Genomic DNA, 243793 nt, shown 5'->3' on the forward strand with positions numbered 1-243793 from the left:
GGGAAAGTGAAGACCAAGAATTTCAATTTATTTAGTAGCCTTTTGCTTTTAAAAAAATTTGGTGGAAAAATAACAAAACAACATATTTAAAAACCTTGGAGATATCTTAATGGTCTCTACTACATATTCTTTATGCAGTGTGTAGTTTCTTTTATTCTGTGTATTTTCTAACATAATTTGCTGAAATGAAGTTCACATACCATATATATTCACCAATTTAAATTATGCAATTTAATGATTTTTAGTATATTCACAAAGTTGTGCAACTATTACCATAATCAATTTTTAGAATATTTCCATTACTCCCAAAAGAAACCATGAACCCGTTTGCAGTTACTCCCCATTTCCTCCAAATCCTCTACAGCCCGAGGCAAGGACTAATCTTTTCTGTCTCTATAGATTTGCCTATTTTGGTCATTTCATATCAGTACTTCTTTTCATGGTCAAATAATATTCCATAGTTCGGATATATCATGTTTTGTTTATCCAAACATCAGTTGATGGAAATTTGGGTTATTTCCACTTTTGGCCCATTATGAATAATGTTGCTATGAACATTTGTGTGTAAGTTCTTTTGTGGACATATGTTCACATCACCTAGAAGTGGAATAACTAGGTCATATGTGTGTGTAGTGTTTTGAGGACCTGTCAGAGTGTTTTCCAAAGCAGCTGTGTCATTTTACAGTCCCATGAGGGATGTGTGAGTATTCTAATTTCTTCACATCCTCACCAACACTTGTTAGTTTTTAGGTTTTTTTTTTACAGCTATGCTATTGAGTGTGATGGTTTTAATTTGCATTTTCTTGATGACTAATGATGTTAGCATGTTCTCATGTGTTCATTGTCTCTATGCCTTTTTGAGTGCATGAAGTACTTTACAACCAAAAAAGAAATTTGAAACAACCCTTGCAGATGAAATCTTGCTATGGAGGCTGATGGCATATAGAGTCAGTTCCCATTGGTTTGGGTAAATGTTGGGAAAAAAAAATAGCTTAAATATTTTTTCAGATATGTATCTGGGGCAAAATTGCCCAGAAGAAGAAGCAAGAACAATATTCAATCAGTGGGAGAGGGAAAGCTGTGAGTAGGGGAGTTAATGTAATTACAAGAAAAGTACAGAACCTTGATTTCACAATTAGAAAGAAGGGGTGTGTAAGGGTGTCAGTATCACTATGAGTCATAATCCATATTCATTTTTATGCAATGAAATACTAGCAAAATAGAACTTGAGTGCAGCTGAGCAGAGAAGCTCTCCCTTGATCATTTAAAATAGCAAGGTCATACACTCTGGGATAGAAACTTCGAGCAAAACAGTCTGTTCCATAAATATATATTAATTTTAAAAGTAAGTAAACTCAGCTTGATGCTCTGTGGTGACCTAAAGGGGTGAAATGGGGGTGAGGGTGTGAGAAAGGCTCAAGAGGGAGGGGATATATGCATACATACGGCTGATTCACACTGTTGTACAGCAGAAACTAACATGACATTGTAAAGCAATTATGTTCCAATAAAAAGAGTATTGATCTCTATTACAAATGTTGTAATTCAAATTCATTTAAAAGTTTAATGAAATTTGATTATTGTGTCAAAAGTCAGATCAATATATTCTACTACTCCATGAATAGGATAACAGTGCCAGGAAAAAATGACATGGTAGTAAAAGATCTGTTCACAAAGAGCTATGGAGTCTTAGTGGGTATAAATTGGGAGAATTAATTAATCTTTGTGTCCTGATGTACTTTCATTCATTTTAAATACTGTACCTTGTTTAAAGGAAAAGTGTGTCTTTTTTTTTTTTTTCAGTGATAAAAGAGAATAGAAAAACGGTTCAGTGTTAGTATATTATTCAGTATACTGTTCAGTATAATATTCAGTTATAGTATCTTGTCCTTATTTAGACAGAAAATAAAGAAAAACAAATTTATATACTGACTGTGACATTTTCAAAGAAAGTAAATTCATTTTACCTTGAACTATTGTCAAAATTGGGTTTCTCAAGGTGTGTGCGTGTGGCTGAGCAGTAAAGAATTTGCCTGCCATTGTTGGAGACGAGGTTCAAGCCCTGGTCTGGGAAGATCCCCTGAAGAAGGAAATGGCAACTCATTTCAGTATTCTTGTCTGGAAAATCCCATGCGCAGAGGAGTCTGGCAGGCTACAGTCTATTGAACACAACTTAGCAACTAAACAACAACAATCTTGCTTAAAGGAAAAGGGTATCTCTTTTTTCAGTGAAAAAGAAGAATATAAAAACTGTTCATAAAAATCTACTTAGTGAACACATTAAAAAAAAAAAAAGAAATTCTTCCTTCAGCAGCTATCTTGAAAGCAGTAAATAATATAGCTATATGTTATACATTTGGCCATATCCTAAGTATCACAATTTAGTAAATACATGAAAATATCAGTAATAACTTCAATGAATATAACTAAGGAAGAAAAAAAATACTGTCAATTTTTTCATTTTAAGTCCTTTTCTGCCCTCCTTATTAATTTCAATTTCTACTGGATTTATTTGCAAATTAAAGGAAGTGCCAGCTTTCAGTCTACAGGACTTTCACACAAGAAAGGGTACATGCAAATCTCCTAGTGACTATGGATGAATAAGAGGATTACCGGCCATTCACTCCCTCAACAAATATCATCGTGTCCTGCCCTAGGCCAGGCACCTCCGAAGCACGTGGTATAAAAAGGAAGTAGATAGGTAAACATATCATAACAATGCAGTGTGATAAAGTCTAAAGCTCAAGTCTCCACAGAATTTTAAGGGAGAGTAGAGCATACTAAGCTCAATTCTAGTCCTGAAAGTTTTCTTAGAAAAGATGACTCTTGAATTGGACCCAAAGGAATCAATTTCAGAGACAGAATGAGGGAAGAGTTTGGTGATTGAATTACACACAGAAACAGTATCATGTGTCCAAATGCAAAAGAGAGAATAGCACATTTGGACAAGTGCTCATAACTCAGTATGTTTGAATTTAAGGGCCTGTGTGTGGTAGCAGAAGGCTGGTAGGAGAGGAATTAGCAATCGGGCAGCCATAAAAAGTCTCGAAATTGGGTCATTTGTAGAGATGTATATGGACTTAGAGACTGTCATGTTGAGTGACGTAAGTCAGAAACAGAAAAATACATATCATGTATTAACACATATGTGTGGAATCTAGAAAAATGGTATAGATGGATTTGCAAAGTAGAAATAGAGATAGACATAGAGATCAAACATATGGACACCAAGGGGGAAAAGGTGGGATGACCTGGGAGACTGAGATTGACTTATATACACTAGTGATACCATGTATAACATAGATAACTAGTGAGAACATATAAGTTCTGCACAAATTCCAATTTTTGATCCCCTTCTCTGAGGCAAACACTTTGACTATGTGCCAGCAGCAGGTCATCAATTTCCACCAAAACCATTTCGTATCTCTTTTACTGGGGGCAAAGAATCGGACATGACTGAGCGACTGAACTGAACTGCACTGAACTAAAGATCAACTGCTTTCTAGCCCAAGACATGGAAAACCTCTCTTCTCACATCTCCAGCTGTCACTGGCTGTCTGATTCTCAATTATGGTTGGGGGATTTACTTAGTGAATAGATGATTGACATGGCCAATATATATTCCCTTCAGGGAATACACCATTCCCAACTGCTGCTCTCATGACCGCAAGAGCACGATCACAAAATTTAGTCTCATCCAAGTACTATAATTAAAATGGAGTTTGATTCTTTCCAAAAATATTTATTTATTTGGCAGTATCTGGTCTTCGTGGCACTGTGTGGGGTCTTTGCTGCCTCATGCGGGATCTTTTCATTGCAGTGCATGAAATCTCTAGCTGTGGTGCATGGGCTCAGTAGTTGTGGCACACAGGCTTAGTTCTGAGGTATGTGGGATCTTAATTCCCCAACCGGGGACCGAACCTGTGTCCCCTGCACTAGAAGGTGGGTTCTTAACCACTGGACCACCAGGGAAGTCCTGGAGATTCTATGTGATTCTGACGTGATTCCTAGCTTCTCCTCACTAAGGGACAAGAGAAACATTGTCAAACATGGTTAAAGCATTATTTCTGTTTTAGTGCAATAGGTAAGAGCTTGGGTTTCCAAGTTAGACTTTAAGACCTGGCTCTGTCACTTACTAGACTATGTGACTTTGGTAATTTAATTAACTTCCCTAAGATACAGGTTTTTCATCGGTAAATGGGATAAACAATAATACCTACACTGAGGATTGTTCTGAGACTAGAATGAGATAAAATAGAGTTCCAGCACAGTGCCTGGTGTGTAATAATCAATAAACAGTAGCGATTATTATTATTATTACAGTTACTTATAATTTTGTTTCTTCCTTTTCTTATGATTATTTTGTGTGTTTCACATTATTCCACATTATGACTTTCATAATATAAAAACTTCCAAACAACAGCAAATATATTTCATTATGTTGTGCCTCCTCAATTGTTTGGAATGTTTATTATTTCCATTTGTTTTTTTCTAATCATGTTTTCTGAAAAATTTCTGGCTTTAATTATTACATAGAAAAGCATCTGATACCACTTATTTAAACCTGACGGACTGAATTTTTTTTTTTTTTTATTGTGACTGGATTTCAAAGTGTTACTTTGTCTGAGTATTTAATTTTAAGCCTTTTCTCTTTCAGAGTAAAATGTACTTCTGTCTCTTAACGCAATTTCAGCAATTAATAAGCATTCTATATTTAGTGTGGCTTATCTGCACGTTTTTTCTTTCACTTATACTGCTGCTGCTGCTAAGTCACTTCAGTCATGTCCAACTCTGTGCGACCCCATAGACGGCAGCCACTTATACTACATAACTTAATTGGTAGATTTTGTAGAAGGTTCTGCAACTATATGCTGCTGGTAAGAAGTCAGGTTCCCTGTCTCAAAGAACTCATGCTTTTCTGCAGAAGATAAAAATGAAAAAATAATAGAAATACAATCCTGTAAGTGCAATAATAGAAGTTATGTTTGGTCAAGGCAAAATTGGTAGCATGATACATTTAACAATAAACCACCTGCAGCAGAGAAGGAGGGATGAGAGAAAGCTTCAAAGAGAGGGTTATGTTTACTCAAGGGCTTGGTAAACAGAGACAGTATAGCTATGAAGAGAAGGAAGGAATAATTTTATTCAAAAGGGTGTATGCGTGCCTGTGTGTGAAGGTATTTTATTATTTAGTTGCTCAGTCGTGTCTGACTCTGTGACCCCATGGACGGCAGCCCAGGGTTTGCTCATGTCCATTGAGTTGGTGATGTCATCCAACCATCTCATCCTCTGTTGTCCCCTTCTCCTCCTGCCCTCAATCTTTTCCAGCATCAATCTTTTTCGATGAGTCGGTTCTTTGCATCAGGTGGCCGAAGTAATGAAGGTATGGAGGCATGAAAAAATATGATGTCTCTTTCAGGAAATGATGAATTAGTTTGGGCAATCTGGAGGAGAAAGATAATTGAAAGAAAGGGCTTATTATGTTTGAAGAGAAAGACTGGACTCCACTCTAAACAATGAGGGAAGATGTTTTAAGTGTGGTAGTCATGTGCTGTTAGTCTTTTTTAAGGACAGTCATCTGGCAGCAGTTCACAGGATGGTTTGGAGTGAAACTGGAAAATTTGACCTGTAAGGAGAACTTTGCAATGATCAAGGAAAGAAATATAGGCCTGAAAGATGTTAGTGGTAATGGGGATGAAAAGGATCCGGCAAACATGAGCATGCTTCCTTTTGATTTATTTTTATTTGGAGGATAATTGCTTTATAATGTTGTGTTCCTTTCTGCTATACAACAAAGTGAATCAGCCATAGTATACAAATATCTTCTCCCTGTTGGACCTCCCTCCCACCCACCCCTCCAGGTACAATGAGCATATTTTAAGAAGAAATGAATATAATCTGCTGAGCTAGTGAATATGAGCGAAGGGGACCAATTGTCAATGATTTGGAAGAAGGACAAGATCTTGTAGGATGTACAGGTAGAGATACTGGCTTATAGGTGTTCTCGTTGTTTAATCCTCAGTCATGTCCAACTCTGTTGCAATCCCATGGACTGACGCCTATCAGGCTCCTCTGTCCGAGGGATTTCCCAGGCAAGAATACTGGAGTGGGTTGCCATTTCCTTATCCAGGAGACCTTCCCAACCCAGGGATTGAACCTGTGTCTCTATGTCTCCTGCATTTCAGGTGGATTCTTTACCACTGAGCCACTGGAGAAGCCCTCATAGGTGTGGAACGTAGTGCAGAACTTTGGGTTAGAAGCCAAAATATTAGGTGTTGTGATCAGGAAATGTAGAATTGTAACAGAAAAGTACCAGGAGCAACACTGCAGACAGGAGAGTTGCCAGGCAGCAAGAGGGGGTAGACTGTTCTTTTTTTCCCAAACATTTTATTTTGAAGTCAGACCTGCAGAAAAAGTTTCAGAAACAATACAAAGAATTCCTGTACACCCTTCACCCATATTCCCCTCTGTTCACATTTTAACTCTTTCACTGTATCATTCACTCTTTCTCACACATCTGTAAACAAACACACATATTAGTACTTTTCTTCTGAAACATTGGAGAGTACATTGCAGACATACAACTCTTCTTTCTCCTAATAATTCACGTGTATTTCCTAAAACCAAGACATTCTCTTCTATACCCACAGGACAGTGATTGAAATCAAGAAATTAAGATTAATAGAGCACAAATGGCAACCCACTCCAGTACTCTTGCCTGGAAAATCCCATGGGCGGAGGAGCCTGGTAGGCTGTAGTCCACGGGGTCGCTAAGAGTCAGACAGGACTGAGCGACTTCACTTTCACTTTTCCTTTCATGCATTGGAGAAGGAAATGGCAACTCACTCCAGTGTTCTTGCCTGGAGAATCCCAGGGACAGGGGAGCCTGGTAGGCTGCTGTCTATGGGGTTGCACAGAGTTGGACACGACTGAAGTGACTTAGCAGCAGAAGCACTGTCTAATCTACTGAGGGCTTTCCCAGTGGCTCAGATCGTAAAGATCCACCTGCAATGCAAGAAGCCTGAGTTCAATCCCTGGGGGTTGGGAAGATCCCCTGGAGGAGGAAATGGCAACCTGTTCCAATATTCTTGCCTGGAGAATTCCATGGACAGAGGAGCCTGGTGGGTTACAGTCCATGAGGTTGCAGAGTCAGACATGAACAAACAACTATCTACAGACCATATTTAAATTTTGCCAACTAAAGAGGAGATAGACTTGTTTTAGACTGTGAAGAAGCTACTAGTTAGGTAAAATAAAACCAGTGAAAAATTGCATTATCATCACAGTTTTCCAGAAAAAAGCGGTCCTCTGATTAACAGTACTAGAAACTCTCAATGGCTTATCCTTGGAAGGAAAGATACTAGCCGTGCAAATACCTCCTTATTTTTTATCCTCTCACTTTATGGCTGTGACTGCTCATTCCTAACCTTGCACATTGTTGTTGAACAATAAGTGACAAACAATATTAATGATGCCTGTAAAACTAGAGAACAGAAAATTTTCTCACATATCAAAGAAATAAAGTGGCATCTTTCTCTATAGCAGTCAAATGATAAATAGAAGAAAGCTCATAAGATTTGTCCTTTGTATCATGAAACCTTTCAATTTCTGTAAAGTCCAAGCACATCATCCTCATAAAAAAAAAAAAAAAAAGCTGATTGGAAACTACCTCGGTGTGCCTGATACTGACTTAGTACTATTCTCTTAGTATATAAAAATGACTTTTATTTGTTTACTGTCAGAAGTTACCTACCAAATTCCATTTAACTCCATATGGAAAAATCCCTGTTCTAGTTCATTTTCTTATAACTAAATATCAAAGTACAATTTTAAAGTATTTAACAGGTTATAGAATTAAAATATTTCTTTTTTAAAAGGAAAAATACCTTACCTAATTAAGAATTATTTGATTAGAACATGGAAGTATAAGCAAGGGACATTTCTCACTTAGTCATTATTATCAAATTAAATAATACACCAAAATTACTTCATGATCAGCACTGGTTCTGACCAGTTCTCTGAGTAAAAAAGCATGTTTTGGCAACTAAACTTGAGTCTTGATTCTGTAGCTAGTATTTTTAGTAATCTTGGAGAAACAGTTAATTAACATACCTAGACTTTGTCGTTGTTACCTAAAAATGTGATAAAGTATATATTGTAAGGGTAAAGTGATGCCACACACACAAAAAAAAAGTGAAAAAAATTAGAGTTCCGTAATTACAAATTGTTGTTAATTGCAACTTCAAATTTGCAAATATTTACAAGCAACTTTTAAAAAGAAAAAAAAAATCAGGTTTTGACTCTAATGCTCAAAACCCAAACAAAATAATTATCTAAAATAATATGTAGCATTAGCATAATTTATAAAATATACAATTTAATTTTAAATATCAGAGGATGTTGATGTTTCCAGTTAAAGTTTTAATCTAGACTGTTTTTAATGCCAAAAATGATGGTAGCGTCTGTACTTTACTATATTTGTATGGTGGTTTTTATTTACAAAATTTGTAATTTTCAGGGTTTGGACATACTATATCATAAAGAATAGAGAATTTCCATGAGAATGAACTTTAAATATAGAACCAAATCCTCTTTCCAGTCTGTGAAGTTTAAAGACAGTCATATTTTTTGACACTCTTCTTATCAAAATAATGATTATTAAAATTTTTTTCTTTTGTTTTTTATTGTGGTAAAAAACACATAAAGTTTATCATCTTAATCATTTTTAAGTGAACAGTTCAGTGTTCTTTGTGTTGGTCAGTTGCTTAGTTGTGTCAACTCTTTGTGATTCCATGGACTGAAGCCTGCCAGGCTCCTCTATCCACGAGATTTCCCAGGCAAGAATATTGGAGTGGGTAGTCATTCCCTTCTCCAGGGGAACTTCCTGACCCAGGGATTGAACCCAGGTCTCCAGTATTGCAGCAGATCCTTTACTGCCTGAGCCACCAGTTCAGTACTGTTAGGTATATTTGTATTGTTGTGTAACATCTTGAGAACTTTTCATCTTGCAAAACTGAAGTTTGATATCCACTGCATCAACAGTTTCTCCATGCCCCCTCCCTTCAAACTCTGTCAGCCACCATTCTGCTTTCTATTCATTTTGAATCAGTTCTGATGAGATTGTCCAACAGTTAAGTACAGTATACTTCCATATGTTTTAGGAAGATGCAAGGATTCAAGACATCAGACTCTCAGTCAGGAAGAACTAAGATATCCCACATGCATGACGCATGGCACAGCAAAAACAAACAAACAAAAGTTTGGCTACATTAGATGACACTAATGAGTCTAATCCTGCCGTATTTGTGAAAGAAGGAATTTATATCCACTTGCTTTCAATAAGTTTGTGTGACTCGTACAACTCAGCAGAATTGACGCTAAGACAATTTCTGACCTAAGCCTGAAGATCCTGACAGTTTCAACTTTCTGTTGGAATATTAGTTCCTGGAACCCAACTGCTGCACTACGAGGAAGCCCACGCAGTCCTGCAGAGGCCCACATGGAGAACCTCGTGCATAGAGCACCCAAGGTACCCAGCCAACAGCCCCAGTGGAGTGTGCAGTGGAGCTAGTGCAACTTGCCAGCTAAGTAAATGAGCCATGTTGGAAGTGGATTCTGCCCCAGTTAAGCTGCCCCCAGCTGATGCTATGGTGTACAAAACATGCCATTCCAATAAAGCCCCCGGCAAACTACAGGAAAAAAAAAAAAAGATTATTATTGCGACCTCCATCCCACACCCTCATCCCACCCATCTCGGTCATCAGAGAGCACCGAGCTGAGCTCTCTGCTACCTTACAGAGCTTCCCACCAGCCAACTATTTTACACATTATATGTCAGCGCTGCTTTCTCAATTTGTCCCACTCTATTCTTCCCCTCTGTGTCCATAACCCATTCTCTACTCCTGCCCTGCCAATGGATTCATCTGTACCATTTTTTGAGATTCCGCATCTAGGCATTAATATATGATGTTTGTTTTTCCCTTCTGGTCTTACTCTACTCTGTGTGGCAAACTCTAGGTTCATCCTCATCCCTACAAATGACCCAATTTCGTTCCATTCTATGGCTGAGTAATATTTCATGGCATATAAGTACCACAACTTCTTTATCCATTCATCTGTTAATGGACATCTAGCTTCCTTTCCTGTCCTGGCTATTGTAAATAGTGCTGCAATGAACACTGGGGTACCTGGGCGGGGGGTATATGTGTCTTTTTGAATTGTGGTTTTCTCAGGGTATGTTTTAAGTTATTACATTTTGGGTGGTCTGTCATGCAGTAATAGATGACTAGAATATAGTCTTAGAAATATCATGCTTTAAGTGAAGAAAAATCCATAAATAAAAATATTCATATTGCAGTTCCAAAGACACATGATGTTAAAACAAATTCCTTATTTTTAATGTTAAAATAGTTCTCTCATACTACATGTAATAAGAGTAGAGTTACTACTTTAATATTTGGACTGAATAAAGTGGAAGGGTGGAACTCTGGTTAAATATAAAAGGTGGAAGAAATTAACACACTGGATTCAAGCAATGGCACTGGCATGTACAATGATTTCAAATATGCTTGCCATATTAATCTAATTCCTGCTGGAATTAGAATTAAATCTACTGGCCACATACTTTCTCTGACATAACAGTAATAACTTCACATGGACTAGTTTTCATTCTCAAGTTTGGAGTTGAAACTCCACTTAGGAGTTTCAAAATTTTAGGACCGCAGATTGGGAAAAATGACAAAGAAATTGAATATAATTTTACCTCAGTGAATCACCATTTCCATCTAAACAATACTTAGGGCTTTTTGGTACTAAAATAAGATAAATATACCTTTGATGGACTGGACTGTAGCCATGGTTGACAAATCAAACATTGTTATAATAATTCTATTAAAAGGAGTAATTTAAAAATTCTACTATCAATGCAAACATATTGCTTATTTAAATTGAGGTCTTGAGAGAAGGCGAGAAGGCAGTACATGTAGTTGTTACTTTATCATGACAATGCTATTCCTCTTCATCATCAGTTGCTCTAGGGGAGGGTATGTGAGCCAAGTCTGGCCAAAAAGACATGGGGAAATTGAGCTGGGGACATTTAGAAGACATTTCCTTCCCTATAACAGAGGCGCTTAAGGAGAATACAGCCTTTCTCTCTACTTTTGAAGTTTCTGTCTGAGCATATGATGCTAAAGAAAGTCCGTTAACCATCTTGCAATCACAAAATTGGCAGAGGGTAAAGATGGAAAGAACCCGCGCTGTTTGTGATATTATTGAAACCCTTCCTCTGCTGTTGAATTGCCTACCTCCAGACTTCTTTTTGAGTGAAATATCTAAATGTCTCACTATTGTTTAAGCAAACTGCAGCTAAAAGCAATTCTAATCGATTCAATAGTGCCATAAACAGCCCACACAGTGTCTGAAAAATAATTTTTTTTGGCCAAGCCCTGAAGCATGTGAGATTCTTGTTCCCCCACTAGGGTTCAAGCCTGCACCCCTGCATTGGAACATGGTCTTAACCACTAGACCACCAGGGAAGTCCTGAAAAATGGCTTTTGTTCAAAAACTTTGATTATTATTCCTGTAAGTAAAACATATACTAAAATATAAAGATGAATACATCAAAATCACCATTGATTCCCGTTAGCTATTTATAACCCTTCCTCACTCTGAAATCTCAAAACATTTTGTCCTTTTATTATTTTTGACAACAAATTTGAATCTTTTTTCACATGATTTACATTGATTACTGGATTTCAATAACTCTTTTGTACCACCAATTACTTTATAGCTGGAAGATATTCAACAACTATTTGTTGAATAAATTAATGATTATGTTGATGCATTTAAATTACATAAATATGCAAAAATGCAAACATCGTAATTTCTAAGCACTGTATTCTCAATATGTACGTGTGTAACTTAACAGGATGACAGCAAATATTAATAAATTTTCTGGTAGTTTTATTTCTGTTTACATTTTGGACCCTACCATTGGCTGTAATTCTAATTTTTACTTCAGGGTGAAAGTTACATCAGAAAATGTAAAGCCATTTGAGGGTCTCACCTACGATTCTTCTTAGGAAATAGAGTAGAGGTCAGGAAGATGCCCTGGAGAAGAAAATGGCAACCCACTCCAGTATTCTTGCCTCCTTCCATGGATGGAGGAGCCTGGTGGGCTGCAGTCCATAGAGATTCAGAGTCAAACATGACTGAGCACACACACACACACACAGAGCCAAGTCCAGTGAAGTTTGATCAAAGGTGGATAACCAGGTTCCTCTAAGGTGCTCCCCAAACTTCTATTCAGCTCAATTTAAATTCACGGCTTTTTTGTTTACAGTGATTGCAGAATTATCTTGACTACAAAATCATAACAAAATAATTCTGGACCCTTCCAGCTTTTCTATATTAAGCAAGAAGAATTAAATTTCTTAAAAAAATACTACTTATTTTTAATTGGAGGGTACTTGCTTTACAGTATCGTGTTGGTTTCTGCCACACATCAACGTGGTTCAGCACTAGGTATACAACGTCTCCTTTCTCCTGAACCTCCCTCCCAATCCCACCCCTCCAGGTTGTCACAGAAAAGGGTTGGAGCTCCCTGCGTGGTACAGCAAATTTCCACTGGCTACCTGTTTTACATTGGGTAATGCATACGTTTCAGTGCTACTCTGTCAATTCTATTTTTAAAGTCTTCTTCAGAACCAGCCACCAGAGAGGGAAATGGGTGGGGGGGAAAGAATTTGTATGGGTCTTGTTTATCTCTCATTTTATTCAAAGAGCCTTCTTTGGAGCTAAATAATTTGCAACTTTCTACCTGTGTAAATTTGGATAGATTACTCCCCTCCCGCTCTGAGTTTCTGCTTCCTTTAGTGCAGTGGGGATAATAATTCTTACTTGAGTTTCTGAGAAGGTTACATGGAATATATATGGTGTGTGTGTGTTTGTAAGATTACTTAGCATGGTTCCTGGGGCATAATACCCACTCACCTCCCCCATCTAGGGAATGTTAGATATATTTAACAAATGGTAATTGAATGCTTACCAGCTGCTCTTCTTTAGGCACTGGTAATGCAAAGTTCTCAAAGAGTCAGACAGGACTGAAGTAACTGAGCATGCAGGCACGCAATGCAAGGTTGAGCAAAATGAAGCCTACGTTCTAGGGAATGAATGGAAAGAGGTGTGATCATTAGAAATGACTGACCAACTGTAGCAACTAAAAAATACTCAAAATATAGGTTCTTGCTGTTTAAAACCGTATGTTTAACATGTAATGAAGCATAGAAAAGGTTAGCAAGTATTTATAAGGGAAATACATACTGAATTTTAATATACAATAGATTTGTTCCATCTTGTTTGAAATTTTATTTTAAAACATTTTGCATTTCTGAATTGTAGTAGACATGAGTGTGATCTCCTAGAGGATTTCATAAAGGAGGAAGAAGAAAATTGAATAGAACACACAAATGGAAGGAAAAGTCTTCCCCGTGGCATTAGTGGTAAAGAATTCACCTGCCGTTTCAGGAGATGCAGGTTCGATCCCTGGGTCAAGAAGACCCCCTGGAGAAGGAAATGGCAGCCCACTCCAGTACTCTTGCCTGGGAAATCCCATGGACAGAGGAGCCTGGCGGGCTACAGCCCATTGGGCCTCAAAGAGTCAGACACGACTGAAATGACTTAGCAAGCACGCATTTACTGAAAGCTGGGGAATTGAAAAAGGAGCCTAATAGTCTAATAGTAGCACTAGTTAGATTCAGAAGAGTGGGGAATAATTTTCTATTCACACTCTAATCCCTTCCAAGAAGTTATGTATATACATGTCTAAATGCATATCCTAAGAAGAAAAAAATCTATAAAAAGACCATTAATCTGAGGCCATACCTAAAATATTTTAGTATTAAGGATTCATTAAGAGAAATATTTTCATTTTCATTTATGTCACAGACCTACATGTTTTCTTAGTAAATCAAATTTTGAACCAGAGCAGATCCGAAAGGCTGCAGTTGTTTAGAGTTTTCAAAACATCTGGGAAGTTATTCTGGCAAATAGAGTCAAATCCATTAGTAAAACAGATGTTTTCCACTGTGGCTGGAAAAGACAACTTTCTTATACGTATTGCATATGGTCCAAAATCCATTTCAGAAATAAAATTCCACCTCTTAAAGAGTCTTGGGACCACAGTGGTCTCTTAGACTCAGCCAATGAAAGCATGGCCAAGGCCATTTGAGGGTTTGAAAGTAGTTTTTTTGAATAATCTTTTTATTTCATGTCTTATAAAATAGAGAAAAATGTTATGTAATTCTAAGTTGCTTCTCCAAGCCCTCAGTTTAAAAAGCTGGATTAAAACCAGCAATCTTTGGCATGACCCCTGGGAGCTAAGAGCAGGGAAGGACAGGAGGTCATGAGAGAAAATGGTGGCCTGAGAGTTGTTTTGGTCTTTCCTCCCAGAGAAAGTAAAAAGGAAGCTTCTTCCCACTGACCTTTAGGGAAGAGTATCAGAAGCTCTAGAAGATGGGTTTTGTCAAACAGCCAGAAATTATTGTGTCCCAGGAATACAGGAAATCCAAAATCTCATTTAGGGAAAATTTTTCCTTTTACAGATGCATCTTACATTATCATATACAGATGAATTCTCACTGTGAGGTGGCATAAATCACATGTTCTAGATATTTTTAGCCTTTGTAAAAATAGATATAAAAGTTGAATAGACAGCAAGCATTTGCATTGGCCTTTTGCCAATTAATTGTTTTGAGCTAAGAAGGTTCATATTCTTAGTCAATGCAACGTTTTCCTGGTTTAACAACTCAGATTCAGCTTTCTTTTAATCAAGAAAAAACAGAAATAAGGAAAAAATAGACTGAAGTTATTATCTATTTTTTAATTGTTTCAAATACCATGAGAATAATTCTTATCACAAATAAGAGAAGGAACCCTTGCTGATTAAGCAGATTAAATTCGTTAAGAATCATCAGGATTGTCAGTACTTGAAAATTTTGCCTATAAAGAAAGAAAGAAGTACTTGAGTTACCACAGATCATTGCTGAGTATTCTAACATATTTTATAATTTCAAAGGCACAGCCTGTAAAGATAAAAGGTGCAAATCATTATTTGGCTTCAGAGATATGGAGATTTGTGCTCTTTTTAGAGAAAGGTTGCTGGCTGTCATGAACTGTTTTAGGTATCCTTATAATGAGGTACCATCATGGTATTGGCTAGAGTACTGATAAAGATTCTTTATTTGCACTCTGTTCATCTTTGCTTGGTGCATATGCCTGCCAAAATAGAGACTATCATGAACGATGGGATTTGGATTCACATGTGTCAGGAAAATGTGAACAGAGTCAATTATTGATACTAGGCAGACACATCTTATTTTCAACACGTTATTAACATCGTAACCTGTTTCGCTTATGATATCATTGCCATCTCTGTTTACTCTTCCTCCTGTCTGAAGCTCGCTCATCAGGAATTTCAGAGAGACTGCCTTTGAACCTGAAATACTTTAATTATCACCTTGCTCCAGGGAATTGAGAGCTAGGAAGATATCATGTTTTAAAGGGGAAAATAAAGGTCTCTCTGGGAAGATTATTTGCATTTGTCTAAGAGATAACACTATTCATCCATTGTCTGGAGGGATGCCCAGAATCAAAATGAGCAAAGATTAGCTGAGTGGATGGCTTCATAATTCCTTTTGAGACATGTCTTCCAAGTAGAGCTTTACTTTGTTTGAAGTGCTGTGATTTTCCAAAATCGGGTATATACCAATTTGGGTAAGTGTGAAAACACATTCCAAAGCCAGAAAAGAAATGTGTCTTGTGTTTTCCATAGCCAATCTCTTTCCCCATCTTCATAGCCCTGCTAGTAGATCATTGAAAACTGATATCATGTGGCTCGGAAAAGGAGCAACTAGAGATAGAAAAGGCTTCCTAGGTGGCACAAGTTGGTAAAGAATCAATTGGTCAACACAGGAGATACAGGAGACATGAGTTTGATCCTTGGGTTAGGAAGATTCCCTGGAGAAGGGAATGGCAACCCACTACAATATTCTTGCCTGGAAAAATCCCATGGACAGCAGAACCTGGCAGGCTACAGTCTTGGGCTGCAAAGAGTAGGACACGACTGAGCACTTGTTAGCAGCAGAGAGAGAAAAGCTGGGCAAAGGCATGAAAAAGACAGGGATGTGTGTCACTGAAAGGGCTCTGTGTGGTGAGAATAGAGGGAAAAGAAGAATCCAAGGGAAAAGGAGAGTCTAGGATAATTTCTGGGATTATGAATTCCAGATGTGTATGTTTATAGTATGTGCACACTCCAGTTGCTTATAGAGGAGGAGGAAAGGAAAAGTTTAGCCTAAAGGAAAGAAAATTGAGGGAAAGGAAAGGTTTCAAGCAATTGTTAGCGGAGAAAGAATTGCAGGAAACAACACTAATGATTACATAGTTTAAGACATATTGTGAAAGAAACATTATGTCTTGTCTATAACTGCTTACACTGAAATTAACTTTTTCCTGTGAAAGGAGGAGTAGGGTACAAAAGGAAAAGGCAATAAGGAAAAAGGATATGAACCCAGATGACCCTGACCCTTTCCTAACTTATGAAAAGAAAGCAAAAATATGTCATTAGGCTTTTTTGGGGCCTAAAGACAAAGATAAACTTTAGGTTCCTCATAAAGACAAGAAATGTCACTAACTAGGATGGGAAAAGATGAAAAACTCATGATTATAAGGAAACTCAAATAAAGAGGCTAGGGTTTCTATTTAACTACCTCTTTAAAAGTATGTTAAATCATTTTTCCAGCTAATGTTATCGAGTGAAATATTCCATCTGGCTCCACTGAGAAAGAATTTCGAAGTTGTGGAATAGTAGAATCAGAGTTGGAAGTAACCCGCGTGTCTTCTCATCCAACCCCCTCATTTTTCTTTTTAGCAATTCTGGGGTGTGATGTAAACAGACTGTAGCGAGTCCACACGCTCCAGACTCGCTCATTAGAAACACAAAACGGCTTCTGCCACTCTTGTGTTCCTTTCCAGCTACGATGGGTCCCTCTTCCTTCCTTGCAGTAGCGGTCTACATTTGCTCTCTCAGCTTCTTCTCCTTCCTTTCCCCTCCCCAGGCCACAGAGCTGCCCCTCCACTGAAATCCTCTTCCCTCAAGGGCCCTCACAAAACACACGCTTCCATCTGTGCCAAGTGGGCTTTGGAGTAAGATGGCTGGACTTGAGATCTTGCTTCTGTCGTTTAGCTCCTGTGTAAACTGGGGTAAGTTCACCTCTCTGTGCTTCATTTTCTCATCTATAAAGAGGCAGTCATCATCATCATCATCCCTAATTCACAAGGGTGTTGTGAGACTAGAATGAGACAAGCCACAGAAGCTGCTTAAAATGGTCTCTGTCATGCTATAAGCCCTTAATAAAGTCAATTTGAGCTCTTCATTCTCATTATCCTTCTTGCCACCTTCGTAGTCCTACTGTTAATCAGTTCCCTCCTTCCAAGCTTCTTTCCATCTCTTCCTTTTCCCCTTCTTTCCCGTCTTCCCTTTGCCACATGTATTTGCGTGTCTCTTTACCGTCTGCCAGAGCAGAGGCTGGGGCTTCAGCAGTGAGCCAGACAGCACCTGCTTGTTCTCAGGGGCTTAAACTTCCAGTTTTCCTCTAACCACCCTATTATGTGCTTCTCTATTTTTGGTGGACATTCGTCTTCTTCCCGCCACCTCTTGCTCTCTTAAATTACCCTTAGATTTTGTTTCTTATTCTATTTTCCTGAAGATAAAGGCTTCCATGCTATTCTAAACCTGTCTTCTGTCTTCAGTTTGCACTTAGGTCCACGGTTCCACCTACATATTAGTGGTCTCCACCTATTACAGAGAGACTTTAATCCTAAGATTTACAACACAGGGTGGCTTATCTGTGCAGCTCACCTCCTTTCACCAATCCTGGTTTTACTGTGTGGCCAATGGCACCCCTACCCATCCAGACACTTCCGTCAGAATCCTCTGCCTTCATCTACTCCCCTTACGTTCAATCACATCACAGCTCTATTTGCTTCTCAGGTGTGGTCTCTCTTCTCTGCTCCCACTTTCTTCATTCCGGTCTTCCTTATTTTCCTCTTTGTAGAAGACCAGCCTTCTCAATTATCTCCACTTCCTGTCTTCTGTTCCACCCGTCTATGCTTATGTGTTCTTTAAGACCAAAACCTGGTCATTAATTCAATCATACGCTCATTCACTCGCTTACTTACTCTCTCACTTGCTTACTTAACAGTGAATGAAAACCCACCAATCATTTTATTTCCCTCTGAATTCCTTCCAAGGTGCTTTGGTTCCTTTGCATCATCCTTGTTCTTCTGTACATTCTGCTGTCCTCCCTGGGCCTTCCCACACACACACTACCTGTTCCCTTGAAAAACCAATACAGATTCTTCATAACTCAGCTCAAATTTCTCCTCATTCATTTATTCATTTAATTCTGTCCAGCACTGGAGATACAGCAATGAATACGAGTGATAAATCCCTACTCTCACAGAATTTACATAAGGGAAACAGACAATGAATAATTGAACAAGATGATCACAGATTGTGATAAGTGCTGAGAAAAAAGAAGACAAAGTAAAACCATAGGAAGAAGGAGAAAGAATTGAGTTTATGTGTGTTTAGGGGGTGCAATTTTTCTAAATTGAAATATAGTTATTTTGCAATGTTGTATTAGTTTCAGCTACACAGCAAACTGATTCAGCTATATATATATATGTATTTATATATACGTCATATGTGACATATATATATCATATATATATGCCCAACCTATATAGCATATTAAAAAGCAGAGACATTACTTTGCCAACAAAGGTTCATCTAGTCAAAGCTATGATTTTTCCAGTACTCATGTATGGATGTGAGAGTTGTACCATAAAGAAAGCTGAGTGCCAAAGAATTGATGCTTTTGAACTGTGGTATTGGAGAAGACTCTTGAGAGTCCCTTGGACAGCAAGGAGATCAAACCAGTCAATCCTAAAGGAAATCAATCCTGAATATTCATTGGAAGGACTGATGCCAAAGCTGAAACTCCAATACTTTGGCCACCTGAGGCGAAGAACTGACTCATTTGGAAAGACCCTGATGCTGGGAAAGATTGAAGGCAGGAGGAGAAGGGGACGATAGAGAATGAGATGGTTGGATGGCATCACCGACTCAATGGATATGAGTTTGAGCAAGCTCTGGGAGTTGGTGATGGACAGGGAAGCCTGGCGTGCTGCAGTCAGTCCATGGGGTCGCAAAAAGTCAGACACAACTGATAAATATATCTATATTGTTCAATAATATATCTTGTTCAATAATATATATATATATTATTTTTCAGATTCTTTTCCATTGTAGGTTATTACAAGATCTTGAATATAACTCCCTGTGCTACATAGTAAACCCTTGTTGATTACCTATTTTGTATATAGGAATGTATATCTATAATCCCAAACTGCTAATTAATCCCTCCCCTTGGTGGCACTAGTGGTAAAAAACCTGCCCACTAGTGCAGGAAACATAAGAAATGTGGATTGGATCCCTTGGTTGGGAAGATCCCCTGGAGGAGGGCATGGCAACCCACTTTAGTATTCCTGCTTGGAAAATCCCATGGACAGAGGAACCTGGCGGGCTACAGTCCATGGGGTCACAAAGTGTCAGACATGCCTGAAGTGACTCAACACACAGTACTTTTGGGGGGCGGGGGGCATGTACAGCTTTAAATAGAGTGATTGGTCAGAGAAGTCTTTTCTGATGAGGTAACATTTGAGCTGAAACCTGAATACAATGAGAGAGCAAGCCATGTGGATATCTGGAAGACAAGCATTCCGTGGCCAGGAACAGCAAATGCTGGAGCTGTGGTGGAAGGAGGCCAGGGTGCTCGAGGAACATCTGGGAAGTTGAAAGGCGAGTCCCCGTGATGCCAGCCTGACTTTGCACAGCTGACTTGGCATTCATTTCTCTGGGCTCAGATAGTGCTAATACTGCAAGCCCTCAAGGGTGGGGACCATTTTGTACTGCTTTTTGTATCCCCATGGCCCATCCCTATGTTTGGCAAGTGCTTGAACCTTTGCTGAATGGATGAATCAGAGGCCCATAGATGCTTTCTTAGGCTTGAGTCATCTGAATGGGTTTCTGGGTTCCTACAATTTTCAATACTTTCCTTTCATCAAGTCACTCTCAGCACCTGGTATTGATCTTTCACCTGCTTTGGCTACTTTCCTCCTGGAACCTTGAATCATGAACATTCCTGTATTGATTTCCAGTCATGCCCCTCCACTCCACCCCAGGTTTCTTCATGTTGCAATGATCGGTATGGTTCGTGTGGGCAAGGCCATGGAAGGGTTCCACATATTGGTGCTGTGGGACACTCACAGCTGGAGCATTGATGAATGCAGATAAATATACAGGGTGCAGTCAGAACACAGAAGGACTTACCAGTAAAGAAGGAAAATACAGGCAACAGACTGTGATGATTTAGAAATGTCACCCTGAGATCATAATTCAAGGTTTTACAAATACTTTAATATTTATTGTCATCACATTTTTTGTGGCGTCCCAGGCGGCTCACTGGTAAAGAATCTGCCTTTCAATGCAGGAGACGCAGGAACATAGGTTTGATCCCTGGGTTGGGAAGATCTCCTGGAGAAGGAAATGGCAACCCATTCCAGTATTCTTGCCTGGAAAATTCCATGGACAGAGGAGCCTGGTGGGCTACAGTGCATGGGGTCACAAAAAGTCGGTCATGATGAGCATGTAGGCAACTAATGTGATTATTTTTGGGGCAAGGGTAAATAAACTGTTTAAGAAATAAACTGTGACATCACCAACTTGATGGATATGAGTTTGAGTAAGCACCAGGAGTTGGTGATGGACAGGGAAGTCTGGCGTCCTGTGGTCTATGAGGTCGCAAAGAGTCAGACACGACTCAGCGACTGAACTGAACTGAACTGAACTGAAATAAACTGTAGCCCTTAGCTTATTTTCGTATTACCGAAAGGTCATATATGCATATTTTAGAATAGCATGATTCACCAGGTGTCAGTTTCTGGAACTAGGTGACATCTATAAAAGGAGACATAATATTTCCTTTTTGTAGAGCAGGAAGTTAGAGCTATGTTCCAAAGATAACAATCTCAAAAACTGTGAATACAGGTGAGAATCATTAGTAAAGAATAAAGTCTTCAACTTGTTGAAATAGATGTTGTCAAGAATGTGAGTAAAATTCGTATCTTATCAAAAAATAACTCTAGGGCTCCTTATTAAAATCTACGTACTCTAATTTCATGTTCAATTATAATAATTTATCATTTTTCAAGTCACAGGAGATTAAAAATAATAGCTTTGACAGAAAACAACAAAATTCTGTAAAGCAATTATCCTTCAATTAAAAAATAAAGAAATTTAGAAAAATAATAAATTATTAGGGCAGGAAGGTGGTAGAGGAAGTTACAGCAAAAACAAAAAAAGGACAGAAGACTGTCCAACTACACAAAGGAGGCAGAAAGACTTAAAGAAGCAAACATTGAGCACTCAAAATGATAGCCGTTAGAGTTTCAAATGCAAGGCCAGCAACGCAGTTCCTCCTGTGGCACCTTATACAGGTGCATGATGGCTTTATCTGCAATGCCAAGTCAAAAGTGTTTTTAAAAGTTGTTTGCTTGCTTTTTTGTTTTTTCCAAATTTCATTTGGTGACAAAGCCTAACCTCACTTGTGCTTGTCTGACAGCACATCTAATCTGAAGGGCTATGAGGCTACTTAATGAGCTTCATTTTAAAGTGTGTGAATTTGTTTTGTTGCAGAAGTAATGTGTTAATTACAGACCCTGCTGGGGTGCTATGAATAGGTCTCTAGTATAAGCACCATGCTACCTTCACAAGATGCAAACATCCAGTTGCAAGGGTTTGTATAAAGAATTGTGTACTTGCGTGGAACAGTCATGAATGTGCACAATGATAACTGTGGTGAGTAAGATAAACACTCTGCTTAGGAAGATAAAGTGTGGCACATTCTTTGAAAGCTTTGCATTAAAAATAAAGTGTTCATTAGAGAGAAGCAAAGTGTACTTGCAAAGTCAACAAGCACCCAGAGATTTCTGTGTGTGTGTGTGTCCAAGTTCTTTAAGACGAAATTAGACTTTGAATCTGGGGGATATTTTTGCTGTTGTCTTGCCAAAACTTGGATTAAAGCATCGTTATCAGGGCTTTTGAAATGTGGTGTTGGAGGAGATTCTTGAGAGTCCCTTGGACAGCAAGGAGATCGAACCAATCAATCCTGAAGGAAATCAATCCTGAATATTCATTGGAAGGACTGATGCTGAAGCTGAAGCTCCAATACTTTGGCCACCTGATGTGAAGAGCTGACTCATTTGAAAAGACCCTGATGCTGGGAAGGATTGAAGGCAGGAGAAGGGGATGACAGAGGACGAGATGGGTGGATGGCATCACCGACTCGATGGACATGAATGAACAAGCTCTAGGAGTTGGTGATGGACAGGGAAGCCTGGAGTGCTGCAGTCAGTCCATGGGGTCGCAAAGAGTCAGACACAACTGATAAATATATATATGTGTATATATATATATATATATATATAAATCTGTTCTTTTTCAGATTCTTTTCTGTTATAGGTTATTACAGGGAAGCTTGGCATGCTGCAGTCCATAGGGCCTCAAAGAGTCAGACACGATTGAGTGACTGAATAACAACAGCAATCAGGGAAATTATCTTTCAAGTTGCTGGAGTTTTCTTGAGTACCAGAGCTACTGGAGTGAGAAAGCTAATAAGAGGTGTGAATTTGCTTCTTAAAATCAAATGTGTAATAGGAGGTGTTTTTGTTGTTGTTTGTTTGTTTTATTCCACCTTCTCCTCTCTCCAGGATTCTGCTGTCAATGGAGAAAAAAATTTGGGTGCCAACTTAAGGAAGCAGAGTCTGTTTGCAATGCCAATGAGGGTACCCAAGGGGAATTGTTAAATAGCCTGAGGGTTATTCTAGCTCAGAAACCTAAAGATATTTTAGGCCTCAGCATCCGAAATTTTAAAAAACCTCGCTGAATTCTAGACAGAAACACACAAAATGCACAAAATATTACTATGTTAAATTTTCTCTGCCACAAAATAATACAGGTCCATTGTTAAAATTCAAATATTATAAAAATATATTAACTAAAATAGTAAAAAAAAATCATAAATAAAATTAGCAAAAAATAATTAACTAAATAGTGAAAGAAACTCTTCGCTACACTATCACTTTTCTCTCCATAAAAAATACTGTACACCCGCGGCGGATTCATGTTGATGTATGGCAAAACCAATACAATATTGTAAAGTAATTCGCCTTCAATTAAAATAGATAAATTTAAATTAAAAAAATACTGTTAAAATATGGCTTGTATTTATTTAGCTGTTATTCTTTTTTTACATAAATTCATTCATACTACGTAGTGTATTACAACTCACCTTTCCTTATAAATCACTATATATCTTGATGTTCATCCAAGTTAGTGCTTAATATAACCACTTCATTCTTATTCACTGTGAATTCCATTTTATGGCTATTCTGTAATTTAAAATTAATGATTTTTTGAAGACTTACTTTTCCCCATGTCTATTTTATTTTTCTCCTTTGATTTTCATCTGCTTTTATGATTAGACACAAGTAGAAAAATAAAAAATTTAGATTTGATTAGGAAAAAAGCTATGAATAGTGAGATAAAAAAATCATTCTCATGATCTTGGAGTAGGGATTAATTGAGAGAATGTGTACAAATAGCCCTCAGTGTCTGGCACATAGTAGATATTCAGTAAAACTTGCCTTGCTTCCCTTTAAAAAAAATAGTGAGATAACTGTTTTCGAAAGGCAAATTTCCATTCTATGGAATGAACAGTACAGTTATGTCAAAAAGGTAAAATGAATGGTGTTGTATCTGCATTTTAAAGAATATTCAGGTGTTAGTAGTAAAGGAATCAATAACAGTCAGATTTAGAAGAACTAAATTTCCCTTGATTGTACAGAGACATTAGAATTTCTGGAGGAAATAAACCTTGGTGTAAAAATAAACTTTCAGATTTAAAATTAGGGACAGACCATCTGTGGTTCTCCTGGAAAGGAGTGCTTTATCTACAGAGCTCAGTGGACTTTGAAAGGTCAGGGATAAAAAGCAATCTCACATTTCGATGACCTGTGCCCAGGTAAATGAGAGAACGGTAACTGGAGCACTTTCACCACAAATCTGAGTAACAATTGCCTTGTCCCTCTTCTCTCATTCTGGCTCATCTTTTCCAGCCTTCCGTAGCTGTAACCATTTCCCTGCATTAATGTCCTCCTCCGTGCTGTTTGCAATTCAACAACCTTTTCCTCCGCAGGAGCAAGAGTAGTAATTACGGTAAACACCACTGACACACAGTACATTAGTTAGTAGTAGCAGTGTTAGTCACTCAGTCATGTCCGACTCTTTGCAATCCCAAGGACTGTAGCTCACCAGGCTCTTCTGTCCATGGAATTCTCCAGGCAAGAATACTGGAGTAGGTTGCCATTCCCTTTTCCAGGGGTTCTCCAGAGGATCTTTCCCAACCGGGGATGGAACCCAGATCTCCTGCATTGCAGGCAGATTCTTTACTGTCTGAACCACCAGGGAAGCCCCTACCCCCAGCACATTACTATCACAATTTGTCTATAAAAACCTCCTTTTTTTTCATTTCCCTTCCTAACTCCTTGGATATTACCACTATTCTGAATTTTAAGATAAACATTCCTTTATTTATACACTGGTTTTAGCAAAAATATATGTGTGACAGAGGATGAGATGGTTGGATGGTATCACCAACTCCACGGACACAAGTTTGAGCTAGCTCTGGGAGATGGTGAAGGACAGCAAAGACTGGCGTGCTTCAGTCCATGGGGTCACAAAGAGTCGGACATGACTGAGCGACTGGACAACAACAAATAATATGTCATTTAGTTATGCTTGTTCTTGAACTTTGTAGAAGGAGCAACTTACTGTACATAATTTATGTGATCTTCACTTAACTTTATGTCTCTAAGAATCATTTATGCTGCGGAATGTGGTGGTGGTTGCCTCACGTTCACTGCTCGAGATATTTCATGTCCTGACTATACCAGAACTTATCTCTCTTTTTTTCAGTTCTAAGTATTTCAAAATTTTCATTCATGATTTTCTCTTTGATCCATGGTTATTTGGAAGTCTATTTTTAAATCCCACTTATTTAAGTGGATCTTTAAAAATTAAAATATACTGTTATTTAACTTTTAAGTGAAACCTTAAAAAAATTAGTCTGCAATGTATTTCTAAATCTGTGAGCAGAGATTGCCTTGTGAGCAGAGATTACGAAGTTTAATTAGGAATCAACAAACCCAGTCAACACCTGTTTTTTTTTTTTTTAACAGCTGGTGAGCTAAGAATGGGTGGCATATTTTTACTTATTTATCTATTTATGGCCACTTGGCATGTGGGGCCCTAGTTCCCCTAACCAGGAATCAAACTTATGCCCCATGCAGTGGAGATGTGGAGTCATTTTTTTTCCTTTTTAAAAAAATTAATTTATTTTAATTGGAAGATAATTACTTTACAATATTGTGATGGTTTTTGCCATATATCGACGTGAATCAGTCACAGGTACACATGTGTTCCCCCATCCTGAACCCGCCTCCTACCTCCCTCCCCCCGCCAATCCCTCTGGGTTGTCCCAGAGCACCAGCTTTCTTTAAGTGCCCTGCTTCAGGCATCGAACTTGCACTGGTCATCTATTTTACATATGGTAATATACATATTTCAGTGCTATTTGCTGTGTTATCTCCTGTGTTGGCAGGTGGGTTCTTTACCATTAGCATCACCTGGGATCTAGCCCATTACAGAAGAAGTTTTTCAACTTCTGGTCTAAATAATCCAAATTCTTTGAAATGTGTTAAGGTACACTGGTAAATTTATGTAAGTATTTCTTCCAGGTTTGATGAGAATATGTATTCTCTTAGTGTTGTATGTTGACATTGTAATCTTTAAATGTTGTGTATCTATATATCTGTATATACATGGAATTATCAATAACTTATCAATATACAGTAAGATAATTTTGAAATAGCCCCAACATAATGTTGGATCTATCAGTTTCTCCTTACAGATTTCATTATTATGTGATGCCCTTTCTATCTCCAATAATGGTTTTTAATCTTAAAGTTCATTGTGTGTGATATTAATATAGATCCACCAGTCTTTTCATTATTATATACCTGATATATCTTATGTTTTCTATGTCCTTATGTTTTATAAATAGCATATACCAATGTTTTTGAAAAGTACTTTGACTCTTTTAGCTATAGAATTTAATCTATTTATGTTGTGATTACTTACATATTTGAATATTTTTCCCTTCAGTTTTTACTTTCTATCTTTTATTTGACCCCCCTTTTCTACACTTCTTTCCAGTATTTTTTAAGTTCTTCTTTGCACAGGGTAGAAACATAGATACACTGTTATGTTTATTTGTTCCTTTCTTATTTCCTTGCCCTTCCTCTGCTGGTTTGGAATTTCTACATTCTCTGTCTACTCTTTATTAATATACTGTAGAACATAATCATCAAAGGCATGTTTTCTGGAGCCAAGCTATCTGAGTTCAAATCTCAACTTTGTCACATAATAGATGACTTACGGCTCATGTTTTTGTGTATTTTCCCCCCTCCCGTATAAAATGGAGACTGTTAGAAGATTGTTGTAAGAATGTAAATGAGTGTGTGTGCATGTGTTGTTGCTTCAGTCGTGTCCAACTCTTTGCACCCCATGGACTGTAGCCTGCCAGGCTCACTGTCCATGGGATTTTCCAGGCAAGAATACTGAAATGGGTTTCCTTTCCCTTCTCCAGGGGATCTTCCTGACCCAGGGATCAAACCTGCGTCTCCTGTATCTCCTGCATTGCAGGTGGATTCTTTACCATTGAGCAGCAGGGAAGCCCAAACATAAAATTATAGAAGTATAAACTATGTAAGGTGCAAGATACGGTTTAATTGTAGTCTGTGTGAAATAAACTTGGATGTTTTACCTCTCTGTAATTACTTTGCCAACAAAGGTCCATCTAGTCAAGGCTATGGTTTTTCCAGTAGTCATGTATGGATGTGAGAGTTGGACTGTGAAGAAAGCTGAGTGCCGAACGATTGATGCTTTTGAACTGTGGTGTTGGAGAAGACTCTTGAGAGTCCCTTGGGCTGCAAGGAGATCCAACCAATCCATCCTAAAGGAGATCAGTCCTGAATGTTCATTGGAAGGACTGATGTTGAAGCTGAAACTCCAATACTTTGGCCACCTGATGCAAAGAGCTGACTCATTGGAAAAGATCCTGATGCTGGGAAAGATTGAAGGCTGGAGGAGAAGGGGGTGACAGAGGATGAGATGGTTGGATGGCATCACTGACTCAATGGACATGAGTTTGGGTAAACTCCGAGAGTTGTTGATGGACAGGAAAGCCTGGCGTGCTGCAGTCCATGGGGTTGCAAAGAGCTGGACACGACTGAGTGACTGAACTGAACTGAACTGATTGTCAGGGTATGCCTGGATCAAAGGGGCTGATCCCTGCAATACTTGCTTTTCAACCCACTATATTTGAATGTTGTGTTTTCTTCAGAGCACACAATTTAAGGAGAAAAGTGAAAACTCAAAGTACATTCAAGGCAGGGTGTGGAGTGTACTTATGAGGACTCACCATTCCATTTAAAGAACAGTGAGAGGTTCTAGAGATTTTGAAGAAGAAGAAAATATGAGAAGATCTGGTAGTTACTTAATAATTGGTTCAAATATTTCAAACCTTACGATGTCAATAAGAAATGAGGTTAATTTTGTGTGGCTCTTAGGGGCAGAATAAGCACCAGTGCTTAAGTTAGGGAAAGTTGATTTGATGTTCACAAATCAAATGATACAGACTTTAGAGGTAAGCATTTTTAATTTGGATTTTAATTCTGGCATCAGCATTGGCTTTCCCAAAAGGAATGAAACTTCTGAGTTTCCTTTTCCTGCTAAATAGGTATAACAAGGCCCATCTCATTTTAAGGATTAGCAATAGCATGTAAAAATTGCATAGTGCCTGGTATAGTATTCAATAAAATTTATAATTATACATAATATAGATAAAAATAGAGGTCTCTAACAATGGAAAAGTTTAAGTGGTTGATGGTGTAGAGGGAATATTGGAGAGAGGATTTCTACTTAAGACAGTGGACTGGACTTAAGGTCTATTCCAACTTTTAGGATACTGGTTTTATTTCCCATCTTGGTGTGAAATCTTTCTTTCCCCTGACTACCCTTCTTCCTTATTGGACGAAACAAGCAGATTCAATCTATTTTAACCAAGTTTATTTTATAGTCTTTCCTTGCTTCCTGGAAGTCGTGACCTTAAAGAAGTAAAAAAGGAGGGGGCCATAGCTATGACAAACGCGGGGTTTCAAGAAATGAATGCAATGTCACACACCGAAGGACTTCTCATTCAGTGGTTCCAGAGGCAACTGGGCAGAGAAAAGGTTATGAAGGTTGGTTAGGATGACGGAAGATGAGATGGTTGGATGGCATCATCAACTCGATGGACATGAGTTTGAGCAAACTTGAGGAGCTGGTGATGGACAGGGAAGCCTGGCGTGCTGCAGTCCATGGGGTCGCAAACAGTTGCACATTACCGTTGCTGAACTGAACTGAGCAAGGTCGTGAGAGGTATTATGTGGAAGAAGCCTCCACTATTTCAAACCACATCAGGCCCTTGGCAGGAGTTACGAGGAAAAAATAGCATCACAGGCAGGCGTGTGAAGCGGGTCTGGTCTTGCTGCTTTCAGCTAAGGATCGGCAGTTTGGAGACTCCCAAGGAGAAGGCAATGGCACCCCACTTCAGTACTCTTGCCTGGAAAATCCCATGGATGGAGGAGCCTGGTAGGCTGCAGTCCATGGGGTCGCTAAGAGTCGGACAGGACTGGGCGACTTCACTTTCACTTCTCACTTTCACGCATTGGAGAAGGAAACAGCAACCCACTCCAGTGTTCTTGCCTGGACAATCCCAGGGTCGGGGAAGCCTGGTGGGCTGCCGTCTATGGGGTCGCACATAGTCGGACACAACTGAAGCGACTTAGCAGCAGCAGCAGCAGCAGCAGCAGGGATCGAAAGGAGGCCCCCTTAGGTGCTGCCAGTTGATGGCATGAGTTGGGGAGAAAAATAAAAAGAAGAGACAAAAGGAGAAAAATAGGTGGGAGGGTCCCGGGAGGAAGACAGAGGCTAGAGGGTCTTTGGGTGCGCCGGGTTTACTGTTCGCAGGTTAGTGGCCACGACGTGCGCACCAGGACCTGGGGCGCTCCCTCCGCCCGGAGCATCTACTCTTGCCCCGGGCAAACCTCTTGCTCTCCTCCCCTTCCAGCGCCTCCTGGCTGCTAGTCGGTCCTGCTAGGGCACTTCTGGAAACCCGTCGGCGGCTCAGAACTTCGGTCCGACTTTGATCGTGATCTTGATAGCTCCGCGAGGTGCCTGGCCCTCTCTCCTACCGCCCCTCTCCCGCCCACCCAGCCTCCGGGCGCGTTCGCCTCCCGCGCTGGGGTCTACCAGTTACTCGGCGCCTCGGCTGCCGCCAAGACCCGGAGAGCGGAGCCGGGCTCGGGGCCGCGCGGCGCGCGCTCGCGGGCTCGCTCCCAGCAGGGGAACTGGGCATGCGCGGCGCGCGGCCGATTCAGCGGGCGAGCTGGCGAGCGGGCGTGCAGCTCCAGACTTTCCCGGCAGCGGCGGCGGGCGAGGCGGTCTCGCCGAGCGCGAGGCCGGCGCTGAGCTCGCCCCGGGAGACCGCTTCTCCTCGGCCGGGCGCCGACGGCGGAGGACTGGGAGGGAGCGGTCCGGGTCGGGGGCTTTCTCCCGGCCGCCTCCCGCCTGGTGAGGGCTCGAGGCGCCTCCGGGGAAGCCACGGCCCCGAGGGCGGATCCGAGGTAAGAGCCCCTCAGAGAAGGGCGCCTACCGGGGTCCCGCGGCTCGGATTCTTCCGTCGATTTTCGAAACCCGCCTTTGTGTGCCGAGATGGAGCGGTGCCAGGCGCCGCGTCCGCCTTCGTTCACTCTTGACTGCTTTCAACTGGTGTCTGGAGCCAGGTGTGCTAGGGCGCTGCCTCCGGAGCGAGTCCGCGCGCGGGTCCCGGGCGCCCCGAGCCGGTGCCCGCCCTCCGCGCTCGGGGCTCCGGCAGGGTGGGCGGAGGAGACGCACACGGTCCTTGTCATATTTCCCGGTAACCTGAGCTTCCGCAGGTACACCTGCGTTTCTCTGGTCCTCTGGGCGACTCCAGGACCGAATATTCTTCTCCCGGCTCGTCTGAGACTTGGGCTTTCATAGAGCTACCCTCCCCATCCCCACATTGGGGTGTGTGTGTGTGGTCTTTTCCAATTGACACTTTGCAACAAGATCCCACCATCGCATACCCCTCCAATTTCGAGAGAGCACGTTGTTTGTGCGTAGTTGTCACTCCTAATTCCTGGTGACTTTCCTTTCTTAGCGGCTTGACTCGGCTCACTTACCATTTTACTTTTGGGAAGACGGCCCTTCTGGGGTCTTTGTCAGTAAATGCCTTCGGAGTGGGTTTCCAAGACCCTGCCCGCTCCTCCTACGCTCTCACTTTCATCTCTCCTTTCAGGGACTCCCTGTATGCAGAATCTTGCCAGGGATCGTCCCCTCCCTTGCATTGTTTGTCAAATCCTTTCCCCATGGTACCCACAGCCTCGCTGGACTCTCTTTGGCGGTAGGATAATGTATTAGGTGTGAGGATTTGAACCCTTTAGGCGTCAAGAGCGGTAGAGCATTAGGAATTGGAATTCACCTTTGTAAAATGTATTTCCATAAAATGTATTATTGCTTTTCTTTTGACGGTTTCAGTCCTTACCTCAGATAGTAAGAGGAATAGCTAATATCTGAAGAGTTCAGATAAAACTTGGTTTGAGACGCGTGTGACTGCTTGGGTTTTGGCTTTATCTTGGGGAGGGGGGGCGGAAATAGAAGAATTGGGATTCCTAGAAGTCTTCTTTATGTACATATAACAAAGTAGCTGTGTTGTGTATTGCTTCTAATGTATTTCCATTGAAAGGATACCATTCTTCTACAGGGAACTGGGTTGTGTGAAGTGTGAACCGGTAATTTAGATCATGTGGTCATTGAAAATTAAAGACTGTGTTGTCCTTTCTCACCTATTTTCTATTTGGAATTGGAGTTTTCTGGACATATTACTATAGTTCTTATGTAGCTGGTGTGGGAAATTTTTGGTCATGGGCTCACATTTTTACCTGGCAATTTGAAAAATAGCCCACTTTGTAGACTTGCCATGTAAAGGGTAGGGTAGAATGTATCACAAATGTAATAACATTTTATAGACTGCCTTTAGTGCAGAATTCAGAAATTAAGACTTCTAAAAATTCCACAAGTCATTCTCTTCATAGAAGAAAAGGAAAGATAACTTGCTTTTAATTCCAGTGTTGTGAGATAAATCACAATATTTGATACATCCTCATTGTAATCTTTTTTCTCCCACATTTCAGTGTCACTGAATATCATTATATAGTAATTTTCATCCTTTTACTAATATTGGGGGAATATTTTAAGTTGTATTTAGCATGAAGTTTCTTCAAAATGGTTTATTCTTGTTTGTTCCCTGTTGGGAATCTAATTCCAAATTTTGAACACTTGGCTCGTTTCTGATCAAATGTAAAGATTTTAATTTTATTTTTATCTCTAGATTTTCCTGCTTTCAATTTTTTGTCTATGCTAATACTTTTCAGATATCAGTTCTTTTTTTTTTTTTTTAATGCTATGACATAGGCTTCCTGCCCTTTCCTTTCAGTGATTTTATGTGGTACATTTCAAATAGTAATCTGTTCCTTTTATTTCATTATTTTACACCCGTGTTCACCCACTATTTTTTTTTTAAATTTACAAATTTTTTTTTTGTCATGCAGCATGCAGAATCTTTGAATCTTCAGAATTCCTAAATCAGGAATTGAACTCATGCCTCCCCCTGCAGTGGGGCAGCAGAGTCTTTACCACTGGATCACCAGGGAAATCCTCACCCACTACTTTTTATTCTTCTTCTACAGACTGTTCTGTTTCTTCATTTATCTACTTTAATTCTGCAGCAGCTCACTTGAACCACGACGTGCATAAGGAAATACATTAAGAGTATCCAGAATAAAAGATGATGGTTTTTCTTAAGGTCTTGGTTTAGATGCTTGAAGTTTTGTCAGATGGATATTTTAGCACTGATTTGATTTATATAAAGTTTGTCAGCTTTTCGGAGTTGTATTAAGCATACAACTATGTTTGGGTCATCAGAAGGCAACACAAGTTAATGATAATTACAAACTTTCAGACATCTGCAATGGTATGTAAGAGGAAAAAGAATTTTAATTTTAGCTAAGTACTTCGCTTAGGGTACATCCCTGCAGGGAATTCCTGTGTGAAATTGTTTGCAGCTGTTAGTGACTGAAAATATTTTCTTCAGAAAAATCCTGTAATGGAATAGTTGTAAACATTTGAGGTTTAGTGTATCCATGGAAGGTGTGAGGTTCTTCCATGCCTTACTACACCCTCTTCAGTGTTTTCTAGATACATTCTTAAATGGTATTTTTAAAAACATATTTTGTTTTTTAGATCAGATTTATAGAAAAAGTGTGAAGATGGTAAAGTGACATCTCATATACCTCCATATTGTTTCCTCTCATTACTATCCTACATTAGTATTTGTTGCATCAGTGAGACAGTCTTGGCACATTGTTGTGTAGTCATTAAGTCCTGTCCGCCTCTTTTGCAGCCCCATGGACTATAGTCCCGCCAAGCTCCTCTGTTCCTGGGATTTCCCAGGCAAGAATACTGGAGTGGGTAGCCATTTTCTTCTCCAGGGGATCTTCCTGCCAGAGGGATCAAACCTGCAACTCCTGTATTGCCAGGCGAATTCTTTACCACTGAGCTACCAGGGAAGCTCGTTGGTACATTATTATTAACTAAAGTTTATACTTTAGATTTCCTTAGTTATAGCTAACATGCCTTTTCTTTTCCAGGACCTGTCATCTCGGGTGCCACATTACACTTAGTTGTCACATGTCTTTAGGCTTCTCTTGGCTGTGACAGTTTGTTAGACTTTCCTTGTTTTGGATGCTCTTTGCAGTTTTGAGGAGTACTGGTCAGGTATTTGGAGAATACCCTCTATGGGAATTAGTCGAATATTCTCCTCATCAGATTGAGGTTTTGGGTTTTTGAGAGGAAGGTCATTAAGGTACAGTGCTACTTTTATCACAGAATGTAAAGGGTGCTTACTACCTCAGTTGGTAAAGAATCTGCCTGCAATGTAGGAGACCCTGGTTTGATTCCTGGGTCGAGAAGTTACGCTGGAGAAGGGATAGGCTACCACTCCAGTATTCTTGGGCTTTCCTCATGGCTCAGCTGGTTAAGAATTGGCCTGCAATGCGGGAGACCTGGGTTCGATCTCTGGTAAAGAATCACCCACAACGCGAGAGACCTGGGTTCGATCCCTGGGTTGGGAAGATCCCATGGAGAAGGGAAAGGCTACCCATTGCAGTATTCTGGCCTGGAGAATTCCGTGGACTGTATAGTCCATGGGGTCGCAAAGAGTCAGATACAACAGAGCGACTTTCACTTCGCTTTCACTATCAGACATGATTTACCACTCTTGATATTGATCTTGCTCACCTGGCTGCAGTAGAAGTAGTTTACTGCACTGAAAAGATTGCTCTTTTTTTTTTCTTTTAATGCTCTTTCTTGGAAGGAAGTCACTGTGAACAGCCTATACTTAAGAAGTGGAGAATTATGCTTCTCTTTCTTGCCTGTATTTATATACACTTTTTGAAATTTTTTTGCGTGGGAGATTTGTCTCTTTCCTCCATTTGTTAAGGGCTTCCCTCATAGTTCAGTTGGTAAAGAATCTGCCTGCAATGCAGGAGACCCTGGTTTGATTCCTGAGTCAGGAAGATTCCCTAGAGAAGGGATAGGCTACCCACTCCAGTATTCTTGAGCTTCCTATATGGCTCAGCTGGTAAAGAATATCCCTGCAATGCGGGAGACCTGGGTTTGATCCCTGGGTTGGGAAGATCCCCTGGAGAAGGGAAAGTCTAACCACTCCAGTGTTCTGGCCTGGAGAAAACCATGGACCGTATGTATAGTCTATGGAGTCACAAAGAGTTGGACACTATTGAGCAACTTTCACTCACACACTCCATTTATTAATTTACTCAATCATTTGTTTATATTGGTCTGGACTCCTGGGTATTTTTGTACTTTGGGTTGGAATCCAATACTGCTTTATTTTGTTCCCCAAATTGTTTCAGTTTTGGACACTGTGAGCTCTGTCAGTTGGTTCCTGTCTTCCTTTGACATCTCTCTATTTTTTAACATTTAAATTTATTTATTTTAATTGGAGGCGAATTACTTTACAATATTGTATTGGTTTTGTCATACATCAACATGAATCCACCATGAGTGTACACGTGTTCCCCATCCTGAACCCCCCTCCCACCTTCCTCCCCGAATCATCCTTTTGGGTCATCCCAGTGCACCAGCCCCAAGCATTTTGTATCCTGCATCGAACCTGGACTGACAATTCATCACAGATGTATAGAACAGTCTTTTGGACTCTGTGGGAGAGGGAGAGGGTGGGATGATTTGGGAGAATGGCATTGAAACATGTATAATATCATATAAGAAATGACATCTCTCTATTAATGTAAGGTTTTTTAAAAAAATCTTTCCTTACTTTCTAACATGAAAAGATGCTCCAAGATTATCTTCTGTATTTCTGTTTCCTGCCCCAGCCCTAGGGTTAGCCAGAAAGAATCTGCTTCATCTTCTTGGGAAATGATGTTAGAAGCCAAGATCTGGGTTCTAGGTATTCTTTTTTTTTTAAATTATTATTATTTTTAATTGGAGTATAATTGCTTTACAATGTTGTGTTCATTTCTGGTGTACAACAGTGTGGATCAGCTATATGTATACATGTATGCCCCTCCCTCCCACCCCTCTTGGTCATCACAGACTGTAGATAGTCTTGCTGCTACTGAGGTGTCATTACTTCTAGAACCTCTCATGGGACAGCAGGGAATGCATATGTGTGTATATACAAATGCCTGTATATGTACTTAGCTAAGCATGTTTCTCTATGTAACCATGTGTATCTGTGCATGTGCTCAGTCCAGTCCAACTCTTTGTAGGCCCATGGACTGGAGTCCATCAGGGTTCTCTGCCCATAGAACTCTCCAGGCAAGAATAGTGGACTAGAGTGCCATCTCCTCCACATGCATATCTATTTTAAGCTCAATATGAGTTCACATCGTTGTCTCTTACTCTGCCTAATCCATTGCCACCTGTATCATTCTGGATTTCTTTCCTCTCTGATCTGTAAATTCACTCTAACAGGGAGAAGAAACCTGGCTTTCACCATCTGCCATCCATTCACTTAATTGTTCAAACCCATTATGTGTGTACAACAATATCAAAATTGTTAACCTGTGCTTTCTTTAGAAGGAGGAGGAAACAGCTTTATCAGCTAGAGTACAGTGCTTATGTGCTGTTCCTTTTACAGATTCCACTCAGCCTTAGAGATGCCACTCCTTTCCCTCCCATCCTTTTAAGGGAGGTTGTTGCACACAGGTATGATACAGGTAGATACTTCTGTCACACCCTAACTTCCATCTTGGGATCCCCACACCTTCTAAGTGTTTTTTAAAAAGTTTACATATATTGTTTTACTCTTTGTTTTGTGAAGTTCTGTGGGTTTTGACAAACGTGTAATTTCATTTATTTGTCTACAGAAGTATCATACTGAATAATTCCAACACTTAAACATCTTCTGTGTTTCACATATCACTCCCTTAACCCCCCCCCCCCGGCAGCCACTGATTTTTTTTTTTTTTTTTTTTTTACTGTCTCTATAGTTTTACCCTTTCTGGATATCATATCACTAAAATCATACAGCCTTGTCCTATTGGCTTCTTTCACTTAGGAATGTGCATTGAAGGTTCATTCATGTCTTCTTGTGGTTTGATAGTTCATTTCTTTTTATCGTGTAATAATATTGCGTTGTATGGATGTATCCACAGTTTGTATCTATTCATCTGTTAAAGGGTATCTTGCTTGCTTCTGATTTTTGGCAGCTATGAATAAAGCTGCTATGATTATTCATGGGTAAATTTTTGTGTGGACCAAAGTTTTCAGATCAGTTGGATAAATACCTAGGAACACAATTGTTGGATCATATGGTAAGATTCTGGTTAGCTTTGTCACATATTACCAATCTGTTTTCCAGAGAAACTGTACATCTTGCATTTCTACCAGCAGTGAATGCAAGCTCCCATTGCTGCTCATCCGTCTTAACATTTGATACTATCAGTTTTTTGGATTTTATCCGTACTAATAAGCACACAGTAATATCTCATTGCTTTAATTGGCCCTTTCCCTAATGGCATTTAACGTTAAGCATCTTTTCATATGCTATTTTCCATCTGTATATTTCTTTCATGAGATGTCTGTTAGGAACTTTTGCCCATTTAAAAATAGATCTCTGTTTTCTTTTTGGCTGTGCTCTGTCTTCCTTGCTACGCAGAGGCTTTCTCTAGTTGTGACAACTGGGGGCTACTCTTTAGTTGCAGTGCTTGGGCTTCTCATTGGGGGGCTTCTCTCGTTGTGGAGCATAGGCTTTATGGTGCGAGGGCTCAGTAGTTGTCACAGTGGGGCCTAATTGCCCCACGGTATGTGAGACTTTAGTTCCCGGACCAGGGATCAAACCTGTGTCCCTTGCATTGCAAGGTGGATTCTTAACCACTGGACCACCAGGGAAGACCCGTTTTCTATTGTTGATTTTAAGAATTCTTTATATATATATTTGGTACAAGTGCTCTATCAGATACTTACTCTGCAAGTGTATTTTTCTAGAGTGGCTTGTCTTTTTGTTCTCTTAGCAGCGTCTTTACAGAGCAGATATTTTTAATTTTAATGAAGGCCAACTTATCAGTTTTATGCATAGGCTTTTGGTGTTGTATTTAAAAACTCGTTGCCAAACTCAAGATCACCTAGATTTAATCCTGTTTTCCTACCCCTTAAAAGTTTTATAGTTTTGTGTTTTGCTTTTAGATATATGACTCATATTGAGTTAATTTTTGTACAAAGGGTAAAGTCTGTGTCAGTTAATTTTGTACAAAGGGTAAAGTCTGTGTCAGATTCATTTTTTTCCCCTTGGATTTCAAGTACCAGTAGCTAGTAAATGTGATATTTTAAGTAAAGTAGATTATAAATTAGGTTTATGGTGGAAAGCAAAGTGTTTTGATTTGATTGTTTTTACATGTTTTGCAAAATCAGTTAAAAGAAACAGTTGAGAAATGACTTGGAAAACCAAAATGTAACACTGCATGGACTTTATATACCAAGACTGATTCCTGGACATCGTATATAATTCATTTTCTTCTTTCTCACCAACTCAGAGAATCTTCTTTGTGGAAATTAGAATTGTTAACTGAGTAACACGTGTCAGTTAGTTTAGATCTAATCATAGAAATAATGAATAAAGCTCTGTTTTTCACAGAAAAAGTCCCAAATAAGGGATTTGCAGGATGTATGCTGAGAAGGGACAGATGATATCCACACCATCTAGAAACCTGAGACTCTCTTGTCTTTTTTCAAGTGACTTTTTTTTTTTTTCCAAGTACCTTTCATTTGGTCAACGCTTTTTGTTGTCGACATCAGGGCCAGCAGTATTGTTATATTACAGTTAGAACCAGAACCCTTCAAGAAGCATCTAGATTAGATCAGACATTATAAAACTAGCACCTTTGGTGTGGCAAGCATTACATACATTATTTCTTTTAACTCTCACAAGACCTCTTGAAGGCAGATCTCTTTATTTCTAGATTACAGGTAAGAAATAGGCTCAGAAAGAGAAAATGACTTGCCTGTGGTCTGCATGGGGAGAGAGAGACAGAGTTAGGATAGATATCTTGATCTTTCTGACTCTAAAACCCATGTTTTTAGCTTTCTTGTGTTATCTCTGGCTTCCCTGATAGCTCAGTTGGTAAAGAATCTGTCTGCAATGTGGGAGACCCTGGTTCGATTCATGGGTCTGGAAGATCCCCTGGAGAAGGGATAGGCTGCCCCCTCCAGTATTCTTGGACTTCCCTGGTGGCTCAGCTGGTAAAGAATCTCTAATAACTGATGTTACTGATGTTACAGCTCTAGTAAGCTGGTGTTATCTCTAGTAACTGAAAAAGTACTAGGGTAGTATTAATGTGTCTTTGATTTTATTCTTTTCTTTAACATAGTACTTAAATGACTACTGATTTAACTGCGAATGCCTCAAAAGATTGTGTTTTTGAGATCTGTGGAGATTCTTTTTTTTTCTTTTTTTTAATGTTGATGGATCTACATCCCACTGACCCAGAGCTGTGAGGTATTGCAACATCTATAAAGAATGAGATTCCTTTAAAGAGGGGAAGTTGTGGGGGATAAGGAAAAGTAGAACATACATTGTTGTCATTAGCTATTTGTTTATCCCTATGCCTTGCTGAATTAAGTTTCTTGAGGGCAAGAAAGTGTCTCATTGATATTTAAGCACATCACATGTGCTACCCACTCACAGAACGTTTGCTAGATGAAATCAGCACACTATCATAACTTTTTACAGAAGTATCTTTAAAATGTTTAGCAGGGGACGAACTTTTCTTCACCGAGGACTTTGAAGGTAATTACGTTTCATTTGTTCATTCAATTCATCATTTATTGAGCATTTGTTGAGTATCTGTTCTGTGCCAGACACTGTACACACAGAGAAGAATAAGACAGGATCTCTCCTTCTGTCATCAGGGAACCCAGAGAATGGAGGCAACCAGACAACCATCTCAATACAGTGTGGAGCTAAATGGAGTATGTATTAAACAAACAAGCAACCGATGGACTTTGAAATCAGAGAGACCTTATCTGCCTTAGTTTTCTTATGTTAGAAGTGGAAACAATAGTAGTACCTGCTGATGCAGTTGTTGGGAGGAGGTTAAGTGAACAAGAGAAAAAAAATGTACACATTTTATTTATATCTCAGTACATAGAAGAAGGGAGAGGCTCACTGTTGTTGATGAAGTCAGAAAAGTCTTTACTGGGTATGTGACACTTGGCTTTATTATAGGATAAATTTTTAAGGTCAAGAATGAGAGGACTCCAGGGCATTCCAGGCAGAAAGATAAATACATGTGACATGTGCAGGGTTGGCATGACAGGAGCGATGCGGAATTCTGCACGTTCTCACAGATGGAGCCCCCAGGATTATTAGAAAGAACTGAATAACCAGTTACTTTGCATTTTTATGAGTAACAATACAAAAGAGTAGTCATTACAGTGGAGTAGGAGAAACTCAAGGTACCAAACCTGCCAGAAGAATTGCATGAATGCCTTCTGCTAATCATGTGATTTCTGAATGCAGTCCTTTATGTAGCAGATAAATTCTTGTGTTCCTTTTCAGCCCTGTGACACTCAAGTGATTTTACTAAGAAAGAGCACTTGTGTGTTTGGGTGAAATCAGAAGTCCTGTCTCAAACCATTCTATTTTTTTTTAAACTTTTTATTTTATATTGGAGTATAGCCGATTAACAATGTAATAGTTTCAGATCATTCTTTTCTTTTTTAATTGACGTATAGTTGATTTACAATATAAGTTTATAGTGTACAAAAGAGTGATTCAGTTATATATGTGTATATATATATAGAGAGACACACACACAGATGAATTAATATATATGTATATACACACATACGTATTTTTCCATTATGCTTTATTAGCAAAGCGTTCTTATATTTAGTAGCATGAAAGTGTTAGTGCTCAGTCATGCCTGACTTTTTGCCACCCCAGGGACGATAGCCTGCCAGGTTCCTCTGTCCATAGAATTCTCCAGGCAAGAATACTGGAGTGGGCTGCCATACCCTTCTCCAGGGAATCTTCCTAACCCAGGGGTCGAACCCAGGTCTCATGCATTGCAGGCAGATTCTTTATCATCAGGGAAGTCCTATATTTAGTAGCATAGCAACATAAGAATCTAATATCCTAATGAAGTGGGATCTAGTCCTATTTGAGCCTTCCAAAATTCTAAGAACCATGAACAGTTTTTCACCAGAACCTGAAACACAATACTTAGGAATGTGCTAAAAGTAATTTGTTCAGTGAATCAATTATGAATTGATAAGAGGTAAGAGTTCTGTAGTTGAAGAATTGTGATTTTAATATAAGGAGAAAGAAAAGAACATGAAGCTCAATAGAAGGAAGAGAAGTTTATATTTAAATAGAGGGAAAAAGATATTTTTCAAATATCCTCTGTTAAAGGCTGCTGCTGCTAAGTCGCGTCAGTCGTGTCCGACTCTGTGTGACCCCGTAGATGGTAGCCCACCAGGCTCCCCCGTCCCTGGGATTCTCCAGGCAAGAACACTGGAGTGGGTTGCCATTTCCTTCTCCAATGCATGAAAGTGAAAAGTGAAAGTGAAGTCGCTCAGTCTTGTCCGACTATTAGCGACCCCATGGACTGTAGCCTACCAGGCTCCTCCATCCATGGGATTCTCCAGGCAAGAGTGCTGCAGTTGGGTACCATTGCCTTCTCCATGTTATAGGCTAGTGATATGAATTTCATTTTATTTAGAAAGTTTTTTATTAGCACAATTAGAGTATTACTTCTCTATCACCATTAGAATATTATCCCTTTTCCTAGAAGTATATGCATATTATTGATATAGTAAATCAATAGTGACATATTGGCTTAATGCAACAATAGAATGTTTCCAGTGTCTTAAATATAACATTTGTTATCACTGAATACTCTGATTTTTATGCAAATTCTAATATTTGTAATGTTTTATAATATTGTAACTGTTTCTAGTTTTTTTCATTAGAAAATAAATGTTTAAAAAATATAAGCAGCAGAACAAATTCATAAAGAAATATGTGGATGAAATACATTACTTTTGAGAAGACATTGAACATGATTTAATTTTCTACAATAATTTTAATGGTAATGTTAGGCATGAACATACAATAAGATGATTGTGAGTATATTGACTTTTAAATGTGAGAAAGATATAACTATGATGAAAGAGAGAGCAGATACATTTAACTTCATATGGAAGAAGATGAGACATTATTATAGCTGTATAGACTTTTCCCCGCAAATAAGCATGTTAATCTTGTCTGTGTGTTTGTGTATATATATGTAATTTCCAGTTTCTCTTTCCAGTATATTTGAAAACTATGTTTTATGAACAACTGTATATTGGGATTTAAAAATATTGCTCTTTAATTCAGAAATATTGATTTAGAACCCTATCTTTAGGGTTTCTTGATTTGTCTTTATTATTTTAGTATGTTTATCTGAATTATCAGAACTTCTGATGTAAAATCTTTTTAGTTTGTGGACTAAAAGCTAGGTTAGATATTTCTTATATCTCAAGGTCCTTTTAGACAAGAGAAAACATCGGTTTTTGTTGGTAGTTTTTTTATTTAGCTCTTTTGTGGGGCCTTGTTAGACTCTGAATAATTTAAAAGCAATGGAATTCTTTCTGTGATAAAAATCTAGTCATCAGGCCAAATCTTGTAGCATTATTCACGTGATACTCATGCATGTAAAGGTGTAGAATTAATATGTATGCCTGAAGTATGTATATTAAAGAGGGTGTTTTTAATTATTAAAATAGCCCTCTAAAGATTTTAACATGTGTGGATTCACAGATTTGCTTAAAGTCTTAGCTCTTCTGTTTTTAAGTGAATGATCTATGATAGCCAAGCCTGAAGAATAATGTATAAAGAATAATAACAAAAAATTTATAACTTCTTTAAATTTAGGAGTAATTATTTTTCTGCTTTTCTGCATTAGCATATTTGCTATGCAGCATTATAAGATAAACTGAGTTTAAAGTACCATCTTTTTATATTGTTTTACTTTTTCATATATTTCTTATCCAAATGACCAAAACAAAAATTTCAGCACCATTTATTACAGTGTCCATGCACTTGGTTGTATTTTATGTTTTTCAGTTTAATCTGAAGACTTTCCATAGTCTCACGAAGGAAACAGTTGTATAAAAATCCTGAAGCAGATAAATGACCATGTGAGTGTCCCCTCAATACCCTTCTCTATCCTGCTTCCCTCTTTCCTGCCTTACTCTGTCTTCCAGCCCCAGGGCCTGACCACTTTTTTTCAGGGCCCAAATGTATCTTTCATAACTTTGCTATCTTTCCAGTTACCATTTGGACTTTCTCACTGCGTAGTGAGATCTCAGCTGTGGCGAGTGAAATCTGAATAAAAGAGGCATTCATGGTGGTTATGACAGTGAAGGTTAAGTTTAGGCTGCCGGAGAGTTTGAAACAAAGGAGGGATTGAAGCCCTCATCACCTTCATCTTAGTTGGGTAGTAAGTAAATTATTTTGGAAGTAGTAAGGTCTCATTAGGAAGATAGTGAAATCTTGTCCAGACTAAGTACATTCACAGTGACTGACTTCAGCTGGAATTCATCTGGACACCCCTAAGTTTTTATACTAATTAGAAAAGATCCACCATGGTTTTGTTTGTATTTTAGAGTATATGCTAGTGACTTTTTAAAAAACATTTTGTTTTGTAGGAGCCCCTTAATACTACAGGGAATTTTAGAAATTGAATTCAAATAGTCGTCAAGTAAATTTGTATAATGTAGAAAAGGTTTTTTTGGTATGGAAAAGTCCATGATGTTCTAAAGGATCTTCAAATAGGAGTAAAGTTTCCCTCATCTTGCCCTCAAAGCCGCGCCTTTCACACCTTCCCTATAACTGTTGTTGTTTAGTCACTCAGTCGTGTCTGACTCTTTGGGAGCCCATGGACTATAGCCAGCCAGGCTCCTCTGTCCATGGGATTTCCTAGGCAAGCATACTGGAGTGGGTTGCCATTTTCATCTCCAGGGGATCTTCCTGACCCAGGGATTGAACCTGTGTCTCCTGCTTGGCAGGTGGATTCTTTACCTGTAAGCCACCAGGGAAGCCTACCTGTATCTGTTACCTAGAATCATTTCCATTTTCTGTCTCTGCCAGGCAGTTGGAATATTTGAAGTATGATTTTGTGAGTTGTCACAAAACAAATGTACTATGAAGTAGAAGGCCTAAGAATAAGGGATAATTTAACTCATTGACTGCCAATTAGATTTTCACTTTATGTTTATGGTTTTCAAAGGCATTTATATGATTTACCTAAAAGATTCCAAACTAATGGATTGAGTGATGAAATCATTGGGAGAACTAGTGGTGGTAGGCTCTGATATATGATAGAAATAGTTCAGCAGTAACAAAAGTAGAAACACACAGATTTCCCGAGAACCTGTAAGCTGTTTTTACTACTGTGCTGTTCATGAACTACATATGGGGCACTTTGATTAAATATACTGTAAAGAATAATGTATTATTTGTTAGAAATTTATTTGATAAATAAACATAAAATAAACGTGTCCCAAACTATACCTGTTCTTGCAAGATTTAATGGCTGGATCTTTCTGGCTAATGCTGATTTCATTAGACTATTGTGGACATTGATTGGATTTTAGAAATTAGATGTAACAAATGCTTGCTGTCCATAGAGGCAGATGGGTTTGATTCCGTGATCCTGAGAGAGCAGATATAAATTTGGGGGGAAGCTTTTAAGCTGATCTAAACCTGCTGAGTTTTTCTCTCTTCCAGAGGAGGACAGAGGTATGTAGAATTTTGCAAGGAGCTGATTAGAGAACTTGGCTTAATTTTAAAGACAAAAGATACTAATTAATTTTTTCAAAAGATACTAATTAAATTTTTCTGGAGGAACTTTTAAAGATTTTTATAATTTTATTCATTTTTGACTGCTGGATCTTCATTGCTGCAGGAGCGCTTTCTCTGGTTGCGGTGAGCAGGAGATACTCTCTAGGTGCAGTCCTTGGGATTCTCACTGTGGTGGCTTCTTTTGCTGGGCAGCACAGGCTTTAAGGAGCCAGGGCTTCAGAAGCTGATGCATGTGGGCTCAGTAGTTTCGGCTCCCAGACTCTAGAGCATAGGCTCAATAGTTCTGGTGTGTGGACTTAGTTGCCCTGCAGCATGTGGGATCTTCCTGGACCAGGGATTGAACCCATGTCTCTGGCATTGGCAGGCAGATTATTTACCGCTGAGCTACCAGGGAAGCTTCTGATGCTCTTTTAGAAACTTCTTGCTGTGATCACCTTAGCTTCCTATTTCCCCTTTAGTCTTACTAAGTTTCTGTTACTGCTGTCAGTCGTACCAATCACTGGGAAGGATAATGTGATGGTGGTGGTTTAGTCACTAAGTCATGTCTGACTCTTGTGACCTCATGGACTGTAGCCTACCAGCTCCTTTGTCAATGGGAAGGATGATACTGTGGTAACATTTCCTTTAAAAGGAAAATTACAGAAGAGGAATATGTATACAAATGCATAGTGAATATAACAAAATACATCCTGGAAATTCTTTTGTATGTAAGGGTGAGTTTTGTTAGTCGTTGTGGCGATAGATCTTGTTTGACTCATTTCAACTTTCTCCAGTGATCCGTTTGTGATATGCATATATGAGATAGTTATGTGAGATTAAGGATTTGGTTAAACCATTAGCAAGCACATTGGCTTAATTCAGCCCCATCTAATTCCTTGATCTAACAATTCTGGACATATACAGCTTTATTTAATAGAAGATAATTTTGTTTCATTTAGTGAAACTTACTTTTCAATAAAGAAATATTAAATAAATTTTATTACTGTATTACTGCTGCTAAGTCACTTCAGTCGTGTCCGACTCTGTGTGACCTCATAGACGGCAGCCCACCAGGCTCCCCTGCCCCTGGGATCCTCCAGGCAAAAACACTGGAGTGGGTTGCCATTTCCTTCTCCAGTGCATGAAAGTGAAAAGTGAAAGTGAAGTCGCTCAGTCGTGTCCAACTCTTAGCGACCCCATGAAGTGCAGCCTACCAGATTCCTCCATCCATGGGATTTTCCAGGCAAGAGTGCTGGAGTGGGGTGCCATTGCCTTCTCCAGCCTGTATTACTAAGTAGCAATAATTACTGTAATTAACAAAACAGACAAGGTTGCTAACCTTAGAATACACAGTGTCAGAAATCTAGGTTAGAAGAAGCATAAAAAACAGAAGCACTAGATTCTATGTAAATGGTCAAAAATGTGGAAAGTAAAGAATAACCTTTCTGGCTTCTTCCTCCCTCCCTTCCTTCTTCGGTCTCCTTTTCTTTTTTTTTCTCATTTTCATTTCTAAGAGAGTGAAGATATTAACATTTTGTATTCTATTTTTCAACACATCCCACAATTTTATAAATATTGTGGATTTATAAAATAATAATATTTTCAAATTACATTTTATTTTACAGTCATCCTGCAGAACAACATTTGTTATTTGTGAACAGCTTTGGGAAAAATTATGGTATACCAGTACTCCCTTTGAAAGATTTTTTTCAACTAAGGTCAGCTTAAGATCAGAACAGACAAGTATGGTTTGTATTAGTTTTATAGACACTACTCAGTATTCTTTTCTTGGAAATGTCTAGGAATGAAGAAGCCATTATTCATAAAATGAAGTCATGCTGAAGACCTCAGACTGATCGTAAAGTGGTCATCTTTAGAGATGGCGAAATGTGTCTTACTGGGAATTTGAAATGTGGGTAACTTGAAGACCTTCATTTGAAGCAACACTGCCTCCGCCTCCTCTGGTGGAGCCCGGCACTTCCTAACACACTGCTCAGATTACACACCACTGACATGATCCCCACAATGTATTTGGCTCATGTGTTTCTCGTTAGCTATTGTGAATGAAAGATTCATAACTATCTATTTCAGAAAAACGTCTTTATTTGCATTACAGAGAGCTCGCTTGAAACAGGATCAAGAATTATTTTTAAATTGTAAGTCAGCATGTATGGTTTGGGTCATGATTGACCCTGGACTTTAAAAAAAATTCTGTGGACCAAGGAGGTTCTGAATAAAAGTTTCAATGACAGTGTTGACATAAATGGAAAAGAGTGCCTACATTTTCCCACATTCCTAGTGATTTGGAGCAAATATTTTTGTAGAAAGCCCTGCTATCCTTTCCCTTATCTTGCCTACCAGGTGATTTATGACAGGATCACAGAGGGGAGTAGGACATCACGCAAACTTGCCAGACAGATAATTAGAGTCCCCGTGGCAACCTTGTGACCTGATTTTCCAAGTCATCCTAACTGGAGAGTTAATAGCTGTATGCTGTCAGCTTGAAGAACTGTGGGCTTGTGTACAAGTTGAGGGGTTGGGGAAAGGAGAGGGGGTGGGTATAGAAATCCCATCTCTGCAGGTTTGCCAAATCCATATTATAGAAGCACTTCTGTTCTAAAAGAAAACTTAATTCATTATTTCCTTATTTTGGCTATTACTTCTTATATGTTAACAAATCACTACCAAACAAATTAGTACCAGAGGAACTTTTTTTAAAATTTTAATTGATGGCATACTAGGAGTTAGTTATTTTTAAAGTCTTTTTTTCATAAAGAAAAAGGTAAGATTTGAACATATTGGTTAGAGGGGGTGATATCATTTTCACCCTTTGCTTTTGTAGTAAATTAGTTTGTGCATATCTGATAGCACTTCCTGAACTATCCAAATAAGATGAGGCTTGTTTTTCTCTCACTGCTGCTGCTGCTGCTAAGTTGCTTCAGTTGTGTCCGACTCTGTGCGACCCCATAGACGGCAGCCCACCAGGCTCCCCCATCCCTGGAATTGTCCAGGCAAGAACACTGGAGTGGGTTGCCATTTCCTTCTCCAGTGCATGAAAGTGAAAAGTGAAAGTGAAGTCGCTCAGTCGTGTCCAACTCTTAGCGATCCCATGAACCGCAGCCTACCAGACTCCTCCATCCATGGGATTTACCAGGCAAGAGTACTGGAGTGGGGAGCCATTGCCTTCTCCCTTTTCTCTCACTAGGCAAATATTAATATTTATGAATACCGGAAGTTGATTATGTGATATTACAAGTCATGTAAGATTTCCAGCCTTTGTTATGTTAATACATTCTACAAGTTGTTACTACAAAAATGAGAATTTTAGATACCAATGTGAATCAGTCCTTTTTGGTTATACACTGACTTTTTTTTTCTTTTTTGGCCACACCTTTTCTGGTTTGGCATGTGAGTTTAGATCCCCCACCAGGGATTGAACTCGTGACCCTTGAAGTAGAAGTGCTGAGTCTTACCCACTGGACCACCAGGAAAGTCCTACACTGACTTCTAATTGCTCTCCTGTCTCTATATGTTCCCACTTGATATGAATAGGAACTTTTTCCTACTGTATATACATAGTTCATGTCATATGCTGTGTTGAAATATATGGAGATTATTTGCTGGAATAATAAAACTCATTCAAACTTGCATCAGCTGGACTTTTAAAAATCACAGTTTTTTTTTTTTTTTTTTTTCCTGATGGGAACTTGTGCTTAAATACTTGCTTCTACCATATCATGTCTCTCTCCCACTCCTAACATTTTATTACTTTTCTCCAGCATGTCTTGAAGGGGCTGTAAACCCAGTTCTAAAATAATATCATGCATCTCCCTTCAACAGGTAATTGGCCCCATGCCTGTCTTTCATCCCAAACTGCATTGAGGTATCTCATTCATTTTCCTTCTTCCTCAGATGTGATTGAAGTTTTCTAACCTCGTGACTGCCTTCTGATTTTCAATGTGACTTAAACCAAATTGTAGTCAGAGAGCCATTAATAATCAAAATCAATAGTATTGGAATGTAATTTTAATAATTTGGGCCTCTCTATCTTAGTAAATGTATTAGAGAGTCAGTTTAATCAGTTACTCTTCTGTCATATGCATGCGTCTGAGTCAGTGTTTGTATAGTAAGCTGTTGGAGTCATGGGTCTCTCGGAGCAGTATGATGCGCAGCTAGAAACTCTTCTCTTAATGATCTCTTGTGCTGCCTTTCCATCTGGTTCCCAGCCAAGATTCTTGACACAAAGCTTGTACCTGTTGCTTTCTCTGCCTCACTTTTCCTATACACTTGTCAGCCCACTTTAGTCTGCTGCCTAAGCTCATTCCCGTAGGTTATTTGTAATCTTCGTAAAGGCCAAACTTAAAGGAAAACATTTGGTTTTTCTCGTACTTGATTTTGCTGTGGCTATTAGAAAGAACATGGATTATATTTAGTTCAGTATTGAATTTTTAGCATCTAGATTTTCTAGTACTCTGTAGATTGTTAATTTTACTTACTTATTTTTGTCATTTATTTATTTGCCTGCGCCAGTCCTAGTTGCTGCACATGGAATCTGTAGTTGTAGCACCCAGGCTCTCTCTAGTGGCACATGGGCTTAGTTGCCCCACACTATGTGGGATTTTAGTTCCCCGACGAGAGATTGAACCTGTATGCTCTGCATTGCAATGTGGATTATTAACCACTGGACCACCAGGGAAGTCCCCGTAGATTGTCTGTTTGCTGAATGGATATATGTTTGCAGTGATCACTGTCCCCTCCCCCCCCCCCCCCCCCGCCCCGAAAAATGTTTTATTCCTTTGGCTCCCGTGGTGCTGTTCTTTCCTGGTTTCTTTTTTAATCTGTCTGTACTTAGATGTTAATTCAGAAGCTCTACTCCTTGGAGTTTAATAGGTATGTAAAAAATTGTTCCATGGTGGTAATCTTTTCAAGTAAGTTCTAGCATCATTTGTTGGTAGCAAGGAGAGCCAGCACATTTTTGCAGGGAGTGGGTGGGGTATGGGAGAGTGGGGATGAGTGGGTTCTCAGTTCATGGTTTTGTCTATTATCTGAATACTCACAGGTTGAGAAGTTTCTGAATTTTCCAGGATTATTTTCTCAGCTTTCATCTAATTTCATGTTTCATTATCTTCCAAGGTGACTTCAGCCACTCACATTGTTTCACTTAGAACATTGACTCTCAATTCTTTATCTCTCGCAGATGCTGATCTCCTGAGCTCCAGGCCTTTAGTTCTGACTGTACCTGCATGTTGCACAGGCCCCTTGGCCTTCAAAGATGCCCAAATACATTGTTGTCTTTTTCCTAACCCAGCTCCCTTCTCTTCTCTTCCTGTTCCTCTGAATGGAGCCACTGTTACACAAATGGTAACTCTGTGAATCTTTCTGAACTCCTAATTCTTCCTTAACCCTTAACTTTGTCCAACCTTGAAGGGATCAGTTTGTTGATTCTTATTATAGAATGGGTGACAGCATCCCTTTTTCCCTATCTTGACTGTTAATCATATTTTTTATGTTGCTTAAAATTCCTCATTGTTTCCCCATATGTTCATTACACAGTACAGTTCCCCCTCGTATGGCACGCAGCAGCTCCTGCTCTCCTCCCAGGCTTTTCCTCTTTGACTGCCAGTGCCCCACAAATGCTGTAACAATTGTCATTCCCTGAATACACTCAGCTTCACTCTTGCGTGACTTTGCGCACTCCGTTTCCTCTGCCTGGATTTCCTCTCTGTTGTCCTCATCAGCTTATCTATATCATTTTAGATTTGGCTTAAAGATCACTTTCCCAGAAAAAAGTCCTTTCTTTGTGCCTAAGTGGTAGGCTGTGTTTACTTTAAAATAGTAATTATGCTGTGTTTTATGGTTTGTTTACTCTCTCTTCTCTCTAACCAGTCTGAGCAATTACAGGTGGAGGATGTGTTGGAATAATCTTTGTCTTTCTTGTGCCTTAGCCCAATGCTGGATGCAGAGTATGTACTCAGTTTTTGTTTTAATATGTATTCGGTGAATGTATGCTTAACATGCCTTTTGGTGTTAGCTGGCTTCTCTTCTCCAGGTAAAGAGAGTATGATGGAAAAACTGAGCAGAATTCATTTATTCACTATTGGACCATTTCACCTGCTTCCTTTCACAGAGCATACTGGAGGTGAAATTTTGAGGCCGTCTGTTTACAGTATTATTCTGTTCCCCTATCTCCTGTCATTCTTCCATATGTTGCACCATAGATGCCTTAAGGTTGTCCTCCAGTTACCTAAGATATATCTCTGTGACTGTCTTCTTTACCCTTGAGAACTAGTGAAATATATTGTTCAAGTTATGTCTGGCTGGAGAGCCTATAATTTATAGATAAAATGCTGAGATTGGGAAATAAAAACATTTAAATTAAAAATTAAAATGGGGCAATTTAAATGTCAAATTTAAATAGAAACTTTTGCTTGCCACGCCCCTTCACAACCCTTCTTTCAATGAAAAGAAGACCTATAGTATTTGCCAGTGAGAGATCAGGACCCAACCAAAGTGCCTATCCAGCGGTGACTTATTTTGTATCATAATTATTTAAGAAAATAAATTATTTAAGAAAAAGTAGCTTATGAGTAATCAAAATAAGAATATTAAAATATTATATGTATATGAGAAATTTAGAGTGTGTGTATTTCAGCATTCTTATTTTACTGACAAAGAAAGTGAAACCAAAATGTGTCAAGTGATTTGCCCTAAGTCACACAACTAGTTTATTGCAGAATTTCCTAATATCTAAGCATTCTAAGCCTTCATATAGCTGTACTCTCATGAGCCTGGTGCTCTATTGAATTTGTCAGGAAATTGAAAATTCATTTATTCAAAATATTTATCAGCTATCTTCAAAAAAAAAAAAAACCTAGATATAGTTCTAGGCACTGATGCAGATGCTAATAAGGTGGCTCTCCCTGGTTGCACCTAAATCGTGAAGTGAGGGAAGCATTAAAAATTATGAAAATGATATAAATGATATCTATCTACTCAAGTCACAGGTATAATACTTGGCCTATATTAAAAATCTCTTTATTAAAGTCTGAGAACAAACTCGCTTAGCTTTTTTTCCCAATCCCAGAGCAAACAGAAAGAAAGAAAAATGGATGATGAGGAGGTTCTAGAAAGGTTTATAAATAGTAATATGAAGCTGATAAGCTGGGGAGAAAGAGAAAAAAATAAATTTATTTGTCACTCAGTCGTGTCTGACTCTTTGCGACCCCGTGGACTGTAGCCCACCAGGCTCCTCTGTCCATGGGATTCTCCAGGCAAGAATACTGGAGTGGGTTGCCATTGCCTTCTCCAGGGGATCTTCCCGACCCAGGGATCGAACCTAGGTCTCCCACATTGCAGGCAGACGCTTTAACCTCTGAGCCACCAGGGAAGCCCATATACTATATATACTATATGTTAGTATATTATATCAGGCAGAAGAACCCAAACTCATTGCAGACTAGGAAATGACTGTAGTCCTGAGCAGAGCATCAGTGGGCTGAGTGTCCTTTGGGCTGCAGAAGAGTGGTATCATCACATCGGGGAATGAGAGTTTTCTGTTGTTTTCTCCACTCAATCCTGAAGGAAATCAACCCTGAATATTCACTGGAAGAACTGTTGCTGAAGCTGAAGCTCCAATACTTTGGCCACCTGATGCAAAGAGCCAACTCATTGAAAAACACCACAATGCTGGAAAAGATTGAAGGCAAAAGAAGGGGGCAGCAGAGGATGAGGTGGTGGTCATGAATTTGAGCAAACTCTGGGAGGTGGTGAAAGACAGGGAAGCCTGGTGTGCTGCAGTTCTTGGGGAGGGTGGTCACAAAGAGTCAGACATGAGTTAGTGAGTGCACAAGAGCAACCATTGCCTTCTCCCCACAGAGAGTACCTGGTTTTGACAGTCACCCATGGACAGTAGTGCCCTTGTGGAAGACTGGTAATCCAGCAGAGAAGTTCAACATACTGTTGTGGGGCGAAAATGTCTGAGATCGCACGCACTGAAGAGGGCAACAGGAGCAGTTTTGGTTGACTTGCATCGCCCTTTCCCCAAGGTGGCACGGCTGCATGCCAGCAGGGACCTTCTTGACCAGTGCTTTCTTCCACAGAGGAAACTGAGAGTGTTTGAGCACCCAGTGCCTCATCCATTCGTAGCTCCATACTCTACCCTGTGGCCAGCTCCCTGTGTGCACCTCTGAAGCAAAGACATTTAACCTTTGCAGACATTGGTGAGCACAAATGGAAAGCCAGCTGGACTTTGCAGGATTGGGAGAGACCACATGAACTTGAGCATTCAAGACTGCCCCAGGGAAAGCAAAATGGGAGGCTCTCATCATTTGACCTGGCTTTGCAGGATCCACAGAAGGTATACAGTCTTAAGAATTCACTCACAAAAAGGAACAATAAGTGTGGAACAGGTGAATCCATAGAAATGATTTGAAAAAGTCTCCAAATCCTAACAAGGCTCTGGAAGGTGTTTTTCTCCTAAAACCAGTCTGTAAAGACTGGAGTAGGTGACTGCTTCTTCAAATGCAAAGACAGCAATGCAAGACTCTAAGGAATATGAAAAATCAAGGAAAAATGATGCTGTATAGGAACACAATAATTTTGCAGTAACTAACACCCCTCCCTAAAAAAGAGAGACCTACAGTTGTTCCCAGTAAAAGAATTCAAAATAGTAATTTTAAGGAAGCTTAGGGACCTACAAGAAAACACAGGCAATTCAATGAAATAAAAAAAAAATCAATGTATGAACAAAATAAAAGGTTAAACAGAAAAACAGGAATTAAAAAAAGAAGAACCGAATAGAAATTCTGGAGCTGAAGAATATGATGAATGAAATGAAAAAATGCAATAGAGAGCATCAGTATCTGACTGGATCAAGCAGAAGAAAAAATCTGTGAAGCAGAAGGTAGATCATTTCAAATTATCCATTCAGAGGAATTCAAAGAAGAAAAAATGACAAACAATGAAGAAAGCCTATGTGAGCTATGAAATACTTTTAGGAGAAACAACAATATATTATTGAAGTCCCAGAGGGAGAAGGGAACAGAAAGCTTATTTAAAGAAATAATGGATGAGAATTTTCTAAACATGGGGAGAAAGTTGGGCATCTAAACTTATGAAGCTCATTATATCCCCCCAGATTTCAACCCCAAATGATTTACTACAAGACACATTATAATAAAACAGTCTACAATGAAAGGCAAAGAGAATTTTAGGAGCAACATGAGAAAAACTTTCCTTAAACACAAGGAAAGCCCCATAAAGCTATCAGTGGATTTCTCAGCAGAAACCTTGAAGGCCAGGAGAGAGTGGGATGATATATTCAAAGTGATAAAAGAAAAAAAATACTGCCAACCAGGAGCATTTTATCTAGTAAAGTTGTCCTTCAGAAATGGAGATAAAGAGACTTTCCTGGTGGTCCAGTGGCTAAGACTTGGCGCTACCAATGCAGGGGGCCTGGGTTCGATCCCTGGGCAGGGGAATAGATCTTGCAGCTAAGATTTTGCATGCCTCAACTAAAGGTCTCATATACTGCAACTGAAACTCCTCCCAGCCAAATAAAAAAAGAAATGGAGAGAGAAAGACTTCCCCAGACAAAAGCTGAGGGAATTCATCACCATTATACCTGCCTGATGGAAAGGGGTGAAAGGAGTTCTTTAAGCTGAAAATGAAAGGACCCCAATTATAACAGTAACAAAAAGACCCATGAAACTGTAAAATACAATGGTAAACATAACTATAGTCATATTCAGAATACATTAATACTGTGTTATAGTGGTGTGTTAAGCAGTTAACTCTTGTATAAAGTTTAAAGGACAAAAGTATGGGAACTGCAATAATTTGTTAATGGATACACAGTATAAAATAAGGTAAATTGTGACACCGAAAACATAAAATGTGTAACTACATTGGAAATGCTATATAACTGAAATGAAGAGGGATCTATTATTTATGATACTGAGATGCTATCATTTGTTTATTTATATGTATGCATACATAGTTTTGAAGAATTTTAAGTTTGAAAAAGCAATTTTGTCCAGTGCCAAAGTTATGGTCTGGTTTATTGCAGAAACTCTATAAACATGTTGAGTGAATATTGAAGAAAAGTCCTATGCTTGAAATTACTTTTCCAAAACATTGTAAAAATGTTATGTTCATAGTTCGCAGCAAAGTATTTAATCCTCAATAGAGTTGAGTTATAGTGGCCGAAGTTTTGTCTTTTTATAATTGGAACAAGAGTCATAAAATCTATCTCAGAACCTGAGAAACATATCTTACCCTTCTTGCTAAAACCTTTTGAAAAAAATTCTCTCTAGTTTTTCTAATGTTTTTCAACAATCTGTTTTTTTCCCCTAGAAAGGGATTTTCATCTCTTTTTCCTTGCTGATTGAGGAGTAAAATAACTTCTTTCTTGCTGAAAGAAGATACTGTTTTCTGTATGATAAAGTGATTAGGTTGGTTTATGTCATTTTAGCTCTCCTGATCTTAAATTATGTGTATGCTAAATATGTTTGTGTGGTGTGAATTTTTTTTTTTTTGTACCATCCTGACTCCTTTCCAAAGTTTCTCTGTGCTGATCAAGTGATTGCTTTTTCAGATTCATCTAAAGTGATTTGGCTGAAATTTAACAGAATTAGAGACCGGTTGTAAAATGTTCTAAAATTAAAGTAAGAAGCTAAAAAACACAAGGGACAAAAGTTTGCTCAACTATGTTTCGTGGAATAGTTTTGTTCTTTCTTGTTGTTCATTTTCTAAGTCATCATTGACTCTTTGCAACCCCATGGATTGCAGCACGCCAGGATCCCGTCTTTCACTATCTCCTAGAGTTTACTCAGACTCATGTCCATTGAGTTGGTGATGCAGTCTAACCATCTTACCCTCTGTTGCCCCTTTCTCTTCTTGCCCTCAGTCTTTCCCAGCATCAGGGTGTTTTCTAGTGAGTCGTTTCTTCCCATCGGGTGGCCAAAGTGTTGAAGCTTCAGCTTCAGCATCAGTCCTTCCAATGAATATTCAGGATTAATTTCCTCTAGGATTGACTGGTTTGTTTAATCTTGCTGTCCAAGTGAGTCTCAAGAGTCTTCTCCAGCACCACAGTTCAAAAGCATCAGTTCTTCTGGTAACGAGTGTTTGGGCTTGGACTTGCACTTCAGTTGATGTCCAGAAATCAAACTCCCTTATTTTGACAGAAAGTGGATCTGAAGCCACAGCTCTCCAGAGAGCAAAGCTTCTTTACCCAGACTGCTTGCACTGTGCTTATTCCAGCCGTCACTTGGCCTTTGGGTAGTTTACTTTTATGTTCAGTGCCTTGTTGCCTGGAATTAAAAAGGAAAAGTTATGATCAGATGGCCCTTAAGTTTTATTTTACGTTTGTCAGTAAAAGGGCTTTTAAATGACAGGCATGTTTTCTCTAATTCACTTCCAAAAACTTAGAGGGAAAGAAAAAAGGACAAAATAGTGAAGGGACTTTGGGATCACTTCCTCGTAATATCTCATTTGAATGCATGATTAAGTTATACAAAATATGTTTCTTTCCCTCTTTCCTTTGTATTTTGAAATTAGCTGTCAATACTGTCACAAAGAATCCTTACAATGAGTTAGTTTCAGAGATAGTTCAAAGCCAGGGAGAATCTCTAGCCCATGAGAAGAGCACATCTTTGACCCCTTCTCTTTTGCCAGCCATGTCCAACTGGTTGCCAACTCCTGCGACTTTCACATTAAAGTTAATCCTTGCCTTTGCCCTGTCTGCTTTAACATTCACAATTTTAGGGTCACATAAATGTTTTCTTAAGCTATTGCCTCCTAAGTTGTATCTGCATCTGCTTCTATCCTACTTCAGTTTTCATTCTAATTGTTCCTTCCAGTTCAATTTTGTTAAAGCCGAGCTCAGATGATGTCAGTTGATGCCTAGTTGCTCAGTTGTGTCTGACTCTTTGTGACTCCGTGGACTGTAGCCTGCCAAGCCTTTCTGTCTATGGTGAGTCTCCAGGCAAGAATACTGGAGTGGGTAGCCTATCCCTTTTCCAGGGGATCTTCCCCACCCAGGAATTGAACTGTGGTCGCTTGCATTGCAGGTGGATTCTTTACCAGCTGAGCTACAGATGATGTCAGGCCAATCCTTAAAAAACGGCCAGCAGGAAAAGATTCAGTCTCGGCCCTCCGTAACCTGGTTACTTGCTTTCATTTTCACTTTAGCCCCACTTCTCTCCCTTCTTATAAATGCCTCTTTAGCCAAAATGAAGCACTTGGCACTTGCCCCTGAAGTCTTCCACCTCCCCAGGTTCTCCACTCTTAATGTCTCTCTTCTCTCTGTTTAATTGGAATGTCTTTTGACCTTATCTTCATATGCAAATCTGTTCTCTCTTTTGGCAAATATATTCTATGCCATCATGGAATGAAATTTACCTTCCCTGATAGCACCCCCTACTGCTCCCACAGTCCTCCGGTTTGTTTTTCAGGATCTCTTTGACACCCACTCACTTCTGTTGTGTGCTGTAAGGTAGATGTGTATGTCTCACCAGACACCAGGTATATACCCTCTACCTTCCGACTCTGGAGACTCCATATCTGATTTTTACTCCTGGCTGGGCCACAAGGCCTAGAGCAGTGATTTTGTGTGTGATAAAAGCTTTAATATATGTATTAGTTAAATGGTAAAATAAATCAATCTCTGTCCTGCATCTTCCACCATGAATTTTACATCAATAGGGCCTCAATTCCCACACCTGAAAAGAAAAATTTTAATAGCGGCCACTGTTTTTTACTGAGCCTGCATTGAAATACTCTGTGAAAGTTTAATCATGGGGACAATCAGAATGTACTCTGTCATTTAGGAAAAAACCTCTGGCAAACACACCTGTTTTTCAAGTTCTCAGTTTTTAAATGTGGGCTATGATTATTCTCATTAAACATCTCACAGATTTAATAAAGTGAGCCATTGTGTTAAAGTTTTATAACTTACTCCGTGAAGAAACTGAACTCTTGAAATAGAAGGCTAACAAAGGTGAGAGTATTTCGACTTGACACTTTCTGTTCTATCCATTCCTGTCACTACAGAACAGTTGTTAAGATTGGTGTAAAATGCCAGCCTGTGAGTAAGGCAGTGAGAGCTTTCTGGTACTTTTATTAATTAAACCCTCCTGAAAAGGGCCTCAGAAGCAGCTCTTCAGCCCATTGTTTTTAGAAAGCTCCATGATAATTGTGAATATTTTTAATATTATGAACAAAATCCCTTATTTTCTGTTTGTTTGTGTTTTTCTGTAATTATTTCTCAGTTTTCTTTGAATTGGGTTCAAAGTGAATTGGGTTCAGTGTTGCTTATTAGAGTTTTGTTTAACACGTGATTTTCAATCCAGGTTTTTATAATGAAGTCCAACTAAGAAATGGAAATTACAAATAATTAAGATACTGGAACTATTTTGGGTATTATTCAGCTGCTGAAAGCAAAACAAGTATAAGCAGAAAAAAAATTTGAAAAATAAAGAAATATTACTCTGGTCAGAATGCTTAGGAAGTTTTTGTACTGTGTCCAATTTATTTATTTTGCTCTCAGTTTCTGGTGCATTAGACAAAGGACTGAAAATATAGTTACTATTTAGAGATGTTCATTGTTTGAGAAGAAATTCAGCTGAGTCTTGAACATTCTCATGACATATATGGAATAATTTTATAGAGACTGTTTTAAATTATAAATACATCTTCTGTGTTAATGTTTTGAGTGTTGCTTTCCAGATATGATGCTTAAGATATTTCTGTGGACATGTTATATTCTAATTGTTTCACTGAATGGTGTCTTACACCATACGTGTTTAAATGAAAATTGATTGCTTGGTTTACTTAAAATCCAGAGGAATTCTCTTACGTATTTCCATGAAGGTATATTTTTCATTTATTTCTTCCCTATATGTATATGCCAACTATGGCATCTATTTTAATGAGAGTGTCAATAAAATTTACAAAAGTAGAATTGCTGTTTGTGTTATTAATGATGGAAAAATGACTTGTAACATGTTCCTGACTATGTCTATTATTGTGAATGCTTTTTGATAACCATCAGTTTATTTTGCTGACATTATTCTATAGAAAGAGAACTCATCCTTTTTTTAGTGGTTAGTTCATGCAGTCTTGATTAATGGAGCATAAAGTGAGATCTTTTGTGGTGACAGAGTTTAACTTGGGAGCATATGGGAAAAAATGAAGTATTTCTTCAAAAAATTTAAATATCTTAGAACTCTTTGCTACTCAATTGTGAACAATTATAGTTGTGTCTAATTTTTATTTTATATTTTAATTGCTCAGATGATTTTAATTTTTATCTATAAAGCCTTAAAAGTATAGTCTGATTAAAATAATTTGTGTCTAAGAAATGATTTTGATCCCTTTAGATTTTTCTTTTTCTATGGAATCATAAGGTGTGTAAACCTGGAACCCTCAGAGAGTGCCAGACCATCTCCTTTTGTCTTTTTGTCACTATTGTACCATATGTTTTGTGGTGTCACTGTTAATATGACCTCAAGAGGCAGCTGTCACTATTGTTCAATGATAGTCATTCACCTCTGCTGCTGCTGCTGCTAAGTCGCTTCAGTTGTGTCCGACTCTGTGCAACCTCATAGATGGCAGCCCACCAGGCTCCTCCATCCCTGGGATTCTCCAGGCAAGAACACTGGAGTGGGTTGCCATTTCAGAAAGAGTTTTTTCCTGTATGCTTATGTGCACATAGTTAAATCACGACTATGATGGAAGGAGATTATATTTGCTTAATACTGAAAATACTTTTTTCTCTAATAATTTTAAAAGTATCAAGAACTCAACTTTAGAGTGGTATTCTTCAATTAATTCGTGGTAAATAGAGCACATCCAAGTTTGTACAAGCTGCCGGGAAACTGTATTGCATCTTTACTTCTGTTCTTAAGATCCCATCTTCCCCGTTTGCCCAGGATTGTTGTTTGCTATTGTTTAGTCGCTAAGTCATGTCCAACTCTTTTGCGACCCTGTGGGGTGTAGCCCACCAGGCTCCTCTGTCCGTGAGATTTTCCAGACAAGAACACTGGTATGGATTGCCATTTCTTTCTCTAGGGGTTCTTCCCCACCCAGGGATTGAACCTGTGTCTCCTGCATTGGCAGGTGTAATATTTACTCCTGAGCCACCTGGGAAGCCCCTTCCCAGGATTATTCAAAAGTTAATCGTATAATCCAGAATGGTCTTTTAAAAAAATGGACACCTCCAAGGCTCTTTCCAGCTCTAATATTTTACAAGTCTTTGATTTTAATTCAGCTCAGTTCTTACTTCAAGAGAAGCATGGCATAATTCTAATTGTTAAGGTAATACTTTATTTATTTATATCATCTTAAATTGAGTGGAAATCTTTATTTGTATAATAACAATTTAAAAATATCCAGCTTTTTATTCTCTGGGGAAAGACAATTCTGTAATACATTTTTTCCCCCTTTACACTTGCAATGCTTTTACTTTGTGAAATATAATTGGGAAAATAGATTTCCAGACAGCTTGAAACTGACAAATGAGTATTTTGACAGATATTCCTGGAAGAAGAGTTATAGCATCAACCACTTCAGTTTCCATATTATAACTGTGTTTAGCAGAGAACAAGACACAATTTGAAACAAATATTTAGTTTTGGGGGAGGTGGGTGAATATAAAACTTTTAAAATGTATTTGAAAAATAGGACATTTATTTCAGTGTTAAAGAAGAAGAGAGAAACTAACAATGTTGGTATAAAGTACTTTTTTATGGCCTAAGACTGACCTGATACTGTGAACTTTTGCACCTTCTGTTTAAGAGGATATTCCTAAAAGAGGAACCACTTTTCTCTGCCATCTAATGGCTTTGTCCTATGTACTGTCTGTCTGTGGCTTTAGAAAAGAAAGCTTCACAATAAACCTTACAGCAGAAACAAATTTTTTGGTTTTTGTATAAAATACCAGTGGCGAGCAGTATTCACTTGACCTCACTCAGACTGGCAGAACTAGTCTGTTTCCATAAAGTTGCGTTGTGGAAAAGGTAGACCTGAGCTCTTTTGATTCTATTTTTATCTCATTCCAGGTCCACTTTGTAAACATTTCATTAGCCTGTATGTATTGTAAACTGTATTCTTTAGGTTTTCCTTGATCATATAAGCACACTGAATGGAATATAAGAAGCAACATGCAATCTCTTGTTCATCACCCAAAATGTTGGCTGCTGCCATTAGTTTTCTTCATCATCATCATCCACCCTTGCCACTGTTGGTTTATCATTCATATATGTATTTAAAAAACAGAGGCTGCTGTTTGACTGGTTTGTAGAATTTGTGAAAAGCATAAATCTGGGGCTTCCCAGGTAGCACAGTAGTTAAGAATACACCAGCAACACGGGAGACATGGGAGACGTGAGTTCAACACCTGGGTCAGCAGAATCCCCTGGAACAGGAAATAGCACCCCATTCCAGTACTCTTGCCTGCAATATTCCATGGACAGAGGAGCCTGGTGGGCTATAGTCCATGGGGCTATAAAGAGTCAGATACAACTGAGCACACACATAAATCTGAAAAGCTTAAAACGTGACCTGGTGTTTAAAATTATGAATAGTTAAAGAATGTAATTCCGTTTGGTAGTAATGATTGAATGTTTTTTCCTGGTTTAGCGAATCAAGCCTGATATATGTTTACATGACCCCAGGGAGCCTTATTTCATAAATTTAAGCCTGTATTGCAGTCAGTTTCATTTAACTTTTAACTAGGACATGGTCATCACAACATTCTGTTTTTAAAATTGAAGTGTAGTGGATTTACAATATTATATTGGTGTCAAGTGTATAGCATAGTTACTCAGTATTTTTACAGTTTATACTTCATTAAACATTACCCCAATATAATGGCTATTATTCCCTGGCATGCGCAATACATCCTAGTCTCTTACCTACTTTATACAAAGTGGTTTGTATCTCTTAGTCTTGTACCCCACACCCCCCCTCCTCTACCTCCCTCTCCTCACTGATTGTGGTTTGTTTTCTGAATCTGTGAGTCTGTTTCTGTTTTGATATATACATTTATCTGTATTATGTTTTGGATCATATATATAAGGGGGGTCATACAGTATTTGTTTTCTCTGACTGATTTCACTACGCATAATATTCTTTAGGTCCATTCACATTGCTGCCAGAATTTCATTCTTTTTAATGGCCAAGTAATATTACAGCATGTATATATATGTGTGTGTGTGTGTGTGTGTGTGTGTGTGTATACACCACATCATCTTTATCCATTTGTCTATTGATAGACACTTAGGTTGCTTCCAGTTTGTGACTGTTGTTAATAGTGTTGCTGTGAACATTAGGGTGTGTGAGTGAGTGAGTGAAGTCGCTCAGTCGTGTCCGACTCTTTGCGACCCATGGACTGTAGCCCACCAAGCTCCTCCGTCCATGGGATTCTCCAGGCAAGAATGCTGGAGTGGGTTGCCATTTCCTTCTCCAAGGGATCTTCCTGACCTAGGGATTGAACCCAGGTCTCGCACATTGCAGGCAGAGACTTTAACCTCTGCACCACCAGGGAAGTGTGTGTGGATCTTGTCAAATTAGTGTTTTTAATTTTCTTCAGCTTTCTAACCGGAAGTAGAATTGCTGTATCATATGTTACTTCTTGGGCTTTCCTGGTGGCTCAGATGGTAAAGAATCTGCCTGCAATGTGGGAGATCTGGATTTGATCCCTGGGTTGGGAAGCTCCCTGGGAGGAGGGCATGGCAACACTACAGTGATGTAGTATTCTTGCCTGGAGAATCCCCATGGACAGAAGAGCCTGGATGGTCCATGGGGTCGCAAAGAGTTGGACATGACGTAGTGACTAAGCATAGCAGCATGTGTTAGTTCTGTTTTTAGGTTTTTTTGAGGAACTTCATATTGTTTTCCATAGTGAGTATACCAATTTACATTCCCACCAATAGAGTACAAGGGTTCCCTTTTATCCTCTTCCTTTCCAACAATTGTTATTTGTAGACTTTTTGATGATAGTCTTTTGATGATAGACTTTTTGATTCTGACAGGGGTGAGGTGATATTTCACTGTGGTTTTGATTTACATGTCTCTAATAATTAGCAATGATGAGCATCTTTTCATGTGCCTGTTAGCCATCTGTATGTCTTCTATGGAAAAATGTCTCTTTAGGTCTTCTGCCCGTTTTTTGATTGTGTGTTTTTGTGTGTGTGTGTGTGTGTTAAGTTGTATGGGATGTTTATATAGCTTGGATATTAACCCCTTGTGAGTCTTATCATTTGTAAATATTTTCTTCCATTCCATTGGTTGTTTTTTTGTTTAGTTAATAGTTTCTTTTGCTGTGCAAAAGCTTTTAGGTTTGATTAGATCCCCATTTGTTTATTTTTGCTTTTATTTCTTTTGCTTTAGGAGAGAGATCCAAAAGGGTATTGCTACAATTTATACCATAGAGTGTTCTGCCTATGTTCTTGTTGAGTATTCATTTCTCTATTAAACCTTTTCTTTGAGTGTAGATACATTATCTAAAATCAAAATACTCTTGCCTTATAGGAGACTCATAATTCCTTTAACTCCATATAAAAATTACTTGTTAGTAATACTAATTACCTCACTTCTTGCTTTTCTGAAGAACTTTCTTTCTCCAAGTTTTGTTGGCCTCTGTCATTTATTTATTCCTTTCCTACTCTCGATAATTTTTGTGTCTTGTACTTTTTTTCCTAATAATTAGAAAAACAAAACCAACTGTTCTTTTAAACTGAAAGCTGTTTGAAGGGTTCAGTTTTATAATCCTTTATTTTCTCTCTCTCTTTGGAAGGGGGGGAGCTTTGTTCTTTTTTTCCTTTCTTTTTTTCTTTCTCTTTGTTCCCCAATAAGAGTTTTTTTCCCAAACTCTCGCTCTAACATCTGTCTGAGATGGTATAGAAATCAGCAGTGGGTGTGGAGACATAAGTACAAGTATGGAGTCACACCCATGTTCCTAATAAGTATTTATGCATGAGACTTCTACTTGTATTCTATAGTTTATTGTACTCTGATAACTTTAAAGTGATGCAGTACATTGCTAGGCATTAATCTTCAGGAAACAAGCTTATTTTATTTCATCTAGGTATTCTTTCCAGTTTCTTTTGTTAAAGGAAGTCTGGTTGTTAGTTTTGATTTGTGAACTGAAAAAAGCTTTAAAATGTTAAAAACTGGATCTTCTTCTTCTCTTTTTAAAACATTTTTGGCCGCAGCTTGCTGAGATCTTAGTTCCCTGACCAGGAATTGAGCCCAGACCCTCAACAGTGAAAGCATGGAGTCCTAACCACTGGACCACTAGGAATTTCTGGATCTGATGCTTTTTTTCTGATTTCTCCAGAATTCTAAATTGGCTGTGACGCCATAATGGAAAGAACTCCTAAGCTTAATTACAACCTGATCAATATTAAATGCAGCTTAACCTGTTTATAGAAAAAGATATTTCTGACTTTTAATATGAAATGATTTAATGGAAAGTGGTTAATTGTCTCCTCTTTTTAGAGAATGATGTTGTACATGGCATTGATGATGCTTTAGTTATAATGGTTGTAGATAGTACTTATCTTTGACTGAGTTATTTATAATATCATTCTTAGAAAGTATGAGACCTTATACCTTGAGATAAGCAATTAGATAAAGAAGAGGACAAGGTTTAGTCATATTATTCAAACTGAACTCTCTTCTGTAGAATCTAGCACCTTAGATTTGTATCATTCTTGGGTATTCATTGAAAAAAGATAAATTGTTGAAGTACAGTTTCTTCTGAAGTTCAGATGTTATTTTATCTAGTTGAAGTTTCACCAAGCCTAGAAAATGACTTGCAGTCATAGACTTACACAGAGAAAAGGTCTTCAAAAGTTTGTAGGTTTTACACCTCAGGTAAAATCAGTCCTTGGTCCTGATAGCTACCGTCTGATATTTGGCCTCTTTCCTACTGATACTGGGATATTTTAAAGTTTGCTTTTGCCTTGAACTTTGTTGAGTTGAACACATAATCTCTTAACCTCTCAGCTAGCTACTTCTTAGTTTTCTTATGAAATATTTTTTACACTCTAGCTTTGTAGAGTACTGTGCAGAGTATTGTTATGAATTAAAAAAAATAAGTCATGGTTTGTTTTCGCAGCAAGAAATCTCCTTGGAAGATAAATAATTCTAATATATACTAGTAAAATATTGTGGGGGCATGAACAAGTGGAGGAGGCCTGGAATCGGTATGCCTTTCTGTGTGAAATGAGTCTGGAACTGGGGACTTTGAAGTCTAAACTGGACCACTGGCTTTATGATACAGAAGAACTGCACGAAAATTTGATTCCAGACTGAAATGGGATGGAGAAAAGAAGATGCTATGTAGTGTGTACATATATATATATCCTGGTGAGCTTATCTTTCTTTCAGTTTTATCATCTAGTTGAGAGTTGCATCGTTCCCTTTATAGATACTGTTTGAGGTTAGCGATTTTTTACATTAAGGAACAGAGTCCCCTTGCTGTGAAGCCGGCAGAGTCCCTGTGTTGTGGGATGGTAGGTTGTTTGCGTGTCAGTTTTGCTCCTCTTTCAGAGACCATTGTTGGGGGACTAAGGCAGTGGTCAGGCTCTTTCAGCATCCTCCAGTGTCTCCAGTCTGTGCAGTCTCCCCACTTAGTCTGGAACTCACCCAGATGTGTCATCCTGTAGGCTGTTAAATATCATCTCCCATCTTTCCCTGACTTGCCTTGTTTTTATCACCAACTTGGGAAGTTTACTGTCTGAACCCAGTTGGATATCACTGTCGGATGTCATTAACATACACACCCATTTCCCTATCTATCCAGGTTATGATTATGACCTGATTCTTGGAAAGAATCCTATCCCATTATTTTAAAATATAACATAAACCTATATAGCAGAAACAGCTAACCACAATTTTATAGTGAAAACACAATTGGAATTCTGTTTTTCCTCCTGAAATTTAAACAAGGCTGAGAATTTTTTTTTTTAGTATACAAAGGTATAAGTTGTTGATGTTGGTATGTTCCTTAATTGGTAGCTGGTAATTCTATTGTATGAAACACTATAGAACTTCATTAGAATGTTTTTTTATTGCAAAACATTAGTTCTATATTAAATCAGATTGGGATTGTGAAAATATATTTAATTGCTACATTAAAAGCATGATATAACTTTATTTGGCGAGAAATAATTCTGCTTCCCAATTGAATGAACAGATGTTCCTTTTAAAACTTAATTAGTTAATCAAAATATGTTTATTGGGACACATTTCATAGATTATAGCACTCTTTTGGTTACTATGAAATCAGTGAAAATGTAGAGGATATAAAATACCAAGCTGTAAAATATGAAACCATAAGCTAATTTTAATGATATAGTTCATGTAAGAAGTATATAATAGGTGTTAAAGAAGGAGGAGAATTTAATTTCTCTACATCTTTTTAATAAAATTTTTAATACCTATGGGAAAGTTGGAGGAATAATACAATGAACATCCATTTTTGCTTCATTTGAATTCACCAGTTGTGAGCATTTTACCACATTTGAATTCACTTTTTCTCCCTCTTCCTCCCTTCCCACCTATATGTTTCGTGTGTGTGTGTGTGTGGGGGAAGGGGGGATGTGAATGTATATGTACATATATTTTATTTTTCTGTGTAGGTATATATACATATAATGCTTTTTTTCCTTCTATTTCACAGTGAGCTGCAGATGTCAAGATATTTCATTACTGATTAAGTATCTCCTAAGATCAAGAACATTCTCCTACATAATCACTAGGCTATTTTTATACTAAATTTTTAAACACTGATTCAATGTTATCATCAACGACATAGTCCAGTTAAAATGTTTTTTTTTTTTTTCATTTGTACTGCCTGTCCTTTTGTTTGTTTGTTTGCTTGTTTATTTGAGATTGGAACTTTGAAAGAATGACTTCATCCCTCTGTATGTTGTGAAAACAAAGTAAAACTTTTAAAACTTTCTCAGTGAAATCTCATTGCAAATCTGTGTTGTTGGGATTTCTGTGGTTTAAAAACACTTTTTGTAAACCCCGCTGGAAGGATCGATTTCTGCTCTTTATTGCTTTAATCATCTTAGTGTATATTTATGGGTCCACTTAGAATATTTCATCGTCTCTCTGGTGAAACAGTGTTGGTTAGACTACGTTGCTAATGTTAATCAAGTTCATGATATTTAATTCCTCTGTGGGCTGTACATTTTCACCTGTTACTTGCTCTCAGACTGAATATTTAGCAACATTTTCTTCCATGTAACTTTGGTTACAGGAAAAATTCCATGAGAGAGTGAATGAATCAATTAACAATTTAGAAAAGTAAACCAGAATACAACTCTGGCTGCTTCATAATCGTATGAAAATATCAAAGTAATTCTGTCTAGCTGGGGAAAAAGCAATGAAAAAATAAATGAGTTTGGCAAAGTATAAAATTTTGAGAGGCCCGCGGTGATAGAAGGCCTGTGTGTTTAACTCTGGAAGTGTGAGATAAATGTGAAGGAACATAGGACTGTTTAAGAGATGGAAAAAACTGCAGAGGGTAGAGTTGTTGGAGAGACAAGGAGGGAGTATTAGGATATTCCTGGACACTGGCAGACGGGAAAGGAGGGGAGAGGTATAAGTGTGGGCTTGTGTGGTTAGAAAAGAGACTAGTTTAAGGATTTGCTGAGTGGGAAACTCATAGACTGAGACCCAGTTGCTGCAGGTGGCTTCAAGATAGAGACTTAGGTGGGAGAAGGAGAGGGTGGGATGATTGGAGAGAATAGCACTGAAACCTGAACATTACCTTATGTAAAATAGATAACCAGTGTGCGTTCGATGCATGAAGCAGGGCCCCTAAAGCCAGTGCTCTGTGACAACCTAGAGGGATGGGCTGGGGAGGGGGGTTCAGGATGGAGGGGACGCATGTATATACCTATGGCTGACTCATGTTGATGTATGGCAGAAACCATCAAAATATTATAAAGTAATTATCTTCCAATTAAAAGAAATAAATTTAAAAAGTAATAAAAAAGAGGAGCTGGCTTTCCAAAATCTTCACACAAAATGTATTGGCTTGCAGGCAGGCCCTAAAAGGCTCTGAAAGTGCTCATGTGTGAGTAATGCCATCCACATGTACCTTTGATAGACAGCATTTGTCGAAGCTGTTCTGACATCTTTGCCTTCTAGGATCTAGCAGTCTTGACCTCAGGACAGTTTTCTGCCTGTGCCCGCATCAGACCTATGTGATATCTGGGTTGAGGGGATAGCAAAGGGAGGAACTCGGTTCCAAAGGCTTAGGCTTCCGAGGGGAAGCCAGACTCCCTCCCGTCACACCTGGGAGAGGTGAAGTAAAAAGTGACTGAGTTGCGGGTTGCCTGGCATTATCACATCACAGCATCCCATGACCAGCTGCTCAGCCAGCCTGCATCTCTGCCTCTATCACTTGGGGAAAAAAGTTAATATTGTTGCTTGTAGAGATTTCTTTTTCTTTGCAGGAAGTGGAATGGGAGATTTCTTTCCCATATTTCATTCACATTTTTTAGCTAAAAAAAATTTTTATAGACAGTTTGCTTGGAAAACTTGGGACTGGATGTTCAGGGAAAGGAGTCATCATCTTCAGTTATGGAAGAAGAGTTTGAGAGTTATTTGGACGTCTTTACCGCTGCTAGCATACATTACTCTGTTTGCCCAGGACCTTGAGAGGAGTAGCTACTCACTTATTCCTCATTGATTACCAAGCCATGCCAACTGCTCTATTCCCAAACCAGCTACTAAATGAAACAGGACTGTGCTATTAACATGACTCATCCTCCCTGAGTGTTTTCCCCTGTATTTCAGATTTATAATTCTGTGATGTGCAGAGGTTCAGGATTTCCATTCCTGCTCTTCTCTTTCCGGCCAAGCTCATGATCCCTGCCAGCTCCATCCTTTCCTTCATCTGCCTGCAATTTTGGTTTGAGTTCTGGACTCTCTGGGAGTTTATAGAACAGAGTCATTGAAACTCTCTTTTTCCAAATGGGACAAGTGTCTTAATTGAGGTCAGGCCAACACCTACTGTGACAGAATCTTCCCCTCATCCCCCCTGGCACAGGGAGAGAACTCACAGAGGAGAAGAATGGTGTGAAACTGTGTCTCCAAACAGCGTCCACTGGGATGAAGCTAATGCCCAGTTGGAGACACAACACAGTGACTCTCTTGCCAGGCTCTGTTGTTCTGCTTGGTCCCAAGCCAGATGGCAGCTTGGTGGGTGAACTGTTGGCTCTGGCCTTCCCCCGGACCCCCTCAGGTCTGGGATGAAATGCCCAGCTGTCCCTTCCCTTGCAGGAGTTACTTTGTGGAAACAGTAACTATCCTCACTGTTACTTAACATTTACATCATTTTTTTTTTTTAAACTCTGTAATTGCTGTGCTACCAATGCCATTTTATTGGTAGCATGAAAGCTTTAAATTACCTGCTAAAATTCAAGAATGGAGTCCATTTAGTACCAGACTATTTAAGTATTAAAACAGTTCTGGCATGAGCATTATAGGGGAAGTGAGAGGATCTGAGTTAGATAAAACGAGTGTAGTTCATGTACTATATTTAGTTATTTTTGATCACTAGAAATACTTCTACTGAGATTTGCTTTAATTAGTTTTAGTACCTTCTACTTTTTAGCCATTTTCTGACATCTGTAAGACAGAAATGTGCATCCAAGGTCTTATTTAAGTTGAAATACATCCACTGCATCTGCTGGTACTTATGCTTTTGTGCCTGAATTGTATTATCGTATTAATTACTCCTTATCTCAATAATGGTAGTGTCATTTATAGCTGTTATGATAAGTTTTCAGTCCTCAAAGTTGGAGGTATATGAAAAATTCAAGAAGGAATTCTGGAAAAGGAGAAAAGACCTTGGTCATTTCACAGAGCTTCATCTATATAGAGACAGTAAAGAATCTGCCTACAAATGCAGGAGACACAGGATATGAGGGTTCAATCCCTGGGTTGGGGAGATGCCCTGAGAAGGAAATGGCAACCCACTGCAGTATTCTTTTTTTTTATTTTTATTTTTACTTTATTTTACTTTACAATACTGTATTGGTTTTGCCATACATTGACATGAATCTGCCACGGGTGTACATGAGTTCCCAATCCTGAACCCCCCTCCCACCTCCCCACTCCAGTATTCTTGCTTGGAGAATTTCATGGACAGAGGAGCCTGGCTACAGTCCGTGGGGTCACACGGAGTCAGATATAACTGAGCGACTTGCACTTGGCTTTCTATGACTAGGATGCATTATTAGTACCATTCTTACAACTGCATTTTATTTAATTTTTGCTTTTAAAAAATATTTTTGAAAAGAAGCAAGAGCCCAACGACTTGATTGATAATATTTCTTTTCTTAAAGTCTTTAGTGAATTTTAGTTACAATATTGCTTGATTTATATTTTGTTTTTTTTTGGCTGTGAAGCATGTGAGGTCTTAGCTCTCCGACTAGGAATTGAACCCCTGCATTGGAAGGCAGAGTCTTAACTACTGAACCGCCATGGATATCCCTATTGATACTATTTCTGAAGCTCATCAGTGTTTCTTTGTTGTTGTTCAGTTACTTAGTCGTGTCCAACTCTTTGAGACCCGATGGACTGCAGCACACCAGGCTTCCGTGTCCTGTTTCTAGATGTTTCTAGATAAGGCCAGATTACTTTGGTAGACTGGGAAGAAAACAGTTTTTCTGCCAGCCCATGCTGGAGTCTCTTGTTCACCACTGGATTTGCAGCTCAAGGAAATATCCTGATTTCCTGAGGTTCCAGTTACAGCCTGAGTCACATTTCTTAAGACACCAATGCTATAAATAAATTACGATTATCCTACACATGCCCCTTCCACCATAATGTAACTGAAATGATGCAACTAATATTGTTGATGTCATTAGAAAAATAATGTTTCCCTGCCTTCCTCATAGGATTTTATGAAATGAAATGAGTTAGTAGATTAAAAAGTTTTTAAGACATTATAATGAATAACATAAATATATATGCCTCAATAACAAGGCATTATGATTATGGTTATTGATGTTATTACAGTTAATTTTCTGTTACTTTTATCATTCAGTTCAGTTCGGTTGCTCAGTCATGTCCAACTCTTTGCGACCCCATGAACCGCAGCATGCCAGGCCTCCCTGTCCATCACCAACTCCCAGAGTCCACCCAAACGCATGTCCATTGAGTTGGTGATGCCATCCAACCATCTCATCCTCCATTGACCCCTTCTTCCCCTGCCCTCAATCTTTCCCAGCATCCAGGTCTTTTCAAATGAGTCAGCTCTTCGCATCAGGTGGCCAAAGTATTGGAGTTTCAGCTTCAACATCAGTCCTACCAGTGACCACCCAGGACTGATCTCCTTTAGGATGGACTGGTTGGATCTCCTTGCAGTCCAAGGGACTCTCAAGAGTCTTCTCCAACACCACAGTTCAAAAGCATCAATTCTTCGGCACTCAGCTTTCTTCACAGTCCAACTCTCACATCCATACATGACCACTGGAAAAACCATAGCCTTGACTAGATGGACCTTTGTTGACAAAGTAATGTCTCTGCTTTTTAATATGCTATCTAGGTTGGTCACAACTTCCCTTTCAAGGAGTAAGCGTCTTTTAATTTCATGGCTGCAATCACCATCTGCAGTGATTTTGGAGCCCAGAAATAAAGTCTGATACTGTTTCCATTGTTTCCCCGTCTATTTGCCACGAAGTGCTCTTTTAGCATTACTGACAATAATACATCAATATTATTTATATCTTTGCTGTTGGAGTATAATTTCTCAGGCCCATCTCTTTTACTTCCTAACAAACTTATCAGGAAAGGAAAGGTAATTTAAAATATATCATTGGGGATTTTTTTTCCTTTTCTTAAAATAATCTGATATTCAGTATAATGATATTTCTGATTCCAGGGCCCTGAATTTCTTTTCCCCAAAAGCTTTTTTGAGATACAGTTGGAAAATAAAATGGTATATATTTGAAATGTACAGTGTGGTGGCTTGATACACTTAGGTGTTGTGAAATGATTGCCACAGTCAATTAATATATCTACCATCTCTCACAGTTATCTTTTTTTTTTTTTTTTGATGTGGTGAGGATACTTCCGATTTACTGTCTTAGCAAATTTCAAGTATACAGTACAATATTCTTAACTCTAATTACCGTGCTATTGGATCCCCGGAACCTATTCATCTTATAACTGAAAGTTTATACTCTTCAACCGGTATCTTCCCCAATGGATCTGTGGTAAAGAAGCCACCTGCATCACAGGAGATGCAGGTTTGGTCCCTGGGCCAGGAAGATTCTCTGGAAGAGGAAATGGCAACCCACTCCAGTATTCTTGCCTGGAGAACCCCATGAACAGGAGCCTGGAGGACTACAGTCCATGGTGTCACAAAGAGTCAGACACAACTGAGTGACTTCACTTTCACTGTTCTCCATAGTGACTGTACTAGTTTGCATTCCCACCAACAGTGTAGGAGGGTTCCCTTTTCTCCACACCCTCTCCAGCATTTATTGCTTGCAGATTTTTGGATTGCAGACATTCTGACTGGTGTGAAGTGGTGCCTCATTGTGGTTTTGATTTGCATTTCTCTAATAATGAGTCATATTGAGCATCTTTTCATGTGTTTGTTAGCCATTCGTATGTCTTCTTTGGAGAAATGTCTATTTAGTTCTTTGGCCCATTTTTTGATTGGGTCGTTTATTTTTTTGGAATTGAGCTGCATAAGTTGCTTGTATATTTTTGAGATTAGTTGTTTGTCAGTTGCTTCATTTGCTATTATTTTCTCCCATTCAGAAGGCTCTTTTCACCTTGCTTATATTTTCCTTTGTTGTGCAGAAGCTTTTAATTTTAATTAGATCCCATTTGTTTATTTTTGCTTTTATTTCCAGAATTCTGGGAGGTGGATCATAGAGGATCCTGCTGTGATTTATGTCTGAGAGTGTTTTGCCTATGTTCTCCTCTAGGAGTTTTATAGTTTCTGATCTTACATTTAGATCTTTAATCCATTTTGAGTTTATTTTTGTGTGCGGTGTTAGAAACCAGTAAATATTTATTGAATGGGCATTTGGAGAACACACTGAATTGACTGGTTTGAATGAAAGACACTTTAAAGTGAACTTTTAAAGACTGGGATCATCATAGCGTTGTTGACTGCCATAGTTTCATATATTGGATTAGCCAGAAAGTTCAGGTTTTTCATAATACCTAATGGAAAAACCCAAATTAACTTTTTGGCCAACCAACATTTTTGCTGAATGAATAAGTATTGGGGTTAGTGGAGTTGGAGGCTTCCCTGGTGGCTCAGATGGTAAAGAATCTGCCTGCTATGCAGGAGACCTGAGTTTGATCCCTGGGTTGGATAGATCCCCTGGAGAGGGGAATGGCTACCCACTCCAGTATTCTCGTCTGCAGAATTCCATGAACCTGGCTGGCTATAGTCCATGAGGTCACAAAGAATCGGACGTGACTGAGCAACTAACAGTCAAGTTGAGTCTGGAATGCTGAAACTGAAAATGTAGAATCTCAAATGCTGAGACAAGGACTTGGTTTTTATTATGACAAGGAAAGAAGCAGAGTTCTGGATCTTATTGTTTACTTTTGATGTCTAAATGTGATCATTTTGTTCTCTGTGTATGCTTATTTGATCTGAGGCATTTGGGAAGAATATCCGTTTGATATCAAGGAAAAGAAGAGATATTTTTTATATAAAGTGCTCTTTCTTTGAGTTAAAGTCCGGTATCTAATGGACATGTTTCTAAAACATGCTTTTGAAAGTTGCTTGAATGGATAGCCAACATGTTTTTACACCTCAATAGTAGAAGTATATTTCTATTCAATATTCTGTGAATAATTGCTACGGTTTGAAGTACTCAACAAAGTGGGGAAAGGCATCCACTGTTTTGGCTGTGTTGGGTCTGCGTTGTAGCATGTGGGCTTTTTATTGCAGTGTGCAGGCTTCTCTAGTGGTGCATGGGCTTAGCTGCCCTGTAGCACATGGGATCTTAGTTCCCCGATCAGGATCAAACCCATGCACCCTGCATGGATTGGAAGGGAGAGTTTTAACCACTGGACAACCAGGGAAGTCCCCCGCTCTTCCCCTTCTTGCTTGTTTTGGCACCCTATGGTGGTAAGTAGTTATTTATTGCTTGAAGTTCCTTGACTCTGGGTGACAGGCTGTCAGATTCACCTCTTCGTCTACCATTGTCTCTGGACTCTGACATGGACCATGTTAGGTCATAGATACTTTTAAACACTGCTACTCTGGGGAAGTAAAACCTATTCAGATGATAAACCAAATGATCTAATTGAAAGTGAAAGTTTTAGTTGCTTAGTTGTGTCCGACTCTTTGTGACCCCATGAACTGTAGCCTGCCAGGCTCCTCCATCCATGAAATTCTCCAAGCAAGTATACTGGAGTGGGTTGCCATTCCCTTCTCCAGGGGATCTTCCTGATCCAGGGATTGAACCCAGGTCTCTTGTATTGCCCTCTGAGCCACCGGGGAAGGAGAACTTATCTTGATAGTAACACTTAGAGGAGTTTCATCTTGAGTTTTGTCTTCATTGAGTACTTGGACTGCTGCTTGTCAAATCAAATTATCCCTGATTGAAATAAACAGTTTCATGTATAGGTAGAGATTTTGCCTCTGCATATGTGTGTGTGTCTGCCATGGGATAAAGTATAAAGCCAGGCTTACTAATCAAGGGCAGTTGCTTCTGCCAGTTATGAATAAAACTGGAGTTGGAATGAGGGCGGTGATGTGGCAAACACACACCGAGCACCAGAGTGGCAGGTGTGTCCTCTGCAGGGTGGGAGATCACTGTAGCGCTTGGCTCCCTGCTCTCACCTTACCTTTATCCAGGCATCCGGCACGTTTAGAAAGATAGCATCCAATTCTCTGGGCAGTCTTCCTCAGCAGGAGGAAATAGGAAAGTTATCATTAAAAGTCACTGGACATAGGAGACAAAAAGCAAAGGGCTTGGAGGCTTCTGCAGTGTCAGTTTCATATGGTTGGAGATTCATTATTCTTAGGTGAATTATTACAGTCAGTCTAGATTTTGTTTACACAGAAGAAACTAATTCTTTTTAGACTTACTGGTATATTGGAGCATCACTCAAATCTTGGAAACCAATCTTGGGAAACCTAGAGGATAAATAGGAAAGTAACCATTTATAATCTCAGCATACAGAGACAGTCGCATCTGATTTTAATGATGAACAATATATATATATATTTTTTCAACCGTGTTGGGTCTTAGTTCCAGCACCCAGGATCTTTGTTGCACCATGCAGACTCTTCCACTATGGCCCGCAGGCTTAGTTGTCCAGTGGTATGTGGCATGTTAGTTGCCTGATCAGGGATCGAACCCTCACCCCCTGCATTGCAAAGCAGATTCTTAACCTCTGGACTATCAGGGAAATCCCTATAGTTTGTTCCAAGGAGGATAATTTGTCTTCCCACTATTACCACTGTCATGATTGTTGTCATCATCACCATCAAATATTTATGATTCATTTCCTTGCTGTAATCACAGCAAGTTCTGGGAAGAGTAGAGAAGATAAATAAATGGAAGATGTGGTTTCTTCTTTTAAAGAGATAATTTTCCTTTTTTTTTTTTTTTTTTTTTAGTTGCTAAGTCACGTCCGACTCTTTGCAACCTCATGGACTGTAGCCTGCCAGGCTCCTTTGTTTATGGGATTTTCCAGGCAAGAATAGTGGAGTGGATTGCCATTTACTTCTCCAGGGGATCTCCCCAACCCAGGAGGACTGAACATATTTTCTGGAAAAATAAAATTATGATATATGATTTATTCATTCAATAGATGATTATTGAACTCCCTAATGTGCCACACTGTACTCAGTATTTCAGAAATAGGTGTTCAATCAGATGTAGTTTGTGCCCTTGAATTTACAGACCAGGGGAAGTGATAGACACTCAGTAAGGATTTCAATAACTTATAATGTGTGAATTCTCAGTGAGGTGCCACACAAAGCTAGGGCTGTAGGAAGATATTGTGTTAACAGATACACTGAATAACATATTGGACAGAATGAAAGCATTCTTTAAAGTCCTTTCTTATGTTGTCCTTCAGTGAGAGCCTGAGGCATATGTAACCTTACATAGTCAAATAGTCAGTGTGTTCTGTCTGTACATTACATCCTGCTGTTCCCCAAAATCACACGGATGGAGCTGGAGAAACTGTGTTTAGTGGGCCTTAAATTCTCTCTAGTGTCATATGTCTTAATATTTGTTTTCATTAAAGGAGTTTAGCATCAACATTGACAAGTGCGTAAAGTGCTGATGTTTTGTGCTGTGGATTGCAGACAAGACTGTATGTTTTTTTACTGCAAATTGCCAGGTGTCAAGGTTAGCATTTCAGTGTGAAATCTGGGAAGGCTGATCTTGATTTGTTTCTTGGCAATAGATGTTTCTGCCTCTGCAAGGAGGGAACTTGAATGAAGGAGAAAAAAGCTTAGGTCCATTATGCCTTGCATATTAATATTTTGTCTTCACCTGCCAAGAAACTTGTTGCAGAATAGAATTTTATATCTAATTATTCCATTTAAACCAACATGTTATACTTTGTTTTCTTTATATCTGGTGAAAGAAATGAGAACTTGTTTGTTGTTGTTTTTTAGTCGCTAGGTCATGTCTGATTCTTTGCAACCCCATGGACTGTAGCCCACCAGGCTCCTCTGTCCATGGGATTTCCAAGGCAAGAATATTGGAGTGGGTTGCCATTTTCTTCTCCAGGGTACTTATTTGTACCTTATTTGAGTTGTTCAGTTCCCCAGTGAAAAACACCAAGAGAGCTGTGGAAATTCTCTCCCAGGAGATCTTTCAGGAAAGGTGTTCAGATACTTAACTGCCTGAAATTGTTTGTGTAGAGTTTTGTGTGTCCTCCTTAGAAAAGCAAGATGTCTGAAAATTCAGACTTAGGAAATTGGTATCATTAAGGATAATTTTTCTCTTACTAATCCTACTCACTTTTGTTTTCTTACTAGGTGGTATATATTTGATAATAAAGACAACTGTGAGTATTCGATTTAAGAATATTGTTACATAATATCTTAATTTGTATCTGTGAAGCATTTTTCAAAAACACTTTTACATTGTATCATTGCAACCTCAGAGGTCTTATACAGTAGAGGAGGCTGGTGTTATGATTATTCTCATTTTCAGTTCAGTTCAGTCGCTCAGTCGTGTCCGACTCTTTGAAATCTGAGGATGAAAGGTGATAAGACTTGCCTATGGCTATGAGTTATTATTATGGGTTTGGCACAAGCCTTTTGCTAGTAAATTCTTTGCTCTTTTTAGTGTGTGTGTGTGTGTGTGTGTGTGTGTGTGTGTGTGTGCACGCGCGCATGCATGTTAGTCACCCAGTCATGTCTGACTCTTTGCAACCCCGTGGGCTGTAGCCCACCAGGCTCCTCTGTGAAATTCTCCAGGCAAGAATACTGGAGTAGGCAGCCATTCCCTTCTCCAGGGAATCTTCCTGACCCAGCGACTGAACCCTGGTCTCCTACACTGCGGGCAGATTCTTTACCAACTGAGCCACCAGGGAAGCCCTTTAGTGTGTATATGAAGCACTAGTTCTGTTTCTATGTCAGAATCAGGGCAACACAGATCCTAGAGAACTGGATGATATCTCTGGGCCATTGGTTTCTTTTTTCTGGCAACTGAATGACGACTTGGGGATGTGAAAATATATTTGGAGCGCCTCCCAAATTATTATATCATCAATTTCTTACCAGTGCAGCCTTGTAGATGGTAATTGGGAGTTCTCAGGTCACTTCACAAAAATAATTTCACTTGTCAAATGACTGAATTGGTATTACTGGAACTAACTTGCTTCTCATAAAATAACATGGTTTGATGTTAAAAATAGGTTGAGTTTCTAGGAAACGGTTAATGTACTGAGATTAAGAACTTTCATGTGACCACATTAGCTATATATAATATCCAGTTCGGTCCAGCAATGATAAATTAGACTGCACAGTTTGAAGAACCAAAACAAAATTAGTTGATTAACTACTGAGTCCTTATATTGGAGCCACAGCCTGTGTAGATTGAGTTTTAGAGTTAACAGGGCCAAATACGTACAGCAAATATAAAGTTCCTAGGAAGGTAAAAGAGGATTGCCATTGAGGGTTACTAGTTTCAGTACTATTTCATATATTGAAATAATTTTATCTTGTAGTTCTAGTTTAAGAAATTCATTTTTTTTCCTGAATATTTACTGCATACAAAATCTGTGGTGACTGTGGAGAATTTGCTAATGTCAGAAAAGGACAAAGAGAAAAAAAATCCCTGGTATGCCTTCTCTTTGAGAATGTCTTTAATGAGAGGAGAGGGTGACATCATTTCAGGAAAAGGAATTGTCTGTAGGGCACTGGAGGGACTGACAAAATTCAGGAGCATGAGAGAAGCTGGTGATCAGAGCGAATGCCTTGGATGACAACTGTAGATGAGGTTGATTAGCTAAGTTGTGGCATGGCGGACCATGAACTCCAGTATAAGAGGCTTGTTGTTCTCATGGTAAGGGACTGCATTACTTTTCCTTCCCAGGACTCATGTTTTCCAGGTAAGGAAACCTAGTTGAGCTACTCAGATGAGTTAGTGGAGGAATTGAGGCTGAAATCCAGGCTGCTTGATTATTAAACTAATTTTGTTTTTATTAAGTGACCTAATATGTTGCCACTGGACAGCAGAATAGAAGCAGTGCTTTTTCCTTTTAATATTTTTTTTGGCTGCACTGCATGGCATGTGGAACTTCCTGGACTGGGAATCGAACCTGTGCCCCCTGCAGTGGAAATGTGGCATCTTAACCATTGGACCACTGGGGAAGTCCACAGTGCTTTTTAAGAGTTAATTATTTTCTCAGTCTTATAAAAAGAATTAGATGAGGAAATTGTCTGTAGTAGGAAGACCAGTTAAGCTTATTTTGATCACGAGGTGATGTTGAGTGGAAGATTAAAGTAAATGAGGATATTTGAAGAGTAACCTTGTTTTGTGCAGAAGATCAGGTTCAGTGTTGAATAAATTAGGACATAAAGGAGAAATGTTTTATTAGGTAGGCAAGATATGGGGCTGCAGGGGGAAGAGTAGGGGATGGAGATAGCAAGTTTGGGATGGACATGTGCACACTGCTGTATTTAAAATGGAGAAGGGAACAAGAACCTACCGTAGAGCACAGGGAACTCTGCTCAGTGTTATGTGGCAGCCTGGATGGGAAGGGGGTTTGGGGAGAATGGATACATGTATATGTATGTCTGAGTCTCTTTGTTGTCCACCTGAAACTACTATTGATTAACACCATTGTTAATCGTTTGTACTCCAATATAAAATAAAAAGTTAAAGAATATGGGGCTGATACTACTCTACAGATAATGAGGATTGACCTGTAGGACAGCTTGTATTATAGGGCTAATCTCTTCACACAGAACAGTTGAGGGCAATTTAATTCTAGAAAATCTCCCTAAGACTGTTGCATCAAGGAAAAAAAAAAAATCTGTTAGATGAGCTGCTGAGTGAAAGAGCTGGTTCATTGACTGGTGTGGGTTGGCTCACCTTAAAAAGACCTTTGTGGGCCTGACTGTATGATGCTTCTTTTCTTCCAGTAAAATTATTAGTTGGATAGGTAGCCCCATGTAAAAACTACGTGTTACATTAAATGGTGAACTCTTTAGCCATTGCTAGAGTGGCTTTGCAATACTTTATGATATGATCACATGTTTTATCATGATTGTGATTCAGGTTAATAGCAGTTAACTAGTTTTATTTGGCAATGTATTTGCCCTAGTCATTGATCATTTGTTGTTTTTAAACTTCTGTGTATCTCCGAAACCAAATATGATAGCTGGTGGCATTTCTACTAAAAGGTAGTGACCTGGAGCTACTATCTATTAATAAATGGTTCATGAAAAATTTAAAGAGAGGGCCAATATCTTTGTTTACCTTCTCTTTGTGTATTTCCAAGGCTTTTCAACATATTTGTTAATTTTATATTTTACTAACCAATGTATTCATTAATTTTATTTTTTACTAACCAGTTTACTTAAATTCTTGGTTCTAGGTACTTTCCATAACCTATGTTCCAGCATTTATCACACTGTGTTGTCATTATCTGCCTGGGTTTGAATCCAAGCTTCACGCTTTGTTGTTGTTGACTCACTGAGTTGTGACCGATTCGCTCCCAACCCCATGGACTGTTACCCAGCAGGCTCCTTTCTCCGTGGTATTTTCCAGCAAGAACATTGGAGCAGGTTTCCTATTTCTTGCTCCAGGGGATCTTCCCAACCCAGGAATTGAACCTGTGACTCCTACCGTGTCTCCTGCATTGCAGGGGTTCTTTTACCACTGAGCCAGCTTGGGCTTCCCTTGTGCTTAGTAGCTGCAAGATATTCAAATTCTCCATGTTTCCATATTCTCATATCTAAGATAGGACAGTATTTTCTTTACATCATGGGCTCACTGTGAGAATTAAATCATCAAATATGTCAAATACTTAAAGAGGTTGGCACATAACAAGCTCTTAGATATTAGTTCTTGCTACCATTACTGAACTGTTTCACTTTCTCTCCTGTTCATTCTTATATGCCCTGGACCTAGAACTGTCTGCTATCAAGAAAACCTTCAAGGATGAATTGAATAAGGAAGGGGGCTGGGAAGGTATTCCAGGGCACCTCATGGTGGGGATCAGGAAGAGGCCAGCTCTTTTTTCACAAGTGCTATCCTAGGTGGCTCTGTGGTAAAGAACCCACCTGCCAATGCAGGAGACGTGGGTTCGATCCCGGATCCAGGAAGATCCCTTAGAGAAGAAAATGACAACACACCCCAGTATTCTTGCCTGGAAATTGCCATGGACAGAAGAACCTGGCGGGCTACAGTCCATGGGGTTGTAAAGAGTTGGACATTACTTAGCGACTGAACAACAACATTTCCTGTTTTGCTTGGTTCCACTCTAGGTGAAGACGTCTTTGACTTCCTGTTACTGATCCCCTGTATGATGTTGTAAAGAAAACTGCTGGCTGATCTAGGTTGGGAGTGGCTAATAGCTTCCCAGTAGCTTTTATACTTGAAGAAATATGTGCTCACCAAACACCTCTCTCCTGGTGGCAGTATTTTTGTTGCCATCATGAAGAGAAGGATGGAGCAGGCTACGTAATTTGTAGGGCCCAGAGCAAAATGAAAAGAGGGGTGTCCTGCTTGGGTGGAAAAGTCAGTCCCTCTTTCTCATGGACTGCCATGCCAAACTACTGAGAGTGGGCAAGAGGATGCTGTGAGTCATACCTAATAGGCTGTGGTGCTACCAGCTAGGATGTGGATGGCCAATGTTTCTTCTCCCTGTCTCCCAGCAGTCCAGTTACTGGCTTTGGTAAGGAGATATTAGGAGGTGGGATTCTTCATGAACCAAGGCTCTAAGCCAAGCCTTATCATCCCATTGGACTTCATGTACCAAACACAGATTCAAAGGTACGATTATTAAGAATTTTAAGACAGTTACTGCAGAACAAGATCCTGGGCCTTTGTGTATGAGATCCTGTGCACCCGTTCTGGTTGCTTAACCATGAAGCCTGCCCTGGTGAAGAAAAATTTTTTCAGATATTCCTTTCTGAGTGGGATCCTCTAAGTGGGCAATTCACTTCTGCTTGGGAATCTGAGCATGAGGACAAGCTAGCCTTATTGTGCTTATTGTTGGCTGCTGTTACTTTTGAATGTTCCGGGTCTCTGTTGTTCAGTCACTAAGTCGTGTCTGACTCTTTGTGACCCCATGGACTGCAGCACACCAGGCTTCCTTGTCCTTCACTCTCTCCCAGAGTTTGCTCACACTCATGTCCATTGATTTGGTGATGCCATCCAACCATCTCATCCTTTGACACCCCCTTTTCCTCCTTCCCTCAATCTTTCCGAGCACCAAGGTCTTTTCTGGTGAGTCAGCTCTTTGCATCAGGTGGCCAAAGTATTGGAGCTTCAGCTTCAGCATCAGTCCTTCCAATGAATATTCAGGGTTGATTTCCTTTAGGATTGATTGGTTTGATCTCCTTGCAGGCTCTCTGAAAGCACTATTTTTTTTTTTTTAAAGAATATTACCTTTTTCAGATCGCAGCCATTCTGACTGGTGTGAAATGGTATCTCACTGTGGTCTTGATTTGCGTTTCTCTGATAATGAGTGATGTTGAGCATCTTTTCATCTGTTTGTTAGCCATCAGTATGTATTCTTTGGAGAAATGCCTATTTAGTTCTTTGGCCCATTTTTTGATTGGGTCGTTTATTTTCTGGAGTTGAGCTGCATAAGTTGCTTGTATATTTTTGAGATTAGTTGTTTGTCAGTTGCTTAATTTGCTATTGTTTTCTCCCATTCAGAAGGCTGTCTTTTCACCTTACTTATAGTTTCCTTTGCTGTGCAGAAGCTTTTAATTTTAATTAGATCCCATTTGTGTATTTTTGCTTTTATTTCCAGTATTCTGGGAGGTGGATCATAGAGGATCCTGCTGTGATTTATGTCAGAGAGTGTTTTGCCTATGTTCTCCTCTAGGAGTTTTATAGTTTCTGGTCTTACGTTTAGATCTTTAATCCATTTTGAGTTTATTTTTGTGTATAGTGTTAGAAAGTGATCTAGTTTCATTCTTTTACATGTGGTTGACCAGTTTTCCCAGCACCACTTGTGATGGTGGGAATGCAAACTAGTACAGCCACTATGGAAAACAGTGTGGAGAGTCTTTAAAAAATTGCAAATAGAGCTGCCTTATGACCCAGCAATCCCACTGCTGGGCATACACACCAAGGAAACCAGAATTGAGAGACACATGTACCCCAATGTTCATCACAGCACTGTTTATAATAGCCAGGACATGGAAACAACCTAGATGTCCATCAGCAGATGAATGGATAAGAAAGCTGTGGTACATATACACAATGGAGTATTATTCAGCCATTAAAAAGAATACATTTGAATCAGTTCTAATGAGGTGGATGAAACTGGAGCCAATTATACAGAGTGAAGTAAGCCAGAAAGAAAAACACCAATACAGTATACTGACTCATATATACGGAATTTAGAAAGATGCTAATGATGACCCTGTATGCGAGACAGCAAAAGAGACACAGATGTAAGAACGGACTTTTGGACTCTGAGGGAGAAGGAGAGGGTGGGATGATTTAGGAGAATGGCATTGAAGCATGTATACTACCATGTAAGAAACGAAGTGCCAATCTATGTTCGATACAGGATACAGGATGCTTGGGGCTGGTGCATGGGGATGATCCAGAGAGATGATATGGGGTGGGAGGTGGGAGGGGGATTCAGGATTGGGAGCTTGTATACACCCATGCTGGATTCATATCAATGTATGGCAATACCAATACAGTATTGTAAAGTAAAATAAAGTAAAAATAAAATAAAAAAAGAATATTACCTTTTTCCTATCATTGGTGGTCCACATAGATGTACTCAACTAATGGTCTTGGAAAGCATGATTCATTAACTGTTTTTCCTCATCATTTTGCTACAAGAGAGGTATTTCTTCTTTTATTTCTATTGAAGTATAATTGATTTATGATATTGTGTTAGGTTCTGGTGTACAGCAAAGTGATTCAATTGTGTGTATATAGATACATAATATTTTTCATATTTTTTTTCATTATGACTAATCACAGGATATTCAGCATAGTTCCCTTTTCTATGTGGTACGACCTTGTTATTGAGCTATTTTATATATAGTAGTTTGTATCTGCTAATCTCAAACTCCTAATTTAACCAAATCCTTCTCCTTCCTTTTGGTAACCATAAGTTTGTTTTCTTTATCTGTGAGTGTTTGTTTTTGTAAGTTCATTTGTATCATATTTTAAGATTCCACATATAAGTAACATCATATGATATTTGTCTTTCTCTTTCTGACTTCCTTCACTTAGTATGATAATTCATGTTACTGCAAATGCCAATATTCCACTCTCTCTCAATGGCTGAGTAATATGTATATGAATCACACCTTCTTATCCATTCATTTGCTGATGAATACTTAGGTTGCTTCCATGTGTTGGCTGTTGTAAACAGTGCTGCTGTGAACATGGGGTGCATGTATCTTTCCAAATTAGAGCCTTCTCCAGATATATGCCGAGGAGTGGGATTGCTAGATCATATGGGCAACTCTGTTTTCAGTTTTGTTTTTTTTTTCCAAAGATCATCTACACTATTCTCCACAATGGCTGCACCAATTTACATTCCTACCAACAGTGCAGAGGGTTCCTTTTCCTCCACACCCTCTCCAGCATATATTATTTGTAGACTGTTTGATGATAAGGATATTATTTCTATTTTACATCTCTGGAAATCGAGGCTCAGAATGGTTGATCAGTACCTTTGCCAAAGACATGCATAATTGGCAAAACTGAGATTTAAACTTGGGAAAGAGGGTCTTATTCATTAGTCTATGTAGCTTCTACTGGTTCCAATGAAAGTTTTAGTGTCAAATCTACAGGGCCTCTATGTTCTGTTGGCAGCTTTGGGCCCGAGGACCTTCTCTTTTATTGAATTAGTGCCTGTATTTGTAAGTGCTCTGTAACTTTTAAGCTCTATCCAAATTTCAGTCATTAGTAGATATCTCATCCTTTATGCAGTAAGATTCTTCATCTGTCAGTTTGATTTTTTTTCTCCCTAATCTTCTGTTCACAAGATTTCTCGACTGCTTAGATTTTTTTTCTTTGAGTATGTTTTCCATTCTCAACTCTTGTCTGCCCTCATCCGAGAGCTTCTGTTGGTTAGTATTCTCTGTATTGATGGACTCCCTGTGTGTCAGAGAACCTAAGAGGGAAAAATGAAGGACTCCCAAAGGAAGTTAACATCGCTTTTTAAAAGCTCATTAAAAAAACATCTAAAGTGATCTCAAGGGACTTTTAGAGCCTTTTTCAAAAGACTTTGTTTATTAGCAAGCTTCTATTCAGAGGACTCAGTGTTGAGAATATGGGCTGTAATCAGGCTGACCTGGCTCAAGTTACGCCTCTGCTCTGTAACCTTGGGACTTTGAACACATTTTATAAGCTCTAAGCTTTGACGTTTCTATCTGTAAAATGGGAGTAGTACTGATACTTAACTCCAAGGTTATTGTAAAGGTCAGGTGAACTGAAATGTGTGCTGTGTTTAAGTGTGGTACCTGGCATGTAGAGTGCTATGTTACCTGGTTGTATGGCTGGAAGGCGAGGCTTGGAAGAGTAACCCAGGAAGAGAGTCTGTGCTGAATTAGAGTAGATGTTACCCCCATGGACTAAGGGGGAAAGGTGAAACCACACTGAAAGTCTCCTAAATCCTAATCCCAGGTTTGGTAGACACAGCTCCATCAGAGAGTGTAACTGTGGGGAACTTAATGATTTGATCCAGAAGTCCTTGGAGTGAAGGTAAATGTACTCATAGGTGAATACAAAAAATATTTATTAAGCACCTGCTACTGTCAGGCACTATGCAGGTGCTGGTGATACAAAAAGAAGATAAGTTTGCATCTGTTTTATTGGAATTCATATACCAACCAGGGAACAAATACGTGAACAAATGAGTGCTATAACATGATGTGCTTCAAAGTACATGCAGAATGCCCTAGGGGATCTGGCTAGTTGGAAGGCAGTCATTCTTTGTTGAAACTTTATTTTCAAGGGTAAGAATTTTCTTATAGTAGAAGCATTATCAGTAAGTCTAATGATTTATTTTGACATTTTTCATGTGAATTGATCCTTCAAATGCCAAATGCATTTAAAATATAAACTTTACTTTGGCTATTTAACTGAAAACATCCTCTGTTTAAACTTTTTAACCATTTTATTTATTCCGAATCTTTACAGCTTAGATAAATAGAAGTTATAGGAAAATTTTTGTTGTCTGCTAATTACGTGAAGACACTTATACATTTATACCCTTCACTGTGTAAAAGGGTTTCTTAGTCCATCAGAATGGATGTATTTTCCAAGTGACTTTTTACACCCATGGGAAATATTGTTGGCATGTGGGGAGAAGTAGGTCTTTGTTAACTGGCAAAACAATTGTATCGACTTGTAGAATAATTACTAGATGTTGACAGTTAGAATATTAGCTACTGTGTATTAAACATTACAGGAATATATATATTTGTAGTATATATACAATATATTGTATTACATATATTGTATATACAGTAATTCAAATCCACACATCACAGTATCATATAAAAGACACTAATTTCCTTATTTTATAGATGAAGGAATTTGAACTTGCTTGAAATTATTTAAAACTACTAAGCGATAGACGCAAAATTAAATTTCAGACCCTTTGTTCTTTTTATGTTAAATGCAACTGTTTCTCACTTAGCAAAGATTCATAATATGAAATTTAAATTACAAATGCATTATCCAGACTTGAAGAATTTGAACCAAAATCCGTGCTACCATTCTCATTCATCATGAGCTTTCTTAGTGTCAGTTGAAGTAAACGAAAAACTTTGGAAGTAAAAAAAAGATCTAGTCTGGCAGTTTGCTTATATTTTTTAACCAGTTGTTACTTTTCCAGTTTCCAAGAAATTGCTGTTTCCAGTGTACTAGCAGAACTTAGTAAAGAGATGGGCCATAACTTACAAACAAAACATTTTCAGTAAGGAATTGAGGCAAATATCTTCTGGTTGACACATCAGTATTATTATCTAGTCAAAACAATTTTTTTAATAGGAACATGCAGTTAAATTTTAAATTGTTCTTTAAAGTACTTCTGTTATAATACTTGAGGTACCATTTTCTGATGCACTGAATTTCTCAGATTAAAAATCATTTGTACTGTGGAAAATTTCACATTTACAAAGTAGACAGAATGATGTAACAAACACTTTTATAACCATGATGTAGATTCAACAGTTATTAACTCGTGACTAATCTTGGTGCATCCATCTCCACATTTTCTTCCCTTGCTTGTAAAAACAAAGAATATTTCAGACATACTATTTCATTTGTGAATCTTTCAGTATGTTATTCTGGGCTTCCCAGGTGGCTCAGTGATAAAATATCCACCTACCAATGCAGGAGATGCAGGTTTGGTCCCTGGGTTGGGAAGATCCTTTGGAGGAGGAAATGACAACCCACTCCAGTATTCTTGCCTGGAAAATCCCATGGACAGAGGAGCCTGGCAAGCTACAGTCCATGAGGTTGCAAAGAGTAGAACACGACCTAGCAACTGAGCATACGTACATGCACAGATAGGTACACATTTTAAATGTACTTTACATCATTGTAAGTTACATAGATAAAGGTCATTTAATAACGTACTTTTAATATGGGTCTATTTAAAATATCCTGGTTACTGTGTTTATTTGTAGGCTGTGAGCTGAATATACAAGTTTAACTACATATAAGAAATAATTAAATATGCCTATTCTACTTAATGGGCTTCCCTGGTGGCTCAGAGGTTAAAGCGTCTCCCTGCAATGTGGGAGACCTGGGTTCCAACCCTGGGTTGGGAAGATCCCCTGGAGAAGGAAATGGGAACCCACTCCAGTAGTCTTGCCTGGAGAATCCCATGGATGGAGGAGCCTGGTGGGCTATAGTCCATGGGGTCGTAAAGAGTCGGACACGACTGAGCAACTTCACTATTCTACTTAACAGTTTGTAAAATGCTAGAAACTATTACAAAGATGCAAAATAAAGTGTCTTTGAGGCATATGGGATTGGACATGGATTCAAGTCCTATTTTAAATTTAGAGTCTTAGTTTGTTCAGTGCTTCCCGGAGTGACTGCACAGATTAAATCAGATAGCATGTTAAATGTGCCTGTCACAATATGTGATTCTTCTTGGTCTCTTTCCTCTTTATCTTGTCCACCTATATAGTTTTCAATCTAAGATAAAAAGAGAACACAAAGTATAAGAGAACACAGTGTGTTTACTAAGCAAAAGCAACTGTTATTTGCAAGCTGTGCTTCAAAATGAGTGGTATTTTACCTTACATGTATTCATTTACTTTTATGTGAAGGTCATGTCTAATATAGCTCTTAATGGGCTGAAGTGAGAAACATAAGAATTGGAGCATGTTTTCATTTTTGTGGTGAGTTCTTTTGAAGATAAATTAGGGCTTCCCTTGTGGCTCAGCTGGTAAAGAATATGCCTGCAGTGGGTTCGATCCCTGCATTGGGAAGATCCCCTGGAGAAGGGAAAGGCTACCCACTCCAGTATTCTAGCCTGGAGAATCCATGGACTGTATAGTCCATGGGGTTGCAAAGAGTCAGACACAAATGAGCGACTTTCACTTTCACTAGTATATTTAAAGCAGTCTTTTGTTTCTTAGGAAATTTTGTCATTTGCGTGTACTCAGAAACATACCACAATTATCCATGAAATGCTGTTAGTGTGGAGGGGTGGTGAGAGCCTCAGGCTGTATGAAGCTCTCCCACACCAGCTGGCTTTGCCGCAGCTTCCCTTGGTGTTGAATTCTTTGGGTCAGTTCGCCAGTTTTAAAATGGGAGTGATACAGCTATTGACTCTAGTACCATCCAGATTACATGTTGTGAGAATAAGTTGAGATCATGGATGTGAAGGTTTTTTAATTACAAAAATGTAAGGTAGAGGCCTTAGTATTATGAACTGTCACAATGAATTAAATGGGAATTAACAGTTTACTTGGAGAGAATCTTTTTAAGAATGAACTTTTTGAATATAGTTATAGCCTAATACCACTGAGCCAGTGGTACTTGTAGTGAGACAGGGCCAACTTATGTCTCATTTCTGAAGAAACTGGCAAGCACAAAAGGAGAAGATGAGAAAACTAAGAGAATGTAGATGTGGTGGAGGAAAGAACACAAAATAAAACCGGTTAAATAGTCTTATGATCACAGGAGTTCTAGAACTATAAATTTCTTTACTTGGAAATATTAGAAAGGATTGTTAATCTGTGAGTTGCTAAAAATGTATCTTTCATTAGAAACCTTTTGACATTACTTGCAGTATCCTTATGTTCAGAATTTTATATTCTTGCTGTGGAAAAAACTCTAGTTCTTAGTTTTCTCTCTTCTAGAGTTTTAGCCATTCATCTATCTGCCTTGATGTTTGTGGTCTGAAACTTGGCAAAACTGTTTCTTCTAACTCTGGCAGTTTTTTTTGTTTGGTTTTCTTTTTAACTTCCTATATTTCTCTTGTTCTTCAGCCCACAAGCACACATCAAGGTCTGTCTTCTGTTTGGGCTGCCCAAAAGAGTTTTTCATATATCCTGTTTTTTAAACTTTTTATTTTGTATTTGAGTATAGCAGTTAACAATGTTGTTATGGTTCTAGGTGAACAGTGAAGGGATTCAGCCATTTATACATATATATATTATATATATATATATATATATCTCCATTCTCTCCAAAACTCCCCTCCCATTCAGGCTGCCACATGACATTGAGCAGAGTTCCCTGAGCTATATAGTAGGTCCTTGTTGGTTATCTCTTTTAAATATAGCAGTGTGTACATGTCCATCCCAAACTCTTCAACTATCCCTTCCACCCATCCTTCCCCACTGACAACCGTAAGTTTGTTCCCTAAGGCTGTTTTCACATATGCTCTGATTCTTGATCTCCCAAAATGTATACTAAGGTGTTTTTTTCTTAAGTGCCAGGACACTATTTAGTAAATGTGACTACTATATTTCTTTCCAGAAACTAGTTTTGAGAGTATTTTTCTATGTCTTAGAAGAGAAATACTATGAAATTACTGTCTTACTGTACTCTATTGTAGGTATTATCCCATTCTAGTATAGTGGTCGTTACTCTATAACTAGTTATTTTGGTCATCTTTTGTCTAATGTTGCAGCTGCTGACTATCTTAGTCTCAAGGAAAGTGTTAAATTTTCCTTGCACAATTTATTTATTATTCAGCTCCTTGCTAAGTGACTGAGTGGCTGCTGTGTTCAGGGCCTTTCACAATGATTAGTGACTTGTCTAATCTTCAGAGGTAGCACTACAGTTTCAGTTCCTCTGTAGCCTCTTTAACCTCTAATTTATTGCTTAGCTGAGTCATCTGGCAACTACTTTTGTGTTCTCTTTATACAATGGCAAATCACATTCTTTTGTATCTTCAAAATAGATGTTGGTTTCTTACTTGTTAAACAATTGGTTTATTTAGTTTCACTTTTAAGTCATTTCTTTGTTCCCACAAAAGTAGTGGACCAGTCCAAAGAAACATCGTTTTAGGAGGCTTTTACCAATTAAAAAAAATTTTTTAAATAGTGAGTGAGGGATGTAACAGAAAGGCCTGGGTTCATAGTCTTCACCATCTAATACTTGTAAAATTTTGGGCATGTATCTGCTTTGAGTCTCAACCTTCAGAGTTATACAGTGGGTGCAGTGTTACCTTTATAGAATTGTTGGATTAAATGAGATAACGTAGAGAGAGTGTCTAGAACAGCACAGAGCACAAATAGGTACTTAGTTAATTATTGTCATTGCTGATTTCTCCTCCACCTTGTGATCATATTCATAATTATAGAATGCAACCTTGATAAAGTTCTCTTGTTTGAATAGATCACCTTGAGAATTGAGTATAGTTTGAAGTTCTTTGTTGGCACTATTCATCTTTGTTAGGATGAGAAAGTCTAGGCTTACAGCTAGATCAACATATTTGACTTACAAAAATGGATTAATTGGTCACTAATGAGCTCTTTCTGGCAATAGTGTTAGAATTTTATGAAATGCATAGTTTAACTTCAGGCTTAACTACTCTTAGAAGTAGACAGTTATTTAAACTCTTTACCTTGGCAAAAACAACATTCAAAAAGGTAATAACAACTTAAAATCCACCTTTTCCGAATCTTTACACTGTATGGATATGATGAAAAATATTATGATCTGTGAATTTAAATTAAAAAAAAAATTTAAAAATCTGTGAAATCAAATTTTAAAGAACAGACTATATATAGTGACAAATCATCAGCCTTCTTTTGCCTACAAACAGGCACACTTTACTTTTTGTCTTTCAGTTCAGAATGTACAAGCTGTAGGGGTAAGATAACAGCGCACGGAGTGAACTTCTTGCAGTCAGTGTGGGGATAATTGAAACTTCTGACACGTCAGACTGAATGAAATCTTTTTTTGTGCAAGATTACTAGAAAAAAAGGTTTCTTTTCAGAAAATACTCTAGCTCTGACTCTTTAGCATGAAGTTCGCTTGAGGTGAAAAAGCCTGAGTGAGTGAAACAGTTATTTTAAAGTCTTATACGCTGAATTTAATTCTTCAGAATACTTTGAAGAGGCAGTAACTATTTCCAAGAGGACAAGGATTCTGTGTAGGGGGATTTGATTCAATCAGTTAAAAAACTTGGGTAACAGTTGCCCAGAACATTTTGATTATTCCATCCAAAAAAGATTTATTTCCATATCATATAAAGACATGCCTATAGGATAATACTACAGGCTGTATTATTGACTCAACTTTTTTCATTTTTGACATGAGCACATGGAGTATTTTAAATGTCATATGGAAGCTTGTCATTTGTGAATCCATTTTTAAAGCATATTAATATCTAATAGATTGTTTGTGCTATTGGAGATTTTCTTATTTCCATGTAGATTAGGGAGTTCAACCAGCTCATCTCTATTATTTTATAGTTATATGTGAAGTGCAGTTATTTTCTGAGCAGGATGAAAGAAAAGAGGAGCTGGATTACAGCTTCAAAATAAGACTGGCATAGATTTTTAGGGTTCCTGATTGTCAAGCTTGTAATTCTCCTTAGCAACACAGGAAGTGCACATGTACTGAAGGCTGACTTGTAGGAGGTCAGAGTATCAGTAAGGTCTCTGCCCTCAAAAAGTTAATAGTTTCATATACAAATTAGGATGATCTGTTTTAAAACCTCTTAATTTCTAAGCTCCCTACAGATATGAACAGTCTAGTTGTAGTGTATCTTACTGAATCCTTATTTTTCAGATTATCTTACTGAATCCTTATTTTTCAGATTATATTCAAGTACTACCTCAGTGCTTAGAATATGTATTGGTTAAATTAAACTGGCAGTATGATATCAAGTGCAGAAGAGAAAGACCCAGTGTTTCTTACCTGTGGACTAAGCAAGCAGAGGAGTGTAGACTTAAATACTGTAGAGAGTGGGAAAACCAAGGCCAGAATCCCCAACTGAGAATTCTGTATCCAGCAAAATTGTCCTTCAAAAATAAAGGAGAAATGAAGACTTCTTGACCTGCCTCTTGAGAAACTTGTATGCAGGTCAGGAAGCAACAGTTAGAAGTGGACATGGAACAACAGACGGGTTCCAAATAGGAAAAGGAGTACGTCAAGGCTGTATATTGTCACCCTGCTTATTTAAATTATATGCAGAGTACATCATGAGAAATGCTGGGCTGGAAGAAGCACAAGCTGGAATCAAGATTGCCGGGAGAAATATCAATAACCTCAGATATGCAGAGGACACCACCCTTACGGCAGAAAGTGAAGAGGAACTAAAAAGCCTCTTGAAAGAGGAGGCTTTCACTCTTGAAAGTGAAAGAGGAGAGTGAAAAAGTTGGCTTAAAGCTCAACATTTAGAAAACTAAGATCATGGCATCCAGTTCCATCACTTCTTGGCAAATAGATGGGGCAACAGTGGAAACAGTGTCAGACTTTATTTTTCTGGGCTCCAAAATCACTGCAGATGGTGACTGCAGCCATGAAATTAAAAGATGCTTACTCCTTGGAAGGAAGGTTATGACCAACCTAGATAGCATATTGAAAAGCAGAGATGTTACTTTGCCAACAAAGGTCTATCTAGTCAAGGCTATGGTTTTTCCAGTGGTCATGTATGGATGTGAGAGTTGGACTATATAGAAAGCTGAGTACCAAAGAATTGATGCCTTTGGACTGTGGTGTTGGAGAAGACTCTTGAGAGTCCCTTGGACTGCAAGGAGACCCAACCAGTCCATCCTAGAGGAGATCAGTCCTGGCTGTTCATTGGAAGGACTGATGTTGAAGCTGAAACTCCAATACTTTGGCCACCTGATTCAAAGAACTGACTCATTTGAGAAGACCCTGAAGCTGGGAAAGATTGAGGGCAGGAGGAGAAGGGGACGGCAGAGGATGAGCTGATTAGGTGGCATCACCAACTCAATGGACATGGGGTTCAGTGGACTCCGGGAGTTGGTGATGGATAGGGAGGCCTGGTGTCCTGTGGTTCATGGGGTCACAAAGAGTCAGACACGACTGAGCGACTGAACTGAACTGAAGACTTCCTCAGACAGTACCAAAACTGCAAAACACGTGGGGATTTGTCACAAGTACTCTTACCTTGAGGGAAAAATTAAAAGAAATATGACTTCTGATAGTCCAGTCTGTGCCTTATCTTTTTATTTTCTTAGCTGTGTTTCGCACATTTTTATTGGTTTGAATATTTTGCTACTGAAGCTTGAGGTCAAAATATGTTATGCTTTGAATATCTCTGGAAGTAGTCTCTCTGAAAAGGCCATATTCATTTAAACTTATTCAAAATCTTAGCTAGGTAGTGTTCTTTTGTATTGAAAGTAAGTCACAAAGCTTAAACTTTGGACTTATTTTCTTGCAAAAGAGATGTGCTGTCCTCAAGTAGATGTTAGGAGTAATGTGTGACCTTTCAAATTCAATTAATGATTTAGTACCTGGGAAAATGCTCCTGATTATTGTTGTAACATCCTCTGAGGTTCTTTGTGGAAAGAAGCAGATTACCTTTCCATGCATTGTGAGTCAATGTTACTGAAAGGGCCACTTCTGTAGTTTCTTTTAGCTTCATCTCTTGGACTGTTATTAACTTGGCACAGGATACTGTGTAAATTATATACATGCATACACTCCCAAATCACTTCCTGGTTTGAAAATGGAACCTATGAATTGGCTTCTGTGTCTGTTTTAAGAGTTATTACCATGGTGATGAATAGTCTGCTTAGTTTTATGGTTGGCATGATTCTTCCAGCTTGGGTCACCTGTGTTTTCTTACAACCAGTTGCCTGTACTTTGGGCAACAGTTAAATTTCCACCAATAAAAAGCAAGTAGTTAGAAGGCAAACCCAGTGATTTAGTAGAATTAGCTGCATCATTGCTTTTAATCTGTCGATTATTTCCTTTCAGTGCTAACTAGCAGGCGCTTACTCTTCACATTGCTTTTAAGCTTCCCTTCACAGCTGGAACTGGTGGGGAATGACTATCCTGTTCTGTAGTTGTAGATTTGTCATTTGTTGAAGAATTACAGGGGAGGGAGAAGGAAACTCACAAAAACATCTTGAGAAAGGAAACTAGACTTACCCATTCTTGATTTTAATGGGTCCATGTTTCAAGTACTTTTTGTAAGCTGTGGCAGTGAGGCAGCTATCTTAGTCTGAAACCTGTCCATATCTACGAACATTAAAATAAATATTAAGATTTTCAGTTACATTTAAAATGTAACGTAGGAAGGAGGAGGGATGATCATAAGTGATATGATGAATCTGGGGTTTTCAAATGGGTTGTTAATTTGGAAATACATACTATATGCCGAATGGTCAGACTGGATATGATGAGAGCTTGCTATAGCAATCCCAGCTGAATATATTCCTAGATGTTTAGAAATTAATTCAGCCAGGAAAACAAGCAGAACTCCAGATGCCACAGTCCTTGTGAGGAATTTAAACAGTAAAACTGTAGTTAACTTGTGTATTGCTCAGATTTAGCTAAACAACTTAATACAATTTCCTGAGTGGAATGATGATTTAAAAGAGCTAGTGAATTTCAAACACTGGGAAAATACCACTTACTGAATTACAGTCATTATAATCTATTTAATAATTTAAATCTAAGAGGTCATGTGCAACAAAGTTTCATTTAGTTCAGTTCTGGTTATACGTCTTCTCTAATTCATAACTCTCCGTAATCAAAATTGTTTTCCATTTCATTAGTTGAGATTTCCCTCTTGCTCTCTCTTCTACTTCTATGGATTAAGAGAATCCATAAAAATCATTTATGCTTCTAGGATGATTTCATTTATGCCTAGTGTGGTACATGCTTCACAATAGGCACTCAATAAATCTATTATTCATGCTTTCAGGAGGCCAAAGAGGCAGGAAAACTAATAACTAACATGTTAAATGAATGAATAATTAATAAGTAAAAAAGATAAAGCTACAGATTATCACTTTAAAACCTGCCTCTTATTGTCTCTCACTATTTTGAGGAATGCCTGCTATATTGTAAATATCTCAAGCAACAAAGCATTCTGTATATAAGTATGTGTATGTATATGTATTTATCTTCACTCTTTTCTGTCACTCCATAGATGTCTAGGTATTTGACAAAACCCGGCATTTCCCTTTTGACTATTTTTCATAAATCCACCTGGCATTTATCACTATAGAACTTAGTTGTTCTAGTTCTCTGGCATATATTTGAACTATACTGAACTGATGCTGCCTTCTCTGGGTGATTTCTTTTTTTAAAGATTTTCTTCTCTTAAATCTTAAACAACAGTCCCCCGAACAACCTCAGAGACTAAATTTTATACCCCACAGCTGAATATGAAATTCTCAGTCCCCTCCCCCAATCCCATCACTCTGTTCTCCTTGACATTATTATATGTCTTATTTTTTGCTGTTTTTCTTTCTGCTTGTATCCTTTGTTCCTTAGCTTGTCTTTCATAGGAAAGACACACTTAATCCTTCTTGCTTTATCAGGCTGTTTTGTTTCAGTTGTGAAATCATCTTCAGTGTTAGCTCCCTGCAAAGTCTTTCTAACTTTACTATTAATAGGAAACAAGTGGCCGTTTGCTTCCTGCAATCTTTTGTCTACTCATTCAGTTTTTATGATTAACTCCTCCCTAGCTATCATATTAAAGTCTTCTGATCTTTTATTTGTACTTCAGTATGATTTTTATTAGGTTTATGCTGTGTTTAATGTTCATGCATATACCTGTGCTACTTGTATGCCTTTAGTGTGTGTATCTATGTCTGTAATACAGAGTAACCTAAAGGGCAAGTTCTTGACTTTATTTATGAACCAATCAGCATACTCACATGAGACAAATTTCAACAAATACTTAATTTCAACAGAAATATATACTGTTTAGTAAATATATATTAAATAGTTGTTTATTTACAGAGCTTATGAATTTTTAAAATTCACATTTTTTTCCATCATTCATATTTTTCTTCATCCATGTCTCTGTCCTTTGGTGATGAATCAGGGCTCTTATAATGAGATTTCTACAGGTCTGATGTTTAAGGTCAGTACTGAGTAGTGGATGAGTCACCATATGACTAAGAATAATTGGTGTAAATCTCATTGCATAATTTTTATAGGGTGACAAACAAGAGAATTAAGAAGAAAAAAAAGCGAAAGTGTTCTGTAAACTGTATACGCACTACATACTCAGAGTTGGAGAGTGATTTCAAGCAGTACAGAGTTGATTGTGTGAGATAAAGTGTGTGGTTGCTGTAATTACTGACAGTCCTCACAAATGAGTGGAAATTGGCTTAGAGGGCCAGCAGGTGAGTAGCAGATTTTTCTGCCTTATCCTAATTTATTGGTATGCTTATGTGGGCTAGTGGTACCCTGATGACATGCAGAATAGAGTTTGCCTTAAAGTAAACAAGGTGAATTAAAAAAAAAAAAAGTTCCCTAACAAGATGCCTGGGAATGAGTAATCTTCTGTCGATACTGAATTTTGTTTCATTGTTAAATGAATCAAAATGATATAAAGTGAACTGAAGGCTTGTTATTTTTATAGAGCATATACAATTTTAATTTGGGGAGGAATCTTGAAGACTGGTAGCTTTTCAGAATAAAGCAGTATCCATTACTCTTAGGTCCTGAGATGCCTGTAAATAGGCTCCCTTACCAAATGGAGCAATGCCAAGAGAATGGGTATGGGAGTTATGCACATATATGTGTCTTTCTCAAAGATCCATGTAAGCATTAATTTAAAATCCCTGTAAGTGACCATGTAATATGTAATTGTAGTACCATAGCCACCCAATTTTAAAATAGAAGTATAGCTGATTTGAATTATTTTTTATATTTACAGATATTGAAAACCTTTGATAAAATTAATTCACATTCAGAAAAGCTACCTTATTCTTTCTGAATCTTAGTTTCCTCTAGAATGTCAAAGTCAGCTAAGGGAGACTTTAGGGTGGCATTTGAAACATACCTTATATGTTAAACTGTGTGTTAGTTGCTCAGTTGTGTCCGACTCTTTGTGAACCCATGGACTGTAATCTGCCAGGTTGCTCTGTCCATGGGATTCTCCAGGCAAGAATACTGGAATGGATTGCCATGCCCTTCTCCAGGGGCTCTTCCCAAACCAGAGGTCGAACCTGGGTCTCCTACATTGCAGGTGGATTCTTTACCATCTGAACCATGAGGGAAGCCAGGATAAACTGTAAAATGCACAGTTTATCCTGGCAGTCTGATATGAGGATTGGATTTTGACATCAAGCTCTGAAAGTTCATAAACTTTAGGGACTGACTGACTGACTGACTGACTAAGGGGTGATATTTTGATTTTATGTTAAGAAGCCATAAAAGTTTTCTGTTACATTAATGAATACATTAACACTCAAAGACATTAAGAAATAAGGAAAGAATGACAAGAGGCATCCTCACATAAATGCTGTTGTAGAACTGGACATGGAACAACAAACTGGTTCCAAATCAGGAAGGAGTACATCAAGGCTGTATGTTGTCACCCTGCTTATTTAAATTATATGCAGAGTACATCATGAGAAACACTGGGCTGGATGAAGTACGAGCTGGAATCAGGGTTCCTGGGAGAAATATCAATAACCTCAGATATGAAAATAATACCACCCTTATGGCAGAAATTGAAGAAGAACTAAAGAGCCTCTCAATGAAAGTGAAAGAGGAGAGTGAAAAAGTTGACTTAAAACTCAGCATTCAGAAAACAATGATCACGGCATCCAGTCCCACCACTTCATGGCAAATAGATGGGGAAACAATAGAAACAGTGATAGACTTTACTCTGGGGGGCTCCAAAATCACGGTAGATGTTGACTGCATCCAGGAAATTAAAAGAAGCTTGCTCCTTGGAAGAAAATTTATGACCAACCTAGACAGCATATTAAAAAGCAGAGACATTACTTTGCCAACAAAGGTCCATCTAGTCAAAGCTATGGTTTTTCCAGTGATAATGTATAGATGTGAGAGTTGGACTATAAAAAAAGCTGAGTGCCGAAGAATTGATGCTTTTGAACTATGGTGTTGGAGAACTCTTGAGAGTCCCTTGGACTGCAAGGAGATCCAACCAATCCATCCTAAAGGAAATCATCCCTGAATATTCATTGGAAGGACTGATGTTGAAGCTGAAACTCCAGTACTTTGGCCACGTGATGGGAAGAGCTGACTCATTTGAAAAGACACTGATGCTGGGAAAGATTGATGGTGGGAAGAGAAGGGGACGATAGAGGAGGGCTTGGTTGGATTGCATCACCGACTCAATGGACGTGAGCTTGGGTAAACTCTGGGAGTTGGTGGTGGACAAGGAGGCCTGGTGTGCAGCAGTCCATGGGGTCTCAAAGAGTCAGACATGACTGAGTGACTGAACTGAACTTTAGTACCAGTATAATCAAGGTATTGGTTATTGTAAAACTTATTGCTAGTTTTACAGTAAAAATTAAGCTGTGCCTTTTGGGGATGCATGAAGTAGCATTAGGTTAATGTGTAAGTTTTTATCTTCTGAAGTGAAAATGACCTTAATTGGGAGTTTGTCAAAAACGCACTTCTTGTTTTGGGTTAAATAGAATTAGAGTAATCTAAACAAGACCGGGAGCTGACTGTGTCTCAGATCATGAACTCCTTATTGCCAAATACAGACTTAAATTGAAGAAAGAGGGAAAACCACTAGACCGTTCAGGTATGACCTAAATCATATGCCTTATGATTATACAATGGGAGTGCAAATATATTCAAGGGATTAGATCTGAAGACAGAGTACCTGAAGAAATATGGATGGAGGTTCATGACATTGTACAGGAGGCAGTGATCAAGGCCATCCCCAAGAAAACGAAATGCAAAAAAGGCAAAATGATTGCCTGAGGAGGCTTTATAAATAGGTGAGAAAAGAAGAGTAGCTAAAGGCAAAGGAGAAAAGGAGAGATATATCCATTTGAATGCAGAGTTCCAGAGAATAGCAAGGAGAGATGAGAAAGCCTTCCTCAGTGATCAATGCAAAGAAAGAGAGGAAAACAATAGAATGGGAAGACTAGAGATATCTTCAAGAAAATTCGAGAAAGTAGGGAACATTTCATGCAAAGGTAGACACAATAAAGGACAGAAATGGTATGGATCTAACAGAAGGTGGAAATGGAGAAGGAAATGGCAACCCACTCCAGTATTTTTCTTGGAGAATCCCATGGACAGAAGAGCCTGGTGGGCTGCAGTCTATGGGGTTGCAGAGAGTTGCACACGACTGAACGACTAAATCACCACCACCAATAGAAGCAGAAGATGTTAAGAAGAGGTGGCAAGAATACACAGGAGAAGTATACAAAAAAGATCTTCATGACCCAGGTAATCAGGATGGTGTGATCACTCACCTAGAGCCAGACATCCTGGAATGCAAAGTCAAGTGGGCCTTAGGAAGCATCACTACGAACAAATCTAGAGGAGGTGATGGAATTCCAGTAGAGCTATTTCAAATTCTAAAAGATGATGCTGTGAAAGTGCTGTACTCAGTATGTCAGCAAATTTGGAAAACTCAGCAGTGGCCACAGGACTGGAAAAGATCAATTTTCTTTCCAATCCCAAAGAAAGGCAATGGCAAAGAATGCTCAAACTACCACACAATTGCACTCATCTCACACGCTAGCAAAGTAATGCTCAAAATTCTCCAAGGCAGGCTTCGACAGTATGTGAACCGTGAACTTCCTAATGTTCAAGCTGGTTTTAGAAAAGACAGAGGAACCAGAGATCAAATTGCCAACATCTGCTGGATCATCAAAAGAGCAAGAGAGTTCCAGAAAAACATCTACTTCTGCTTTATTGACTATGCCAAAGCCTTTGATTGTGTGGATCACAACAAACTGTGGAAAATTCTTCAAGAGATGGGAATACCAGACCACCTGAATTGCCTCCTGAGAAGTCTGTCTGCAGGTCAGGAAGCAACAATTAGAACCAGACATGGAACATCAAACTGGTTCCAAATTGGGAAAGGAATACATCAAGGCTATGTATTGTCACCCTGCTTATTTAACTTATATGCAGAGTACATCATGAGAAACGCTGGGCTGGAAGAAGTACAAGGTGGAATCAAGATTGCCGGGAGAAATATCAATAACCTCAGATATGCAGATGACAACACCCTTATGGCAGAAATTGAAGAAGAACTAAGCCTCTTGATGAAAGTGAAAGAGGAGAGTGAAAAAGTTGGCTTAAAGCTCAACATTCAGAAAACTAAGATCATGGCATCCAGTCCCATCATTTCATGGCAAAGAGATGGGGAAACAGTGTCAGACTTTATTTTTCTGGGCTCCAAAATCACTGCAGATGGTGACTGCAGCCATGAAATTAAAAGATGCTTACTCCTTGGAAGGAAAGTTATGACCAACCTAGACAGCACATTGAAAAGCAGACATTACTTTGTCAACAAAGGTCCGTCTAGTCAAGGCTATGGTTTTTCCTGTGGTCATGTATGGATGTGAGAGTTGGACTGTGAAGAAGGCTGAGCACCGAAGAATTGATGCTTTTGGATTGTGGGGTTGAAGAAGACTCTTGAGAGTCTGTTGGCCCGGAAGGAAATCCAACCAGTCAATCCTAAAGGAAATCAGTCCTGAATGTTCATTGGAAGGATTGATGCTGAAGATGAAACTCCAATACTCTGGCCACCTGATGCGAAGAACCGACTCATTGGAAAGGATCCTGATGCTGGGAAAGATAGAAGGCAGAAGGGTAGGGGACAGAGGATTAGATGGTTGGATGGCATCACTGACCTGATGCACATGAGTTTGAGTAAGCTCCGGGAATTGGTGATGGACAGGGAGGCTTGGTGTGCTGCAGTCCATGGGGTCTCAAAGATCTGGACTGGACTGCGTGACTGAACTGAACTCACTGAGGTGCTTCCCTTATGGCTCAGTTGGTAAAGAATCTGCCTGCAGTGTAGGAGACCGGAGTTTGATCCCTGGGTCAGGAAGATCCCCTAGAGAAGGAAATGGCAACCCTCAGTAATCCTACCTGGGAAGTCCCATGGACAAAGGAGCCTGATGGGCTATAGTCCACGGGGTCACAAGAGTCGGACACAACTTAGCAACTAAACCACCACAGAGTAATCTAGACACGTATAAAGAAAGGATTACCACATACATCCAATTTATAAAAAGATTAATGTTGTTTCCTATTTAGAGATAATGTCTGATACTATTATGGGCTTCCGTGATGGTTCAGAGGGTAAAGAATCAGGAGGAAACACAGCAGGAGACACAGAAGATACGGCTTCAATCCCTGGGCTGGGAAGATCACCTGGAGAAGAAAATGGCAATCTACTCTAGTATTCTTGCCTGAAAAATTGACAGAGAGCCTGGTGGGCTACAGTCCAGAGGGTCTCAGAGCGTCTAATATGACTGAATGACTGAGCATGCAGGCACACAGGCACATCTGATACCATTATAAAAAGTACAAAAAGACCTAACCTACTTTTTTTTAAAATAAGAGGTGTGGATATAAGGTCTACATTATATGTTCTAAGTTGGAGCTTGACGTTGAAAACATATATTTAAGCTGCATGTTTATTTTGGTCTAGAGGAAAAAATCTTATGCATGTTTATGCCTTATATATACACAATTTTAAAATACTCATGCTGACAACTGACAGATGAATCCTGTTGGTCTAAAAGAAAAAAAAAGATGAAAAATCAGCAAGAAAATTTTGAGGAAGTTATATGGAAATTGTTTTAAAGAGAGATGAATATGACTGCTAAACTGAGATGTTTAAAAAATTTTTCCTCTGCCAAATTAAAATAAAATTTTAAAACAAATGATATGCAGTGTTTGGTGAGAGTGTGGGTGAATAGAAAAAAAAAAAACACCTTATAAACTCATGTGAAGAGTGATGTCTGGAGCATAGGGAAGAAGAATGTTTTCCTCAATTCTCTCAGGGCCCCTGGCCGGACCTGCAAATTCAGCTGACAAAGGCAGATTAACAGGAGAAAAGCACATACATTTATTTAGTATAAGTTGTTTGTGACATGAAGCCTTTGAGAGGAAATAGAGAAACAGACCTGAGTGTTTTTATGCTGGTTTTCATGAAGAGTGGATGGTTATGGAGGAATATGATAGGTTAAAGAGTAGGAGGTAAGTGTTGGGAACTGGGGGTAATTTAAGAAGGCCTGTGTGTTCAGATTGTTCTGTGTGCCTTTTGCTTCAGAGATAGAGATGTTTCTTTTCTTTAGATATAGGAAGGGCACCTCTCACATGACGATTTTAGGACCTGTTTCTGGGGAGAAAAACTTGGGGACGGTTGGGTGACTGTCTTGCTTCTGCTTTTTCCTCACACTTGTTGTTTAGTCACTAAGTCATGTCCGACTCTTTGCAACCCCATGGACGGCAGCACGCAAGGTTACTCTGTCCTCCACTATCTCCCCACTTAAAATATTCTGTGCTGAGGTGCTATATTTTAGGAGTAGTGTGTCCTGAACCCTGTCATCCATTCTGAAACTTTGCCAAGAACTTTCTTGGTCTATAAACTGAGTTAGTGTAGCTTGTCCAGTAACCCATTGAAATGGTCTCTAGGTGCTGGAGATTTCTCTGGAGACAAAAAATACAAAAAAACAGGTTAATGGTTAGAACGAACTATGAACTTAGTTTCTGAGTGCAGAGGGCAGTCAGTTGTCGAGAATATTTCTAGATGTTGGACTCAGAAAACCTTCAGATAGAGTTGGGGGGTGGTGGTGGTGCTAGCAGCAGTGTGGCAGATTTTCCTAGTTTGCAGTTTGTCTTTGTGATATCATCAGGCCTTCTGGAGAACTTTCTGAGGGACTCTTACGGCAGCAGGAAGGAAGGTTGTCCATACATGAGTTATTGTGGTGATTTCCCTGAAGTTCACCTCAAGTTGTCCAGCTTCAGCTTGAAAGACTTTGGGAAGGAGGCAGTTTTAATTTTTAGTGATTCCAAGTCAGAAGAATGGGAAAAAAAAAATTGAACACATTAGTTCGGAGAGTTGTAGATAAATATTGAGGGAGCCTAGAAGAATTCAGGATCCAGTCCAGTTTACAGATATTTGACCAAACCTCAAAGACAATGCACAGGACAAGAATTTAATACCCACAGGGGTGTGATGTAGTTTTGCACTGAAACATAATTTTTGTTTTTGGGGACACTCTCATTTCTGTCAAAGATATTTTAAGTAAGACTAATTTGTTTGCAAAATAAGTCTGGTCTCATTAAACTTGCCCTGATAATTTATATCTTACCCGCAAGAATAGTTATCAACAATGTATGCTCTTTTTAAGTCTGCTTTGCTGGAGCCGCTTCTGATAAGAAGTCTCAGATTGCACTTGTAATAAGGCATCTCAGACTGTCCTCTTAAAATCTTCTGGGGTTAGGAAACCAAGCCAGTGACTCACCATCAGCTTTTGCCTGCAATACTTAGAGACAGGTGAATTCCTGTCTTCTGGAGGTTCCCCCCCACCCAATATCCCTAGGTTCCTGGGTCTTGTAAGAATAGACTTTGCTTGCTCACTTGTTAGGCAGAAACCGTATAAGCAAGGTATTTTTTTAAGCGCGCTTTATAAACATTGGCTCCCTAAATTCAGCCTTAGTTCCTTAAAGCTGCCTCATCCTACCGTGACTATGTGCACATCATTCTCAGATGTGACATTCCAGTGCAAGTTTCGCTAATATAGCCAGTGTTTACCATTCTCTCCTTTTAGGAGAACAGATGCTTATTGGACTTTATGTAGATAACTGTGTGGCTGTTCAGATAGAATATTCACTAAGAGTTTTCAGATTCTGGGGGGATCAGGTAGGGAGAAGAGATAAATGCTTTGATTCTGTTTACAAAGGTATAATTTACCAGATTGCTATAAATTATAGGTAGCTTAAGAGAAAAGAGAAAAAAAGATTTCTTTAAATCTGGAAAACATAACAGTAAAGAGCCAGAAATGCTTCAAAAAAAAGTTATAAAAAAATTATAGTCATCCACACTAGTTCATTCAGTCTCCTATTCTGCTTGATTTTTAGTTAGCAGTTCAATTTCCTCATTAGTTCTGGAAACTCTTATACAGCCCAGTGGCATGGTCTCTACACTATTCAAGTTAGGCCATTATGGAATGTTCTCACAGTAGCTGATTATAAAAGCTTTCAGGGAAGAAGCAGAGTAAAACAATAATTGTGAATGGTAAAAGACTTAAAAATAGTCGTGGTTAAAGTTTTGATGAGAGTTCATTTGATAAGCATGCAGAAGTTTAAGATCGTACTCAGGCAAAGGTAAAGAAAACTCAGAGAAGTGGTGATGTTTGTTAAACTGCCATTTATTCCTGACAGTTAATCAGGCTGTGCTCTTTACATGCATTTCATTCAGCCTCTATGAAAAAGAGTGTATTATTTTTACTTCATAAACAAGCATGAAGACTTAGTAATTTGGCCAAAGTCATACAGCTATGAGTAACAGTACTGGTATCTGAACCTGTTTTGCGCATTAAGGTAAGTTTTTTATAACTTGATCCTGTTGCCTGTATTAATGATTTGTTTAAGGTGGTGTGTGCGTGCATGCTAAATCTCTTCGATTGTGTCTGACTCTCTGAGACCCCATGGACTGTAGCCCACCAGGCTTCGCTGTCCATAGGATTCTTGAGGCAAGGATACTGGAATGGGTTGCCCTTCACTTTCATTGTATTAGCACTTTTCTGTTGCCTGGGCAAACTTGAGTCCAGTGATATTCAAAGAAGTTAAAACTGATACAGCCTCCAGCACTTGAATATCAGTGCTGTGGCATTCAAACACGTGTGGAAGTGTTTGCTGCAGTGGCTTTTCTTTACGTGACTGCAGTTCTCTGTGCCACTGGCGAGGCTCATATGATTGAAGACCCCTCTGCCACTGCTATTTATTGGTAACATACAGGCTTCAAGGATCATTTGATGTGCAAATTTAATTGCAAGTTGTATTTTCAAAGGATGATATAGGCTATGTCGTTCTCAGGATTGTTTACACAGCTTTTTCTAAACTGCTTGCTCTGAAAACAGGCATTTTATTCTGTTTATCGTAATTGCTGCCTGACTTAATTTTTCAAGGCTGCTTGCTTAGTATTAGCTTGTTCAAGTGTATATAGGATGATTCTTCATAATATTTCACAGGGTGCATTTCTCTCGAGTTTTTGGTAAGATGGTACCGAATCAGCTTTCACAGTTCATTTTCTGCATTTGCTGGCTTGCTCCTTCCTTTCTTCCTGGTGCCAGAGCATGTGATTATGCTTAGGAGAGATTGTGTGTATATCTGTGTGTGTGTGCACGCTCATTCGTATCTGACTCTTTCCCACCCCATGGATGGTAGCCTGTCAGGCTCTGTGTACATGGGATTTCTCAGGCAAAAATACTGGAGTGGGTTGCCATTTCATTCTCCAGGGGATCTTCCCCACCCAGGGATCAAACCTCCATCTCTTGTGTCTCCTGCATTGGCAGGTGAGTTCGTTACCACTGAGCCACCTTAAGTCATATTATCTAGCTAATGTGATAATTTCCTGAATGTAAAAATACTTTGGGAAGGGTTTGGTACTCTTATATTAACTGTCCTTTTCTTTCCAAATGGCACTTAAATATCCTGAAGCACCCATGATTTTAATAGGCTAATGTAGTCTGATCATTTTTTTAGAGTTTAACTTTTTGTGGAAAGCATAGGTTTGGGGGATGATGTTATAAGTTTGAAAATGCAGTTTTACAAGGAACTTCTTGGCAGTTCTTTTGATATGCATTCACCCATCCAGTTCTGTGAAATGCCAGCCGCATCTGAGTCAGGTGAAATGAGGAAGCTGTAAGTGAAATCTTTATAATGAGAAATATTGGTACTGTGTGCCAAAAACTTCTTTTTTCTCTGCCTCTCAGAAATTCTTTGTTCCTGTTGTGTTTTGGTGGAGTCTGTATATGCAAATAGGAATTTTTCAGCAGAAGTTGGAGGCTCTGTAAAAGTATTTCTTTATAATTCCTGAGGTGAATTTATAGCTGTCCTCATGGCAACTGACACTTTTTTTTTTTCCTGATTTGTCAACCTGGGCTCCATCCCTGGGTCAGGAAGATCCCTTAGAGGAAGAAACAGCAACTCACTCCAGTATTCTTGCCTGGAGAATTCCATGGGCAGAGGAGCCTGGTGGGCTATGCAGTTCATGGGGTCACAAAGAGTTAGACACGACTAAGCAGCTAACACTTTGACACACTTTTCTCCTTGGTGATTTTATTTTTCTGGAAATTTACCATTTTCTGTTGAAAGAGTGAAACCGCCAATTGCTGGGTCTTCAGTTCACTCAGTCATGTCTGACTCTTTGCAACCCATCTTAGTCCAAATCTAATAAAGTAGATTTTCTGTTTTTAAGTTTGAATTAGGTAAATGTTCTAGAATAGACGTGAATGAGAGTTTACAAACGAGTCTCATTGATCTCCTTTTACGGGTGAGGAAATGGAGCAGAGGGAGGTTAGGTTACTCCCTGAGGTACAGAGCTATTCAGTGGCAGGGTGAGGGCATAAACACAAGGGATCAGTTTCTTTGAGCTGAGGTCACCACACTTTCCAACTTCTCTTTGGTTGTAGGACATGAATAGAAATAAGTTTTTGCCATGTTTTTCAAAATTTTCTTGGCCTTTTAATTGAAATTGTCAAATAAAAGCATGACTCATTGGAACTCTACAGTGATTCCTAGGTTGAAAATGACATTGAAATCCGTAATCAGGTAAGTCTGTGTGATGTTTCCCAAGTGTATACCTAAAACTTTGCCAATTTAAGGCAAAACTGCCATTTTGTTCACTTACATGCCATTATATTATTTTACAGTAATAATGAGTTCATTGTTCTCAAATCAGTATTTTCTAGCTTATAATAAAAGAGACTTAAGCTGTCTTTGGGCTTCCCTGGTAGCTTAGCTGGTGAAGAATCCACCTGCAATGTGGCAGACCTGGGTTTGATCCCTGGGTTGGGAAGATCCCCTGGAGGAGGGCATGGCAACCCACTCCAGTATTCTTGCCTGGAGTATCCCCACGGACAGAGGAGCCTGGCGGGCTACAATCCATGGGGTCGCAAAGAGTCAGACACGACTGAACGACTAAGCATAACACAGCACAAGCTGTCTATAAACCTGAAATTGAATTATGATCTCATTCTTCTAAATGACTTATGTGAAGAATGAATATTGTTAGTCCTGTGTATATTTATTCACAAGAAGTGCCCATTTATGTTTCTTCTGTTTTTATGATTCTACCTTTTATCCAGATTCTGTGTCTAAACAGTGACTCTAAACCCATAGTGACTCATTTGATCTTTTATTATATGAACAAATTGGTTCTTCCTCTCTTTCACATGCCATGCATGTTTGCCCTTTTGTCTGCCTATAAACTGTTAATAATGTGACATGATTCTCCCCCAATATATGTTATATTGCACTCTCATTCCTTTTCCAGATAAGTTGTTAAGGTATTTTGTTAGTCATTCTACCCGTATGTATTCAACTAGCTTAGTTTATATATAATTGAGGTTTGACATTTAGAGTTTAGAAACCTCTTTTGGCTTCCTAGGTGGAGCTAGTGGTAAAGAATCTGGCTGCCAGTGCAGGAGACAAGAGATGCAGGTTCAATCCCTGGGCTGGGAAGATACCCTGGAGGAGGAAATGGCAACCCATTCCAGTGTTCTTGCCTGGAGAATGCCTTGGACAGAGGAGCCTGGCGGGCTACTGTCCATAGAAAGAGTCGGACACGACTGAGTGCAGAGACACAGAGACTTTCTTTTGGATTTCCTCATATTTCTAGCACATTCATTTCTTACTCTCATTTAAAAAAAAGGGTTTTAAAGTTAGAAGGAGAAGAAGGGTTGGCTTAAAGAAGACCCGGCAGATTGTGATTCTTGGGAGAGGAAGGAATGAAAGACAAACTGAAGAACTGAGAGTGAGACTCTGTTTAGGCTTGCAAGATGGGTGGATTGTGACAGTGTGGATTCATGCTGCTTGGTGGTCCTAGCAATTTGTGTAAATGCCTTCATGTCTTTTTGGATCTGGTGGGTTTAGTTTGAGAGGTTTTGCTACAGCTTATCTTGTCTGCTTCTGTATTTGTGGTTACAAAATGTGGAATGTAGGGCAAGGTTACTAGTAGAGATGTGTGTGTGTGTGTGTGTGTGTGTGTGTACATGCAAAATTTCCAGCTTCCTTCAGCAGTCATGGGAAAAATGTATAGCGGTCAAATCTGTCACGTTCCAAATATATCCTGTTTCTCATGACTGTTTCTGGTGTTCTGCTCTTTGTTCGAAAGGTAAGGGAATCAGCAGATACCCATGGACCTTGTGTAGATTTGTCCAGTGTCATTGGCATTCTGTGTGCATGTGAATAGTGTTTTAGTTTGTGCAGTTTTTTTTATTAGTATTCTGGATAATGATTAGTCATATACCAGCTTGTAGCAGGGTAAGACTGTGGGTTCAGTCCCTGGGTCGGAAGATCCCCTGGAGGAGGAAATGGCTCCCCACTCCAGTATTCTTGCCTGGAAAATTCCATGGGCACAGGAGCCGGGTGGGCTCTGCAGTTCATGGGGTCACAAAGAGTCGGACATGACTGATGACTGAGTACACATCGCAACTAGGTTAAGATTAGCCTTTTATAAAACTGTCATTAACATCTTTATCAATGATTCAGAACTAAAAGATATATCAGAATTCTGCTACTGGGGCATGGGGCAAATCTAAGCTAGGCTCATGGGTTTTTGACTCTCTCCCATTTCTAAGATAAGGCAGCTCACCAGAAGTAGCCATGAGAAATATGTATTTGAAATGTGATACATTTGTTTGCTGTACATTTTTCCATGACTATTAAAGGAAGCCAGAAATTGGACGCACTCACACACACACCAGTCATATCACTACTGGCAACCTTGTCGTAGCAGAGTATTAAATGTACCTGTTAACTTGCTTTGGGAAAAGTGACTGTCTTAAAAGAATAAATGTTCCTATTTCAAAGCAGCTACAGTTTTGGCATTTTGCAGACTCCTGGGCCTAAGAGCTTTATCTTCAAAGTGACAGGGGCTAGAACTGGAATACCCTGTTAAGATTCCTTTTGACTCTCAAGTTCAGAGATATACTGATATGGTGGGTGGGAATTTTTGTGATTATATTGTTCATTTTCAAAAAGGCCTTCCCTTCTATTATCAAAGAAAGAGATTATATTGATACCTTTTGTCATTCTCCTGGCAAGTCTTTCTTACTCTTTTCACTTCCTTGATAGTATTACTCTCATGTCCTGTCTTTTTTATTCCTTTCTGATTTTCTTCTGTTGCAGTTTGAGTTCCCTAGGATGCAAACTCAGATGGAAATTAGTGCACCGGAAATTTCTCAGAAAGTATCCTTGGGAGCAATCAAGCCCTGGGGAGTGGAAGGAAAAAACCAACTCTGGGCGGGGGGCGGGAGTGGGGGGGGGGGGGGGGGAAATTAGGCTGTCTTGTAGTCTTGGTGGAAGTCTGACCCCTGGAGGCTCTGAAGCTGGAATGGCGTTTTACCATTGTCTCCAGCCAGTCTTTGGATGTGGGCTGCCCTGAGAGGGGAGCATGAACTTACATGAGGAGACTCTTCAGCTAAGGCCATTCTTAAGAGAGCTGATAGCCAAGGCCTGTACGCTGGCATCACTACAACATCTGGGGGAAAAAAATCCTTCAGTTGTGAAAGAGGATCAGAGCGGCACATCAGTTTCCACTCTCTTTTTTGCAAGGGTTGGAGGTTTCTAAATGGCTTGGGGGATGGGTTAGAATTTCCAGGAAATGAAGAGTTACAGAGCAGAGTGGTGAAGAAGTTGAAAAATAGTAGAGAAGAAAAGTTGGTGTCAATAGGTTCTGCTAGATAATTAAGTTCTGGTATCGATTAGCACTTTTCCTTTATTAAAATATAAATTTATTTATTTTAATTGGAGGTTAATTACTTTACACTATTGTATTGGTTTTGCCATACATCAACATGTATCCCCCACAGGTATACACGTTTTCCCCATCCTGAACCCCCCTCCCACCTCCCTCCCCGTATAAACAAGTTTTTAAAATTCTATTTATAGTGATGCTATTCCCTTTCTAAGTTACAGGATTCTGGTGAAAACTATGGGTTCTCTATGCAGAGAAATGTGCATATCTATATGCATATAATGGGAAATAGATGGAAACAGTGGAAACAGTGTCAGACTTTATTTTGGGGGGCTCCAGAATCACTGCAGATGGTGATTGCAGCCGTGAAATTAAAAGATGCTTACTCCTTGTCCTTGGAAGGAAAATTATGACCAACCTAGATAGCATATTAAAAAGCAGAGATATTACTTTGCCAACAAAGGTCCGTCTAGTCAGGGCTATGGTTTTTCCATTGGTCATGTATGGATGTGAGAGTTGGACTGTGAAGAAAGCTGAGCGCCAAAGAATTGATGCTTTTGAACTGTGGTGTTGGAGAAGACTCTTGAGAGTCCCTTGGACTGCAAGGAGATCCAAGTAGTCCATTCTGAAGGAGATCAGCCCTGGGATTTCTTTGGAAGGAATGATGCTAAAGCTGAGACTCCAGTACTTTGGCCACCTCATGCGAAGAGTTGACTCATTGGAAAAGACTCTGATGCTGGGAGGGATTGGGGGCAGGAGGAGAAGGGGATGACAGAGGATGAGATGGCTGGATGGCATCACTGACTCAATGGACATGAGTTTGGGTAAACTTTGGGAGTTGGTGATGGACAGGGAGGCCTGGCATACTGCGATTCAGTGGGTCTCAAAGAGTCAGACATGACTGAGCGACTGAACTGAACTGATATGCATATAAATTCAGTTTGATTGTTATAAAACCTGCTTGTTTTTTCACTTCCCTATTTATAGGCTCTTTTCTCCCCCCATCTCTTAATAATTCTGCTTTTCTGGCATCTTCTTGTTAAAACATTAGCTGATTGCTAAATTTTCCATTTGCTGTATTTGTTAGTACTCAAATACATCAAATCACAATAAATCATTTTCTCACTTTTGTAATTTCTAAATTATAAGTTCCTTTTTAGTGAGGATTCTTTTTTGCTTTTGTTTTGTATTGGTTTAGTTTTTCTAGCTTGTGGGAATTCATTCGGCCTTGTTGATGTAGTGTTACTTTTGATGGAGTTTTATGTTTGTTTATTTCAGGTCCTCCAGGGATATCACAAGCCCAGGATCCATTTTTTTCTTCCATTTCTTGCTTTGGAGATTCTCACAGACTTCAGAACTGTGGTGACAGAGGCTTGGGGTTTATTTGTCTTATTTTTAATTTAATTAATGTATGTTTTTGGCTGTGCTGGGCTTTTGTTGCTGCCTGGGGCTCTGCTCTAGTCGTGGTGAGCGAGGGCGACTCTCTAGTTGTGGTGTCCCAGCTTCACATTTTGGTGGCTTCTCTCGTTGTGGAGCATGGGCTCTAGAGCCTGCAGGCTCAGTTGTTTTCACTCATGGGCTCTAGAGCACAGGCTCAGTGTTAATGATGCACAGGCTATGTTCCTCCACAACGTGGGATCTTCCTGGATCAGGGATTGAACCCATGTCTCCTGCATTGGCAGGCAGATTCTTTACCCATGAGCTACCAGGGAACCCAGGCTTAAGATTTTAATTTCTGGCTGTGTTTCCCCTGACCTCTCACCCAGACCCTCAGAGACAAATGCCACTGAAAGTCTTACTAAGACAATGGGTGGATTTCTGCTGTCACCCTCATCATTCTATAATTGTGATCGCAGCCCTTTGTCAACAGCTCCAGTTTAATGGAAGGACCTCAGAACCAACTTTATGCCCAACTTGTGTGCCTCTTCTTCTCTCCTTATAGGAGCATTAGGGTTGCTATGGATGGTTGGGCAGTTTATATAATGTGCTGAAAAAAAGCAGGGCTGGAAATCTAGCTCAACTCTGCTCTCCTGAGAGAGAACTCTCTTCTTTTTTTTAACTTTTTATTTTATATTGGAGTATAGAGGATTGACAATGTTGTGATACTTTCAGGTGGATAGCAAAGGGACCCAGCCATACACATACATGTTATCTATTCTCCTCCAAACTCCCCTCCCATCCAGGCTGCCACATAACATTGAACAGAATTCCCTGTGTTGTACAGTAGGTCCTTGTTGATTATCCATTTTAACTATGAAGCTGAAGCCAGAAGCTAGTGCACAGACATGAAATATTGTGCTCTTCCCATAGTTCATGCCTTCAATGTTATGTTGCAACAAAGACTTTGTGTGTGTTAGTCACTCAGTTGTGTCCAGCTCTTTGTGACCCCGTGGACTGTAGCCCGCCAGGCTTCTCTGCCCATGGAACTCTCCAGGCAAGGATACTGGAGTGGGTTACCATTTCCTTCTCCAGGGGGTTTTCCTGACCCAGGAATCGAACCCAGGTCTCCTTCATCATAGGCAGATTCTTTACGGTCTGAGTTACCAGGGACGCCCATTTTAACTATAAGCAGTGTATATGTGTCAATCCTGAACTCCCTAACTATCGCTTCCCCTCATCCTTCCCTGCTGGCAACCATAAGTTTGGAGAGAACTTTCTTCTGATCCCATTCTTTGAGGGGACATCTCTGTACCAATATCAGTTAGACATAAGCCTTAAAGATACTCCAGTGATTCTTCTGTTGGCCACAACTGACGATATTTGCTTTTGTGCTTACTAGCACTTTGGCTATCATTCCTGGCTTTGGTTTGGCCATCAGTCCTGGCTTTGGTTTGGCACTGGGGGATTTTTCTTTACTGCAAGTGGAGCTGTGTATTTCATTTTAAAAATCTGTTTCTCATTTTTTCTGTGTATCTATGGTGGAAAGTCTTCTTCATTAGCTCAGTTAACTGGATTGTGGCACCTGTAATTCCCATTAAGTTAGTTATTAACCTCTGTTCCTCAGAAATCACCTCTTTAGCTGGGAATAATAATAGCCCATCTGTACAGTGTTTGTTTAAATTTAGAGCACCTAGCAATCTCCCCATCAGTATTTGTACCATTTACAGCTTTACCACTGTAGGGAAGAGTTGGAAGCAAAGTAGTGACTGTGTTTACTCACTTAACAAGAAGAGGAAATCTTAGTTAACGCCCTGGAGAAACCAGAGAAACGTCGTCCAGAGTAGCACAATGCCGAAACTGAAGCTCCAAGCCCCACCCTTGCTGATGTTGATGTGCCGAAGGTCACTTGGCACCAGAGTGAACAGAGAGGAATGTCCTCTCAGTATTGCCTGGAGGATCGCTCAGAGCAGCTTTCCTGGCTTGTGTGGGTAAGTTTGAGTTTGTGAATGTTTTCTTTGCTAAGGAGGGCTCTCAAAGGTGTAATTATCATGGAGGATATTTGTAGACCTTGAAACATGTGGTAATACTTTTAGTCCCAATAAACCCTTTGACGTTGTAAATTCCGATTTGGAACTCCAGGGGAATTCTGGACTTGGTGAAGTTGGTACTCTAGGTGGTATAGGGTCCTGCCTCCAGGGTTCTTGCTTATAGAGGTGAGGATACGCAGAATTTTCTTCCCTTCTTAGGTCAGTGGTTAAGAGAGTAATCCTTCCTCCCTCCATCATTATAGCTAAGAAAAAAATCTGTTGACTATTAACAGTTGGGAAAGTGTGTGTGTGTGTGTGTGTGTGTGTGTGTGTGTGTGTCTGATTATCTCAAGTTTTCTTAAAATTACTTAAAAATTAATCTGATATGCAAAATACTGTTATTATCCTATAAATATTAATTGCTCTGGGTTGTTCTATGCCTTTAGTTGTGCTGTGAAAATGTGCTTATTACCAAGCTCAGTTTTCTTAAGTTTTTATTGGCTCTGAGCACAGACTTTGCACTGCCAAATTTCTGTGTAAACATTTTGCTTGGGACCAAGAAAGTAGTGAATATGTGTCTTTAAAGTTGTTGTTTTTTTTAAACTCATGAATGTTAATGGATCTTTTAAATGTTTAAATAGTCAATTAATGGAATTTTTCAAAGAAAAACTCTTCTCCAAAAATCCATAACTTTTCATAAAACTCTTTCATAACACTCCATAATTTTATACTTAGGGTGCTTTAAGTATGAGCTTAATGGCAGGTATATATAATTCTTAGTACATAGAGATCTATTTTTTGTAGCTCTTATCTATTTATTTGTTACATTTACTATTCAGGAGGAGCCTTTTTGTTCTCTTACTAGTAATTAAGTGCAAGTATAAATTAAGATACTGTAGAGAATTGGAGGAGAGCTAGTAAAAGTGTATCACGTTGTAGTGCATAGCAGAAGTAACTGATTACATCACTGTTAGGGTGCTGGGAAGTATCATGCCTTCTGGAGTTCAGGTGCCATGGTTATGACTGTATGGATCTTTTCGGAAATGGAGTCCTGGATAAGTTGATTTTCCCGAAGTATATCTGTTATTTATTTATTGAGACTCTCTACACCATAAGGAATATTAACAGTTCAAAGAAGTCTGAACTACTCAGACAGCCATTGCATGCAGCTTTTTGTCAGCATAAAAAGAAAATGAGATTCCTTGAGACGTTTATGGCTTGCTTTACTTTTACCCCTGCTACAAAGCTTTGGTCAGCTTTACAGGCCAGTTAAAACATACACAATTCCCAGGCACGCGTCAGTCTCCCTGTTAGTATAAATCTTATACATGCACTGGGGTAAAATATTTTGTCTTTTGACACACCTATTTTCACCTGAAGAAGGATATCCTTGTACCTACTGTACCTAGAGTATTTTCAAGGAGGTTTCTGTTTTTCACTAACTAAACTTGGACACAGTTTCTTCAGTTTAAGTAAACTGCATATAAGTGGGAATGACTTAGAAGAGGTTAAGATAAACGATTACTCATTTTCTATGTAAATAATTCTGAAATAAGTTGTATACAGAGGTGTCCTTTTTCATTTATTCTTCAGTGAAATCACATGTCATTAAGTCATCAAGGTAGGTATGATGTTTACTTAAGGGAACTGGTTTGGAGTTTTAAGGGACTCCAAGTCAGCTCATTATATTTTATTATTATTATTATTATTTTTAATTTTAGTTTTTTATTTTTTAAATTTTAAAATCTTTAATTCTTACATGCATTCCCAAACATGAACCCCCCTCCCACCTCCCTCCCCATAACATCTTTCTGGGTCATCCCCATGCACCAGCCCCAAGCATGCTGCATCCTGCGTCAGACACAGACTGGCGATTCAATTCACATGATAGTATACATGTTAGAATGTCATTCTCCCAAATCATCCCACCCTCTCCCTCTCCCTCTGAGTCCAAAAGTCCGTTATACACATCTGTGTCTCTTTCCCTGTCTTGCATACAGGGTCGTCATTGCCATCTTCCTAAATTCCATATATATGTGTTAGTATACTGTATTGGTGTTTTTCTTTCTGGCTTACTTCACTCTGTATAATCGGCTCCAGTTTCATCCATCTCATCAGAACTGATTCAAATGAATTCTTTTTAACTGCTGAGTAATACTCCATTGTGTATATGTACCACAGCTTTCTTATCCATTCATCTGCTGATGGACATCTAGGTTGTTTCCATGTCCTGGCTATTATAAACAGTGCTGCGATGAACATTGGGGTACATGTGTCTCTTTCAATTCTGGTTTCCTCAGTGTGTATGCCCAGAAGTGGGATTGCTGGGTCATAAGGTAGTTCTATTTGCAATTTTTTAAGGAATCTCCACACTGTTCTCCATAGTGGCTGTACTAGTTTGCATTCCCACCAACAGTGTAGGAGGGTTCCCTTTTCTCCACACCCTCTCCAGCATTTATTGCTTGCAGATTTTTGGATCGCAGCCATTCAAGTCAGCTCATTATATTTTAGATTTTTAAATAATAGCTTAGTTGAGTTGCATAAAATTTTTGTGCAGCTGATATAATGAGGTAGATTACCGTATGTTCTTTTGATCATTTAACCTATAGGATAGTTCTGATTTGATTAAACCATTAAATATTCTTTAAAAATTATTTTTTATTTTAGAGTTGAAGTTTGTGTATGTTTTTAACTGTTTGACAGGTGAACATGTTAATTGGACTTTTCAGCTGTGAAAAACTATACTTCTTATTTTAGTTAAAATTTATGGGCTTTGAATACAAGTCTTCTGTATAGAATGTATTAACTAGGTTTGGGAGTTTGATTAGAAGAAGCTTGTGGTAGTTTTAATTCTCAATATATTTTCTAAAAATTTAAAGCCCCTTGTAAAATTTTGTCTCTCTACTTGGTAATGTAAAATCTCAGTGGAAATGCATGTATGTTTCTTAATCTTGCTGTAGATCTCACATGAACGTCTGTTCAAGAATGCTTTTGCTCTTAGGAACATTGGTGTGCAGTTTTTTGAGTATTAAAAATACATCGTGTCAGATGTTTAGATGTAATTCAGGATCATATGATTTAACTCCCCTAATTATATGATCCTAACGAATGTCAGATCTAAATATCTGACAATATTATTATTACTGTAGGTTGCTTTGTATTCTTTTGTTTCCTTCCTCGTTTCTAAAAAATACTTTTTCCTCATTTTGTAGGTAATTTTTCTTTTTTTCCCCACTTTTTCATACAATTTGCCAGACCAAATGACACAGTTAGTATCCATTAAGTAGAGCCGTGAATATCAATCTTGGACACAAAGCCGGGAATTGTAGCTGGGGGAAGCCCTCCTGCTGTGCTGGCCTGGCATCCAAAGACTCTGAATGAAGTCTCTTAACTTATTCAAAGCCCGGGATCTCTGAAAGCCCTTTGGGCTCCCCATTGCCCATTCATCACTGATGTTGGATTCCACTGGCTAAAAATTGTCCGTGGCATTTCCATTTCGCATTGTGTCAAATGCAAAGTCTGGTACATAACTTACCACTTGTCATATATCTTAATTTAAGGCCTCTACTTCTTGATCTTTATGCTTTACACCTCTATGTCCTGCTCTTTTCTTGACTCATGCCACATTAAGGAAGTCTCTCTTCTCATATCCAAAATTTACTTCATCCTTCAGGTCTGCTAATCACCTCCATAAACTTTCTCCTGGTCCCCTCTTCCAACATTGAAGGTAATGTATTTTGTACTTCCTATTAAGGTGCTTCATGTTATGTTTGGTGTTACTGTTATTTTTACATGTGTTGTAATATTTTACACCTTCTACATAATATGGAAGCCCTTGACTTGAAATAATCTGCTGAGTTGAGTCTCTACCTCTTACTATGATGGGTTGGATGTGGCTTCATCTTTTTCTTTTTTTGAACTTTTTATTTTGTATTGGAGTATACAGTCCATGGGATTGCAGAGTCAGACACAACTGAGCAACCGAAGTGAACTGATAGCCAATTAACTATGTTGTTATAGCTTGAGGTGGACAGTGAAGGGACTCAGTCATACATATACATGTATCCATTCTCCCCCGACCTTCCCTCCCATCCAGGCTGCCACATAACATTGAGCAGAGTTCCCTGTGTGTCCAATAGAACTTGTTGGTTATCATTTTAAATATAGCAGTGTAGGATGTGGTTTCATCTTATAACTCCTGTGCTTTCATGTGCTTAGTGGATTCTCACTGTAAATATTTGACAACTGAGTAAATGTCATGCCATGGCAGTAAGTCATTGACTAGCAGGCCTTTCTATCCTCTGTTGCAGTGGACACCTTTGGGGACAGGACTGTTTAGATACCTAAACACATATGGCATGGCTGTCTGAATCAGAGCTCTCCCTAGCTGGGAAAGCTGAGGAAACAAAAATGCAGTTAAATATTTTAGATTTTGTGTAGTAGCTCAATACTGACGAGGAAAGAATGACTTCTTGGTAAAGGCTTTGGGCTGGTAGGAAATTGAAGGGCAACACAGACTTCGAAAATAATGTTTATATTTCTGGGAATGTTTTTCAGGAGTTCATAGTTTGGAGATAAATACAGTCAGTTCAGCTACCGTGGTTGTTTTGAAAATGAAATTTTATTCCTACAGCATTGATGTTAGGGAGCAATTTGAGTAGAATGTAGATTTCACACTTATTGTGCGTGATTTTACTATATTTCCACCTAGTTGGTGAACACAGGGTATTTCACCTAGCTGAACTGAGAGCCACATAGAAATTGACAAAATACCCATGCACACACCTCTGCTGCCCCACGGCTCCTTGACTTCACTGCATTTTATGAGCCACGACCACCCGTGTCTTGATTCATAACCCTCCAATTTCAGATAAGCCTTCTTCCACCATTGCACAATGAACTCAAAAGCCACAGCCCTGGGACACCCAATTCCACAAGCAAACTTCAGGTCTTTTGCAAAGTAAGGTACCATGTTTATTATCATTTTTATTTATTTTTTAGCCATTTAACATTTGAAAACCTGTGCTAGGGTCTTTTCTTTTTTATATGTCACTAATGGCTATTTTCTCCCCTCAGTCCTGTGCTTTTCATGGTGTGATTTTGCATAGCATCACGATTTTTCAGGAACACATATGCCACATTATAACCAAACTGACTGTACTAATTGATACCATACAGAATGTGAACTGAGAGTTCTCTCTTTCCTTCCTTCATTTCTGTCCTCCCTCTCCCCTCTCTTTGAATGGTGAGAGACATTAAAAAAAATCCCTGTAAGAGGAGTGCAGCAGAGAAAAATGCCAGAGAACTTGTTTAACCAGTGTCATTAAAAAAGGCATAAATTTACCTGTGGAAATAAATAGATATGCTCAGAAGTATGTAGAGACTGGGAAGGGAACCTAAAAGATCAGGGAATCCCTGATTTACCCTTAGATAATAATTATGTTTAACTTTTTGTCTGCCTTTACTATATGCCCAGCACTACAATGAGTGCTGGGTATGGATTAAGCCATGCAACCCTCACAAAACCTTATAAGTAGATGTCTTTATTTTATAGATGAAGAAAGATAAGGTTTAGAGGGGTTAGTTAACTTGCCCAAGGTCATTAATTCATAAACATAAATGGCAGAGCCAGATCTTGAATCACATCTGACTTCTGAACCAGAGATCTCAGAGGTCTCTTAGAGAACTTTATAGGTTATAAACAAAAACGTCAACTGTGTTATTTTCTCTGGCCTTAACTGCATCTGATTGGCATCACAGGCTGTCTTTTAACCCCTGTGACAGATAAAGAATCAGAGGTCCTCAGGCTAAGAAATTGCACAGATTCTCAGAGGCAGAGCAGTAATAACTCATTCTGACAAGGAATTCAGAGTTTTTTCCATTGGGATTTTGCGTGAAAAGGGACAAAAAATGGACAACTAGGAATCAGGTGAGCTGAGATAGGGAAGAGAGGAAGAAATTATTGTTTTGGAAGCTGGAGGGAGAAAGGTGGATTTATAGAAGTGTATCAGAATTGAAAGGAGAGGGCCTGAGGAGGGATGGGCAGTGGGGGGACCCCTAACTCTGTGGTTGTTGTTGAGTCTCTAAGTCATGTCTGACTCTTTGCAACTCCATGGACTGTGGCCTGCCAGGCTCCTCTGTCCATAGGATTCTCTAGGCAAGAATTCTGGAGTGGGTAGCCATTCCCTTCTCCAGGGACTCTTCCTTGATTTGGAGATTGAACCAATTGAATTCTAGATTGGGTTCTAGATTCAATCTCTAGATTTGGCAGGCGGATTCTTTACCACTGAGCCATCAGTGGTAAGCCTAATCACAGAAGCCCAGCTCTGTGATACAAGAAGCCTAATCAGATTCTCATCAAGGAGCTCAAGCTAGCACCAGCTTCAATTCAGGATTGTGGGAAGAGAAACCCGAGGTCATGAACGTAAATTGGTTATGCTGTAAATCTGGATTAGTAGTAGGCTCAGGGGGAAAAAAAAAGGAAAGAGAGAAGTGACAATAGAGGAAAGCTTCAAAAGGCCTTGTTTGTACTTCTTTTTAATCACATGAGATGTATCTCTTTTTCTTTAGGTAATCACTTGCCTGATAGCACTTTGCATGTAAATCTGTTAATTAGTGTTTATTAAACTGAAGAGTTGATAAATAGTAGAGAAATTTTTCAGTTAAGTATTAAAGAGCCTAATATTACACAGATAATGAGATGAGGATTAATCAGCATCTATAAATTTAGAGCATGGGGCTAGCAAACTGTGTCCAGGGTTTTCTTTCTACTAGCCAAGAATGATTTTTACACTTTTTGTAGATTATTAAAAATAAACACAAGGAATTTGACAGACACCACATGTGACCCAGAAACCACAAATAGTTACAACCTGGCTCTTTACAGTAAATTTTCAACCCTGCCCTGAGGTATAGACTCTAAAGCAGAAAAAGTTAGATTTGTCTTCTTTCAGGAAATCAGATTAGGTAACAGAACCTGGTATATTTCACAGACTTTTTTTTTTCCCTTCATGGAGGAAGGAATTGATATGTAGTATAGTATTTTACTAGGGACTTTGAATGCTTTATATTTATTTCTCATACCCTTGAAAGATTTTACACTTACAAATGAGGACACCCAGGCTCATAGAGGCTAGGTAAACCTTCACATTTATTAAGTAGTGGGATTCATATTTGTCTGGGTTTCTCCACATAAGAATATGGTAGAGAAAATTTGTTCGTAAAAATTGAGTATCGTCTGTTCTATCTAGATATCAGATATGAACAATTTTAGTAAGTTTAGCTAATATCTAAAATATTGGAAAAAATGTAAATTGTGTACACAAAAAACAGAATTGGTTGCAGAATTGTATAACTTTTCCCCCAAACTTTAAACTTTTTATTTTTTATCAGAATATAGCTGATTAACAATGTTGTCATAGTTCAAGGTGAACAGCAAAGAGACTCAGCTATACATATTCATGTATCCATTCTCTCCCAAACTCCCCTCCCATGCAGGCTGGTGAGAATTGTGTAATTTTAATTATAAAAATTGCACCTGAAGGAAGATAAAAAATTATAAACAAAATGTAAAGAACAGAGAATTCAAGCCTCATGTTAAAAACTTAGTAGTCACCTAAAAGAAAGATGAAGCTTAAAATATTCTCAGTATAAAGTACAAAATAGAAAAGTATGTTCTGCTTCAATAGAGATTCTACCACATAGCAATTTATCTTTGAAAAACAGATTATCAAACAAATATTGGCCTGTGTGTCTAATGATAAAGTTTTATGAGGAAGACTTCAGGGTGTAATGAAAACATGCAGTAAAGGATCTAATACAGATTGGAGGGGTCGGAGGAATAGTTCTCGAGAGGCTTATTTAAACTGAGATACAGGATTTAGGGGCTTCCTAGGTGGCTTCAATGGTAAAGAATCTGCCTGCCAATGCAGGAGACACAGGTTCGATCCCTGAGATAGGAAGATCCCCTTGAAGAGGCATGGTAACCCAATCCAGTATTCTTGCCTGGAGAATCCCATGGACAGAGGAGCCTGGCAGGCTACAGTCCATGGGGTCACAAAGAGTTGGATACAACTGAGTGACTGAGCCTGCACGCACAGGATTTAGGCAGTCAAAGACAAAGAGGATGGTTATTCCAGACATAGAGTTCTAGGCCTTGAAGGTGGAAGGAGCTTGGCATATTCAAGAGATGATCAAAGGAATCCACTGTCTCCTGTCGACTCAGAAGAGGAATTCTATCTGTTTGTTCATCATTGTATGTATCCAGCCTTGGACATACCTGCTAGCATAAAGGAAGCTCTTAGCAAGATTTACCGAAGGGACAAAGACTGAATAGATATTTTTCTGGGAAATTCATGGCGTGATTTTGAGTCCAGGGATTGCCTTGATGTAGCCTACTGCCCTCCACTCTGTAGCTCACCTAATTACATTCAAGTCCTTGGACTGTTGGTAATCCCAGGTTACTCTAGGCCACTGGCAGCCCAGCTTTTCCAAACCTTCTTAACTGCTGTTAAGTATCTGAATGGATCCTGACCTGGAGAAAGTCTGCATAGAAAAGGCAGGAAAAAGGAATGTAGACCACTTCAGCTGGATCAGTTCCTGAGCAGGAGAAGTGAATTGGCATTATGACAATGCCAGGACTAACTCTGAGATAAAACGAACATAGCTACTTTGCCAAAAATAACAAGCTGAGGGAGAGAGTGTTCTGTCCTAGAACACATGAGCACCGGTCCTCTGGGTGAGCACCGGGTGACTAAGTAACACATGATAATCAGGCTTAAAGGTTTAATTAAGAGGTTAAATACTGAAGCACTTTCTGTTTGTAGAACTTATTTCTTCAAAATCAAATTTGAACTTCTAAACTGAGGTAATATCACTTACAGGTTGAGTGCACTGAGGAATTTATAAAGTAGAAAGAGAAGAGGAGAGAATTGTATATTTCCCAAGGGGGTGAACTACAGTTGTAGTGGATTTGGAAGGACTTTTTTTAATAAGATATTTACTATAAAATAGAGGTGAACTAGGGGTTTACTGCAATTAAGGGAAGAAAAGGTCACTTAAGTGGGAAGGAGAATGGGACTTGAAGACAGAAGGAAAGAAAACATTTCAGTTATTCTGAAATGTTAATTTTGAGTTGAAAAGAGCCATAAGTGGTAAAAAGCAATACATATATAGCTGATTATACAAGAATTTAATAATAAACATGTCTGTGCTTTAAGCTTAAACTTTAGTGAACTTTAGTAGACGGGATTTAATGTTAAGTTTGAGGAATTTCATCAGTTCAGTTTAGTCGCTCAGTCGTGTCCGACTTTTGCGACCCCATGAATCGCAGCACGCCAGGCCTCCCTGTCCATCACCAACTCCCAGAGTTCACTCAGACTCATGTCCATTGAGTCAGTGATGCCATCCAGCCATCTCATCCTCTGTCATTCCCTTCTCCTCCTGCCCTCAATCCCTCCCAGCATCAGAGTCTTTCCAATGAGTCAGCTCTTCACATGAGGTGGCCAAAGTCCTGGAGCTTCAGCTTTAGCATCATTCCTTCCAAAGAAATCCCAGGGCTGATCTCCTTCAGAATGGAGTACTTGGATCTCCTTGCAGTCCAAGGGACTCTCAAGAGTCTTCTCCAACACCACAGTTCAAAAGCATCAATTCTTTGGCGCTCAGCTTTCTTCACAGTCCAGCTCTCACATCCATACATGACCACAGGAAAAACCATAGCCTTAACTAGACGGACCTTTGTTGGCAAAGTAATGTCTCTGCTTTTCAATATGCTATGTAGGTTGGTCATAACTTTTCTTCCAAGGAATAAGCATCTTTTAATTTCATGGCTGCAGTCACCATCTGCGGTGATTTTGGAGCCCCCCAAAATAAGGTCAGCTACTGTTTCCCCATCTGTTTCCCATGAAGTGATGGGACCAGATGCCGTGACCTTCGTTTTCTGAATGTTGAACTTTAAGCCGACTGTTTCACTCTCCACTTTCACTTTCATCAAGAGGCTTTTTATTTCCTCTTCACTTTCTGCCATAAGGGTGGTGTCCTCTGCATATCTGAGGTTATTGATATTTCTCCTGGTAATCTTGATTCCAGCTTGTGCTTCTTCCAGCCCAGCATTTCTCATGATGTACTCTGCATAGAAGTTAAGTAAGCAGGGTGACAATATACAGCCTAGATGTACTCCTTTTCATATTCAGAACCAGTCTGTTGTTCCATGTCCAGTTCTAACTGTTGCTTCGATGTCAAAAGTCTATTTCCTTACAAAAAGAGAAATACTGGCTGGCAGATGGGGGGTGCTTTCTCAGAGTTGTGAGTTCGTTTTGGTCAGCAAGGAAAAAAAGACAACCCATGCCCTCTGAAGAATATAAACTTTTCAGATGTATCTTGGAATGACTTGTGGAAAACTTTTTTTTTTTTTTTTTGGAAACAGATTCTTTCTTAAGTATTAAAATATTTGAGTTAGATATTGTCAGTGTCATCTGGCTTATTTCCAGGGATTAACTCCTTCAGTTAACAATTGATTTACCATAATACATCAAGTTAGTGATAGCTTTGTTAAAATTACAGACTTGTTTCTTATCCTTTTAAATAGAGTCTTAATATTTATTAATGTAATTTTATAATTCCTTTTGATGTTTGGTATGGAACTTAATAATGAACTGATTAATAATGAAAGCAAAATCTAAATCTTATTGCTTTAAAAGTTTGACCTTTGAAGCCATCTTATTGAAAAAGTGTATATTATATGTATAATATGGGACTTTCTGGGTGATGCCAGTGCAGGAGATGCAAGAGATGTGGGTTTGATCCCTGGGTTGGGAAGATCCCCTGGAGTAGGAAATGGCAACTCACTGCAGTATTCTTGCCTGGAAAATTCCATGGACAGAGGAGCCTGGCCGGCTACAGTCCATGGGGCTACAAAGGGTCAGACATGACTGAGTGACTGAGCATGCTGAGATATATATATATATATGTATATATATATATATATATATACACTATATATACATATATCTATATCTGTATATTTATATATTTACCCCCTTAAGAATACTGATGTATTTTATTTTGTTCAGTGGGTGTTTGCCTCAAAGTTTGAATGCATATTAGATTATTTGAGCACTCACTTAAAAAGTAAAAAATGCAGAGGAATTTAAAAGCATTGTTTGAGCCATTTGATCATACATCAAATGACCCTTTTGTAAAGTAGCATATCTATTCCAAATCATTTTCTATGTTAAAATAATTATATATGTATATATATTATAATATATATACATTGTCTTAGTTTATCCCATGAATATACTGTGAGATTGGTATGTAGAGGGTGGGACATAGAATCCTACTTCATTTGAGTAATGAAAAAATTATGGCATTCAAGAGGGGCTGCCAGATATAGTTAGAGAGAAATTGAGAGTTGGTGAAACAGGATTAGTGCTCTTTTTTCTCCCCCAAACACAGTTTAGTTTATTGCCTTTGCAAATTAGGAATTATTTCTTGATCTTTATTAAAGTAGGATATATGATAATCTAATTTAGTTCAAATTAAAATATGTATGGATCAGAAGATCCCCTGGAGGTGGAAATGGCAACCCACTCCAGTATTCTTGCCTGGAGAATCCCATGGACAGAGGAGGCTGGCAGGCTACAGTCCATGGGGTTGCAGAGAGTTGAACATGATTTAACAACGAAAACAGCAACAACAAAATATGTATATATACCCATGTATATCAATAAATCTATATGAACACATTCATACACACAAAGGATTGGAAGGATGGTTTTAATCTGTGTGTGTTTGCCACAGAAATCCTTGATGCCTCTGGTATGTCCTCATGACAGAGGCAGTTGTAGTAAGATACAGCATTTCAGGCAGCCACACCTGATAGGTTTGCAAACACTCAGAGGTTTATTCATCCCTCACTTACATTTTTATTATCATGAAAAATATATATATATAACATACAGTGGCTTCCCGATAGCTCAGATAGTAAAGAATCTGCCTGCAGTGAAGGAGACCCAGGTTCGATTCCTGGGTTGGGAAGATTCCCTGGAGAAGGGAATGGCAACACACTCCAGTATTCTTGCCTGGAGAATCCCATGGATAGAGGAGCCTGGCAGACTGCAGTCCATCGGGTTGCAAAGAGTTGGACATGATTGATTTGACTTAGCATGTAGTTACAAGGGTGCTTTCTACACTTCACTATTTAAATCTTCTTTCATATAAATTCGTGGGCATTAAGTACATTCACATTGTTGTGCAACTGTCTCTAGCATCCATCTTTGCAACTTTTATATCTTCACAAATGGTTCCATACTCATTAGAGTTTAACTAGTCATCACCTTTTCGTCCCCACCAGCTCCTGGCAACCACCATTCTCCTTTCTGGGTTCATGACTTTGACGACTCTAGGTACCTCATGTGAGTAGAATCATACAGTATTTGATCTTTGGCTTATTTTACGTGGCCTAATGACTCAAGCCTCATCTGTGTTGTAGCATGCATCAGAATTTATTTGAAAGGCTGAATAATGTTCCACTGTATGTATAGACCACATCCTAATTATCTACTCATCTTTTGATGGATACCTGGCCTGCGTCCATCCTTTGGCTGTTGTGGATAATGCTGCTTTGAGTATGAGTTTACAAGTATCTAAGTTCCTGCTTTCGGTTCTGGGTCTACACCCAAAAGTGGAATTTCTGGACCATGTGGTATTTCTGAGTTTAATTTTTTTGGGGAACTGCCCATCATTTTCCTCAGTGGCCACACCATTAAAAGAATATCTTAAATTAAAAACAAAAACCAAAAAGTGATTCATGTTGATGTTTGGCAGAAACCAACACAATATTGTAAAGCAGTTATCCTTCAATTGAAAATAAATAAGTTTAATTGTTAAAGAAACCCAAAAAACAAAAAGCAATCTTTAGGTCTCTGGCTTTTTTCTTTTCAGCCATGCTGCATTGCTTGTAGGATCTCAGTTCCCTGACCAAAGTTTGAACCTGGGCCATGATAGTGAAAGCCTAGAATCCTAACCACTAGGCCACCAGAAACTCCTAGTCTCTGCATTTTTAAAGTGGGCTTTTCTTAAATAGGATGAATATAGCTCCCTTGGGTTTCTTATGTAACTAATAACTCTAGAAAATATGAGCTGTGTCCTTAAAGGTTGTTGGTAAGCACATTTTAAATTAATTAAACTATCTTTCTGCTTCTCCTTGGGGAGTTCAGAAGTTTGAAGACATTATGAGAATGACATAGGTGAGTCTTAATTAAAAAAAAAAAAGTATGTAGAGCAGAATATAGAGTCCCACAGGAATGAAAGAAACAGATAAAGTTATCTCGAAATTAGCTAACTTTGCTTCTTAATCTAATCTACCCTCCAGAATGCCCCCAGAGTTATCTCATTAAAATTAGTAATATGACTGTTACTCCCCTCACTGGTTTACTGTTTCCATCAAAACTGAGTCTAAATTTCTGTACATGGTCTACAAGGCCCCTCACAGTCTGGTGTCACACTTTTCTCTGCCACATCATCTTTTACATACCCTGTATCACAAATACATTGAATCATCTCACTATTCCCTGAAACTTGCCTTTTTCCATGTACTATGCTTTGCATATGCCTAAAATGTCATCTCCTACTGGTATTCATGCTGATAGACATGCTCCTTTTGTCTTTCACATCTGGTTCTACTGTCTCTTCCCAGATGCAAACTACTGCCAGCTATCCTAGGTTGATGGTTTCATAGTATATCGTTTATACCAAGACAGCAGCATTTACTAAGTTGTATTGTAATTATCTCTTTGCATATGTCCAAAGAGAAACCACAGTGTCTCTTTTATGCTCTGATGTGAAGCTCAACCCCTAGTGCTATGCTTAGTCACTTAGTCGTGTCTAACTCTTTGTGCTCCTTTGGACTGTGGCCCGCCAGGCTCCTCTGTCCAAGGGGATTCTCTGGGCAAGAATGCTGGAGTGGGTTGCCATGCCCTTCTCCAGGGGATCTTCCCAACCGAGGGATCGAATCCAGGTCTCCCACATTGCAGGCAGATTCGTTACCAGCTGAGCCACCAGGAAAGCCCATGAATACTAGAGTGGGTAACCTATCCCTTCTCTAGGAGATCTTTCTGACCCAGAAATCAGACTGGAGCCTCCTGCATTACAGGCAGATTCTTTACCAGCTGAGCTACCAGGGAAGCCCTAACTCCTGGTAGATGGAAACAGAAACACTGAGAGAATTTCTAGCATGATTTTGCTCACTGTATGGGATGTCTGCCTCTAATAAGTAATCATTCCATCTGTAAGCTGAATTTTTTTTCATAATTTTAGCAGTTATTAATAGCTAAATATATCTTACCATAGGCAAAAGTATCAAACAGGCAATTTTTTTTTAGCTTCTTAAATTTTTTTTATTTTATTTTGTGTTGGAGTATAGCCGATTAACAATGTTGTGATAGTTTCAGATGACCAGAGAAGGGACTCAGCCATACATGTTCGTGTATTCATTCTCCTCCAAACTTCCCTTCCATCCAGGCTGCCACATAACACTGAGCAGAGTTCCATGTGAGAAGCAGGCAAATTTTCCTTCAGTTGGTTGCTACTGCTCCATTTCTGTGCAGATTTCTTACATTTTTGGGCATACTGACCTCATCAGTAACGTTCTCACATTACCCTGGTTTCCTCCTATCTTAGGAGAAGTATCTGATAAGCTATACTTAAGTGTTGATAATGTAATACATTATTATTCCCAGAGGTGTTTGTATTTTAATCATGGTTCCTAGGAATAAAAATGCTTAATTTAAAAGAATAAATCTCCAGTGATAAGAATTTCATTTACTCTGTCCCTTGGGTGAATGGTATCATTTAAGGTAACAAGAGGACTCTGTGTTAACCCTCAAATCACACTAGGCAGGCAGGCAGGCTTCTAGGAGCACCCCGAATCTTCGGCACTTCCACAGTGGTATTTACACTGGCAATATACTTCCTGAGGCTGCTGCTTTAAGGGCCTCACCCTTCTGGGATAAATCCCCTCCTTCTAAATTTCCCCCTAATCATCCGAAGGTCAGGGTGGTGTGACCTGTTCCAAAGTGCATTTTCTGCCTCCTTAGCTAACTAGGAATTTATTTTTCAAGTGTTTAGAACTAGAAATAGGGAGTCATTTAATATTTGACCTGGTTTCTATGAATCAGTTATAGGTAGGAGCGAACACTTACTAGCCAACGTGGCATATTAAAGGATTATCTTTTCCTGGAAGCAAAATATTGCAAGAGTCAGATATTTGAACCTTTTCCAGTCTAGATTACTCAAGAGGAAGAAAACAGTAAAACTCAGTTTAATTGCTTGTTATTTTGAAGAAGGAAATGTTATGTGTATTTTTCTCTCCCAAGGGCCTTGTCCAGGGCAGTATCATTGTGGTGTTTTTGCAGTCCCGTGAGATGTTTCCAACATTTCTGGACTAAAAAACAAGTGAGACTGACATCAGGGTATCAGGAGCAGTGGAATGTTTCAAAGTTTACCTAAGTAATTATTCTTCTCGATCAAAGGACTTGGTATTAGTGGTACCCAAATGCTGTTGATATGATGGTCACGTAGATGGGCATGCGTAGATTTCAGCTTGGATTACATAAATATGAAATATTTATACAGATGTCCTGTGTGCTCAGTTGCTCAGTTGTGTCTGACTCTTTTGTAACCCCATGGACTGTCGCCCTCCAGGCTTCTCTGTCCATGGGATTTCCCAGGCAAGAATACTGAATTGGGTTGCCATTTCCTCCTCCAGGGGATCTTCCCAAACCAGGGATCGAACCTGTGTCTCCTGCATTGCCAGACAGAGTCTTTACCACTGCACCACCTGGAAAGCCTGCTTAATACAGATGTGTATATGTGTCATTGTATGTGTGTGTGTTTAAGTGTTTTTAAGTTTTAGCAATTTTATAATGGGCAGGGGTATCACACACACAGACTGAGCACAGAAACTGGGAATTTGGGCTCTTACATATGTCTGCCTGGGTTAGGGGCTTAATCATATACTCACTGTATGGTACTGGCCAAGGTACTATATTGTTTTGTGCCTCAGTCTCCTCCTCTGTAGAAGAGAGACAGCAACTCCTCTTGGAGGAGTTGTGGTTGTCAAGTAAATTAATGCATGCCAAGAATTACAACAAGACTTGGCACATACAAGCACTTACATATTACCTATTGTTTTTTGCAAATTATTATTAAATATTGGGCTTCCCCAGTGGCTCAGTGGATAAAGAATTTGCCTTCAATGTATTAGACACAGGAGGCATGGATTTGATCTCTGGGTTGAGAAGATCCCCTGGAAAAGGGAATGGCTACCCACTCCAGTATTCTTGCCTGGAGAATCCATGGACAGAGGAGCCAGACAGGCTATAGTCCAGAGGGTCACAAGGAGCTGGACATGACTGAAGTGATTGAGCACATTAAATATTGGACACACAGGTGATTCAGAGAAGAGAAAAGAAAAGAAATTAGGTTGTTTTAAGTGAAATACGTTAGTTAATTTTGTGGATGAAAATCATAGTGTTTCTTCACCATTAAGAGATTTTGGTATAAAGAGGGATATGTGTAGGTAGTTAGTGGTTTATTCATTATAATATACCTTGAATTATCCATTTTTGACTGTATTTAAAGTCCTCCTTTTCATGACCAGGTAATATATGTTTATGGAGTGGTCTCCACTTTGAAACCTGGTTGGTTTCGGAAAATATATGTCTTCTGTTTTGTGTTAGACTTCAATTTTGTTTAATCAGTGTTTGAGAGAAATGGCACTTGTATATCTTGCTTCCAAGAAAAACATTGGGTGTTTCAGGAAGTGGTCTTGGTTAGTCAGAGGATAATACTTTTTCCTCTGAGTCAGTTCTAAATCTCCTTGATATAAATAGGCGCACTTTTACCCAAACTTCTGCTTTTCAGATCAGATGTGAAAATCATCATTTATACATGCCCATACCAGCAGCAGTGCTTTCATTGGTGTTTCTGCTCAGTCAACACTGAGGGTCTTACCTAATTGTGACTGTAGAAATTCTGCTAAATAAATTCTTTAAAAAATTTTTTTGTCCAATTCTGTACTATCTAAATTTGTTTTTATTTTGTACCAAATTTTCATTTGTGTCGTGTGGTCATCTGTGTCAATCATAGAGGACATTTCTATTGCTAATAGTATCCACTTTGGTCACTAAAATTTTATGTTACTCTTTTAGCTTGCATATATAAGCTTTCTGTAGCACATGCTTGGAGAAGGCAATGGCACCCCACTCTAGTACTCTTGCCTGGATGGAGGAGCCTGGTAGGCTGCCGTCGATGAGGTTGCTAAGAGTTGGACACGACTGAGCAACTTCAGTTTCACTTTCATGCATTGGAGAAGGAAATGGCAACCCACTCCAGTGTTCTTGCCTCGAGACTCCCAGGGATGGGGGAGCCTGGTGGGAGGCCGTCTATGGGGTTGCACAGAGTCGGACACTACTGAAGTGACTTAGCAGCAGCAGCAGCAGCACATGCTTAGTTACTAAAATTATTTTGCTAAAGACTGTATGAGTTTGCCACACCCCAGAGCAATGTCAGATTTCCCAAGAAATAAATCAGAGAGGTTCTTCCAAGCTACACTAAAAAATGTTAAACGTGATAAGTAATTGCCAGATGACTAGCTGTTGCTAATGTTGAGTTAGTCAGGAAAACCTTAAGAAAGAAAGAAGTAGGAATTGAGCAATTACTGGATGGTTGGTATAAAGTAGTGGGTGGGGCTTTCAGGATAGGAGCAGAAGCCTGTACGTTAACCAGTGCAAGAAGAACCCAGAAGAGCCTGTGGTTCTAGTGAAGCTTTATAGGTGGCAGAGCCTATGAGAATGTGGAAGCCTGGAGAGATGACTGCCAGCAAACTCTTCCCTGGTCTTGAAAGGTGAGCTGAGGAATTTTCTTTTTGTGCATGTGCGAATGTAGTGGGTAACATCCTTTATTTTTGTATCATATATTTCTCTTGTGTCTTATTTGATTGACTGAAACTGGAATTTGCTTCAGTGAATTTCATTTTTTAGAAACAATATTTAAAGAAAGGGTCTCCATCTCTATTTTCCTGCTAAATAACTTCTTCAGGAGAATAAAGGAGATGATAGACGTAGATACAGATATGGATATCAAGGGACCTGTGGCTTTTTATAATCCTTATGACAGTCTTATCCTCATTTGATAGATAAGTAAACAGAGGCTTAGAGAGGATAATGATTTGTCCAAGATCACAGAGAGATGGTATATCAGGATTTAAATTCAGGACTCCCTAGCTTACATGGGAGGGGAGTTTGGGGGAGAATGGATACATGTATGTGTATGGCTGAGTTGCTATGCCATTCATCTGAAACTATCATTATTAATCAGCTACACCCCGATAAAAAGTCTAAAAAATAATAAAATAGGGGGTATGCAGATAAAATTAATTAATTCAGGGTTGCCTATCTTCATAATTTTGTTGTTGTTGTTGTTGTTAGTTCTCTCACAATACCATGGGCTTCCCTGATAGCTCAGTTGGTAAAGAATCTGCCTGCAATGAAGGAGATCCCGGTTCGATTCCTGGGTCAGGAAGATCCCCTGGAGAAGGGATAGGCTACACACTCCAATATTCTGGCCTGGAGAATTCCATGGACTGTATAGTCCATGGGGTTGCAAAGAGTTGGACTCGACTGAGCGACTTTCACTTACTTTCACAATACCACAATGAATGCATTGGACTATACTCAGTGGGCTTCCCAGGTGGTGCTAGTGGTTAAAAAAACCCCAAAACCTGCCTACCAATTCAGGAGATATAGCAGATGGGAGTTCAGTCTCTGGGTTGGGAAAATCCCCTGGAGAGTGGCATGGCAACCCACTCCAGTATTCTTGCCTGGAGAATCCCACAGATAGGAGCCTGGCAGGCTACAGTCCATGAAGTCTTGGAGTTGGACATGGCTGACGCGACTTAATACTCATGCATACTCAGTAAATTTTTATTGTTTCCAGTGGCTCTGGGGAAAAAAAAGTACCCTCAAAGCATTTTCCTTCTTGGTAGAAGCATTATTATTGTTAATTTTTAGGAATAGGAAAATGGGTTTTGGATGTTAGAAAATTGCCCCTGGGCAAGCTTGCTCACCCATCTTCTTGGAGAGCAGCAACTTTATTTTCTAAAAGGAGATTATCGTCATTTGAGCCTCTGTAAGGTTTGCAAGGGCCATGAAGTATGTTTAGGGATCATGTGTGGGCAGAGGTGATCCATACTTTGGATCATTTGTCTACTTAGTTGATGGATAGTTGGTCATTTTTCTTTCTTTTCCATCTTAAGCACTTGAGCCTTGATCAGCGGAGTCTTTGATTTTCTGTCTTGGCACATACAGTCGTGACCGGAGCATGCCACTCAAGTTTCATCCTGTTTCCTTCATGGCGGGGAAGCAGCCACGTGGCTTTTGACAAAACAACCCTCCTGGAGGTGTCAACAATGGCAGTTGAGGTTAAGCATCGCTCTTGTATAAATGCTGAGTCTCATATCTCATCAAATGCAATGACTTGTTTAAAAGATTTTGCATTTCAGCATCCTGGATTGAAGCAGTTCCATTCATAAGAGAGCCAGGAAATGCATTATATTCTTCCCGGCTAACTAGTTCATATGCTACTGTGTGCTAGCCTTTCCCTTCTCCAGGGGATCTTCCCAACCCAGGGGTCGAACCCAGGTCTCCCACATTGCAGATGGATTCTTTACCAGCTGAGCTATCAGCTATCAGCTGTTTCACTTTGTATAAACTCTGAGTCTCATATCTCACCAAATGCAAAGACTTGTTTAAAAAAATTCCACTTCAGCATCTTGGAATGAAACGGTTCAGTTGCTAAGAAAGCAGGGAGATAGATGCATTGTATTCTTCCTGGCTAACTAGTTCGTATGCTACTATGTGCTGCTATGTGCTATCCCCAGGGTGACTTTGCAGCTAAATTATAAAGGAAAAAAAAAGGACAACGTTCCTCGTGTCACATGCTTTCTTCGTAGTCAGGCTTGGGGTTTATGAGGGTAGAGTTCAGCCAGTCCTCAAAGTTACTTATGTAAGGACCACACCCTCCACCAATGAGAAAACAACATGCCCATCTCTATTCTGTCAGATGGTCTATGTAGGTAACTTTGTATGACAAGAAGCAGGTAACTGAGCTAATGTGCTAGCTTTTGTCACTGATGTCATCAAGCTAATGCACCAGACCTTAGAGTTGCAAAGAGCTCTTGGAGATACCCTAGCTTCCAGCTTGTGTGTGTGTGTGTGTGTGTGTGTGTGTGCGCGCACACTGTCCGACTTTTTGTGACCCCATGTTACAGTAGCCCACCAGGCTTCTCTGTCCATGAAATTTCCTAGGCAAAAATACTGGAGCGGGTTGCCCTTTCCTCCTCCAGGAGAATCTTCCTGACCTAGGGATCGAACCCATATCTGTGTCTCCTGCGTTGGCAGACAGATCCTTTACCACTGAGCCACCTGGGTACTAATTAAGAAACTATGAGGTTATGTGACACGTCCAAGGGCACAGAGTTAGGAATAGTATTAGCAAAGCGAGACATGGTATGGACTTTGGTGTTATGGGTTCTTTCTAATCTCAGTGCAGCGCACTGCATGCATGCTCAGTTGTGTCCGACTCTCTGCAACCCCATGAACTGTAGCCCGCTGGGTTCCTCTGTCCATGGGATTTTTCAGACAAGAATAGTGGAGTGGTTTGCCATTTTCTTCTCCAGGGGATCTTCCCCACCCAGGGATTGAGCCTGTGTCTCCTGCATTGCAGGCAAATTCTTTAGTGCTGAGCCACCAGAGAAGCCCTTTTTAGTGCTTACATGACACAAATATATGGAGTCTAAGAATTACTTAAGAGATAACACCAATAAAATGTATGTTATCAGAAACAATCACCTTTATCCCTTGGAGTGTAATATTTTGTAACCCTTAGAAGAGGTTGCTGAGTTTAAGCTATGCTGACACTTAGCAGCCGGAGGAAAACTGTTAGCTCTTTTCTTGTTGACTTCAGTAAAAGTAAATAAAATTGTTAGAAAAAGAAGCACATGTATTTAAGCTGATTTGTGGAAGTTCCTGAGAGATGAAGGAACTTCCTCCACAGAATTTGGAGGAAAAGTGCCTACTATATGTGTTTCTTTTTTTTTTTTTAATTTTAAAATCTTTAATTCTTACATGCGTTCCCAAACATGACCCCCACTCCCGCCTCCCTTATATGTGTTTCATACTGGAAAAATGGAATATCTCTACAGTTTCATAAGGCTTCTTGGGGGGCACTTTTTGGTATCTATCTTTCATATTAATTCTTATGTCCCCATGTTTATAAAAACATACATTGCCTCAAAGTTGGATGTAAAAGTCATTTCTGATTTTATTGATTGCAGTTATGCAGGTGGGACTGTATTCTCAGAGAAAGACTCTAATAGGGGTGTGTGTGTGTGTGTGTGTGTGTGTGTGTGTGTGTGTGTGTATGTGTGTGTGTTAGTCTCTCAGTCATGTGCAACTCTTTGCAACCCCATGGACTATAGCCTGCCAGGCTCTTCTGTCCATGGAATTTTCCAGGCAAGGATCCTGGAGTATGTTGCCATTTCCTTCTCTAGGGGATCATCTCGACTCAGGGATCGAACCCAGGTCTCCTTCATTGCAGGAGGATGCTTTACCATCTGAGTGACTAGGGAAGCCCATAATAGGCTTAGACTTTGCTAAACAGAAATAAAGGTGATATCATGCCCTTTTAGAATTTTCTGATCCTGTTGAAGTTCTAGGGTCCATTGTTTGTATCCTGGTACTGTCTTTGCCTTTGTCTTGATATGATTTCTAATAGTCCTAACTATCTCCTGCCTCTACTTCGTAATATCCAGAATCCAGACCTTTTCTTTCTTCTTTATAAGTAAACTCGACTGTTCTTCTCTATACAAATGTACACAACTCATTTGCAATAAATTTATAGCAGAAGAAAAAAATCACTTTAATTCTATTTAGATGCTATGTGAATTCAGGTGAAAAACAACCTTCTGACCATTATTTTCCTTTCTGTGGCAGAGTGGCCTAATTTATTCTGTATCTACTACTTATTAACTTTAAAATTTTTTTTAAATTGAAGCATAGTTGATTTATAGTGTTTCAGATGTACAACAAAGTGTTTCAGTTATACATTTGTATATATTGTATAAATAATATACATATATTTCTTCTTTTTCAGATTGTTTTCTGTTATAGGTTATTACAAGATACTGAATAACGTACCCTGTGCTATATAGTAGGTCCTGTTGGATACATAGTTTATGTATAGCAGTATGTACCTGTAAATCCCAAATTCCCAGTTTATCCCTTGCTACCCTTTCCCCTTTGGGAACCATAAGTTTTTCTAGGTCTGTGAGTCTGTTTCTGTTTTATAAATAAGTTCATTTGTATATATTTTTTTAGATTCCTACTTCCTGCTTATTTTTAAGATTCCTATTTAGATAACTACTTAGTGACATTGGCATGTTATTTAACTCTGTTGAAGAAAGCTGAGTGCCGAAGAATTGATGCTTTTGAACTGTGGTGTTGGAGAAGACTCTTGAGAGTCCCTTGGACTGCAAGAAGATCCAACCAGTCCATTCTAAAGGAAATCGGTCCTGGGTGTTTTTTGGAAGGAATGATGCTAAAGCTGAAACTTCAGTACTTTGGCCACCTTATGCGAAGAGTTGACTCATTGGAAAAGACTCTGATGCTGGGAGGGATTGAGGGCAGGAGGAGAAGGGGACGACCGAGGATGAGATGGCTGGATGGCATCACTGACTCAATGGACATGAGTCTGAGTGAACTCTGGGAGTTGGTGATGGACAGGGAGGCCTGGCGTGCTGAGATTCATGGGGTCGCAAAGAGTTGGACACAACTGAGCGACTGAACTGAACTGAACTGAACCTAGCCTAACTCATGAGTACTGCGAGCATAGTAATGGTCCCTACCTTGTAAGTTTGAAGTGACAATGTAAAGAAAGTAAATAGATATAACGCACTCAGAGTTGTGACTGGCACATCGTGCTCTCAGACTGGTAGCTGCTGCTGCCGCTTCTCTCCCTCTTTGTTCCATCACTATGTTAGCAGTCGTAGCAGCAGTTTAGTTCTCTTAGTGCGTTGACCTATAAAGTCATTTGGCTTAAACAGGGGGACGGCAGTTATGCTAGCTAAACAAAGTCAAGTTTACTTACTAAAGAGCTGGAATCAATTTGGGGGCTATTTAGAAATATAAAATAAACTTGTGCTTGTTATGAGTGCAGCCTTTTAATGACATCCAGTCGTGCTCCTCCCCGTTTTTTCTAACTCCCTCAGCCTCTGGGCCCTTTTCCCAGTTGCTCAGAGTTGGGAACTATGGGAATGGAAAGAAAGAAATGCAGATGTGGCATTACCAGCCTTGTGATAATTCCCTCTTCAAATTTCTACTCCCTTTAGACCTCAAATAGCCTGCTTCCGCAAACAGATCTATCTTCACCTCACAAACAAAAGTCCACACAATGTGATCCAGGAACATGACAGTTTGAAGTGATTCTCCCTTCCAGGCTGACCCAAACACCTTTTTTCACTTATTAATTCACTGAAGAGTTGTGTTTGCTCTTCCAAGTGCTCAAATCCAGAATTTAATACCTGGAAAATATTTTTGTTTTTTGATTTATAAATTGACTGTGGCCCAATAGTGGACATGTTGCTATAAAAACTTCCATTTATGCCCAAGTAGTAATAATGGTTCATTTGTTTCTCTCTCATTTCCTGGGTTCTTAAATTTGAAGTACCTTCAGTTACCATTTTACTGCCTTTGTTGTTGTTCAGTTTCTAATTCGTGTCCAACTCTGTGACTCCATAAACTGTGGTATGCCAGGCTTCCCTGTCCTTCACTATGTCCCGGAAAGTGAAAGTTGCTCCGTTGTGTCCGACTCTTTGTGACCCCATGGACTATACAGTCCATGGAATTCTCCAGGCCAGAATACTGGAGTGGGTAGCCTTTCCCTTCTCCAGGGGATCTTCCCAACCCAGGGATTACCCAGGTCTTCCTCATTGCAGGCGGATTCTTTACCAGTTGAGCCACCAGGGAAGCCCACTGTGTCCTGGAGTTTGCTCAAATTCATGTTCATTGAGCAAGTGATGCCATCCATCACATCCTCTGCTGCCTTCTTCTCCTTTTGCCTTCAATCTTTCCCAGCATCAGGGTTTTTTTTTTTTTTTTTTTCCTAATGAGATAACTCTTTGCGTCAGCTGCCCGAAGTATTGGAGCTTCCACTTTAGCATCAGTCCTTCAAATGAGTATTTAGGGTTGGTTTCCTTTAGGATTTAAAGGTTTGATCTCCTGCTGTACAAGGGACTCTCAAGAATTTTCTCCAGCACCACAATTCAGAAGCATCAATTCTTCAGTGCTCAGCCTTCTTTATAGTCCAACTCTCACATCTGTATACAACTACTGGGAAAACCATAGCTTTGACTATGCAGACCTTTGTTGGCAAAGTGATGTGTCTGCTTTTTAACACACTGTCTAGGTTTGTCATAGCTTTCCTTCCAAGGAGCAAGCGTCTTTTAATTTCCTACCCTTAGTTTTTTCAATTCTTCTTTCCTATTATCTTTTATTTAGTTTAAATTCAGATTGTTACCTGGAGTAGGGTTAAAAAAACATTCTCATTCAGAGTTATTTTTGCATGTATTTGCCAACAGGGCATTGTTTCCGTTCATCACTTCTGAAACACTGAAAGCACTTTCAAAAACGTATAAATTCTTTGTTTTAAAGTTACACTAATTATCCTAGGTTTTAAGTGATGAAATCCTGAAATAACATTTTTAGAATGAATCTCTCAGTCCCATCCTTTTCAGAATTTTGTAGCTAGGTTTGACTCAATCTGACTTATAGATTTATAAGTTGTTCAGTTGCTCAGTCATGTCTGACTCTTCACGACCCCATGGACTGTTGCACACCAGCCTCCTCTGTCCTCCACCTTTCTGTTCTTTTTCTTCTAAGCAATTAACAAATGATATATTATTATATTTGTTATTTTACTTATTTCATTCTGGCTTCCCCACTAGATTATAAGCACCATGAAGAAGCACCACTAAATTAATTTAAATTTAGTAAACTTCAAATTTCAGTTCCTCAGTAGTACTAACTACACTTCAGTTGTTTAGTACTTGTGCCAGCTGCTACACTGAAAGGTGATGATATTGTTCTTTTTCATCAATGCTGGAAGTTTTATTTAACAGTGTTTATCTTGAGCCACAATAACTATGGAATGGTTATTAGTAACTCCATGTGAAGGAGCAAATGCATGAATGAGTATTGTTATTGGCTTGTGCTGATGTGCCGAAAAACGTTGGATGAATCTTGTTTGAGTAATCATTTACAAAGATCATTTTGGCTTTTAATTCAGGAGTGTTGACATAGCCTCAGCCAGATTCAAAATACCAGATTTGTCATTAGTGAAACGAAAGTGTACAACAGTGGTTAAAAGCATGACTGGCGGTCAGTTCTTAGCCGTGGTACACAGCTATCATGGCCGAATTACCTTTATTTGTAACTTTTGTAGGTCCCAGATTTCCTATTAAAAGAGGGATAATAAAACTCTTATAACCTCATAAGGTGGTAAGAATTTAGTAAGATAATGTACAAATAGTGCCTGGCACAGTGGCTGACACCCTAAAATGCTTAATAAATGAGCATTAACTTTTTTTTACCATAGTTAACAGATATATGTCTATTTCTGAAAATGTCCATTTTGTTATAATTTGGCAGACATTTTAAAAAGTAGTACTGTCTACCGTCAAAGCTTATATTTACTGTCTTTTAAGTATGAAATTTCATAGCCTTGATTTAAAAAATTTTCCCATAGAACTTAAATTTTCTTCTTTTAATTTTTATGACTATAAAAATATCTAATCTCTGAAGAAAAGAAAGCTTCACTCTATTTTTTATAGGCAACTAGAATTTTAAAATGAATGCACAGATATCTCTTGACTTTTCTTTGAGGGGAGCTCACAAAGAATTTGTTCCCAGATACATTAATTTTAAAAGGCATCTCTTTGGAAAAAACTATTTAAAAATCTGTTTAATTAAAATGAATAAATTAGTGGTTATTTACCTAAGGATAAATTTCAGGTTTCATTTAGAAACCTAATTCTGTTGTGCTATGATTTAATTTCTGAAAAAATAGTTACAGCATTTTTCGTTAACAATAATGCCTGATTTAGATAGAGATATTGCCTCACTTTTGCATATTATAATGTTTCTTTCCTGCAAATTGAAAATAGCATTTGTTGCTACAAAAATAACAGGCAGTTAATTGTATACTACCAAAATATCAGCTGACTTTTTGTAAAGTGAATACCCTTCATTTTTGTGTGTGTGTGTGCTTTTACTCTGACTTTTATGGTACTTTTATTTTTAGTATAAACTTGTACTCATATTTCGTAGCTACCTTAACTTCTCAAGTTCATATTAGAGGTGACTTGAATTTTTCTCCTAAGTTTTTCATTTACAGATTTCTGTCCATTTTTAGGCCATGAAAATATATTAGATATATAATATCCTAAATAAGAAAAGAATTTGAAAAATAATAGAAAAAAATAAAAAATTTTTAAAAGGGAAAAAAACACATTTTAGAATATGATAAGAAACCACAAGTCAAGCCATGTTCCTTTAAAAAATTTATTAAATTTCTTTTTAATTGAAGGATAATTGCTTTATAATATTGTTTTGGTTTCTGCCATACATCAACATGAATCAGCCATAGGTATACTTATCTCCCCTCCCTCTTGAACCTCCCTCCTGCCTCTTACCCCATCCCACCTCTTGAGGTTGTCACAGAGCACCTGATTTGAACTTGCCACGTTATATAGCAAATTTACATGAGCTATCTAATTTTATATACAAGCTGTGTTCTTAGGTACAACTTAGTAATAAAGATGACATTTTTTATTTAAAAAAGTACATTAGAGAAAGAAGCAGATTCAGTTCAGTTCAGACCCTTTGGAGATCAAAACATCTTAGCCAAATAAGGGATAAGATAAATTGTGCTCGTAACCTATTTGCAGTCAATTCATTGACTGTTCAGTTCAGTTTAGTCGCTCAGTCGTGTCTGACTCTTTGCCACCCCATGAACTGCAGCACACCAGGCCTCCCTGTCCATCAACAACTCCAGAGTTCACTCAGATTCACGTCCATCGAGTCAGTGATGCCATCCAGACATCTCATCCTCTGTCGTCCCCTTCTCCTGCCCCCAATCCCTCCCAGCATCAGAGTCTTTTACAGTGAGTCAACTCTTCGCATGAGGTGGCCAAAGTACTGGAGTTTCAGCCTCAGCATCAGTCCTTCTAAAGAACACCCAGGGCTGATCTCCTCTAGGATGGACTGGTTGGATCTCCTTGCAGTCCAAGGGACTCTCAAGAGTCTTCTCCAACACCACATTTCAAAAGCATCATATAGAGGGGTCTTGTTTTTGTATCCATTCGGCCTGTCTCTGTCTTTTGGTTGGGGCGTTCAACCCATTTACGTTTAAGGTAATTATTGATAAGTATGATCCCGTTGCCATTTACTTTATTGTTTTGGGTTCGGGTTTATACACCCTTTCGTGTTTCCTGTCTAGAGGATATCCTTTAGAATTTGTTGGAGAGCTGGTTTGGTGGTGCTGAATTCTCTCAGCTTTTGCTTGTCTGTAAAGCTTTTGATTTCTCCTTCGTATTTGAATGAGATCCTTGCTGGGTACAGTAATCTGGGCTGTAGGTTATTGTCTTTCATCACTTTAAGTATGTCTTGCCATTCCCTCCTGGCCTGAAGAGTTTCTATTGACAGATCAGCTGTTATCCTTATGGGAATCCCCTTGTGTGTTATTTGTTGTTTTTCCCTTGCTGCTTTTAATATTTGTTCTTTGTGTTTGATCTTTGTTAATTTGATTAATATGTGTCTTGGGGTGTTTCGCCTTGGGTTTATCCTATTTGGGACTCTCTGTGTTTCTTGGACTTGGGTGATTATTTCCTTCCCCATTTTAGGGAAGTTTTCAACTATTATCTCCTCAAGGATTTTCTCATGATCTTTCTTTCTGTCTTCTTCTTCTGGGACTCCTATAATTCGAATGTTGGAGCGTTTCATATTGTCCTGGAGGTCTCTGAGATTGTCCTCGTTTCTTTTAATTCGTTTTTCTTGTTTCCTCTCTGATTCATTTATTTCTACCATTCTATCTTCTATTTCACTAATCCTATCTTCTGCCTCCGTTATTCTACTATTTGTTGCCTCCAGAGTGTTTCTGATCTCATTTATTGTGTTATTCATTATATTTTGACTCTTTTTTATTTCTTCTAGGTCCTTGTTAAACCTTTCTTGCATCTTCTCAATCCTTGTCTCTAGGCTATTTATCTGTGTTTCCATTTTGATTTCAAGATTTTGGATCATTTTCACTATCAATATTCGGAATTCCTTCTCCGGTAGATTCCCTACTTCTTCCTCTTTTGTTTGGTTTGGTGGGCAACTCTCCTGTCCCTTTACCTGCTGAGTATTCCTCTGTCTCTTCATCTTGGTTATATTGCTGCGTTTGGCGTGGCCTTTTTATATTCTGATAATTTGTGGAGTTCTCTTTATTATGGAGCTTCCTCACTTTGGGTGGGGTTCTATCAGTGGCTTGTCAAGGTTTCCTGGTTAGGGAGGCTTGTGTTGGAGTTTTGGTGGGTGGAGCTGGGTTTCTTCTCTCTGGAGTGCAGTGGAGTGACCCGTAATGGGTTATGAGACATCGAAGGTTTTGGGATAATTTTGAGCTGCCTGTATATTGAGGCTCAGGGGAGTGTTCCTGTGTTGCTGGAGAATTTGGGTGGTATGTCTTGTTTTGGAACTTGTTGGCCCTTGGGTGGAGCTTGGTTTCGGTGTAGGTATGAAGGCATTTGATGAGCTCCTATTGCTTAATGTTCCCTGAATTCAAGAGTTCTCTAATGTTTTCAGGCTTTGGGTTTAAGCTTTCTGCTTCTGGTTTTCAGTTTTATTTTTACAGTAGCCTCTAGACTTCTCCATCTATACAGCACCAATGATAAAACATCTAGGTTAAAGATGAAAAGTTTCTCCACATTGAGGGACACTCAGAGAGGTTCACTGAGTTACAAGAAGAGAAGATGGAGGGGGTAGTTAGAGGTAACTGGAATGAGATGTGGTGAGATCAAGAGAGGAGAGAGCAAGCTAGCCAGTAGTCACTTCCTTATGTGTGCTCTATAGTCTGGACCGCTCAGAGGTATTTACAGAGTTATACGGGGAAGAGGAGAGGGAGGAAGTAGACAGAGGTGACCAGGAGGATAAGGGAGAGGAATGAGTAGGAGAGAGACAAATCCTGCCAGTAACCAGTTCCTTAGGTGTTCTCTACCGTCTGGAACACACAGAGATTCACAGAGTTGGATAGAGAAGAGATGGGGGAGAAAAGATACAGAGGCCACCTGGTGGAGAAAAAGGAGAGTCCAGAGGAGGAGAGAGTGGTCAAGCCAGTAATCTCGCTCTCAGGTAAACTTGGGTAGTGAAGTTTGGGTTTTTAAATGTACAGAATTGACAACAAATACCTAAGAGCAAAGATTAAAAATCTGGAGTAGAGGTTGGATTTTCAAAGATACAATATTAAAGAAAAGCAGAAGGAAAAAGGAAGAAAGAAAAAAAAAGAATTATTAAAAAACAAACAAACAAACAAAAAACAAAACAAAACACCAACAACCATCCAAAGAGTATATATGGTGTTTGCCTTAAAAAAAAAAAAAAAGTCTTTTTTTTTTTAAATAGTAATACTAGGTTATAGAAATAAAAATTAGAGGAGAAATAGAAGACTTAACAATTAAAAAAAAAGCTCGGAAAAAAAAAGAAAAAAGAATGATTTTAAAAATATTAAAAAATTAAAAATATATCTGGCTCTTCTCTGATGTTATGGGCCGTGTGGGCTCACTTCCAAGGTGGTTCCCTCTGTTTAACTTCTTCTGTTTGCTGGTTTTTAGGCTCACTAGTTCAGTCGCGCTGTGGGGAGGGGGGATGCTGCAAACAAATAGCACTGTCGTGTGTACACAGTATCTCTGCGACTCAAAATGGATTAAAGATCTAAATGTAAGATCAGAAACTATAAAACTCCTAGAGGAGAACATAGGCAAAACACTCTCAGACATAAATCACAGCAGGATCCTCTATGATCCACCTCCCAGAATTCTGGAAATAAAAGCAAAAATAAACAAATGGGATCTAATTAAAATTAAAAGCTTCTGCACAACAAAGGAAACTATAAGCAAGGTGAAAAGACAGCCTTCTGAATGGGAGAAAATAATAGCAAATGAAGCAACTGACAAACAACTAATCTCAAAAATATACAAGCAACTCCTGCAGCTCAACTCCAGAAAAATAAACGACCCAATCAAAAAATGGGCCAAAGAACTAAATAGACATTTCTCCAAAGAAGACATACGGATGGCTAACAAACACATGAAAAGATGCTCAACATGACTCATTATTAGAGAAATGCAAATCAAAACCACAATGAGGCACCACTTCACACCAGTCAGAATGGCTGCGATCCAAAAATCTGCAAGCAATAAATGCTGGAGAGGGTGTGGAGAAAAGGGAACCCTCCTACACTGTTGGTGGGAATGCAAACTAGTACAGCCACTATGGAGAACAGTGTGGAGATTCCTTAAAAAATTGCAAATAGAACTACCTTATGACCCAGCAATCCCACTGCTGGGCATACACACCAAGGAAACCAGAATTGAAAGAGACACATGTACCCCAATGTTCATCGCAGCACTGTTTATAATAGCCAGGACATGGAAACAACCTAGATGTCCATGAGTAGATGAATGGATAAGAAAGATGTGGTACATATACACAATGGAGTATTACTCAGCCGTTAAAAGAATTCATTTGAATCAGTTCTGATGAGATGGATGAAACTGGAGCCGATTATACAGAGTGAAGTAAGCCAGAAAGAAAAACACCAATACAGTATACTAACACATATATATGGAATTTAGGAAGATGGCAATGATGACCCTGTATGCAAGACAGGGAAAGAGACACAGATGTGTATAACGGACTTTTGGACTCAGAGGGAGAGGGAGAGGGTGGGATGATTTGGGAGAATGACATTCTAACATGTATACTATCATGTGAATTGAATCGCCAGTCTATGTATGACGCAGGATGCAGCATGCTTGGGGCTGGTGCATGGGGATGACCCAGAAAGATGTTATGGGGAGGGAGGTGGGAGGGGGGTTCATGTTTGGGAATGCATGTAAGAATTTAAGATTTTAAAATTTAAAAAATAAAAAACTAAAAACAAAAAAACAAAAAAACACAAAAGCATCAATTCTCGGTGCTCAGCTTTCTTCACAGTCCAACTCTCACATCCATACATGACTACTGGAAAAACCATAGCCTTGACAAGATGGACTTTTGTTGACAAAGTAATGTCTCTGCCTTTGAATATGCTATCTAGGTTGGTCATAACTTTCCTTCCAAGGAGTAAGTGTCTTTTAATTTCATGGCTGCAGTCACCATCTGCAGTGATTTTGGAGCCCCAAAAAATAAAGTCTGACACTGTGTCCACTGTTTCCCCCATCTATTTCCCAGAAGCAGATTAAGCACATGCATTTATTCCACTCCTTCCAGAAATGATGACAGTGAAGAGATTTTAAAAATGCAGAAACTTGGTAAGACCAAGGGACCCTGGAAAATCCAGAAATGATTGTAACTAGCCTACACATCCTGAGAAACTGAAACTCAAGCCTCTAGGGAGAGACATTAAGGTTCACATCGGAAAGGCTCAGCAGTGAGGGTGAGGTGAAAACAGGAGGAAGAGATGGCAGTGTGTTTCAAGAGAACTTGGACCCCAGATACCTCCCCACTGTCCAGCAGGACTGGAAGTTTACTCCGTGGAGAATGTGAAGTGGAGAACTCTTGAGTGGGAGATACCAAGGCGCAGATAGAGGGTAGAGGACTCAGTGAAATACTTAATAAGTAGTGAGACACCCTCAGGGTACTTCAGTTCCTCCCCCACATTTTGGAAGTCAGATATGTATTCTCTAGGTATGAAACCAGAATATACTTCTTTGAAGACTCTGAACCATTTGTGCAGAAGACTTATAGGTACTAATAGTTGGGATCTCTAAGTGGAACAGCCCAGCCAGATTACTCTGCGGTGAAGCCCACCTGTTAACAAGACCCACCCATTGACACAGACTTGCCAGTCAGCTTTTTTGTGCTCCATCTTCAAGGTGAGGAACAACCAGTGATCACCAGACATTTGAAGAAATCCGGAGACCAAAACAAACCTAGATTAAACAAGGAAATTGACAGAAACAAAGACAAGGGCGAATAAAATTTTAAAATACTATTATTAATATTCTCAGAAATATCGAAGAATACACTGCAATAAGGAAGTAAGGAGAGGTGCTTTAAGGAAAGAAACACGTAGGGCATGAAAATGTACTCCTGAAAAATTAAAAATTGATGAAGGACAATGAGAAATTAAAATGTATTTTGAAGATAAAGTTGAGGAAGCCACTCAAAAAGTAGAACAAAAATAACAGGAAATGGAAAACAAAAGAGAATAAACAAGAAAATTAGAGACTCCATCCAAGAGGTCCTATTCTGAATAATAAGCTTTTTTTTTTTAAAGAAAATTTTTAAAAATGTAGTGAAGAAACTGTGCAAGAAATAACTCAAAATTTACTAGAATTTAAGGAAAATGATTTTCAAATTTAAAAGGCTTATTGAGTTTCTAATATATTGAATTAAAAAAAAAAACACTCCTACACTGATGTATTCAGGAAAACAACAGAGGAAAAAACTGAAGATCGCCAAATTCCAGAACTTGCAGAAAGGGAAAAAAAAAAAAAAAGGCCCTTAATAGAATACTGAGAAACAGAATGACCTTTGTCATCTCAGGAAATCAGTGAAGACACAAGAACAATGCCTTCAAAATTACAGGGCAAAAATAATTTGCAGTATGAAATTTGAAACTGAGACCAACTATTGATCATCTATGAGAGTAGACTAAACACATTTACAGTTATATAAAGCTTCAGAAATTACCTTTCTCATTATACTCTTTCTCAGAAAGTTCCAGAAGTATGTGCTTTCCCAAGATTTATTTTTTAAAATATAAGTTTATTTATTTTAATTGGAGGCTAATTACTTTACAATATTGTGTTGGTTCTGCCATACATCATCATGAATCCGCCATGGGTGTACACGTGTTCCCCATCCTGAACCCCTCTCCCACCTCCCTCCCTGTACCACCCCTCTGGGTCATCCCAGTGCACCAGCTCCAAGCATCCTGTATCATGCATCAAACCAGGACTGGCGAATTGTTTCGCATATGATATTATGAATGTTTGAGTGCCATTCTCCCAAATCATCCCACCCTCGCCCTCTCCCACAGAGTCCAAGACTGTTCTATACGTCTGTGTCTCTTTTGCTGTCTCGCATACAGGGTTATTGTTACCATCTTTCTAAATTCCACATATATGTGTTAGTATACTGTATTGGTGTTTTTCTTTTTTTTTGTTTTTTGTTTTGTTTTGTTTTTTTTTTTTAAAACAGAAGAATGGAAAATTTCATAAGCATTACAGAATGGTTGTTCTTTTTTTTTATTTTTTATTTTTATTTATTTATTTATTTAAAAATTTATTTATTTATTTTTTTAATTTTAAAATCTTTAATTCTTACATGCGTTCCCAAACATGACCCCCCCTCCCACCTCCCTCCCCAGGTGTTTTTCTTTCTGGCTTACTTCACTCTGTATAATAGGCTCCAGTTTCATCCACCTCATTAGAACCAATTCAAATATATTCTTTTTTATGGCTGAGTAATACTCCATTGTGTATATATACCACAGCTTTCTTATCCATTCATCTGCTGAAGGACATCTAGGTTGCTTCCATCTAGGTTACTTCCAGAAGTATGTGCTTTTCCAAGATTTAAAAAAAAAGAAAAAACTTTAAGAAAATGGGAAAGTTGGGATCCAGGAAACAAGGATCTAAGACAGGAGAAAGATGAGGGTAATGAAGAGGAAGACGTTGAATTCGGGTACTACGATGAAAGCCTGCTGGAGGCTTAGAGAGCCGTCAGTTCTGATCATGGTAGGAATATATAGAGATCAGAGAGAGATGCCCACAGAAAGAGGGAAAGGATAGTCTAGATGGTGTTTAAATGTACTGAAAGAAGACCACCACTTCTGGTGGAGAGTAAAGGAATGAAACTAATAAAAGTACATAGGAGAACTAAGAGTCAAGGGTAAGATAATTATGAATGAAGAGAAAAGATTGTACAAAAAAGGAAATTTAACCCCGGTGTGCTGTGAGTGGCAATTGCACAGACAGAGTGAGCTGAACTTTGGTCTAACCAAATCTGATATACATGTAGCTTTGCCTTCTGTGATGCTCATCCTCATCGGATCTCCAGCTTCATTCCTTGTTACGCCCTCCCTCTTCAAGTTATTCTACACCAACTCTGAACTCCTGGTGGTTTCCTAACTGTATGAAGCTGACTCTTATCCTCACTCTTTCCTTTTCTCTTGTGGTTTACCTGGTTCATACATCATGAAGACCTGAAGGAAGGCTTTTAGGAACTGAATGCCCTCCCCTTCCCAATAGGAGGTGCTCACCTAGTCTTCTGCGCTCTGCTTGCCACATTGTATCATAAATGATCCCTTTGATGTCTCTCCCGCACTGTACCATACACTGCTAAAGGTCTTTACCTTGCCTTCTGTGATTTAGTCCTTCTTTGAGGGAGGTTTTGTTCTGTAGACCCACCCCTAATCTAGCTCTCTTGAACTCTTTACTGTGCTTTACGTTACCTGTAATGTGCTCATTTCCTAAATACACCTTTTCTTTCCTTGTGTTTTTTTCCTCTAAGATTTCCTCATCTCTGTAAGATGGACACATTTTAAAGGAAGGCTTTGTTAGTGCTGGATTTTCTGTGAGTTTGATGGGGTGCAAATGGTTATTTTCTTAGCAAGAGTACCTACTGTTGAGCAGTTATTTTCGTATTCAGCCAAATGCAGGTGATCACTGGAATTGACATTTTTTTGTTTTGACTATTTTCTGTTGCATCACTTTCTAACAGCATATTAGGACTACCTCTGTTTCTGAGGATAAATGAAAAATAGTATTTTGAGAGAAGTTAATTTTTATATTTGTCAACAAAATATTAAGCTATATTGAATAATAGCAATAAGAAAAATTTCAGAATGGTTTGAGAGTTTTACCTTATCTGCCTAGTCATGAACTTTCCATGGGCTTATAAAGCTATGTACATTGAACTTGATATGCTCTGATACCTAGAGCAGTATACAAGGTCTTCTATCAGAGTGAAATACATGCCTCTGTGTAACCATTATGCTGATATTTGGATCTGTAAAACCGTGTCTTGCTAAAACAGATCAAACAAATAGAAATAGTAAATAGTCTTTGATAAGATGTGAGACCTCTATGTCTTATCAGATTAATCAATGTTTGAGTGATATGGCAGACAGGGATAGATGAAATTAAGATGGAAAGTAGCATCTTTTAATAACGGATCTGAAAAGCAGAGTAGGGGTGATGTGACCATGTGCATTATAATACATCAGTAAGCTGATCTGATCTTCACTTGTACAGATTGCTTTTTTTTCCCTAAAGTCCTGTATCAATTCTGCTAAGTGTTCAACTTAAAGATTTTTACTTCTATTAACTTTAGGGAGATGTATGTATGTTTCGGAAAAGTGGGATGAATTCAGCACAACATTTGCTTAAAGGTGGCATTTCCCATTTTGTGGGTTGTGACCATTTCTAAAATTATGTTGTCTAGTTTGTAAACCATAGGTCCTCTTAAGGAGCTGTACTGAAAATTCAGAGTGAATTGCTTGCCATGTTCTGTTTATTGTTTAACATCCTTTGCTCTAGGTAATGCCAAGGAAGGTAATCTTGGCAACAGGGTAGTTAAATATTAAAATGTTATGTCTCATCTGTGGGTCAGAGCTCTTCTCACTGCACCTGTAAGGTTTTATGATTTACTATTTTTAGGGACCATTTAATACATCATAATAGAATTTGAATTCAAGAGTTTCGATTTCACTAAGGATAAATTTAGAACATTTTTTTTTTCTGTCTCTCCACCCAGCTGGGCTACATGAGGCCCAGATAACTGTTTGCCTTTGTTAAAAGATATGTTGACCTGCACTAATTTAGTGTAGGGCACTACCATGGAAAAAGGATGTTTAGCAATTAAGATATATCATATATCATATAAAGTCCTGATTTCCTCATGGCTTTTGTTTTGTATTAGTCAATGGCACCAAGTTTAGTTTTGGAAGCCTTCTACCAAGGTTCATACAATATCTGAACAGTAACCCTCAAGGCTGATGTACAAGAAGAGGAAATTTGAAAAAAAAAATTATTGGGGGAGGTGGCAGGTGGGGTGGGTGAGATGGTCTTCTTGACTTCTTTTTCCAAAATGTTCTCTGAATTCTGCTCAGTTGAGGAATGAATTGACAGAAAAAAATCTATTTTTTTATTTGTACCCTGAGAGAATATGTCCCCAGTGAGTATTTTCCTGCCTCTTCTGAGAATCCGTGCCCAACAACTCTTTACTTCTGGAAAGATTGGAACGTCTTAAATAATGTTTACTTTTTAAAATTCTGATCATCTTTTGCTGGTGGTAGCCAGGGGTTTTGTTAAGGGCTATAATCTGTCTCATGCCCTGATTTTAGTTGCTTTCTTGGTTTCATTTTCTAGTTCTTTTCTTTCTCTCTCTTTTCTTTCTCTCTTTAGCAGTATTCTGTACCCAGCACAACTGAAGCTTAACTCAGATCTTCTCTGGACCACTTGAAATAGGAGTTTTATAGGGAATGAATCATCAGGGGTTTTTATTTGGTGAATATAAACTTCTTTTTTGTCTTTCCATCTTACCAGTTTAATATTAAAAAAATAGAATAAATAAAGTAATGGTGGGAAATACACACAAATCTCTATGTAGAATAATTCATAATAATTTGTGTGGATAGTTCTTCCTCAAGGAGGTGGAGCATCACTGTCCACCCCTTAAGAATATTCTACACATACTGACCTCCTTCCCAAGAGGGCTTGTGTAATGGTGGCGAGGAAAGTCACTTTATCATGGGGAGACCTGACAAATGCTGCCAAGGTCAGCATAAACCATGTGGAGTCAGGGTAGCAGCATGTACTAGTCTTGGTATGGTGTGATGAGAATGGCACACGTCTCTGTGTCTTTCTTCCAAAATCTGTAACTCCATTCTAACCATGAGAAAAAATCAGCCAAACCCCTATAGAGAGACAGTCTACAGATTAGCAAAGTGCAGCACTCCCCAGAAAACTGCCAAGGTCATCATTGCAGGTTGAATTGTGTCCCCCAGAAGAAATGTTCATGTCCTACTGCTCTGTGACCTCATTTGTTTATTTATTTTTAATTTAAAATTCTTTTAAGTTGAAGTATGGTTGATTTTATAATGTTGCATTAGTTTCAGGTATACAGCAGAGTGATTCAGTTGTATGTATTCTTTTCCCATATAGGTTATTATAACATATTGAGTATAGTTCCCCGTGCTTGCAGTATGACTTTGTTGGTTGTCTGTTTTGGACTTCCCTGGTGGCTCAGATGGTAAAGCGTCTGTCTACAATGCAGGAGACCAGGGTTCAAGCTCTGGGTTGGGAAAATCCCCTGGAGAAGGAAATGACAATCCATTCCAGTACTATTGCCTGGAAAATCCCATGGACAGAGGAGCCTGGTAGGCTACAGTCTATGGGGTTGCAAAGAGTCGGACACAACTGAGCGACTTGACTTTCACTTTCCCTGTGTTTGCAGTATGACTTTGTTGGTTGTCTGTTTTATATACAGTAGTGTGTTTATGCTATTTGATTCCTGGGTTGGAAAGACCATCTGGAGGAGGGCATGCAACCCATTCCAGTATCTTTGCCTGAAGAATCCCACAGACAGAGAAGCCTGGTGGACTGCAGTCTATAGGGTCATAGAGAATTGGACAAGACTGAAGTGACTGAGCATGCACGCACAGTGTGTTTATATTAATCCCAAACTCCTAATGTATCCCTTTCCCCTCTCCCCTTCAGTAAACATAAATTTATTATGTCTGTGGGTCTGTTTTGTTTTATAAATTCATCTGTATCACTTTTTTTGGGTTCCACATATAAGCAATGTCATATATTTGTCTTTCTCTGTCTGGCTTCCTTCTAGTGTGATAATCTCTAGGTCCATCCATGTTGCTGCAAATGGCATTATTTAACTCTTTTTATGTCAGTAATATTCTTCTATATATATATATATATTTATACACCACATCATATTTATCTGTTCATCTATTGATGGACATTTAGGCTGCTTCCATGTCTTAGCTACTGTAAATAGTGCTGAAGCGAACACTGGGGTCTATGGATGTTTTCACATTATGGTTTTCTCTGGATATATTCCCAGGGTTGGGATCACTGGATCATGTGGTAGCTCTATTTTTCAGTTTTTAAAGAAATCTCTGTACTGTTCTCCATAGTGGCTGAACCAATTTAGTTTGGCTGTGAACCCCTCATTCAGATAAGGTTGATAAACCAGGTTACCATGAGGTCATACTGGATTGGGGTGAACACGAACTCCACTGACTGGTGTCCCTATGAAAAGCAGGGAATTTGGGCTCAGAGACACACCAAGCAGAGGTCATATAGAGGCAGAGCCAGACTGAAGCGACGCGTGTACAAGCCAAGGAAACCCAAGGTGAGCAGCGACTGTCGGAAGCCAGAGGAGCGAGGGGCAACTCTTCCCTGCAACCTTCACAGAGAGCTTCGCTCCGCTGACACCTTGATTGTGGACTTCTCACCTCCAGAACTATGAGAGAATAAACTTATGTTTTAAGTCACCTGAAGTCATCAAAAGCATGGAAACTTTGAGAAATGGTCACACTCTAGAGGAGTTTAATGAAACATGGGGACTAAATGTAATGTGGTATTGTGGATAGGATTCCAGGAAAGAAAAAAAAAAAAAAGGTAAAAAGATGAAGGAACTCTGAATAAAGTATTGACTTTAGATAATAATAAAATGTTGATACTGATTCATTGTGACAAATATACCATATTAATATAAGATATTAACAAGGGAATGGGGAATTCAAGAATTTTCTGCACTATCTTCATAATTTTTCTGTAAACCTAAAATGATTCAGAAATTTAAAATTTTATTTCAAAATACTGTAGTTTTAATAAAAGGCTGCAGTTTTAATAAGACTTCAAGCATATTCAGTGGACTAAATAAGTCTCTTTAAAAGGGTGGCAGGTTGTGAGGAGGCAGCAGAATCTACTTTAGCTGATTAATTACATCACAGGGTACTTTTGAGTCAAAAATTTCCACTGATAAAGTATATGCCCCTTTAAAAGTCAATTTGTTGTGGCCTTTTTCACAGAACTAGAACAAATTTTTTTTTAATTTGTGTGGAAATACAGAAGACCTCAAATAGCCAAAGCAATCTTGAGAAAGATGAATTGGAAGAATCAAGGTAACTTACTTCAGACTGTAGTACAAAGTTACAGTCATCCAAACCATATGGTACTGGCACAGAAACAGACATATGAATCAATAGAACGATAGGTTATAAAACCCAGAAATAAACCCATGCATCTAATATGAATTCATCTACAACAAAGGAGGCAAGAATATATAATAGAGAAAAGACAGTCTCTTCAATAAGTGGTGCTGGGAAAACTGGACAGCTACATGTAAAAGAATGAAATTGAAACATTCTCTGACATCATACACAACAGTAAACTCAAAATTAGTTAACAACCTAAATGTAAAATGAGGCACTATAAAACTCCTGGAGGAAAACATAAGTAGAATACTCTTTGACATAAATATCAGCAATATCTTTTTAAACCTGTCTCCTAGAGTGATGGAAACACAAACAAAACAAAACAGGAAGTCAGTTTATTGTAGCAACCAGTATATAAGACTGTAAGTCCACTATTAGTCATGGAGATAGTATAATGTAGAAGGCGCACATTTTGATGAAAGGTTTTATCAAGGCTATATAGGGAGGGTACATATAAAAAGGAAAACTAATACATAAATAAATATACACAGATTTCACTTTAAATTCCTCATACCACTTGTGAAATTTCATGGAAACCTTGCTCAGAAATTGTTCAAGATCTGATCCATCCACTCTCTCTTCCCCACACTCCCAGTAGCAACCTCCATGTTCCTGTTCAGGAATTCCAGTTCCAACTGCCTGACCTGCTCTCTTCAGAGATCTGAGTCCCAGATCCATGGATTTGATGAACTTTTTTATTTTCCTTTTTCGAAAATTTTATGGGACTATAGTTGCGTTCAGTTCAGTTCAGTTGCTCAGTCGTGTCCGACTCTTTGTGACTCTTTGCACAGCACGCCAGGCCTCCCTGTCCATCACCAACCCCCGGAGTTCACCCAAACTCATGTCCATCGAGTTGGTGATGCCATCCAGCCATCTCATCCTCAGTCGTCCCCTTCTCTTCCTGCCTTCAATCTTTCCCAGCATCAGGGTCTTTTCAAATGAGTCAGTTCATCCCATCAGGTAGCCAAAGTTTTGGAGTTTCAGCTTCAGCATCAGTCCTTCCAATGAATACTCAGGACTGATTTCCTTAAGAATTGACTGGTTGGATCTCCTTGCTGTCCAAGGGACTCTCAAGAGTCTTCTTCAACACCACAGTTTAAAAGTATCAATTCTTCAGTGCTCAGCTTTCTTTGTAGTCCAACTCTCACATCCATACATGACTACTGGAAAAACCATAGCTTTGACTAGATGGATCTTTGTTGGCAAAGTAATGTCTCTGCTTTTTAATATACTGTCTAGGTTGGTCATAGCTTTTCTTCCAAGGAGCGAGCATCTTTTAATTTCATAGCTGCAGTCAACATCTGCAGTGATTCTGGAGCCCCCCAAAATTAAAGTCTGTCACTGTTTCCATTGTTTCCCCATCTATTTGCCATGAAGTGATGGAACTGGATGCTGTGATCTTAGTTTTCTGAATGTTGAGTTTTAAACCAACTTTTTCACTCTCCTCTTTCACTTTCATCAAGAAGCTTTTTAGTTCTTCTTCGCTTTCTGCCATAAGGATGGTGTCATCTGCATATCTGAGGTTATTGATATTTCTCCTGACAATCTTGATTCCACCTTGTGCTTCAGCATTTCGCATGATGTACTCTGGAAGTTAAATAAGCACGGTGACAATATACAGCCTTGACGTATTCCTTTCCCGATTTGGAACCGGTCTGTTGTTCCATGTCCAATTCTGACTGTTGCTTCTTGACCTGTATACACATTTATGAGGAGGCAGGTCAGGTGGTCTGGTATTCCCATGTCTTGAATAATTTTCCAGTTTGTTGTGGTCCACACAGTCAAACGCTTTGGCATAGTCAATAAAGCAGAAATAGATGTTTTTCTGGAACTCTCTTTTTTTCTATGTGCCAGTGGATGTTGGCCATTTGATTTCTCATTCCTCTGCCTTTTCTAAATCCAGCTTGAACATCTGAAAGTTCACAATTCACATACTGTTGAAGCCTGGCTTGGAGAATTTTGAGCATTACTTTGCTAGCATGAGAGATGAGTGCAGTTGTGTGGTAGTTTGAACATTCTTTGTCATTGCCTTTATTTGGGATTGGAAGGAAAACTGACCTTTTCCAGTCCTGTGGCCACTGCTGAGTTTTCCAAATTTGCTGGCATATTGAGTGCAGCACTTTCACAGCATCATCTTTTAGAATTTGAAACAGCTCAACTGGAATTCCATCACCTCCTCTAGATTTGTTCACAGTGATGCTTCCTAAGGCCCACTTGAGTTTACATTCTGTGATGTCTGGCTCTAGGTGAGCGATCACACCATTGTGGTTATCTGGGTCATGAAGATCTTTCTTGTATAGTTCTTCTGTATATCTTGTCACTTCTTCTTAATATCTTCTACTTCTGTTAGCTCCATACCATTTCTGTCCTTTTTTGTGCCCATCTTTGCATGAAATATTCCCTTGGTATCTCTAATTTTCTTGAAGAGGTCTCTAGTCTTTCCCATTCTATTGTTTTCCTCTATTTCTTGGCATTGATCTTTGAGGAAAGCTTTCTTATCTCTCCTTGCTATTCTTTGGAACTCTGCATTCAAATGGGTATATCTTTCCTTTTCTCCTTTGCCTTTAGCTTCTCTTCTTTTCTCAGCTATTTGTAAGGCCTCCTCAGACAACCATTTTTCCTTTTTGCATTTCTTTTTCTTGGGGATGGTCTTGATCACTGCCTCCTGTACAATATCATGACCCTCTGTCCATAGTTCTTCAGGCACTGTCTATCAGATCTAATCCCCTGAATGTATTTGTCACTTCCACTGTATAATCCTAAGGGGTTTCATTTAGGTCATATCTGAATGGTCTAGTGGTCTTTCCTACTTTCTTCAATTTCAGTCTGAATTTGGCAATAAGTAGTTCATGATCTGAGCCACAGTCAACTCCCGGTCTTTTTTTTTTTTTTTTTTTTTTTGCTGACTGTACAGAGCTACTCCATCTTTGGCTGCAAAGAATATAATCAGTCTGATTTCAGTATTGACCATCTGGTGATGTCCATGTGTAGAGTCTTCTCTTGTGTTGTTGGAAGAGGGTGTTTGCTATGACCAGTGCCTTTTCTTGGCAAAACTCTTATTAGTCTTTCCCCAGCTTCATTCCGCATTCCAAGGCCAAGTTTGGCCATTACTCCAGTTATTTCTTGACTTCCCACTTTGGCATTCCAGTCCCCAGTAATGAAAAGGACGTCTCTTTTGGGTGTTAGTTCTAGAAGTTCTTGTAGGTCTTCATAGAACTGTTCAACTTCAGCTTCTTCAGCATTACTGGTCAGCTCATAGACTTGGATTACTGTGATATTGAATGATTTGCCTTGGAAATGAACAGAGATCATGCTGTCGTTTTTGAGATTGCATCCAAGTACTGCATTTTGGACTCTTTTGTTGACCATAATGGCTACTCCATTTCTTCTAAAGGATTCCTGCCTGCAGTAGTAGGTATAATGGTCATCTGAGTTAAATTCACCCATTCCAGTCCATTTTAGTTTGCTGATTCCTAGAATGTCAGTGTTCACTCTTGTCATCTCCTGTTTGACCACTTCAGTTTGCCTTGATTCATGGATCTAACATTCCAGGTTCCTATGCAATATTGCTCTTTACAGCATCGGACCTTGCTTCTATCACCAGTCACATCCACAGGGGGGTATTGTTTTTGCTTTTGCTCCATCCCTTCATTCTTTCTGGAGTTATTTCTCCACTGATCTCCAGTAGCATATTGGGCACCTACCAACCTGGGTAGTTCCTCTTTCAGTATCCTCTCATTTTGCCTTTTCATATTGTTCATGGGGTTCTCAAGGCAAGAATACTGAAGTGGTTTGCCATTCCCTTCTCCAGTGGACCACATTCTGTCAGACCTCTCCACCATGACCTGCCCATCTTGGGTGGCCCCACAGGGCATGGCTTAGTTTCACTGAGTTAGACCAGGCTGTGGTCCTTGTGATTAGATTGGCTAGTTTTCTGTGATTATGATTTCAGTGTGTCTGCCCTCTGATGCCCTCTCACAACACCTACTGTCTTACTTGGGTTTCTCTTACCTTGGACATGGGGTATCTCTTCATGGCTGCTCCAGCAAAGCACACCCGCTGCTCCTTACCTTGGATGAGGGGTATCTCCTCACTGCCGCCCCTCCTGACCTTGAACGTGGAGTGGTTCCTCTCGGCCCTCCTGCACTCGCGCAGCCACTGCTCCTTGGACATGAGGTTGCTCCTCTGGAGCATTATAGTATCAGTATAGTATTAATGTTTTGAACTGAAATGTTAGTCATTTCTCATATATCATATCAAAGAGGTGTATATACACTGATGATATCATCATAGCAATAAGAGTTAGAGGGAAATACTCAGATAGTACTAATAAGGTATATGTGGCTCTTCTCTGTGCTAGGCCTTCCTAAGAAGTCTATTAAGTACTAAACATATAATTATGACTAGAATGTTTCTTGTTAGTTGCTTGTTAAGTTTTAGTAACAAGTATTTTTTTTCATCTAGTTGTTAAGCCAGTGATATGCTGAATTGAGCATAGATTTCCTCCCAAATTATGACCTAACTTATAAACAGCCTAAGAATTTTCTGAGAATTATAAAGAAAAAGAATCAAGATAATTATTTTAAATGATTGCAATGTATTGTGCCTTTAAGGCACAGAATTATTCTTTCTACCTGGAGATTGGCCTTGAGAAAACACTGTGCTTCCATATAGCTTAGAAAATATTGTGATACTTTAACAAGTGTTAGCTACTATTGTCATCATCATCATCATTTTTTTAAAAAAATAACAGTTTAGTGTTATTTGTTTCCTAAGTTTTTTCACACACCAAATTTCTCTATTCCTAAAAGGTTGACCAATGACATAGAGAAATAGATGATGACTTTTCTACAGGTGACAATACTGGTAAGATGTATTGAAAAGTGATTGCTCTAGAAGACACAGAAGGAGTGAGAATATGTGATGATTGAGATGGTTGAAATTATACTTTTTGGTCTTTTTTATACTGTAAGCACAATCACTAATAGACTGTGTCACACAGTATTGGTAGAAATTAAATTTGAATGGTGTTTTACTTAAAACCCTACATGATGATGATAATCACCGTCCTCACCCCACAGTTTGGTTATCACTTAGATCAAGAGACAAAAATTAAATGAAGTTAAAGTTGAAATACAGTTGCTTCAAGATAGGTACTCTGTCACACACAGACTAACAAAAACTTAAACAAGTAAACAAAAATCTGTGACATTTTTCTTAGGGCACACGTCATTTCAGAACAGCTTAATATACAGAGAGGCTGCTGGTTGTATAGTAGCTAGATTGTGTAGTGGGATACTAACATTGAATAATGCCTACAGACTCATTCATCACTTTGTAAATCGAAAAGAAAAGGGAATATAAATTATTATTTTATTTATATTTGGAATCTTAAGCTTTCTGATACAAGTTTATCTTGCTAGTTTAGCCTTATTATAGCCTTATTTATTTCTTCTTACAGTGACTTTCATACATGTTATTTGCTTTCCTTTGAAAATTTCTTTGTTGAACAGTTTTGGTACGCTTACCTTAGATCTTAAATTTATCCTCCTTATCTTTGTAATTGCTAAGGAATGCTATTTTCTGGAGAACATGAGGGGAAAATTATAGTCACTATGACTTACAAAAAGTGTTTCCATAAGAAAATTGATGCTATTTCAAATTTGTTGGAGGCTGTAATGAAGATTTTAGTGTACACTTTTAGTAGAATTAAGTGGTTAATGTATAGTAGAGTTAACTGAATTTTTCCGCCCTTAGGAGCAGTGAAGAAAAACTTTGTCTCAGTTTTTGAGTTGTTTTGTCTAAGAGTTAACAAAGGTAAAAGTATATAATTTCTCAGTAAGAGTTGATGATTCTTCTATATTATATATCTGTTCCTATATGTAGATATATCTCTACATATATGAATATACATATATATATACACAGACACACATATGCATATATTGTTGTTGTTGTTCAGTCACCCAGTCATGTCTGACTCTTTGTAGCCCCATGGACTGCAGCACACCAGGCCTCCCTGTCTCGCCTCCTATCCTGGAGTTTGCCCAAGTTCAGGTTCATCGCATCAGTGATGCCGTCCAGCCATCTCATCCTCTCATGCCCTCTTCTTCTGTCCTCAATCTTTCCCTGCATCATGAATTTTCCAATGAGTCATCTGTTCGCCTCAGATGACCAAAATACTGGAACTTCAGCTTCAGCATCAGTCCTTCCAGTGAGTGTTCAGGGTTAACCTCCCTTAAGATTGACTGGTTTGATCTTCTTGCTGCCCAAGGGACTTTCAGGAGCCTTCCCCAGCACCACAGGTTGAAAGCATCAATTCTTTGGTATTCTGCCTTGTTTATGGCCCAGCTCTCACAACTGTATGTGACCCCTGGGAAGACCATAGACTTGACTGTACGGACCTTTGTCGGCAGAGTAATGTCTCTGTTTTCTACGCACTGTCTAAGTTTGTCATTGCCTTCCTGCCAAGAAGCAGTCATCTTTTAATTTCATGGCTGCAGTCACCATCTGCAGTGATTTTGGAGCCCAAGAAGAGGAAGTTTGTCACTACTTCCACCGTTTCCCCTTCTATTTGTCATGCAGTAATGGGGCCAGATGCCACAATCTTAGGTTTTTAATATTAATCTTAAGCCAGCTCTTTCACTCTCCTTCTTCACCCTCATTAAGAGGCACTTTAGTTCCTCTTCACTTTCTGCCATTAGAGTGGTGTAATCCACATATCTGAGGTTGTTGATGTTTCTTCTGCCTGTCTTGATTCTAGCTTGTAACTCATCCAGCCTGGCGTTTCTCATGATGTGCTCAGTGCATAGGTTAAACAAACAGGGTGACAGCAGACAGCCCTGTCATACTGCTTTCTGAATCTTAAACCAGTCTGTTGTTCCATGAAGGGTTCTAACTTTTGTTCTGATCTGCATACAAGTTTCTCAGGAGGCAGTAAGATGGTCTAGTATTCCCATCTCTCTCAAGAGCTTTCCACAGTTTGTCATGATCCACATAGTCAAAGGCTTGAGTGTAGCTGATGAAACAGAGATAGATGTTTTTCTGAAATTCCTTTACTTTCTCTATAATCCAGTGAATGTTGGCAATTTGATCTCTAGTTCCTCTACCTTTTCTTGGACATGTGGAAGTTCCTGGTTTGCATAATAGTGAAGCCTGAAGCCTAGCATGAAAGATTTTAAGCATGACCTTACTAGCATGGGAGATGAGTGCATTTGTCCAATGGTTAGCATATTTTTTTGGTACTATTTTTGGGAATTGGGATGAGGATAGACCTTTTTCAGTCCTGTGGCCACTGCTGGGTCTTCCAGATTTGCTGACATAATGAATGCAAAACCTTGATGGCATCATCCTTTAGGGATTTGAATAGTTCTGCTGGAATCTTATCACATCCACTAGCTTTATTAGCAGTAGTGCTTCATAATGCCCACTTAAGTAGAGATATATATCTACATATGGTATATATGTGTGTGTGTGTGTGTATATATATATATTTGTATGCATGTATGTGTATGACATGCTGCTGCTGCTGCTAAGTTGCTTCAGTCATGTCTGACTCTGTGCGACCCCAGAGACGGCAGCCCACCAGGCTCCCCCATCCCTGGGATTCTCCAGGCAAGACCACTGGAGTGGGTTGCCATTTCCTTCTCTAATGCGTGAAAGTATATATATAAGTATATGGTTTCCCCAGTGGCTCAGCGGTAAAGAATCTGCCTTCAATGCAGGAAATGCAGGTTCAGTCCCTGGGTCAGGAAGATTCCCTAGAGGAGGACATGACTTCCCATTCCAGTATTCTTGTCTGGAGAATTCCATGGGCAGAGGAGGCTGGTGGGCTATAGTCCGTGGGGTTGCAAAGAGTTGGATATAACTGAAGCAACTGAGGAGTCAGCATATATATGATCCATATAGGTATAAATAGGATATATGTTTCAAAAACCTAAAGGAAAACAAACATTTGTAATTGTTTCCTTTGCAAAGAGTGCCCTGTATTGCTTTGTTTAAATATCTAAAAGCCTCCACAATGCTACATGAGCATCTGTGACAAATGACACTCTGGTTGCTAAAGAGGAAAGTTTCTATATTTAAAATTCAGTTTAGCAAATCAACATTTTCTATTCCTTTTTCAAGTGTCTCATTCTGACAAATCACTATTTTAAAACAAAACACAAACCACGCATTTATTTGACTGTCATGAAGAATTAAACATGAAAAAGATGAGCTGTGGCTATCGCTTTTCACTAAAACCACCTGCTGTGGTTTTAAAATGCAAACTAGATAAAAATCACTACAAACCCTGGGGGTTTAATTTGAGTATTAAATAAACCAGCTTGTTTTAAAAGAGTATTTTTTTTTTTTTTACCTTTAGGAGAAACTTGTACATCTATCTCATTTGATCTTTTGTTAGCCGTGTGAGCTAGAGAGACCAAATTGCCTCTATTTTACTGATGAAAAAATAGAGGCAGAGGCTTAATTGACTTGCTTAGGCTAGTTAGTGCCAGAAATGGTGTTAAAGTTCTAGGCTTTTGTGAAAGCCTCTGTCCTAACCTTTAGCTCCCTGGTGGCTCAGCAGTAAAGAATCCACCTACAGTGAAGGAGATGCAGGAGACACAGGTTTGATCCCTGGGTCCAGAAGATCCTCTGGAGGAGGAAATGGCAATCTGCTCCAGTTTTGTTGCCTGGGAAATCCCATGGACAGAGGAGCCTGGTGGGCTACAGGCATAGGGTTACTAAGAACTGGACACTACTGAGCGACTAAACACACACACGCACACGCACACACACACCACACACACACACCACAGAGACACCATAATGTTATCTCAGGCCTCTGTCCTGGCCCAGATTCTAGAATGTAACAGTGGTATGCTCTCTCTTGATCCTATAGGCTTGTGAGAACCAACTGTGAAATATTCAGGATTTCGTAAGCTGCTGTTAAACCATTGCTAGCTTGGAATGAGCCATAGTGGGTTATACAATACATATTTATACAATGCAAATCAGGAAGTATTACAAATCAGGGTTCTGTTTTTCTCTAGAGAACTGGTTTACCTCTGTGCACTGATTGTATCTAAGTATAAATCAAAGGAAAATCAACAACAATAATAAAAACAGAAACAGTAATTAGTATAAATATAATCTTATGGGTGCACTATTTACGTTGGTTAAAGGTCAATATTTCTTTGTTCTTTAATTTAGAAATTTGCTTCTAAGCTGTGAATAAATATGGACAAGACTCTCAGAAAATGTTGAATTAAACTTGAGTGTTTTGAGGACCTTTATAAGTCTTATCCATTCTTTAAAACCTAGGTCAAGTTCCAACCCTTCCAAAAATTATGGCATTTGCCTTGCTTTTCCTATCTCAGAACCTTTAAATAGATTTAAAATAGAGCCTTATACCTTGGGACCTATTTACTGTGTGTTTCATATGGATTGGTTTTATCTCCGTAAGAATACAGTAAACTCTTTGAAGAGTAGGATGTAGACTTCCAGTCCATCCTTCTTCCTTTGAATTAATATCTTATGAACACCCAGCCTGTTCCTGGTACCATTCTTAATGCTTAAGAGACTAGACAGCAGTCATCAGATAAGTCCTTGCCCTCATGGAGCATAAAGTCTAATGAAGAATCAGGAATTAATTTAAACAAATGAGAAATTACAACTGTAGTAAATACTTTGAAAAATTGTGTATAGTGCTGAGTGTATCTGATGGTGGGCTTTTATCTATTCACAGAAGTCAGTAAATGCTTCCCCAAGGACATGGTGATTGAACTGAGATCTGAAGAATGGGAAGGAGTTAATTTGAAGTTACTAGGTCTTCAATATTATTATAGACTTTCTGTGCCCCCCCTGTTTAAGTTCCAATAAATCATATACTGCCCCCCCAACACCCCCCACATTTGGGCCTGAATTTTCCCTTTGTAATAGTAACAACAACTTAAAATATTATATTTATTTACTAAGTATATGTTTTTCCTATTAGACTATTGGCCCAAAGCTAGGACTATGTCTCTTCTGATCTCCTTAGGAGTCCCAGTATTCATCATAGTACCTGACATGTAACTGACACAATAGTTGTTAATGTTTCTATTCTTGCCTTTGTCTCATAATAAAGCTGGGATACGTCCCACCTACCTCTCAGTTATTGAAGCAACATAGTAATGTAATGTATACAAAAGTCAGACATGTAAGACAGGATCAAAATAGTTTAGTGCCACAGAAACCAGGAAGGGCCAAGTATTTAGGGGGTGAATAGAAATAACTCAGGTGTAGGAATACTGTCTAGGAGAAAAAGAAAAGGCTATTGATATGGCAATAAGGAAGTTTTACTTATTTGCACTCATCTTATTTGAAGGAAATTTGTTCAGTTTATGAAGCAGATTAAAAAGGGTTTCTGAAGAGAAATTCAGTTCAGTTCAGTCGCTCGGTCGTGTCCGACTTTTGCGACCCCATGAATCGCAGCACGCCAGGCCTCCCTGTCCATCACCATCTCCCGGAGTTCACTCAGACTCACGTCCATTGAGTCCATGATGCCATCCAGCCATCTCATCCTCTGTCGTCCCCTTCTCCTCCTGCCCCCAATCCCTCCCAGCATCAGAGTCTTTTCCAATGAGTCAGCTCTTCTCATGAGGTGGCCAAAGTACTGGAGCTTCAGTTTTAGCATCATTCCTTCCAAAGAAATCCCAGGGCTGATCTCCTTCAGAATGGACTGGTTGGATGTCTTTGCAGTCCAAGGGACTCTCAAGAGTCTTCTCCAACACCACAGTTCAAAAGTATTAATTCTTTGGCACTCAGCTTTCTTCACAGTCCAACTCTCACATCCATACATGACCACAGGAAAAACCATAGCCTTGACTAGACGGACCTTAGTCGGCAAAGTAATATCTCTGCTTTTGAATATGCTATCTAGGTTGGTCATAACTTTTCTTCCAAGGAGTAAGTGTCTTTTAATTTCATGGCTGCAGTCACCATCTGCAGTGATTTGGGAGCCCCCCAAAAAAAGTCTGACACTGTTTCCACTGTTTCCCCATCTATTTCCCATGAAGTGATGGGACCAGATGCCATGATCTTCATTTTCTGAATGTTGAGCTTTAAGCCAACTTTTTCACTCTCCTCTTTTACTTTCATCAAGAGACTTTTTAGTTCCTCTTCACTTTCTGCCATAATGGTGGTGTCATCTGCATATCTGAGGTTATTGAGATTTCTCCCAGCAATCTTGATTCCAGCTTGTGTTTCTTCCAGGCCAGCGTTTCTCATGATGTACTCTGCATAGAAGTTAAATAAGCAGGGTAGCAATATACAGCCTTGACTTACTCCTTTTCCTATTTGGAACCAGTCTGTTGTTCCATGTCCAGTTCTAACTGTTGCTTCCTGACCTGCATACAGATTTCTCAAGAGGCAGGTTAGGTGGTCTGTTATTCCCCTCTCTTTCAGAATTTTCCACAGTTTATTGTGATCCACACAGTCAAAGGCTTTGGCATAGTCAAGAAAGCAGAAATAGATGTTTTTCTGGCACTCCCTTACTTTTTCGATGATCCAGTGGGTGCTGGCAATTTGATCTCTGGTTCCTCTGCCTTTTCTAAAACCAGCTTGAACATCAGGGAGTTCACGGTTCATGTATTGCTGAAGCCTGTCTTGGAGAATTTTGAGCATTACTTTACTAGCATGTGAGATGAGTGCAATTGTGTGGTAGTTTGAGCATTCTTTTGCATTGTCTTTCTTTGGAATTGGAATGAAAACTGACCTTTTCCAGTCCTGTGGCCACTGCTGAGTTTTCCCAATTTGCTGGCATATTGAGTGCAGCACTTTGACAGCATAATCTTTCAGGATTTAAAACAGCTCAACTGGAATTCCATCACTTCCACTAGCTTTGTTTGTAGTGATGCTTCCTAAGGCCCACTTGACTTCACATTCCAAGATGTCTGGCTCTACATTAGTGATCACATCATCATGATTATCTGGGTCGTGAAGATCTTTTTTGTACAGTTCTTCTGTGTATTCTTGCCACCTCTTCTTAATATCTTCTGCTTCTGTTAGGTCCATACCATTTCTGTCCTTTATGGAGCCCATCTTTGCATGAAATGTTCCCTTGGTATCTCTAATTTTCTTCAAGAGATCTCTAGTCTTTCCCATTCTGTTGTTTTCCTCTATTTGTTTGCATTGATCACTGAAGAAGGCTTTCTTATCTCTTCTTGCTATTCTTTGGAACTCTGCATTCAGATGCTTATATCTTTCTTTTTCTCCTTTGCTTTTCGCCTCTCTTCTTTTCACAGCTATTTGTAAGGCTTCCCCAGACTGCCATTTTGGTTTTTTGCATTTCTTTTCCATGGGGATGGTCTTGATCCCTGTCTCCTGTACAATGTCACGAACCTCATTCCATAGTTCATCAGGCACTCTATCTATCAGAAAAAGTTGCTTTTCTTGTGAAAAGTAAAATGAATGTATAAATGAATACCTTCTGGAAAAAAAGATATATCCAAGTGTATGGATAGGATGTAGTCAGATATGCTTTGAAAGAATGAATAAAGAAAATGGAAGGAAGGAAAGAAGGAAGGAAGAAGGAAAAGCTAGATACAGAAAAAAAGACTGGAAGAAACTGACAGGACTGGTAAACATTTATCTTTAAATGATAGGGTTGGGTGATACTTTTCCCTGCAGTCTATTTTGTATTTTGTGCTTTTCTGTATTTTTCAAGTTTTTTTTTTAAAATTTAATGATTTTATATTACTTTCATAATGAAATATTAAAATAACATTTCATAAAATTGAGTAAAATATAGAATTATGTTTATCTAGTTTGAGGGTTCAGAACTATATTTACAATTTTTCTTTTACTCACCTGGGATTTGATCCCTGATCAGGGAACTAGATCCCATGTGCTGCAACCGAAGATCCCACATGGTGCAGCTAAGACCCGGGGCAGCTAAATAAGTAAATAAATATTAGGAAAACAATTTTTAAATGGCAATTTAATCTTTGTTTGTATGTCCATATGTAATTCTGGTGCCTGAGCTCTCAAAGGGTGGAGATATTTATATTTGTAGCGTCATCCTGGAAGTGACACGTATTTTAGTGAATGAATAACTTTAAAGCTGAGATGTCTTAACCTTTTTACTGCCTTCAATCCATGAACCTTTCTCTTTTCAGAACACAAGTGTTAGAATCACGATGAATGGTCATATTTCCAGTCATCCCAGTGGTTTTGGAATGAATCCATCTCAAATGAAGTAAGTTGGACATTTTATATTTAATTTTTTGCTTATTTTAATTTGTTTTGGTGGTTTTAATTGTTTTGTACTTTCAGCAAAAAGATTGGTTTCACTTATTTATGTAGTTCATTCCTCAATATATAATTTCTTTGTAACACTAAGATATGTTAATATTAAAAGTTTACTGTGTCTTATAAGAAAAAAGATGATTAAGCAATCAACCCCAATGACAATGATCTAATTGAAGACATTTTGTTCTGGTATTTTATGTATTAATGCTTTCCATAGTTGAATATGTACTCTATTTCATAACTTTCACTTTCTCTGGAGCATTCAATTTTTGTTATTTGTAAAATATTTGCATTTGAGGAAAGTTAAATGTCATCTAGTCCAGTCTCTCAAGATATTTACCATTGTGTAAAATTTTTTAAAAGGCCAGTTCCTGTGGCTTTAGATATAATTTGAAATCAGTACACCAACTCAAGTGGCCATTGCCTTTTATATTGTGGTTAATACTGTTGCTATTTTATATTAGTCATTCTGATTTAGAGTTCACTGTCTTTCATAGCTCGGTTATTCACATTTTTCAGGTCTAGCCTGTTCACATTGCTTCATCTTTTCTTTTTACAAAGATGATTGCCAATACCTTTAGTGTTGGTCAGTAAGAGACACCAGGGGAGTATGTCAAGTGTCATCTTTATCTTGTCCATGAGTTTATTCAAGTCAGAAAGTTTTACCACAGCTTCATTTTTTCCTTTTTCTTATAATAAATATCCATTTAATCATAAATTTATTGTAATTTCTTCTATTAAGGAATTCTTATTTCTATCCCAAACTATTCCTTCTCTTCTAACTTTATTTGTGGGCTTTATCTTCTGCATGAATTTTTACAGCCCCTTTCCATCTGGTTTTGTTCAGTGCTAAGTCATGTCTGACTCTTGACCACCCCATGGACTGCAGCACACCAGGCCTCCCTGTCCTTCACTATCTCCCAGAGTTTGCTCAAATCCATATCCATTGAATCAGTGATGCTATCCAACCATCTCATCCTCTGCCACACTCTTCTCATTTTGCCTTCAGTCTTTCCATCTGGTTACCTTGCCATTAATTCCTGGATTATCTTTCTTAAAAAGTAGTTTGGATCATGTTACTTCCCTGTGTAAAGAGATTAGAAATTTAATTCTTAAGCTCTCCATTTGCCTTCCCTGCTTTTTGAGCCATTCATCTCTGCCAAGCACATCCCATTAGATGCTTATCCCTTCAGCAGCCATGCTTGTTCTTGAGCAAGATCTACATGCTTTTTCCTCACTTAATTGTCACCTGCTTCTGGAGCTGCCTTCCATTCTTTTAGATTCTGCTTAAATGCCAGTCAAGTCTTCTTGAGCATACTTATAGAAACTTAGTCCTTTTTTTGATGTTTTATCTATTAGTTTTATCCAGATATCACATTCTATAGTAACCATTTTTCTTGTATTAACAATACACTCCCTACCCCCCTACCCCCACCTTTGTTGTTGTTTAGTTACTAAGTCCTGTCTGACTCTTTTGTGATCCCATGGACTGCAGCCCACCAGGATCTTCTGTTCATGAGATTCTCCAGGCAAGAATGTTAGCATGAGTTACCATTTCCTTCTTCTAAGGATCTTCCCAACACAGGGATCAAACCTTTGTTTTCTGCATTGGCAGGCAGATTCTTTACCACTGAGCCACCAGGGAAACCACCCACCTTACTCCTCATTTATCTAGATTTTCAGTTCAGTTCCGTTCAGTCGCTCAGTTGTGTCTGACTCTTTGCAACCCATGGACTGCAACATGCCAGGCCTCCCTGTCCATCACCAACTCTCGGAGTTTACTCAAACTCATGTCCATTGAGTTGGTGATGCCATCCAACCATCTCATCCTCTGTCATCCCTTTCTCCTCTTGCCCTCAATCTTTCCCAACATCAGGGTCTTTTCATATGAGTCATTTTTTTCACATGAGATGGCAAAAGTATTGGAATTTCAGCTTCAACATCAGTCCTTCCAATAAATATTCAGGACGGTTTTCCTTTAGGATTGACTGGTTGGATCTCCTTGCAGTCCAAGGGACTCTTAAGAGTCTTCTTCAACACCACAGTTCAAAAGCATCAGTTCTTCAGTGCTCAGCTTTCTTTACAGTCCAACTCTCATATCCATACATGACTGCTGGAAAAACCATAGTTTTGACTAGATGGACCTTTGTTGGTAAAGTGATATCTCTGCTTTTGAATATGCTATCTAGGTTGGTCATAACTTTTCTTCCAAGGAGCAAGCGTCCTTTAATTTCATGGCTGCAGTTACCATCTGCAGTGATTTTGGAGCCTGAAAAAATAAAGTCTGTCCCTGTTTCCCCATCTATTTGCCATGAAGTAATGGGACCAGATGCCATAGTCTTAGTTTTCTGAATATTGAGTTTCTAGATTTTCAGTTCAGTTCAGTTCAGTCGCTCAGTCATGTCCAACTCTTTGCGACCCCATGAATCGCAGCACGCCAAGCCTCCCTGTCCATCAACAACTCCCGGAGTTCACTCAGACTCATGTCCATCAAGTCAGTGATGCCATCCAGCCATCTCATCCTCTGTCGTCCCCTTCTCCTACTGCCCCCAATCCCTCCCAGCATCAGAATCTTTTCCAATGAGTCAACTGTTCGCATGAGGTGGCCAAAGTACTGGAGCTTCAGCTTTAGCATCATTCCTTCCAAAGAAATCTCAGGGTTGATCTCCTTCAGAATGGACTGGTTGGATCTCTTTGGAGTCCAAGGGACTCTCAAGAGTCTTCTCCAACACCACAGTTCAAATGCATCAATTCTTCAGCACTCAGCCTTCTTCACAGTCCAACTCTCACATCCCTACATGACCACAGGAAAAACCATAGCCTTGACTAGACGGACCTTAGTCGGCAAACTAATGTCTCTGCTTTTGAATATGCTGTCTAGGTTGGTCATAACTTTTCTTCCAAGGGCTTAATAAATGTTTACTGAGTAAATTTTAAAAAGTTAAGTAATGTTTACTTCACATAACAGTAAATTGGAAGTAGGGTATAGCTTAGTCAGATTTAATGATAAAGTGTTATTTTTGTTAACTTCTCTTTAGGCATTTGTGAAAACAATAGTGTCTATTTTGCTATAGTTTGAATGACTGAGAACTTTTTATAATTGGATCACTCAAAACTCAATTTAGTATGGTAAACTTAAATTTTTCTATGCTAGCTTCAACCTTATTGAATCTCCATGGCTGGTTTTTGGTTTTTTTTTTTTTTTTTTTTTTTCCTGAGTCTTTACAATACTGCTTCTGTTTTTATGTTTTGGTCTTTTTTTTGTTGTTCACAAGGCATGTGGGATCTTAGCTCCTCTACCAGGGATCAAAGCTGTACCCTCTGCATTTTGAATGCAAAGTCTTAACCACTGGACCACCAGGGAAGTCCCTTGGCTGTGGTTCTGACTTGGCATTTGAGAGAATCTATATTGGATCAGTATCCAATAGCCTATTTCTGGACAGAACCAGCTGTATTAACTCTATATACTTTTCTGAAAACACATGGTGATTGTGGTACACTGGAATTTGCATTTGTAGTTTTGACTTTTTATTGCTTCGTTTGGACTTTAACTCATCACACTTACCTTTTTTTATTTTTTTATTATTTTATTACAGTGGCTACGGATCATCAGCCACCTTTTCCATGGACAGAGATCACAGTTCACGAACAAGTGCAAAGGCTCTTTATGGTATGTTCGTATATTTAATGGGGTATAAATACATTTCTGACTACTTTTGCAAATGACATATTCAAAGCCACAGTTCGAACCTATGACTTGTTTATATTATTGGGAATGAAATAGAGATAAATGCATAAGGATTATTCTAAAAATAATTTTTGTGGAATCTACCAAAGCCGTAATCTCTATGGGCTGTCATACAATTTAGAACTACAGATGAAATGTATTCAGTGTTTTCTATGGAGACTTTTCTATGGAAACCTAAGTACCTAAGTAGATTTCCCCAACTAATGATGCATGATGTGTTTGTTGATCTTCATGACTGATTCTGTTGATCATGGGTTGACAGCGGGACTTCCTCCTTACAGCTCTTGAACTTTTTGGGTAATATTATAGTTTGACCAATAGCCTGTATGTAATTTCTTAGTGATCTTTCTCTAACTTCCATTGTCTTCATTCTGTTGTCCCAGCTATAAATAACTTTTTTTTTAACTTCAAATATAAAACAGAATTCAATACTACAAAGAAGTTGAGGACTCCTGAGACATATCACATGTGTTTAGGAAGACATTTGCTTTTATGGGATCTGTGTGGCCTTTTATTACTATATACCCATTAAGAATGAGACTAGTATTGGGGTGAAGAGCAAAGACTCTGGAGCCAGTCATCCTGGTTGAAATCCAGTTCTACCATTTATTAGATGAGTGATCCTGAATGAATTACTTTACCTATGTGTCCCTCATTTTGCTTATCTGTATAATGGGAATATCTCATAGGCTTGATATAAGAATTTAATGAGCTGCTACATGTAAAATGCTTAGTACAGTGCCTGGCAAGCAGAAAACTCTGTATATATTTGCTATCGTTGTTATCAACTGTAGGAACCAATAGCATTTTCTCAAGTTGAAATTCTTTTCTTTTTATGTCATTCAGAGCTACAGAATTTTGGCTGTGGTAAAAATGACTCATTCCAAGATTTTGTGATTCTTTCTCTTTCTGTATATCCAGTGACTAGACTTTACAACTCAAATGACACATCCATAAAATGGATTTTATACCATATACATTTTCCTATGACCTTGTCAATCTGATTAGCTTTGGTTTCAGTTCTCTTGAGTACAATATTGTGACATTCTTACCATGCCCTAGTTATTATGAGTTGTAGATCTAGAGAATATATTCAACAAATATTTATTTTGTGATTAATATGTGCCCAGAACAGGGCCAGTAATATATGTGCCCCAAACAGGGCCAGTAATAAGGTCCCTTGACTTTATGAAACTTGCACTCTAGAGCATGACTTAAAGAAACTGAAAAGGGAAAAACTTTTTTTCTTTTTTGCAAAAATAATTCCTTCAGTCTTTCATTTCAAGACAGATACTTATTTGTTTCTGTGTGCCTGGCTGTGATGTTCACAGTCTCTGTTTACATGTCATTTGATTCATTTCAAAGATGAATAAGAGATGGTCATTGGTTGGGCACTGTTTTGGTGAGGTAGACCTGTGCATGCGATGTTATAAAGTGCTGAATAAGCTTGGATGGCAACGAGGTACATATGGTGGTGCAGTGGGGTCAACTCTTCTATGTGAGTGGGGTGAGCAGGAGGAATTTCATGGAGAGGTTAAACTCTGAAATTCTTCAGGCATTTGTGGGGCTAGAGGGTGCCTTAAACAGTTGTATTAACCCTTTTAAAAGTAGACCCTAAGCTCCATGAATATGGGCCACCTTTGCCTTCTTTGCTTCAGGATTCCCTAAGTTTAGCTCAGCGGCTAATATATAACTTATGCTCAGTTAATACCTGTAGAATAAATATAGTGCATCAATGAGTTGTAAACAGTTGAATACTAACTGGAGGGTTCAAGGTGGTACATCAGGAAAGATCAGAAAAACAAACATAGACTACATTAGAAAAAAACAATGTGCTGACATCTGGACATTGTTTAAAAAATGACTGGTCAGTGAAGTGCTTTAATGGAGGTGGGGGTGAGGGGGAGAATTAAGATGTCCTATTTGTCTTGAATCACTCTGGTAGCAGGTCAGGATGGATTCAATGTATATGGATAGGAATAGATGAATCAGAGACCTAAATAATGTAGATAAGTCAGATATATAAATAATAACCCAAAGATTTTTGTTAAGGAGAAAGAGTATTAAGCTTTTCACAAATACTATAGATTCAAAGGTCTATTTTCAGAGAGCTAAGACAGAAGAATCACTGCAAATGGTGATTGCAGCCATGAGATTAAAAGACGCTTACTCCTTGGAAGGAAAGTTATGACCAACATAGACAGCCTATTAAAAAGCAGAGACATTACTTTGTCAACAAAGGTCCATCTAGTCAAAGTTATAGTTTTTCCAGTAGTCATGTATGGATGTGAGTTGGACTATAAAGAAAGCTGAGTGCCGAAGACTTGATGCTTTTGAACTGTGATGTTGGAGAAGGCTCTTGAGAGTCCCTTGGACTGCAAGAGATCCAACCAGTCCATCCTAAAGGAGATCAGTCCTGGGTGTTCATTGCAAGGACTGATGTTGAAGCTGAAACTCCAATACTTTGGCCACTTGATGTGAAGAGCTGACTTATTTGAAAACAGCCTGATGTTGGGAAAGATTGAGGGCAGGAGGAGAAGGGGACAACAGAGGATGAGATGGTTGGATGGCATCACCGACTCAATGGACATGGTTTTAGGTAGACTCCAGGAGTTGGTGATGGACAGGGAGGCCTGGTGTGTTGTGGTTCATGGGGTTGCAAAAAGTCAGACACGACTGAGCAACTGAACTGAACTGAAGACAGGAATAAGGAATAAAAATTAAGACTCACTTTCAAATGTTAATATTTTGTATTGGTTGCAATTTCATGAAATCATTGCTCAAGGATTGAGTCTTTAGCTTTTTTTTTTTTAATATTTTTTGAAGGACAATTGATTTACAGAATTTTGTTGTTTTCTGTCAAACCTCAACATGAATCAGCCATAGGTATACATATATCTGCTCCCTTTTGATCTTCCCTTCCATCTCCCTCCCCATCTCACCCCTTTAGGGTGATACAGACCCCTGTTTGAGTTTCTTGAGCCATACAGCAAATTCCCGTTGGCTGTCTATTTTATATATGGTAATGTAAGTTTTCCATGTTACTCTTTCCATACATATTCTTTCTTACCCTCTCCTCCTCTCTCCCCATGTTCATATGTCTGTTCTCTGTTTCTATTTCTCCATTGCTGCCCTGTAAATAAGTTCTTCAGTACCATTCTTCTGGCTCATTTGAGAAGACCTTTGTGAAAGATTGGGGGCAGGAGGAGAAGGGGACAACAGAGGATGAGATGGTTGATTGGCATCACTGACTTAATGGACATGGGTTTGAGTGGACTCCGGGAGTTGGTGATGGACAGGGAGGTCTGGCATGCTGCAGTTCATGGGGTTGCAAAGAGTCGGACACAACTGACCAACTGAACTGAACCATTCTTCTGGATTCTGTATATATGTGTTAGAATACGATGTTTGTCTTTCACTTTCTGACTCGCTTCACTCTGCATAATAAGTTCTAGGTTTATCCACCTCATCAGAACTGTCTCAAATGCATTCCTTTTTATGGCTGAGTAATATTCCATTGTGTATATGTACCACAACTTCTTTATCCTTTCATCTTTCAGTGGACATCTAGGTTGCTTCCATGTTCTAGCTATTGTAGACAGTGCTTCAGTGAACAGTGGGATGCATGGGTCTCTCTGAATTTTGGTTTCCTCAGGGTATATGCCTAGGAGTGGAATTGCTGGGTCATATGGTGATTTTATCCCTAGTTTTTTAAGGAATCTCCATACATCTTCCATAGTGGCTGTATCAATTTATATTCCCACCAACAGTGCAAGAGTATTCCCTTTTCTGTATACCCTCTCCAGCATTTACTGTTTGTAGACTTTTTGATGATGGCCCTTCTGACCAGTGTGAGGTGGTATCTCATTGTTGTTTTGATTTGCATTTCTCTAATAATGAGCAATGTTGAACATCTTTTCGTGTGTTTGTTAGCCATCTGTATGCCTTCTTTGGAGAAATATCTGTTTAGATCTTCTTGCCACTTTTTGATTGGGCTGTTTTTCTGTCATTGACTTGTATGAGCTGCTTCTATATTTTGGAAATTAATCCTTTATCAGTTGTTTCATTTGCTATTCATTCTGAGGATTGTCTTGCTTATAGTTTCCTTTGCTGTGCCAAAGCTTTTAAGTTTAATCAGGTTCCACTTGTTTACTTTTGTTTTTATTTCCGTTACTCTAGGAGGTGGGTCATAGAGGATCTTGCTTTGATTTATGTCATCTAGTGTTCTGCCTATGTTTTCCTCTAAGAGTTTTATAGTATCTGGTCTTACATTTAGGTCTTTAATCCAGTTTGAGTTTATCTTTGTGTTTTATGTTAGGAGGTGTTCTAATTTCATTCTTTTACATGTTGCTGTCCAGTTTTCCCAGCACCATTTATTGAAGAGGCTGTCTTTGCCCCATTGTATATTCTTGCCTCTTTTGTCAAAAATAAAGTACCCATAGGTACATGGGTTTATTTCTGGACTTTCTATTTTGTACCATTGGTCTATATTTCTGTTTTTGTACCAGTACCATACTGTCATGATGACTGTAGCTTTGCAGTATAATCTGAAGTCAGGAGGATTGGTTCCTCCAGCTCTGTTCTTCTTTCTCAAGACTGCTTTGGCTATTTGGGATCTTTTGTGTTTCCATATGAATTGTGAAACATTTTGCTCTAGTTCTGTGAAAAATGCCATTGGTAATTTGATAGGGATCATATTGAATCTGTAGATTGCATTTGGTAGTATAGTCATTTTCACAATATTGAGTCTTCATACCTAGGAACTGCATCTTTAGCTTTTAAGTAGTAAATTTTCATTCCCCCTTTTTATATATAAAGCAAACTGGGGCTCCTTTCTAAGGTGAAGTAATTTGTCAAAATAACATAAATTTAAAAATCTTGACTGTAAGAAAAAGTAACAGTTAATTTGTAATAGTGTGACAAAAATGAGCAGCATATAGGTAAACAGAGGACATAAATAGAATGATGGAAACAGGCAAATGCAAGAAGCAATCATCAGTAAGAAAGAAGACTCAGCAGCGTGTTAGGCTTAGATGTCAGAGGGTTTTAAATTCCTTGAAGTTGCAGGTAACATTTCACTCCTCCTTGTAGCTAATACTCACCTTTCCCTCTCAACACACTGTCCACAAAGACACACATGTACATTATACCTTCTCTCTGACAGGTTTCCAGTAAATGCAATGAGTGAATGGGATGAACGGTTACATGGATGAATGGCAGCATAGAAACATGTCCAGGTTTTGAACAAACCTTTTCTAGTTTATTCAACTGGGAATAAAATTCCAGTGGAAGCTCTAACTTTATTTAGTTAATTTTAGGACTGTTTAGCCTCCCAAACTGCATAGTTCTAACTTTTCTTTTGTAATTAACATGTTGGTAAAGGAAACTCTAGTACTTTGGTCACCCCATGCAAAGAGTTGACTCATTGGAAAAGACTCTGATGCTGGGAGGGATTGGGGGAAGGAGGAAAAGGGGATGACAGAGGATGAGATGGCTGGATGGGATCACTGACTCGATAGACGTGAGTCGGAGTGAACTCCGGGAGATGGTGATGGACAGGGAGGCCTGGCGTGATGTGATTCATGGGGTCGCAAAGAGTCGGACACGACTGAGCGACTGAACTGAACTGAAATGAAATGAAAAGAGAGATTTGTAATGTCATTTATTGTGTCACCGTGTATGCCTTTAAGATTTCTCCTCTCTGATGATTAAACCAGTTGAATAAATCTTTCAAGAATTCACTCACCTTCATGGGTAGCACATGGATTCCTCTGGGATGTGTGGGCATTATTTAGCATGCTGCAACATGAGTTTCATGGTAATGACCACTGTTTTTTATGTACCGAGCACAGGCTAGAGCCTGTCAGGAGTTTCATGCAGCTTGGTCTTTTTTATGAGAACACTTTTCAGTCTGACACCATAATGCACTGTTATGACTGCTTCAGTATCTCTCTCAGAGAGGCAGTGCATGGGTTTGGGGGGCCACGTGATCCGTGGCTGAATCATAGCACTTCTACCAAAAGGGCCGCTGTTTTGAGTAAATGATTTAATCTGTTGGTCCCAGTTTCCTCAACTGCAAAATAGAAATGATGATAATATTGCTTCATATACATATAATATTGTGTATATGAAAAAATAGAGGTAGTGAACCCATCATGGTAGTGAGGAAGGGTATAGGAGGTTAACTTTTAGTCATGGGTTCTCAGATGCATCAAATTTAATATTTTACTGTTACCTCCAAATGATGTCATACATCTCATCTCAGTGATACTTTGCCAGGAACAAGAGGTAATCTTCATCATATATTTTAGAGTTTGCATCCCAGCTATCACTAGAAATATTTTTTATAAGTCCTATGAATGTGAACTGCACAATTATGATAAATTTGCTTCTTCTAGCTATATTCTTTAATTTATTCAAGGAAAATGGTTAAGTTTTGCTGCAGTTTTAATCACCCTAAACTGTCATTTATTCATTATTATACAAGAAATTTTAAAGCCAGCATGTGAGAGGCTCTGCATCAATAAACTCCCTGACAACATAAGTAGGAAATACATATTAATTTCTCTTTCCTACAGTTTCTTTCTTTTCTTATCTCACGGTGGTAACATTTCATTTGGCTGCCATTATCAGGGAATTGAAAATTTTATGTATTTTTTTCCAGCTAGCCTGCTTGTCAAAGTCTTTTTTTAAGGGAAATGCTTGTAAAAAGCCTTAGATATTCCCTTTTGTTGGGGCGTGGCTCCTGTAATCCTTTGTCCATGACTCAGAGGGTCAGCTGGAGGCGTATACTCCAGCTTGTGTACTGTGAGATGCTCAGAGACTGCATTCCTTACCTTTGTTGCTGGTATTGTTGTTTAGCTGCTCAGTCGTGTCTGACTCTTTGCGACCCCATGGCCTGTAGCCTGCCAGGCTTCTCTGTCCATGGGATTCTCCAGGCAAGAATACTGGAGTGGGTTGCCATTTCCTCCTCCAGGGTATCTTCCTGATCCAGGGATGAAACTCATGTCTCCTGCATTGGCAGGTGGATTTTTTACCACTGAGCCACCAGGGAAGCCCATTCCTTAACTTTACACCAAACCATATAGGATCTTTTCCCTTAGGAGTATTTGAAGCTGTTGTATATTCCTGTGTGGCTAGGTCCCAAGCAGTTTTAATAAACTCAGGTGAACTGTCCTTTGTTGGTAACGTGCCTGCTTCTAGCTTTGCTTTTGATATATGTAGGGTAAGAAACAAATAGGAAATATTGTGAGTATTACATATAGGTTGTAAGTAGGGAATAGAGAGTCTATGCATTAAAATGTGCAAATATTAACATTAGATATTATGACATCTCTGTCTTCCACTCAGAGGGCTTATTTTATTTAAGTGTGGGTTCTTTGCTGTGTTCTGAACAGCTGAACTTCCTCGAAAAGTGACTTTCCTTAAAATGAGCTAAATTTGGAATATGACAACTTACCATAACTAATCAGCTGTTTAATGTCATCCTGTCACCAGAAAAATGTTTCACAGAATTACCAGTTAGTCATACTTTATTGTCATGACCTACATTTATTATATTGTTGGGCGGTGATGTAGTAAAAGATAAATATGACAGGCAGTCTCTCAAGTTTCATTTTACCTGAAGTTTGAATGCTGTTGTGATGTTAACATGTGGGAAGATATATTTGTTTTTTTCTTGCTTTTCTTTTTTCTTCTTATGGAGATACTGGTAAAGTGAGCATCAGTAATCTGTTATCTGTATGCTTCATTTCTGTATAACTGACTGTAAACTTTGCTGTATTTTTTACACAGTGCTCAACTCAATGTTCTCAAATATACCGCTTTTCTTAATAGATATTGACCCACATATTTTCCATTTTGTTCTTATCTTTCTTTTTCTTTCAGTTCTTAGTTTGGAATTATTAGTCTCTTTAATTGTCCCATTTGAAATCTAGGAGAGTTCTTATAAATTCAGGTGGCACCAAAGGGTTAAAACCCACTTCTCTTATTTCCATCCTCATCGTTGACAAGGTGTAATTTACTTGGAAAAAATACATAGTTTAAGAAAAAACATTTTTAAAAACTGTAAGTAAAAGTCTCTTGACTGTATATTACCAGGAGGTTGGGCAATGTTAGAGTCAACATCCAGCCACATCCATGTCAAGCACATGTGGCTCAAAAAGACAATTTAGCAATTTTCCTATGTTATCTGAAAGTTTTAAAGCTTTTTCTTTTTCTCCTTGGGGGATGAGCTATTTTAACAACTTGTTGGACCAGGCAATAAAATGAATTCTTAAAAAATGTGGTTTTGTAAAAATGACCTTGTTTGTTTTTAAAAGTGATCTGTTCAAAGACTGATGTGTCAGTCTTGCTTATAGTTGCCTACATCCTGAGAGCATGTAATTATTACTCACTGGAAATGGCAACCCACTCCAGTGTTCTTGCCTGGAGAATCCCAGGGACAGGGGAGCCTGGTGGTCTGCCGTTTATGGGGTTGCACAGAGTCAGACACGACTGAAGTGACTTAGCTTAGCTTAGCTTCTTACTGATTCCCGCTAAGTCACCTCTCCTGTACAGAAATTAAACACTAAAATAATGGTCAAGGAGTTCTCCTTTCCTATGGCTGAAAGTTTCGATAACTGTAAAGTAGTATGAACAATAACCCACTGTTTTACTTAGAGGAATACTTGGCAGCTACTTTTATGTTTGGCTTCCCTCGTGGTTCAGCGGGTAAAGAATCTGCCTGCAATGCAGGAGACCTGGGTTTGATCCCTGGGTTGGGAGGATTCCCTGGAGAAGGGAAAGGCTACCCACCCCAGTATTCTGGCCTAGAGAATTCCACGGAGTGTATAGTCCGTGAGGTCGCAAAGAGTTGGACACTACTGAGTGAGTTTCACTTTCACTTTTATGTTACACTTTTTCTTTTTAATAACCAAATCCTTGCTTTCTGAGCAGCACTTTGTTTTCAGAGAAAGAGAAAATAACAATTTTCTGAATATTAGCTGTTTCAAATATTGCTGTCTTATGTGTAAAGAGCAATATAGGCAAATGAGAATTAGGTATAAATGCTGAGACCTGAGTATTGTTATAGTGGTCATTGTACTCATTCAAGAGTTAAGTGAAACCTTTTTTTTTTTAAAATTAAGACATTTTGGGGGTCAGTTTTAGGTTCACAGCAAAATTGAGGAGTACCAAGATTTTCCATAAACCCCCACAGCCTAGCCTCCTCCACTGTCAGCAGCCACCTTCAGAGGAATACACCTGTTAGATTTGATGAACCTATAGTGATACATGATAATCATCCAAAGTTCACTGAAACCAAAGTTTAACTACCTGGTCCAGAAGTAAAATAGCAGTTTTCACAACACTGTATCAGCTCAATAACACTACAGTAATGCATAAAGAATTTCCATCTTTGCTAACTGAATTCACCTAATTCCATCCGTTTGGGTTTGTATATCTGGTCCATGAAGCACCATCAGTGGCAGTACAGTCAAGCCGAGTTTGTTCCTAACTCTAATTGTCTCAGAGAGAGAGACTATTTGACCGTGACTTACACTCTTAATTTGGAAAGAAAACAATTTCAACTTAGGAGGTGGTAGTTGAGTTGCCCTTTGTACTGATTTTGGAATAGTAGTTTCCAACCTTGGAATTAGAATGAAAAAAATTAGAATTTCCTGGAGAGCTTTTACAAAGCCCAATGCTCAGACTGCATCCTAGACCAACTACATTAGAATCCTGGGCTATGCAGCGTGGGTGGGGAAGGGCGTGCAGTGTTTTTTAACATTCATTTTCTAATGTGCAGCCAAGGTTGAGAACCATTTCCTAGAAAAAGTGATGGACCTCAATAGAGACTTTATCTTAAGTATCATGGTGACTTTATTGAGGGTTTTAGAGCTCTGGGTGAGATAGTTCAGGCTTAGGAGCATAATTACTATTTACAGCTATACTTGAAAGTACATATGATTTTCTTAAAAATTAAATGTTACTCTAATTGCCTTTTAGGAGCGTTATTTCAAAATTTCCTATTAAAATGTTCATGGTAACTTTTATTCATTGACTTAAATCACTGAAACTACTAGTTTATTTGTAAATCCATTTTATGGCATTTACACATTTTTAGGTGGCATTTACACATTTTAAAAGGTGATTTCTTGTAACACATGCATATTATTTGTTGTATAACACTGGAGAGAAAGAGCTTAGGAATTCCTACAATGGATCCTTAATTTAGAATATTAGGAATGGTACCTTATCTTTCAGTTAGCATCAGACTGTTTATGAATGCTATCAAACAGTGTTTTCTACTTTTGTAAAGTATTTTTCTGTAGATTGAGAAACTATGTGTTAGGAAATTTGGGGGAACAAAGTTTTATTGTTTTGTAATGAGAATATTTAATTACAAAACATCTAGTAGTTTTTATCTTCAATTGTGTTTGCCATTCACTTAACTGAAAAACTCAGTCAAGCATTTGAACATCCCAGGGTTGCCATATCAGTATTGGAGACCATGGCAACCGCTGGCATTTCTTTTATGGTCCTGAGGCCAGACAAAAGGAAACAGAGCTGCCCTCATGTTCTGAGTTGGGCATGGAGAATTGTGTTAGAATATGATGAACCAGTGATTCTGAAATACTGATTCTTTTTAAAAGTGTTTTTCTCAGATGTGTCCCTGAATTAAATATTGACTTTTTAAGAATTATCATGGGTTAAGATACTTTCCTTAACCCATCAAGTATCCATTTGTTCATATTTCACATTGATTAATCCTTGGCTAATAATCAGAAAAATTATGGTTGTTCACTCTTAAAAAGGTATAAATTAAGGTTTATGTTTTGTCATATTGGAATAGAAAATTTAAGGTGAAATCAGATGTTTCTTTTCGGTGACATTGTTTTGGTAGGACCAGATGGATCATACTTCTTCAGATCATCGTCCAAACAAAAAAAGAAAGGTAGCAGTTGGTGAATGTTATAGTGTGCCCATTTTTAGTAAATAACTTTCATGCTGCAAAAGCAAAATCAGAATTTATTGGAATAATATCAGAGTGATATAATAAAAGGCATATTTATATTCTCACTTAAGCTTTAAGAAAAATGTAAATGAAAAGTTGTAACTTTCATAGGTATTGTGAAACCGAAAGTTATCGTCTTAAAAAATCCTATGTATCACCTGAGTTAGTATTTTTGTACTTACTTTGCTTTTATGTTCAGCAGAACTTTTCAACTTCTGTTGTAGCAAAATCAGAAAATTTCTATATTACCTGAAACAAACAGGTTTATATTTGGATAAAAATATGGTTATTAGGAAAGCTAAGGTGTGTTTATGTGAGAGAGGTAGAGACAGAGGCAGAGAGAGAGAGAATAAATTTTAGTGCCGTAGGAATCTTGAAATTTGAGCTTACTTAACCCTTGCATTTACAATAAGGGTGCTGAAATGCAGAGTTTTGCCAAAATCAGTCTCCTACTTAGTGACAAGAGACAAAAGCGATAATCCAAACTTTTCTGCTTCCCACTTAGTTTTTTTCCACCGCAGGAAAAAAAATCGGGCAACCCCAAATTTACAAATGATCAAGTTGCTTGATCAGAAAGCAACAAGTACAAAATATTACCGTCACATATTTTATTTTGGTTTTGCAGCATTTTGCAAAAGAAAAACAGGTTGCTTTTTGCTTTTTATTTAGTTGGTGCAGTAACTTTCTACCTAATTTTCTTATTTTTTCTAACAGCTTATACCTACAGTTCTGAGTATCACATTTGTGTTCTGTAGATGTGTGAATATTATTAGAGTTAAATGGCATTAAGTGTGATTGAATCATATTTTAAATCTCCTCTAACCCGCTCCCTAGTGTGGATATGTTGAAACATGTGCCTTGCAGTGTCTATTTTAATAATGTAGTCTAACTCATATACTATAGTATCCATGACAGTATTTGCAGTTCCATTTTGTTCTCAGTGTATTAAAAGATGAAATTTACAAGCCAGATTGTTCTCTTTTCTGGTCAAGAGGACATCCCTGATTAATAACATCTTTAGATGAAATAACTTTTTTCCTTACACATGAATAATCTTGTTAACTTTTGGGATTATGATCATTTATGTTGGTCATATCGTTTTTACATTTCATGTAAGCTTTTCCATGACTTTTTCATTGAATATGAATAATGAGTATTTTTAGATAACCACACAATGGTGACTTGTCAACTACTGTACTTATATATGAGATAGACTAGTTTTAGAGATGGCCATGAGACACTGCTATATGAAGTTCAGCCTATTCATAGGTAAATAACAGCTTTTTAAACTTCTTTTCCAGAACAAAGGAAGAATTATGCACGGGACAGTGTCAGCAGCGTGTCAGATATATCCCAATACCGTGTTGAAGTAAGATACTTTGATGTTTGCTACAATGTAGAATGAAGCTTGAGGGACATAAAAATTGATAGTAAAATCAGAGCGATGTTTTATTTCATGTCTGTGATGTTGTAAATTGGGTTGAAATTTTTCTTTTAGATTTTTAAAAAACAGATGTTAAGTATAAAAGTATCTAGTTAATCTGTTTTCATGGAGAATAAGTTAAAATAACTACTCATTTATCATTATCAGCCTTTTTTTGGATAAAAACAGAACAAAGACGTCTATTTTGTATTATGGAATCTTCTTGAAATAAGCCTTGATGGTTTTGTCTAAAGTTATTGCAAGTTCTGTTTCAACAATGGTCTCTTTTTTAAAAATTTCCCCTCTATTGCTGTCTTTTAAGATACTTGCTCTTAATTGGAATCTATTTGGGTGAACTTTGCTTATTATAATAGAAAATATTGAATTAGGGAATACTTTTTAAATTGCTCCTGTTTTTAGGTTTCTATTTCCTCAAGCATGCTTAATGAAATTTAAAGTTTTGTTTCAGTGGAGTGAAAAGTTTGACACTTGTTGCACACTAGAATTGCTGTTGCTGCTCTCAACTACCAGTATCTCTAGTTTTCAGGCTGGTTTGTTGACCACCTTCTGTTGTTAAACATCTAAATAACAAAGATGGAATATAAAGAGCATGTTATTTAAGCTGTTTAAAGTTTGTTTTTCTCATGTTTGTCTAGTTCAACAAGGCTCAGTATTAAACAGATTTAGGTATTTTATGATTCAAGGCATCATTTCCTCTATTCATCAAAAACCAGTTTTGACTTTATTATCCCAGTAAGGTTCCCATGAAGTTCTAAAGTACTTTGTATTGGGTTGGTGAAAAAGTTCGTTCGGGTTTTCACATAAGAGGTGTGAAAATCCTGAATGAACTTTTTGACCAACCCAATCTTTGTCTTTCCCCTCTACTAGCTGACTTCAGTTAGGTTAACTTTACAATTTTGGGGGGAAAATGTTTACTAAGAGGCTATGTGTGTTATGTTTTTTCTTTTCTCAATCGTAAGCACTTGACCACCTTTGTTCTGGATCGGAAAGATGCTATGATAACTGTTGATGATGGAATAAGGAAGCTGAAATTGCTCGATGCTAAGGGCAAAGTATGGACTCAAGATATGATTCTTCAGGTGGATGAGAAAGCTGTGAGCCTGATCGATTTAGAATCAAAGGCAAGTTTGAAAAACATATACCATTTTATTTTCAAAAAGTCTAAAAATATTTATGTTCACATTAGGTCAGATTGTTTGAACATGGGTAAATATTAAATATTTGCCACCATAAAATACTCTTGCCAGTGAATTTGAAGGAAGAAAGTCCTTCTCCATATACTTTATGCATGCACAATCATGTTTTTAAACCAGAAATAGAGGGGTACAATGTTTCTTTAACCATATATGATGAGATGGAAGAAGTGGGAAAAACATACCTAGCGCTAAACTAAAGCCCCTATAGGGCACTCTTCTTTAAGACATATGTTAATTATATGCTAGGCCAAGCCATATCCAAGTGTTGTGGTTTGAACCGCAGTGAGTGAATTGGGATGAAGGAGTTTGTGTGTATGTGCCTGAACTTCCACCAGGTCAACACTGGGTACCTTTCTTTCACACAGGTAGTCAGGTAAGATGCTGGAGCTCTTAAAAGAGGCCTTTTCTGAGCCCCATCACCTAGAAGGCATTTGAGTTGCTAAGATAAAGAAAATAACTTTTGTAATCATGTTAAAGTATTCTAATAGGAGTATGGTGTAAAATTTGCCCTTTCTTTCATCTCATCCATTGCATTCTGTGAGAGAATAATACCCGGGAGCTTCTCTAATCCTCCTAGTTTCAAGTAGTTATAGAGAAGGAATATTAATTTATTCTGAAAGAAAATTGTTATCTCCCTGGTGTGACCTAGAAATTACATTCTGTTTTAATGGAATCTGCATTTTTTGTTTCACCTTTCTGGGTCCCAAGGAATGAGGGCTTAGAATCAATTTATGGCGTGATGTCTGTGTATATGTGCTGTCTATAGTAAAAGTTATTGTTGTTTTTTTTATGTTCCACTTATCAGGGATGTTGGATTTTGTTTACTTATAAAAAGCCACCATTTCTCCCATCAGTCACATCATGACACTGCTTGCCATTTGTGTAAGGCCATTCATGTTAGGATAACCACCTTAAATGTATCTCATTAACAAAGAATTCATTATTATTATGAACAGAAAATTAATTTGTTTCAGAAGTAATTATTTGATCTATCAGGGTCTTATTGGCATGCCTTTTTATTGGTTAGAGACTGTTCAACTTCATATGACCAAATAGCTTAATCATTTCAAAGAATGTATTTTTTAGCAAGATTCTTCTAACCCTAATATTTTTGGCTGGAGAAACTTACATAGTGAATTTTTCCATCTAAGAGATTCACTGAAATAAAAAGTGTACAAATGATGTATTATTCTTAGCTTAACATTTGTGATTACTAAAGATAAAAACTAAGAGTTTGACTGTAATATTCAAGTAAAAACAAAACATAGCAAAACCTTGATATTATAGAGCCACAAGGAAAAGAATACCAGGTAAGATGGATAATAACTTTGGAAAGAGGCCTCAGTTTACCTAATTTTTCTCTTAAAGGCATCCTGTCTATCCCATAATCTTAGGAAATCATTACTGCTAATTTCAGGTTTTCTTCTGTTTATAAGAACAGAACCACATTCCTTTATTAAATATTTCCATCTTTTTTGCTCTTTCTCTCACTGCTCCTCTAGCCCAGAATGGTGTATTTTCTGTCTCCTTGTACCTACTCGTCCTCCATATTTTCTGTGTTTACTAGTGTTCATTGTCAGTGTGGTTTGCATACTTTTAAAAATTATTGGTATGATGCCTAGAGCTCTTTGTGGAGCAGATTTTACATATCCAATGAAAAGTAAGGCAAGTTGTATTTTTGCTTTTTAGAATGAATTGGAGAATTTTCCTTTGAACACCATTCAGCATTGCCAAGCTGTGATGCACTCCTGTAGCTATGATTCGATTCTTGCCCTGGTGTGCAAAGAGCCAACCCAGAGCAAGCCAGACCTTCATCTTTTCCAGTGTGATGAGATTAAGGTAAAAGGCTGGTGAATTTTCTCTCGCTTTAAGCAGATGTTCTAGCTTTTGATTACCTTCTTCAATCATATGGCTACTCGGTACTAGATTTTTAGTGTCTTACAGTTTTGTAAGGAAAAGCACCTCAGTATCTTCCCCAGGATGTTTAGGCTAAATAAATAAAGAGAAGATTGAGTGTTATTTTAAAAAATCAGATGCATTCTGTTTATTTTAAAAATGTGCAGATAATACATTAAATTCTTCACTGAGGGACTTGGACTTATAATTAAAGACTGATTCTTCAAAAATCATGCTTCACAGACAATAACCATGTCATCTGTTTCATTCTGTTTTGTGCTGGCACCAATCACATAGCATGGGTTATCGCAGTGGAACATTTGGATGCTTTCCATGGTACTGATTTAAGGGTTACTGTTTGATTATGTGACTTGAAAAATTGCTCAAGTTATGTAATCCCCAAGTCATAATGTGAAAAGAGTTGAGCATAGTTACTGGTAATAATACGCCATATCCTGAAGATTTATATTTCAAAGTACACTGTAAATTTCAAGTGACTGTAATTTGTGATGCTTTATTGGACGTTAGAATTGATCTGCAACCTTGAATCTTTATTTCATGAGTTGATTTCTCTAAAAAGGAAAATGTTTTTAATTGAGTTGATTTTTGCTTTGCCAAGAACAGTGATTTACCACTTGATTGTATGTAATATATACAGGCGTTCTTTTTCTTATAAAGAAATGTTGGGAGATTAGCATAAAGTGTCATTTGATTTTTTCTGTAATTCTTTGGCATTAAAATATGATAGGTAAATTAAGATTGACTATAAATAGTATATTTTATAATTTTCTCTTTATTTCAATTTATGTCATAAATGACTTTCTAAAAACTATTTAAGTAAATGACTTTCTTACTTGGAAACAATTGTGGCAATAGATAATTTGTATAAGTTCATTCGACTTTTCATATGTTGCCTTTGTAAAGTCATAAAACACGTTAAGAATTTTTTTTTGCAAGGTTAGATTTGTTACATCAGTAAGGATTAAGATGGATATTTTACTCTGAAAACAGTGAAATTTAATTCAAACATTTTATACACAGAGAGCTATGCTTAAAGACATTTTAAATCTGCTATATGTCTCAGTGCTCGAAAATCTCTCCCTGGAAGCTGTTATTGGACCTAGTGAAGTTTCTGGATTCCAGTTTTGAGGATAAAGGGCTTGCTTTATTTGTTGGGGCATGATGATATTGATGGGTCCCAAACAGATTTACTGAATGCTGTTTTGTCCTGCTTAAAAGCTTGAGTACCACCACACAGCTCTATGCATGTACTCACTGGTGCCATATTCCACATTTTGGATGGATTTTTTCCCCTTGCCCTGTTAGAAATATAAATGCAGTGATATATGTAGTTTCTTTTATATGGGTCATCTTGCAGCTTCCCTTTTGAGTTTTAACCTTTCTTTATCATGGGACTTTATACAGTGCTCCTGCCCACCTCAGTATAAATTTTTTCTTGGAAATATGATAGCCAACTCCACACCCTGCCCATAGGAAATTCAGGACTCCTAGACATTCTTCCTGAAACTAGGGTGTTCTTACCCAAGTGATGCTGGACTAGGACACGTTAGCATTCTCGTTTAATAGGTGTGTGACGTAGGCCAAATCATCATATGAGTATTCTTCAGTTTTACTAATTATAAAACAAGAAAAGATTATATGATCTTTAAGTGTCTCCTCACTTTTAAAATTTTATGACTACCTGTGCCTATGGTAAAGAGTATAATATATAACTATGTATGTATGTATGTGTGTATGTGGGAGCATTCCTGGTGGCCCCATGGTAAAAGAATCCTCCTGCCAGTATAGGAGATGCAGGTTTGATCCCTGGGTCAGGAAGATGCCCTGGAGAAGGAAATGACAAGCCACTTCGGTATACTTGAAATGCCCTGGGAAATGCCATGGACAGAGGAGCCTGGCAGCCTGCAGTCTGTGAGGTTGCAAAGAGTCAGACACAACTTAGCAACTAAATAACAATATGTGTGTGAGTGTGTGTGTGTGTGTATTTGAGGAAAACATACATAATTACAGAGAACAAGCTGACATAAAATAGGAGATGAATATATCCCAGCAAGAATGTGATATACAGTAATAATCACTGGCTATAAGTAAACTTCAGAACCAAACAAACTTCTTAGCTGCTAATCTCACATTGATTCCCAAGAAAACCACATCAGACATTCAAATGCTCTTGTTGGAAAAGTATCAGAAACATCATTCCTTTGGAGAAAGCTAAATTTTATTAACCTGAAATGACAGAATAAAAGGGTTATCACAAGGGTTACAGCCAAGTGTTGGGGTCCACCTAGTGATGACTTGGGGCTGTCTTAAACTGAGGGAGTGGCTCTGCTGGAACTGAGTTATGTATGTCCACTGTTAATGGGTGCCCAGTGGATGGTGAGGATGGGGGAGGGGAGGGATATTGCTGCATATGCTGGTACTTCGGATTCCTCCACCTCTTCCCAGGCAGAGGTATTAACCCAGTTACATTTTCAGCATGTGATTACACTTTCAACATATGCAAATCCCTTTTCTCTTTGCTTTTATACAAGTATAGCTTTTTTTTTTTTTTAATTAAAGGAGTCTGGATGAAATAATCTTTAAAAATTCCTTCCATTTTCGGATCCTTTCATTACAAAGTTCACTGAAAAAAACTACAAGTGTCATGTTTCAAAAGCAGATTTTTTAAAAAGTCACTTTTCTTTTGCATCAAGACATTCATTGATTTGGACAGCGAACATAATCCCTCTTTCTGTTTTAACCTACATACCAAGATAAAGAAATCCATAACCTCCCAGGTAATTTGTCTTTCGTTGCAGGCAAACCTAATTAGTGAAGATATTGAGAGTGCAATCAGTGACAGTAAAGGAGGGAAGCAGAAGAGGCGGCTTGATGTCTTGAGGTAAAAACATTAAAAGAAATTAAGGGCTAGAATTGGTAGTCATTTTTTTCTTTAAAAATTAAAATATTTTTAGCAAAGGTATATTATCATGTTTTACAGATTACAGTCTGTAATCTCAGCTCATTTGCTTTCCCAAGGTTGTTGGTGTGTATGTGTGTGCGCATGACTTTTCTCTCCATAATTCTGGTATTTCTCTGGTATGGCTTCTCCCACTTCTGTTGTCCTAGAGACTCATGAACAAAAGAGTGGCATTTTAAGGGAAGACAGCCTAAGGGAATATAAATAGATATTAGGACTCTAGTGTTAATACCCTTTGCTAATCATAGGAGACCCAGAAAAATACATTAAATCTGGTTTTCAGCTGAACTGAAAATGTTCTATACTTTTCATATACATTTATAAATATACATAATATGGAATGGTTAAGAAATCCTTGTTTTTCTACCCCAAGGCATACTTCTTGAGGTTAAAGAACTAATACATAAAACTGAGAGAACTGATGTGTTATAGAAATAGAGATGGTAAATATTCAGTTTGTTTTCATCTGTATTCAGGATGATTTCCAAAGCAGACCCTGGTATACCACCTCCACCCAAAGCTCCTGCCCCCGTACCCCCTGGCACTGTGACCCAGGTGGACGTTAGGAGTCGAGTGGCAGCCTGGTCTGCATTGGCAGCTGACCAAGGAGACTGTGAGTACTTCCAGGGATTGGTACTTATTGAACATTTACTTTGAGTGGTGACACAGTTCTTGCTTTCAGGCTCTGATGCTGATTTCTAAGCTGAAACTTGAGGTTGGTTTTGTAAAAATAGATCTTATGTAAAGGAAAGTTAAGGGCTTTGTAAGATTATTGTTTCTAAGAGTTAAGACCAGTCTTCTAATACATCTAGTGTTAGAGTCTTTTCTTTTTAAAGCACTCAAAGAGGGAGTTTGACTCAACTAACAATTAAAAGAGTGATAATATAATATTTTAATATACTCAACATTATAAAATATATTTAAATATAATGCATTACACTTAATATAATATTTTAATATCTAAATTAAATATTTTAATATTTAATATAATTTAGATCAATATTTTAAAATGATAATTCTTCGAAGTTCTTTCCATTACTGTTATCTTACACTGTCCTCTCTTGGACAAACTGTTCATGTTTATAAGGGCAGGATGTCAGGACAGGGGATAGGGAGGTGGAAAAGGGATAAACTGCATTCATCACCATGTAAATTTACCTAATGGGTCCTATGTCTGTACTGTCATTTTGCTTTGATATTCTTAAAAGAAAGAACCATATCAAAGAACATAGTGTAATATATGTCAGAATGTTTCACTACGTCTGAAATTTTTATAACTAGAAAATGCCTTAACATATGTTTGGTCTAATCTCTTGATTATAAAGGTAAATAAATTGTGATCTGGTGAGTCTGAATTTGATGGAGACCATAGTGTCAGTTCTTTTACCTCCTAGTTTAGTGTGACTGCTTAAATCACTTACTCTTTAACTAGTAAAGCATCATTCATGAGAATATCTAGCAGTGTAGTTAAACCAAAAAACTTAATTGACAAAATAAGTGATACTGGACTGTCCTTTGAGTCTGTGAACCAAATTTAGGCTCTGGGGCAAGCCCGGGATATACCTGTGTGACCTTAAAAGTTATGCCTCACTTGCAGAATGGAAATGAGTTAAACTCATATGTTTCTGAGAATCTGAAAGGGAATAATATATATGATAGTACCTGGAACAGCATAGTAGGTAGTCATTTTTGCCAAATTGAGTTCATTTTATTAATCACTTTCCATTTTATTTAGATTCTTGTGTCCTTAAAGCTATTTTCAGTTTACATATAAGCCCAGCTACCAAACAGATGAAAGAAAGAAATCTTTGAAGCATCCATTTTTCAAAAATAAAGTAGCATAATTATTAGTTACTGTAACTTTTTAACACTTTATATACATTTCCACTTTGTATTTACAGTGCTAAGTGGAATTTTATAGTGTTTTCTACTGGTGTACTTAGAGTATTTTAGCTATTATTACTCTTTTGGTAGAGGAGACGTGGGCTTTATTTTGAGAGAGGTTAAAATGGTCTTCCTTGAAGTTGAGGAAGGGTAAGACACCTTAAGTTTTTTAGAAATTCTGAATAAACCTATAAAAACATCCATCAAACCTATAATTTACAACAACAAAATCTATTCCCAGGAATTTCTGAGCCCTCATTGTGTGTGTTAGTTACTCAGTCATGTCCGACTCTGTGACCCCATGGACTATAGCCCACCAGGCTCCTCTGTCTATGGGATTTTCCAGGCAAAAGTACTGGAGTGGGTTCAGTTCAGTTCAGTTCAGTTCAGTCTCTCAGCCATGTCTGACTCTTTGCGACCCCATGAATCGTAGCACACCAGGCCTCCCTGTCCATCAACTCCCGGAGTTCACTCAGATTCACATCCATCGAGTCAGTGATGCCATCCAGCCATCTCATCCTCGGTCATCCCCTTCTCCTCCTGCCCCCAATCCCTCCCAGCATCAAAGTCTTTCCCAATGATTCAACTCTTCCCATGAGGTGGCCAAAGTACTGGAGTTTCAGCTTTAGCATCATTCCTTCCAAAGAAATCCCAGGGCTGATCTCCTTCAGATTGTATTGGTTGGATCTCCTTGCAGTCCAAGGGACTCTCAGTCTTCTCCAAAACCACAGTTCAAAAGCATCAATTCTTTGGCAGTCCAAGTCTCACATCCATACATGACCACAGGAAAAACCATAGTCTTGACTAGACGGACCTTAGTCGGCAAAGTAATGTCTCTGCTTTTGAATATGCTATCTAGGTTGGTCATAACTTTTCTTCCAAGGAGTAAGCATCTTTTAATTTCATGGCTGCAGTCACCATCTGCAGTGATTTGGGAGCCCCCAAAAATAAAGTTTGACACTGTTTTCACTGTTTCCCATCTATTTCCCATGAAGTGATGGGACCGGATGCCATGATCTTCGTTTTCTGAATGTTGAGCTTTAAGCCAACTTTTTCACTCTCCTCTTTCACTTTCATCAAGAGGCTTTTTAGTTCCTCTTCACTTTCTGCCATAAGGGTGCTGTCATCTGCATATCTGAGGTTATTGATATTTCTCCTGGCAATCTTGATTCCAGCTTGTGTTTCTTCCAGTCCAGCGTTTCTCATGATGTACTCTGCATAGAAGTTAAATAAGCAGGGTAGCAATATACAGCCTTGACTTACTCCTTTTCCTATTTGCAACCAGTCTGTTGTTCCATGTCCAGTTCTAACTGTTGCTTCCTGACCTGCATACAGATATCTCAAGAGGCAGGTCAGGTGGTCTGGTATTCCCATCTCTCTCAGAATTTTCCACAGTTTATTGTGATCCACACAGTCAAGGGCTTTGGCATAGTCAAGAAAGCAGAAATAGATGTTTTTCTGGAACTCTCTTGGTTTTTCGATGATCCAGCAGATGTTGGCTATTTGATCTCTGGTTCCTCTGCCTTTTCTAAAACCAGCTTGAACATCAGGGAGTTCACGGTTCACATATTGCTGAAGCCTGGCTTGGAGAATTTTGAGCATTACTTTACTAGCATGTGAGATGAGTGCAATTGTGCGGTAGTTTGAGCATTCTTTGGCATTGCCTTTCTTTGGGATTGGAATGAAAACTGACCTTTTCCAGTCCTGTGGCCACTGCTGAGTTTTCCAAATTTGCTGGCATACTGAGCACAGCACTTTCACAGCATCATCTTTCAGGATTTGAAATAGCTCAATAGGAATTCCATCTCCACTAACTTTGTTCATAGTGATGCTTTCTAAGGCCCACTTGACTTCATGTTCCAGGATGTCTGGCTCTAGATTAGTGATCACACTGTCGTCATTTTCTGGGTCGTGAAGATCTTTTTTGTACCATTCTTCTGTGCATTCTTGCCACCTCTTCTTAATATCTTCTGCTTCTGTTAGGTCTATACCATTTCTGTCCTTTATGGAGCCCATCTTTGCATGAAATGTTCCCTTGGTATCTCTAATTTTCTTGAAGAGATCTCTAGTCTTTCCAATTCTGTTCTTTTCTTCTATTTGTTTGCATTGATCACTGAAGAAGGCTTTCTTATCTCTTCTTGCTATTCTTTGGAACTCTGCGTTCAGATGCTTATATCTTTCCTTTTCTCCTTTGCTTTTCGCTTCTCTTCTCTTCACAGCTATTTGTAAGGCCTCCCCAGACAGCCATTTTGGTTTTTTGCATTTCTTTTCCATGGGGATGGTCTTGATCCCTGTCTTCTTTACAGTGTCGCGAACCTCATTCCATAGTTCATCAGGCACTCTATCTATCAGATCTAGGCCCTTAAATCTATTTCTCACTTCCACTGTATAATCATAAGGGATTTGATTTAGATCATAGCTGAATGGTCTAGCAGTTTTTCCCTACTTTCTTCAATTTAAGTCTGAATTTGGTAGTAAGGAATTCATGATCTGAGCCACTGGAGTGGGTCGCCATTCCCTTCTCCAGGGGAATCTTCCTGACCCAGGGATCGAATCCCAGTCTCCTGCATTGCAGGCAGACTCTTTACAGTCTGAGTCACCAGTGAAGTCCCTCATTAGATGTTGTCTAAAGTACTCTGTACAGTCTCATCTATCAAGTTGCAGTTAGATAAGCTTTTCAGAACTTCTAGTTTACTACTAGGTCAAACAGAACACACTGCTTACCATGTGAGGTTCTGCCTGGATCCAGGACACTTTGTAGTTGAAAGCCCTCTAAGGGGAGTATCTCTCTGTTCGCCTGAAGGCTCCAGCTGACTTAGGTTGGATGTCTCCTTCTTCCTAACCTAGACATAGCTCTTGGGCCTTCCCAGGCGGCACAGTGGTAAAGAATCTGCCCGCCAGTGCATGAGATCTGGGTTTGATTCCTGGGTCTGAAAGATCCCCTGGAGGAGCAAACGGCACCCCACACCAGTATTCTTGCCTGGAGAATCCCATGGATAGAGGAGCCTGGCAGGTTACAGTCCACAGGCCCCAAAGAGTCAGACACAACTTAGCATGCAGGCAGACATGCAGCCATAGCCCTACCCTGACTCCAGAAGAGATCTCTGTAGACTAGTGGCAATTGCAGTGCGTTCCTAGTAGTGCTTCAGACTATGAAAAACTCTGAGAAATACTGCATATCTCTCACTGTGTCCTCCAAATGATATTTTGGGACCTAGTAGAGTTCCTAATACCTATATTTCAGCTTCAGCTTAACTGCTGCCTGGTATACCTATAGCCAAGATAGCAGCCAACCACATGTAAAAACAGCAGCTAACTGGCTAGATTGCATATATGGAAATTGTACTGATTAAGTTTTGTAAGACTCAGTGATTTGTTTTTTTCTTTTTTGGTGAATATTCCATTTAAGGGTAAAGTTAGGCATAGAGGAGGCATAGCAGTTTGCAGTATTTTTTGCACTTCTCTTTATTGAACATGATGAGCCATGAGGATCCATCATGAGTTGTGTTTCCATTTAGTAATGATGCAGTTCTCCTGTTCCATCCATCCCTTTTTCTTTCATTTCCTCTACTGAGAAATCTTGGAATGAGTATCTGTGTTAATTGAAAGTGTTAACAGTCTTGTAGCTGGAAGGAGTTCAGATAATGATACTGATTATCATGCCCTAGCCAGCTGAGCTGACATAGTATCTCGAGACTTTTGTTCTTCAATTTGCAAATTCTTGTAGGTATTTCTGCTTTTAAAGCATATAGCTTCAAATGAGAATTAGCCCAACATTATGGGCTTTAAGCTTAATTACAACTGGAATATTAGAAGCCCTTTACTATCAGAAGACCCAAAGCTTTACTATTATCACGATGTTAGAAAGTATGAGAATGACGAGCTTTAAAACTTAGAACTTAGTTAACTTAGTAAACTTAGAACTTCTTAAAAGCACCTTTTAAGAAATAGGTGCTTAAAAAACATATATATTTTTTCTTCTGCAGTAGTTAAAGGGTACTAAGTTAGGCTTGGTTCCACAGGCATCTGACTTTAGAAGAGAGAGAATAGGGGGGAAATTACAGGGTAAATCAATACCATGGAGACAGAAGGCTGGTACTTCAGCTCTGTCAAGTGTGGTGGTGGGAATGAGTGTCAGAGATGAGGGTGGTGAGGATACGTGTCAGAGATGCTAGTGGCGAGGGTACAGGCCAGAGGTGATGAGCACAGCTTTGATTTTTGTATCCAGTGCAAGAGTTTACTTTTGCCAGTGGCTCTCTTTTCTAGACAGTTTGCATGTCTGGTTATCTATATTGGTATCACTTAAACAACAGGTTGAGAGATGTATGATTTTCTTTTCTTTAGTTGAGAAACAGAGACATTATTACCAGCAGGAAGAAACACCTGAGATGATGGCAGCCCGCATTGACAGGGATGTGGTAAGTGAGACAGTCATCATTAGACCATTGGTTCTTTCTTTTTTTAGAGAAAAAATGTTAACAGGAAAAGTTAAGTTTATTTAAATATATTTTGTGGAAACTATATTTTCTCTTTTCAGTGGTGGCTATGACCTTTGAATTATTTTTTTTTTTCTTAACAATTTTTGCCTTTACCTTTAGCTAGTAGACTATGGCTGTGATAGAACTAGGATATTAACTGGTTTACAAAGGAGTTTAAGCTGAATGGTCAAGATTTAAGGGATTTTTCTTTTTTTGTGGTTTGTAATCTATAATTAAAATATCTTATTAATTTGTCTTCCTGGAATTTATTCTAAAGTGTTTTATAATGCCTAAAAGATAAAAGTTATGTGGCATTTCTTAAGGGTAGATAAGTATATTTTAATACTTAAAAGATAAGGCTATATTGACTTTGATTTCTCTATAATAATTTCCTAGCAAAATGATACTGTCCTGTAACATAATTATAAAATATGATGTCAGTATAATTGCTTTTTATACTCTACTTATGTTCTGAGCTTATTTGGAAACAAATACTTAAAGGACTTTAGAGTTTGAAATTTAATTTTTATATTACAGTGTTACTTATTAATACTTAAAGGTTTATTTAATACTCAAAAGCTTATTTAATCTCAGTTTTTAGTCTTTAGAAGAATGTCAAGTTTCACACATAAAAGGAAGTCAAGAAAGACTATAGTATGTATAATATACAGTATATATTAATATAATATATGATATAATATATAATATAATTGAAGTTGATCCCATGATCTGTGAAAGCATAGTGCATCATTAATTCTTCTTTACCCTGTAGAAACTCTTATTAATGGCTATTGTTACAGATTATCAATGTGTGTGTTAGGTTATCACAACATTCTATATACCCTTAGTCCTGAAAAATAATATTGTCATTGCTTTATTGGGAAATTTATTAGAAAAACTGAAATGCTAGTGCTATTCTAACAAACTGTTTTCTTGGAATCCCCCCACAACTTTATATGGGAAGAACACAATGAGAAGATTAGAGTAATTGAAAATAGTTAGTCTGAATATATATTGTGAATGTTTTCTTTATAATATTGAAAATAGAATAAAATAAAACTAAATAAAAATGTAAATGTTAGACTTTAGCCACAGGTATACTTAGTTGAATACTTTTTCTTAGAATCAGTGATAAATTTGAAATTTATATGTGGGAAGTTTTCCTTTTTCTTTTCTTTCTTTCCTTCTTTCTTTTAAACTTTCTGATTTTCCTTCACAGTGTAAAGCTAAGGCAAAAATAGGTTTTTTCTGCTTTATATTTTATTCTGTAATTTCTAATTTCAGCAAATCTTAAACCACATTTTGGATGACATTGAATTCTTTATCACAAAACTCCAAAAAGCAGCTGAAGCATTTTCTGAGCTTTCTAAAAGGAAGAAAGCTAAGAAAGGTAAAAAGAAAGGGCCAGGAGGTAAGTTGGATTTTCTTAACCTTCTAAAGAACCATTCAGAATGCCAGTGCTAGGCAGAGCTGGCACTTCAGAGTTGTTAAACAGGACTCCATTGCCCAGAGACCAGGGTCCCTTTTCTGGTTTTGAGAGAACTAGTGATGTAGGCAGAGAGTACGATAAACCTGAGGAATAGCCCATTTGGTCCCGATTTGGCTACAGTAAAGAAAGACTCTAAGACATTCTGCCTGAATTAATTAGAGACTCATTCAATAGTGGCCATCTGTCTATAGTTTTTGTTAGTCATTGTAAAGATAATGTCTGTTAAAGAAGGCCATAGTGCCATTCTTCTCATATTTAAATTTATTTTGCTATAAATATAGAATCTCATTATTTTGTTAAATTAAAGGATTGACTCTGCTCATTAAAATAGTTAAAAATGTCAGTGGATTTTAATTTTTTATCACAAAACTCCAAACAGTATGTTCAGGTCACCTTCAAGCAGTTTTTACATATGCTGTAGTTCAGTTATTTAAAGTGACCTCAAGATATATAAAATTATAATTTTGTCACAAAATGGTATAGATGGAAATATATGAGAAGAATGAATATTCTCTCCATTACACATGACTTCCACATCTTTCTCTAGCTCTATCTACATCGTAAGCATATGACAGTAGACCTGTCTTCTAGAAGTGTGTATGTGGATATACTTCATATATTCTGAAATTCAGTATTATTGCTTTCTCATGTACTTGCTGCTCTTGTACTCTTTACAAAGGGTATGCCATCTTCTTGGTCATCCAAATTCAGAACCATAGTTTTTTTGTGAGTCTATACTTTAGTTTATAACCAACATTGATTTTATTTTTTCAGCCTCTCTTGTATAAAGTTTTTTTCCCTTTTCAGTTTCATATCCAGCAGCTGCTTCAAGGTACCTCATTTTTTTACCCAGCTTTCTAAGCAACCTTCAAGCTAGTCTTCCGCTTTGTGAAGACATTCTTCTTAAAGCTGTAAGGCAGTTACTTTACTTTTTCTGCTGAAAAGCTTGTTAATCCCATGTTCTATTGCTTTATGTAACTCAAACTCCTCACCCTGGCGGTCAAGGTCATTAACAGTCTCACCTTGATCTACTTTTCCATTCTCATGTGTCTTTGCTTTTCTGTTTGTTGTTTCACGTAGAGACTGTTTCCTTTTTCCATGTTTTTGCTAATGCTGCTTTTATTCAACCGTGATGTTTTTCTTACCAAACTGCCCTGGAAAAGACTTTCCAAATCCCATCTAAAAACTGCTTTTCCCAGGACATATCCTTAAGTATACATTTCCTCATCGGTAGTCTCTTTGTAGCCTCAGTTGACACATCTCTATTACTTATCTGATTCATATCGTCTATGGATTTTTAGGGCCTTAGGAGTAGGATGTATAACTTACACAGCTTACACATTTTTATAGTCTTCACAGTGATAAACACAATGATTAGCATGTAGAAGGGCTGCAGTATAAATTTATGGAACCTGATAAGTAATCTGATAGTGCCTAAGGGTACGGTAATCCATTTCAAAGGTTGAGTCATCTTAATTTGTTACAGTCAGTCCATGAGAAGTGGGAAGGTAACTAGGTAGCATGATATCTGATGTGATCATCAAACTTTACAAACATAAATGTGTTTTCTTTTCATTGAATAAGTTTTCTTGGAACTTTGCCCTCATCTACCCCCTTCTCCTATTTAATTCTTTAGAGGGCGTTTTAACACTGCGGGCAAAACCTCCACCTCCTGATGCATTTGTGGACTGTTTCCAAAAGTTTAAACATGGATTTAACCTTCTGGTAAGTGAAATTTATTTGTGTACTATTTGAAGCAACAAATGGAAGAGATCAGAGTCTAGCCAGGATATACCTGATCAAATTAAGAGATTAAACTGTTATTGTAGATTTTTTTGTGTGTTTTTATTTGCCTTTAATTAGAGTAGCAGATTGTAAAACTTATACATTTAAGACACTTGATCAAAAAAGGATGACTCTAATTTTTAAAATGAAGTTCTCCTAATCTAATTCAGTGCTTGCTAATTGAGATTCCGAAGGTGAAACTAGTAGCAAAACCTCTTCTTTTGAGTCTGTGTTGAACCTTTTCGAATGTCTGTCTTTGGCCTGATTACATTGTAGTAATGTGTTTGCCTGCTTTTTTAATCTTACAGGCCAAATTGAAATCTCACATCCAGAATCCTAGTGCTGCAGATTTGGTTCATTTTTTATTTACTCCATTAAATATGGTAAGATTTTGTTAATTTCAGAAAGTAATTCTTCTTAGCATTTTATCAAGCCCACATATCTGTCTAGATTATCTTGATAGTTTTTCTTCCTTGCCTTGCTTGGGTACGATTTTTTTGGCGTCTCTTGTAGACATAGATGATGTGAAATTTGAAAGCTTAAAAGAAGAACTAAAGAACCTCTTGATGAAAGTAAAAGAGGAGAGTGAAAAAGTTGGCTTAAAGCTCAACATTCAGAAAACGAAGATCATGGCATCCGGTCCTACCACTTTATGGCAAATAGATGGGGAAACAGTAGAATCAGTGGCTGACTTTACTTTTGGGGGCTCTAAAATCACTGCAGATGGTGATTGCAGTCATGAAATTAAAAGATGGTTACTCCTTGGAAGGAAAGTTTTGACCAACCTAGACAGCATATTAAAAAACAGAGACATTACTTTGTCAACAAAGATCCGTCTAGTCAAGGCTATGGTTTTTCCAGTAGTCATGTATGGATGTGAGAGATGGACTATAAAGAAGGCTGAGCGCCAAAGAATTGATGTTTTTGAACTGTGGTGTTGGAGAAGACTCTTGAGAGTCCTTTGGACTGCAAGGAGATCCAACCAGTCCATCCTAAAGGAAATAAGTCCTGAATATTCATTGGAAGGACTGATGTTGAAGCTGAAACTCCAATACTTTGGTCACCTCATGTGAAGAGTTGACTCATTTGAAAAGACCCTGATGCTGGGAAAGATCGAGGGCAGGAGAAGGGTAAGACAGAGGATGAGATGGTTGGAAGGCATCACTGACTCAGTGGACAAGAGTTTGGGTAAACTCCGGGAGTTGGTGATGGACAGGGAGGCCTGGCGTGCTGCGGTTCATGGGTTCACAAAGAGTCAGACAGGACTGAGCAACTGAACTGAACTGAAAAGAAACTTAGAAATTGCCTAGTTCAAACTCTTAATTTATTAGCTGAGGAAACTGATGTCTTTGACAGAACTAAGAAAATGAGAAAAAAGAAAATTTTTTGAATGCCAGTGTTTTTGTATATACTAGTATACAACGTAAATGACTTGAACAATGTAGAAAGTTTTATTTCTCTCAAAACAGGCTAGGCATGAGGAGTCCAGTGCTGACAAATAGCTTTGCTCTATGAAGTTACCCAGAGATCCAGATTTCTTTCTCTGAGGTCTTCCTCCATCTCCTGAGCTGCATCTGATTCAATCACTTGTTCATTCATTTATTTATTCAGCAAATATTAATTGGGAGCCTGCTACATGCTGTGGGCTTCCCTGGTGGCTCAGACGTTAAAGCGTCTGCCTGCAATGCGGGAGACCCAAGTTCAATCCTTGGGTCGGGAAGATCCCCTGGAGAAGGAAATGGCAACCCACTCCAGTATTCTTGCCTTGGAAATCCCATGGACGGAAGAGGCTGGTAGCCTACAGTCCACGGGGTCGCAAAGAATCAGACACGACTTCACTTTCACTTTATATGCTTGGCATTATTGGTAGCTCAGCAGAAACAAAACACATAAATTCTTTTTTTAACCTTTTAATTTTGTATTGGAATACAGCCAATTAACAATGTTGTGATAGTTTCAAGTGGACAACAAAGGGGCTCAGTCATACCCACATGTGTATCCCTTCTCCCCCAACTCCCCTCCCATCCAGCCTGCCACATAACCTTGAGCAGGGTTCCCTGTGCTATACAGTAGGTCCTTGTTGTTATTCATTTTAAATATAGCAATGTGTACATGTCCCTCCCAAACTCCCTAACTATCCCTTCCTCCTTCTCTTCTCTCCTAGCAACCATAGGTTCATTCTCTAAGTCTGTGAGTCTGTTTCTATTTTAAAGAAGTTCATTTGTATCATTTCCTTTTAGATTCCAGGTTTAAGGGATGTAATACAATATTTCTTCTTTGACTTCACTCAGAATGATAATCTGTAGGTCCACCCATGTTGTTGCACATGGCATTATTCCATTCTTACTAAATTCCCATGGTATATATGTTACACATCTTTTTCATCCAGTCCTCTGTCAGTGGGTGTTCAGGTTGCTTCCATGTCTTGGCTGTTACAAACAGTGCTGCGATGAACATTGGGGTGCATGTATCCTTTTGGACCATAAAACACATAAATTCATATTGGAACTTATGTTGTATTATGTAGTGGCAGCCAATAATCTGAAAAATGTATAAATAATTTACTCAAATCCTGTGTGGAAAAAATACAGAGGAGGAGACAGGGAGTGCCATGTATGTGTGTGTGTGTTATGAAGTATTACACTTTTTTGAATAGGGTTGTTTAAGGGAATGACTCACTGAAAAAGTATCATTTGAGGAAATGAAGTAAGAAATGAGTCATGTGGATTTCTGAAGGAAGAGACTTCCCAGGCAGAAAACAGCTAATGTTGATGCTCCGAGACGGTAACATGTAACTCCTGTTCTTGGAAGAAATAGTTATTGTCACTTGAATGGAATAAAAGGGAGCTCAACTAGAGGGAGATAAGGTCAGCAAACAGGAGGACATATCCTATTGGTCTTCACTGATGATTGTGAAACCTTTGACGCTTTTGGAGGGTTTACAGCAGAAAAGGATTGCTTTGGCTACAGTGTTTAGAAATTTGAGGGAAGAAGGGACTGAGGTGGCCCTGGAAAAATTCTTGATGGGAGATTATGTAGTTGCGACCAAGTAACTAACATTGGAGGTGGTGAGAAGTGTAATTCTTGTTATTAAACAGAAGCAACAGGAGTTGCTGGCAGATTGTAACTGTTGTGTAAGACTCCAAGATTTCTCCATAGTTCTGGCTTGAGACTGGAAGGATGTACTAATTATTAACTGAGATGGAGAAGACTGTGAGTAAAATGGGTTTTTGGCAGGAGGTAAGTGGAGGTGATGGCATTCCAGTTGAGCTATTTCAAATCCTGAAAGATGATGCTGTGAAAGTGCTGCACTCAACATGCCAGCAAATTTGGAAAACTCAGCAGTGACCACAGGACTGGAAAAGGTCAGTTTTCATTCCAATCCCAAAGAAAGGCAATGCCAAAGAATGCTCAAACTACCGCACAATTGCACTCATCTCACATGCTTGTAAAGTAATGCTCAAAATTCTCCAAGCTAGGCTTCAGCAATATGTGAACCGTGAACTTCCTGATGTTCAAGCTGGTTTTAGAAAAGGCAGAAGAACCAGAAATCAAATTGCCAACATCCGCTGGATCATCAAAAAAGCAAAGAGTTCCAGAAAAACATCTATTTCTGTTTTATTGACTATGCCAAAGCCTTTGACTGTGTGGATCACAATAAACTGTGGAAAATTCTTCAAGAGATGGGAATACCAGACCACCTGACCTGCCTCTTGAGAAATCTGTATGCAGGTCAGGAAGCAACAGTTAGAACTGGACATGGAACAACAGACTGGTTCCAAATAGGAAAAGGAGAACGTCAAGGCTGTATATTGTCACCCTGCTTATTTAACTTCTATGCAGAGTACATCATGAGAAACGCTGGACTGGAAGAAACACAAGCTGGAATCAAGATTGCCAGGAGAAATATCAATAAGCTCAGATATGCAGATGACACCACCCTTATGGCAGAAAGTGAAGAGGAGCTAAAAGCCTCTTGATGAAAGTGAAAGAGGAGAGCGAAAAAGTTGGCTTAAAGCTCAACATTCAGAAAATGAAGATCATGGCATCTGGTCCCATCACTTCATGGGAAATAGATGGGGACACAGTGGAAACAGTGTCAGACTTTATTTTTTGGGGCTCTAAAATCACTTCTCGATGGACGTGAGTCTGAGTGAACTCCAGGAGATGGTGATGGACAGGGAGGTCTGGCGTGCTGCGATTCAGGGGGTCGCAAAGAGTCGGACATGACTGAGTGACTGAACTGAACTGAAAATCACTGCAGATGGTGACTGCAGCCATGAAATTAAAAGACGCTTACTCCTTGGAAGAAATGTTATGACCAACCTAGACAGTATATTCAAAAGCAGAGACATTACTTTGCTGACTAAGGTCCATCTAATCAAGGCTCTGGTTTTTCCAGTAGTCATATATGGATGTGAGAGTTGGACCCTGAAGAAGGCTGAGTGCCAAAGAATTGATGCTTTTGAACTGTACTGTTGGAAAAGACTCTTGAGAGTCCCTTGGACTGCAAGGAGATCCAACCAGTCCATTCTGAAGGAGATCAGCCCTGGGATTTCTTTGGAAGGAATGATGCTAAAGCTGAAACTCCAGTACTTTGGCCCCCTCATGCAAAGAGTTGACTCATTGGAAAAGACTCTGATGCTGGGGAGGGATTAGGGGCAGGAGGAGAAGGGGACGACCGAGGATGAGATGGCTAGATGGCATCACTGACTCGATGGATGTCAGTGAATGTCAGTGAATCTGAGTAAACTCCGGGAGTTGGTGCTGGACAGGGAGGCCTGGTGTGCTGCAATTCATGGGGTCGCAAAGAGTTGGACATGACTGAGCGACTGAACTGAACTGAAGGAATATTCTTTAGATAATGTCAAAAGTGAGTTATGTCCAGATGGAGAAATTTGAATTGGTAGTTGAATGTATGAATCTGGGATTCCATGGAGAAATCAGGCTAGAGTTATAACTGTGAATATCCTCTGCATACAAGGCCATGAATTTGGATGGTGCCACCAAGAAAATGATGATAAATAAAAAGAAGGGGTGATGGAGCCTTAGGTAGTTTCAGTGATAAGAGAGTGAGAAGAATCAGCAAAAAAAGTGAGAATAAACAGGAAATCAGGAGAAGAAAAACAGGAGTATCATAGTAGGTATTCTAGAAGCCAAATGAAGAAAATGTTTGCAAGAGGAAGAATTGAGATACTCATGCTAGGGCATTTCTATTGTGGAAGCTAACTTATCTCTGTGTCCTAATAACAGCCATACAATGACAAAGAAAAATAACTTTAAGAAGGTGACTGAGCTTAAACAGTTACTGGCATTATCCAAATGGTGTGGACTTACTCATATGGCCATGCCTAACACCAGAAGCATGGCATCTCCAGCGGAGCAGCTATGAGTCCATCTAAAATGTAGGGGCTTCTCTTTTTAGAAGGAAGGAGAGAATGGATACTAGGGGATAGTTAGCAGTCTTTGAAGGCCCATACATGCCAGGTATAGTAATGTGTTCATAACACAGGTTTCCTGCAGAAAACCCCCCTTCCTGTATTTTTGTAAAAAGCATATTTTTATATAAGGTGTAATTTTTGAAGCTAATAAAATGGTACATTGGGAACAGTCACTTTATGAAGAAGCCGGATATTTCCATGACTTTATCCAGCAAAAGGGTATACCATTTGTGTCGTAGGCCGGGATCCAAGATACACATTTTCATCTTCTAGATTTTGCATATCCAGGTATAGTCTTTTCTTATACGTTTAATGAAATAGGTACAGTAATATACTTTCCTTCCCATTTTCTCTTTCTTATATTTACAAACTGTGTAATAGCGGGTTTTCCAAGCTAACGTGTACCGCTGTCTTGTCTTCTTGGACAGCTAAGAAATTTAGCTGAAATAATTGAGGGCACAAACAAAAGCACTGGGATTTAAGAAAAGCATGGCGACAGAAAGCAGGTGGAACAGTTGTTAGCTTTTCGTACAGATCCCAAAAGAGACTGGGCTACAAATCACTCTTTTCTAAGATACAGTATAAGACCACACATTTGGTGTCATTCCTCTTTTTGTGGGGAGGGCAAGTGAGGGAGCGAGAAGACAGAATCTCTTTCTTTTAAATACCTCTAGAAGGATGGTTTTCTGTTTGATGGAGTGGTTTTGAATGGTTCATCCTATAAAAAGAGCAAATGATTGCTTTTTAGAATGACAATAGCAATAATGATAATTGTTAGTGGTATGTGACTGCTCTGTGTGTTATTTCTGTGATCTTTTTTTTAAAGGGTAAGAATGGTAACTATGAAGCAGATAAATTTCACTAATTTGATTTAGAGCATATGAAGACCATGGCCACTGAGTTCTTCATTCTTTATAAAAAATGGAGCAAATTCAAGCATTTCTCATAGGTTTTGCTTGAATATCAGAAAAAATAAGAAAAAGAATCCAGGTAACAAAAAGGAATACACCTCATTTTTCTTTCCCCAAGGGTAGCTAGACAAGACCTGAAGTAGAATCTGAAATGAATACTGTTTTACAAACATAGGAAATTAAGTAACCTCATCAACATGAATTTCAGAACTACCTTGCGATAAGCAAGATGGAAGATGAAAGTTCAAGGCTACATCAATAATTTATGAATGTGTCCCTATGTTGTTGCTATAAATAGAGCATCTGATTTCTACTTGCCTAGTTATTGTTGAATAATTCTTGCTTTTTAAGCACTTTAAAAAATTGGATCAAGGCTCCATATGCAAAGAAACTGATTCTAGCTCATTAGCAAAATTTGTATTCTTTTTTCTTCAACACATTTAAAACTCTCTTAGTTCGAGTGTTAGGAAGTATTGTTTAGAAAGCAATTTTGCCACCTCCTTTCATTCTGTTCACAGTCTTTCACAGATCATAAGTAGGTATCTAGACATTAGACAGAATAGAACTATAAAATAATGGGACTGGTTTCCCTAACATACGAAAATTAGTTCTTTGTAATCAGGCTATGCATCTGAAAACACTGATTTATTTTATATTTTCATTTCTCAAAAATGACTCCTTATTAATGGTCTCCCAAACGTAACACTTCAGTTGCTTCATTCAGGGTACTGCCTACTGAGTCACATATTTAGTCACATTTTATTTAGACAAGAGAAGTGGATAGGTACATTTATTCAGTGCCTGCTACCAGCCAGACAAAATTCTGTGGTTTTAAACCTTGTGAGTTACCATGTGTACAATAGATAGCTAGTAGGGAACTTGCTGTATGGCGCAGGGAGCTCAGCCCAGTGCTCTCTGGTGACCTAGAGGGGTGGGATGGGGTTTGGGTGGGAGTGAGGCTAGAAGGGAGGGGATATATATATATACATGTTCACTTTGTTGTATAGCAGAAGATATCATAACACTGTAAAGCAGTTATCTCCGATTTAAACAAAGACATTTGATTAAACCATAAGACTTCATGGGTACCTCCCTGTGTCCTCAGCATTTCCATACAAGCAAACCCACAGCACAAACATGTGCCCACATGCCTACTTACATTCTCAAGAGGGGACTTTGGCCCATGCCTTTATTTACTTTCTTTTGGTCCCTTTCCTATTCCCACTGCTAAACCAAAGATTTTAGTGTTTCTTTACTTACTTACTTTCCCTCTTAGTCATTGCTGTGTATTTATTAGAGGTTCTAGGGCTTGGAAGTTTAAAAATCCCTGTGCCAGGCTGTCACGGTAGGTTTTGTTCTCAAATAAGAGTCTGCCTACCTCCCTTATCCTTCATCTTTTCTTTCATGTATTCTCATTCATTCCCCTAACCTTGTGTCTTCTGTAGTTCAAAGTCAGATAAACTTTGGTCCATGTTCTCAAGGGAGGAGAAGTGAAAAAAAAAAAGTCCATGTTACAGTGAAATGTGTGACTGATATGCATGCTTGCAGGCCCCAGGGTGCATCAGAGTTACACTGTAGGGTTAGGAAGGGCTTCTCAGAGGAGGTGGGACCCAAGCAGAGTTCTAAAATGATGAGGAAGCGCCTTCTGGAGGTGCTGGGAACCAGTATGTGTAGAGACACAGACATAAAACAGCGTGGCAGGCTCAGCACACCAGGATGACTGGAGAGAAACTGACTTTTGGTCTGGCGCCATTAGAAAAAAGATCCCTTTATTCTTGTGCCATATCTCCAGGAAGGTGAGATTTTTATAAAAGGGCTCTGGTTTCTGCTCTAGGAGATTACCATTCTTTAGCCAGGAAACAGCCCCTTAGAAGTAACACTGGAGCAGATTTCAGACATCTACTTATCATCATTTTGCTTATCAGAGAGCTGCACCTGTTTATTCGCATTTGCTAATCATGAAGTTATCTATTTTATATCAGGGCATTTCCTTGAATTAAATTCTGGGAAGCAATACCATAGATTCAGAGGACCATTTCTCCTCCTTCTCTCACCTTTCCCTCTGGATGCCTTTATTTTTCTATGTCTTTATAGGCACAGTCATAGACTGTTAACTCAAGCCTTGTTTCTCCCTAGTGTATTCATTTCGAGAACTGTATTTCTCAAGTTTGGCATAATAGATTTTCCAGTAAAGATATATATATATATATATAAAGACAGCAATAGTTAAACCATCTGACTAAGAATTCTCAGGGTAACTATGAATATTTTCCAGGGAATGTACAGTCATGTGAAGCCAATAGACAGATACTGTGAAAATTGTTAAACTATTAACTTTTCATTTTAAATTATTAGTCACCATTGGGCTGGGCAAATTGATCTGGATCAAGATTTAATTGGAATGTATAAAGATCACTTGTTTTTTTATGTTGTTTTTTTTTTTAATCTACACATTTTGAAAATGTACATATAATCATCATCTTCTTGCTAAAAAGTGATTTGTTGCCACTTTAGGTGGTGCAGGCAACAGGAGGTCCTGAGCTGGCTGGTTCAGTGCTCAGCCCCCTACTGACGAAGGACACCATCGATTTCTTAAATTACACAGTCAGTGCTGATGAGAGGCAGCTGTGGATGTCACTGGGAGACTCTTGGATGAAAACCAGGTAAACATACATGCGTGTTTAGCATCGAATACCTATAATACCTTTTTTTAAAGCACAGCACATTTACTAGGGCTTCCCTGGTGGCTCAGATGGTAAAGAATCCGCCTGCCATGTGGGAGACCTGGGTTCGATCCCTGGGTTGGGAAGATGCTCTGGAGAAGTGAATGGCTACGCACTCCAGTGTTCTGGCCTGGAGAATTCCATGGACAGAGGAGCTCGGTGGGCTACAGTCCATGGGATCACAAAGAGTCAAACAGGACTGAGTGACTGAGGACAGCACACCTATAATAACTTTTAAGTGTTGTTTGTTTAGTACACAAATCTAGTGAGATATTTCATTAAAACCTTCTATGTTTGAAGGAGTAGATGTTGTAGATGAGAAGGCCTAAATTCTTAAAAAGCTGGAGAAGATAGACGTGTAAGGCATGATGAGTCCCAGGAGAAACTCATTAAAACTGTCACTTGGCAAGATGGAGCTGTCAGGAAGACGGTTTGGAGAGGAAAGCAATTAACTTTCAAAGAAGCCATGTGTTGGTCATGTTCAGTCACGTCCGACTCTTCATGACCCCGCGGACTCTGTAGCCTACCAGGCTCCTCTGTCCATGCCATTCTCCAGGAAAGAATGCTACAGTGGATGGTCATTCCTTTCTCCAGGGGAACTTCCAAAGAAGGGCTGGCATTTAAAATCATCAGATGATAACCCCAGTAGGTGCATGCGTATAATCATATGTATACATATAGTGTTTGTTAGGCACCCTACCATGCACTGTACATAGGTCCCTGTATTATGCCTGTTTTACAGGTGAGGAAACTAAGGCAAAGAGAGATTAAGGAATTTTTCCAAAGCCATACAACTCATAAATGACAGAGCTAGGCTGCAAACCTAGGCAGTCTGGCCCTGGAGTAGATGTTCATAGTTATTTTGCTTAGGTGCCTTTCAACAGGCTTAGTAGGGTTTCCACAAACATGTAGCAGGGAAAGGGCCTGTCCAGTTGAGAGAGTGGCATGAATGAAGGCATGAAGCAAGCAGTCAAGAGAATGGAATATGAATGTGAAATTAGCTGGAGTATAGACTTTGAGTTGTAGAGGATTGTGGAGAACAGGGAGTGGAAGAATGGTGGCGAACGAGGTGTACAGAGATAAGCAAGGCTGCGCTCTGAAGGCTCCCAGTGCAATGCTGAGGAGAACCAGTAGCTTTGTGAGTAGGAGTGTGACACACACACACACAGCCACACCTTTAAAACGGCAGTCTGGTCATTAACGCTAGTAATGACGTGCTCAAAATTCACCCAAGGCATGAGGACCCTTGGGACAATAACGCAATTGTAGAGGCTCCTTATTAGTCAGCACTCCCTGAGATAAGAACTGTGGTGGTGGACACGGAAGAGAAGAGGGAATGATTTTACAATTATGTTTTGTCAGTAAGGTGACTGTGGAAAAGTAATCATTAACAATAGCAGGATTCAAGTTTGCTGGGCCAAGCAAGTTTTATAAATATTTCTCATTTCATTATATGGGATTAAATACTGTCTTCTCTCCTCATTTATTCCAATCTTTGTATTAATCTCACTGCGTGGAGTAAATCATTCATACGATCACTTGGCAGTTTGTCTTCCTAAGGCTTTTAAGCTAGCCTAAAAGTAATTGACCAATTCATATCTTTTTCTCCTTTTTTCTATTGAAATATATATAAACCATTCCCATTTATATTTTGGACTTTGGCAACTGCCTGTGTTGGAATGTACTTTACACGTGGAGTGGTTTACCAAGCAGAAGATTCTTAAAGAGCATTGCTGTTGCTGCTTTTATATTGAAAATATTATCTAAATTTATTCATGCATATTAATTTATTAATACAGAATGTATTGTATATCTCATACTATGTAAAAACTGGTTAAGTAGGTTTCTTAAATCTATTAGATTTATGTAGATTATGATTTTATGGTAAGCATAGGTAGAGATCTTTTCGCTTTTTTCCGTAAACTTTATTCAATTTATCAGATCTCATAGTATTAAAATAGTCTAGGCTTTTTAGTTTCTTTGTCTTGGGTCCTACCTCAAAATGAGAAAATTAATGACTACTAGCAATGGCATCCCACTCCAGTACTCTTGCCTGGAAAATCCCATAGACGGAGGAACCTGGTAGGCTGCAGTCCATGGGGTCGCTAAGAGTTGGACACGACTGAGCGACTTCACTTTCACTTTCACTTTCATGCATTGGAGAAGGAAATGGCAACCCACTCCAGCGTCCTTGCCTGGAGAATCCCAGGGACGGGGGAGCCTGGTGGGCTGCCGTCTCTGGGGTCGCACAGAGTCGGACACGACTGAAGTGACTTAGCGGCAGTAGCAGCAGCAGGAAAACGACATCAAAAGGAACTCATATTGTTAGCTTTTGACATGAGAAAATGGTCATTTCCTATCCTGATTATTTAGAGTATTAGGAAATTAATATGCTGACTTTAAAACTCATAAAGATAAAAAAGAATCATAAAGGTACATAACAATCTGAATGATAGCTCACTTCATCATAGTAGAAATATAACCTGAAGAATTAAATCGTGTGAAACATAAACAACATATTTTAGCCGAATTTAATAATGTCTCTCCCATTTAGTTGTTTTTGTGGTTCTTACGTGATTAGGAGCTTGCAGGAATAAGTCTCAGAGTTATTAAGTAATGAATGGATCATGATTTTATTACAGATAGCCCTCACTTGATTTTACTGATGCAAATCTAGCTGATCCATTTAATATATAAAATCGGTAACCTGCTTCATTTTAGGAGACTTCATAACTTAAAAAGTCATGAGCCTTAAGAATGTTGTCTGCTGTTTCTCTTTTGAAAAATGTATATCAGAAAGTATCATGGTGATGGGAGGGGAATGAAGAAGAAGATGAAGATCAGAAACTGCTTTAGATGCTTGGAGAACCTTATGCACTAAGTACTCATCACACTTCTAGCTTTGCATTCTTTCCTGAAATTGTCAAAGACCTATATCCATGTTAAAAGTTGAGTTGATGGAGCATTAAGGCAATGTAGTGGCAGCAGATCATGAAGTAGAACTCGGCCTTCCTTTCACGTATCACCTTTAAATATAAGCGTAAATGTGTAAGGTTCTCTGTTTAGATGGAAAGAGGGCAGGCTAGGTGTGAATTGTTTTGGTTGTTGTTTTCGTTTTTTTTGTGTGTGTGTGGCCAGCCTTACTGAAGGTCATTTTGAGCATAGAAGCATTTCTTAAGTTCTTAAGATTGTTCACTTGTCTTAATGTCCTCCTGCAGAGCAGAGTGGCCAAAAGAACAGTTTATTCCACCGTACGTCCCTCGGTTCCGCAGTGGTTGGGAGCCGCCGATGCTGAACTTCATGGGATCGTCAGTGGAGCCAGATCTCTATCAACTGAATGAGTCTGTGGCAAACGCAGCAGAACATCATCGCAAGCAAGAAACAAAGAGATTATCCACAGAGGTAGTCTTTCAGCATCATCTATTAAAAAAAAAATGTTTATTTTTGGCTGCACTGGGTCTTTAATGCTTTATGCAGACTTTCTCTAGTGGTGGTGAGCGGGGGCTGCCCTTCAGTGCATTATAGGGGCTTCTCATCGCGGTGGCTTCTCTTGTTGTGGGGCACCGGCTTCAGCAGTTGAGGCGGGAGGGTTCAATAGTTGTGGCACAGGGGCTTAGTTGCCCTGCTGCATGTGGGATCTTCCCAGACCAAGCATCAAAGTGGTGTCCCCTGCACTGGCAAGCAGGCGGATTCTTGTCTACTGAGCCACCAGGGACGTCCTTGGCATCATCCTTTGAGGGAGGTGCAGTGATCTGTGCATTCTCATGTAATTCTGATTGTGAATTCTCACTTTATTGACCTGAAGATTGTTCTCGACTTAGTGACTAGATGTCCTGACGCTCTCAGTTACCTCTCACCTCGTTGTCATGGTGACAGTTGCTCTGTTTCCCTGTGAAGCCTGAACCCAGCCAGTATCACACCTCACAGCCTGCTGGCTCTCCTCCCTGCCCTTCATGCCAGAGCTCTTGAGCCCTGATGATCCCATCTTTTGGACTCTGTACTTTCTCTGCTTATCAGGAAATTGCCTCGCTGCTGCTGGGCTCATTTTTCCTATGTTCCTCTTCCATCATCAGACCCTCAAGACAGTCCCCTTGGACCCAGGACCTCTAAGCCTGTTCCAAGCTGCTCTTTCCTGAATGCCTCATTTCTTTCTTTCTTTTACTTTTTTTGCTTCATACTAAGCTTTCCCAAGTCCTATCAGCCTGGCTAGAAGGCCAGAGCTTCTCCTGGACTCGAGTCCTAGGTCCAAATGATGACTTACACCACTATTACACCCTGAGGAGATCGTAAAATTTATTGCTTCTTTTATGATCTTTGGTAGGCTTTAGACTAATTTATGGGGAGAGCAGATCGAGGGATTCAAATTGGGTATGTTATCTCTTCACATTCCTTAAAAATGAGTTTTTCTGTGACAGCAAATTAAACACCATTTAAAGTGGAACCAAATCAAATAGCATGATTGGAACCCGAGGAGTTAGACAAATGAGGTCTAGTTGGAAGGAGAAAGACAAAATTCATGAGTAGATCCTCCTCAAAGTCCTGTTCATTTCCTTTATTGAATTTCTTAATTTTCTCAGATCCCTGTGGGTATTTACAGTGTGGCAACTTTGATATCAAGGAATGAAATAGCAAATCAAAGTAAATCCTCATTTTTAGGGAGAAGCATTTATATAAATTAAATTTCTTAAAATCAGTTCTTTGGACAATAGCCATAGTGTTATAAAAGAATGGTTAAATTCTGAAATTTTGCAAATAAAGCAAATATACTACTCTGAAAATAATCTTTTTCTACTCTGTTTTTTCTCTGGCTGCAGATAATGGTCGGGGTGAATTCTGTAATTGCCTTTCCCTCTAATTGCGTGATTAAAAAGATGACTTCACAGTTCTTGGCCCTGGTTAGCAGACATATGTCCCTAGCTGTATTTTATAGTTCAGACCTCATCACAGTGAATTTTCCCTCCTCATAAAGGGTGACTTTTCTAGAGGAAAAAAAATGTAATCAATCATGAAATTATGATACACTTGCTGTTGCTATAGTTACAGCTGAGTATTTTCAAATCATGAAATTTCTTGCTTACAGTCCTCAGACCTTAAAGAAGGAAATTTATCCATTTAATAATGAATGCCTCAGAAATTCACTTTTGTGAGTTGTCTTTCAATTTGTGTATTTAAAGAGAGAGTAATATGTCCTGGCTTCCAGTATAAAAGTTTGTCTACTCTCAGTGAATAAGTATCTTTACAAGAATTATTGAGAATTCTTCCTTGTAATGAGTTATCATTTTCCCACGGTAAACTATTTTCCATTTTATGGCTTGAGCACTTATTCAGACATTTGAAAAAAAAAGGAACTGAAAAGCACCTGCTAGCAGTTCTTGGGGATTTTATGCCTTAAAATTTTGTTGGAAAGGAGGCTAAAGTAATGGTGATTTAACAATGCAGAAAATGCAATCATCCCCAGAAGAGAGATTTTATTATACTTTAGTGCAACTATAGTAGATGCATTCAGGACAAGACTTGGGTGATTCAGGATCTGGTGATTTTGTTTTGAATTGAAAGGCATAGGTGATGAGGAGTGGCAAATATGGGTGACGATACTCTCTTTCCTCAAAACCAGCAGCCGCCTAAACTACGTTGTATAGTCATCACAGTTAGTCAGTTGTCATCATTTCTTTCCTCCCTGCTAATATTCCCAGTTATTCTCAAAACCAGTGATTTCATACCATCTGACCACACTGTCATGTTCAGAGCCAGGCAGAAGGTGTGGGTGGTTCTTGTTTCTTCAACTCTTCCCTTCACAATAGCGTTTAATAAAGATGGCCTGATCATCTAGTGCCTGTGCTCGCTCCTACGGATGTGATACACAATTAAATTAAGCCATTTGTTCTTTATTTTTTACTTAGAGTTTCATAGAAGTGTAATCAACAAATAAAAATATAAGCTTTTTAAAGTCTACTTCATTGTGATTCGATGTAGGTATACATTGTGAAAGGATTCCCTGCCCTCCATCTAGTTAGTTAACACACCCATCGCCTCACATATTTATCTGTTGTTGAGAACATTTATGTTCTACTCTTTTAGCAAGTTTTAATTATATAATGTTATGCACTGTAGTCCCTGCATTTTACATTAGATCCTCAGACCTTATTTATTTATGGCTGAAAGTCTATACCCTTTTACCAACCTCTCCCTATTTCTCCCACCCCCGCAAGCCTGGCAACCACTTTTTTACTCTCTGTTTCTATGAACTTGATTATTTTCTTTTTTACACACCACATATATCAAGTGGTGTTTGTCTTTCTCTGCCTGGCTTATTTCATTTACCATAATGCCTTCAAGGTTTATCCATGTTGTCACGATGGCAGGATTCTCTTCCTTTACATGACCAAATAATAGCCCATTGTATATTCACGCATACTGCATCGTCCTTATCCACTCATCTGTAGTGGACTCATAGGTTCTTTCCATATCTTGGTTATCATGAATAATGCTGCAGTGAATTTTGAGGTTCAGAATTCTCTTTGAATTCCTATTTTCATCTTCTTCAAGATTATACTCAGTAGTGGGACTGCTGAATCATATGAAAGTTCTATTTTAGTTTTTTGAGAAACTTTCATAACTGTTTTCCATACTGGCTGAACCAATTTTCATTCCCACTAATAGTGCGAAAGGGTTCCCTTTTCTCCACATCCTTACCAATGCTTGTTATCCTTTATCTTTTTGACAATAGCTGTTATCAGGTGTGACATGATATCTCAGTGTGGTTTTGATACCCTTTTTCAGGATGATCAGTGATGTTGAACACCTTTACATAATATGTCTATTGACCATTTGTATGTCTTTGGAGAAATGTTTATCCAATTCCTCTGCCCATTTCCTAATTGGATTGTTTGCTTTTTGCTATTGAGTTAAGTTATTTATATATTTTGGATACATGGTCAGATACATGATTTGCCCCATCTCACAGACTGCCTTTTCACTCTGTTGATGGTTTAAGCTAAGGTATTCAAATAGTAAAAATTATTTATCTGTATTTGTATGTTAAGTGCAGCATCCTGGTAAATATTCCACAGGAGTTACATGAAATGGGCATTTTGACATCAGCAGCAGTCCATTGGAGACATCTTCACCTCCTCTGTCTGTGGATGAACTTAGCCCTATGCCTGCCAACTTAGTCTCTAGAATTAACTATAGTAAACATGCATTCAAAACTTTTCTGAAACATTCCCAGTTTCAAATATTTTGTCCCAGTGAATCCATAAGCAGTTGAAATAGCCAAGGAATTCTAATGCTTTAGGGTCTGTTGTACAGTTACCACGTGCGTGCATGTCTGCTAAGTCACTTCAGTCGTGTCTGTCTCTTTGTGACCCTATGGACCGTTGTAGCCCGCAAGGTGGGCAGGCAGGTTCTTTACCACTGATGCCACTTGGAACTAGCTATCACAATTCATTGTATATAAGGAAACAATACAAGAATCCTTAGATGAGCTTTTTTGTTTGCCTTTTTTTTTTTTTTTTTTTGCCATATCTTTAAAGCTATGCTGCTTAATGGGACCCATAGATAATGATTCTCCCTTTTAGTAGCCCAGTAGGCTCACGTCTGTTAACTGTGTTAATTGTGTTAACTGCAAAAAGAAATGACTTCAGCATTTTCTTATCCTGTACTATTGGCTGTCAAGATCAATGTTTTTCTGTGTTTCTGTTAATAGTAAATCTGATAATAGTGCTGCCATTTTTAAGAAAAACATAGTGTCCATGTACATTTAAAATTAAGAATAAAGAGAGAGTATTATAATTTTAATATGTAGAGTTCAGAGGATTTTCTTGCAGTAGTATTTCCTTTGGTAGGGTATTAAAGGTTTGTTTCTTAAACATACAAAGCAAAGATTAAGAGTTTTATTATTGTTGTTTTTCAACCAGTTTTTTTTAATACAAGCTGTTAAAGTCTGCCTAATACCAAAATCACCTATTATTGAAATTTCAGAGAAAAGAAGGCTTCCCAGGTGGCTCAGTGGTAAAGTATCCACCTGCCAATGCGAGCGATACAAGAGATGTGGATTTGATCCCTGGGTGGGGAAGATCCCCCGGAATAGGAAATGGCAACCGACTCCAGTATTCTTACCTGGAAAATTCCATGGGCAGAGGAGCCTGAGAGGCTACAGTCCATGAGGTCACAAAGAGTCAGACACGACTGAGCCACTCACACAGAGGAAAGAATTTCTTGTTTTTATACCTGGTTATTTCTGGAATTAAGATTTAGTCTTTGCATTGATTACCTTTTTTTTATCATAAGTAGGCCTTTGCCAAAAATGTATCACCCTTCCATTTCATATACATTAACACGTAATAAGAGTCAATCGCTTGAAAATGAAGTTGATCACAGTGTAGTAGATGGTTGGTTCTTGCTAACGGATGCCAGTGCTCATGCAAACAGTTGTGGTGATTTTTTAACCTTCCCTGCTTTGTCTTTCAGCACTCCAGTGCATCAGAGTATCCTTCAGCTGATGGGTATACGGCATTCAATAACATTTATGGAAGAGGGCCCCATTCGGACCAAGGGGAGGCTGCTGTTGCTTTTAAGCCAACTCCTCTTCGCCATGTAGATAGGTAAGTTTTCATTGGCCTGATTTGGAGAGCTGTAGATGATTATCTCTGGCTTAACACAGATAGAGGTGCCAGTGTCTGCATTGTTCACTACTTCTTTAAACTTCCCATCTAGTAATTATTTGTTAAAGTTTCAGCTGCTCCTTTGTAGCACTGGCTTTGGTGAGCAAGGTCTCCAATCTATAATTCTAACAACACAAATGCCATTGGATGACTTTCCATGTTTTAAAAGATGCTTCTGACAGAATCTGTGAATTAAGAATTGTTTTGAAACTCTAGTGTGTACCAGATGGTCTCTAAGGATCTTTCCAGCTCTGTAACTTTTAAAGGAAATAATTTCTATCTTTGTCTCTCCCAGCAAAAACAAACAAACCCTCCTTTAGATAGGTTTAAAGTACTTAAACTAAATATAAACTGAATATTTAAATAGAATCAATGCCTTATTTACCATTTTACCATTTCATTCTGTATTTCATTTTTACTTTTCAGTTTCATACTTCATTTATTTTCCCATGTTTACTCTCTCAAAAAATTCAGTATAGGCAAAAATGGAGAATTAAGATGAGAAAGAAACAAATTGCATTGAAATAGGTTCACTTTTTCCATCTTATTTCCAATGTAAACTGTATGTGAGGCTTATATGGAGATAACCCATGTACATAAGAGAAAGGAAAAGGTGAAACAGTGATAACAAAGGTGTAGGAGAATGATCATTCAGATGAAGTGGGGTAGAGAGCTGGCCCCAGTACTTTCCTATCTCAAAGCATCTCTTACTATGAGTGTTAGACACCCTTAATTTCAGTATATATTTTTCCTTACTAGAATCTAGACAAGGTGGGGTTAAAATTTTATTTTTGCCGGGAGTGATAACAGAGGTAATACTTGAGTAAAATGATATGGAAATTATACAGTTATTATTCTAAGGGCACTAGTATCATATTAAATTGAGTACAAAGAAAAGTCAGCAATGAGTAATACATTTTGAAAATGTCAACTTATGAAAGAAGTTTTAATTATAGATTCAATTTTTAGTAGATACAGGTGAAAATCAGTTTTGAAGTTTAAAAATTATATCATTGAAATTCTTCTTGAGTAACTTGTTCCTCATCCTAATATTATCCTTTTTCTTTTTTTTTTCTGTCTTAGCTGTGATGATTCTAGAAATTATTTCAGATTAGTGAAGGAAATTCCATTAGTGAAGGGATATTCAAGCATAGAGACCTTAAAACTGTCAATATTTAGCCAGAGAAAGAATTTTTTAAAGGAGTAAATTGAATATCTCAGTTATCTTCAGGGGTCCAGTCTCTCTCAGCTGGGTTTATTATTAACAGAAGCTGAATAGTTAATAGACACCTGGATCATTGATGTTGCTAAGAAAATTTGTCATCATTCTTACAAAAACTGAAAGTTTTCTGGTCTGAAATATAATACAGAGATTTGGAGTTTGTTTTTTTATAATTATTATTAAACTCTTACTATATGCCAGAAATGCAGTAAATACCATATGAAGTATATTCACTCTTCATTGAAATTATAGTGCCATTTAGGGAAAGCACTTTTTGAATTCAGAGCCCACACCTTTGAGGGATTATAGTTTGCTGCTATTCAAAAGCAATTTGTGGCTTTTTTTAGAAGTCTCATATCATTACCTTCTCTGTGTCTGCTCTATATCAGGGGTGTATCTCTATATGCATACTCTGTATCAGGGGTGTATGTCTATGTGCAGACTCTGTATCAGGGGTGTATGTCTGTGTGCAGACTCTGTATCAGGTGTGTACCTCTATGTGCAGGCTCTGTATCAGGGGTGTATGTCTATGTGCAGACTGTGTATCAGGGGTGTATGTCTATGTGCAGACTCTGTATCAGGTGTGTATCTCTGTGTGCAGACTCTGTATCAGGGGTGTATGTCTATGTGCAGACTCTGTATCAGGGGTGTACCTCTATGTGCAGACTCTGTATCAGGGGTGTATGTCTATGTGCAGACTCTGTATCAGGGGTGTATGTCTATGTGCAGACTCTGTATCAGGGGTGTATGTCTATGTGCAGACTCTGTATCAGGGGTGTATCTCTATGTGCAGACCCTGTATCAGGTGTGTATCTATTACTGCAAATCAGAAACAGAGACCATACATTTTGATACATGCTAGATCTCTTAAGAAGCATTGGTACATCTAAAAAATTGCAAAGTGTGATTCTCAGATTGATGACTATGGTCAGTGTCTTACCCATGTTTAATCTATAGAGGGCAAGAAACTATAAACCGTGAAGATGTGTAAATTCTAAAGCACTTTGTAAATGCATGCTGGCAGTTACTTCTAAGACGTACAAAATAGCAAAGACTGTCCTGCAGCCCCCACTGTGACTCGATATTACAGACGATCTAGGTGGGCAACAAGCTGAATGGCCACTTCACAGGGGAAGAAAGACCAAGCATCTTTAGTTCCTACCGGCTTTTTCTCTGACAGAAATATATGAGGAAACGTGGGAATGTAAATAGAGGAGAAGATTAGGGAGTAAAATTAATTTTAAAATAAAGTTATTATTTCATTATTGCAATGAAAATATTAGTATACTGTTGATATGTCTGGTTTTATTATATTATATAAAAGCATTTTAAAATTACGTTGTTAAATTTGTTGTCATTTAATGATTAAAGGAACTGTTTGGTTTTTAAAGAAAGTTTCCTTTTAAAAAATATACATGTTCTTGATAGTTGGGGAATTTGGGATGGACATGTACACACTGCTATATTTAAAACAGATAACCAACAATAACCTACTGTATAGCACATGGAACTCGGCTCAATGCTATGTGGCAGCCTGGATAGGAGGGGAGTTTGAGGGAAAATGGATACATGTATATTTATGTCTTGAGTACCTTTGCTGGGCACCTAAAACTATATATAATGCTGTTTTTGTTTTTTACATAACATTGTTAATCAGCTGTACCCCAATACAAAATAAAGCTTTTTAAAAATATACATATTCTTACTCTTAAAATAAGTTTATAGTAAATTAACTAACAAATTAAGAGGTGTTATTTGTCTTGTACTTAATCCATACCTTCCTTTGCAATATAGATAACAAGACAAAGATTTCCTAAAAATTAACACTTAGTCATAATGTTTTCATAGATATTTGGTTTTTGAATTGAAGTCATTGCTTGAATCAGTGAAATCAACATATAATTTAAATTACCACAATTGGAAATTATCACCAGTCTCTCTTAATTTTATGACACATGGTAACATTGATCATTATCCTGGCCCTTCCATGGTACAAATGTTGGTTTACAAAACAATATCCAATACTTTGGATATTGGATTTAATGGACAAAGAATTCAAAGATTTGCATTCTAGATTTGGCTTTGCACTAACTAGCTTTGTGATTTTGCATTATTTATTTTTACCCTGACCATAGTTTGTTCATTTTAATGGTAAAATCGCCAAAGTTTATTTTAGTTCTCGTATTCTATAAGATATAATCAAATAACTACTATCTAAATAACTTGTCCAAATGGTTTCTGGTAGAAATTGGCTTGCCTTAGCATTTTACTTTTGTTTTTCTTAGGAAAAGCTAGCAGGGTGATCATGTTTTTTCTTTCTTTTTGTAGAAATTATGATCTACAACCCAAGAAATACGCCAAATCCAAGTATGACTTTGTGGCAAGAAACAACAGTGAGCTCTCAGTTCAAAAGGATGATATTTTAGAGGTAATAGAATTTTACCTTTTTATACTCTTAGTAAAGTAAACTTATTGTTTTCCTTTTCCAGCGTATATCTAAACCTTCCTCAAAGAAATGCTGAGCTCAAGAAATTATTCTTTGGTATATTTTACCTTTCCAAGGATACAGCATATTATAGATATCTGTGTCTGTTTAGGAAGGGATATCTGATTTGTCTCTTTTGTGTTTGTTTCGTGGGGAATGTGGTTGGATTTCTTGGCTTACTTTGGCCTCTTCTTTCTTCTGGCCTTTCTTTTCTCTGGAATCAAGGCTGATTATCACTTCAGATGTAGGTGGACCATAATTTTTGTTTTAATTGCAATATAATTGCTTTACAATGTTGTGTTTCTGCTGTACAACAAAGTGAATCAGCTGTGTGTGTGTGTGTGTGTGTGTGTGTGTGTATGTGTGTGTATTTATCTCCTCCCTCTTGAGCCTACCTCCTACTGCCCCATCCCACCCCTCTAGGTCCTCATAGAGCACTAAGCTGAACTCCCAGTGTATGGAGTTACTGGGATAACTGGATAACAGATAACCACTGGTTGTCTGTGTTACACATGCTAGTGTGTATGTGTCAATGCTTCTCTCTCAATTTGTCCTACCCTCCCCTTCCACACTGTGTCCACGTGCCCATTCTCTACATCTGCATCTCCATTCCTGCCCTGCAAATAAGTTCATTAGTGTCATCTTTTAGATTCCTTATATATGCATTAATAAATGATATTTTTTCTCTTTCTGACTTATTTCACTGTTTGACAGACTCTTAAGTTCATCTGCATCATTATAAATGACCCAATTTCGTTCCTTCTTATGGCCAAGTAATATTCCGTTGTATATAAGTACTGCATATTCTTTATCCATTCATCTCTCAGTGGACATTTAGCTTGCTTCTGTATCCTGGCTATTGTTAATGGTGCTGCAGTGAACGCTGGGGTGCATGCATCTTTTTGAATTATGGTTTTCTCAGGGTATGTGCCTAGTAGTGGGACACCATCTTATTTTAAAAAGAGAGAACATTTCCTCCTTCCTGTTTTAGTACCCTTGCACAAATGTACCCAGCAGTGAGTGTGTTAATGGTTTTGGGAATAATCCACCATGACCAAAATCTCTTTCTTTAGTTATAACTGAGACGTCATCTTTTTTAATATATAATGTGGCCAAGTCATAATAGTTATTATAAAAAAAAAGTTTTAAAATATATTTCCTGTCTGTTCTAACAGTGGAAACAATAGACGTTTTCCAAGTGACTCATCTTAAACACTTCTGATGCCACAAATAGTTAAACATTTTTGGGAAGTAATATGGACCTGGGGTGGAATGGTACCATACCTGTTCTGTATTACTCATTGTAATTCTTAGTGTAATTCCTAAGAATCATTTAACCCACAGTATGTTGGGGTTGAGTCAGTGTATTAGAAGTGAAACCATTTGCCTGGTCTAAGAATAAAGATTGAACTTCCTTCATAGATTAGTTTGGTACAGAAATGACATCCTTATTTTCTTGCATGATGACAGATCCTTGATGACAGGAAGCAATGGTGGAAAGTTCGAAATGCAAGTGGAGACTCTGGATTTGTGCCAAATAACATTTTGGATATCGTGAGACCTCCAGAATCTGGATTAGGACGAGCTGATCCACCTTACACACATACCATACAGGTAATTATGATTTTTGAGCAAAAATTTAACTTTTTCAAATTTTTAGATTCATTGCCCCTCAACAGCACTTAAACACTTTTTATGTACTAGTCATTTTGAGACTTCACTGATTGTATAATTTATACCTTTGTTTCCCTAGGTTGCTGGGACAGTGGCTAGGGACGTAAGGAAGAATTGTACATATATTTTCTGATTTACCTCTTCAGGGAATTGCTTAAGATCTTTATCTCAGTGACTGTTTCTCTGAATACTGTGTTTTTCTACCATATAATATTTTTGACATTTGGAGAAATATTGGGTTACCCAAAAGGTTCATTCAGGTTTTTCCTTAAGATGTTACAGAAAAACTTGAGCAAACTTTTTGGCCAACCCAGTAGAGTTTCTGCCTCTTCACCCTTACCCAGAGCCCTCCTGCCCAAGGGTCCTGATAGACGATGGCACTGAGACAGTGGTTGGAGTGTCTGCCAGTTCATCTTCCCCAGACTTTGCTCTCATCCTCTGAATAGACTGATTATAGTCTGTTTGCTTTCAACTTTCCGACTGTTGCATCCTAATCCCTTTTTAAAAACTACCTTCACATGGCAGACCCTCCACCCAATTTTTAGCACCATTATCTTTCTTCACATTTGGTGATCACGTGAGACTTGGGCCAGTACCATCTGCTTTTGAATCCGTGACCTGCTCTCTAGAGTCAGACCTGTCAGCAGAGATGGAATGGATGGACTGTCTAGTCTTTGAACCCGCGGTGACTACCTTCCCATGGCCCCGGGAAAATTCTTTTCATTTTCAGAATTTTGAGCAAAAGGTCCCATCTGACTGCATAATAATTTCACAGATTTGAGTGGAAGCTGAAACTATGTAGAATATGCAGTGAAATCGTGAAATTCCATGGGCTTAGTAAAACACAGGTTGTCCACGCCTAGAACTGTGGTCATGTGCTGTTACCATCATCCTGTCACACAGCATTCAAGCCCAGTGCACGTCCCACAGTTATCCGGAGAGACATCTGACCTTACTGGACTTCCAGAATCAAGCAAACATTTAAAATAAAGAATCGACGTACAATTTATATATCTTGATAACGTAAAGTGATGGCAGTGGGAATCCTGTTTGCTGTGCTTATGTTTGGGCCGGCCTTCTTATGTATCATGTACTTATTTTATGTTCATCATTTGTCATTAGCTCTTGATGCCAAAGAAGGAGTTTGAGTTATTCAAGGTACGGTCTACTCTCTTTCTCATGGATTTTTGAAGTGAATTTTCTAATCGAGTCTTAATACTTTTTTCTTTCCTAAGTTCTTACTTTTCTGATTTTGTGATGTGATTACCTGACCAAATATAAGCTTCTGTCTGGTTTGTAAATATCAGTTATTTGTGTTCTTTGCTATAGAGGTTTTGACTGAATGCCTTAAACAGTGTTAGAGTGTATGCCTAAACCAGTGATAGAGTGTATACCCTTTGAGCTATCACAACTGTTTTTTTTTTTTTAACTTGTTTGTTTGTCTTGGGGTAGAGCTGATTAACAATGTTGTGATAGTTTCAGGTGGACAACGAAGGGACCCAGCCATATGTGTACATGTGTCCATTCTCTCCCAAGCTCCTCTCCCATCCAGGCTGCCACATAACATTGAACAGAGTTCCCTGTGCTATACAGGAGGCCCTTGTTGGTTATCCATTTTGAATATAGCAGTGTATATGTTGTAAGCACTGTTTTTAATATTTAACTCATGGTAAACAATAAGAAGCACTATTCACAATTCACAAAGGATATCCTGAGTTGCTATATGTGAACAGAAGCCCAGATTTTATATATAAAGTGTTAGAAACACTTAGCCAACTGTGTTTTTATTTGTGTGCTTGGTTGCTAGGAATGGCAAACTCCCATAAAATAAGATACCTAAAACTTGCAAATACAAACGTGAATTCTAAGTATTTTTGCCCACTTGAGATTTCCTGGGGAGTTTAACCTCTCTTACCCTTTCCTGTTTACTGTTCAGTCTTCTTTTTCTTCAGTTCAGATTCCTGGCTTGGGCCATAAGTTGACTTTCTGTTTAAAGGTTCCTTCTGTCTAAACCTGAATCAAAACTATGAATACATATCATAGGTAGAGTACTTTCTGAGAACATAAAATCTATTTCTCCTTCCTTGAACAGAGCCTCAAGCTGATATTTTTTGTCAACTTTGGCAAAACCAAGAAATTTTTTAAGTGCTCATGGGTTTCAGGAGTTTGCTTGGCTACTTTATGTAAATAGAAACTTGTAGGGATTGCTTGTTTGGGCTGTTTTCCTTTTAAACTTTTCAACACTATCTGACTGTCTGTTGAAATTTTCTGGATATAGCTCTGAATGTGGCGAAGTACATAGAAATGTGGATAGAAGCCGTGTGTGTATGTGTGCATGCTTAGCTTGGAAACACCACTTTTAAAAGGTATTAAAAGCAATCTATTTTTTTTAACACCTCCTGAAAACTTTGGTCTGATCCCAGCAAAACCACCAAAATCTTGTAAAATTTTAATAAGCAAGCTTGAAAATCTGCTATCTGGCATAAATATGACTCTGAAAGAATTCCTATTCTCAAAGTATTTGTAACACACTCAGAGAAAGGTGACTAGATAGAGTGAAAAAGAAAAGAAAAATAGCCTGAGAAATATTTGCCAGTTATTTTATCTCTACAAGTGTTACCAGATACTTTAAAGTATCTAAATAAAAATTATGCAGCTGTTTTCAGAATGACAATAAATAAAGATGCCACCGTATTACTGGTTTCAGTAATCCTAACACCCTAATCTGATAGAACTCCACTGGATTACAAACATATTAAAAGTGGATTCTGTGTCTTATTCATCTTTCATCCATTCACCTTGCAAATATTTATTGAATGCTAGCATCTCGCACTTGATGAAGACTAGCACTGAGCAGATCCTCTATAAAAGCATGCTGCCCAGAATCAAATCTCCGGGCCATCTCCCCTGGCTTTGCCCTTACTTTGTGTTCGTGTATCAACAGCAATGACCCTCTCTCTGCTCAGAAGTGACTGACCCTTTTCTCGTTATCTCATCCATCCAATGATACCAAAATTTTACAGAAATTTAAAGAAACTTCTTAACGAAAACATTCTAAATCTCTGTACTGTACCACAGAAAGATGCTCAGGCTCTCTGCCATGTCCGTTAAGGACCTCACAAATACTAGGATATTTAATTCCTACCTCAAACTTGTGAAGTCAGTACATTTTATGTATCAGGAAATTTAAGTACGGAGAAGGAGCTTGCCCACAATGACACAACTGCGTGAAGCCAGGATGGGGCCCTGGGACTCTAGAATCATAACCCACGCTCTGGTATACTTGACTGACATGGGAAATAGTGCTTAGAAAAGATTGATACCCTGTTTTGCATAGGCATAGAGTGTTCACTGTGAAAGGTGAAAGTGTTCATCACTCAGTCACGTCTGATTCTTTGCAACCTCATGGACAGTAGCCCACCAAGCTCCTCTGTCCATGGAATTCTCCAGGCAAGAATACTGGAGTGGGTAGCCTTTCCATTCTCCAGGGTGTCTTCCCAACTCAGGGATCAAATCTGAGTCTCCTGCATTGGCAAGTGGAGTCTTTACCCCTGAGCCACCTGGGAAGTACTTGCAGCATCTGCAAGGCACTGAATTTTTAAAAGGCACAGTGTTAGGACTGTTATTTTCGTATGCTTACATTTCTTGTAAATAAGTATATATAGTGGGCTGGCCCAAACATTTGTCCAGGTTTTCTATGCCATGCTCCTGAAAAGCCCAGACAAATTTTGGGGGCAATCAATAACTAGTGGCAGTTGCTAGAAGAGGGGCATGAGAACAGCCGTTGCCTGTGGCTCACGCACTTTTGGGTAGAGATTGTCTGCTGTTGGCAGGGATGCTCGTACCTGGCACCAGTCTGAAATAGTTGTTGAGTTGCCACCTGATGTCCCCGCGAGTCCAGCCTGCTTAAGATCCTCACACTTGGAGTGAATTTTAACAGCTCTCTGTAAAGACAGCCGTTCCCACCGAAAGTGTTTTCCCCCATGGCTTCAGCAAAGTTTTAAAATTAAAGGGAAGGGAGGTAATAAAGAATTTATGAAAGATGCAGGACATTAAAAAAAAAAAGGTTGGATGAAACCACTGGGAAAAAGAAGTAAATGTTCCTGAGAGATGATGGAGAAATGAACATAAATGACCTACCTTTTGATGAAAATACTGTCATCGAGCATTCCAGGCTTTTGGCTTACTTTCACTGGACAACACATGGACCTCCAGGATGCTTCCTGCCCTCCTGGCATCTACTTGCCGCATCAAGTTTCCTGTAGGTCTTCTGACTTGACTTCCTGGTGTCTTGCACTTGGACTATTTGTCTATCAAAATCACCCTTTTGCCGACATAGGTTTTTTAAAATCATGCTATATGGTATATCTCTATTTTTTTAATTTATTTTTAAATTGAAGGATAATTGCTTTACAGAATTTTGTTGTTTTCTGTCAAACCTCAACATGAATCAGCCATAGGTATACATATGTCCCCTCCTTCTTGAACCTCCCTCCCATTTCCCTCCCCATCCCACCCCTCTAGGTTGATACAGAGCCCCTGTTTGAATTCCATGAGACATATAGCAAATTCCCATTGGCTATCTATTTTACATATGGTAATGTAAATTTTCATGTTACTCTCTCCATACATGTCACCTTCTCTTCCCCCTCCCCATGTCCATAAGTCTGATCTCCATGACATCGATTTTCATGTTGAATGCCAAGTCTGAAACCAAACTCTGCTCTTCTATTATTTCCAGTATCCTCAGAGGCTTGACTGAAGAACTCTTTTCTTTATTATTATTGTTAAGTCTCTGCTTATTATTATTATAGATATGCTTCCCTACCAAGATGCATATAATTTTGAGTGTCTGGTCATTATGGTCCAGTAAGTTCAACAGAAAGTTTTCCTGTCTGCTCCATTGCAGAGCGAGAGATGTTGTATTATGGAGACAGCTCCAGTCTAGGTCCTGGTAGATGAGGATTTTAATCCTGGCTCTGCCACTGAGTAGCTGTATGACCTTGAAGAAGGCATCTCCTCAGGGTATATGCCAAGTAGTGGGATTGTTGGGTCATACGATAGTTGTATTTCTAGTTTTTAAAAGAATCACCATATTATTCTCCACAGTGGCTGTATCAATTTACATTCCCACCAAAAAAGCACGAGGGTTCCCCTTTCTCCACGTCCTCTCCACCATTTACTGTTTATCGATTTTTTTGTTGATGGCCATTCTAATCAGTGTGAGGTGATATCTCGTGGTAGTTTTGATTGGCATTTCTCTAATAATAAGCGATGTATCTTTGCATGTATTTATTTGCCTGTATATCTTCTTTGGAGACATGTCTGTTTATGTCTTCTGCCCATTTTTTAAATTGGGTTTTTTTTGTTTTTCTGATATTGAGCTCCATGAGCTACTCGTATATTATTTTTCTGTGCTCCACTTTGCTGAGTTGTGAAATGGAAGGGACCAAGTTTCATGATCTCGAGAATCTGGTCTAGATATAAAATTCCTTTATATTCCATATGCATGTGTAAGTAGCCGTAAATTAGAAGTGGAGATGTTTTCTCCAGGTGGATACTACACCACTAGCACTACTGATTTCAGCTCCTGTTACGAATGCGCTGTTTTTCAGGTTCAATATTCAGATATTGCTGGGCAGAGGGGAAAAGTTTACTGAAGATGTCTTTATATTCATTCCAGCAGACCAACATCCTAATAATATTCAGTTCTTAAATTTTTTTTTTGAAGTTAATCTTAGAACACTCTATTCATCTATTAAGTAGGGGCATGGTCTTTAGACTGGGATGGTGGATGGTCTTAGATACTTTTATTCTGCTTCATGCATGGAAATTTTTCCAAATGTTTCTTGCAATAATTTGAATAATACCTACTCTTTTTCTCTCTTTCCATGTATATAGAAATTCCTGCCCAACATGCATGTGTACACAATTATAAAATTTTAAGTGCTTACAAGTTCAACTTGCTAAAAAATCATGATATATAGATGTATTTCCTTTTGTAAAGCAACTTATAAGAAGAATTAGTCTTACATGTAATGAACTGTAGTTATATTCTTTATGAACTATAAGATGAACCCTTACTTTAGTGTTTTAAACACAATACTTGGATACACAAATCATCACTGAAAAACTCCACACTGTTTATACTATAGTGTGAGTCTATATAATTTGTTTTATATGACTGGATAGTGGTGGAAATTAATTGTATATTTACAGGCTCTTTCTCTGGTTGATTTGTGGGCAGGTAATTTTACTGCCAAAACCTAATTATCTCACACTCTGTGATATTTGATGTGAAGTATAATTGATATTGTTGTAGTTCCATCTCCTATGTTAAATTTTCTCATTTGACATGATTTGCTCCATTTTCCTAATAGCAATTACTTGGCGAGCTGTCAGAGGTAACCCACATTTATTCCCTCAAGGCACTTCTTTTTTGATGTAATTTTTTGGATTCAATCTCTGGACTTAACACCCTCCAAATGTTCCAGCTGTGCCTAGTTTTCACTGCAGTATGCCAAAGAGACTAAATTTAGAGGGGAAAAAAAATGTGTAGATCCATTTTTAAGAACAGTTCAATTTTAATGGCTTTGTTGGCCTTGCTTGCATAATTTCCCCTCTGAAGCAGTATCTTGCATGAATCAAGAGCTTATTGACAAATCTCTTTCTTTAATCCTTGAGAATTTCTACTTAGCTTTAGTGGCTACAGAAAAGTGACTCACTGGATTTAATTATCGACAGAAAGTACATGTTCCATGTGTGCTCACTCGCTCAGTCACATGTTCAACTCTTTGTGGCCCCATGGACTCTAGTCTGCGAGTCTCCTCATGGAATTTTCTAGGCAAGCATACTGGAGTGGGTTGCCATTTCCTGCTCCAGGGGATCTTCCCGACCCAGGGATCAAACTCAAGTCTCTTGCCTCTCCTGTGTTGGCAGGCAGGTTCTTTACCACTACCTCCATCTGGGAAGCCAACATGTTCCATGGAATCTAGCAATTCTGACTTTCAGAGAAAGAGAAAAAAACCCAAGAGAGATTTTGTTTTAAGCGGAACTTGAAATATATTTGTGGGAGATAAAAGACAGGAGTTAGGAAGTACCGATGATGATAGAGAAGTAGGGCCACACCGAGATGACCCATCATCCCTGTCTGCTCACTACTGAGGGCTCCAAAGGGATGTGGGACTTTCAGTGCTAACACTGGGAGGGTCCCAGGGAAAATGGGAATAGTTGGCCAAGATTTCTTTTTGGGTTTGGAGACTCAGCACCCTTGGTTCAGGAGAAGAAAGTTCGGGGTGGAATTCTACTCTCTAAGACTTTCCATTAAGTTGATGGGCTCTCTACTTCCAACCAGAAGTAACCGAGAAACAGTTAGGGGAAGAAGGGGAAGAGCAGTGACTGGGTGGTAAGTAGACGACAGTGGAGAAGATGGGGGCACAGAGAGAGAAAAGTGATTTCACGAGTCAGGCCTGATTCTCTTTCCTTCCCATGGAGGATGACTTAGCCATTTCCATGGAAAAGCCACCTTCGTTTCGGAACAGGTTGTGGTGATTTAAGGAAGGCACTCCCTGCCCCATCCCTTTTTTACTTCAGGGGTTGGAAGCATGAGGCAGGTAGGAGGCCCACAAAAAGGGGGAAATATGCAAGTAAATAAAATTTACAACCTAATTCATGAAACATTTTCCTTTGGTTTCTCTGCATATTATATATATATATATATATATATATATATATATATATCTATCTATATATATATATATATATATATATCTTAAGCCTGTGATAGGTTATACTGACAAACTTATATTATGTAGCAATGACAGATGATTGAAACGAGGCACAGAAGATTTGGCTAGCCTGTGTGCAGGCTTGATTGTGACAATAACACAGGTATTCAGCTGTTCACAGTATTATTTGATGGCTAGCAAAACACGAGCTGTTCTTGTTTTTTTGAAAGCAGAAAAATATGAATCATATCATGGAATGCAGAAGCTGATAGCAATTTTTGGTTTGTTTAAGTGTTAAAAGCAATCATTTAAATGCTGACACTTTTGAAATCCTAACTTGAGAATTCGCTAACCTTTGACGAAATCATGTGCCAAGGACATTTTTGTCAAGGGAACACTGTGTGTATGTCAATCAGATGACATTGGTGTGTGCTAAGTGTTACAGGTCTGTGATGTTTGCTGTATTTTTGATTGCTCGAAATATTTTATTGGCCCAAATATAGGAACATTGTTTTGTAGATGATAATAACAATGTACTCGATTATCGAATATTAGGAATGTTTCCAGGCCTTGGATGTGGAGGGGCCGGCAAAGTCTGTCTCTCTCCCATCTGACTCCACGGCTTGCTCTGTGAATTTAACTGCTCCTCGCTCCCATCCCCCTCCAAGAAACAGCAGCAGGACAAATTCTTCTCTCAGTTCTTCTCCCATCCTTGGCTCATAATTCTCCTGCCTCCCCTGCCCACGGGAGGGTGAATGGCAGCTTTTAAAGGGACAGCAGTGAGCCGGTGCTGCGTCCCCGTCCGGTTTCCACAGGTGTTACTCATTTGCTGTGACGGTGCCTCTGAGGATGGTGTGTTGTTTCTTAAGTAAGAAACAGTGATGAATGTGTGTGGTGTGTGTTTTGATATTTTTGATCTCTGTGGAAATTGGGAAGGCCTCTCTTAAAATCAACACTGCCTTATATTTGGGCCAATTTAGAAATTAAAAAACTCTTCTAGACAAAGAACCAGATTACCAAAAGGCTTGATTTTTGTATTCTATTGTCTAATCCTGAATTTCAGAATAATTACAATTGTGCCAGTACTGTATCTAAACTTTACCTAAATTATAAGTCATTGCTCTGTAGCTTTGATCTGATCCAAAAAATTGCCTTTTGAGAATTTGGAACTTATTCTAATACAGTTATCTGTTATTTTGTTTAAAGCTTTAACTATTGTTTTTAGTTTAATAGGGAATATATATATATAAAGATTATTTTATAATAGCCTAAATCATTTAAAAATTACTGAAAGTTATATATTCTGTCACATCTGCCTTTTAAAATGCAAATCCCCACATGACCTTTTTTCTAATAATATGCTTTTGAGATGTAGTCATAAACATTTAATGAAAGATTATCTCATGACCCTCACCACAGTCCTATTTTTAACAAGAAATTTAACAAATTAGCTTTAACATGATGCCCCAAAAGGTTATGGTTTGAAAAAATTAACAGTATTCTAAAATTGTTTATTTTAAAGCACAATCCTTTTATCTATTGAAATATTATCCCTCTTAGTAGAAAATTACTTGGAAACAACAGAATTAAACACTTTTGAATAAAACATGCATTTAAAATAAGGAGTAACTAATGCCTTAGATTGTTGATATCAGAACTCTTTTGCCTACCCTGCTGTTGTATGATTTCTGGCTCGAATTTAGTTTTCTTGTCATTTATTACTGTCATCAGTACTCCTGTTTGCTATCGGTATGTACTTTTGACTGCTGAATTTACGTTTTGATTCTGAACAAATGTGTAGGATATTTAAAAGTAATTTTTAATAATTGTTGCATCATGTAGGATTGGAGGGTTATATGTGTGCATGTGTGTGCATTAACACACCCACAAATCTGCTGTGGATCTGCAAGTCAGTTTACAAATAAATAGCCAACAACATCCAAAGTGTAATTTATTTTCCTAGCCTAGGTTTATATCCTCACAATTCTGAATGAACTATTTGTTTCTTCGTAGAAACAAAGGATGGAGTATGGCCCAAGAGCAACCGACGTTCCTTCTGCCCCATCACCTCCTCCAACACCAGCTCCTGTCCCTGTCCCCCTCCCGCCTTCCACTCCAGCACCTATTCCTGTGTCAAAGCTCCCGGCAAACATCACCCGTCAAAACAGCAGCTCCAGCGACAGTGGTGGCAGTATTGTACGAGACGGCCAGCGACAAAAACAAGTTCCTGTGGACCGTAAGTTTCCCAGGGAGGCAAAAATACTCAGTTTCTCCTGTGAATGAAAAGCACTACTAGGTAAAAATTTTTGAGTGTTGTTTCTGCTGGTGTATGCTAAGTCACTTCCGTCATGTCCGACTCTGCGACGCTATGGACTGTAGCCCGCCAGGCTCCTCTGTCCATGGAATTCTCCAGGCAAGAATACTGGAGTGAGCTGCCATGCCCTCCCCCAGGGAATCTTCCTGACCCAGGGATTGAACGTGCATCTCCCGCAGCTCCTACATTGCAGGGATTCCTTACCACTGAGCCACTAGGGAAGCCCCTCTGCTGGTAATAAATATTATTAAATATATTTAATAGTCCTTTGTACTTGCATGGTGCTTCATTGATTGCAAAGTCCCTTATATCTCATTTCTTATCCTCCAAGTAATTCTAAGAAACAGGAAGTCCTCTTTACTCTCTAATGTGTATATTTCTACACATATTCCAATATATTGTGGTGGCTGAATGCAGACTCTGAAGCCGGACAGGCTTGTCTGTATAGTGGAACATCACTTGCTGGCCATGAGACCTTCAACAATGTAATTATTTTCTCTATACTTTAATATCTGACTCGTCGTAAACCCATGGACTCTAGCCCACCAGAGTACTCTGTCCATGGGATTTCCCAGGCAAGAATACTTGATTGGGTCGCCAGTTCCTTCTCCAGGGGATCTTCCTGACCCAGGGATCAAACCCAGGTCTCCCAGATTGCAGACAGATTCTTTACCATCTGAGCCACCAGGGAAGCCTAAATATATATATCTGAAACTGTTGGGTGTTGGTTCAGGGCTCTGAAGAGCTCTAGTACCATAGTCCTTTATGTCTCAGTGCAGAAAAAGAATTCAGTGAGAGGCACAGAGACAGATAAGAAGTGATTTATTACAGTAGGACACTTGTGAGGCTTATGAACTGGGCGACAAGGGATGCCCTGCCCCAAGAACTTACTGGGCTACAGTTTTATAATCAAAGGGAACATCAGGAGGGGAAAAAGAACTTCTTTGTCTTTGTTGAATGGATGTCATGCTTCCATCATCAGCTCCTCCTCCAGGTCAGGCAGGGGAGTTTTCTTGTCCCTGCCTCGTGAAACTAGGTCCACAAATTATTGTTTATGTGTGCACAGAGCATGTCCCAGGGATCACTGACTTATTGAGCTCGCTGGGCAGGATGTGGGTCTCACCCCACCGTTGTCCTATTGTTTTGGGATGTCTCGTGCTTCTGCTGCATGGTTTTGTGGCTAATCATGTCTGCTTGGTTTTGTGGTTAAGCAAAGCTACTTTCCTGAGTAATCATTAACTTGCAGGGGTCTCCCATATTTTTTACTTACAATCGTCTAGTGGGATTAACTATTTAACCACCTACTTGGCTTCCCTGGTGGCTCAGATGGTAAAGCCTGCAATGTGGGAAAGCCAGGTTTGACAGCTGGGTAGGGAAGATACCCTAGAGAAGGAACTGGCTGCCCACTTCAGTATTCTTACCTGGAGCATTCCTTGGACTTAAGAACCTGATGGGCCACAGTCCGTGGAGTCACAAAGAGTTGGACATGACTGAGTGACTAACACTTTCACTTTCTTTCGTCCCTTTACTCTGTCCCTGTCATATATATGGTGTGCATACACACACACACAGAGTCACGCTAGCTTAATATAATTAGTTCTGGATTCTGTTCTTTTCTCATATAAACATACTTTTACTGTAGATGATCACTCTATTTTCTTTACTTTCATTATTATTTATACTGTTGGAGTAACTCGAAAATTCATCTTCATGTGAAATCTCGTCTCTGGCATCCAGATACATGTCTTGAACTATTAACTTTATAGCTGGATGGGATACTTGAGATTCAAGTTTTTATCTCGGTAAATCATAGCCCCATCTATTCAGTTGCGGTCCTTCTTGATAAATTAAAAGTTTTTTTTTTTTTTAAAAGAAGACACTGAAACTATTACTGTTTAATTGTTCTAGAAATTCTGGTTAAGTACAATAAGCACAAACCTACTTTTATACATTACTTTCTCAACTGAAGTATATTAAATTTTAAATTACCTTCTTATCCATATCTTGATCTTACCAAAGAAACTAATGGAAAAATGAAGTTTTGGAAAAATGATGAACTTTTTTTGTGCAGCAAAAACAACTATGCCTGCACGCATGTGTGGTTGAGAGTGTGTGTATAATTGGCTACTAAATTTTAAAATGGCTATATTTCCGTTTGTTTTTTAAAAGGTTGCTTTTCTTTCTTTTCAGACAATAAAGACACAGTTTTGAGATGAGAAAGTTCTATAAATGTTTTTGTTGATTTCCCCAAGGAAAATATTGCTGTCAGAGAGTTTCTTCATTCTTACCACCAGTTTATAATATCTCCCTTCTCTGATACGTCAGTGCAGTAATCTTTGACATGGTGGCACTTTTTTTCCAGGCCTGGAATCAGGGTTCATAGGCATCCAGGCCCAATTTTGGAACAGTCTGTGGGCTGGGACAATTTGTTCTTTGTCCTAGTCTTAGAAACTAAGAATAACCTAATGGGAAAGAGGCATGTTTAGAATTTTATAAAGATAGAGAACTCTCCTGATAATTGTGACTCATCATTTTTAAGTCTGTTTTTCATAAGTAAAAGGGTGACATTGGTATGTAAAACATAAACATCTCTCCTCAGATGAACACTTGTACTTGTTTCCTTACACTAGTAACATTCTACATTTACTTATATAATGTTCCTTTTAGAGATAGCTCAAAAAACAGTTTGTCACTAAATAAAGATAATCCTTTTGGTAAAACAAATATTCTCATGATAATTTTTTATCTTTGTGAGCACTTTTTGGAGAACATTTCTTCTGAATGGATGTTGGGGCTTCTCAACAGTCTTTTTGAAGCAAACAGACACATTTTTTTTATTGGTAGCCTGGTTTCTTTCAAAATATACATTTTGTGCTACCTATGTTCTCCACATATGGTCTCTGATAAGTCTGATAAGACTTCAGATAATAAAATTGAAGGATCTGTAATTTGAATACTCACCCATAAAAATGTTACCAGATAGCCATGGACAAGGAAAAAAAGTCAGCAGGTCCATTGATTCAAACCAGCTGCTGGAGCCTGTGTCATATGAGCTCAGTTCAGTTCAGTCCCTCAGTCATGTCCAACTCTTTGTGACCCCATGGACTGCAGCACACCAGGCTTTGCTGTCCATCACCAACTCCTGGAGCTTGCACAATCTCATGTCCCATTGAGTTGGTGATGCCAGCCAACCATCTTATCTTCTGTCATCCCCTTCTCCTCCTGCCTTCAATCTTTCCCAGCATCAGGGTCTTTTCTAATGAGTCACTTCTTCGCATCAGATGGCCAAAGTATTGGAGCTTCAGCTTCCGGGACAATCCTTCCAATGAATATCCAAGAAAATCCAATGATTTTCTTTAGGATTGACTGGTTTGTTTTCCTTGCCGTCCAAAGGACTCACAAGAGACTTATCCAACATCACAGTTCAAAAGCATCTATTCTTTGGCAGTCAGCTTTCTTTATGGTCCAACTCTCACATCCATACATGACTACTAGAAAATTCATAGCTTTGACTATACAGGCCTTTGTTGGCAAAGTAATGTCTCTGCTTTTTAATATGCTATCTACGTTGGTCATAGCTTTTCTTCCAAGGAGCAAGCGTCTTTTAATTTCATTGGCTACCCTCACCATCTGCAGTGATTTTGGAGCCCAAGAAAACAAGGTCTGTCACTGTTTCCATTGTTTTCCTATCTATTTACCATAAAGTAATGGGACCGGATGCCATGATCTTAGTTGTTTGAATGTTGAGCTTTAAGCCAACTTTTCTACTCTCCTCTTTCACTTTCATCAAGAGGCTCTTTAGTTCCTTTTTGCTTTCTGCCATTAGGATGTTGTCATCTGCATATCTGAGGTTATTGATATTTCTCCCGGGAATCCTGATTCCAGCTTGTTCTTCATCCAGCCCAGCATTTTGTGTGATGTACTCTGCATATAAATTAAATAAACAAGGTGACAGTATACAGCATTGATGTACTCCTTTTCTGATTTGGAACCAATCTGTTATTCCATGTCCACTTCTAACTGTTGACTTGCATACAGATTTCTCAGGAGGCAGGTAAAGTGGTCTGATATTCCCATCTCTTTAAAATTTTTCACAGTTTGTTGTGATCCACACAGTCAAAGGCTTTAGTGTAGTCAATGAAGCAGAAGTAGATGTTTTTCTGGAATTCTCTTGCTTTTTCTATGATCCAGTGGATGCTGGCAATTTGTCTCTGATTCCTCTTTCTTTTCTAAATCCAGCTTGAACATCTAGAATTTCTCTATTCATTTACTGTTGAAGCCTAGCTTGGAGAATTTTGAGCATTACTTTGCTAGCATGTGAGATGAGTGCAATTGTGTGGTAGTTGGAACATTCTTTGGCATTGCCTTTCTTTGGGACTAGAATGAGAACTTCTCTAGTCCTGTGGCCATTGTTGAGTTTTTCCAAATTTGCTGGCATATTGAGTGCAGCACTTTAACAGCATCATCTTTTAGAATTTGAAATAGCTCAGCTGGAATTCCATCACCTCCACTAGCTTTGTTCTTAGTGATGCTTCCTAAAGCCCACTTGACTTCTCACTGCAGCATGTCTGGCTCTAGGTGAGTGATCACACCATTGTGGTTATCTGGGACATGAAGATCTTTTTTGTATAGTTCTTCTGTGTATTCTTGCCACCTCTTCTTAATATCTTCTGCTTCTGTTAGGTCCATACCACTTCTGTCCTTAAGTGTGCCCATCTTTGCATGAAATGTTCCCTTGATATCTCTAATTTTCTTGAAGAGATCTCTAGTCTTTCCCATTCTATTGTTTTCTATTGTCATATAAGCTATTCAGTTCTATTCATCATAGTTTTCAAAAAGGCTCTCCTCTTCCCACTTTTGAAGAGATCAGTGCTTCAGTTGTTTTGCATGTCTTCTGCTTCCTTTGAAATGTTACTCCTTTTATTTGAGTTTAATCTTTAGTACTATAAGAAGTGTTGTTTTAGAGAGAGGTGTAAAGTTAGTCTAGTGTGTTGTTATGTGCTAGAACATTGTAAGTGGAAACCAAAGCCAGGAACACATCACAAGAGGTTTCTATATTCCCTGGAAAGAGGTTGTACTTTAGACTGGAGATTGCCCTGTAGTGGCTAAGTCAACAGATAAGGAAATAAATCTTTTACTGTGGTGATACTTTTTGTATTATTTCTCTGAGATGTTCTCTCTGTTGTATGGCAGTGTGACTAAATCATGGTGATTTAAGAGAGTTAACTAATAAAATGCATGCCGTGTATTAGTTAAATGTAACCATTGGTAACATCCCCTCTCTCTCTAGCCTCTCATCCTCCCTCGTTCCCTCTCTTCCTTTCACTTATTTCTCTTTCTTTTGACTTCTTTTTTCTTCAAAAGCTTTCCTGGGTACTTGAGGAATTAAAAAAAAATAGGCTAAAATAACACTATCTTATTATTTCACACTTTCACTTATTTCCCAGGGACATCAAATACTTTCTGAAATACTCTCCCTGAAAAAAAGAATCAGAAGAGTGGTCACAAAAGCTCCCTTAGTGACCAAGTCACTGTCACTTGCCAAGTTAGTTAAATTGGATTACTGTATCAGTTCTTTGTATTTAACCCTTGAAGGTGATATACTACAAATATGTATGTGTATGTCTCTGACTCAGATTTTAAAAGGATCAATTTAGCTGTTGTATTGAGAAAAGAATGAAGAACAAAGGGTGGGATCATGTAGAGAAGCGGCAAAGAGATCTATGAACAGGCTGCTGGATCAGACCACGCTGGCAGCAGAAAGAAGACGAAGTGAAGTGTTGGATGTGTGGTGTATTCTAATGGTGGGACCAACAAGTTTTGCCAGTGGATTGGATGTAATTGAGGGCAAAGGGGAATCAGGCATACCTCAGTGGTATTTTGCTGGAGGCACTGGAAAAATAGAATTCCCAACTAAGTTGGGAAGTCTAGCATAAAAGCAAGCTTCAGGAGAAGATGAGTTATTCCAATGTAGACATGTTACATTTGAAATATCTAGTAGACATCCAAATGAATATATCAAGTAGAGAGTTGGTGTAATATGAGTCTAGAGTTCGGAGGACCAGCCTGGACTGCAGGAATATTTTGGGTAGTCACCAGCTTTTAAATGGCGTTTAAAGCCATGAGACCACCCACAGTGATCATTGATGCAGAGAGTGCCTCAAGAAAAGATGTCTAAGGACTGAGTCCTGGAGGGTTAGGGAGATGAGACAGTTCCAAGAATAGGATACTGAGGTCTGTGAGACAGGAGGAAAAATCAGAGCGTGTGTGTGTCCTGAAGGCCATAAGAAGGTGTTTCAAGGAGGAGTTGCCTCCTTCAAATGTTGCTGATGGATGACATAAGTAAATGATTGGGAATCAACCACTGGAGTTTAGCAAAATGATGCAGAGAGATGCACCAATAGCCTAATTGCAGTGAATTTAAGGGGAAACTGAAGAACAGGAGTTTCAGCAGGCTAGTCTGGACAGATTTTTTAGTTTTGTTAAAAGAGGAGCAGAGAAATGGGCAGTAGCTGAGAGGGTACATAGGGTTAAGAAAGGGCTTATTTAGGAATTTCCCTGGCAGTCCAGTGGCTAAGACCTCACCTTCCAATGCAGGGGGTGCAGGTTGATCCTCACTCAGGAAGCTAACTAAAATCCCATATGCCTCACGGCCACAAAACCAAAACATAAAAGCAGAAGCAATGTTTGCAGCAAGTTCAGTAATGACTTTAAAAATGGTCCACTTAAAAACCTTAAAAAAAAGAGACTTATTTAAATGTGAGAGAAGTAACAAAATAATAGCATGTTTGTAATTGGTTGAAATGATTCAGTCAGAGGAAAATTGATAACATGGAAGAAGCAGGGGGAAATTACTGTCAGAGGATTTAAATAGACAGAAGACGTGGAGTCTAGTGCACTTGTGGAGGGGTTGCCTGAGGACTGTGGAGTCACTTGTCTATAGTGTAATAAAGGATAGCTGGCGGAGTGTACAGGGAAAGTGTTGGTAGTGCTGGTGGTGCTGGTGGTGAGGAGAGCTACTAGAGAATCTTAGAGGGGGAGCTGCTAAGGAAACTTAGGGATCTAAGTTTAACTTCTTTATTTTACTCAGAAATGATGAAAGTGAGATCATCAGCTCAGGGTGAGGATTGGAGACTGGGTGTTGGGAGGTTCACAGAAGGAAGAACATAGGAAATGTTTGTCTAACAGCAGACAATTGTATGGTCCAAGGTGGGATTTCTCACCTTGAGCCCTGTGGACGTTTGAGGCTATGTAATTCTCTACTATAGGAAACTGACCTGTGTGCATTGCAGCCTGTCTTGTTATATCAGACCTCTACTCACTGCATGATGGTAGCTCCCTTCTTTCTTGACCCCCATTTGTGACATCTTCCAAGTGTCTCTGGCTGTTGCCAGATGTCCCCTGGAGTCAAAATCCCCCACCCAGTTGAAAACCACTGGCCACAGGAAATGTAGTGTGATTATCAGGGAGCATTAACTGCCCAGTGGAGATTCATAATCATGAAATTAACATGAGCCCACTCAGCACTGTTGTGTTCTATTTGGTGTGCAGGTGTAGCACAGAATAAGAAAGTTAAGATTTAACAAGGGTGGGGGTCTTGCCAAATGAATACAATGAAGACAGAGAAGAAACAGGGAGTGATTTTAATAATTGATTATAAAGTTTATGCTTGGTGAGAATGGAAGGGAAGATAGGAGGAATACTAGATTGTCAGCCCTGCTGGGGTCCAAAGATTGTTGGCATTGGAGTCCTAGAGAGAGTGAGTTGTTGGAGCTTTAAAAAAAAAATAATAACCTCCTCTGTGTTGGTATCTAGGGAGGAAATCTCAGATGGAGGAAGTGCAGGATGAACTTATCCACAGACTGACCATTGGTCGGAGCGCCGCCCAGAAGAAGTTTCACGTGCCACGGCAGAACGTGCCAGTTGTCAATATCACTTATGACTCCACCCCAGAGGAAGTGAAGACGTGGTTGCAGTCAAAGGGCTTCAACCCTGTGTAAGTCTCTCTGGGGATCCATTACAGTTCTGTGCTTGAAACATGCAGTGTTTTCAGTTTGATCGCTAAGATGCACAAGTGATTCCTAGAAAATGTGAGAACCCAAGCTGCATCCGTCACACTTAGGAAATGACTCTAGCCATTTATAGCTAAAAAACGAATTGCAAGAAGCCCGGAAATAACTGTCTTTCATTGGCTCCCCATTTTCTAGATGGTGGTGTCTGTTCATCATTGGCTTCTGAAGCAATCTGTTGGCAGCTGTCTTTATCTTTCAGAAGGTCACATATGTAGACTGTGGTCTTAACCTAGACTCCCCAGGCCACAGAGGACACAAAGCAGAAACTTTCCTCCTGTTGTAGCATGTGGACCCCAAGCAAATAAAAAAATAGATGACGTTACTTATCATGGGTTATAACCTAATAGAGCCTTTCCTTTTGGAAATCCATAGTGAAGTTTCCATTTTTCTATTAAAAAATTATAAATATTTTGTGTATATTTGGTACACATATTTGAACATGTGTATTTGAACTCTGAACAATACGTATTTAAGAGAACCTGACACATGGGACTCACCTATGACTGAAAAGAATGGTTAGTCAGTTGCCTGACTGCTAGAAAGTTATCTATTCCTTCTACAAAACACCACATTTCAAGGAATTGCTACTACATAATAAGAATAATAAACCCAGATGGCTCTTTTTTGATAGCTTATGGTTAGTGATCTTATTGCCCTAAGCACTCTAGTACCATTTATGATTTGCAGTGTATAGAACACCTAGAGAAGAGAGATTGTAGAGGACCAGAAACTTTCCTTTTGCTTTTTTCCAGACAGTTTGTATGTATGTATGTATTTATAATTTATATTTATATAAATATGGTTGATTTACAGTGTTGTATTAATTTCTGCTATAAACAAAGTGGCTTAACTATGCATCTATATGCATTCTTTTTTTTATTCTTTTCCATTATGGTTTACCCCAGGATGTTGAATATAGTTCCCTGTGCTGTACAGTAGGACTTTGTTGCTTATCCAGCCTATCTGTAATAGTTTGCATCTACCAACGCCAGACTCTCAGTTCATCCTTGCCCCTTGGCCACCACGAGTTCAGACAGTATTTTTAATGTTCTGTTTTTTTCTTTTCTTTCTTTTGTTTTCTCAGGACTGTTAATAGTCTTGGAGTATTAAATGGTGCACAGCTTTTCTCTCTCAATAAAGATGAACTGAGAACCGTCTGTCCAGAAGGGGCCAGAGTCTTTAGCCAAATCACTGTTCAGAAAGCTGCATTAGAGGTATGACTGTCAACCTAAGAGGGTGTTTTTCTGTATTAGTCATGAGGGTGGACTGCAGTTTGAAAGCTCTGGAAATAATGTTTGTGTCCATATTGGTCACTCTCTTTGCCTTTCATACAGAGCTGAATTCAACTTGAATCAGGTTTAATAATCTATTACTGGAGTCATCAGTGACCGCTTTTAGGGAGATTAATTTATTGTTAAGTGTGCCTGCAAAATGAAGCTTCATGTATTTTTGGATGTCTAATAAAAAGCCTAATGCTTTCATTTTATATGTGCTAACTACTTCTGTAGAAATTTTATTTACTCATTTACTTCAAGTGAATAAATGACCTAAGAGGCCAGAACATTTTTGCCTGTCCTTAACGTTTAGTTTGTAGATTCTAGCAAGTTTGAGATTGCTGTTGTTTAGTTGCTAAGGCGTCTCTGACTCTTCTGTGACCCCATGGACTGCAGCCCACCAGGCTGTTCTATCCATGGGATTTCCCGAGCAAAATATTGGAGTGGATTGCCTTTTCCTTCTTCAGGGGATCTTCCCAACCCAGGGATCAAACCTGCATCTCCTGTATTGGCAGGCAGATTCTTTACCACTGAGCCACCAGGGAAACCCAGGTTAGAGGTTATAAAGTGTTAAAACCGTGGCTGTGTGCCTTAGGCCTGCTTAGTGAACTGAAAGTTGCTCACTCATGTCTGACTCTTTACAGTCCCATGGACTATACTTTTCATGGAATTCTCCAGGCCAGAATACTGGAGTGGGTAGCCTTTCCCTTCTCCAGGGGATCTTCCCAACCCAGAGATCGAACCCAGGTCTCCCACATTGCAGGCAGATTCTTTACCAGTTGAGCCACAAGGGAAACCTAGGAATACTGGAGTGGGTTGCCTATCTTTTCTCCAGCAAATCTTCCCAACCCAGGTATCAAACCCAGGTCTCCTGCTTTGCAGGTAGATTCTTTATCAACTGAGCTATCAGATAAGCCTAGACCTGCTTATACATATAAATAATCAGAGGGAAAATATTAGGCAGGGACCACTGGAAACAGAGAGCCCTGAAGAGTAATTCCTTAGGTATAGTTGTTTCTGTGAAAGCAAGAGTAAATTTTTTCCAGATTGGATATACTTAAGCTTCCAATATCCTTCTCTACTTAACATGGGCTGTGTAAAGGTAGTAGTTTCTAACTGTTACATCTCACAGCTCTTAATAGCGTTCGTGAAAATTAAACTCAGACTCAAATGAAAAGATATAGGCTTTGGTGTGAAATCAATACACAGTTATCTCTAGCAGGTATATTGTGTAAATTCAACAGTTAAATAATGTACTAAATAGCCTCATGCATGCAACCCTGTAACCATTCTCAGTCAGAAGAAATATTTCCCTTGGAAATTTTTCCCACCACATTGATCTTGCTTGGTCCTATATTAGGCTTTCTGTCTGTTGAATATGAATCAGGATTATATCTTTCCTCAGGCTGTTTAGTTACCATTATACATTCTGCTTTTATTGAGAATGTGTAAATTACTCCCTACGGGTTAAGTAAGTTCCATAACCCTAACGTTTCTGAGTTCCTTCCGTCCCGACTCCCTATTGCTGTCATTTTCCCTGACTGCCCGTGTCCTCCTGGCCTCTTGTTCCTCTTCCTCTGGATGTGAATTGTTACCTGAGGTTCTGCATCTTCCCCAGGCACCTTCCCATCATGCCCTTCTCTTGTATCTAGTTCATTGTTTACTCACCTGTGTGTCGCCAGAGACTTCTGTTGATGAGAGAGGATTATAGTGGGTGCACAGGGGTTGTAGGTCAGACTTCAAAAGGACGGAAACCAACAAGATGTCAGATGGTCACAACCCTTTGGTATGGGGAAACTTGGAGTTTTCTGAGCCCAGTCTTTGGGCCTGATTCAGAATCCCCTACAGCAGATAGATGAATATCTTGCTTGACCTAAAGAGCATTCTTTGATAAGTTACCATCTTTTTGTGCTTACTGTACAATCTCTTCTTTCTCCCAGGGAATCTAAAGCATTCCACATGCATTACTGATTTACCTTTAACATGTTCAGGTGAAAGCATGGTGAATGAATGATCTTTAGACACTATCAGTGAAAAAGTGAGGTCAGTGAAGTCCAAATCATCACTCACCTGAAGGGCAGCCTTCAGTTCCCCGCCAAGAGACGTGAGAAGAAAAACACAAAGAACTTTTAGCCTGAGCCATTTCATTAGGTGATCTGCAGCCTCACAAACCACTAACCATCTTGTCTGAACCGTGTTTGTTTTTCAGGATAACAGTGGCAGCTCTGAGTTGCAAGAAATCATGCGAAGACGACAGGAAAAAATCAGTGCTGCTGCAAGCGACTCAGGAGTGGAGTCTTTTGATGAGGGAAGCATCACTAATTAGTTTCAGAATTCCATCATTCTTGGCATGTTTCCACCATGCTTTGTTTTAAGAAGCCATGACAGGAATGTCAGAGTTGTCTTCTTGGTGTACAGAATCTATCGCCATAAAGAAACAATGCAGACCTAAGTAAGCAGAGGACTTGCTTCTGGGCCCATTATTTTTATTAAAATTAAAAATTTTAAGCAGAATTTTTGACCTTGGGAAATATTTTGCATATTTGACCAAGGTGAGGTTTCCTTTAATGGATTAATTATTTCATCTCAGTCTCAATGCATAAGCAGATTTTTTTGATAGTGGTGAATTTATTAATTGCAGCAAAACAAAAAGATAGATATGCCCATGATTCAAAATCTAAATATTTTTAGTTTTGCCTGTGACTGTGTTGTGTATCATCCAGGGTGTAGCTTACTTTAGGCTAGTCTCTGCTTACTTAGGTCTCTTCTTGGACATATAGACTATTTAGATTTATTTAAAGTTCTTAATGCCAACAGTTTTAAAAAACTGAAACATTTAATGAATTGTAAAGTACAACAAGGCCTTGGACATACAAATAGAAACCTTTGGAACATTCCTGAGACATTTTATTTGTCATGGCTCTGTTGTTCACAATTCCTTGTATAGCTTGTATTTTGATTTAGTTTATATTCTGCTTATTACCTATACTGTGTTCTTATATATTAAGAAAGCACAAGTGTAAAAGAGGTCACATACATTCAAAATCTGTCACAGGAAATAGCCTGCATTGGTGTGTGTTACAGTATTTTGCTTAATGAAGGCCTCAGTCCTAAATATTGATATAAGTAGTTAAAAGCAAATTGGGGCCATCTTATGTGTTTATCCATGTCAAGTTTTTCTGGTAATAAGAAATAATCTACACATATTTTGATCCTGTGAAAGATTCTAGGTAGAGAAAAGAAAGAGACCTAACCTTCAACAAAGTTATTTTTGGAAACATGATTTTTGTCATTAAATGTTATATTATTTCACATATATAAAACAGATGTTATGTAAGAATGTTGTATATTTTAACATAAACCCATTTAGAGAGATTATCTAGTTTCATTAATTTTCATAGTGCCTTTTTCACATGAGTCAGCTGGAGAGTCTGCAATAAACAGTATTTGCTGTATGTTAATAAATGGCTTCTGTCTCATTGGCAAAAGGGACCTTTGGCATGAAGAACGGGGATCACGGTTGAGTGGAATGGGAAAAACAGAGGCCCACTTTTTTTTTTCCTTTTTAAACTGATTTCCAGTGAAGTTCTGAGTGGGTAAAAACTGCTCTAGATTACTTTCCTCAGTTTCTCTTCCTTCCACCTCTCTTATTTCATCACATTTTCTTCTACCAGCAAGTCCAGTTGATCCCAGTAGTAGAAACAAACTTACACCCCGCATTTGTGATTATGAAGTGCTGCCATATAAACGCCTTGATAGAGAGCTACAATAACCTGTGAGCTGTATATTATATGTGGGGAGGATTAGCTTCCTAGAGGTTAATTTTCCCCAAATCATGAGGAATATGAGAGCCTCTTGTTTTCCATTTCTCAGTTCCTCCAAAGCACTGTCCCTCAGACAAAGTGAGACAAACATTAGAATAATAATTATCGTCTATCTTTTCCATTTCATAAGCATGGATGCACATGTGTTTATTTTTAAATGTTTTTAATTTTTTAATTAAAAAATATTTTGGCCATACCACATGGAATGCAGGACCTTAATCCCCTGACTGAGGATTGAACCCATCTTCACCCCACAGTGGAAGCAGAGAGTCCTAACCACTGGACCACCAGGAAGGTTCCTGATGCACATTTATAGCTTAGCCCTTATGGAAAATCTCTGAAAATGTAGAGATAAGGCAAAAGGAATTAGGATAGGAAAGTTAAAATAACCTGTGTGCAGTATAGCATAATCTGATTCGAAAAGAATTGGTGTCATTTATGTCTTTATGCTATAAAATTCCAGAGGAAAATAT

General features: G+C 38.6%; 1 protein-coding gene across 20 annotated transcripts; it reads left to right on the forward strand.

Moving 5' to 3' along the window:
* The first annotated feature begins 29749 nt into the window (after positions 1-29749).
* Positions 29750-242961, forward strand: EPS8 (epidermal growth factor receptor pathway substrate 8). Of its 20 annotated transcripts, XM_042247487.2 has the most exons (25): positions 112116-112162; positions 115875-115928; positions 124554-124614; positions 164962-165041; positions 168691-168764; positions 179728-179778; positions 181140-181207; positions 182242-182403; positions 184168-184317; positions 187194-187276; positions 187831-187967; positions 193583-193656; positions 195001-195127; positions 196842-196930; positions 197299-197373; positions 205857-206005; positions 209284-209467; positions 214535-214668; positions 218279-218378; positions 219906-220049; positions 221232-221267; positions 229850-230072; positions 237966-238146; positions 239307-239436; positions 241706-242961. In XM_042247487.2, the coding sequence occupies exons 4-25, from the start codon at positions 164983-164985 to the stop codon at positions 241820-241822; spliced, it is 2547 nt and encodes an 848-aa protein (XP_042103421.1). In that variant the 5' UTR covers positions 112116-112162; positions 115875-115928; positions 124554-124614; positions 164962-164982; the 3' UTR covers positions 241823-242961. The 20 variants fall into 20 exon arrangements, with proteins under 20 accessions (XP_060269360.1, XP_060269358.1, XP_060269349.1 ...); XM_060413377.1 differs by lacking the exons at positions 112116-112162; positions 115875-115928; positions 124554-124614 and adding exons at positions 29750-29964; positions 34837-34910; XM_060413375.1 differs by lacking the exons at positions 112116-112162; positions 115875-115928; positions 124554-124614 and adding exons at positions 29750-29964; positions 75805-75833.
* Positions 242962-243793: the final 832 nt, after the last annotated feature.

This window comes from Ovis aries, chromosome 3 (genome assembly GCF_016772045.2).
Source record: "Ovis aries strain OAR_USU_Benz2616 breed Rambouillet chromosome 3, ARS-UI_Ramb_v3.0, whole genome shotgun sequence".
In the NCBI taxonomy this organism is placed as follows: Eukaryota; Metazoa; Chordata; class Mammalia; order Artiodactyla; family Bovidae; genus Ovis; species Ovis aries.

Bases quoted from the DNA above. Each gene is read 5' to 3' on its own strand.
- EPS8 (XM_060413368.1), top strand. From the start codon at position 104,254: ATGGTAGCCTGTCAGGCTCTGTGTACATGGGATTTCTCAGGCAAAAAT. The intron at 168,765-179,727 runs GTATGTTCGTAT...TTGTTTTGGTAG, and splicing joins AAGTGCAAAGGCTCTTTATG to GACCAGATGGATCATACTTC. The intron at 230,073-237,965 runs GTAAGTTTCCCA...GTTGGTATCTAG, and splicing joins AAAACAAGTTCCTGTGGACC to GGAGGAAATCTCAGATGGAG.